The 261,334-nt window shown below is 37.8% G+C and overlaps 9 protein-coding genes and 1 long non-coding RNA gene across 22 annotated transcripts in view; 5 read left to right on the top strand and 5 right to left on the bottom strand.

Annotated features, from left to right (window-relative positions):
- Positions 1-16,574: 16,574 nt before the first annotated feature.
- Positions 16,575-17,926, top strand: LOC149936500 (uncharacterized). Its single transcript, XR_016472342.1, has 3 exons — positions 16,575-16,682; positions 17,444-17,557; positions 17,771-17,926. It is a non-coding gene; the product is annotated as an uncharacterized LOC149936500 (long non-coding RNA).
- A 2,409-nt stretch (positions 17,927-20,335) lies between these two features.
- On the bottom strand, positions 20,336-22,009 carry LOC149936499 (uncharacterized). The gene has a single exon (XM_090153685.1). The coding sequence runs from the start codon at positions 22,007-22,009 to the stop codon at positions 20,336-20,338; it is 1,674 nt and encodes a 557-aa protein (XP_090009811.1).
- A 2,063-nt stretch (positions 22,010-24,072) lies between these two features.
- On the top strand, positions 24,073-29,409 carry smo (smoothened, frizzled class receptor). The gene is made up of 11 exons (XM_090181675.1): positions 24,073-24,556; positions 24,615-24,845; positions 24,909-25,118; positions 25,177-25,569; positions 25,639-25,762; positions 25,922-26,014; positions 26,078-26,186; positions 26,261-26,434; positions 27,256-27,392; positions 27,456-27,596; positions 27,911-29,409. Exons 1-11 carry the CDS (start codon positions 24,167-24,169, stop codon positions 29,128-29,130), a joined length of 3,222 nt encoding a protein of 1,073 aa, XP_090037801.1. The 5' UTR covers positions 24,073-24,166; the 3' UTR covers positions 29,131-29,409.
- Positions 29,410-38,262: 8,853 nt separating this feature from the next.
- LOC149936497 (dual specificity tyrosine-phosphorylation-regulated kinase 4-like) lies at positions 38,263-100,897 on the bottom strand. The gene is made up of 13 exons (XM_090180762.1): positions 100,365-100,897; positions 54,859-55,405; positions 53,946-54,119; positions 52,723-52,886; positions 51,470-51,606; positions 49,440-49,580; positions 49,230-49,368; positions 49,015-49,137; positions 46,034-46,226; positions 43,959-44,088; positions 41,200-41,333; positions 40,975-41,118; positions 38,263-39,250 (listed from the first exon to the last, which is right to left on the bottom strand). The coding sequence occupies exons 1-13, from the start codon at positions 100,425-100,427 to the stop codon at positions 39,144-39,146; spliced, it is 2,196 nt and encodes a 731-aa protein (XP_090036888.1). The 5' UTR covers positions 100,428-100,897; the 3' UTR covers positions 38,263-39,143.
- A 2,222-nt stretch (positions 100,898-103,119) lies between these two features.
- On the top strand, positions 103,120-142,657 carry LOC149936496 (uncharacterized). The gene is made up of 18 exons (XM_090181044.1): positions 103,120-103,462; positions 122,784-122,854; positions 124,022-124,122; positions 136,124-136,257; positions 136,355-136,453; positions 136,536-136,658; positions 136,723-136,814; positions 136,902-138,345; positions 138,422-138,625; positions 138,691-138,887; positions 138,950-139,011; positions 139,088-139,365; positions 139,429-139,774; positions 139,847-140,127; positions 140,211-140,541; positions 140,620-140,867; positions 140,948-141,093; positions 141,178-142,657. Exons 1-18 carry the CDS (start codon positions 103,285-103,287, stop codon positions 141,661-141,663), a joined length of 4,821 nt encoding a protein of 1,606 aa, XP_090037170.1. The 5' UTR covers positions 103,120-103,284; the 3' UTR covers positions 141,664-142,657.
- Positions 142,658-142,813: 156 nt separating this feature from the next.
- Positions 142,814-146,849, bottom strand: fzr (fizzy and cell division cycle 20 related). Of its 3 annotated transcripts, XM_090152915.1 has the most exons (11): positions 146,719-146,849; positions 146,398-146,509; positions 146,195-146,317; positions 146,005-146,133; positions 145,304-145,360; positions 145,137-145,238; positions 144,850-145,071; positions 144,564-144,788; positions 144,199-144,495; positions 144,024-144,128; positions 142,814-143,225 (listed from the first exon to the last, which is right to left on the bottom strand). In XM_090152915.1, exons 2-11 carry the CDS (start codon positions 146,467-146,469, stop codon positions 143,091-143,093), a joined length of 1,467 nt encoding a protein of 488 aa, XP_090009041.1. In that variant the 5' UTR covers positions 146,470-146,509; positions 146,719-146,849; the 3' UTR covers positions 142,814-143,090. The 3 variants fall into 3 exon arrangements, with proteins under 3 accessions (XP_090009041.1, XP_090009040.1, XP_090009042.1); XM_090152914.1 differs by lacking the exon at positions 146,719-146,849 and having other exon boundaries at positions 146,398-146,656; XM_090152916.1 differs by lacking the exons at positions 142,814-143,225; positions 146,719-146,849 and adding an exon at positions 143,796-143,853 and having other exon boundaries at positions 146,398-146,658.
- A 48,784-nt stretch (positions 146,850-195,633) lies between these two features.
- Positions 195,634-197,025, top strand: mtSSB (mitochondrial single stranded DNA-binding protein). Its single transcript, XM_090181499.1, has 6 exons — positions 195,634-195,785; positions 195,846-195,915; positions 195,994-196,113; positions 196,177-196,264; positions 196,335-196,423; positions 196,894-197,025. Exons 1-6 carry the CDS (start codon positions 195,735-195,737, stop codon positions 196,953-196,955), a joined length of 480 nt encoding a protein of 159 aa, XP_090037625.1. The 5' UTR covers positions 195,634-195,734; the 3' UTR covers positions 196,956-197,025.
- A 440-nt stretch (positions 197,026-197,465) lies between these two features.
- Positions 197,466-202,245, bottom strand: aop (ETS variant transcription factor anterior open). Of its 5 annotated transcripts, none has more exons than XM_090181495.1 (7): positions 202,053-202,245; positions 200,459-200,665; positions 200,286-200,393; positions 200,045-200,215; positions 199,625-199,978; positions 199,303-199,552; positions 197,466-198,937 (listed from the first exon to the last, which is right to left on the bottom strand). In XM_090181495.1, exons 2-7 carry the CDS (start codon positions 200,604-200,606, stop codon positions 198,703-198,705), a joined length of 1,266 nt encoding a protein of 421 aa, XP_090037621.1. In that variant the 5' UTR covers positions 200,607-200,665; positions 202,053-202,245; the 3' UTR covers positions 197,466-198,702. The 5 variants fall into 5 exon arrangements, with proteins under 5 accessions (XP_090037621.1, XP_090037624.1, XP_090037622.1 ...); XM_090181498.1 differs by lacking the exon at positions 202,053-202,245 and adding an exon at positions 200,808-201,549 and having other exon boundaries at positions 199,625-199,972; XM_090181496.1 differs by lacking the exon at positions 202,053-202,245 and adding an exon at positions 201,138-201,547.
- Positions 202,246-204,934: 2,689 nt separating this feature from the next.
- On the bottom strand, positions 204,935-234,722 carry LOC149936492 (choline transporter-like protein 1). 7 transcript variants are annotated; one of them, XR_016472249.1, is made up of 19 exons: positions 234,363-234,722; positions 217,073-217,171; positions 216,906-217,013; positions 214,618-214,760; positions 214,457-214,543; positions 213,812-213,899; positions 213,570-213,742; positions 212,505-212,625; positions 212,379-212,426; positions 212,189-212,260; positions 210,783-210,911; positions 209,118-209,224; positions 208,915-209,055; positions 208,201-208,432; positions 207,228-207,275; positions 207,068-207,160; positions 205,503-205,595; positions 205,299-205,433; positions 204,936-205,234 (listed from the first exon to the last, which is right to left on the bottom strand). XR_016472249.1 is itself a non-coding variant. In XM_090153959.1 (18 exons), the coding sequence occupies exons 2-18, from the start codon at positions 217,112-217,114 to the stop codon at positions 205,359-205,361; spliced, it is 1,800 nt and encodes a 599-aa protein (XP_090010085.1). In that variant the 5' UTR covers positions 217,115-217,171; positions 234,363-234,722; the 3' UTR covers positions 204,937-205,358. The 7 variants fall into 7 exon arrangements, 6 of the variants coding, with proteins under 6 accessions (XP_090010090.1, XP_090010085.1, XP_090010087.1 ...); XM_090153959.1 differs by having other exon boundaries at positions 204,937-205,433; XM_090153961.1 differs by lacking the exon at positions 234,363-234,722 and adding an exon at positions 231,758-231,830 and having other exon boundaries at positions 204,937-205,433.
- A 25,658-nt stretch (positions 234,723-260,380) lies between these two features.
- Positions 260,381-261,334, top strand: part of LOC149936491 (sodium-dependent dopamine transporter-like) — a 4,673-nt gene continuing 3,719 nt past the window's right edge. Inside the window, exons 1-2 of the mRNA XM_090181472.1 lie at positions 260,381-260,555; positions 260,620-260,838. Of these exons, the coding sequence (XP_090037598.1) occupies positions 260,493-260,555; positions 260,620-260,838 (282 nt within the window). The 5' untranslated portion in view covers positions 260,381-260,492. The remainder of the gene's footprint in view (positions 260,556-260,619; positions 260,839-261,334) is intronic.

Raw genomic sequence — 261,334 nt, 5'->3', positions numbered from 1 at the left:
TATTATTTTTAATGTAGAATAGATGAATTACGATAAAGCCGGGAATTTCAGGAATTTGGGCAACTTTTAGTTAGACGATTACTATTAATCAAATATTTTATAACCACTATCGAAATCTCCCAAAAAAATTCTATAAACATAAGTTAAAATTTGCTGTTGATATACCAAATATTTTAAGAACGTACCTTTTCTTGGAGTCGCCTAAAACTTAAATATCCGTAACTAAATATCGGATGTCCTGCCAATTAAAATCGACTTTCCTTAAAACGCCTACTGAAATAATAAGAATCTTCAACAGAAAATTTTGGTAAGTGTATAAAAGCAAGATGTGACGGACATTTAATTTCACACACTCCCTTCGATGTGGTTAGAATATCGGTTAGTTCATTTGCGTGTTAATTACAAATTAAATCGATCTTATTTGAACTGGAAGCGTCTTGTGTAAATTTCAAGTTTTTTTTATTCGGGGTTGTAACGTGTGGAAATATTCAGTCCGCTCGTCCACCTGTTTAATCAGGGCGAAATATGTGTAATTGGAACCAACTTTCTAAGACTTACGGTTCTCGAGTTAGTTTTTGGATGACCTTGAAGACATGGTTCAAGGTCATCGGCATTTTCGCAGTGGGTTTCCCCTTACATCTTGTATACGACTTGAAAATTTCAAAAACGTACCTAAAACAGATTTTGAGATATTCACCCTGGTTCATTTTTTAGTGGACACCCTGTATGAATAATACGGCTTCGGCTACACCACACGTGATTTTAATACGTTTCTTGGGAAATGAATCAAAATAACGGAAGTATTTCTTTTGAATCGTTATCCACTTCCTATAAAACGACTATGGCTTTTGAGTTTCAATAATTAAAAAATTAATTGTTTCTTTATTGATGTCCAAGCTACCATCGTTAAAATGGGCGTTAAGTTTTTTATTTTGCAAGATACTGAAGATGTGGTAATTCTTCGAAAGAGGCAAAAAATAACCGTAAGTTAAAAGTTTCGAGATATGTAAGAAACATATATGGGTATAGGGTACTAAAAATCACGCATTTAAATTAAATTTGTATAATACTCAATATGTTTTAAAGTAGCTTAACAATTTTGCGGACATTTTTAGTTTGATTCACAAAATATAAGCGTGTTTTAAAAATTATTACTTTTAATATCCACATTTCAATAAAACATTTGCGCCACCGAATTTGATTTTGAGTTAAATTGTGTGTGCTTCGATGGCTCGCGTGGCAGGAAAGCCGCCCCTCCGTATCACAAGCAATAATGGTGTCGAGAGATAAGTGAGTGTGTATACCGATAAGGCGGCCCCTGCGGGCGGGGGAAACGGGGGTGAAACGGGCCCCTGTAGGGGCCCCATTTGCGGCAATATTCGGCGGGGTCAAAAGGTTAGGTCAAAAGGTTAGCTGATTTACGAGGTTAGATGATTTACGATGTTACCCTCATTGTAGGTCAATAGGTTATCTGCCCCTATTCCGCAGGCGGTGTGGACTGACACGATGTTATGCAAACAGCTATAAACTGATCCGTCATAGTTAATGTCTGGCCCCTGTCTTTCGAGTTGGTAGTTCAAAGGGTTTCCGCCGACAAACACTTTCGGGCCCCCAAGGGTACCGTAAAATAGCGGGTGGTAATCGGTAAAAGTGTTTTGGAAAAAAAGAGCAGAGTGTCCCACTTTCAAACACTTTCGGGCCCCTAAGGGTACCGTAAAATAGCGGGCGGTCATCGGTAAAAGTGTTTTGGAAAAAAAAGAGCAGAGTGTATACAAATTATACGGTTTTATTTATACATTCAAAGTTACAGTACATTAAGCGGATGAAAAAAAATACGCTTAAAGATAAAACAATTTATTTTTAATATATTTATGGTTTGTAGACACCATAGCGAACAAATTGTAAAAGTTAAATACACAAAACATATTTTGGTTGGCAACTGTTTCTTTAAAATCTTCAATAATTTTAAATGCTGTTACGTAATTGGACGCGTAGCGTACAAGGGTATCATACCTTTCATGTTCATCCGATAGAAATAAATTGTTTGGTGCACATGGTTCTTTATACAATATTTCGTAAATTTTACGATAATTATCGGTTATAACGTAACCCATTAATTCAAAGAGTTTTTGGTTCACTTTAAGGAGTTGAATGTGCGAATTAATGAAATATTTGAGTCTGTCCAATTCTCGAGTTTCAGGCGCTTTGATTACGACCGACGCTTCGGATATCGTACTTTGCAAGGTTAATTCTTTTTGGTCAGACATGGCGGCGGTCACTAGCGCGTCTGATAACGGGAACGGTGATCGAAAGGGCAGCCTTTGGGGATCATTTATTTGTTCCCAGTGCCCGTATAAATCGTCCCAGGCGCGCAAAGACATCTCAAAGACCTGGTGTGTGATTTTATTGCATAGAGCTACAGATATATCGAGCTCAGACGTAAAACCCGTAGTAACGAAAAGCTCGGATGAAAGTGAATACCGAGGGTTAATGTTACGCTGAGTCGGATCAAATTTAGACATTTTAGTAGGCCCAGGAACGTTATCTACACAGCTTCGTTTAGACATGATGCTCGAGAAACGGTTTGTAGTGTACTGCCGATGGATGACGGGGGTGAATGCCTTATATACAGGGTCTTTTTTTTTGCTCGGAAAAGTGTTTTTTTTCAAAAACTATTTATAGTACCGATTTCAAATTTGGAAGGTCAATTCTCTATACCGGGGGACATCAGTTTGAGAAATTTGAGCGTTTTCGGTAATGTTTTTCACCAATTTTGAAAAATTATTTTTCGACCACTAGGTGCGAGATAAAAAATTTCTATTATAAAGTTGTAGGCCGTCATCGAAAACCCTTAAAAATTGTTCACTCGATGAAAAACAATTTATTTATCAGTGAAAATTCGAGCTTGAAAAATTTACAAGTTGGTGAAGCCAAATTACGATTGTTTGAAACGATAATTGAAACCGAATTACCTAATCCAGTTGAAACTTTGGTTAAAAAAACGACCGGATTTAAAAAACACGAGGCTATAGGTCAATCCTAAACATGCATTGGGTATTTAAAGGAAAACTTTGGGAGATTATTATCAGTGTTTGATAATATTTCGAACAATGCCTCGTTATTCAGTAGCTGAGCGTACCGAGATAGTTGCCATTTACCATGGAGAAGCAGCGCAAAACCTTAGAAGAGTGACTGAAATCTTCGCAGAAAGACATCCAAATGGAGCACCATTTTTAAATACAGTAAGACGAGCAATTCACGATTTCAATCAATTTGGTAACTTGCAACCTAGGTTTCGCGGATTGGGTCAACCGGATTTAGACTTCGAGAACAATGTACTCGCGTACTTTGTGGCATATCCTCGTCACAGTTGCGCTAACGCCGCTGCTGATTTGGGTTGTTCTGCAAATCGTGTGTGGAAAATTCTTCGTAAGAATCGCTATCACCCATACAGAGCTACGCTCCACCAAGGACTAATTGACGGAGACCATCAAAGACGTTATGAATTTAGCAACTGGTTACTAAAAGCTGTCCAAGAAGATAGACAATTTTTGCGCCATGTTTTGTTCTCCGACGAAGCGTCATTTTCTAGAGATGGGCCCTTTAATCATCAAAACAGCCATCTTTGGTCTGACATCAACCCACATTGGGGTTTTGAATATCATCACCAGGTTCAATTTGAACGGGTCAATGTTTGGGTTGGACTTGTTGGAAACCGTTTGATTGGTCCCTTTTTCCTGCCGACGAACCTCAACGGCCAAAGGTATTTACATTTTCTACAGAACGAACTGAGTGACGCAATCGACGACCTTCCATTGGCTGAAAGACGTCAGTTGTGGTTTCAGCAAGATGGCGCCCCTCCGCATTTTTCCCGGCAAGTAACTGAGCACCTCAACAACGAGTTTCCTGAAAGGTGGATAGGGAGAAATGGTCCAGTGCATTGGCCAGCAAGGTCACCTGACCTAACACCGCTGGATTATTTTCTCTGGGGATTCGTTAAAGCAAAGGTATACGCCACGCCCATTGAAACTAGGGAGGAACTCATTAGACGAATAATCAGTGCTTGCCGAGACGTCACACCAGAAATGGTAGAGAAAGCGTTTGAGAACTTAATTGTCCGCGCACAAACCTGTGTTGCAGCCAATGGTGATATTATTGAAAATGTTTTGTAAAAATTTATGTGAATAAAATATCTGCATTTAAAAACCAAACGTGTACATTTTTTCAAGTGTGAAAACTCTACTACGTTTGTATTAGACTTGTTCCCTTTTCAATTATCGTTTCAAACAATCGTAATTTGGCTTCACCAACTTGTATATTTTTCAAGCTCGAATTTTCACTGATAAATAAATTGTTTTTCGTCGAGTGAACAATTTTTAAGGGTTTTCGATGACGGCCTACAACTTTATAATAGAAATTTTTTATCTCGCACCTAGTGGTCGAAAAATAATTTTTCAAAATTGGTGAAAAACATTACCGAAAACGCTCAAATTTCTCAAACTGATGTCCCCCGGTATAGAGAATTGACCTTCCAAATTTGAAATCGGTACTATAAATAGTTTTTGAAAAAAAACACTTTTCCGAGCAAAAAAAAAGACCCTGTATAGACCCCCATTTACGTTAATTTTCGGTGGGTCAATAGGGTCATATGATTTATCGATAGTTGGAGGATCTCCCCTTTAGCGTCCCTATTCGGTAGGGGTGGTGGAATCATCTGACATGATGTTATGCAAAAAGCCAGTAGCTATAAACCCGAGTAATGGGCCTATTTACCCATAGGTCAATAGGTCCATCATTATTTCTCAACCACGTGTCAAAAACCTATCCGTCTTAGGGAATGTCCCCCTACGGCATCTGTCAAACACTTTTCTCCACGTGCGAGTGGTGTTATGTAATAAATCCAAATAGTTCAATGGGTCGAGCCTTTTGTGTTTTCGCCGACAAACACTTTCCCCGTGTAACATTATTTTCAAACACTTTCACGATGCGCAAAGCTATCCGTCTTACGGAATATCGGCCCTAAGGGGTAAAGGGTAGCTAGAGAATGACCCTTACCCCCAGCGCGTAAAATAGACACAGCGGGTGTCCCCTCTCGCTAGCTAAAAGTGTCGTTTTGGTAAAAAAAAGAGCCGAGTGTATTATAAAAACGGTTTATTTTTCTACGACATTCTATGGCGAATAAATTGAAAAAGTGGCCCCCAACTTTTTACATCAGGTGTGGATTCTTAGCGCTAAAATGGTTATAACAAACGGGTGTTCCCACCAAAAATGTTTTTTTTGCGCGTAGAATTTTATGGAGGCCCATAAACTAGTAGCGGGAATAGAACCTCTTAACTATTTCAGTTTAAACTACGAGGGATTCTCATAGATTTTTGTTTTTACATCCCAAATGACCCCTACGTAGGGGGGTGCCCCCTCAAAGTGTGTATGGGGGGGGGGGGCTTTTGGGTATAAAAACCCAGGGATTTGGTCCCTAAGACATCACAACTCTGTTCTTTTTTTTTGTATCCAACCAAGTCCACTAGAAATCCATCTCCGCTGTTCTCGGATGAGGACGTAGCCCTGTAAGTTTTTATCAATTTTTATATTTTTAGCTTGGTGATCTATTCCAAAATTAAATGGTAACCCTGTATGCGTAACAATTTCAATATGCAAGATACTCGAGAATGGTAAAATAGTCTATATTTAAAGTTAAAATGCGAAAACTACATTTGTAGTGTTCAATTTAAAAGAAAATTACTTCAGCTTTTAAATAAGATTTTTTTTGTATCTACCCTATATCATTTACATATTATTTTTTTATTCTAATTTAACAATCACTTTAAAAACTTAGCACGTCTGAATAGCTGTGTAGAGTACTATTAACAGATATAAATATTTCTGGGTTCAGTTAATGTGATTATTCGAGCGAAAAATTTGCATATGTTAAAGTTATTGGATTGAAGGAAACTTCAGTGTTTTCAGAGTGATAATTAAGGGAAGTTGCCTTACAATATAGTTGAAAATTATCTTTTTAAGTCTGTGTCCACCCATTGATTATGTTAGGAAGTGAAAAAATTTCATTTAGCAAGCTTTTCTTAAATTTCGGTATCCACCCTGTATCATTTAAAAGCTCAACCATTGTTTTTATCAAGTTAATTTTAAACATATCTTAAAACAAGCTTCCCTAAGTCTGACTAGCTTTGTAGGGTAATAATAAAATAGCTAAATATTTTTTGGGTTTAATAATTGTGCTTCTTAGTGAAAATTTTGCATATATTACAGTATTAGGTTGGCTAATTATTTTTTTCACCTGCTACCATTCTCAACGGGTGAACATAGAATAACAAAGATAATTTTCCACTATATTTAAAGCCAACTTTCCTTACATTTCACTATGAAAACACTGAAGCTTCTTTCAATGCAATAACGTTATTACATGCAATTTGTTCCACCCCAGAATTACATTTATTTAATCGAAAAAAATATGTAACCCCCTTAGAATTAATCAACACAGGTATTCAGAAGAGATGGTGTTCAATTTAAAAAAATTACGTATTTTTTTGGATCCACCCCTATATCAGTTATATAAAACCTGAAATTATTTATTTTTTTTGAATTCTAATTTAAACATCACTTTAAAAACCTTATGCAAGTCAGAATAGTTGTGTAGAGTACTAATAACGTAGATAAATATTTATTGGTTCAGTTATTTGTAGGGAAGCTTGTTTGAAGATAAGTTTAAAATTAATTTGGAAAAAAAAACCTTGAGCTTTTTAAATATATGATACAGGGTGGATACCAAAATTTCAAAATAAAATTTTATAAAAAGCTTGCTAAATGAAATTTTTTCACTTCCTAACAAATTCAATAGGTGAACACAGACTTAAAAAGATAATTTTCAACTATAGTTAATGGTAACTTCCCTTAAATTTCACCTTGAAAACACTAAAGTTTCATGCAATCCAATAACTTTGACTTTTGAAGATTTTTCACTCAGAATCATCACATTAAATGTGATCCACTCTGTATCGTAAATTTAAAAGCTCAAGCAATTTTTTTTTCCAAATTCATTTTTAACTTATCTTAAAACAAGCTTCCCTAAGTCTGACTAGCTCTGTAGGTTAATAATAAAATAGCTAAATATTTTTTGGATTCAATAATTTTGATTCTGAGTGAAATATTTGCATATATTACAGTATTAGTTGAAAAAATTTCATTTATGTCCATTTTAAATTCTTTTGTTGTATCGCATTATAATATTTTTTGGCTCGTAAAAGAAAAATAATTTTTGTAATATATCATCTTATAAAAATTTTTGTAAAAAAATAAATATTTTTATTATCTTATAAATCAGACTCGTTATTTCTCCTTGCTCGCGTCATTTTTGTTTTTAGATTACGTAATTAATAGTTCATTGGGTCCATAATAACGTAGAAAATGTTTTGGGTTCAATTGACATGATGAAAAATTTTCATAGGGTAAAGTTACTGGACTGATGGAAGCTTCAGTGCGAAGTCTTAATTACATGTTCTAAGTTTTTTTTTTAAACAAGTTTATTTCTAGAAATGAAAAGGACATGTTTTATCGAGGCAAACTTTTTCCGTGTGAATGGAGAAATGATAATTAAAGAGTTAGCTATTTACGATACGGAAACGGAGAAGCATAACGTCTGGACCTTTAAACCACCATATCCATATTCCAGTCTTACGGAAGAAGATAAATGGCAGTGTAGATGGTTGTATTGGAACATTTGCGATCTCCGTTGGGACGACGGACGGGAAGACTACAACAGCTTAGGAGCCATCGCAAATAATATAAAAGAACAAGGGTTCACGTTTTTTTTTGTAAAGGTTTAGTAAAGGCCAAAGTTTTATTTATTTTATTTCATAGGAGTTAACGTCAAGAACGTCGAGGATTTAGACTGTCCTAAATTATCTACCATTCTTTGTATAAGTGCGCCTAAGCATTGTCATTTTCACCGTGACCCTAATAATTGCGCCGTTGTGAAATCTCACAAAATCGCTGTGTGGTACCGAAAAATCGTGTGTAAGAAAATATAAGTCGTTTTAATATTATTTTTGTTTCATCACATTGTTTTTACGTTATGTCTGTTTTCTAAAATTACGTTTCTTAAATAGCGTAACGTATTAAAGTTGAATAAAGAGTTTTTCATTTTATTTTCATTTTAGTGTTTTTATAATATCTTTCTGACTATATGTGTATTGTTTAACTTCTTTCATTTTTAAAAATGTAATTGCTTGACTTAAATAAAGCGTGAAAATTATTAGTTTCGAAATGATATTTACAAATCTTATCCACTCTAAAGTCCATCTTTCGGGTATTAGTAAGTATTTCATACAAACTAACTTAATAGGGGCCCGAAAGTGTTTGAAAGTGGGACACTCTGCTCTTTTTTTCCAAAACACTTTTACCGATTACCACCCGCTATTTTACGGTACCCTTGGGGGCCCGAAAGTGTTTGTCGGCGGAAACCCTTTGAACTACCAACTCGAAAGACAGGGGCCAGACATTAACTATGACGGATCAGTTTATAGCTGTTTGCATAACATCGTGTCAGTCCACACCGCCTGCGGAATAGGGGCAGATAACCTATTGACCTACAATGAGGGTAACATCGTAAATCATCTAACCTCGTAAATCAGCTAACCTTTTGACCTAACCTTTTGACCCCGCCGAATATTGCCGCAAATGGGGCCCCTACAGGGGCCCGTTTCACCCCCGTTTCCCCCGCCCGCTGGGGCCCCCTTATCGGTATACACACTCACTTATCTCTGTGTCGCCTTGGGAAGCTGGAATTTAGGAGCAACAAACACACAAGAAGAACGCAGCCTTTCCCCTTCCGACGGTGGCAGAAGATAAAGTGTCTAGCCAATGAGAAATGTACACATGAATATGCGCTTTTAAAAACGTATTGCTTTCTCCTATTGCGCGGTGTTTGTTGCCCCTAGCTGCAATGACCTAAAAATGTTTTTGAATGGTGTTTCTGCTACGGCGACTACAAGGATGCGACCCGAGGTGTTTCTCACCCATTTCGATTAAATTTTTGGATTTAATAGACCTTAACCTAACTTGAAATTTAAATTGGCTATGGCACCTGAAAAATTTTCTGAGAACACAAAATTAATATTATCTACGCGATTTAACACAGGGAAATCTCAGACAAAGATTGGCTTTGGGTATTTTTCTATTAGTAGCACTATTTTTGAATTAATTTCCTAACTTTTGAATCATCGCGAGGAAATTAGGGTAAATATTTAAGTAAGTGTTTTTCGATTTCAGGTGATAATTCTTATCGCGTTGTTGGTCATAATTATAATATCCGTTATTGCGTACTACGAACATCTCTCGCCAGCCTCAAGCTTTTTCAGAGTGCAATCGCCCACGGAGAAACCGATTCCGTTGAACCTGACCATTTCCGAAATTGACACAACGAAGCTCCACATTCTGATGAACGCCGAAAGCGGACAAGAAATGGTAGAGGGAGGCAAATATATTTTTCTTATGCCTCACGGGATCAAACAGCCAGGTCTTAACATTACCAAGATCGAAGGTCAAGCTAACACCTACTCAATTGTAAATCAAGAAGGTCAATCACTCTCAGCCGATTTTGTATTTTTCGAAAAAGCCGCTGTCTTTGCTCCTATCGAAGACACAAAGGCTCAAACCTGGATAATTGAACAGAACGAGAATAGATTATGGACGATAAGGTCGGCGAGGTTTCCAGACAGTTGCCTCGTTGATGTGTTCGCGGCTCGTAAGAAAGGGCGCCATGATTTAAGCGTTCTCAATGATTTGAGAAATTGTTCCCTTAATCACGATGAAAAACTTTGGGTTATTATCCCGGTTTGTTAACTACAAAGAACTATGTCACAACTGTGTTATTTTTCGGTCTTATTGTCTGTATAATGCGCAACATGTGGAAAAAATGGGGAAATCGGGCTGCATCCCCCCTTTTCGTGCAAATCCCATTTCCGAGGTCGCGATCTTTCAGTCAACAACATTTGGGATCCCTCAACAAAAACAATGCACTGCAAGCAGTGTCAATCGTCTATCAATTTCAAATTTTAATCCAATATAAAGTATTTTAAGTGTCCAAGTGCAAAATTACACACACGAAGAATGTGGGATTGTAGCGTTGTTGGTTTGGCCGGGAAAATTTTAGGCATGAGGGAAAATTTGACTGAGATAAGAAAATTGGGCAAGATTGAAAATTTTGGGTGAGATAAAATTTAGGCAATAAGGAAAATTTGGACAAGAGGGAAAATTAGGAAATAAGGAAAATTTGGGCAAGAGGGAAAATTACGAAATAAGGAAAATTTGGAAAAGAGAGAATTTAGGAAATAAGGAAAATTTGGACAAGAGGGAAAATTAGGAAATAAGGAAAATTTGGGCAAGAGGGAAAATTACGAAATAAGGAAAATTTGGGCAAGAGGAAAATTAGGAAATAAGGAAAATTTGGACAAGAGGGAAAATTAGGAAATATGGAAAATTTGGAAAATATGGAATTTAGGAAATAAGGAAAATTTGGACAAGAGGGAAAATTTAGTCAATAGGAAACATTCAAGCAATAACGAAAATTTGGGGAAAAGAGAAGCGAAGACGTTTCTTCGTCCCGATTTATTTTGAGGGAGGGAGTTGAATATATTTGCCAGTGGTGGCTTTCGTGTAGTAGCCGCCTATCTACCGCTGGGTTCAAAGGTTAGTTTGCTCAAAGTGCAATAAAAAATCATTGACTAAAATCAAATTAAATGATAAGATATTTCGATTTTCACGTTAACAGACCAATTACTATTCAATCAGAAATGTGTTAAATTCAGAAAATGCTAATGTTTTACCTTTAATAAATGCCAAAATAAATTATTCGCATTAAAATAAAAACCGTCAATAAAAAGGATTTTTAAATTCAGACGCGTGAATCTCGATAATATCGCGAATTGTTGGTCGCACATGTAATTATTTATTTTGATAATAAAATCGAATCACAATGGCTTAGCAATAATAATTGGTTTTTTTCTTAGACAATAAGATTATCCCTTCCGAAACAGCGCGCGCGTATTTATACAATGAAACCTAAAATTTTATACCGGGCAGGGTTTGAACCGAGAATACGTTTTTCGTAAATAACTCTGAATTGCGGAGATATCTTTGGGGGTCGTGTTGAGAAATTAATACCACTAGGGACCATTCTTCGGAGGAGAGGTATATTTTGGCTGGCCAACTGGTTTCGCTCACCGTCGTGACGGTTTGGTGTTTTACGTTTTTGTAGTGTTTATACGTAGGTTGTGAGTGTTGAATTTGTTGTATTTGTGTTCTGATGGTTGTGCATGTTGAGTCTGTTGTGTTTATATGGGCGTTTTCTCTCCAACTTCTTCTTAATGACTTTGGGACGGACCGAGTGCTGAGTGTAATGCTACCTCTCAACGTCCAATGGCAGGGTTTCCACCAGTTGTACACGGTATTCGTGTTAGTATCAATTTGTGATCGCATCGAGCGGGATTTGAACCCGAGACCTCCTGCTTGACAGGCGGACGTTCTACCACAGAACCACCGACACTTGTTACGCCTTATTGAAAATTAGACATTCAGCTTTATCGGAAGCGTATTTAATAGAGTACGAAATTTTGGTTTAATTGAAATAGAATGGAAATTGAAATTATTGCATCGAAGAAATTCTAATTTAGCGTTTCTCTATTGATTAAAAACAAATGCGCCACCCAGGTTTCGAACCCAGACCATTCGGCTTGGCAGTCGAGCGCTCTACCACAGAACCACCGATAGCTCCTTAGGTTCACTGAAATTAAGACACGCATCGTAAGCATAATAGGTAATAAAGTCTTTTTTTTATTAATGAATTTATGAAGGCCTAATCTGGTTTTTTTAAAGGTTAAATCTTGTTTTAGCGCAGTCAGCCGAGATAAGAGGGTTAAAGGGTAGACCCTGTGGGTGGTCCACTTTGTTAGTTTTTTATACCGGGCAGGGTTTGAACCGAGAATACGTTTTTCGTAAATAACTCTGAATTGCGGAGATATCTTTGGGGGTCGTGTTGAGAAATTAATACCACTAGGGACCATTCTTCGGAGGAGAGGTATATTTTGGCTGGCCAACTTGTTTCGCTCATCGTCGTGACGGTTTGGTGTTTTACGTTTTTGTAGTGTTTATACGTAGGTTGTGAGTGTTGAATTTGTTGTATTTGTGTTCTGATGGTTGTGCATGTTGAGTCTGTTGTGTTTATATGGGCGTTTTCTCTCCAACTTCTTCTTAATGACTTTGGGACGGACCGAGTGTAATGCTACCTCTCAACGTCCAATGGCAGGGTTTCCACCAGTTGTACACGGTATTCGTCTTAGTATCAATTTGCGATCGCATCGGGCGGGATTTGAACACGAGACCTCCTGCTTGACAGGCGGACGTTCTACCACAGAACCACCGACACTTGTTACGCCTTATTGAAAATTAGACCTTCAGCTTTATCGGAAGCGTATTTAATAGAGTACGAAATTTTGGTTTAATTGAAATAGAATTGAAATTGAAATTATTGCATCGAAGAAATTCTAATTTAGCGTTTCTCTATTGATTAAAAACAAATGCGCCACCCAGGTCTCGAACTCAGACCATTCGGCTTGGCAGTCGAGCGCTCTACCACAGAACCACCGATAGCTCCTCAAGAAAACTTTCCCGCCTTTTTAAAACTAGTCATTTCAAAAACATCTATTCTCCACTTTGGCCCATGGGGAGATCGAACCCACGACTCCAAGAAAAGGTACGTTCTTAAAATATTTGGTATATCAACAGCAAATTTTAACTTATGTTTAAAGAATTTTTTTGGGAGATTTCGATAGTGGTTTTAAAATATTTGATTAAAGTAATCCTCTAACCTAACTAAAAGTTGCCCAAATTCCTGAAATTCCCGGCTTTATCGTAATTCATCTATTCTACATTAAAAATAATAATATACAGGGTGTAAATAAAAAAAGCAGTGCATATAAGTCAAAATTTATTTTTAGTACGAAGCCAAAATCTATTTTTAGTACGAATTCGAAATTTATTTTTAGTACGAATTCTAAATTTATTTTTAGTAAGCATTCGAACTTTAATTTTAGTACAATTCGAAATTTTTAGGTAGCTCGTGCAGATGGATTGGAAACCAAATAATTCAATATCTTGGAACTTGAGGTGTGCAAATGGGTAATCACCCGATTTCAAATCAAATTATCAAATCAAATCATTTTATTTCATTTCAAATTTCTTACATAGTTTTGCAGTAAGAGGGCCAAGTCAGCATGTGACTTATAGCCCTCGCTTTTTTAAGTAAATGTGATAAGTAACTATCAAACGAGAAAAAAAATTAACAATTAAATGTAAAGTTAAAAAAGAAAAGTTCTCACGGCACCATTTTCGATTTCGTTTAAAATTTAACCACTTATATTATAGACCTTTTGAGCAGGAAAACCAAAATTTTAGCTCTGAAATCGAAGAATTTTTGAAGATACGATTTTTTTAAATAACCTTGCAAGTAGTCGAGTGTTTTGACAAGTACAATTTTGTCATTTTTGAGCATTGGTATCTAAAGATCGGTTAATATCACGTAGGTGTAATTTTGTATAACGATTTTACTGGTGGTAAAGATACAATTTTTGCAGCACTCTTGCTGTACAGGGGTTAGTTTTACGCATAACTACACCTTCCCAGAAAATTTAATCAAATTCGGTGACTTGATTGGTATGGGCCTGGTTGATTTGACGTGGAGTGCTCAGTTTTAGCCGAAAGGTGACATTATGAAAAAAGTAAAACGCGAAATAGGATAATGTTTAGAAATTAATAGTTCAAGTAATTTAGGACGTACACGTCTATCGTGTATATCATTCGATAGGCAATTTAACCTAGATTTAATGATATCGATTTGAAATAATTCTGCCTTGTCATTGTTGCGCAATTCGGCCCAAAAGGTGACATTATGAAAAAAGTAAAACGCGAAATAGGATAATGTTTAGAAATTAATAGTTCAAGTAATTTAGGACGTACACGTCTATCGTGTGTATCATTCGATAGGCAATTTAACCTAGATTTAATGATATCGATTTGAAATAATTCTGCCTTGTCATTGTTGCGCAATTCGGCCCAAAAGGTTACATTATAAAAAAAGTAAAACGCGAAATAGGATAATGTTTAGAAATTAATAGTTCAAGTAATTTAGGACGTACACGTCTATCGTGTGTATCATTCGATAGGCAATTTAACCTAGATTTAATGATATCAATTTGAAATAATTCTGCCTTGTCATTGTTGCGCAATTCGGCCCAAAAGGTTACATTATAAAAAAAGTAAAACGCGAAATAGGATAATGTTTAGAAATTAATAGTTCAAGTAATTTAGGACGTACACGTCTATCGTGTGTATCATTCGATAGGCAATTTAACCTAGATTTAATGATATCACTTTGAAATAATTCTGCCTAAGCTTGTCATTCTTGCGCAATTTGGCCCGAAAGGTGACGTTACAGGAAAAGAATGAAAAAAGTAAAACGCGAAATACGATAATGTTTAGAAATTAATAGTTCAAGTAATTTAGGACACACCCGTCTATACGTTGTATCATTCGATAGGCAATTTAACCTAGATTTAATGGTAATAATATGAAATAATTCTGCCTTGTCAGTGTTGCGCAATTCGGCCCGAAAAGTGACATTAAAGGAAACGAATGAAAAAAGTAAAACGCGAAATAGGATAATGTTTAGAAATTAATAGTTCAAGTAATTTAGGACGTACACGTCTATAGTGTGTATCATTCGATAGGCAATTTAACCTAGATTTAATGATATCAATTTGAAATAATTATGCCTTGTCATTGTTGCGCAATTCGGCCCGAAAAGTGACATTAAAGGAAACGAATGAAAAAAGTAAAACGCGAAATAGGATAATGTTTAGAAATTAATAGTTCAAATAATTTAGGACGTACACGTCTATAGTGTGTATCATTCGATAGGCAATTTAACATAGATTTAATGATATCAATTTGAAATAATTCTGCCTTGTCATTGTTGCGCAATTCGGCCCGAAAGGTGACATTATGAAAAAAGTAAAACGCGAAATAGGATAATGTTTAGAAACTAATAAATAGTTCAAGTAATTTAGGACGTACACGTCTATAGTGTGTATCATTCGATAGGCAATTCAACCTAGATTTAATGATATCAATTTGAAATAATTCTGCCTTGTCAGTGTTGCGCAATTCGGCCCGAAAAGTGACATTAAAGGAAACGAATGAAAAAAGTAAAACGCGAAATAGGATAATGTTTAGAAATTAATAGTTCAAGTAATTTAGGACGTACACGTCTATAGTGTGTATCATTCGATAGGCAATTCAACCTAGATTTAATGATATCAATTTGAAATAATTCTGCCTTGTCATAATTGCGCAATTCGGCCCGAAAGGTAACATTACAAAAACCGAATGAAAAAAGTTGAACGCGAAATACGGTTATGTTTAGAAATTAATAGTTCCATTACACGTCTCTACTTTGTATCATTCTTTGAAATAATTCTCCCTTTGTCATTTTCTTAGTAGAAATGGGATATAACAGTTAAACTTATGTTTCTTTAGTTTAGTCCAACATTCTTTTTCTATCTTCGCGTTCTCTACCGTAGCCAAAAATGAACTTTTCCAATTTTCGTTCTGGCAGAACGACGTCGGTGTTTCCAAAAAAAATTCCAAAAGTAAACAAAAAAGTTTAAAGGAAACCGCGAATGGCGCTCCAAGGTCGCTCCACGTGTTATTGTAGAACAGAGATTGGAGAATGATAATAAGCGATTTAAAAAAAAATTACATAAGATATTTATTTTATTAAAAGCTGAACGTCCTTTAATTTTTTATTTAAAATGGCATATAATTATCACCACAATTAGTAACTTTTATCATTTTAAAAAAAGACGCTTTTTGGACAGTAGAAGTCTTGGCCTTGACCTTCGTTAGGTGGATTCCTTTCCCCTGCAGTTCTACCAGAGAGAATTTAGATCTAAATTCTCTCTGGTTCTACGACAATAGACGGTAAAATAAATTCCAACGGCTTCCCAGCCTCTGAAGGGTTTTTGAATTTGGGGGTAGGAAAAAAGGGGAAACGTTTCGTGACAGCATGGCTGCCAGCCTCCCCACTTCGCGACTTTAATTGTCACTGAAGTCATTTCAATCGTTTTTCTCGTCTATTACGATTGATCTCAATTAATAATTTGTATTTTAATTTAAGTTATAGGTAAATTTACAGTTAAACAACCATTTGGTCTAGCTTTTATTCCCGAAATATAATGGTCAATTTACTTAGATGGCGCCACGTGCTCTACGAAGAATCATGATTTAGATATTTGTTACTCGGTGACAGTTAAAAATTGGTCTCTGCGCATGCTCCAATACCAACCAATCCGGTGTTCCCTCCCTGGCTAGTGTCCAGTTTTTAAGTGGCAATGACGGTTTAAAATTCCACCCCCATTTATTTTACCGTCTATACGTGTACGGGTGTACTCTTCTTACCCTAAAACTATTTAAATGCAAAACGGGTAAAAATACTCCGCACCGTAAACTTTTCCAGACTACACTTTTTACTCCCTCACAAAACAGAATTGTTCGTCTACTTAAAAGCCGAGTTTGGACTTGCAGGCAGGGCTGGCGCTAGGATTTTCGGGCCCCAGGTAATTTTTACTCCAAAATTGTTTTTTTTTGGAAGTAATCAGATATAGTTTTAGTTGGGCACCCGTTCCGGCGGCCCCTTTCGGAGGCCCGGGCCCGGGGTACTTTAGCCCCGCTTACCCCCCCCTAACGCCGGCCCTGCTTGTAGGTGCTCTAATAATGTAGGCGACCAGGGAGTTGTAGATGGTGTACAATATTTTATAGCGTTTTATATTTGACTGCTCTCGAGCGCTCGAGATCGCCCCGATCAATTTTTCATGATATCCATATCATGATATCAAAAGTCTGATAAGACTTCATACAAAAAGTCCATATCTTAGGCTGGGGCGTCTAACGTGTTATTTTCAGTGCTTTCCCTCTTTATTTGCGTAGGCAAATATCAGTTTATATCACTCGCAATTTTCGGTAAAATGGCACCAAAAACCACGTGACCATGCTAGACACTTCACCAAATATATAAAGAAGTAGAGGCTGGACACTATAAAAAATAGTTCCCCCGAATTTTACGTATATGTATAGTATAAATGTGTTTCTACTAAACTTTACTATTTAAATAAACAATTAATTTATATTATAAGTGATAATTCCAAATACAAAGATCGAAATATTGCATTTAGTATGAAGTCTTATCAGACTTTTGATGATATATTCACGTGTTCCATTTAATACTTTCGTGCCTTGAATTAACGTTAACTTTGCGCAATCATTGTAAGTCTAAAATACCACAAATCATCACAGTTTAACTAAATTTTAATTATTTCAGTGTGGTTTAAAATATGCCTACATGAGATTCCAAAATCTTGGTTTCAGTGTCTTTTAAACTATCATCGGTATTAGTCAAGTCAAATTGAGTGGTTTCCGGTAGTTCACTTTTTCCGTAAGTTTTCTGAAATAACCTCTGATAAATAGGGAAACTAAATAACAATTACTAAAATCAATAAATTGGCATACTCTAGAAGATGTAAATATTCTTTGTTCTGGAATAGATATTTTTGGGAGCTCTTTCAAATTCTTGTTTTAATAAAGAAATTATCCATATTTCAGTTAGTTTTTTATTTCAGAATGTATAGGGTAATTTTTACTTGTGTAGGTACCGCATTTGCTTTCAAATGGTGCCTTCCATTTTGAAAGTAAATTTCATCCGGCAGAAAATGTTTACTACACACAGTCATATGAAGTAATTGAAGATGGAGTCCAATTTTCGCGATTTACCGCTAAAACAAATTTTCCTAGTAATTCAGCATTTCTCAGAGGAAATCTTAGTGTAAAAAAAATCTCTTATTCTGAGATTATTATAAAATATACATACTTATGAAATGATAATTTTATTTATTTCCCAGATCTCTCTTTACAGTGTGAAAAAGCGCAGTTTTTAACCATTTTTGCGGATATGCTTTTAGACGCAAAAATTTAAACACGAAAAGACCACCGCTAAGCACGACGTGATGCGCAGTGGATCGCCTTTTTTTCCCTCTTCGAAATTCGCGTCGTAGTCATGGCGACAATGTTTAATGCGTTTGTCAGATGGCGCGTACATCGCGATTCCACCCTAATGACAGCCTTCTAGCTCGCCTGTTTCCCTTGGGATTGGCGGAAAGGGCAGTGCTTCTAGTCTAATTTCTATGATTTATGATTTATTAATAGACCCGTATAAAATACAACTCTTTTGAAACAGAGCGGCTCACCACCATATGTGGGCGCACGGTCAAAAAAACAAAAAAAAAAACCAAAGTTTTAGTCGGAAATAAAATTACAGAAATTTAAAATTTAGAATTAAAAACTAAAGACGAAAAACAATTATAGTAATGGTGATAGTTCATATTAACAATTCAGCCTACGTCATTCAGCTTAGTATTTCTTGAAATAGACTAGTATATGTTTCACCATGTTCAAATGCCCGCACCCTCCCGTAAAACCTAACATGCGCCATTCTAGGATGTCCTCAGCCACTTCCGTCTTCGGGCGGTGAAGGAGAATTATGTGACAGAGCTTCATTTTCCCAGCCGCAAAGCTTACAATTGTAAAAGTGCTACAAGTTATTGCGACGCCACGTGTCCTTAGCACGTTTCCATACACCAAGGATGTTCTTAACTTGTTCTAGATCGCCATCGTCGGTGTTGAAGACCAGCAATTCCTCCGTAGATTTCGTATTGTTAAGTGTCCGCCATTCATCGATGTCTTCCTTTATATCCAAGGCCGGACAATCTAGTAGAATGTGTCTGATATCCTCCAAATCATGTCGGTACAATTTGCACGAAGGTGAGATATTGTTCAGGAGTTCGGATTGGCGCAGGCTGGTTAGGAGAGCGCCTGAACGTGCGTCAAACAACAAGCCACTAAACCAGGAACCGTCATAGAATGGTTCCGGTGCAGGTTTACTCTTCGTTTTATACACCAAAAGGCTACGTTTTTCAGCAACTTCATTTAGCCATAGTCTTTCCGCAGCATCCCGAACCTCCTTCGTTACAGTGACGCTCCATTGATGTTCTGATGTCGATGCCCCCCTCTGGGTACCCTTTCCATAGATCCTATCTAACTGGTCTACTCTCTTAAGGAGCTTCGTTCTAATTCCAGCCTGTCGGAGGTTTCTGAACACTATACCAGGAAGCAAGTTGGCCGGCAGCAGTAGAAGGCGTCCTAAATACTTTAATTTGCTTAGCGCTTCACGATCCCTCATTGTGCTCCAACCCATTTCTCCCTGAACAGCCGCATTAGCCGAAAAGGGTCCTGCCGACAGGGCACTACGACCCGTTTCTCTTTGGGCATAATCCAAGGCCTTTAGCGTCGCATCCGAAAGAGTAAGAACCTCATTTGCATACGTCACCGCAGGGACAGCAACGGTTTTCCACAAAGTACGGCTCACGGTATACTTATTGTACGAGTTTTGTGCCAGGTTTTTTACCGCCCATCTTAACCGCGTGGCCTTTAGGGTCAACTCCCTTTCGTGTTCCTGGATATAGTTGTCTCCTTTCGTAGAGAAGAGGACGCCAAGGTACGTATACTCCGTGGTAACAACAATTGGTACATTATGTAGAAAGAACTTATCACTGGTAGCTTCTTTTCCAAAAATCAAAACCTTCGATTTAGCACTTCCGAAGTGCAAACCCTGGCGATCCGCAAAAGAAGAAGAAATGTTGAGGAGATTCTGGAGATCAGACGGACTAGTAGCCAAGAGAAGGACATCATCAGCAAATAACAGGGCAGAAACACGTAATCCATCTTCACCATTTACGAAAGCTCCAAAGCCAGAGCTTTCCAGCTGATCAGCCAATGCATTGATGTAGATTGAGAACAGAACTGGGGAGAGAGGACATCCTTGGCGAAGCCCGACGGAATTTAGCATTGGGGAAGTGGTGACACCCTGTGCACTATATATGCTGGTAGCGCCATGGTACATGTTTTTCAACTTTTCAATCGTTTTATCTCCAACGCCGAGACCGCCTAAGGTTTGCCATAATTGAGGAAGCCGAACGCTATCATACGCCTTTTCTAAATCCAAGAATCCACAAAATAGTGGTCTGTTCCTCAATCGCTACACTTCAATGAGTTGGGTCAGCACAAAGAGGTTGTCCGCTATTCTACGACCATGACGAAATCCATACTGTGACTCATTTAAAAAGCCATTAAGCTCCACGTAAGTGGTGATCCGTTCTTTCTAGAGAATAGCGTAAATTTTGTACATAACAGACGTCACTGCTATTGGCCTGTAAGATTCCAACTCGTCTGCTGGTTTGTCTTTTCCCTTGTGGATAAGACTAACTCGGCAAATCTTCCAATCGGCAGGGATGTCACCAGACTCTTTAATGTCATTATAAATATAGCAGAGGCAATTTAGTGCCCGAGGACCAAGCGACAAGATGCTCTCAGCATAAATTCCATCAATACCCACAGCTTTCCCACGTTTTAACTTTTTAATTGCACCTTCAAACTCCTTTTGGTGAAACGGATCGTTAAGTTGCTCGGGGGATACGCTTCTTGGTTCTTTCGACTCTGGATTTCTCACGGACGAAGCACCAACAGAGCGGTTCAACAGGTCATATTCTAAGTCAGATATATATTCTTCTATACGTGCAATCATTGCTTGTTTCTCGTACAGTAGGACTCCATTTTTTCCACGAAAGACAGTTTTCTTAGACGCTACAGAAGAAGCACTTTTTCGAAGCTTAGACAAATATTTCCAAAACTTTTTTCCCATTGATTTTCCCGACTTAACAATATCGTTCTCGACTCGCTTATTGACTATCTTTATTTTTCGAGCTACCATCTCCTTAACAGCTTTTTTCGTCTGAAGTAGGGTGGTCCATTTAGCACGGATAACATCTTCAGTTTGCCCCTGGGACTTAGCTTTCCTGTGGTCACGGCTAGCCTGCTGTCTTGAATGAATAGCCTTAGCAATCTCTTTATCCCACCATTTCTTTGGAAGGACACCACGTTTCAAAGTCTTCGAGGGAGACTTTTTCGCTAGGTTCATTCGAACAGCTTTCAACAATGCTTCAATAAAGGTATCATAGCTAGGAGCACTTGTTAGACCAGAGGCCCAGTCTTCCATCATATCACGAAAATTCGCTATGGCCTCTTCGTTATCAAAGTCCCAAAACTCCTTTTGCGTGACACAACTAGGAGTCGGAACTCGGCAAACCCGGGAACCAGGATTTGTTTCAATTTCACATATGACCAAGTTATGATCGCTTCCCAAACTCGACTGCCCTGTTTCGTCAATTTCCATAAGTAAGACTTTTTGAACAATATCTTCACTAAGGAGAATGTAATCAATGGTAGACTTGCTGGTCCGATTGTTCCATGTCGTTCGTCCAACACAACACTCCAACATGTTACCAAATGTGAAACCATGTACTTCCGCAAAAACTCGCAGCAGCTCACCATTATCACACTCATAGCCATCAAACTCCGCCAAATGACCATTCATGTCACCACCAATACAAAAGCCTAGAAACCCATTTGATGTGAATTCTAAGATATCTTCACTTAAGCATGTATAGATTTTCTCATTCCATACTCTAGCTCCTTTTCCAGTAGCACAGTAAACCAAGGCAATAGCCATGTCCGGTTGGGACTCATGGGAAAACCACATATGCTCAGAGCAGGTCTTCAGTACCTTAAGCGAACCGTCGTTACGAGCAAGAACTCCAAGTCCACCACCTTTTTTCACACTACCCACTCGATTTACTCCAAACCACGATAAACCAGGAAGCGTAGGTGGCAAATTGCCGTCCCTCAAATGCGTTTCTGACAGGCAGAGAAAGTCCAATTTATTATCAAGAATTGTTGTGGTAACTTCCATCCACTTTTGTTGTGAGGATGCTTGCATGTTCAGGTAACCAAACTTTATAGAACTCTTTACACTATATACAGACACGAAAGCGGTACGTTTTTCCCCACGTCGATTTCCTCTGCGTACCTTGTGAAACCGTCTTCGAGACCCATGGAAGATGGTCACATCAGAGGACGGGGTGACTTGCCGGCCTACCGAACCTGGTTCCCTGAAGTCAGGCCCGGTGGCACATTTTTTGATGCACCACCACTTCGGTTGGACTCCACGGAGAGACCATTCGAGTGCGACAACGTTTCTGTCTTTTGAGTGTCCGGAGGCAAACTCTGGAGAGCGTTCTTTGACTCAACCCCACCACTTTCCAACGTTGCCGGGGTGCTTTGCGACTTCACTCTGTTAGTGAGACGTTTTTTCTTCCATAGTTGAAATTTGTAGAACATCCTTTCCTCAGTAGAGCGGTCTGGAGCAAGCCTGACCTGTCTATATTCCAGCACTGATTGGTTCGTAGTCTATCTGACGCATTTAGAATAATTTTCCTACTTTCAGCACTATCTAGCTCAATCAAGACAGGGTTATTTATCTTCCCCATACGTCTGCCAAACCGGGAACAACTTTTCACCGCTAAAGGTATATCATTACCAAGTTCAAGATGTTTCCTTAGCCAATTTTCAGCTCCTTCAGGCGTATCCAAATCATCAAAGGACACTCTGAAGGCCACCATATTAGAGGCTAAAGTATCCACAGTATACGACACTTTGGTAACGAGATTAGCGCTTGAATCTGCAAATTTCTGCGATTGTTCCATCATTTGATCATTAAGAGTGGCCACATGCTGAGACAAGACTTGAAAAGACTCCCGAATTCGATCAGTGTCCGCCTGTTGATCTTGAACTTGCATATTATCGATTGATATCTGTAGCCTTTTGACTTGAATCTTCAGTTCCTTATTCATTTCTTCTTGATCATCTTGTCTTTTCTCAAGTGTATCGTACCGTGCCTGGAATATTCTATCCCGTCGTTCCAGTTCGTTTACCAGAGTCGTCTCCAAACTCGCCACTCTGTGTTCCAGTATGGCAAACTTCGACGACAACATAGATTCAATGCCATTTAGCAGCACGTCAAGTGAAAAACCGACCACGCCTTGTTCTTTCACGACCATACCACCTTCAGCATTATCAATAGCGGCCACCTCCCCAAGCACTGGCTTCCTTGGGGTCACTACCGGGGTACGGTCTTGTCGAATGGGGCGCGTTAAGGCGTTGCTGGTACCATCATCATCCTTTGGAGACTCTATTTCATCCGTTGAAAAGCACTTCATACATTTAAAAGAGTCCTGAACATCGCCTGGAATTGTCCTCTCATTGTCTACCACCACACATTGTATCGAGGCACACTCAACATGGTACCAGCACAGACACTTTTCACAGCGAATCCACAGATCCTTGAAACCAGTGCCTTTATTCAAAGTACATTCATATTTGAAACAGGTCTGGCACTTTTGACTGTCATCCTTACGCAGAGGACGACACTTTCGTAGACCATAGACTTGAGACATAGCTACAAAAAACAACCCTACCGCCCGCTAGACGATGCCTCTTACCCCGTACTTTGTACAGGGCGCGCCGACTAGCAAACGGCTACTCCGCTAAGCCGAATACTCGGTAAAATATATACCTAATATATATTTATTTGCTAAGCCTAACTTTTAGAAATGGTTATATAAAAACGAATTTGAAAAAAGACCATATTTCTATGGTCTATGGTATCAGACTCTCTGAAGGTATTGCCAGAGTTGCTGAACTAGCTGTGCGCTTCCACAGCTTCCCATTGGAAACCGCTATGAAATTTATGGAGTTTACTTAAATAAAACTTTATTTCTAGGTCATTTATTATATATTATTCATATTTATAATTTATTTATTTATTTGTTAGTTTCTTTACGAAGTTTTGTATTATTTTCTGTAATTAATGGCATTTTCAAGCCCTTTCCGTTACTTTCCGTAGTTTTCATCGAAGTTTTCTGGTGTTTTCCTACTACCTTTTTAGCAGACTACCATTCAAATACTTCTTGGGTGGTCTTTATTTTGATTTGAAACTCATTGCGTAAACTAAGTTTTTGAACAATCATTTGATAGATATGATGATAAAAGTAATATAGTTAATTTGTAATACGGTGGCCTAGTTCTCTCTTAAATTATGTTACATTTTATAACTTTGCTATTATTTACTATGATTTACCTTTACTCACAAATCAACTGCGATACAAATACCATAGCAAATAATTTAACATTTCGTGTAAATCATAATAGCACAGTGCCCAAGTTTGGTAGTAGCGTAATATTCGAAAGATCTCATGTAATATCTTCAATGCCAAATGGTGAGATAGACTCATCAGTTCCATTTTCAATGATGAAACCGAATATCCGAGGAACGGGTCATTACATTGCTGATGAAAAATTACACAGCCACTGCTTAAAGCCAGCAATTTGTCAATCTTTGTCAAGAAGCACCTGCTTAGGTGCTAAACTACCTTATAAGCTTACCTCATTCTCATTAGTCAATGGAACATCATTGGATGACATCGAGGTATGGCAGTTTTAAAAGATTATAAATTAATGGATTTAAAAATGAATATATCCTTCAGGCAAAACTCCAATCTTGGACTAGCCTTAAGAGGGTTCCTAAATGTTGGGCTGTTTTACAAGCTTTGCTTTGTGCTATTCACCTTCCACCTTGTGATGATAATAATTTAGTTTTACCCCCAATTGAACTATGCAAGAAGACGCGAAGTCCTTGTAGAATAATTGAGTTAAATGGTGGCTGGCCCGATTATCTTCGATGTGACAATGACGCTTTATTCAGCTCGAATTGCAAAGTATGAATAATTGTATACAATGAACGAAAGTTAATTTAAAAATAATCTCAAATGTTTTAATAGCACGATTTAAAGGAATTGAAATTTAACAACACTGCCAGTTGCCAATCGCCTCTGGTTGAAACTGACCAAAGTTCAAACTGGTTTCCATCTGTAGATGGGTGTGGTGTGCAATGCTATAATCCTCTTGTTTCTTTGGTGCAACACAAGCAAATTCATTCCTTTATAGCCATAACTGGTTCACTGTGTCTCAGTTTCAACCTGCTTTCCGTTGTAAGTGTTATTTAACATTTTTTATTTGTACAATTCCATTAATTATTTTGCTTTTCAGTTAACCTTTATTGTTGATTGGAGAAATTCGCGGCGCTATCCTGCTGTGATAATATTTTATATAAATGGCTGTTATTTAATGGCTTGTATTGGTTGGTTGGCCCAATTCACTCCAGATTCTCGCAATGATTTAGTTTGTCATCGTGATGGCACAGCTCGTAAAAACCAACCTAGTTCGGGAGAGACGCTATCTTGTGTAACGGTCTTCATTCTCATCTATTATTTTATGATTGCGGCTTCCATATGGTTTGGACTGTTGGCATACGCTTGGGATTTCAGTTTTAAGTCCGTTGGTGTTCCAAGAAAAGCCATTGAAAACAAATCAGCTTATTTTCACTTGGCAGCTTGGTGTGTTCCTTTTGTAATGACTATCGCTATCATGGCAATGCAAGAGGTAATAAATCCCAGAGATTTTTTTTGTTTGTTTGCCGTGATTACTCACAGAAATTAAATTTTAATATAGGTTGACAGTGATTCTGTGTACGGAATTTGTTTTGTTGGATATAACAATATACTGATACGTCTAATTTTTGTCATTATACCCTTGATTGTGTCGTGGGTTGGAGGTTCTTTCTTTCTAGTTCGAGGTATTTTGATTGTTGGTCATGTAGTATTAAATATATGTTTTTTAACTAACAAATTGTAAATTAAGTGCTGCTAAAGGATGGTTGAATTGAAAGTTTTAACAAGTTTTCCATTTATATCGTAACTCGAGTTTTATGTTAATATCAGAATCCTTTTCACAGGATTCGTAACGCTTGTCAAAGTCAAGTGTGGTGGTAATGACGTTATGAGTCACCGGGTCAGATCGAGAATAAAAAACATGATAGTTCGTTTAGGTAAAATTTAAGAACCCTTAAAAATTTCAAACTAGATTCTAAATGGGTTTGTCGTTGTTTCAGGGCTTTTTATTTTATTCATTTCTTCTGCGGTTTTGAGTACTGTTGTGTGTCATATTTGGGATCATATACAGAAGGACAATTTGGTTGCTTCCTTGCAGGAATATGTTTAGTAAGATTCCTCTTCTCCATAAGCTTATTTAACCCTTCTTCATTTTCAAAAAGCCCTCCTTTTTTCAATTCTAGCTGCTTAGCGTTACGTTTCAGGGATCCTGACAGTCTTCCCTGTAAATTTCGGATGCAACCAAATCTTCTTTTAGTCCACCTTCAACTATTAGCCATGTTTGGATCTGGGATTGCCATGTCATCTTGGATATGGACTGCAGCGACATTTTCTGTTTGGAGAAGGTTCCTTTTAAGGTATTTGGGTTTGATAGTTTGTAGAACAGTAAGAGATTTGAATGATAATTAGGCATGTGCGAGCCTTGATTTTTGGGTTTCGAGTCGAGCTTCGAGTATTAAAAATTTTACTTTTCGAGTATCGAGCCGAGCTTTAAAATCTTACCGAGCTTTCGAGCACTCGAAGAATTAGGCTTAGCTTAAAAAGAGGTTTTAGAGTACTTGAATAATTACTAAGACCTAGCTTTATAAAGGGGGTTTCAGAGTACTCCGTGATAGATTTAGCTTAAAAAGGCTCTGAATAATTGGGTTTATTTAAGTAAAACATTTTTCAAAAATCAACTTTATTTATTAATTACTGCCAGAGCTTTTACGTTTATTTGAAGCCATATTGAGAAGTCTAAATTAATAAATGGCCATACAAGGGATTACAACAATAAAATAGTGGACTGATGAACCGCCAAAAAACTAACAATAAACAGCTAATGTAACTTACGGTTTTAGTTTCATTTTCTACATTTAAAATTGGTGACCAATCAGAAACTACTAGGACTTGTACCTCACCCAATAAGATATCTTAAGGCGGGACTATAGAATTTTTTTTGTAGCTTTTCCCGCCACTTTTACAAGCTCGCGAGTAGTGCCTTGGTAAGAATAATAGTTTCGAGTACTCGAAATTTAAGCCTAGGCCTCGATTTGAGGCTCGAACCATTTTCGAGCTTTTCAAAAAATGATTTTCGAGCTTCGAGCCGAGTACTCGGCTCGAAGCTCGATCGAGTACTCGAACAAAATCCAGTACTCGCACATGCCTAATGATAATAGTTAATAATCTTTTGTGTTAGGGTTTGTAACCATACGAGTAATGAACCAGTAAAGTTAAAAAGACATAAAATGATAGCCCATGCATTTGCTCAAAGACAAAATTTTAGTCACGGTCAGCTTTCACTGAGTTATGACAGCACTCACGAAGATCCTGTTGGTAAGTAGTATATTGTCAATTCAAATTTGTTTTTTAAATTTTGATTGAGTTTTGTACTGACAGGAATGAACTTGGAGGTTAACAGTTTGGCTTCTAGAGCTCCGTCTTCAACATGGGCCGCGGCCTTGCCAAAATTCCTTATTCGCAGAGGTGCCATCTCTGGAAGTGGACCATTAGGACTCAAACGATACTCTTCAACCTCTGGTAAATTTTTATATTCCTCTTAAGTCAATTCTATCGATTTTTGCGACCTTTTTCGAAAGGGGCCGCTATCTTCTCGGGCTCTTAGTCTCTAACCCTTCAAAAGTTACCCACATCTTGGGTCAGCAAAATCAAGGGAACACGTGCCGCCAAAGATCTATAGTTATATTGTATTTGAGCGAATGTGACGCATTGACGCGTCAACTATTGCTCTTAAAATTATCAGTAACCTAAAGAGGTTCTTGGTATAACATACCATCCGTGACTTGTACAAGGGAATATTTAAATATTTGTAATGTAGTGAAATATTTCCGTAGATATAAGTCAGTGTCCCATTCCGTTGGCTCGTTTGACTGGGCGTCGTCATTCGATGGACTCGCAGAATAGCATGCAAATGAGCGAGAAAGAATGGATAGCCACGGCGGCGGCTCACGCTCAAGAGTTGGCCAGACAAAGGAGACGCAAAACCAGGAAAGAAAGGGAGCGATTCCACCGCGGCAACAAAAGAATCTCGCCTTGGCTGCTCATTCGCGGTCGCCGAGGAAGCGACACTTCCCAACAAAGCAGCGCCACGACGACCGCGAACAATTCGAATCAGATCGTCAGGAAAGTGAATAAAGTCACCAAATCAACCAGTACGGGGGATCTGGTTCTGAACGAACCCGTGTTCTTCCGTCCGCCGACGGCTCTAGTTTTCCCAATAGCTCGTCCGTTGGTTCAGAGACAACCGCTAATTATCCCTCCTTTTACACACGGAATGGCGGAAAACAGTCTGCGCGTCGGTAGCGACGGGAAACCGTTGATATCGCCCAATATCTTCGCCCCGCCCAAAACGACAGTTCCTAAAGTGAACGGCTTTGCCATTCCCGGACCGATGGTGCCCGCTCATCCCAATTACGTGGCTGCGTCGCCGCTTTCTCCGTGGTCTCCTTACGCGGCCTTACCATTTACATATCCAACGTACGTTGGTCTGGCCGCGTTGATGCCCGACCACGAGCCCATCATCCCTCTAAACCCGATGCCGGACAGTTGTAGCGAGGCTGAATTTTTCCCTATAGTCATGTCCGACAGTGACTACACGGACACCGGTTTTAAATCACCCAACGAGGACCAGTTGCTCAACGCGAAGCTAGTTCAAGATCGAATCGACGCCATCGTCGGACCGGGTCTTAGCAAAAGCGTTAGTCCCACGAGCAACTCGTCGAACCTCAAAGACGAAGCGCCCAACGCGGAAAAGAGATTAACGAACTCTCTAGAGAGCGTACATTTACCCGATGCCAATCTCAAAGCCGCCGATACGAATAAAGTGTCGTACAGGAAAAAGTTGTTTAGTTCGATAAGTAACCTCCGACAAACGAATCTGAACATTAAAAGGCAGTTTTCGGTTCCTTCGTTAGTCGCTGGAAGTAAAGATATGAGGAAATCTCAAACGGGTCTAGTTTTAGTTCCCAAACGTAAAGAAGCGAATCAAAGCGAAGACGCTCTAGAAACTAATAATTTGTTGGTAACGAAAAGCGATTCTCACGTGCTCAAATAATGTTTTTTTATTTTGTAAATTGTAGATTACCTGATACTGGAAATTTATCCAGATTTTTAGATAAATTTTAAGATTTAACTTATTAATAGCGTTTAATACTCAGGCTGTAATTTACGAATTGGTAAAATACTGAAGCCTCCATTTTAGTTTTCTAGGCATATCCATGGATTCGTTGAATCCAAAATGTAAATCGTGTCCCATTTTTTTAATTATTTTTCTATATGAAGATGTAAAATATAGTGTCCTTTTGTTTTAAATAAAATGAAAATTATATTTCTATCGCTTTTGCGAAATCCAATATGAAATATCTAGGTTTTTTTAATTCTGTACTTCAACACCAGTCTGGGCTGTGGAAGCTAGGAGCAACAAACCCAGCACCCCACGCAAGGAAAACGCAACCCGTCAAAAGTCGTGCATTTTCTTGCGTACGGTTTTCATTGGTTAGACGCTTTAGCGCCTGCTGCTGTCGGAAGGGAAAAATTCCGAAATTGTCTTCCCCTTTCCGTCATCATCCTTTACAATGCAGTCCATAGGTGGTTCCTTTTAACTTAACATTGCGTATATACTTATAGCATGTCACTTTTGCTTATAGTCCAAGAGCCCATGACAAAATAAGCATGTGATAGGCCCCCATTTTGACCCGTAAGACAAACAGTTCTTTGTTACAAATCACTAACCTAATTAAAAAATACCTTGACCCCTCGTGTACCTTATCACATACTTATTTTGTCATACCACTCTCCTCTATTCGGCTTTCCGTTGCTACGCAACCCGATTTGAAATTTTTAATGTTTAGGCTTAGTTTTTCTTTTCGGTGTTATAGTCGCGAGCCAGATTTCCGGCACGGTACTGACGAGTCCCAAATAGGACGAAACCGGTCTACCGTTGGAATTTCTGGCTATTTAATTTAATTTAATTTAGTTTTTCACTCGAAAATCTATTTTGTCCGAGTTTCGCGCCTTTTTGTTTGCTCGAATATGGCACGCAGGTCAAAATTAATAAAAATTGAAAATTTCCTCATTTTTCCAAAAAAAGTTAAAAATATAGCCTTTTTTTTTAAAAAAAGGTAAAATGTTGATATATTTTCTAATTTTGCACAAAAAAAAGTGTGTTAAAAATATTTATGTTTGTGAAAAAAATATCTGTGTGAAAAAAAATATTTGTGTGTGAAAAAATATATTTGTGTGTGTAAAAATATATTTGTGTGTCAAAGAGTATTTCTGTGCGTGAAAAAGTATTTCTGTGTGTGAGAAAAGTAATTCTGTGTGATAAAAGTATTTCTGTATGTGAAAAAAATTTGTGTTTTAAAAATATTTGCAAAAATATTTTGCGGAAAAAATAAACATAGGTGGCACCCTCTGCATAACAGTAAAATAAATCATGGACGACCTATGCTCTAAAGGGACTTAGTAGTAAGCCTTATCAAAAAATGGGATTCGACAACACAAAAATATTTTTTAACAATAGGGAAAAACCGAACTTCAAAATAGCTACCGCAGCGCTATTCCAGGGGAAGCTAACTTCGTCGCTATGGGGCGCAGCTTTAAAATTTTGGTGCTACGTTATTCCGTATTACTTCCTTGTTACAAGTATCAAAATATCAAAAATAAATAGACATAAACAGAAAGTCTCGCATTGGAGGCAAAGTTCGCGCCATGTAATCTGAGAAACTACTTTAACCCCTTTCGGCGGTGCTGACCCCCTTCGCGGACCGTTACAAATTTAGGGCATTGCACGAGGTACATGCGAAAACTGGTTTTAAAAACGTCGCTCTCCGCGAAATAGCTAGCAGCTAAGTTCGTAGTCTCCGGGCGCACGTGTGTACCAAAATCAAAACTTAATGTTTTAGTTTTGTGTTATAATGATGGAAAATTCTCGGAGAGTTATGGATGTTATTATTAAGAATTATGCTGAAGACGTAAACGTATTTATTTCATCCCATTTACTTAAAGGAATTATAAATCCGAATATTTCAGTGTTCGTTTCTTTCTCTTCCACAGATTTTGGATATTCAGTTACTAAGCCTAGGTCTACCTTATCTACGTCTTCTAACGCTTTGCTTTTTTTTAAAATATCTTCATTGTTTTCAATTTCAACGAGTTCAGTTTGAACTCCAGTCGTATGCAACTCTTTTATGTATAAATTACATGGACTTGCCTGGTTTTTAGAATTTTCTGGCATTAATGATGGGGTTTTTTCCGAGCCATTTAGAACTGAAAATTAAGCGGACGATCGAAAGAGCTTATAGGAAATCCCGCCAGGGTGTTTAGCATCGCGAAACACTACTTTTACAAATTTCCGACCAAAATTTTCCAATGCTTTACAGGCGATCTGATTGGGTGGCACTCAAAGGGTGGGAAGCATTGGGGGTTTGCACCTTAGATTTCATGGAAACCAAAGGGAAAGGTACAGAATACCGCAAATGCGAGACTTTCTGTTTATGTCTATTTATTTTTGAAAATATCAAATGTGTCTGGTAATTTTTTAAGTTCTGCCTCATTTTGGGGTCTTCCAAACGCTGTGGAGGCGTGTGTTGAGTTTGAAGATCTGAAGATTTTTCACACAAAAACTATTTTTTAACTTTATACATCCCTGATTGATTTTTCTGCTATTATCGGTTGTCGAATCCCATTTTTTGATATGGCTTATTACTAAGTCCCTTTAGAGCATAGGTCGTCCATGATTTATTTTACTGTTATGCAGAGGGTGCCATTTATGTTTATTATTTCCGCAAAATATTTTTATAACACAAATACTTTTATTTTACACACAGAAATACTTTTATCACACACAGAAATACTTTTCTCACACAGAAATACTTTTCTCACGCACAGAATTACGTTTTCACGCACAGAAATACACTTTCACGCACAGAAATACTTTTCTCGGGCACAGAAATACGTTTTCACGCACAAAAGTACTCCTTCACACACACCAAAATATTTTTTTCGATATTTTTTAATTTTGACCTAAATGGCGTGCCATACTCGAAGACCTATCGGTAAGAGCTATATTAGTAGTTTTTAAATTTCTTCAAATTTGTTTAAGGTTTAGCTTTATTATCCCTTTTTTTAATGGACTAATTTACTTATTCGCTAATTTTATCATCCTTTCCGTAAAACGCTCAGCGTAAAGGTCCTTCCAGTGAAATTTGTACAGAACACTGCGTTAGCATGTTTAAAGGCTAGCTGCGTTCCCTTTGTGTTTGTTGCTGGCTCCTAGGTGGAAGCTAGTCCGTGCCCCCGCCAGCTGTAGGCACAAGTAGGCACGTGCCTATGTTAAAAAAATTTAGGCCTATTTTAGGGGCCTCTAAAAGTTTAAAAAAATTGCCTCTGGGGCCTCCAAATGTGATTTTCAAATTTTATTTATTTTTAAAAATTGGTCATCTAGCCCCCTAAAAAAAGAACTCCCATTCAATTCCAATTTCCAAGCGTCCTAAATGGCCCTAACAAAACGTTCCCTTTTGAACCACCTATACTCGAAATCAATATTACTTGAGTACACAAACAAAGGCAGCGAACTCTGTGGTTTCTGCTTTTGGTAGTGTACTCTGTTAACATTGATATAGCAAGGAGGATTAAGGGAAGGGGAGTTGTATTGAGGCTCCTCTTATGGCTGCATCCGTAGTCAGAGATCGTGAGACGCCCAGTGGGTGGGAGCGGGAGGAAAACGTATGTAAAATACTGGCTCGCGTTCCTGTTTTGAGCGCCCTCTTGTTTAAAACAATTGTTGAAGGTTATTTCGGTTTTTATTTTGAGAATTTTGCTGCTTCGGTGTTTCGTCGTGAATACGCTAAAAATGTATGTCGACTAGATTTACTTAGTAAATAAAATTCCCTTAATCCTCCTTGAATATAGAGTATATGACAAAAGACTGGCCCGGGACGGGGAAGTCCGTCGTGCAAGGAAAGCAGCAAAAAAAACCACCTGTTCGCCTCAGTGATAAATTAGCTCCAACCAACACAATAAACATAAGCTTAGTTTCTAGGAATTCTACAAAAGGGGGCATAAAGTGAAAAACTGGATTTCTTTAATACGACTTAAACCGTTGCAACGCTTAAACGAAGGGAAATCCCAGCGGAGCTGAAGTCGAAGCGTAAAGCATCGTACCAGTCACTATTTTGAATAGAGAGCGTCCTGGGGATTAGGGTTTTTTCTTTTTTACTCCTTGTCCCTTTTGCGAAATCACGTGATATCAGTGACCACTGATGATTGATCCCAGATAACGCGCGTTTCTTCATTTCGTTTTCTGCTCCTGAACAAACAGGTAGTTCTCAATTTCGATTCTCTCCCAGTCAAATTTTTTCTAAGTCTCTTCCGAGACTAACTTTGCCAATACAGCCTTTTTAAAGGCTATTTAGCTGTTTTAAGCTAATTTTTAAACAGCCTTTTTCAAGGCTAATTAGCTATTCTAGCTAAATTATTCAAAAAGCCCTTTTCAAGGCTAATTAGCTATTCTAGCTAAATTATTCAAAAAGCCCTTTTCAAGGCTAATTAGCTATTCTAGCTAAATTATTCAAAAAGCCTTTTTCAAGGCTAATTAGCTATTCTAGAAAAAATATTCAAACCGCTTTTTTCAGGGCTTTGATATAGCTGGTATTATTAAAAAGTCTGTTTGAAGACTACATAGCTTTAACTAAGCTTTATTTTCTTAAACCTTTTTAAGGTTATTTCACTATTAGTATATAATAGTAGCATTTTCAAATATGAGTACCAGAAAATTTTTATCTGGGTCCCAAAAATGAGAAAAATGGAAAAGGGAAGATAGTTTCGTTAGTAATCAGAAAGGTGCAATGGCACGTTTTTTGAAATCGTCGGCGCAAAGCCATAACTATAGTTCTGAGAAAAACCTAGTCAAAGAATTGGGAAAGGGTTTAGAATCCTTGGAGACTGATAACAGTCACTGTTTTAGTAATACTGCTGAAGTTCTTCTAAACGTCAGTACTGATATGGAAATGGAACTGACTCATGAAGGAGAAATTGCAGAAGTAATTGCAAACCCCAACTCTAACCATGCACAAAATACATCAAACAACGTGTCCAATTCAAAATAAATGGGCTTACACGCGTTGAATAACTTGGATATTAGTCTAGATAAAGATTGCCTTCCAGTTCAGCCTAAACTAAATCCTTTTCCTAAAAGATTAATTGGCGGTAAAAATCGAGGTTTCAATTCTTCTTGGTATGACAAATATCAAATGATTGAATATTCAGTTGCAAAGGATGCAGTGTATTGTTTTTGTTGCCGTCATTTTTTAGGCAGTAGAAACACTGCATTTCCAAAGGGATTTTCGGATTGGAAAAACATGGGGACACAATTCGAAGAACACTTCACTTCCAACAAATCTTCTCACCAACTAGCCTACAAAATGTACTTAGACTACATGGAATCCAAATCCCGTGGATCAATAGTTTGCCAGGTTAACGACCACCATAGACTAGACGTTATTAGAAACAGAGAGGTCCTATCTACACACGTGGAAGTGATTATTTTATGTGCCCAACAAGATTTAGCACTTCAGGGGAACACTTATACATCCGCCGACAATATTGGGAATAGGGGAAACTTTATTGCAATATTAGATATTTAAAAAAAATGTCATGATTTAAAAGAAAGTTTAGTGAGAAAAATTATTGTTCAAGAGGTCAACTACTATAGGGTAGTTTGGGCGCTTGCCCAACGTGTTTAGCTCAGGAGGTCCGAATTAAAACGTAATAATTAGATTACTTTGAAATTTAAAATTGTCAAAATTATTTTAAGCACTAAACAAGAGGCTGTTTTACACATCAATATTAATTTAATAAGTTAATACACAACAATAAAACAGTTCAGCTTGAAATAGCGCGAAACTAGACAATGGCCACTGTAGTCTTCCCCCTTAACAATGGGGGAGACAAGCCTAAATAAGTAGTTGATGAATTTGGGTAAAGAGGTAATCGTAGGGTGGAATTCTTCGATTAAAAGTAAAGTTGGTAATATTTATTTGTAAATAATATACTTAATAATAAAAAATTTATTAATTTAATAATAATAAAACTTTTATTAATTTAATAATAATAACATTTTTATTAATTTAATAATGATAAAATTTTTATTAATTTAATAATGATAACATTTTTATTAATTTAATAATAATAAAATTTTTATTAATTTAATAATAATAAAAATTTTATTGATTTAATAATAATAAAATTTTTAAATAATTATATACAATTTGGCTAGTTAAAGAACAACAAAAATGACAAAGGAGTTTTTTATGGGGGCCTCTTAATCACGCAGTGCCTACTCGCGAAAAAATCCTGGCGGGGCTACTGAAGCTAGTTCAAGAGCATTGTCACGCGGCCAGGTCCAGGCTTAGTTTGTACTTTGGAGGTCGCCGGTCGAAAAAGACCTTTGAAGTCAATTAGACCATTAAAACCGCTTCTTGAAGGTAGGGCGCCGCAAGAGGATAATCCCTTTCGCGTCATGTTAATTCTAAGTCCATCTATTTCGCGGACCACTTCTCGCGTACTTCGAGAACTCTTTGATCCTTCCTCCTATACTTCGCTTACCCATACTTCTGTACTTGGCGTAAGACTTCGCATGCATATGGGACGCCAAGACTTCAAACGGGTGTCGCGATCGAAAATATTTTATTTTTCATGTATGTATATCTATTGATGCATAATTAGCATTTCTCGCTTCGGAGATATCTAATGATACATTTTATAGGCCGCTTTTACAGAAATGCCCGTACTCGAGCTCCGGAGGTGCTCCAGAAATTTGTAATTGACAAATGGATGGAAAATACAATTTCAATGTAGACCTTGCGGATTTTTTAGTGACGTTAATAAATAATTGCTTTACATGGTATCGAAAAATTTGGACGCATTTACTACAATAATAAAATTACTCTGGAAAAAAAATTTGTGAAAAGTAAATGATAAAATTTTTGTACTTTTCATTTTTTCGAAAACCTCTTGGTGCTCCTTGCAGGCTTGGTGCACTTTTTAAGGTTTGGTGTCCTAGGCCCAGGCATTTTCGGCCTATTGGATAATCCGGCCCTGATCACGCAGTGTAGGCGTACTTCACGGCAGGGCTCATAGCGATCCTATAATTCTGAAATGGTCCTATGAAATCCTATAATTTATTTTTTTATCTATATTTTTAGCATATTCGGTTAAAACCCAGCTGATAAAATTTTGAAAGACCAACAAGAAATATATTTAATTGGTCCTTTTTATCAAGATTTGAAATTTCGTTTTCTAATCTGTCTTACGTTATGTCTCCATTTAAATACACGCCATAAAACTGGACGCTTTTCTATATTTTAACCCTCTAAAATTCCTTTAAATTGGTGATTTAGTCCTATAATTATCCTACAATTTTGAAAATTTGATCCTATAATTCCTATATATTTTTTAGCACTATTCACGGGCCAAGGGGTGCAATAACTGGTGACTTTAATGGGTGTCGGGGTTCGGCACTTGAAACCCAACATTTATGTAGTATCTGGGAATAAGAGAAAAGGTTCCTTGAGAGTTACCAGTCTACAGTATTAGAAATTAAATTTGGGACGGCGAAATAAGAATGCCGCGGTTTCGAAAACTGGGGCTGGACCGATATGTTTTATATTATAATATTATTTTAAATTACATAAAACTAGAACTCTATAATGTCCCAAAATATTATTAACGAGATGGCCCAGGCCATAATTAATATTAGCCTCATCCCCATCTCTTTTCCCAGGGAAACCATTTTTAAATGTTTAAGTTAAATGTGGGCCCATAATTCTTAAACTCTTTTTATAATTGATAGAACTTCAAAAGCGTTAAGACTAAACAAAATGTTTATTCAAATTAGATATTTATTCTGGTTTCAAATTTCCGTCTATCACACCAGTATAGTATATCAATTAACAATGCCATATCTCAAAGCAAAACCAAATACCGCGAAAAAAACCCTAAGCCTCGGTTGCACTGTAAATTCCCACGTATAACACCGTACAATTTTTCTATCAGTTTACAATGCCATATCAAAAAGGGGAACAATGTACCACCAAAAAAAAACACTAAGCTTCGGCTTAAATGTAAATAGCCGTGTATAAAACCAAAAACTGGTTTTTCTATCAGTATCACAATTTACAATGCCATACATCAAAGCGCAACCACGTACCGCGAAAAAAAAACCCACTAAGCCTCGGCTGCACTGTAAATTTCCCTGTATAATACCAGAAAATTGTTTTTCTATTAGTACGTCAATTTACAATGCCATATCTCAAAGGAGAATCAATTTCCGAGTAAATCGATTCGGAGCCTAATACGTCTCATTTTCATTTGACCGACCAAAATCCCCCGTTTGGTTCTTATAAATGGTTAGATAGAGCATTGCCCCCTGGATTAAGAGAACCCCTAGACATCGTTTTTCTACAGGGGGCGGCAAACATTTTTTACACGCTCGTGAAACATTCACGACGTCAGTAGATGGCGCGATTTCCAACCTTTATATCCAGACGATCAAGGCGGGAATTTTAAATATTATCGCATAAGCCAATGTCCTTAAACAATAGTAGCCGATCTTTCGCTGTCAGCCTGACTTGATGAAGTCAAAATAGAAAGATCTAGGGCCATCTTTCGGCCAACAGAGGCATAAAACTAAAATTGATTTTGCCAGTTTCAAAAATTCAACACCTGCCCATTTCTAGGCCTTCTCTTAATCCAGGGGGCAATGGATAGAGGGAACTAATATCGAAAGAACGACACCCCAATCTCTAGCAAGTTCCGTTGCGGAGAATCGAAAATCAGAATGAGGGACGAAAACCCCCCTTTTTTGAAAAAAAAAAAAACCGGTGCGGCACTGAAATGGTTAGATAGAGGGAACTAATACCGAAAGAACGACACCCTAACTAGCGAGTGCCGTTAAAGATAGTTTAATGTTTAGCGGGATAACATTCGGAGCTAGCGTTTCTCCTTTGTATTCACTTATATCACCGCCAACGACAGCATCGAAAATAATAGCATCTTTCCCCTCTATAACTAGACGGGATGATGCTAAAAAGTGTGAATATGAAGGAAGTGAACTTCCCCAAATAATTTCCATAGAAACGTAAAAGTTTAAAGTTTTATTTTTTAAAAGAATTTCTGATTCCGGGTGGGTGGGAAATTTCTATATACACTTACATAATGTTACGGAATCGGTTCCAAATAGCTTTTAAACCGATATAATTTAAATGCGAGTGAGAAAAACCGAATTAATATTGAAAAGGTTAAAGCTCTCCGTTGTACCGGTATTCGAAACGAAACGGGATTCAAAACTAGATTGGAAATAACGTTACTATTACAGTTTTCTTTACAGTGTACATTTTTTTGTTTATAAGTTTTATTTCTCCAAATTTCGGCGGTCGGTCGTGATCATCACACTGCTTTTTCTCGTTAATCATCACAGTCTTTTAAATTAAATCCAAAAGAACGCGAAACTAATGACACACTGGTAAAACGCACGTGGAATGTTACTGTTTTAAAACAACCGAGTGAAATGTTACCGCAATGATACCTAATTAATTCGTAGTCTGACCTACAGTTGAAACAAATATCTCGAGAAACGTCGTAAAAATTCTACAGTCCTCATTTCGGATTTATTGGAATTTATAATTAACGTGTTTACGCTAGCTCATACTTATTATGCTTGACATAATTTAGTAACTTTACAATCAGACCTCCAATCATTCCCCTGCCCGTTTGGGGATGATTTCCAAGACACTTTTTACTGGTCTTTCGAAAGCGACTCCGTCGAAACATTTTTATAAAGGGAGCCATTTACTTTTGATTATTATAATTCTATAGAGTCGCCTCATTGGTTCGACCCGTTTTTATTTGTTAATTAAAAATCTGTCCGTGTCGAAACCGCGCGTGTCTGTGATTCATTCCCATTTATAACAACTGTCCGCTTTCATTCGATAGGCCTATTAAAATGTCTCCATTTGAATTTCTGAATAATTGCTCCGAATTGGCTACGCATTAGTCGCTTAAGCTGCATCAGAGAATTCTGGGTAAAAAAGTCCCCGAATCTTCGAAAGGTTCTCCGGCCGCGGTGGCCCGGCTGCCCATCACAATCGTGTTCTCGCTGTCGGTACGTCGGCATACTGCGGAAATTAAAAAGACAAATATTATAAGCGCTATAACTATGATACCATGGAGGAAGAGAGAGGAGGCTTTATGAATAACCTTGTTACCCCGGGAGCTTGATGCCAACTCCCACAGGGTAGGAGAGTGGGGGCTGACAAAAAAGGGGATCAGCACCCGTCAACTCTCACGGCCTGGCTGCGCGTTCTCTAGTTGGCTCCCTCTATTTTTGTTGAAATTGTTGGCCGTTGTGAAATTACACCGACTACGCCTAAACACTAAAAGAGGGCGCCAAATAGGGAACGCGTGAGACGACACGAAAACCGACGGGTGCTGATCCCCTTTTTTGTCAGCCCCCACTCTCATACCCTGTGGGAGTTGGCATCAAGCTCCCGGGGTAAAAAGGTTATTCATAAAGCCTCTCTCTCTTCCTCCATGATGACACTACAACATCCTTTCTTAGCCGTGATCTCAAAAGGCCGTATCTTCTAAGTTAAAAATTTCGTCTACTAACACGAACTACAATTTGTTTTTAACGTAACTAACGCTAACTAGAATAGCTTCTGTTGAACCTCGTGGGAAAAAAATTAAATTATGTGATCCACCGTAAATGGGAGTTTAAAGTCCCACATCTATGTTGGGTCAACTAGTGTTACATTTACCAGATTTATCAGACGCAAGGGGTAAAAACGATTTTTTACCATTGGACCAAATCCCATTCGTCCAAATGTACCATTTCACCGAATTCCAATCGCGTTTTGCTCGGTTTTCATTCAATATAATTTTAGGGATACATTTTTATATAAATATATAAAAGATACAATACATACAACTACTATGCATTCGGTCAAATTGGAATTCGGTCGTATGGGAAAACTCATACAAGCGAATTCCCATACGACTGAATTCCCATTCGGCCGAATCATACGATTTTGACAGATTTTATATTATCCTAACCTAACCTTACGTAAGCTCAACCAGAACTATAGCCTATACTATAAGCCACGTTCACACTAGAGCCTAAAACCCAGTTTAGGTCGGTTTGAATGACAGTTTTGACCGCCGACGATAATTCTTGGTTCACACGTGCGAAATCGCTTCACCCCGGTTCGCTTATAGCCAAGGCTTAACGCCATTTCAAATTATGACTAGAATTTTCAAAATACTAAAATGTATCCCAAAACAATTAGTTAATCATGTTTAATATACATATAGTAATATTATTTGACATTGTTTAGAATTTTATCCATTATTTTTGAAAATACGAGCAATTTTACTTCCCCGCCTTGTCGTTTTGAAAGCGATTCTAAGCGAACTGACTTGGACGAGTTGCTTCCCGAACAAACACGAAGCGATTTCTCAGTGTCGGTTTGACTTATAAAACGTGCAATGTATTCTATCACGATGGGCCGTCTATAACGCAACCTATAGGACAGTACCTATAGCCAAACGCACCTAGCATGGTCCAATCGGATAATAATCCAACCTAACCTAACCCAACCTAGCAAATCAGATATGACTTAATTCGGTTGAATGGGACCCCGCCAACTTTCGTGCTATTTTTATAAATATATTGGCTATATATTGATTCGGTCAAAGGGAATTCGGTTGTATGGGATCGAACCGGTAAAAACCATTCGTAGCTCTTTGTATAGCGAACGATTTTGTCGATTTAGAAGAAACTCCTCTTTAAGGAGTCGACATTGTCCTTGTCCGTAGTGGTAAATTTGTCGAAAGAACTTACTGGAGTCCTCGAGCGAGAGTTTGCTGATGGCGGAAGAGGCGGCGGATGGCTTCCGGCTGCTGGCCAGCGCCGTCCCCTCCTTTCTCTTGCTGGCCATCGCCTTGTTCCCTTTGTACACTTTATACATTGATTTCTGATATTGATCTAAAATGACGCAAAAGTCGTTAATTTCCAACGGCACCTTCTCCTTCGTTCGCGCGTATTTACGGAAGCGGCCATTGTTACCTAAGTCAGTCGCGTCTCTCGAGGCTTGTACCGCTTTCGGAATCTTCTGCGTCGATCCGTCGGCTTTGTTGTAACCAGCCAACCAGCGATGCTTGTGCGCCTCTTCGGCTGTCATACGAAGGTTCGGGTTCCAGCTAATTCGAACAATCATTTTTCGGAAGAACACCGTTAAACGAAGAACATTTATTTTTCGCCTAATATAACGCCATAAGTTGATAATTGCGTTTCGCAAAAGTGTCAGTTCATTATCTTCCGCATTTACTGAGAGCAATTTCTAGAATGGACAAGCATTTTTTGTGGACTTCAGGGGCGCTTTAAAATTCTAAGAATTCTTCCATTGATAGTGAGGATTCTCCAGGGGCGTAGGAACATTCTAGAAGTTGGAGGGGCAAAGTGAAACCAAAAGGGGTCTGGATAAAGGTTTGGAATTTTTAATGGTGTGTAGCTTCTCCGAATGCATTTGTACATTTTTCTACTATATACATTGGTGGGAAAAGACTGAAATTTAAACACAGTTGAGGTTCTGTAAGCTTTATATGCTTTTAAAATGAGAATTTGAGCCTTGCGAAGATTTCAACAATAACATTAGTTGCCCCTCCCAGTAAAATTCTAGGGAGGGGCATTGCCCCACTTGTCCCCCTGGTTCCTACGCCATTGGAATTCTCACTTCTAAAAATTTTGACGATCCTTCTCACAGGAAATGACGTAATCTCTTCTCGCGAGTTCTATTGAGAAATGTGAGATTGCCTCCGAGCATTCTCACTTGGTCAAAAAGGGGGGATATTGTAAATAAAAATGGCAGCTAATATTCTAATCAGTTTTCTTGATGCTGAAGAAAATAAACATTATGATATTTTTGTGGACGAAAATGAATTTCAGAGAAAACCGAATGTTACATTAATTTTCGATCAAATATTTCTTTTTAAATTATAAATCAAATGTTTCCTTTCTTCATATATTGTCGTGAAATCGTGTAAAAATAATATTTACTGTCAAAGGCTTAGTTAACAACGTTCGTGCCATTCTCGTAAGCCGACATCTTTAGAAGAATCTTTTTACTTTTGACACTTTTTAGCGAGTTCTAACGGGGAGAAAAATTCTCACGAAGAACTCTTCTCCAGAGAAGAATTCCATCTTAGAATTTTAACGCGCCCCAGACATTAGGCCAAATACGCGCTCCTCACCTCGTACAGAGAGACCTAGGAGGATTCAAGTGTACCTGGAGAAGAATTCGGGGGGCCACGGGAGAGGCTGCTCAAAGCCTCAAACCCTTGGACATAAAACTACAACGGAGCCATCTAGTGGGGGAAATGTGAACTATGACCACGTGTTTGGTTTAGGAACTGGATAAAAAATTATATTTTTATGGCACCTAGAATCGCTACGACAGTTGTCAAAGCAACAATATTTCCCCATAATTAAATTTAAAACTTAATATTCATTGCAACTTTCTTTGAAATTATATAGTTTTCGGGCAAATTTCTTCGACGTGGCCTAAGCTAAAAACCGTTCAAGTTCGAAATACTGTCTAGCAGACGAATGTTTTGGTAGCTCCTAGGTTACTTTGAAGCTTTGTAGGTGGCACTAAAAACGTTATGTCCAAGTATTTGACACACCAGGCGACAGCTGTAGCCGAGCCGCGAGGCATTGGTCGGGGGAATACAAATTTCTTCTCCAGGTACACTTGAATCCTCCTAGGAGAGACGCGTTGGACTGCCGAGTTATCATTTTTAAAATGCCACACCTCGTTTGAAATTTACTAGGAAATCGGAATATAATTGGCAGGATCTGCTATCAAGAGGTATGGAAGAGGAGGAGTTACTGGATTTTCTTACAGATTTTTTCAAACGCGGGTGTGGCCCTTTAACTCGCGTATTTTTATCGCTTAAAGCGCTCATCTTTTTGGGTATGATGTCAATTCTAAGTCACTAGAACGGATTAGCAAAACTTACGCTACAACTAAAATAGGCAGTTGGAGATGTCGGCAAGGCTGCGAAAAAAATACCCGCTTTTTCAACTACTATGTATTAGTTGTTAACCTTATCTTGAGTTTATAGTGAAACTCTGTTGTTTGAGATATTTAACATGTCTGGTAGACTGATCAGGTTTTTCAGGTCTTAATTATGAGATATCTGAAGATTATCAGATCATGTTGAACTGTTACGTTCCCCTCACCTAGAAATCTGATTTAAAATTTTATCTGATTCATTGTCCCCAGTAACTGATCTGAAATCATCCGCTATTATTTATCTGATCAGGTGCAGTTATCTGAACAGCTATTTCACTTTTAGTTTAGTATATATATTTATGATCTTCCGCGAATTAAAATAAACGGTGTTTAAAATTTCAAAAGGAATATATTCGGGGATATGTAAAATCGATAACTATGAGACATCTGAAATCTGCTCACATTTGTCTGTCAGTTTACAATGAATTCAGATTAGTTTCAGGTTAAACTATCTGTTTTGCATTTTGAGCCATGTCAACTGATCTGATACTATCTTGCGCTCAATGCTGATAATGTGATATCTGATCTATCGCAATTATTTCCTCGGTTATCTGAGAATTGGTTGGAAGTCCAGATTTCGTTCTTCGTGCCAGAAAGAGTTTTGACTCTGCTACCAGTATCAATTTTGGTCACTAGAGGCTCTCATCCTTTTGGCTATGAGTGAAATTCTACGTGACTCAAGGCGTAGCTATCACTAACTGACACACGAGTGCAACCCACTTATAGACTTATGGTAACGTGTCACACTTACTCCAAACATCTGACTAGAAAGTCGACGAAATCCTCATCGTTACAGCCTATAGCGATCATGATGGTTTTGCATCCAAGTTTCCGTTTTTTGCCTTTGCTATTTGTTAGCGTTCGTGGATTGCCTTTCGAATCTAAGAAATGGTCAAAAAGATGCATTCAAAATTTATACGCTGTCTACCCTCCTAACCCCCCCTCCCCCTCCGGAAAAAAATGTACGTAATCTCCGTGGTTACCTTAAAACAATTTCGGAAAAATCGATATTTCCCGGGATCGTATCATGTTTTTATCTTCTCTCGAGTTTAATAGAAAAGGAACGAGCTATTTTATGGCAATTTTTTACCCTTTTTAAAGTCTACTTTCCCGATTTAATTTCGAAATGGCCAAAATGGAAAATAAGGATATCAGCCATAAATATATAAATATGGAACTTCAAGATACTTAATGTAACGTTATTGCCACCAGATTTATTAGAATTTATGGGTAACTGTCGCTAATATCGTGAACGTGTAGACCGACAAGGGTGACGCCATTAAAGGTCAATTTTTAAATACCAGAGGTCTTACCAGATGGCGCCAGCAGTCCGAAACAAAATTAAAAATTATTTAAAAAATATTAATTTTTTTCTTGTTCCTTTTTTTTAGCGGAATTTTTGTTGTTGAGTTGAACTTTTGCTTATAGTTTTCACATAAATCGTGTTTAAACTGTTTTTTTCCCTAAAACAGCGAAATTTATTAAATATTTTCTTTTTTCTTTTTAACGCTACATTTTTTTTAGGATTGAACTTTTATTTATGGTTTTTTACATAATACATCGCCGAAAAAGAATATTAGAAGTAATTTTTGTAATAAATCGGTATGCATTTACTGCCTTAAAGCCAAAAGTTTTAAATTGGCACCATCTAGTATAAATAAAAGCATTAAAATCTAACTTCTGATGGTTTCGCTCTGAATGTTTGTTTCCATGTAAGTACGGAATCCAGCTATTAATTTTTGTAATTAATATTTTTACCGACGACAAAAATTCTAAATTATCAGAAGTTAATAAATTTAAATGACTTATATTTCAGTAAAAAAGTTATTGCAGTGTTGAAAAAATTTGCAAAACTTTCAAGGAAATAAATGATAATCATAGAATTTGTCATAGATCTAGAGTAAAATTACTTTCAAAAATTTTCAAGATAAAATTGAATTCCCTGAATTTTTACAAATTCTTAAAATTCCCTGACCTTTCCCTGACTTCCTAGGCCCATTTTTAAATTCCTGCAATCCCCCTCACGTTCTAACAATAAGCCTAAAATAATCGAATCATCAGATAATCTCATTGGTTCCCTATAACTGATGCCTCCCTCCCCCCGCCCCCTCGTGACGACCAATTTAACATAATCATTCTCCCAAATTATAAATAAATACATTCTTGATCAGGGTTGGACATAAGGATATTTTTTTAGTAGTCAGCTTGACTAGTGAGCCTCCTATCTTAATTTATTTTAGTAGTCACTGACTAGTGGGGGTTAAATTGGTGTATAAAAACAAGGAGGACAGCCAACATTTTGCTTTACCCGTCCGAATTAAAACATGAATTTCTTATTTATTAGAGTTACATGACTTTGGCCGATCACAATTAATAAAATGGAATTGATCAATTCATGATACGCCATATTCGCCATTATTTATGAATATACCTATTTCGGTAAATTTTGCACTAGTCAAATTGACTAATGAGCCCCAGATTTCGATTTTAGAGGTCAGAGCATTTATTTTAGTAGTCAAATGCCTTGACTAGTCCCTTATGTCCAACCATGTTCTTGATATCCGTAAAATACTAAACAAATTTCTCGTTTGAAGAATGCGGGCGAGTGATATGGCATTATTCTCATTTAATCAAAATGTCATCTTCCAACATTTTTATCCGCTTGGATACTCCCGATAAATGTTTCACGAAAGGGTGAGTTCTGGACGGCTGACATTATTTAACCAGAAGACAGGCAATTTTAGTCCCACCCCGGTAATTTTACACCCCTTTATTACCCCCAACTGGCAGGTGATACTTGGCGCCTAGCAAGAAATCAATGGTTACCGAAAAAAAGTCTTCGCCTGGAAGCCACTTCGAGAACGGCGGCAGAGGGCGCCCCGAGGATCTCCATAATGCAGGCTAACTGGTCGGCTTCGTTTTCGCCCGGAAATAAAGGAAATCCCGTGTAGAGTTCTGCCAGGATGCATCCCAAACTCCACATGTCGATGGCCGTGTTGTACGGAAGACCCAAAATCACCTGTGGACGAAGAAAAATGCTTAACGGGTACCGTCAGCTCCTAAGTACTCTCGGGAAACTTTATAGCGTAAAGTTATCTCTACGTATACATTCGGAATGTCAAAGAATCCATCACCACCCTCTTTCGAATGCGCCTGGAGAAACGGGTGGGGCTTAATATTACCACTAGTATTTATGTCGTCCCCACAGGCTTGGAATAATTAAACACAGAGACAGGGGTGTAGGAACGTTCTAGAAGTTGGAGGGGGCAAAGAGAAACCAAAAGGGGTCTGGAGAATGGTTTTTAATTTTTAATCGAGTGTAGCTTCTCCGAATGCATGTGTACTTTTTACTACTGTGTAAATCGGCGGGAAAAGACTGAAATTTAAACACAGTTGAGGTTCTATAAGCTTTTTATGCTTTTAAAATGAGAATTTGAGAATTGTGAAGATTTCAACTGACCAAAAAGTTGGAGGGGGCAATAACATTAGTTGCCCCCTCCCAGCCAATTTCTAGGGAGACGCATTGCACCCATTGCCCCCCCCCGGTTCCTACGCCCCTGCACAGAGATATACCAGTCCAGCTTAAAACTCCATTATGTAGTAGAAAAGATTGTTATAAACCCTAGGAGGAAATCTGCGAATAAATGGAAGTCCCGATTGCGCATGATCTTCACATTTTGAGCCAAGGCTTAGTGACACCACTTTATTTTCACCTAAATAGTTTGGTCAAATCTTAATTCATATATTCTCAGACTACAAATTTCAGTAATGAAGTTCTTACCATAGACTCGGTTGCTTATATTGCTTGGCTCTGGTGGTGTAATACCTAGCAACTCAAATGTATGATCGCTAAACATTATTAGTTTCATTGTTATGATGGTGAATCGCCATGCCTACGTTTATCTATCTCTCTCTCTCTCTCTCTCCCCTTGATCCACTTATCGCGCATGCGCTTTAGTCATTTCCGTTTGGGCTCCAATTTCACTAATAGAGGTTTCATAGCAATCGTTTCCGCGGTTTTGCTTCTGTGGAATATCCCTGTCTTTAGTTAATCCAAGCTACAGGGTTCCCTTATTGTCCGCTGTTTTTTGACATTTTCGGCGCTGCTTAGTGGTTTGCATCGGAGGTTATCCCTAAAAATGTTGGGCCCTCCCGGAAATAAAGATTTGAAGGTTATATTCCCTTTAAACTACGTCGGAGGTAAGACGTGCGGGTATTTTCAAAATCATTGGCTGTAAACCACGTCCGTTTCTATGGTAATCATCAGGGTAAGCATAGTCTTCTATAGACAGTCCAAGTGTACACATATATAATTTCCTGGTAGCGTAAATGTATCAGTAATCTATTTTGCTAAGTGTAAAATTTTTAGTGAGTCATTTTATAGAATGAACGAACGTTTTTGGTGGACATCACGTCATAGAAAATATCGAAACTCGGTCGACCTATCGTCCCGTGGTACTTTAGACCTATTAACTTCCGGTAATGTTACAGGACCCCCAGAGGTCCTATAATTCCTATAAAATCCTATATTTTCAAAAATGGCCTATAACATCCTATATTTTTAGCAAAATATCCAATAATCCTATAATTTTAATATTTTACCAATCACAATGTCAGTTAAATTGCTAGATTTAGCTATAGGATAAATTCCTATGCAAACTCATTCTAGTCTATGCTTTTGTTATTGTTAACATGGTTAACTACTAGTATATTTTGATGATAAAATAGTTTCTATTTTTTAAGTGAAAATCAAAGATTTATTTAACTAATTATAGATTTTGTTTTTAAACGCATAAAGTTAGTAAATTAAATAGCATATATAGTCCTATAAAATCCTATAATTTTGAAAAAATAGTTCTATAAAGTCCTATAAAATACTATAATTTTGAAAAAAAATAGTTCTATAAAGTCCTATAAAATACTATAATTTTGAAAAAATAGTTCTATAAAGTTCTATAAAATACTATAATTTTTAAGAAATAGTTCTATAAAGTCCTATTTTTCCTATAAAAAAATGAAGATTTGAGTGGGAGCTCTGATGTTATGACTTACGTCTCGCCTATTCAAATATATTTATATTAACACTTGAAAGCCTTGACAAAGCTACATTTGCTATTCCTTTAAATAAAATATTCATCTTCTATATTTAAAATTAGTCATTAGGCCTAATACGTGATCTTTGCCTCGTCGTTGTGGTGAGCGCGTGCAGAAAGCAGCGATACGAGCACGTGATCATTGGTTTATAAATTTTTATCGCTTAGAGGCGCTTATTTTTTTGGAAACGACGTCATTTCTACGTCACTTAACGCGTAGCTATCAGTAATTATTTCGATTACCTAACACAGCTATGGAACGTAATTACAGGACTCCCACCGGGTTCCTAAACTACCTAAAGTCCCTATTTTTCTTCAAGGTCCCTAATCTACCCTAAAATCTAGATTGGGTCCCTAAAGTACCCTATTTTCATTTAATCCAATATAATCTTAAAATATGTTTAAGCATCTGCTCAAGGACAGTTTAAAAAATAATCTAAGCTGAGGATTGACGATAAAATAGTTCGAACATAGTACACAAGGTGGCGCCACAATCATGGAAACATTATTAAATCCTATGACGGAGTTTTGGAATTTAGTTCACATAAAGAACCATTTGTTTTACATTTGGTTACTATTTTGAAAAATTTGGTCCCTAATTTACCCTATTTTTATCGCGAAAGTCCCTTTTTCCATAATTTAATTCCAGATTTTGTTGGGAGCCCTGAAATAATAGCCTTACGCGATTACTAGTCCGAAATTAATATTCCTTACCTCGGGTGATCTGTAAAATCTGGATTGAATGTAAGTGTAGACCCTCTGGTGAGCGAAACAGGAACTTCCGAAGTCAATCACTTTGATGGAACTACTTCCTCTGTGTTTCAATAGAATGTTTTCCTAACGAGAAAGAGGGTTAGTTTCTCCCTGAGCACGGGTGTGCGACGGTTGAAACACTTCTACAGGCGCTAGTAGGCCAAAAATAGACTTACGGGTTTTAAGTCGCAGTGAATAATGTTTTCCCTCGATAAAAGTCGAAGGCATTGTACCAAAGCGTAAGAAACTCGTCTGATAAGGCCTAAGCTGAATCCCTGGTAATTGTTCTTCTTAATGAGTTCGTACAAGTTCATTCTGTAACGATTTCCGAAGACCGTGTTTAGACATCCTAGATCATAAAGAAATGCAAGAAAAGTCGTATTTACCCCATAAGCTCGAACGTGATGCAGAGGTGATTCCTAAAATAAAAGTACTCGAGCATGTGAATCACGTTATGCTGGTTCTCTTTGTCTTTTTTCGTAATATGCTCCAGAATTTTCACTTCCACCAGAGCTTGCTGATGAAATCTTCATTCGAAAAATGGGAAACACCAAATAAGTCATTGTAATTAGTTGCCACACGGCACGCTAAATTTTCTTCCGTCTAATTTATACTAAGCCTAAAATAAATGAAAAAATACAACGCGTGAAACGGAATAGATTAATATCATAAGTTACATAGTGCGCGTAAGTACGACACTGATCGATTTATTATAATGATAGGCTGTCACGCTGCAATTGCGTAAACGGAATTTATTTATTTATTATTATGAATAACAACTGCAAAGCCAAAGGCTGGTTTATATGCAGAGAAACAGAATAAACAAGATATAAGAATACATAAATAACATTATTTAAAAATCTACATTGTAAATTAAAGAGCGGAACTTCTGATAATTTTTCTCGGTGACAATATCGTTGGTGAGCGAATTCCAATCATTAATTACACTGTTTGAAGAGAAATTAAAAGGAAAAAGTATGCGAACAGGATATTCTTCACTCCCTACCATTGAATTGGGAATAATACTGCTAGAAATACAATTACGATTTCGGTTGCCATGGTTACGCGGGACCTGTTCTGATAAGACTGTACGAAATTCATCTTTATAATTAGGCGGTAGCGTCATATATATTTTGTAAAGTTATATGGCTAAAAATAAATAATTTTTAGCTAACTCACCGTAACTTGAGTTAAAAAGGATCGTGTTGACAAAATAAAATTATTTTTAAACAACTTCAAAGGTTTGTTTGTTACGATAAATCATACATTTCAATTTCGCATCAGATTCGCGAAAAAATTCAATTGCAATATAGTTGCCACCACTAGAGACAGATGCCACCACGGTAGAACGATAAAGTTGATAAAGTCTCCTTATGGAATGAAATTGGTCCCGCGCCAGCCAGATTTAGTTGTACCTCTACTTATTCCCAACTCAATGCTCCCTACTCTCATAATCCTAAAAATTTCTGCCAGGTTAATTTATTGGCAATAAATAAGAGCGAAAACGTGTTTAGGTCTCAAATTCGAAAATAGAGACCTAGAAAATCGAAGCTTGTATTTGAAGGGCTTGCCACCACCCTCCTACGCATTGTATACCGGCCACCTGAATTAATAGCTTTAAAAGTCAATTCATGACTTAGGCTTAAGGTGGTGCCTTAGGTGATTATCCTAGCTGATTATTATTAATATATATTATTATTAAAAAAGTAAATTTTATGTTTCGATTTATCATTATATTTCCAAAGAAAATTTAAATTTTTACTTTTCGAACGCGTTTCAGTTTTTTATAGGCCTTGACTTCTCTTCACTGACAGTTTCAAAAACTAGCAACAGCTCGCTGAGAGTTGAGAGTCCTTAGCCACGTTATTATTTATATGGTCGTTGGTGAATTGAGGTCCTAAGAATATGCTAAGGTAGACAGTCTAGCCCTCTCATGCAAAACTTTATACTTTCTAACGAAAGCTAGTCCGTTTTCGATTTTCGTTACACCCTTTCACACAGACTAGCGCCATCTACGTTTACGTTTTGTGGTTAAAAAGTGGGCTACGAGCTCAATTCAATTCAATTTAATTTAATTCATTTAACATAGGTGTATGCTAGCCTGCTAGGAAAGTACCACAATCTAATGATATCTTCCCATACTCTTTATACCGGTATGCACTGTCACTATCGTTTAAAAAAATGCGATTGAAAAATAGTCGTACTTATAATTGTTACTTTGCTTATGAGAATATTTAGGCTCGGAGAAAATGGGCGCGGAATCGTATCCTTCCGGTCTAGCCTAAAGCGTGACTCTTTCGAAACATAATTTAGGCTCTACCTAATCAAGGGGTTAACGCACCTTGGAGGCCTACTTATTAATTTGTTGAACAGCTTGTTATTATAACCGTTAAGAGGCTGGAAAGGCGGTACTTACCTTTTCTTATTGCGTATGATCTTAAGCGCCACTTGCTGGTTCGTTTTGTGATCGAGAGCCCGGATCACTTGACCGAATGAGCCTTTGCCGATCACCTCTAGGATTTCGTAGCGGTAGGCAATATGGTCGTGTAATACCTGTACGCAAATACAGAGAGCTTTAGTAAAGCCATTAAAGTCACCGAGCTTTGTCCTTAGCTGAGCTAGCGTTTTCCCCTCTCTTACCAACCATTTTCTATGGAAATTCTATAGAACATGACCCTAACTCAGCGTGAGATTTATACTACCTAATAAAACAGCACCTATATAAATTCTATAGAATCCCTAGCTGAACGTGCGTTTTCCCCTCCCGTACCAAACATTTTCTATTGAAATTCTATAGAACAGGGCCCTAACTCAGCGTGAGATTTATACTATCTGATAAAACATTTTCTATATAAATTCTATAGAATCCCTAGCTGAGCGTGCGTTTTCCCCTCCCGTACCAAACATTTTCTATTGAAATTCTATAGAACATGGCCCTAACTCAGCGTGAGATTTATACTACCTAATAAAACAGTACCTATATAAATTCTATAGAATCCCTAGCTGAAAACAGATTTCTATGACCATTGGAAAATAGCTTAGAGATTTCCACAGTTTTTAGTGTATAGAAATATTCATAGGAGGAACAAACACGGACTTTAGCTTTCTATAAATTTTAGTAAGATTCTATAGAAAGTCTATGGAAAATGTGAGTAAGGGCCGCTTCGTCCTCGATAGTGGCAGGGAGCACTAAACCCCTGGAGAAGTCCTGTTGGGTAGAAGCTACCGGCCGGGATAGTTCTATAATTTCCCCTAAATTATTTTCCCCCTCCTTGTTTTCAGGGACGTAGGTGGAAACTGCGCATGTGCCGCAGAATATTAAAGACGAGCGAGGTTTAAAAATGGTTTTTCATAGAAAATGCTGTTTTAAGGAATGTGATTCTAGATACGTTTCATGAGTTGTATTAAATTTGTGCCTTTTCCTAATCCGAAAAGATATCAAGAAACGTGTCAAAAATGGATTAACCCTTTACCCTTTTAACGGAACTACAATGATGACGTTACAAGCATGCGCATTTAGGATTTCCGTCCCTATACCAGGAAAACGGGGGAAGAGAATTTGGGGATGCAAGAGGTAACTTCCTATCACCGGTTTCACAGCAATTCTATCCAACAGGACCTCTCCAGGGGTTTAGTGCTCCCTGATAGTGGGTGGTGTGCGGAATTCACCTTAATGTAGGAGCCGTTCTCGTCGTCGTAGCCGCAGTTCTGATTGCCACCGATTTCTCCTTCAATTTTGGTAGCTTCGAGGCCGAGGTACCAAATTTGTTTGTACTGGTTGATTTCGTTCCGCTCGTAGGCATTCAAACGACTTCCGTAGAACTTGATCACCTCTGCGTGACGGGATAGAATCGGAGATTATATTTGAAAAATGTATCAGTCATTTTAACCAACTCCAGACTTCCCCCAATAAGTGATGGGCACCTTCCAGCTCTTGTTTTAGCGAGAGTGAAACGCAAAAGCGTTTATTTGGTATCTCAAATGAGTGCGGAAAAAAGAGCGATGATTTCGAATCTTAAATGAGTGCGGAAATAGAAGAGTTCTGATTTCGCAACTCATATAACCGTGAAAAGTGAGCGCTAAACGAAAGCAGTGCTGATTTCTCCTCACAAATGAGCGCTAAACGATAGCAGTGCCGATTTCACCTCTCAAATGAGCGCTAAACGAGAGCAGTGCCGATTTCTCCTCTCAAATGAGCGCTAAACGAGAGCAGTGCCGATTTCTCCTCTCAAATGAGCGCTAAACATTAGTAGTGCCGATTTCACCTCTCAAATGAGCGCTAAACGAGAGCAGTGCCGATTTCTCCTCTCAAATGAGCGCTAAACATTAGTAGTGCCGATTTCACCTCTCAAATGAGCGCTAAACGTTAGCAGTGCCGATTTTGCCCCTCAAATGGGCTCTAAACGAGAGCAGTGCCGATTTCGCCTCTCAAATGAGCGCTAAACGAGAGCAGTGCCGATTTCGCCTCTCAAATGAGCTCTAAACGAGAGCAGTGCCGATTTCGCCTCTCAAATGAGCGCTAAACGATAGCAGTGCCGATTTCTCCTCTCAAATGAGCGCTAAACGAGAGCAGTGCCGATTTCCCCTCTCAAATGAGCTCTAAACGAGAGCAGTGCCGATTTCGCCTCTAAAATGAGCTCTAAACGAGAGCAGTGGCGATTTCGCCTCTTAAATGAGTTCTAAAGGTGTATAGTGCTGATTTGAATGAATAAGAGCGTGAGCAAATATCAAGCTAGCGAGCGCGAGCTGAGTGGCTCTTTCGGCAAAATGCCCATCACAGGGTGAATATACTATATGATTAATATTTTTTCGTCGTGCCTAACTTCGATTTTCTCTTTTCAATCAAACTCAAAGTGAGTATTAACAAGGCGGAGGGGTTGCGGTTCACTTACCCGTAGGTGACAGGGGCAGTCTGCGGCCATAAGGATCATGCTTGGTGATTGACCTCTCGAGCGTCGGAGAGGCGTGGCTACTTCCGAAGTGGCTAACCGCGTATTCCCCGTCCGAACTGGACGATCTGCTTCCTTGACTCTCTCGGATATTGGTCAAGAGGTGTACGTGACTCCCTAATTTAATTTTGACCATACTTTATAAGTCATTTACAAAATTACGCGGGCTACGGTCGAGATAAGAGTTGTTGGAAGTTTCGGAACTTTTACAATAGAAAATTTCATTCGGTAGTGACTACTTTATTCCGCCAAAAAACGTTACTAGTCAAATTATTCCCCACGTTGTCAAGCTGTTTCAAATTGCCTGATCATTTTTGAGTTTTAGATAATTTTAACTTCATATTTTATTTTTTATACTGAAATATAAGTTGATGTTTTAACAATCAAAACATTCAACATTTACAAACTTTACCTCGGAGGGGTTTTACAATCACTGTGTCTGTCTGGGCTGCGAAAGCGTACGCATTTTCGGGGCAAAGTGTAATCACTGCGATCGCAGTTTCTTGTAGAATAAAGCTTTTTCCAAAAAACCCTCTTTCTGTCATTAGATGTAGTAGAATTATTTTTCTATTTGCGTTAATATCGGGCGGGATTCGAAACCGAGCCCTCCTGCACGACAGGTGAACGCTCTACCACAGAACCAAGGATACATGTTACACTTCACTGAAAATTAGAAACTCTTCCGAGGAGAGGTATATTTTGCCAACTTGTTTGTAAACTTTACCTTCATAAAAATTTTAAGATAAATTCTTTAAATTCCTTGAACTTTCCCCAACTTTTTAAACCTATTTTCAAATTCCCTAACATTTTCCCGTTAACTCTGACCTGTAGCAACTATGTAAAAGTTAGAACTTACCTAAAGCGCTAGCCGGCTCAAGACTGGAACCGCTTCCCGAATTGGCAACCGTGATGGCCGTACTGTGGTTTTGACCGTACTGACCGCTGACTTGCGTGTGGTTATTCTGAGCCGCGGCGCCGCAACTCTGCAGCGAGGGCGTTTGTCTACTAATTTGTTGGGCTGTTTTATTTTGTAAAGCGGGCAGCGACGCGGCGTAGTTGCCGTGGTGGCTCCCGGAAGAAAACTCGTGGTCGTTATTGTTGGCCGCGTTGCTGGAACTGGCGCTCTGTTGTCCGAGCCGTCCGAAGGGGATCTTCTGAACGGCTATGCTGGGCAAACACGTCGACTTGTCCACCGTGGTCGAGCCCAGGTGGTGCAGGCTGGGCCCGCCGTTGCCTCCTCCACTGGCGGCCCCGATGGAAGCCGACCCTCCGAGGCCGCTGCTCCTGGAGAACTTCTGCGTGAAGGAGGCCAGAGCCGCCACCGGCCTCGAGGTGCTGACGTGCAGATGACTCGTGAAGGCACATCCGAGTTTACTCAAAGGATCCCGGACCGATAAAGGACTCTGAAAGAGAACGAGATTGGCAATTGTAAAGGGAGACTAAATTGACATATTTTATAGTATAGAGTGTTGTCGTCTGATACGATTTTGAAAACTTGTAACGTCACAGCTGTAGTGGTAATAGTGGACGCCATGACAGTTACCGTTTTTTAATCAATAGGCAAATTACAATGGTGACGTCGCAGGGTTTCAGACGACAACACTCTATATCAACAAATTACATTTATGCAAAACCATTTGCTAGCAAGGGTTAAAAGACGATTTTTAGATGAAAATACTCTCCATTAAGCCTTCTTTTATTATTAGGCTTCCATTATGACTAAGGGGGGCTCATTTGTCGCTGCGAGGGAAGAGAGAGAAAACTCCGCGTAATCGGTGTACAAAGTACAAGCTCGTACCTTAAACTGTACTAATGAGATTACGCGTAATCTATAGAGTCTGTACCTTTATCAGCGTTGAGTACGCGTAATCGGTGTACAGACCATCTGACAGTGGTTAGCCCTCGCAGCGCAGGTGCGTAATACGTCATAAGATGTCCACTGGTCGCCTTCCCATCTTCTCTCACCATAGGTCAACGCCTAGAGCTGGGCTCGAGCTCACCTCACTGAATTCGTATATGAGCTTACGGTTGGTCTTGGTCTCACCAATTATTGGCCGGTCTCGGGCTCGAGCTCGCAATCTAAATCCCCCCCCCCCCCCGATGTGAGGTATCGAGCTCAGTAGATTTGAAACCTATAAACCGTCTTGGGCTCGGACTCACTGTATAGTTATAAATATACGGGCAGTCTCGTGATCGCGCTCACTTTATTTACAAATTGGGCTCACAATAATTACAATTCGACATGTGATCTCGGGCTCAGGCTCACTATGGTTACTTACAAATAAAATGATAGCCTCGTGCTCGGTCTCACTATGTTTTAAAACTACTATTTATCAAAAAGCCCAATTAGTCTTTTCAGTCGGAGGCGGTCAGGCAGCTCTGAGCCCGGGAATCCAGATGGTGCTAGGCCGTGCTATAGCTTCTAACGCTTCTTTTTTGCCAAAATAAATTAGGGCTAAACAATATCGCGAAATGGAAGGAGATCGAGCTCATCCTCAGATACGAAAACAGTATTAAAAATCGGTCTCGGGCTCAATCGTAATCGTAAGTTGAGCTCGGGCTCAAGTATATTATGTCGAGCTCAAGGTTGAGCTCTTAGTACGTTAATTTTTAATATGGGCTCTGGCTCGAGCTCCAAGTAATTTGTATTTTAACAAAGGCTCAAGCTCGGGCTTACTAGTTACAATATGCGATCCGCAATACCTCAGCTTGGGCTCGGCTTTACCGTGAAAACGTATCGGTATCGTCTCAGGCTGCACAATATTTATTTAAAATACCTGAGCATGGTCTCAAATTGAGCTCGGGCTCACCAGCGTTTATCAACTTTATAGTGCTGTAATATATAAATATATATATTTTTACCGCGAAATGCTATAAAGTATAACGACGTTTGTAGTGTTAATTAGATCTATGTATCATTCATCTGAATATGAAGCCTTAATGACTTCATTAACAGAGGCGGGAAAGGGGCCAAAGACATTTAATTTAGGACAGGACAGTTAATACGCTTCTCCGTTAGACAATTCGCTGTCATTAGTCCTTAAGCGCCTAACCCTAGCTCCGTGGCCCTCTCGGCGCTGACGGGACAGCTTCGTTTCGATTGTAGTCCAAGTAGCGACGGAATTTGGCTGGTCCGTTTCCCAGTCAACTCTCTCGCGTCATTAAATGGGTGTCTGCAACTTGCCGCTGCTTTTAGCCCGAGTTTAATTGCGTTTCAGACAGTGTCTTGATTTCCGCTTCCCACGCGAGCTCCTATATAAAGTCAGTAATTACTTCGTCAAAGTAACGGCTGTATATTTATGCAAAGTAGTCTCTCTAATTTGGGTAGCCCTGTCAGGAGGGTATCTTGGCCGGAAAATTCAAATCGCTTCGTCTTGGTGTAGCTTCAATTCTCCAAGTTCAAAGTATTTGGGGAAATATTGACTGAACGCGACAAGTAGTGGACGGATTATACGCCAAAAGAAATAAGGTAAATCTAATAAAATTTGGTTTTGGCAATAATGAATTCAGGTACCTACCGGTATGGGGAGATTCACTACCTTAGTTCCGAAATCAGTCATCTCAAAAAAATATATTTTTATAAAAACCTTTGAAATTAATAATAATAAAGTATTACGCGACGATTTTTAAAAAACGGTATAAAATTTAAAACTTCGACACTATAGTTTTAATATTTTTAGTAGAAATGAATGAAATCACTAATTTTGGTCACATAAATATTTAAAAAGATGGTGGATTTGTCATTTAATTATAATGTATTAAAATCCAATAACCAAGATAAAATGTTAAAGTCAAACATTCTTATTTATTAATTTGATACAATAGATATAGTGATGTCATGGTTCTAGTTTTTATTATATTATTAGGAGGTTATAATCAAAAGGTTTTATTTATTATTTTTAATTAAACGTTCGTTGGAGAGGTGATGATACAGTTTTCAATTTTTTCTGCGGAATTTGGTTTAAAGTTATGTTTTTCGGTATATAGAATTTTTTCTGCGAATTTTCGTTTAAAGTTATGTTTTTCGGTATATAGAATTTTTTCTGCGGATTTTCGTTTAAAGTTATGTTTTTCGGTATATAGAATTTTTTCTGCGGATTTTCGTTTAAAGTTATTTTTTCGGTATATAGATTTTTTTCTGCGGATTTTCGTTTAAAGTTATGTTTTTCGGTATGTAGAATTGTTTCTGCGAATTTTCGTTTAAAGTTGTTTTTCGGTATGTAGAATTGTTTCTGCGAATTTTCGTTTAAAGTTATGTTTTTCGGTATGTAGAATTGTTTCTGCGAATTTTCGTTTAAAGTTATGTTTTTCGGTATGTAAAATGTTTTCTGCGAATTTTCGTTTAAAGTTATGTTTTTCGGTATGTAAAATGTTTTCTGCGAATTTTCGTTTAAAGTTATGTTTTTCGGTATGTAAAATGTTTTCTGCGAATTTTCGTTTAAAGTTATGTTTTTCGGTATGTAGAATTGTTTCTGCGAATTTTCGTTTAAAGTTATGTTTTTCGGTATGTAAAATGTTTTCTGCGAATTTTCGTTTAAAGTTATGTTTTTCGGTATGTAAAATGTTTTCTGCGAATTTTCGTTTAAAGTTATGTTTTTCGGTATGTAAAATGTTTTCTGCGAATTTTCGTTTAAAGTTATGTTTTTCGGTATGTAAAATGTTTTCTGCGAATTTTCGTTTAAAGTTATGTTTTTCGGTATGTAAAATGTTTTCTGCGAATTTTCGTTTAAAGTTATGTTTTTCGGTATGTAGAATTGTTTCTGCGAATTTTCGTTTAAAGTTATGTTTTTCGGTGTGTAGAATTGTTTCTGCGAATTTTCGTTCAATGTTATGTTTTTCGGTATATAGAAATTTTGGTTATGAAAATCGATAATTGTATGATGAGCTAAACTATTATGGGGATCTAAGTTTTTTACTGCGCGTTTGTGTTGTTTTATTCTGGTGTTTACTGCAGGTCTTATGGTCTCTCCAACGTACGTTCAGGGGCGGCCCAGCACCAAGCGCGGTGACTTGATGATTTGTTATTACACCCATAGCTCAAGATGTCTTTTAGCGCCACAAGTTAAAGTCAAACATTCTTATTTATTAATTTGATACAATAGATATAGTGATGTCATGGTTCTAGTTTTTATTATATTATTAGGAGGTTATAATCAAAAGGTTTTATTTATTATTTTTAATTAAACGTTCGTTGGAGAGGTGATGATACAGTTTTCAATTTTTTCTGCGGAATTTGGTTTAAAGTTATGTTTTTCGGTATATAGAATTTTTTCTGCGAATTTTCGTTTAAAGTTATGTTTTTCGGTATATAGAATTTTTTCTGCGGATTTTCGTTTAAAGTTATGTTTTTCGGTATATAGAATTTTTTCTGCGGATTTTCGTTTAAAGTTATTTTTTCGGTATATAGATTTTTTTCTGCGGATTTTCGTTTAAAGTTATGTTTTTCGGTATGTAGAATTGTTTCTGCGAATTTTCGTTTAAAGTTGTTTTTCGGTATGTAGAATTGTTTCTGCGAATTTTCGTTTAAAGTTATGTTTTTCGGTATGTAGAATTGTTTCTGCGAATTTTCGTTTAAAGTTATGTTTTTCGGTATGTAAAATGTTTTCTGCGAATTTTCGTTTAAAGTTATGTTTTTCGGTATGTAAAATGTTTTCTGCGAATTTTCGTTTAAAGTTATGTTTTTCGGTATGTAAAATGTTTTCTGCGAATTTTCGTTTAAAGTTATGTTTTTCGGTATGTAGAATTGTTTCTGCGAATTTTCGTTTAAAGTTATGTTTTTCGGTATGTAAAATGTTTTCTGCGAATTTTCGTTTAAAGTTATGTTTTTCGGTATGTAAAATGTTTTCTGCGAATTTTCGTTTAAAGTTATGTTTTTCGGTATGTAAAATGTTTTCTGCGAATTTTCGTTTAAAGTTATGTTTTTCGGTATGTAAAATGTTTTCTGCGAATTTTCGTTTAAAGTTATGTTTTTCGGTATGTAAAATGTTTTCTGCGAATTTTCGTTTAAAGTTATGTTTTTCGGTATGTAGAATTGTTTCTGCGAATTTTCGTTTAAAGTTATGTTTTTCGGTGTGTAGAATTGTTTCTGCGAATTTTCGTTCAATGTTATGTTTTTCGGTATATAGAAATTTTGGTTATGAAAATCGATAATTGTATGATGAGCTAAACTATTATGGGGATCTAAGTTTTTTACTGCGCGTTTGTGTTGTTTTATTCTGGTGTTTACTGCAGGTCTTATGGTCTCTCCAACGTACGTTCAGGGGCGGCCCAGCACCAAGCGCGGTGACTTGATGATTTGTTATTACACCCATAGCTCAAGATGTCTTTTAGCGCCACAAGGGATATGATATATCACGCCATCTGGGTTCAACAAATCTCACGAGTATTCCATAATTTATTAATCTTATTACTCTTTTTAAATAGTAGAAATGAAGATTGAAATTCCTTTTCGAAAAACTCCAACAAAGCAAATTTTTGAGTAGATCAAATTACCTTGTATTTTAACTAAGGTATAGCGTTAGAGGTCGACCCCACCCACGCATGCTTCGAAGTTAAAATTCGTTTGCTTATGACAACCAAACGTGTGTAGCTACATCCGCGCAACACTAGCAGAAAGTGTATCGAAGTTTCCACCGAAGGGGTAGCCATTAAAAAAAAATTGTATCACAGTTTTCTGATTTCCAAATATTTTCGATATTTCTTAAATATTTTCGATATATCTTAAATATTTTTGATATTTCTTAAATATTTCCAGATATCCAGAAATATCAAAAATATTTCCCTTTATTTCTCTAGATTTCCAATATTTCTTTCGATTTCTCGAGATTTCTAATATTTCTTTCGATTTCTTGAGATTTCCAATATTTCTTCGATTTCTCTAGATTTCCAATATTTCTTTCGATTTCTCGAGATTTCCAATATTTCTTTCGGTTTCTCGAGATTTCCAATATTTCTTTCGATTTCTCGAGATTTCCAAAATTTCTTTCGATTTCTCGAGATTTCCAATATTTCTTTCGATTTCTCGAGATTTCCAATATTTCTTTCGATTTCTCGAGATTTCCAATATTTCTTTCGATTTCTCTAGATTTCCAATATTTCTCTAGATTTCCAATATTTCTTTCCAAGGACGTATATAAGGGGGGGGGGGGTTTAGGGGGTTCAAACCCCCCCCTTAGGACTCGATTCCTTTCTTGCGAAATTAAGTTTTGCAAAACAATATCAATTTTGTTCTTTGTTTTATTATCATTTTCTCGCAAATGTATTAAAAAACGTCGTTTGATACACGTGCGGAAATGTCAGTGTGACTCGTCTAGCCAGTACTTTAAATATGCGTTATTGCTAACGAAAAATTTCGCGCTCGCTGCGCTCGCGATTTCATCTGGTTGTATTATAACCCCCCCCCCTTAGACTTTCTATATCTACGTGCTTGTTTCTTTCGATTTCTCGAGATTTCCAATATTTCTTTCGATTTCTCGAGATTTCTAATATTTCTTTCGATTTCTCGAGATTTGTAATATTTCTTTCGATTTCTCGAGATTTCTAATATTTCTCCTGTATTTCTAGATTTTCAGAAATATCGAAAATATTTCTAATATTTCTCGTTTGTTTCTAGATTTCCGGAAATAATTATTTCGATTTCTCACTATTTGTACACGAGATTTCTTAAGTGACTACCCCCTCGGTTTCCACTAATTAATGAAAACTTGGTTTCTCTTCCCGTTCTAATCCTTGTTAGATCTTCAACTTAGGAGAAATTAATCTGATCGGAACTTTGGAGAGGAAAAAGCCCATTCTCTTTTTCGTCTCGAAGAACAAAAAGCGCCCGCGGAAACTCCTCGGCGCGCTTTTAATCACTTTGAGTAACTAGAGGCGGAGAGCGTTGTCATGGCAACCCCAAAAACAGAGCAGAGAAAGAAAGAGGTGTACTCCATTTCGCCCTACACCGCTCTCTCCTTCAGAACGTGTCCGCAAAAATGAAAAATGCATCGATCACGTTTTGCATACACGTTAAAAATAGTAAAACACGAATTTTTCGCCTCAGTACGCGGTTTTTTTCTATGAAAGGTTTGATGAATTAAAAATGCAAATTTTCAAGCACGTCTTTAGAAATAATGTATGCAAAATCGTAATTCATCATTTGCGTCCATGTATTTATCATTAAAAATAATTTAATTATTTGCTGACGGCGGCGTTAAGATGCTGAAGAATTATCAACTCTTTTCCGTTTTAATATATAATATATAAAACGTAATATATAATATATAAAACGTAATATATAATATATAAAACGTAACATATAATATATAAAACGTAATATATAATATATAACCTATAATATATAATATATAAAACGTAATATATAATATATAAAACGTAATATATAATATATAAAACGTAATATATAATATATGAAACGTAATATATAATATATAACATATATTATATAACATATAATATGTAATTTATAACATATAATATGTGATATATAAAATATAATATGTAATATATAACATATAATACGTGATATATAAAATATAATATGTAATGTACTTAACGGTAATATACAATATGAAATATTTCACATATTATACAGGGTGTTTCAAAAGGTTATGCAAAAATGTTAAGGAGTTGTAGGGGGTGAGTTGAGAAGTATGCCTGTTTTTTTCCCCATTATCCTACGATGAGTTAAAAGAGCGCCACAGAGCTTCAAAGTGTGGCCTACTAGCCCCTGAAAGTAGGCTGTAACAAGCAGCAGGGAAACGCGAACATTAAGGTTTAGGTTCGTGTGATAGGTAAAAAAGGACTTTGTAAACACATCGAGGTAACCAGCGTAAAAAAAGTAAACTTAAATAGTATTTAAAGTCCCTGCTGCTTGGTTTTGGGCCACACTTTGAAGCTCTCTGGCGCTCTTTTAACTCATCGTAGGTAAATGGGGAAAAAACAGGCATACTTCTCAACTCACCCCCTGCAACTCCTTCAAATATTTGCATAACCTATTGAAACGGTGTTGGTCCATTTGATCGAAAAATATGTGATTGACAGTCGATCATTATACGTTGCAATTGATCGAAATTCCTTTTGATCGAATCCCATTTGTCATTTGTTTCATAAGATCGAACCTTCAAATGATCGAATACTATTTGATCGAATTCAAAAGTATTTATTTATTTTATTTTACCGAATGTCAATGTGAAGTGCAGAAGGAATAATGATGGAATAATTCATTGCTTAAGTGCAGAAGGAATAATGATGGAATAATTCATTGCTTTAACTGTATTAAGCCACAAAGATGAAGAGATTTTTACTTTATACACTATATGATAGAATTTTTTATGACATCGACGATAACGGCCCGTTGTTTTTGATATATATAAATAGGGTCAGGTTAGGTTAGGTTAGGTTAGGTTGATGTACGCGCGCCGTAGGCGCGTATGCACCGTTCCCTTTTCGATTTACTCCCAAAAACTAGTAGTTTTACCCTACAGTAGCTTTCGATCAAATTTCGTTCAATCAAATGCTATTCGATCAAATGGAAATTCGATCAAATGGGACCCGTTCGATCATTTGGGAATCGATCAAATAGACTCAAACTATTGAAACACCCTGTATATTAAGACTGAAGGTGTTGTGTTTTTATCCTTCTACTTATAATATTATATATTATATAATATATATTTTACAAATGGAACGTGTACCTTCTCAAGCTCGAGGCAGTTTTCAATGGGAGGATCTTTCCCTCCAAACCGCGGAAACATACGACTTGTAATACTCCGCCTAACGATGACTAATTGAAGAAATTAACTCCCTAAAGGTCAGTGGCGTAAATAGCGCCCCCGAACGTTTATGATTAAAATCGGTGCTATTTAAAAGGGCCCCGAGTTGTTTTTCGCGGGGGGGGGGGGGGCAGAGTTCCTAGTTACGCCACTGCTAAAGGTATTTACTAATTTATAAACTTCCGTCAGTAAGTAATTGTTCAGAAAATCACTCTAATATTTAGACTTTTTAAAAATCAGCGGGAGCCTTCTAAGATAAATAACATAAGCAGTTGAGGGAGATGAATAATTCTGTCATACAAGATGTTTTATTCTGGAAGGTAATAACTCTTTTCAAGGATTAGGCGATATGACCATAGATGGCACCGCTCCACTCATTTGAGATATCTTTGTGATTTTGAGCGAAATTGAGCGGTATATTATCGTTTTTAAAAGAGCGAATCGCGAATCAGACGAGCGCTGATTTCACCTCTCAATTGAGCGTTAAAAGAGAGGAACGCTGATTTCGCCTCTCAAATGAGTACTAAAACAGGGAAGCACTGATTTCGCCTCTCAAACGAGTGCTAAAACCGGGAAGCACTGATTTCGCCTCTCAAACGAGTGCTAAAACCGGGAAGCACTGATTTCGCCTCTCAAACGAGTGCTAAAACAGGGAAGCACTGATTTCGCCTCTCAAACGAGTGCTAAAACCGGGAAGCACTGATTTCGCCTCTCAAACGAGTGCTAAAACAGGGAAGCACTGATTTCGCCTCTCAAACGAGTGCTAAAACAGGGAAGCACTGATTTCGCCTCTCAAACGAGTGCTAAAACCGGGAAGCACTGATTTCGCCTCTCAAACGAGTGCTAAAACAGGGAAGCACTGATTTCGCCTCTCAAACGAGTGCTAAAACAGGGAAGCACTGATTTCGCCTCTCAAACGAGTGCTAAAACAGGGAAGCACTGATTTCGCCTCTCAAACGAGTGCTAAAACAGGGAAGCACTGATTTCGCCTCTCAAACGAGTGCTAAAACAGAGGAGTCCCGATTTCACCTCTCAAACGAGTGCTAAAACCGGGAAGCACTGATTTCGCCTCTCAAACGAGTGCTAAAACCGGGAAGCACTGATTTCGCCTCTCAAACGAGTGCTAAAACAGGGAAGCACTGATTTCGCCTCTCAAACGAGTGCTAAAACAGAGGAGTCCCGATTTCACCTCTCAAACGAGTGCTAAAACCGGGAAGCACTGATTTCGCCTCTCAAACGAGTGCTAAAACCGGGAAGCACTGATTTCGCCTCTCAAACGAGTGCTAAAACCGGGAAGCACTGATTTCGCCTCTCAAACGAGTGCTAAAACAGGGGAGTCCCGATTTCACCTCTCAAACGAGTGCTAAAACCGGGAAGCACTGATTTCGCCTCTCAAACGAGTGCTAAAACCGGGAAGCACTGATTTCGCCTCTCAAACGAGTGCTAAAACCGGGAAGCACTGATTTCGCCTCTCAAACGAGTGCTAAAACAGAGGAGTCCCGATTTCACCTCTCAAACGAGTGCTAAAACAGGGAAGCACTGATTTCGCCTCTCAAACGAGTGCTAAAACAGGGAAGCACTGATTTCGCCTCTCAAACGAGTGCTAAAACAGGGAAGCACTGATTTCGCCTCTCAAACGAGTGCTAAAACAGGGAAGCACTGATTTCGCCTCTCAAACGAGTGCTAAAACAGAGGAGTCCCGATTTCACCTCTCAAACGAGTGCTAAAACCGGGAAGCACTGATTTCGCCTCTCAAACGAGTGCTAAAACCGGGAAGCACTGATTTCGCCTCTCAAACGAGTGCTAAAACAGGGAAGCACTGATTTCGCCTCTCAAACGAGTGCTAAAACAGAGGAGTCCCGATTTCACCTCTCAAACGAGTGCTAAAACCGGGAAGCACTGATTTCGCCTCTCAAACGAGTGCTAAAACCGGGAAGCACTGATTTCGCCTCTCAAACGAGTGCTAAAACCGGGAAGCACTGATTTCGCCTCTCAAACGAGTGCTAAAACAGGGGAGTCCCGATTTCACCTCTCAAACGAGTGCTAAAACCGGGAAGCACTGATTTCGCCTCTCAAACGAGTGCTAAAACCGGGAAGCACTGATTTCGCCTCTCAAACGAGTGCTAAAACCGGGAAGCACTGATTTCGCCTCTCAAACGAGTGCTAAAACAGAGGAGTCCCGATTTCACCTCTCAAACGAGTGCTAAAACAGGGAAGCACTGATTTCGCCTCTCAAACGAGTGCTAAAACCGGGAAGCACTGATTTCGCCTCTCAAACGAGTGTTAAAACAGGGAAGCACTGATTTCGCCTCTCAAACGAGTGCTAAAACAGGGAAGCACTGATTTCGCCTCTCAAACGAGTGCTAAAACAGGGAAGCACTGATTTCGCCTCTCAAACGAGTGCTAAAACAGGGAAGCACTGATTTCGCCTCTCAAACGAGTGCTAAAACAGAGGAGTCCCGATTTCACCTCTCAAACGAGTGCTAAAACCGGGAAGCACTGATTTCGCCTCTCAAACGAGTGCTAAAACCGGGAAGCACTGATTTCGCCTCTCAAACGAGTGCTAAAACCGGGAAGCACTGATTTCGCCTCTCAAACGAGTGCTAAAACAGAGGAGTCCCGATTTCACCTCTCAAACGAGTGCTAAAACAGGGAAGCACTGATTTCGCCTCTCAAACGAGTGCTAAAACAGGGAAGCACTGATTTCGCCTCTCAAACGAGTGCTAAAACAGGGAAGCACTGATTTCGCCTCTCAAACGAGTGCTAAAACAGGGAAGCACTGATTTCGCCTCTCAAACGAGTGCTAAAACAGGGAAGCACTGATTTCGCCTCTCAAACGAGTGCTAAAACAGGGAAGCACTGATTTCGCCTCTCAAACGAGTGCTAAAACAGGGAAGCACTGATTTCGCCTCTCAAACGAGTGCTAAAACAGGGAAGCACTGATTTCGCCTCTCAAACGAGTGCTAAAACAGGGAAGCACTGATTTCGCCTCTCAAACGAGTGCTAAAACAGGGAAGCACTGATTTCGCCTCTCAAACGAGTGCTAAAACAGGGAAGCACTGATTTCGCCTCTCAAACGAGTGCTAAAACCGGGAAGCACTGATTTCGCCTCTCAAACGAGTGCTAAAACAGGGAAGCACTGATTTCGCCTCTCAAACGAGTGCTAAAACAGGGAAGCACTGATTTCGCCTCTCAAACGAGTGCTAAAACAGGGAAGCACTGATTTCGCCTCTCAAACGAGTGCTAAAACAGGGAAGCACTGATTTCGCCTCTCAAACGAGTGCTAAAACAGGGAAGCACTGATTTCGCCTCTCAAACGAGTGCTAAAACAGAGGAGTCCCGATTTCACCTCTCAAACGAGTGCTAAAACCGGGAAGCACTGATTTCGCCTCTCAAACGAGTGCTAAAACCGGGAAGCACTGATTTCGCCTCTCAAACGAGTGCTAAAACAGAGGAGTCCCGATTTCACCTCTCAAACGAGTGCTAAAACAGGGAAGCACTGATTTCGCCTCTCAAACGAGTGCTAAAACAGGGAAGCACTGATTTCGCCTCTCAAACGAGTGCTAAAACAGGGAAGCACTGATTTCGCCTCTCAAACGAGTGCTAAAACAGGGAAGCACTGATTTCGCCTCTCAAACGAGTGCTAAAACAGAGGAGTCCCGATTTCACCTCTCAAACGAGTGCTAAAACCGGGAAGCACTGATTTCGCCTCTCAAACGAGTGCTAAAACCGGGAAGCACTGATTTCGCCTCTCAAACGAGTGCTAAAACAGGGAAGCACTGATTTCGCCTCTCAAACGAGTGCTAAAACCGGGAAGCACTGATTTCGCCTCTCAAACGAGTGCTAAAACAGGGAAGCACTGATTTCGCCTCTCAAACGAGTGCTAAAACAGGGAAGCACTGATTTCACCTCTCAAACGTGTGCTAAAACAGGGAAGGACTGATTTCGCCTCTCAAACGAGTGCTAAAACCGGGAAGCACTGATTTCGCCTCTCAAACGAGTGCTAAAACAGAGGAGTCCCGATTTCACCTCTCAAACGAGTGCTAAAACAGGGAAGCACTGATTTCGCCTCTCAAACGAGTGCTAAAACAGGGAAGCACTGATTTCACCTCTCAAACGAGCGCTAAAACCGACAAGTGCCGATTTAACCTCTCAAATGACCAAAAAAAGAGATGTTCACCAAATGATCACGAATTAAGAGAAGCACCGATGTATGAACTATATTGTAAGTATTAAATTTAAATTTGAAAACAAATTTCATCTTGTACATTAACTTAATAAACCCAAGAGGAATTTTATCAAAATTTAATTTTTTGAGTTACCTGGTTTTTTTAAATAAAGTAGGGAAACACGAACCCGTTTATTTAAATAATTTAGCGAAACTCGAATACTTTAATTTATTTTAATATTTAGATAAACCGAACTTTTCGAGTTACCTGGTTTTGGAAATAAGGTAGAGAAACACGAACACAATAATTTAAATTAATTTTGAGACAAACCGAATTTTTCGGGTACTTGGTTTTGGAAATAAGATAGCAAAACGCCTGCAAATTGGCCAGATATCTCGCTTAAAACTAATTATGTGTACGCACAAATCCTTTAGAAATTGTGTGTAAAAAAGGATATTAAGCCGGTGAATGGGGTGAGCTGAGTGACTCTTCAGCAAAATGCCCATCACTAAATATAACACGAGGGAAAAGAAGCGAAAAAATATTTTCTTGTTAAGTTACTCCTTGTCATATATCAAAGACATTTCCTAAGACAAAATTCTTATTTTTTTGTTCTTAAGAATGTTTTCGTCATAACTTGTGATTTATCGCCCTTTGAAGAAGATGCTTCAACAATTGGGAAAGTTATTTCAAAGGACATTTTTAAAAAATTGCTTTTTTTAATACTAATAACTAAATTTCCATATAACAACTTTTTTCAAACGTTGATATCGAATGACGTCAAAAGTACGTAACTTTTCTCGCTGAGCGCTCATCTAGCGTTTGTTGTAAGTTGTGTTTTTGTAAATTACCTCTTACAAGTCACAACTGCTTATGCTAGAGATTGTTCACCCTTTTGGCAATGAAGGGGCGATAGTTTGGTCCGATTTTAAATATCTTGTTATTTTATATTAATTTATCGGCAAACGTTTTTAACAAACTATTGCATACAGTGAAATAATGTCATTGATTGTCGTAATATCCCATTTATAATTTTGCTATATTTTGAAAAATACTTTAAATCAAGTAGGACACAGAATTCAGTTATATTTTCACGTTCAATGAAGACATTTAAATAAGAGCTTTTCTATCTTAACTAAAAAAAACTATAAAAGGAAGATTTTTCGATGTCTATTCCCGATCGAAACGAGTCTAGATGGCGTAACGGCGCTAGCTTCTCCGAGGTAGTATGGTAGGGCCTATTATCTAGCGTCTGCTACAGACAAATTAAAAAATCATAAGAACGTTTTTCTTGATAAACTTATCAAAATATAAGCAAACGATGCAAAAATTATATTAAAATGCAAGTATCATTATTTATAAAGTCAAATTTACGAATAGCGACGAGGAAAAACTAATAGCGTCTGCTTTAGCCACTATCTATCTGGGTTTCAATGGCGAACCAAAGGGGGCGTTGCGATAGTTTTCGGTCGCGAATTGTTTCTACTTACGGTACGAAGATCATGTAAATAACGTTTTAAGGGTTGCTAAGTAAATTTCGTAATGGACCCATTCTTGTTCGCAGCTCGTAATCCTTGGAACGCTCTGGCGGGACTAATTCGCGTAACCGTACCGAACAACTTGATTTGGCATGCTTTCATACGTCTTCTCTAAAATTAGAGACGAACGAGTGACGTAAACGAAACTGTTTCAGATTTATATATACAAATACATGTAGGCATAGATTTTTATCGGGCTATCAAGGACCTGTTAAAATCTAGTTTGGAAACGGGCAACGGCATAGTCAATAACGACCTAAATGTAATTCACTTGAAAATGAAACGAACTCGATAGGGTCCTAACAAAGCTTTCCCCCGAGAGCTTTACTTATTAATAGTTCAGCAATGAACCAAGGGATGGCGCCACGTTTAGAGTTTGCCGAGCGCTAGTCGCCATAACAAGGTGGGATTGGGTAACTGTACACGCGAATTCTAGATTCAAGATTCGTATAAAATACAACTCTTTTGAAACAGAGCGGCTCACCACCATACGTGGGTTCACGGTCCAAAAGCCCAAAACAAACACCAAATGCTTAGTTGGAACTAAAAACTTCAAAAATTTAAATTTTAGAATTAAAAAATTAAGACAAAAACAGTTCTGTATTTCAAACATGGCTGCTCCTTATGATACTTTCGCGCATGCGCAGAGTGAGTTAGAGAAGCCTGAATATTCTATTTTAGGGACTGGTAAATTTTACCTTTCTCCTTATTTGTCCAAAAATCTGGCAGCGCTGTAAATGTTTCACGTTGGATTAAAGATGTAAACAAACAAAATATCGGAGCCGAGGGTTAAGTAGCAGTCTTTGTTTGGGGAAATCCATTTTAAAGCTTCAATCAACTAAGTTTTCGTTTGATTTTCCCTATATTCACGACCGAAAACTATCGCTACGTCCCCTTTCGTTCGCTATTGAAACCCAGATAGATAGCGGCTAACAGGGCCGGCTCAAGAAATATTTTTCACCCGGGCAAGGGGGATTTTTGGCGCCCCTCTTATTTTGAGACTAAATAAATTATAAATTTACCGTTTTCCTAACAATAAATAACCCGTTAATCCCTTTCTAAATACTTTGTGTAAACGTATTTAATACCTTCTTTATGGTACAGGGTCATTTTACATGGAGCTTAAAACACTAGGTAAGGTGGCAAGACTAGTATACCTTAAGTACATTAATTATAATGTCCATACTGAATAGTATCACGGTTAATATGTGAAATAAAAGAATTAAGTTTACGAAGAACCCGTGAGTTAAAAATAAAAATAATCCCTGGATATTTTTATTTTTAACTCACGGGTTGTTCTTAGTAAACTTAATTCTTTTATTCATTACATTAATTGCTTTAACAACTTAATTAACAAACTTTTTACGGATTGTTTTAAGGCCTACACTTATGAACTTTTTAAAAGCTGTCGCTTGCTTTTCTGCTTTAACGGCTTCTCTAAATTTACTTTTTTTATAAAAAGAACCAGAATGCTTCTATTTCTCGGACATCTTAATTCAATTCAACGTGACTCTAATTAATATCTATCTAACAAAAACTATTTAACTGGAAGCAATAAATGGCTTTCTGCGCGTGCGCGTAAAATAGAAGAGACGGACACACGACAGATTAAATCGTACCGATAGACTGCTTAAGAACTAGCCATCGAAAACGATTTAAATGCATTTTAGAATATTAAATGCAGGTTCATAATAGTCTAAGAAACAAATAGAATTCTTGAAAATGGCCTGCTAGTTTATTTATCATGAAGCTGGATAAATGACAACGAAATAGCAAGCAAGTACATAGAAGTACTGTATTACTTTGGGCTTCCTTCTATTCTTGTGGCCCTAAATTGGTTAGAGTGTGCAATAACTGGTGGGTTTACCGGGGAGTCGGGGTCCGGCTCTTGTAACCCATAAGGGCGGTGGCGCACTGGGAGATGTTAGCTCTGATCAAATGGTCCTATCTCCACCTCCGACTTCGGCCAGGTTTGGCTGGAAACTGAGCTTCGACTCAGGCTAACGGAGAGGGTCCGTGTAAACTAGCTGCCTCGGCGGATTGGGTAGCCTGCTGTGGGGTGGTGGGCCTCCGTGTGAGGGCACGTTGGTCCTGTTTCCCGGCCTTATGGAGTCACACCGTGATCTCCGTGGCCAGCTGTGCCGGGTTATGTGGACCGCTGTGTCCCGTCGTTCCCCTTTAGGAGCTCTCTACAAAGGGTATGACTCTTTACCTACGTAGGTAGGGTGTCGGAAGGAGTTGCTATAGCATCCACTCTTACTCGCACGGCTGTCTGCACCTTTTGCTGGGTTGAGTGGCTTGCGTCAAAGGTCCGACCATAAGTAGTAGGGTACTACTACCCTAGGGGCTATCGACTTCCCGTAATCGGTGTACACCCTAACTGTAATGATTACGTATTCTTCTGTAATCTTTTGTACTTATTTTTAATCCCGTTATCATTTGTAATCACCGTAATCATTATGAAATAACGCGTACTCATTTGTAATCACGTGTAATCATCTGTAAAGTGCGTAATCATCTGTAATCACGCTTATTCATTGGAATTATCCTGTACTCAATTACTCATCTGTAACAATTTTAAAGTTTTGGGTTGCTTGTGTACTCATCGTAATCATTATCTTCTCATCATAATCATTCTGTACTCATCGTAATCATCTGAACTCATTAATAATTACGTAATCGGTGTACAGGCAAATTCTTACTGGCTAGCCCCACGCTACTACCCATGCTGGATTTGTCACCTGTCCGGGCTTGGGGACGCTGGCGTAGGGCACTATGATGATAGGCCTCCGGTGGTATGCCCCCTGTTGCTAGGTACACCGGGCTAAAAATTCTGACACACTTCTATTCTTGTAGTATCGCCCAACCACTTTTTCTTCTTCATATTATATACCCTGGTTTATAATGAAAATACCAGGAAAATGCTTTATCCGTCAGAACTATGCACCGTAATTTTATGGTTTATTTACTATTTTAAAATAAATAGTCGCAGAAAAAAAGATCATCGACGATGTTGGACATTTTAGTTGGGAAAACGGTTTGTATTTCCAATTAGCTCAAGATTTTTCAAATTATGTTATGCTTTCTTTAAAAATTTTATAAACAACTCCAATTCTTGGTAAACTAAAAAGGCGCACAACTCAATTTTGGCGCCCCTCTCAAAACGGCGCCCCGGGCAGTTGCCCGGGTTGCCCGGCCCTTAAGCCGCCCCTGGCGGCTAAAGCAGACGCTATTAGTTTTTCCTTATCGTTATTCGTAAATTTGACTTTATACATAATGTTGCTTGCATTTTAATATAATTTTTGCATCGTTCGCTTATATTTTGATAAGTTTATTTCAGAAAAAACGTTCTTATGACTTTTTAATTTGTCTGTAGCAGACGCTAGATCATAGGCGCCGATTTAAAAATTATATTTACTTTTTGAACTACTTCGAAATTCCGGGGTTTTAGCATCTCATTAATCTTAAATATAAACCAGTCAATTATTACACCAGGAGAATTGTTACAATATAAATGAAAAATGCACTGCGCAACTTTCGATAGTTTTAAAATTGATATTGAGAAAAAGCGGTTTATTTTGGGCAGGAATCGAACCTGTAGAAGAAATAAAATATCCGGAAATTGGGGTGTTTTTTTCTAATGGTTGAACCAAATTCAAATTCAAATAATCCGATAAAATGTAGAGTTTTTGGTAAGAAACTCCATACAAAAAGCGTCTAAATTCTAAAAAGATTACCTCTTAAGACAAAGCAAGTTTTTATTCAAATCTATTTCATGTTCCAATTGAATGATTATCTATTTTTTGCTCAAACAAAGTGTTAGTTTTCATTTTGAAATCGTTTTAGATTTCGCTAAGCTTTGGCTTCAAATTGAAAGAGATTGCATTCCCATATATTTTCATTTTTATTCCTTAAATATAACCATAGGAATTTCTTAGTTTTAAATAAAAATCTCAGTTTTATTTTATAGAAGTTTCGAATACATTTAGCGAGAGTATTTGGTTCGGTGTCAAGCCCTCGCGGATATATAGACCTGGCAAAATAGGCAGTGAAAATAGCAACGTGTAACAGCTCATCGTAAATAGAACATAAACAAACGCATTTCGAGGTTACTCGTCAAAGTTATTTAATTAGAGTCTCTATTTGGCATTCCAAATTATAGCTCACCGTAAACAAACCTTTATTATTGATCAGTATGTCGAAAACCCCGTTTAAAAATACAAAATTTAAGATATGATATTTCAAAATACACGTCTGAGGTACTACCATGAATATACCTTCTTGTGGATGTTTGAAGACACAGCCTGTCGTGTGATAGCCTTATTTTATATCTGGAATTAGCCTTGCATTTGTTAACTAAATTTAACCTGTCTCAAAAAAGTATTTACTTGGCTCAAAAAAAAACAGGGAATTTACCAAGGTTGGTAAAAGGGAATTTACCAGTCTTACAGGAAGTCAGGAGTTTTCTGGTAGCGTTTTCTGAAACAACGCTTAAATGCTACAGATAAAATGTACCATCAATTAACCATTCGTGTCTAACACTTTGTTTATGTTTATTTTATTCGTCGCGAGGTCTACCTTAACTCACGATGGGCTATAAATGTTTAATATAAAAAATACTTAGTATTAATAGAATATTTCGTTAACCTATTTCTAATATTGGAATTATATTTATTTCAGTAGTTTTTAGGAGTCGTTTTATTTTTTAAGCAACACTACTCTCTAAGACAAACTGCTAAAATTTTGAGGCCCTCAAAATCTACAGCCTTCCTGTAGCCGAGAAGATTAAAAATCAACCTTTTAAATGTTATATGTGCAACTACTAAAAACACACTCGGGTGAGAAGTCATTTGGATGTACGAAGTGCAAATACTGCTCCAATCATAAGAAAAATTTAGTAAAAACGTCATCCTCAATAAGGGGAACAGGCCCACAAATTCCCAAGTCATGACAAGAACCTCACTGTGAAAAAAACTTTCCAAATTTGTGGTATTTGTACCAACGATCGACCCAAGGTCCGAGGCCGAGGGTATAAAAATGTTCGGCTCAACACCGTGGTCAAGGCTCTTTTAAATGGCCGGGCTTCGGCCTAGGCAGAGGCTAAGGCCAAGGCTTGGTTTGATTCTGGGCCCTAAAAGGATTGAACAAGGGTCTAAAAACTCCATCGGTTCAATGCCGACGCTAAGGCAGTGTTGGGCATTTTCGTCAAAGAGCCGCTCACGCTCACGTCTTTTTGAGCGGTAAAATTTTCGCTCCTCTCTTTCCGCTCTTTTTTGAGCGGTAAAACTTTCGCTCTTCTCTTTCCGCTCTTTTTTGAGCGGTAAAATTGGCGCTCCTCTCATTTTTGTTTTGCGCTCTTTTAAAAAGATATTTTACCGCTCATTTTCGCTCATAATAACAAATCCGCTCACAATGAGATGAGCGGTGCCCAACACTGCGCTAAGGGTTTAAAAATGTTTGGCTCGGCAACGAGGTCGAGGATCTTCTAAATGGCAAAGTCGATGTCAGCTCCATCAAATAAGAGCCTGATTATGAATTGCTTTATCTAGTACCGATTTCATCAGACTATAGGACCTTTTCATGGCATATTTTTATACTTTGTAGCGTTAGCAAATGCCTTTAAATAAGCCTGATGTCGCATAGACATTTTCCGTTTTCAGTAATGTTAATAAACTGAACGAGATTAGAAAACATCTAACCTTTTAAAAAAGATCATTAGATCAGTGCCTATTTTTAACCGTATACCCTGAAAGGGTATATTCTAAATCGAAAAATTATCTGCTAAAGCCTGCACCACAAACTTCTGTTAAGCTTAGTATCAGAATTTCGAAATTAGCTGATCCACTGTTATTATGGAAATATCTATGCCTTTTCAATGGCTAAACCGACTTTAAAAATCCTTGAACATGATTGGTGGAATTACTATCACGAAGCAAGGAAGGGAAGGAGTTATTAGATTTGCGTACGGATTTTTTAATGTATTGAATAATACTTAACGATAATAAGTATTCCCCTCCTCAAGATTCGCTCCGAATCCGTCGCTGACGTAATTGATCTCACACCGATCGACACAGAAATGGAAAATTCGACCGCTAAATTGCCGAGTTGAAAAGGAATACGCCAAAATCTTGCTCCGAGAGCCATCTTGATTCTTGATACATTGATCTCTCGAAATCGGCAGATCAGTTTTGAGCGTTCGAGGGCAATAAATGGAACACGCACTTATTGATCGGAGCACGCAAATGGAACGTGAAAAGTTGATCCACCCGATTTCGAGTCAAATGGAAAACGTTACTAGTCATCATGATTGAGTTTTCGAGATCGGCCCGATCAACTTTTCACGTTCCATTTGTCTGGCCGGATCTGCTCCGTTCAATAAGTACTTGTTCCATTTATTGCTCTGGAGCGCTCTGGGATCACTCGGTCCACCCGGACAATTTATTTCTAGCGTTCCATTTCAACTCGGAGTGAGATAATTTAAGTCAGCGACAGATTCGGAGCCAAGGAATCAAATGGAAAATGGTATAGTTAGAGCACGAGAAGATAGGAAGCAATCGTCTCAACCTAGTCATTCTCACTTGAAAAAAAGTAAATAGGCTTGATCTTTATTAGAGGCCCTGTCCTCGTCTCGAACCCTTCTACTTTTGCCAAGTTTCAGGCCCTTAGGCTTAAGCCTATCCAGCCCATTGGATAATCCTCCAATTTATTGTTATTCGCTTCAAACGTACGCGTTCACAGTTTAGCATTGAAGAGGACCAATAATACGCTTCGCCTCCCCTGACGTCAGCAAAAAAAGCCATTTTGGCTTGAGGTCATAATTACTAATTAACCTTTCAACAGATTTTTATGGAATTTTTAGCGCTTTTATTTCGAAATCTATTTTTATATTGAATCAAAACGTAAATAAGTTTCGTATTTCTTTCAACCAACACTTTCGCGGCAAGAACGCCGCATACCACTAACGGTTTAGTAAACATTCTTACCGAAAGATGGCGCCAGCATCTCTACGGAGAATCTGTAGCGAAAACAGAGAAATTTACATTTCGCAACTCGGTGGCTTTTATCGGGTGAGCTAGGCCCTCTTCTCTGGCCCCGAGAGTGGTTGTACAGTCATTTTGAGCCATTGCGGAAGCGGAGCCCCTTATCGATTTGTCGTAGCGTATGTTTGAGTTATACAGGGCTATAAGTTGTAGACAGTCGTCTCGCCAAAACTCGATACAGCAGCAGGTAGGCTGAGGTTGGCCAGCTCATACCGCGAGTTTCCGTCTCACGTACCTTCTTTCCGACTTTTGTCGAGTAATTTGGGGATGGGCGAGGGCTTCGCGTAGTGCCCCGTCTTTAAAGGGGCCGAATCGCAAAATGCTTACTGGGAAACAAACATTTAGCGCGAAGCCCTTAGATATTCGACCGAAATTTTTTTATTTATACTTTTAACACCAGGAACTTATATATATGTACACTTGGAAGGCCTCAGGCTCCATGGTCATCGTGATGAGAATGCGCCTGGAGAAACGGGTGAGGCTTAAACTACGTCGAATTTCAGACGTTGTCCAACGACCATCTGCTTCAAATTGAAACTATTTTCAGGAAATTCATTGTCTGGCTGCGAATAAGGTATTCGAGCGAAGACTAATTACTATCGAATCATCGTAGATTTTAACGTAACACGGTGATATCGAAAATCCTGCTTGTAAATCACGCCTTAGTCAGCCTTAGAAATTCCAAGTGCATGTTCTTCTGTGTTTATTTAAACTCATTGCACATTTCTTATTTACTCATTGTTTTTTTTTGTTATTTATCTCATTCGCAAATTCATCGTACCCCTGAAATAGCATTTCCCCGCTGCTTGGTTTTGCGCTTGTTTGCAGCCCACTTCCAGGGGCTAGTAGGCCACAGTTAGAAGCTCTCTGGCGCTCTTTTACCTCAGGAAAATGGGGAAAAAACTGGCATGAGATGGGCAAAAACTAAATTTCCGAGCTCGCGCTCTTCTCTTTCCCAGTGAGTACTTCGAGCCCACGCTCGGGCTCTTCTCTTTTAGTAAAGAGGGCGATCACGCGCTCGCGCTCTTCTCTTTTAATACAAGAGGGGGAGCCTGCGCTCGCGCTCTTTTAAGAGGAAGAGCTAGAGCTCGTGGTCTGCTCGTAATGAGAAGCGCCCTCTCTCAGAGACAGATAGATTCTGGGAAATTCACATTCAGAAAAAGCACCACGTGATGAGCTTCGTGAAGAACGGCGGGAATCAATTTTTTTAAATTTCACTCTCCTCTCTAAGGGCGGCGCTGAAGCTCGCGCTCGAGCTCTTCTCTTTTATCTCAGAAGCTGAAGCTCGTGGTGTTCTCTTTTTTTTCAGAGGCTGATTTCGCGCTCGCGCTCTTCTCTTTTATTATTAGCGGCTGAGCTCGTGCTCGCGCTCTTCTCTTTTTTCCCGAAGAGTGGAGCTCACGCTCGCGCTCGTCTCTTTTTTCCCGAAGAGTGGAGCTCGCGCTCGCGCTCTTCTCTTTTTTTCCCGAAGAGTGGAGCTCGCGCTCGGGCTCGTCTCTTTTTTCCCGAAGAGTGGAGCTCGCGCTCGCGCTCGTCTCTTTTTTCCCGAAGAGTGGAGCTCGCGCTCGCGCTCTTCTCTTTTTTCCCGAAGAGTGGAGCTCGCGCTCGCGCTCTTTCCTTTTTTCCCGAAGAGTGGAGCTCGCGCTCGCGCTCTTCTCTTTTTTCCCGAAGAGTGGAGCTCGCGCTCGCGCTCTTTCCTTTTTTCCCGAAGAGTGGAGCTCGCGCTCGCGCTCTTCTCTTTTTTCCCGAAGAGTGGAGCTCGCGCTCGCGCTCTTTCCTTTTTTCCCGAAGAGTCGAGCTCGCGTCCAAAAATAGCTCTCGGACTCTTTAGAGCCCAGAGCCCGCCGATCTCTGTTCTCAACTCACCCCTACAACTCCTTCAAATTTTTGCATAACCTTTTGAAATACCATATATATAATTTACTATTAACACTATTTTAAGGGATCCACTTCTGTCTTTTCGTAAGACTCTGTAAAAACTGTGAAACATTCGTCATAAAAGAAAAAAAATGATATATTATATTAAATATACTTTTAACGATTACTATACTAACTGAACTGTAATTTTCGGTAACACGACATTTATAAAGAGTCAATCAGCAACAAGGGCAGTGATTGTAGATTGAGCAACACGATTCCAAGTGCCTTGGATGGACAGGGCCGTGCTTAGAGGTCTCGCAGCCCCGGGCGAAATGCATGGGCGAAACTGATTGTAGCGGCCCTCCGAGGCCCTGGGTGACCGCCCCGCTCGCCACCCCCTAAGCACGGCCCTGTGGATGGAACCGACACTTGTCCTAAACATCGACCAACTACTAGTTTGTCGATGTTTTAAGAGTTTCGACGTCTCAGACTGTTGATGCCATCTGGTAAAACTATGGGCATTTAAAAATCGGAAACGTAAATTCTTTGCAGACTGAAAATTTGTTTTCCTCGGGTCATTCTGTGTTTATGAAGAGCAGTATATTCGAAAGATTACAGGTGAAAGGTTTTTTTATAGATTTACAAAAAGGCTTAGAAAATATTTTCTTTCCTTAAAGGAGAACTATCACCAAAACCAAAATTTACGAGGTTTTTTTACAGAAAGATAGAAAATGTATTAATAATTATGTCCCTGAAATTTTATAGTTCTTGGAGAAGTATTTAAAAAGTTACGCTACTTTTTCTGCAACCTACATCAAACGGCTCCAAACATTTCAGAAATCGCGGTTGAACCTACGTGCAGCGCCAAAAGAATGAAGCGGCTAATATTTGAGAAAGGGCGGCGTGTAAGGCATATTAAAAACACGATTAACTACAATCTACCAATTTAACTCGATTAAAAAGCCAAGGAGAATGTCGTAGCAGACGACAGTTCCGACAAAAATAATAATATTTCGTTCACGAGATGGCGCTGCAGGTAGGTTCAACCAAGCGGTTCTGAGATTCTCGAGTCGGGGGGATAAAACACGAAATTTGGTTGCTTATAATAAATCAAATACTGGAAATATTAACATGAAATTTTTCGGACGTCCTCTATCCATTTAAATGGTTTATAAAAATGTTTAGAAAATTTTTATTTTCTTAAAAATGTATTAAGATGTTTACATTTGTTTTCTTTTCATAAAATTTATAAAAAATATTTAAATATTTTTCTTTAATGAAAAATTTATAAAAATGTTTATAAATTTTTTCTTTACTACTTAAAAATTTATAAAAATGTTTAGAAAATTTTTCTTTACTACTTAAAAATTTATAAAAAAATTTAGAAAATTTTTCTTTTCTTAAATATTTATAAAATATATTAGAAATTTTTTCCTTTCTTAAAAATTTAAAAAATTATTAGAAAAATTTTATTTTCTTAAAAATTTATAAAAATGTTTAGAAAAAGTGTTCTTAATTTTTTTAATTTTAATGGTTTTTTATCGCACGATGACTGAATTGGTTAAGTAATTAGTTAAGTATTGGGTTGCAACTGTAGTGTAGGCGTGGCGGAAATCAGTAGCATCGCCAGGATTTGGGTTGCGGGCGGGCTCACAATTGAAATAAAATTGTAAAAAAATTCACTAGCCGTAATATTATCGAAGTACGGTATTTTTGAAGAGTTCAGTAGTAACCTACAGGAGTTGTAAATTTCTGATAGTATTATTAAAATCTTATTAGTATCGGGCCATAAAATAGCAAGAACTTCGGATATCGCTGATATCGGCGATTTTTCGCTTGAAGTGAAATGTTCTCCATCGAGAGGGAGAGATTCGGAGAAAAAGTTCTTTTTTATTCGGAGATTCTTGGAAAGAAAAATCTATCTTTTTTGCGTGAGAGTATTCTATGTATTAGTTAAAGTGGAAAAATCAGTTGCTTTCAAATCGGAGTCCCCCAGCGCAGAGTGAGGGATATAGAGAACGAAAGTAATGGAGCATTATCATAAGTAACGTCACAAGTTCTAAGTATGACTCTTCCTCTACCATTTAAAAGATTTCGTCAAAGACCATATAAATAACTGCTTTGATAGACTGATAATACGCGAGCTGTTTCTAAGAATTTGAAAGTTTCAGGTAATAGTAACCTAGAAATCGCCGCCGTCAGCCTTTTCTACGAATCTAGCCAAGGCCTACTGAACATACGCTTTCAATAGTAAAAATCAATGAGGTAGAATAAATAGAGATCCAAATCCGGCTTAAAGGGACCTAACGTTTCGCGGGACAGTATTTGTTGAATTGGAGAGTTAGGCCTAGTAAATTAACTTAATCAAATCGTGTTGGCGCCATCTATCGTGTTATTGGAAAACTAAACCTTAATATATTTCGCAAAAGTGTCTGCTTATAGAAACAGATGGCGCCAACACGACTGGATAAAGGTGAAACTTAAGCCTAATTCCCCTACTCAAATAAAACGTGTCTCGCGAATCCCAGATTTGTTTGTATCTACCTCATTGGTAAAAATAACAAATTTTGGCAAAGTAATGATAAATTATCAAATCGGAATATAAAATTGATTATTTTAAACACTCTCTTCGTTATTTCCAATTTAAGACTAAAACTCGTTATCACATGTATTTATCGTCCTGAATTAGACCTACCAATAATTTTGCCAACAAAGAGACTCGAGTTAGTTCCGTATTCATACTTATGTTTGCTATATTGCTTATGGTATTACCTGGAGCGTGGGCTCTCAGTCGGTCGCTCTCCTCGTATCAATTTCGCGATTAGAATGCGGATGAATTTGATAAAACACTTCGAGCTCTCGAGTTCATTACCTCCCACGCCCTTGTTTTGAAAATTCTCTCCGATCGATTGGCGCGAAAAACCGACGAAAATGTCCAGAAATCGCCTATTGCACCATTTATTTATTTTTCTCCGTTTTCCACCTGGGAAACCTCGTAGAATTGGACTATGGTACCAAAAACACCGATAATAAATCATATTTATGGCCTAGAATTAAGTTATATTTTCGGGTTCAATGAAGACCTTCCTTAGTCTATGGTTTTACCAAACCTGGACTTTTCCTTTAAATAAATTTATCAAACTATAAGCAAACGATGCAAAAATTGTATTAAAATGCAAATATCATTATTCATAAAGTCAAATTGACGAATAACGATGAGGAAAAACTATAATAGCGTCTGCTTTAGCCGCTACCTATCTAGGTTTCAATGCCGAACCAAAGGGGGCGTAGTGATAGTTTTCGGTTGTGAATTAAAATTTGAAAGAACAACCAAACTATGAAATCAAATGAACAAAAACATAGAAATTAAGCATGTTACGTCACAAAACCGAGCTTTATTAGTACAATCTTAGCACGCGCGATTTGCACGCGCGCTATAAAATCGAAATTCCTCGTGACTCCATTACGCGTTCCTAACGTAAAAGAAACATTAAACAAGTAGGCTAAGTTAACTTATAGAAATAACTATTCATAATGAGTTTTTGGAATGTTTTTTTTTGTTAAAAGGGGCGCCACGCCTAGTGCGGCCGAATTTGCCTTGGCCTTTGTCTGCGGCACGAGCTGTCACGCGCCGATTTATTTATATTTATAGAACGCGTTGTCTCGCGCGCGTGTGGCGTATGAAATCAAAATGCTAATTCCCCTAGTCTCGTGTAGCGCCCCCTTTTTTCAATTACAGGAAACAGACGTTCATTGCACTTGTGTTATTAGACAGTTTCAGAAGCTGACGAAAAGACGTAAACGTCTACGCTTCTCTCCGACTTACGGTTTTTACAAAAATGTTTTATAAGAATGTCTGTCGGGATTTCTAAGATGTCGGCACGCCTTTTTCATTGGCTGACATTCCATGTCGGTGCCAGTGGTGTAACTAAGGACCCAAAGACCCCGCGACCGCGGGGGGGCCCATGACATTTTCACCAAATAGGGGGCCCTTTCGTTTTAAGTATTGGTTTTTTAATTTATTTAAATTTTTAAATAATTAAAAAATTATGCTTTAACTATTGGTAAAATTGTAGAAATCTGGCAATATTTTCAAAGAACTTCTAAAAATGGGGGAAATAAAGGGCCCTTTTGATATCCCGCGGGGGAGCCCAAATTTGGTCGTTACGCCACTGGTCGGTGCATCGAAGCCGGTAGCTTCCACAGCTCTAGCTTCCAAAAAGGGGGTGATTACTTCGTAAATCGCGTATACATTAATGCTAAAACGTAAAACACTCCATTTTAATAAAACAGGAAAATCTATATTAGCGTCTACCCTTTTTTTAATCCTCGCACATTGCTGGTACAGGTTTTTGTTCCGAAAGAAATTCAGTGGCACCAGAAGTTTATAAAATATCCCTTACTAGAGAAGTATCCATCTAGGCCTTTAAAATTAAACACGCAGATTCCATTAGGCACGAATTTTTAACGGCTAAAAATGTACCGAGTCTATTGATTCGCTTTAAGGGAGAACGGTCCAACTTTAACCAGTTAGATAGCCCTATAGCCCATTAAAAACTAAAATTTATGGCGAAAACCGCATCAGAAAATATTGAGTGGTTAATTTTTAATAAAATAAAGAAATTTCGGGAAATCGAAAAGCGCGCGTACACTTAAAATATAGGAAGGTACACATACAAAATTGAAGGAAGGAGTGTTTGGAACAACCTCCCACAAACCTCCCAGCCGACACTAAAAACCATAAAACGATTAAATAGATAAGTACAGTAACTATAATGCACTTTAAATAATTGCGAAAACACAAGGAGAACGCAGCCCGTCAAAAGTCGTGCATTTTCTTGCGTACATTTTCCATTGGTTTGACGCTTTAGCGCCGGTTTACCCCCATTTCACCCAAAATAGTTCTCCCAATTCCAATTTCTCCCAATCCCATTTCCCCCAATCCTATTCGTCCCAATCCCATTTGTCCCAAAATAGTTATCCCAAATCCCATTTGTCCCAAAATAGTTATCCCAAATCTCATTTGTCCCAAAATAGCTATCCCAAATCCCATTTGTCCCAAAATAGTTATCCCAAATCCCATTTGTCCCAAAATAGTTATCCCAAATCCCATTTGTCCCAAAATAGTTATCCCAAATCCCATTTGTCCCAAAATAGTTATCCCAAATCCCATTTGTCCCAAAATAGTTATCCCAAATCCCATTTGTCCCAAAATAGTTATCCCAAATCCCATTTGTCCCAAAATAGTTATCCCAAATCCCATTTGTCCCAAAATAGTTATCCCAAATCCCATTTGTCCCAAAATAGTTATCCCAAATCCCATTTGTCCCAAAATTACACTTGGTATAAACATGAATCTAAGTTTTATTTTAATATGCAAGTACATCAAATTTTGCCCATATGAATATGGTAAACCTAACCTAACCTAATCTAACCTAACGCCAAGTCAATTCACATATGGGCCCCTTCCTATTTTATTAGACAATGTCGTCAAAAAATATAATGCCGTCAAAATGTTACGCTGTATTTTTTTCGACATATCGACTCGTACCGATGAGATCTAAAAACGCGCAATTACCATATATTTGGAAAATAATGATTGGGAAAAGGGGAATCCATATTTTTGGGAATATTGATCGTTGGGAGAAATGGGAATCAATTTTTTTGGGAAACTTGATCGTTGGGAAAAATGGGAATACATATTTTTGGGTTAAATGAACTCCGGTTCGGAGAAATGGAATTGGGACAAATGGGACACCATGTTTTTGGGAGAACTGATAACTTTGGGAGAAGGTAAAATTATGTTAAATGGGAACATACCTTAGCGCCTGCTGCCGTCGGAAGGGGAAAATTGTTTTCCCCTTTTCCGTAAAACACTCAGCGAAAAGGCTCGTCCAATGAAATTTCTACGCAACACTGCCTTAGCGTGTTTAAAGGCTAGCTACGTTCTCCTTGTGTTTGTTGCTCCTGGGTATTGAGATGCACAAAGAATACGTGGGCGTGATCCCTCGAAGAAAAACCACGCCCCTTCGCGTTTTACTCACGTAATTTTCCCCCATTTTCTGACGGTGAAAGGGTATACGCTTTTGTACTATCGCGGGCTCTCTCTCTCCGTGTATAGATGGAGAATATCTTCCGTGAATCACTAAAATGGTGGTTGTAGATGCGGCCTATGGTGGTGCCTTGGGTATTAGCCTAGCTGGTTATTATTATTATTATTATTCTCTATTAACCTGAATACATTATTATGAAAACGTAATGAAATATGTTGTTATTTTATATCGATTGGCAATTAGCTCTCGCGATAGTTTCGAAACTGCAAATATTCGAAGTTGAATTTTATTCTTATTTTTTGGTCTGTACTCATATCCGCTCAGCCCAATTAACCGAGGCTTCCGACGTTTTCAAATTTTACGTACAGGATTTTGAATCTCAGAGTAACTTGATACAGAAATTGACCGAGGCTTCCGAAGTTTTAAAATTTTGCGTACAGGATTTTGAAACTCAGAGTAACTTGATACAGAAGTTGACCGAGGCTTCCGACGCTTTCAAATTTTGCGTACATTATTTTGAATCTCAAAGTAACTTGATACAGAAATCATAAACTGATTTTAAGATTTTCCAGTTGATTTCGAGATTTATAAAGTCATTTTTCTCTATAGTGTACGGGATTTTTACAAATGTCGGACACTAGCTAACACTGTACATGTCTTAGGCAAACAGCCCGCTTTTTAAACCATAGCCTGTAGAGTTATTCTCAAGCGAAATATTCATTTCCAAAGTCATCAATAGACGCGAAATCTTAGTTTGTAGACTGTAATCAATTTGTTTTCCATAAGGAAAAACACTCTTTATTCGCGAAATCGAAATTAAATTATGTAGCGCTCTGAGAACACCGTTAAAGGAACACTCGGTGAAAATTCACGGAAATTGAGTGATTGCTTTCCCCAAATGTAGTTTAATTAATTTTTATATTTAATTATAATTATTATACCTTGAAAATGAAGGAACTCTGCCTTGCACCACTTTTAAGAAAAATAAGGGAGCTCCAGAGGTCATGTCATTCAGAATTGCTTTTATAAAATCCTATAATTCAATATTTATTCTATATTTCCTTTATATATTTATCCTATATTTATCCTATATTTCCTTTACATATTTATCCTATATTTCCTTTATATAGTTATCCTATATTTACTTTATATATTTAGCCTATATTTCCTTTACATATTTATCCTATATTTCCTTTACATATTTATCCTATATTTCCTTTATATAGTTATCCTATATTTCCTTTATATATTTAGCCTATATTTCCTTTACATATTTATCCTATATTTCCTTTACATATTTATCCTATATTTCCTATATTTCCTTTATATATTTATCCTATAATTCCTTTATAAATTTATCCAATATTTCCTTTATATATTTATTCTATATTTCCTTCATGTATTTATCCTATATTTCCCTTATATATTTATAATATATTTCCTTTATATATTTATCCTATATTTCCTTTATATATTTTCCATATATTTCCTTTAGATATTTATCCTATATTTCCTTTATATATTTATCCCATATTTCCTTTATATATTTATCCCATATTTCCTTTATATATTTTTCCTATATTTCCTTTATATATTTATCCTATATTTCCTTTATATATTTTCCATATATTTCCTTTATATATTTATCATATTTGTTATTGCTAAAATACAGCTAATATACAAATATGTCGAGGGGCTAACCACTCTTAGAAAGTCTGTACTGTACACCGGATTACGCTTAGATTAGCACTGCCAAAGGCAGGGACTTCAAAGATTACGCGTAATCACATTAGTTCAGTCAAAGGTACGGCTCAGTACACCGATTACGCGGAGTGATCAGCCCTTCGAAATATGTAAACACCGCGAAAGCAAATATTAAAAGATAAAAACCCTCATATTAACATATTTTAGCCGTATAAAACTCCTAAAAATCTTAAATATTCTGTATTTTTATCCTTATAATTTCTTTGTATTTTTCTGGTCTAAAGGCTGAGAACTCTGTAGTATAATTTATTTTGTTCTGAAAAGTTAAGCTTTGTTTAAAGTGTAAGGGACGAAATTTAAGAGTTAGTAATACCTACAAATTACGTATTTAACATTAATATTGAAAATTTATATAGCGAGACTGCAAGGGAAACTAGAACGATTCTGTGGCCAATGAGCTACGTCGAAAGAAGAGGCAAATGCCCCGGCCCGTATGCTAAAATAGAATTTCGTCGCGTGGAGGAAACTTAGAAATTTTCCAAAGGAATGTCTCCCGTTTACTCCCACTTTTAATACTACCAAAGCTGCCCGTCGCGCGCGATAAAATAGGTTCCAACCTATTTTCGGTCAACGTCGCATGCGACTTAATAAAACCCCTTCATACGACGCGATCTTTGAAAATTTGTCGCGTGCAACCGGTCGCATACGACAAAATCGCATCGTGTGAACCAGGCTTAAGGATGAACGCGGCAGCATCCTTGTAAGAAGCTTAGCGCGCGCTCGGCGGAAAAATTTCGGAAAAATGGCGGCAACACGTAGCGTAGCGGTCGCAATCTTGCCGCCATTTTCCCGAAATTTTCCTGCCGAGTTCGCGCTAAGCTTCTTACAAGGATGCTGGCGCGTTCATCCCTCCTACTTCGCCTCCCTTCCTATCCTCCTTGGAATCTCATTCGCCAACTATTTTTGTTTTTGCTTCAGGCCAAGGTCTATTGAAAATTAAAACGCTTTCGTCGTGAAATCTGAAGATTACTTCAGGGTAATAATGACAAATTATTAAATCAACACCTTAAATTAACTATTATACACATTCGTAGTGTATAATAGTTAATTTAAACTTTCGAATGGAAGGTTTCCTACTTTCCTTACACAGTTTAATTTTGGAAATAATAGAAAGGTTTACAGTTAATTAATCTTAAATATATTGCGTAACCTTTCAGGTTTCAGTTCTACAGCAAACGGGTCATACAAGAACGGTTTCTAAAAAATATTAACACCTTTTTTACATTTCAGGTGAGCCAGGGTACATGACAATAAAAAGGGTGTTTAAACGATACTAGATCGTGCCCTTTTGTCTTTATGTACTCTGGTGCCGTGGTGTACCAAAAACTATACTATCTTCGATAAGACTGCGTTGGAAAAATAGACACAAGTCACACAAATACGACTAATTTTCATCGACAAATTTGTTGAAATGAAAGTAAGAATAAAAAATGAACTCATTTCCTAGGGCCCGGATAACAGCTGACGCGGCCCGGTCGAAAACACGTCTTCACCGGTATGTACAGTGGCGTAGCTGAGAACTCAGACCCCCCCCCCGCAAAAATCTCGATGGGGGCCCCCCTTTTCAATTTTTTTTATGGTGGGTAAGGCCCCCTGCGGACCATTAGCTACGCCACTGGGTATGCATCGCCATCAATGTAACCTGGTAGTTATTCTGCCAACAAAGAGAAATAGACACGTATTTCATTTAAATCTCGTATATTTTAAACTTTTATAAAGCTCATAGAAATGAGATATTTTAGCTCAGTAATCTCCTATAATTTTGAGATTTTTATCCTGTTTGGGAACCTTTGATCGCTAGCCCTGGAAATGCGCTGCTGGAATAAAATGGAGACAACCTGTACAGTACGGTACAGGTGCCATTATGGCCATATATCCTCCCTCTCCTTATCTACGAAAGTGACAGCCCTTTAATTAAATTCTGAAAGAGTTCGTATCGGCTTTCCGCATTTACCTATAAACGCCGAGACAAAATACGTTTTGCTCATTCCAAGTTTCCAACTGACCCTGAGAAATTATCGGCAGCTGGCGCCATCTTCCATTTACTTATTAAACCTACAGGAAAATATGGCCGAAAAAGCTCCGCGCGTTTCACCATTAATTGTCAGACATTTATCTGTCCCGAATTTAAAGGCATTGGCGTTGATTAAATGCTGACTAGTGTTTTAGTAGGAATCGCCTTTTTACTCTAATAATAATAATAATAATAGTAATAAAAAGGCGTATTTGGGATTGACCTCAAGGCCGCGGGAGTGGCCCAGGCCACGAACCCTCTTTTGTTTCATTTCGGTTACAATCTTTCTTATTAATTTTGGTAATAAGCGTTGGTCAAAAGATTTTCATAGTTTTTATTTGGCGCGTGTCACTAGGGCGGAATTGAAAAATTCGTGAAAGGAATCGGAGAGTTCTTTTCAAAATTCCCGCCATAAATTCCATAAAAATGACACGCCCAGTTTTCGGTTCGCTTCTGACGTCGACATCAATCAAATTTTTATTTACTATTGCCCCTTTGTTTTACACGGATTTCTAGTTTTATTTTCAACTTAAAATTTCTCCAAGAAGTGCATGGTGGCGCCAGGTTTTTTGTTAAGGTAGGCTAAGGCAATAAATGGGCCCCCTAATTAATATTATCATAAGTCTATAATATTATTCATAAGTTTGCCCCTTTGGGGAATATTTTACTGAGAGCTAGTAACGGAGTGACGTCATCACAAGAAGAAAATATCCCCATAGCAAAGGCTACGTGTGATGCGTTAGCAAGCGGACACAAAACGGCGACGAAGCCCGTAATGCATTCTGTCTTGCGAATAGCTCTCAGTAAAACGTTTACGTGTGAAGAATAGGAAGAGTCACACTTATATAATAATATTATACACTTATGGTATTATATATTACCTTCAACAACCAAGCTAGTTTACAACATTATGTTCCGATTTAAGAATATATCATTATTTCACTGAAGTAAGCGCTATTTTACCTTTGAAGGCGTTTTAATTTTCAATAGGCCTTGGCCGCGAACACTCATTTTAGAGATTTCTTGCCTTCGATACCTGGAATCAGTGGCGTAGCTGATGGACCACAGGGCCCGCGGTGCGGGGGGGGCCTCGAGCTTCAAGGGGGGCCTCGAGCTTCAGGGGGTCCCCGCTAACCATAAAAAAAATTAAAAAGGGGGGCCTCATAGAGATTTTTGCGGGGGGCCTCTGAGTTCTCAGCTACGCCACTGACCTGGAAGTTAAACAAACGCCAAGTGAAATACGTAAACCGGCCAAAAATGTTTTTACGTGTAAACGAAGTTTATAGCCCATTAAACTTTTGGTTAATTAATAGTGAAAGAAGGTTAAACAGATGGAAGTTTCATCTTCTTAACTATTAGTTTGTAAATGTTAAAAGTTTTTGTACAAGAAATAAAGTTAGCTACTTTGCCCCTTAATTTGTACTAGTTTCTAGCACTCTTTATTTGTAAGAATTAAGAGCAGAAACTTGTAATTATAATAGACGGTTTCAGCAACTCGTAAAACACGTCCACGACCTTTCCCGCAGTTGGAACCAATATTAAGGAAAGTCTGAGACATGTTTCTTTACGCCAGATTTATGAGTTGCAGAAACTGTCTAGTAATAATTATTAAAATGGGCATGGAGACCACTAGAAAAATAAATAGGTCATTGGTTGGTGGTCTTAAAGGGAATATAACCTCAGGTATTTGGTGTGGAACACCAACGTTTGCAGCTCTGGTCGCTCTTGCCTTTGGCTTTAAAAAGGTTTGGCGCCACTGTACAGGGAAATTTGAAAAATTTAAGGGGTCTTCCATAAAGATTGTTTTGCAGGTTGGGTCGGTGGTCTTGAGGACCACTTAATAATTCTTAACGCTAGGGGTATTGACAGAAAGGTTTAGTCAGCCTGTATACTTATAATGTACGTCATGCGCGTGAATTCCACATTAATGCGATTACTTCAGTAGCTCGGATAATAATAATAATAATCAGCTAGGCTATTACCCAAGGCACCACCTTAGGCCTAAGTCAACGAGCGACTTTTGAAGCCACCTAATATAAATACTAAAAAAATCATTGTTACATTGGCTACTCTTTGTAGAAAATGTTGAAGGACAACGACTGATATGCGTTTTTAAATGGGAACTAAAGTGTTTCATTAGCTTAGTTTCTTCCGCGATAAAGCAGGGTACACGATGACGAACATTTACATAGAAAAAGCGTATAGATTGTATAACAAAGGCGAGTTTTGTTTTTGTTGTTGCTTCGTTCAATCACGCAACCAAAAAATTAAACTAGCTTGCAACGTAAAGAATTTTAAAGTTAGCACCATAAAGTGGTCACTGTTAAAAACATTTTTGAGCCCCTTTAGAAGAATTTTGGGTCCCCCTCCGATTTTCAAGGTAAGTCGATCCAGCCTACCCCCTGGCGCCTCCACTGCCTCCAAGTGTTTCGCGTCTCGAACACTTCTACAGGAGCTCTGGTAGGAAAGTGTGTAGTAGACGAAACCGAGGGGCAGTTCACTTCCATGATTATAAGGACACCCTACGCGTGATTAAATCATGATTAAATCTGATTTAAACAAAATCTGTAGCTTTGACTGCACAAAGATTAAAAATGATTAAATCTTGATAAATTTTTTAATCGTGATTATTAGGACACCCTTAAAAAGAGTGACCTGCCCCTCGGGCCAAACCCTGTAAATTAACTTACCCCAGAACACGGGTGTTGCGTGGTTGGAACACTTCTACAGGCGCTCTGGTAGGAAAGTGCGTAGTAGGCCAAACCCTGTAAATTAACTTATCCCGGAACACGGGTGTTGCGCGGTTGGAACACTTCTACAGGCGCTCTGGTAGGAAAGTGCGTAGTAGGCCAAACCCTGTAAATTAACTTATCCCGGAACACGGGTGTTGCGCGGTTGGAACACTTCTACAGGCGCTCTGGTAGGAAAGTGCGTAGTAGGCCAAGCCCTGTAAATTAACTTCTCCCAAAACACGGGCGTTGCGCGTTGGAACACTTCTACAGGCGCTCTGGTAGGAAAGTGCGTAGTAGGCCAAACCCTGTAAATTAACTTATCCCGGAACACGGGCGTTGCGCGTTGGAACACTTCTACAGGCGCTCTGGTAGGAAAGTCCGTAGTAGGCTAAACCCTGTAAATTAACTTCTCCCGGAACACGGGTGTTGCGCGGTTCGAGCACGTCTACAGGCGCTAGTAGGCCAATTTTTATTCGAATTACTTTTAAATTATAATTATGAATTATCCATCCGAAAGTTCAAGAGCGTATTTAAGGAAAGGGGGTTGGAAATAATTGAATTCCCCCGCGGGCAGCCAATTCCGGCTTATTCTTTCGGAACTGTCCGTGGCCGGGTCGTCCGAAGAACGCCTTTACACTGTTGGAAAGGATGGAGAGAGAGATTGAAATCGACGGTGATTAACGAGCTGCCGTTTTGGCCTGGCGCTTTCCGCTCGAAATTCTCGAATGAATGAACGCCACCAGCGCCCCCTGCCTCGCAGCGACCAAGTCAGAGGAAGAAGAAAAAGAGACGCGAAAAAATATCGGCTACTCTCGAGACAAATCTTGACCGATTGTTTGTCGCGAAGGCGGAGAGAAGGTGGAGTTTGCGTTTCACGACTGATAGTGATACGCGTCAGGTGACTCGGCCGGTCTCGAGGGGGAGGTAAGCCAATGGAAAAGTCAACGGTTGTCTACGTCCTTTTTTCGATTAATTTCAATTCAGAACGACGCCAAGTCTTCTCTCCCTTAACTAATTTTTATTAGACCCTAGAGATAAAGTCCGCAGTCCGAGCTTTGTTTATATTCGCTAAGCCTCGGTCAGTAACGGCGTTACGCATTTAGTCTGGTAGTAATTACACTTTCGGAATAATTTCAGGGTCCCGTCCGTCCCTGGTTTATTCATTCCGGCCCCGGGTCGACGAGGGCTGATTAGAATATAAATGAAATTGGGTCAATGGGAAAACAACGATTTTTTTTAATCGTCGTTGGAAGATTGATGCGTCCGGGGAAATAACCAAAACGCCACGCCCGACGCGGCTGCTCCATCGCGGACTGGCCAACAGTGATGGGCACCGCTCCTCTCATTTTGAGCGCTTTTGTTATTATTAGCGAAATTGAGCGGATTTTTTTTTAGAAGAGCGCGAAAAGAAAATGAGAGGAGCGCTTATTTTACCGCTCAAAATAGAACAGAAAGAGAGGAGTGCTTATTTTACTGCTAAAAAAGAGCGGAAAGATTAGAGCGTTTATTTTACTGCTCAAAAAAGAGCTAAAAGAGAGGAGCGCTTATGTTACGGCTCAGGAAAGAGTGGAAAAAGAGGAGCGCTTATTTTACCGCTCAAAAAAAGAGCGGAAAGAGAGGAGCGCTTATTTTACCGCTCAAAGAAGAGCGGAAAGAGAGGAGCGCTTATTTTACCACTCAAGAAAGAGCGGAAAGAGAGGAGCACTTATTTTACCGCTCAAAATTGCATGAGCATGAGCAGATATTAGGCTAGCGAGTGCGAGTGGTGAGTGAGCTGAGCGGCTCTTTGACGAAAATGCCCAATGCCTCCTCGTCCGTAATCAAACTAAAGTAATCGAAATGGAGAGGCGCGCTTTTTACCTGTAGAGGAAAGGAAAATTACAGAGGCCATATAAACCTCGTATTACATAAACAAAACACCATACTTCAGCTACTGAATACAAGCAAAGATAATACCTCGAATTCTGGGAGCTTTCTGATTGACGGTTTTGTAACGAAGCGTTTACCCACTTTCGACCATAGTCCTATCATGGCCAACTTTGAAGAAACGCTGTTGCGCGAACGGAGCGTCATCAAAGTTGGCCGTAGTCTTATCTATAGTTGCTTACCATGGCAACGATGGAGATAATTTGGTCTGAGCTCCGGCAGGATGTGGGCAAACGCTATTGACTACGCGCGAGGCTGTTATTTCGAATCTAGGGTATGAGGTTTATATTATCTTTGAAAAAAATTACAGTTTTTCTTTCTTTTAGTTGAGGAGTATCAAACCAGATGGCGAAGCAGATCTCTCACCCACGTTATCTGGAAGTTACACTCACAAGGAGACTACCCGAGGTGGTTGTCACCGATTTTGTTGAAACTCAGGGGTTAGGTAGACCTTATAGTAGTATGAAAATTACCAAAGGGAAAAGTTGCAATGGGCTTTAGTTTTCCCATGGCAACCGAAAATGGTTTTGATCTCTCAAATAACCCCATTTAAAAAAGAATGGGATTTTCTCGGTTTCACAGGGTACTTACTTACTTAAAAAATTAGAAAAAATTAAATTTTGAAAACTTACCCAAAAAGATAAATTTAATCTATTTTGGGTAAAATTGATTAATTTTGGTTAAATTTTAACAAAATTTGGGTAACCGAGAAAATCCCATGCTTTTTCGGTTGCCATAGGAAAACTATAGCCCATTGCAACTGTTCCCTTTGGCAATTTTCATACTACCATAAGGTCTACCTAACCCCTGAGTTTTAACAAAATCGGTGATAATCACCTCGGGTAGTCTCCTTGTCAGCGTCGTAGTGTGAACTACGTAATAATATCGATAATTTTTTAAGGTCTTAACGAGGTTTATAACTCTTTAAAGGGCCACACCGGTGTTTGAAAAATCTAGGTTGACCCTCCCCTTCCGCACTTCGTGATAGCAGATTCAGCCAATCATATTCATTCATAATCAAAATTTACGTTAAATACATGGCAAAAACGGGAAAGACCAAGCCCCGGAAACGCGCTGTTCTTTTTTCCGAAAGTTGCTAGGGCAACCAATAAAGTTATAATAAATAACCAAATCCCTTGATAACGTTGCCAAATTCAATTTGGACCATTTTATCCCCCCCCCCCCGGAAAGGTGTAACGTTATGAAAGGAAGTTGAACCCGAGGGGAAAACGTTTCTAACCGACCCTTAAAGAAGTTTGCCTATACCATTAAGGGTCAGACTGTAGGTCTTTAAGGATCTAATTGTTTTTCATTCTCTGTTCCCGGCGTAATCTCATCGCGTCGGAAGCCTCTTTTTTTGGTCATAAACGTGACCTACCCCTGTACATTCCCCCGCAAACTTCCCGCCACTTTTGTCCCACTTTCCACGCACTCCGAAGACGTCTTCTGTGTAAAGACTCGATAGGTCGAGGAGAAATCGAGAGAAAGGGAGGCTTTGCAGAAGCGACGGACATTTTGAAAGATTGGAACCCTTTCCGACGCGTTCTCTCCTCCTCTTTCGACAAGGACCTTCGTTTTTAGTTCCACATGTATGTATAGAAGTGGCACTTGCTAGGACCGAAATGTAGTAGTAGTTGTAGGAGGAGGAGTTGTATTTTTATTATTTATTTATTTTATTTTATTGTTCTTGGAAGATAACTTTTTTAGAATTCAGTGATACATAAAAATATTGCACAACAGAACCTCCCCCTACCTAAGCAGTGCTTGTATTTAGGGGGGTGTTTTAAAATTCTTTAGTCAGTTGCGCGATTTATAAATTCAATTACTTATGTTACAAAAAATTGTTGAAGAGATTAACAAATCATAGGAATCAAGGAACAAAAAGTGTCAAGTTATTTTTTACCAGTGTTTTTAGTTGAATTTTAAATCACTGAAACGATTTTTCAGTAGAATGTCTTCTGAGTTTTACACATTCGTTAAAAAACCCAACTTGGTCTTTCCGTTTTTTCCATATATTTAATGTAAATTTTGATTATGATTGAAGATGATTGGCTGAATCTGTTATCACGAAGTGCGGAAGGGGAGGGATTACCTAGAATTTTCAAACACCGTTGTGGCCCTTTAAAGAGTTATAAACCTCGTTAAGACCTTAAAAAACTATCGATATTATTACGTAGTTCACACTGCGACGCTGAGTGTAACTTCCAGGTAACGTGGGTGCGAGATCTGCTTCGCCATCTGGTTTAATATTCCTCAACTAAAAGAAAGAAAAACTGTAATTTTTATCAAAGATAATATAAACCTCGTACTCTAGATTCGAAATAACAGCCTCGCGCGTAGTCAATAGCGTTTACCCACTTCCTGCCGGAGCTCAGACCAAATTATCTCCATCGTTTCCATGGTAACCAACTATAGATAAGACTACGGCCAACTTTGATGACGCTTTGTTCGCGCAACAGCGCGTCAACCAAGTTGGTATAGATATGACTATGGCATCTAGAAGCAACAAACACAGCACCCCACACAAAGAGAACGCAACCCGTCAAAAGTCGTGCAATTTCTTGGGTACAATTTTCATTGGTTAGACGCTTTAGCGCCTGCTGCCGTCGGAAGGGGAAAATTCGGAAATTGTCTTCCCCCGTCCGTAAAACGTTCAGCGTAAAGGTTCGTCCAATGCAATTTGTACACAACAATGCGTTAGCGTGTTTAAAGGCTAGCGGCGTTCTCCTTGCGTTTGTTGCTCCTAGATGGTAGCAACAAATGGGGTCGATTTTTTTGAGGTCGGAAGTGGGTAAACGCTTCGTTACAAAACCGTCAATCAGAAAGCTCCCGGAATTCGAATCTAGGGTACGGAGTTCTATATTAAAAGTCGCTCGATGACTTGGGCCTAAGGTGGTATTAGCCTAGCTGATTTTTATATAATCTTTGCTTGTATTCAGTAGCTGAAATATAGTTTTTTGTTTATGTAAGAAAATCATAAGTATGACACTAAACGAAGCTGAGAGTGGTATGTTTAACGTACAATCATAAGTAACTATATCCTTAAGTACGACACTAAATTAAGCTGTGAGCCATGTGATTAACGTACAATGATAACTAACAATATCCTTATGATACTAACAAGGGGACATCCCGAGATGTTTCTCCCCGATTTTTTTAGACCTTCATGTACCGTGAAAGCTCATTAAGGGGAAAATTTCAATGACCATTCGATTTGCCATGGCTACCAAAAATGTTTTTCACAACTCAAGTTTAAGCTTTCTCTACGTATAATAGCATGGGAAAATCACGAATTTAAAAAATTTTAAAATTTTAATTTTGGCAAAACAATTGGGTAAAATCGATAAAATTGGGTTAAATCAATCAAATACAATCCGTGATTTTGCAACGCTATTTTACGTAGAGAAAGTTTAAACTTGAGATGTGAAACAAGTTTTTGGTTGCCATGGCGAAACGAATGTCCATTGAAACTTTTGGGAGCTTTCAAGGTACATGAAGGTCTACATAAGCCCCGAGTTTGAAACAAATCGGGGAGAAACACCTAGTAAGTAAAACTGCGTAACGTACAATCCTAAGTGACATAATATCAAAAAAAATCAAATTGGAAGATAATCAGCTAGGCCTAAGTCATCAAGCGAATTTTATAGCCATTAATTCGGGTTACGATGCGTAGGAAGGTGGTGGCAAGCCCTTCAAGCCACGCGAACCAACAGCTCCCTACACTAACTATTAACGTTAACCTCAACCAAATAGTATGGTTCTAAATAACGCTGTAAGCGATTTTTCACGATACTTGGTTACCCTTGGAGATATAAAATTTTGAGTATAGTGTTTTGTACATGCCTGACATGTAGAAGTAGCTTAACACATACGGCGTGGAACTTATACCACAGCTGGGCCCTCTTGTTCAAATATTTCATCCACTACATTCGGACGCTCTCCAGGGTGAGCCAAGAGGTCATAAGCCCATTAAATCTTTACTTTCGGCTTTTTTTGTTTCATTACTTGTCGGGGTATGTTCACTTGGCCTTCTACGGCTGAGGTTCCCTCCGAGGCGATTAAATTCGTAATTCCGTCAGTCCCCGACGGAGCTTTCTTCCCCTAGAAATGTCGCCTTTCGAGAAACCATAAATATGAACTCACGCGTCGGGTATTGACAGAAAGGTTTAGTCAGCCTGTATACTTATAATGTACGTCATGCGCGTGAATTCCACATTAATGCGATTACTTCAGTAGCTCGGATAATAATAATAATAATAATAATCAGCTAGGCTAATACCCAAGGTACCACCTTAGGCCTAAGTCATCAAGCGACTTTTGAAGCCTTTAATTCAGGTGCCCGGGTTAATAGCTCGCACAGCGTAGATGTATTTAATTATTTACGTCGTTTTTTTTACTCCCACTCTTAACAAAGAGTAACAATTGGAAATATCCTAATTACAAATTTCAAATACAATAACAATGAATATTAAATTACATCTGAAATTTAATCTATTTTTATTGTTTTACATATACAAAACTAGTCATGACGTCGATTTTACGGAACCAATGAGATACATCCTTGGTTAGTACAACTTAATGTGACCCTGGGTGAAAAACTCTGAACCACTCCTTACGCGTTAAGTTTTGCAAGTTCTCTTCCTGCTGGCTAGGAGCAACAAACACAAGGAGAACGCAGCTAGCCTTTAAACACGCTAACGAAGGGTTGTGTACTAATTTCATTGGACGAGCGTCACGAGCCTTTACGCTGAACGTTTTACGGGCGGGGGGAAGACAATTTCCGAATTTTCCCCTTTCGACGGCAGCAGGCGCTAAAGTGTCTAGCCAATGAAAAACGTACACAAGACAATCCACGACTTTTGACGGGTTGCGTTCTCTTTATGTGGGGTGCTGTGTTTGTTGCTCCTAGATGCTGGTAAGAGGAGTTATCCATAAGAACTTGCTGAGGTGAACGGTAATAGTAAGTGTAGCGAGCTGTTGGCTCTCGTGGCATGAAGGACTTTCCACCTCCCTACTACGCAATTTAGCCCGGCCACCGGTAATTGGTTTCACAAGTCACTAGTTGACTTAGACCTCTGTGGTACCTTGGGCTCTTAGCTTAGCTGATAATTATTAAGTATTAATTTGCTGTAGTGTAATTGATAATTTATTTTCCGGTATGAATTAAACTATGTGTGACGTAAAACATTTCAGTGACCTAATCCCCGCCCCACTGTGATCCCATTGTAATATTAGAGCTATAGCCGTTAGAAATGTTAAATAAATATACGATTAAATTAGTGGTTCTAAGTGGTTTCTAATTAGCGTTTGGAGACCGAAAACGTGATATTTATTCCTAAAACGCGGGGATCGGCCGACTCTTCCGCGAAACAATTGATATAATTCTCGAAAGTCAAGGCCGTTCCAAACACGAGACTATTACTTAATCAATATTTAGTAAAGGGTTGTACGATCGAAACTACATCACAATAGCCGCGGATAGCGTGTACTTGTGTATGCGAATTTTCTTTGTCAATTTTAATCGATTAAAAATGTCCTCTACCATGACCTACAACTTTGAAAATGTTTCGTCACGCGTACTGATTACTGGTGTCCAATGTAGCCAATAACGTAGTTTCTAGTAAATCTCGTTAACTTTATGACTAATTCATAATCAACAACCGTGTCACCATTATTTGATATATATTTCACGTTTATACTGCGGGGTTTTCAAGAAAACTATAAGTTATTCATAGTCGTCTTTCCTTGAAATCCGAAATACCACAAAATCGATACAGTCACTCGAGTTTCTTACGCCAGTTTCAGCGAGAAAAATATTCGACTGTGATGGGTTGTCCAACATCTCGGCGACGGACGGATGGACGGTCTCCTCGATGAGGAAGAGAGATAGATATAGCGAACGTCCTTCCTGCTTACTTATAACGGTTTTTACAGCACGTTTAACCTCTTCCACGCTCTCAAAGTCGATATAGGCCTGTTTACAATGTTCGTTTTAGCCCTTTCCCGATATATATTTTTATTTTAGGTGGCCCATTCCGTCAGGAGCAAAATCTATAATATAAAATTGGAGGCGCAACCGGGATAAATGGTTCGGAAGATGGTGATGTTTGTTTCGTGCTCTATCACCGCTATGTTTTATAGATGGGAGGACCATTTTAAAATGGAGGGTCAAGGAGGGGGGATTAAGGAAGCTTGGCCCCAACGATGAGAGAAGATTTCTACTTTATTTTCTTCCCGCCAGGTGGAGCGAAAAAGGATGCTTTTGAAAGAGAGAGATAGAATGCGGATGACGTCGACGGGGAGATCTTGCTCGCTCGAGTGTTATTGAAAGATGTAGGATGGCCACCAGAGCGCGCTACTAATCTTCCTCACCGTCCTTTTCAATTCGCTGCTGTATTTTCATTACTGGCACCTCCCCCCTTCATATAGAGAAAGCCTTTCAATTATCAAATAACCTATAGATGTAAATAGAGCTATTGTTAAATCCCTTTCTCACTACATCCCGAATTTGTTTTTGTGGAAAATCTGTCGAAAGTATATAAATAAGCTAAATTTATCTCTACAATTTGACCCAATTTCATATTTTATCTCGAATCAAATCAGCTTATCAATTCCCGATCAAAATTAACGTTAAATGTGTCGAAATTAGATCATCGTGAAAAATGGCACTTACTATTAAAAAAATATCATTTGATATTTGATGAAATAAATTTAAAGAAAGGGAAAGGTATGAAATTATTTAGTAATGGTTTCCCATAAATTCGAGTGTCCAAATAACATTGATATCGCCAACGGGGCTGAATAGATCATACACTTTACATCTGGAAAATACGCTTTTTATATAAATAAATATCCCATATGAAAATTCGCTGGCGTTGGAAAATGCCTCAGGGTAGGAGAAGCTACGCGTTTCAATGATCTCAATGGTTACTTCTCTAGAAAGAGATATATTATACGCTTCTGGTAAGAGAGTTTTTTATTATTTTGAACTCTTTCCTACGCGGAATACGGTTCTTTCGCTCATTTTGTTGGGTATTCGCCTTGTGGCGGGTGTAATTCGAAACAGCGTGAACAGCCATTAATATTCAAATGAGGGTTATCGCTTCGGCGCAAGATGGCCGTTTCTCTCTCTCTCGCTTTCCAATTGTTTATAGTTCGTTGTTTCTTTATTTCCCCTGGAGGTTTCAGGTAAGGCGACTGCGTGTTTAGAGTCACGAATTACCGCCAGGCAGCGGGACAGAATAATTCAGAGTTTAATTACGAGTCATATCGAATTATCAGTAAAACCGACACCTTTAATGTAAATGAGAGTTAATTTAGTGCTAGACCAAAGATCTTAAAAAGTGGTAGATTTGGTTTAATGAAACATTGACGCGTTAAGGTCTACACCGTCGGACGATGGTCAAGTTGAAATTGAATTTAGTTGGGGGGGTATGCCGGGGGTATGATTTACGGGGTCAAGTTGGGGCGAGAAATTGTTCGGTGATATTTACCTTGAGAAGGGAATCCCTTTGGATATGTGGTAGTTGTCTATCGGAACAGACCTCCTCGGCCATGATGGGGGTCAGTTTATTGACGGGCTGGTCGTTGGCGGCCTCTTGACCCTTCCGGAATCTCCAACTTCTGGAAGCCAGCTGCTTGCCTATGACGGGTGGCCTGAACTGCTCGACAGCGCCGCTTCCGCCCGCGCTACTCAGTCCAACGCGCGACTTCTTCTTCCGACGACATAACACCAACGATTCCCAACAGAATAGTTTGAGTATTTTGGGTTCTATTTCTCCCAAACCGAGAACCCCCCCGAAACAAATCGAAAATGAGAACTGTTTAGTTTAAAAACTATTCGTAATTACGTCCTTTCGAAACTATGGGAAGTGGTAATGATAACAAAATCCGTCGTATTTGTCGTAATCCTGACTACAAAATATCCTGGTTTCTGTTCATTCTTTGCTGGCACATAAGCGAGGAGTCGATTGTTAGCGAGCAGCGTGTCCTCACCAATAAGCGAGGCGACCAGACGCCGAATATGCCTTTTTCTCCGCTTCCCCGCCAAGCATCGCTGAAATGAGGGAACGCCGAATTTCGATCTATAATCGCCTTGAGGACGCTTAGCTCTCTATCGAACGCGTTTCTCGTTTTTTCTTGCCATTGTTACCTCGCGTTCGACTCTTCTCGCCATCTTTTAGCGGTAATAATTTCTATAAATTCGTACTAATCGATAAATTTACATTAACTATCAAGTGGAATATTTGACTTAGCTGTGAAATACCATTTTACCCTCTTGACTAGCTTGTTGAAACCCTAAAGAAAAGAGCCCTTCCATAAATTCATAATAAACTCCGCTTTTGCACAGTAGATGGCAGTAGTGGGCACTTTCTTTCCATATTGAATCATGGACCAAGAATCTAAGAGGACACACAGTCTATTTATCTCGTTTTCCGACACGGTAGGCGTTGCATAATTCGAAAGGTTTGTTGCCTCGTTAGCAGTTTCAAATCAAAGAAAATTTAATCCACGATAAGTAGTCATAAATTGATGACAGCGACACCAAGTTTGTCTTAAATTAACTACAATTTGTTGTAATTTTCAAATTGTTTTATTTTAACGAGGGCGTTTTCCACTTAAATTAGTGAATCCCTTTAGATTTTTGGTCCATGCGCGATCGATACTTTAAGAAAAGTTTTTCAATTATTGTACATAGATGGCAGTAGTAGCATGGTAGTAGTCGACGTGCTGCGTTTTATTTTTAACTTTCAGGTTGAGTTCTTTCAAATGGATCAAATGATGATTGATGGAGTTATAATAACAATTTTTAAAACGATTATACAGTATAAAACCTTTATATTTAAAACTTATTGTACAATTATGTAATACATTTTTTATAACGAAAAAAGTGGCATTATCACAAGGCCTATAACAATCTGAAAGTCTATAATATAGACTATGCAAAACATTTGGTTGAGATAATTATTATGAAACCATTAAACACGGGTCATTCCGTTAAAATTCCAACCTAATTATCAGAACGTTTAATTGAAATGAAACGCGAAACAAACTGATATAAAAGAAAGCCGAAATTCTTCAACATTTACGTAAGCTCGTACTGATAAGTATTCGTTGAAATCATTTGAAAGTACTAAGAAAATTATTACTGAGTCGCGAATAAGAGTAAAAATAAAATGTGGTTTTAGGCAAACAAGTTTGACATCATTTTTGGGAGCTGGAAAAAGTATTTAAAAAAAGGAATTCCGAGTCTACGTACAAAAAAGGGCTCGGGCATATTTCGATAAAAGATTGGCAATAATAAAACCTCGCTCGCAGAAATCTTGTAGAAAGCGAATGATTGCCTTTGGGCCTTTTTTAAAGGGGGGGGGGCATCGACAATCTAGAAATTAAAACTTGTCGGATCACATTCTCTTCGATACCATAATGCGGTTTCCCTTCCCCCGTGTCCCTTCCCCATTCCTCTTTTAATACTCATAATATCGCAAAAGTCATAAGCCACCTTCATCCGACAGTTTCATTTAAACTTACGAAGCGAGGTACACGCTACGCCTTGGATATTAGTAGCTAGCGTCGGGTAAGCGAAGGCGGACACTTTTTACCGCCTTGGGTATGGCTAGGACCTCTTTTACCTTGTAGTTTTCCGCGCCAAAAACCTGTCCATAGAAGACGACCTTCTTCCTGAACAGGTAGGTCCTTCGGGCCGACCAATCGCGGCAGGCGGGGGGGTGCAAACACTTTTCAAACCGATTTAACCGCCCTCCCCCCGATTTCCAACAAACTTTCTACGTTCAATTAGTAAGAACTCTAAGCCGTCTTAACCGTTCTGGGTATCTCGAATTCGCGCAAAGGCTTACTAACCGCTTAGAAAAGTCTGAGCTCAGTCAATGAAAGAAACCGGAGAAAAGGTTTCTTTTCGCTGTTTACCGCTCGGCTGCGTTTCACTTCGACGTGATTTTTCTCGAAATGTTCCTCTAAGAAGGGGGAGGGCGCAACAGGGGGGCTTAGAGTTCGGGGAGGGGGGCACTCGAAAAAAGTAGAAAGGGGGGAAATGTGCGCCACTTTTGGCGTTTTCCGACTACAGGTTTTCGGAGCGAAGTGAACCAGCAGACGTTAAAACTTTCTTCCACGTTAGAACGACTTTTGACGTCCTCTAATACTATATATTATACGTTTCGTTTTAAAGTTAATTTAAATTTAAATAGGATTAAATTAAGTTAGCTAAAATGTGCTCCTGACGTTCGAATTATCGTTTAATATTGATTGGATGTTTGATATAAACAACAGAATGAATTCGCGGCGGTCGGTTTTTCGGCGTGCTTAGATAAGGGAAACCAGTGTGTGTTTGCGCGAATGCGCGCCGGTCGGTCGGGTTAGATCGACCATTTATATCTTAAATTATTCTTTTAAAAAATGTACAAAATGTATTTGAACAAACGGAACGCCATTCTACCTTTGCTCCTGGTCATTTGCTCCTGGCTGGTCAAGCAGTCCGATGGTCACGTCGCTCTGACTTTCCCTCCGGCAAGGAAATACGATTTGGATTTTCTGGACAATGGCAGGACTAAAGCTCCTTGCGGCATGCCCAAAGGTGAGATCATTTGGACCCCTGGTTGTCCTCCGTCCCGTTCTCCCACCACCCGCGGAGTAACCGGACTGGACAACACCCTTTCTTCCCCATTCATACGCTTCCGCTACTATTTTCAACTTTTGCTTTGTTCGTCCGACACAATTATATTGTTGATTGTCTTAACACGGTTTGATGTCGTCCGTTTGACAAGAGTCTTTTAAAACAATTCTCCCGAAGGATTTAGATCAGACGCCAACATGGGGTCTTTTCGCTTCTTTCCTAGATATTGTGTTGATTATTTTGGGTAACTAGAATACCTAAAACTCCCTTATTTTCTTCATGGTTCTCAAAACCGCCCTAAAATCGAGATTGTTTTCGAAAGTATTCCATTTTCCATAAAAGTCTGTTTTTGGAATAATGAACAACTAAAGTCGATTTGTTGAATCTGAATTTTGAAAATAAGTCAGCATTTCAAATAAAGATTTCATTTTGTTTAACATTGTCTACTATTTGATTCCTGTCTCTATTTAAAAAAAATGTTTCTATAAATATAGTTCTTATTTTCAAAAAAATTGGTTTCTTTAAATTTTATTTTTAAAAAATTGGTTTCTTTAAATTTAATTTTATTTTTAAAAAATTGGTTTCTTTAAATTTAATTTTATTTTTAAAAAATTGGTTTCTTTAAATTTAATTTTATTTTTAAAAAATTGGTTTCTTTAAATTTAATTTTATTTTTAAAAAATTGGTTTCTTTAAATTTAATTTTATTTTAAAAAAATTGGTTTCTTTAAATTAAGTTTTATTTTCAAAAAATTCGTTTCTTTAAATTTAGTTTTATTTTCAAAAAATTGGTTTCTTTAAATTTAGTTTTATTTAAAAAAAATTGGTTTCTTTAAATTTAATTTTATTTAAAAAAATTGGTTTCTTTAAATTTAGTTTTATTTTCAAAAAATTCGTTTAATTAAATTATTTTGCTATTTTTTAAAAAAAATTGCTAATTTTTAAAAAATGTTGTTAATATTTTAAAAAATATTTTAAAAATTCGGATAATATTTTAAAAAATATTTTAAAAATTCGGATAATATTTTAAAAAGTATTTTAAAAATTCGGATAATATTTTAAAAATTCGGATAATATTTTAAAAATGTTGATAATATTTTAAAAATTTTTGTTAATATTTTAAAAATTCGGATAATATTTTAAAAATGTGGTTAATATTTTAAAAATTTGGTTAATATTTTAAAAATTTGGTTAATATTTAAAAAATTTGGTTAATATTTTAAAATTTTGGTTAATATTTTAAAAATTTGATTTAATTTTTAAAAATAATATTGATTCTTTAAATTTGGTCCGATTTTGAAAACTTTTTTTTCCTATTTTAAAAAAATGTTTTCAATGAAAAATCGACTTTTCCCTTAGTTATTTTTGATGGGTGTCCTTTGGTGGTATAACAATGAGTATATTTATTGAGAATAAATGCCGTTAGCTATAAACGAATCTCCAAACAGGCGTACGCGCCCAGTTCATTTGTTATTTTTACGCGTAAAAATATTTTTCTTTCTAATTGATGTGTTGGTTTTCCCCCGAAACTGGTATCACTCGTGTTTTTCTTATTCTAGAGAAGATTTCGGCTTTCGAAATTTTTATCCCCGATGATTTTTTTTCACCATCAATGTTTGATACCGATACTGGTTTAGCTTGTTAAAAAACCTGGCCAGTTTGAAACGCGAAAATGTTACTGAACTCAACCTCATATATAAGTGTTTGAAAATGAGTCAAATGAGAATTTATGAAAGATGTTCAAATCTTTTAAGGGTCCACCGCGTTTTAGCCTACGGGGTATGTACGTAACTTAGATTTAAAATATAACAAATTCAAATTCGTATAAACAACCCGCGACCTTTAATAAATTATGGGAAAACGGGAATTCTGAACCCTTATTGACAACGATAATCGTATTTAACCAGCTGTTACGATTAAAATTGCCAAACTCAATAGAAATTCCACGACGATTGACCGCTATACGGCAAACCAGTTTGAGTACATTCATTTTTAAAAAGATAATTTTTTGGTAACGGTTTTTCGTTCTTCGATGTATGGAAACGCGGGTCAACCCACACGAAAATAGTTTCCCCGTTAATTTTACGTGGGTTTCCCCTCCGCGTGTTATTCCTAAAAGATATAATTATTGAGTGGATTCCGGAACTCAACATGACTATGACGTACGTGTGGACGTGTAGGTGGCTACGCGAAAGGTCTCGCCATTACTTCACAGTCATTTAAGAATGAAAAAGTTGACCTTATTATAATATTGAACCGAGATTGAAGCACGTATTTAGGCTAATATGGCAAACGGTACTCTTTGAAACCTAAATGAACCATGGCTGGTTGATCAAAACCAAATATCCAAATAGAGAAAATGCGCGCGAGAGTTTGCGGAAACGATAGATTTTAGAATCTTTACACTTTAGAAATTTAAAAATGCGACTAATTGTCGTCCCCTTCCTAAAACATAACCAACTTCAGTTACTTTCTGTAAACGTCTGCAAAAATTTTAAATTTGTGTAACAAGTACCTCGTAAATTAACGGACTGTTCACCAAGGTTCGCAAGAAAAAAATGCGTGTCAATTTAAATTGAAAATTGAAGAGTTTTCGATCCATTTCAAAGACGATTTTGTAGTTCGTGAAATTTAGATTGGCTATCCCGTTACTCAATAATAAAATGTAACAGAGACAATAATTGGACCGAAAACGAATGATTTTCCTTCTCGGGTTTTTTTAGTTCTTTGCTAAACAAAAAATACAATAAAATGGTCTGCTTAGACATAGATATGACTTATATAAACGGAAGTAGTTTTAGGAACACGACCAACTTGACAAACAGATTCGCAAATAAATAGTCCTATAGAGCAAATGTTTACCTATTAGGCGAAGCAAGTCAAAGTCATTTAGAGCCAATGTGTTTACCTAATACACAAATCCAATCGAAGTTCTATAGCCCAAATTTGTTTACCTGATACCCAAAACAAATCAAAGCCCTATAGCCCAAATTTGATTATCTATTACACGAATCCAGTCAAAGTCCTATAGATTAAATTTGTCTACCTATTACACGAATCAAGTCAAAGTCCTGTAAAGCAAATGTGTTCGACTTGAGCATCAGAATAGAGTAACCTTCTCGCGGCGGAAACCAAGGAGATAAAATTGCCCCCCCCCCGAGATCAAAATGACAAGAACGATTAGTTACGCTTCTTTTGTCTTCTAGCCCTGAATTTCAAGCGATTCATTGGAATATTATTGCTCGTCGTTTTACGAGAGTGTTTTTTCCCCTTTAATCATTTCCCATAAGTTCTCTCGTCTGCATCATGGGTTTCATGTAGGAAATTTTCCAAGGGTATAGACTGTGTTTTGTAGTCGTGGGAACTACGCATCTAGTCTAGTCGAGAACCACTAGTAAATTCGAATTCTTTTCACATTTTGTCCTGATACTATGAAAAAGATTACAATTTTAGCAGTACATCAATTAATTCATCGCTGTAATGCTTATGGTGCAATTCTGTAACTTACTTTTCCCACTTTTAAAAGATTTCGTTTATATATATAAAGTTCTTTGTATTAAATATTGATTTGGAGAATTCAATAATAAGATTCCGGGTCGTCTGTCTAAGATGAAAGTTAAGTATATTTTCTCGCAACGGCAAGCTTAAAATTGGATACATCTAGTTAGTTCAAAGTGTAGTTTAAAGGTGGTCGTTGTTAGACGATCGTGGGAAGTAAATTTGCGTGTCTGACTCCGGTATCAGACACTCTTTGTCACCGACTTGAAAAATGAATACAATGAAAGAACACGTTCTAAAAACGTTCTTTCATAGCTCTTAATTACGCGTACTTCGTTTATTTAAATAACTTAATAATTACGAACGAAATGATTTTAAACGTAGGTCAATATAGAATTTAACACACCGTGTTATTCCGGCTCGTCAATTTCGCTTCAAATGAAATCTTTTATATTCCGATTGCATCAGCGTGAAATTGAAATTCCCAGAAAAATCGAGGCTAACCATCGTGTGTCGGTCTGTTAAGTGAACGCGCGCTCTAAAAACGTACCCGCATTGAATACTACATATTTTACCGGTACGAAAACGTCTCACGGTACCGGTCTATTAACAATGATAATTCTACAAATATTTTTCTTCACTTTTTTTTTCAAATTTCACTTATAAAAAACCTAGAATTAAAACCAAGAAAAAAGTTAACGATTTTTACTAGTTCTACATCTTATTTCGATATCTGTTTTTAAAACTCGTAAACATTTAGGTTTAATTTCGATATCTTATAAGTAATGAGATCTGATCTGATCCGGTAACTTGTAAATATCCGTTAGCGATAACTGATAGTTATTCTTATCTGCGCATTAAAAATTGCCGAAAATGTAGAGGTCAAATTCGATTACAACCATATTCTAGATCTCATCCGATTTTGCCTCAGATACTCGGATAGCCGATCTGATCAATTGAAAAAAACAACACTTATCACGGATAGATATCGATTCGACTTTCAAACTAAAAAGGAAATCCCAATTTGATATCTGAACTGACTTAAAAAAATCTGTTATCGTCGTATCACAAATCAGTTTGATCCGATTTCGGTTTAAAGCACTGATTTTTACTATATATAATTAAGCTTCATTAAAGGAACTATAACCCTTATTAATTCTACATGTCGCCCGTCCAAAAGGGTTCCATGGTTCTATAGTCTAGTAGTTATGCAGTTGGCCGTTTCATCCTATGGCTTTTGACATTTTCGGCGCCGCTTAGTGGTTTGTTAATGAAATGTATCTTAGGCTGCACGGGATAATTTGTCTGGTCGGGCCTGAATATCGCAACACTTTTTGCCAAGGAGCTCCTAGCCTTTTGCGACAGAAATACTACAAGTTATATTCCCTTTCAGCATTCCCGAAAAAGTGTATAAAATTAATAAGCACTTAGCGACCTTTCAACCTTCCGAAGATCATTTCAACGCGATTGTAAGTCATATCCCACGTACCTTTATAAATATGTCATCAAATATATCATCACGAAAGCGTGACGTATTCCGACCAGTGGTAATAGAATCTTAAAAAGCAAAATTATTTGAATCTTGACGTAATTTTATCCCGTGAGTCATGGTCTCTCTTAAACAAGAGGATGAGAAACAAGGCGAGCTCGTTTCGGAGGGGGTTGGAAGCGAAGACAAGACAAGTGGATGCTTGAATCCTCAAAGCGGTGGGTACCTTTTCATTGTTCGGCGCATCCGGCCTCGAAATTAAAATGGCAGCTTTCTTTCGGTTCGCCGCTTTACTGAAGAATTGAATTATAATTTATATCGAAAATAAATTAGCGTTTTAAGCCTTGGCCTGCATCGATAACTTTGTAGGTTACCGATTCGTTAATCGGGGAAAAATTCGTTTGTTTAAAATGGATCTCTTTATGGATATTTCAAAGTTTTCGGAAAGAGGAAGTGAGTTTATTTCGGGGAACGACGATGTTTTTATTTATCAAAATAACACGTTTCTTTAGTTACACGATTTGTCTTGACAATATTTAGTCACGCGTGTTTAGTTTTCCCCTTTTTTACACTTGCTTTGGTTTCGCTGGCAAACGATACGCCGCTGAACTGTGTCCCGTTTATTCGCGCCAATTTAATTTTTTACGCTTTTCATTCGTTAGGTTCTTTTTTCTGGTACAAAAATAAATATTTATATTCGTGATACCGGACTTTCATGATTTCGCTAATTTTCCATTCCTAAATATCACCATTATATGATAAATAAATATTGTTTTTTTTACAGAGTAATACATCTCTATGGTATATTTAACATCCCGTCAGCCAACGCGAAGGGTCTAGACCTAATTATTGATTTAAAAAAATTAAGGCCCCCCGCAAGGTAACCATCGAAAGAAACCTCGAAATAATTTATATATAAACCCACCTTTCGTATGTAGCAGGTTACTAAAATATAGCAGCCAAAAAAACTTTCCCATACCGTCTGTCCACGTTAATTGCTACTACACAAAAAAGTGGGCCCCCACACGGAAAAGAGCGCTTTTTTTCGCTTTCTAAACGAACCGAATTTCCGATTAGACATTTCCCGCCATAAGTAATCTAACATCTATAAGTATGACACATAGCGCAACCAATTTTTATTAAATGCAAACGTGTTTAAAGGGAATATAACCTTAGATATTTGGTGTGGAACACCAACGTTTGCAGCTCTGGCCACTCTTGCCTTTAGCTTTAAAAATGTTTGGCGCCACTGTACCGGGAAATTTGGAAGATTGAAGGGGTCTTCCATAAAGATTGCTTTGCGGGTTATATTCCCTTTAAAGGCCGACTACATAAATCTTCGGTTTACTCTGTCTTTCACTGGAAGTCGGCTGACTGCAATACACATGTGCCATGCAGTCAGCCTAGTTCCAGTGAAAGCGATTTGCAACTTGCCAGTTAACGATGTTCGATAAATATTCGTCGGAAAGCAATTTGACGGAGTAGCCAAGGCTTATTTAATATTTTCATATTTCTAAAATGAAAATAACGCTTACTTTAGCAAAAATATGCATTTATTAGGGGAAAACTATTCGTTAGTTCCGAACCGCTCAAACTGTCCTTGCGCAGTCTATAAGCCAGGAACAATATTCTTGAAATGTTGGCTACCAAGAACCGTTTAGCAGGTACCATCAAGCTCTCTTAAATTCGTCTGCAATAGTTTTTTAGACTAGTCAATACGTGCTTTTAGGAAGTAATTTCCAACTATTCGTACAACAAGCAGTGGCGTCACCAGATATTCCAAACTGGTGGCGCTTAAGCCATAAGTACTATTCAGCCCTGTACCGTGCCTTAGGCTAAAGCGCCATTGAGTGATATAGGGAGAGGGGCTCTCCCAAAAAGTTTGTAAAGTTAAAATATTGAGGCCGGCTAGGAAAAATGAAATTGTTCATTCCCATTTTTAAGATCGAAGAAACTTTTAGCCAAGTGAATTACAAAAATTCTGAATTTTAGGAGGCGCTTTTCGGAAATTTTAGGTGGCGCTTCAGAAATTTTACAGGTGGCTCAAGCGCCGCCTAAAACACCCTAGCGACGCCACTGACAACAAGTTCTGAACTGCCCGGGACGTTTTATTGACGTCATAGCTTAGTCTAAATCAGTTCTTTGAACGATTCCAGAGTTACGAATAATTTTGACCTATTGCATCGGAACGTGAAATTGACTATTAAAAAATTCTCAACACTTTCTGTAGGTAGTTATTTTCGAATTTGAGTTTACCAAAATAGTTTTCCAACGAAGTGATAAGTAGGGAATGAATAGTTTGACGTCTGTTTTCTCAATCACTTTTTGAACTGTATGATAGACTATCACAGGGTTGCCACACGTCAGGGAAAAGTAAGGGAATTTAAAAATTGACCTAAAATACAGGGAATTTTAAGAATTTGTAAAAAGTCAGGGAATTCAATTTTCCTTTGACACTTTTTGAAGGTAATTTTACTCTAGATTTATGAAAAATTGTAGGATTATCATTTATTTCTTTGAAAGTTTGGCTAATTTTTTCAACATTGCAATAACCTTTTTACTGAAGTCCATTTAAATTTATTAACTTCTGATAAAAGTAAAATATAAAATAAAAATTTTGGACTTAACAAGTCAGGGAAAATCTCTTAAAATGGTCAGGGAATTTGAATCTCAAAATTTTGTGGCAACCCTGTATCATTAAATTCAATTATTGAAGGTCCTACTTAATACTATTATATTACTTATGTTGTTACGGGGGGGGGGGACAAGGTAACGAGTATAAGGGGAGAAGAAGACAGTCCATCCAGGTGTGTGTTTTTGAGGAGAGGGAAAAACCGCAAACGTGGGCCCCATAAGTGAAACGCCGAAACTCCTGAATCTAGACTTTCGATTTAGGGAATCGACAACGAGGCTGAAGCAGTTTCGGAGTTTCACCGAACCAAAGCAATTTCATTCCGTGATGAAGTTGATAGAATGAAGATAATAATTTCCACTTTAGAAACGACGCGTATCTTCCCTGGCAGAAAAGAAAGGTAGGCCCTTACCTACGTCGAGGCCTCGTTGCCTTGACCCTATTAGACCCTCGGTTCCGCCTGGAATTTTTCCAAATGACGAGTGGATGAAGATGCTAGCACTTTTCTTCTCATTTTCTCTTTCCGATAATTTTCCCCTTTTTCATCATTCGTTAACAAACTGAACTCGAAGAAGAGGTACCAGTTTTTGCGGCGAATTTCGTAATTCCGATAATAACTACTTGTTTTGCAAAGTATTCTTTCTGTGGGTTTTTAGCAAGATGACGAGTAAATAAAACGCCTTTCGGAGTCCCTTCTTTCTTCTCAAATTGGAAAAATTATTTATCATCTTTTTAAATGATTATGCAAATATTGTCAGACAGCCAAATCTGATTTCGCCCTTTTTCGGTAGAGGTGATCGCGATGCTACGGGTTTATATTTATTATAATGTTCAAGGATTACCTACTAACGACACTTTAAAACCTCGAATTTTATTTTTTTTAATTAGTTTCAGTAGGCTAAAATTTCCATATTTTAAAGTCTAAGCGCACAGGCCCATAATTTCACGCTAAAGTTTTTACGACCCTGGCTTTCGTGATACATTGAAAATACTTTTTTATTTTATTAAAATTATTTTATAAAATAATAGCGAAATTTAATTTTAATTTTATATAGCAACTAACTTTAATTTAAATTTTAAATAATGACTAACTCTAATTTGAAATAGTAACTTACTTGAATTTCAATTTTAAATAATGACGAAATTTAATTTTAAATAATGATGAAATTTAATTTTAAATAATGATGAAATTTAATTTTAAATAATGATGAGATTTAATTTTAAATAATGATGAAATTTAATTTTAAATAATAATGAAATTTAATTTTAAATAATGATGAAATTTAATTTTAAATAATGATGAGCTTTCATTTTAAATAATGATGAGATTTAATTTTAAATAATGACGAAATTTAATTTTAAATAATGATGAAATTTAATTTTAAATAATGATGAAATTTAATTTTAAATAATGATGAGATTTAATTTTAAATAATGATTAGATTTAATTTTAAATAATGATGAAATTTAATTTTAAATAATGATGAAATTTAATTTTAAATAATGATGAGATTTAATTTTAAATAATGATGAGATTTAATTTTAAATAATGATGAAATTTAATTTTAAATAATGATGAAATTTAATTTTAAATAATGATGAAATTTAATTTTAAATAATGATGAAATTTAATTTTAAATAATGATGAAATTTAATTTTAAATAATGAAGAAATTTAATTTTAAATAATGATGAAATTTAATTTTAAATAATGATGAAATTTAATTTTAAATAATGATGAGATTTAATTTTAAATAATTATGAGATTTAATTTTAAATAATTATGAAATTTACTTTTAAATAATTATGAAATTTAATTTCAAATAATTATGAAATTTAAGTTTAATTAATGGTGAAAATTAATTTTAAATAATGATGAAATTTACTTTTAAATAATGATGAAATTTACTTTTAAATAATGATGAAATTTACTTTTAAATAATGATGAAATTTACTTTTAAATAATGATGAAATTTACTTTTAAATAATGATGAAATTTACTTTTAAATAATGATGAAATTTACTTTTAAATATTTATGAAATTTAATTTCAAATAATTATGAAATTTAATTTTAATTAATGGTGAAAATTAATTTTAAATAATGATGAAATTTACTTTTAAATAATGATGAAATTTAATTTCAAATAATTATGAAATTTAATTTTAATTAATGGTGAAAATTAATTTTAAATAATGATGAAATTTAATTTTAAAATAATGGTGAAATATAATTTTAATTTTAAATAACGACTAACTTTAATTTTAAATAACAACTAAAATTTTAAATAACGACTAACTTTACTTTTATTTTTAAATGACGACGAACTCTTATTTTATTTTTTAATATTGTTTTAAAAATATTTAAAATCACACGTTATTAATACCATTTTAAATTTGGTAAAGCCGTAGTAGCGTTCTAAATGCACATTTCCCGACACAAATTACAAAGTTTTATTTTAGTGTCTTAGCTCAGCTTTGAGCAATAAGCGACGAATTTGAAACGTGAAAAACGTAAATTACACCGAGGAAGTTTCGATAGACACGGACACTTTTAAGAGGAAGTCGGAAATTCCGAATTTTCGGGAGCTATTTTTGGATTACATTACGGCAGATATTTATAAATTCGTTGGCTGGAATGTATATCTTGGGTTCGAAAGTCAGCGCACCCCCTCCGCGTTTATTCAAATTATAATTGTCATAAGGAGAAAAAATTGAAAGTGCGCGTGGAGAAAATGGCGTCGACTTCCTCGTCTCGATCGCTAGCGGATATTACTTCCCAAAGAATATAGTTTTGGAAATTATTCTTAAAGAGGGAAATCTTCCAAAATCCGCTATTGAAATCAAATTTCCAGATACGCGAGATAAATAATCAAAAAGAAAAAATAATCTGATTTTTTCCACCAATTGTTATTTATTTCTCAAAATAATGTCTTATCTTTGGATTTTATAATTTTAGATATTTGCAATTTTAAGCAATTCGCCTCAAAATTCGTCAGATTTTTTTGGGAATTAAAAAAGAATCGGTTTTACAGTATTTATTATTTATTTATCCGCGTCATTAAACATAGTATATTTCTCACATTCTTGTAATTTCGACTTCGGGCCGAGTTGTTGTAGAGAGGGGTGTCAAACATTCTCTTGAATGGTAACACGCTTGGCTGATCAAATTAACGGTCTCTACGGTACCGCACAGAGTTCTAATTCTTACGTTTATTTTTTATTTTATTAATGTATTTATACTACCAAAAACGTATTTAAGTTGCTGAATACGTACGAGTCTACTACCTAAACTCCAAGCTATGATAGCTATCAGTCATAAGAAACAGCCGTAATTAGTTAAAGCAAGTGGTGGCTCTGTCATTGCCACCTGTATTATGAAATGAACCCTGTTATTAGAGATGGCCATGAATATCTATCCGATTCTTTGAAAAACGCGACTTTGCTGGAAAGTGTGGTGCCATCTATTTATGGCAAAAGAAGCTAAAATGAAAAATAGCCAATGAATAACGTCGTCAGTGAGGCATTGTAGAGTATTATAGTTAGACAACTTATACACTATTTTGTGGACTTTAACCTAAACTATATATCCCGTGTAAAAATATTGCTTATAATTGCTGTAATTTATGTTATTGACCAATTTACGAACGATCCAATCAACGCGAGGGGTACCTATAAGTACCGCCTTTTATAATTCGACGCTAGCGACATCTATTGAAAAAAGAGCGAAAAGTCACTATTAATTTAATTCTTTCAATATTAATTAAAGCAGAATTTAACGATTTAATTATTTTAATAATAAAGAGTAGGGTTGTTAATTTTCCGGAAAAATAAAATGCGGGAAAATTTTCCGCAAATCGGAAAAATAAAAAATTTAAACATAAATTACTTTTCAAGGGTTTTTAATGTTTTAAACTTTTTATCGATTTAAAATGACTAATATCAGTAAAAATACTACAAACCATTAATAGTGTTACATTTCAACCAGTTTAAACTAGTCTATAGGTTTAGTTTTACTTTTAGATTAGAAAAAATGAGGTGAAAATGCCGCTTTATTTAAATTTGCAAACAATATATTAGACAAATCATGGAATGAAAACGTTTTTAATATTTTTCGGAAAAATACGGAAAATTTTCCGGAAAAAAGGCCTCTGTAATTTTCCGGAAAATTTTCCGCGGAAAATTTTCCGACTTACAACACTAATAAAGAGCAAATTAGTTGGTAGATTTTCAATTATTATATCAAGAAAACAGATGGAGTTACTGATCAATTTGAATTGTTTAATTTTAGCCTCGCTTTTTGATAAATCAAAATGTCCGACTTCCTTTGGCAAATTTAAATTTAATTCGTAGAAGCTTAATATATTTAGGGCCCAAATGGTTTAACGCCCTGAGCAGTGAGTTAAAATTAGAGTCAAGAGCTGAAAAGCTATCAAATTCTTTCTATTCGATTAATGTTTATAAAAATATGTAATATAAAGTAGAATTTAAATTTATATGTATATGTAATATAATAATAAGTACGCGACCAATTGTATACATGTTTTAATAAATCGCCCTTAATTACAAGCTCAGCTTAGGTAGAGGGAACATAGTGTGTGCAGTTTATTCGAATGAGCAAAATATATCTGCTGACGCCGCCCCTAAGTATCAATAATTGATTTGGGTACATTTGTTCGAATTTCATTCGTCCGAACGGTGGTACAAATGTCCGAATGCCGGAAAACAGGATCGTATGTCCGAAAACGTATTTCATTTGCCCGAAAAATTTATCACAACTTTTGTTGGTGATTTAGTCGTTCAATTTATGTTAACTTTACTGGCGAATTTCGTTTGTTCGAATAATCGTTTGTCCGTTTTTTCGAACATTAGGAATTGGTTGCTTTTTTTTTAAATATTGTTAATATAAGAAAATAGTAACATTAACGTGAACCTAACCCAACCTAAAATATCCACAACGATATTTACAATGTAGTTTTTATTTTTAATTCTTGCACAAAAAAAATCCGGACCAAAAAAACAGCAATAAGAAATACTAATTTAGCGACAGAATTCGAACAAGTGATGCTACCGATTTGGACGAATGAAACAAACAAGTTGTTCAATTCGAACAATTGAAACATTTGTTCCACCGTTCGGACGATTGAAATTCGAACAAATGTACCTACCCCCAATAATTACATTTATGGTAGTACTTCTAGCTTCTGTACTCGCGCATGCTTAGTAACCTAAATATGTTCTCGTAAAGACAGATAATTTCAGCGAATACCCCGCTCGTTTGAAACTTTAAGCGACTAAATTAACCTCTCATACGCACTCGTATTAGTCAAGTATAAAGTTTTTTTTTCATGAGTCGCTAAACTGTTGGAAAAATTCCAAAGACCGGTTTGTTAAGTTTAGCAGCGTAACTGATTTTTTCTCTTTTCGTGGAACCAGCCCTTTTACATAACATAGTTCCGAAAATCATAATAAAAATCGACAACAGCGAGACCAAGGGTTAAACTCTCTACAGTTTTTCGGTACTTAAGATTCTGGGTACCACCCCGCTGGAAACAGCGCGCGCGTTTTGCCAGCCCTCCGAATAGACATACTCCAATCCACTATTGTATAACTAGGTTCGTATATAAGCGCCATTTTGAGTTTTGAACGTACTGTCGAGTCTGCACATCGCTGTTCATGGCGGCTCCCACGTGTAAAGCGAAAAGAAAAAGCTCTATATTTTTCAACCAACGCGAAAATGGTAAAAGCTTTTGATAACGATGTCTGCATTCCTTTTGTGTTTTCGTCTTCTTCAAACCTCTGAAATGAGTGTCTGTCTACGTTTTGTCTATCCTATTGTTATAATAAGATAGATTCCTATCATTTGCCCTATCCCGCGGTTACTATTGTACTCCTTTGACATTTTCTGGGAAAATTATATTTCCAACTCTATAAAGATGTCGTTGGTTAAATTATTTAAACAAAACCGTAATTTTTAAAGTTAATCAAATTAAAATACTACACTGAAAATAGACAAGTGAAGCCCGCGCGTGAACGTGGAACATGTTGGAGGTGCAGGCTGTACACGGCAAAGGTACGTCTACAGTCGGATATAAGTTCCGCCGTTCACCTTTTTGGGTGCTGGATTAACCTCTCTAATAATTTTTGGAGAAAAAATATAATCAAGATTACTATTCAAATTCGTACCAAACATAGATATTTTTAAGGTGCTTATTCACGCACAAATGTTATATTTACATTTTTTTCAAAGAGTATGTTACAGAATTACACTAAAACCTACACACCAAAAAAAGGTATACATCAATATATATGGCAAAAATTTCGACCTTTTTACAAACTACAAACACGTCAAACTATTCGAATTCTATACGAATACGAAATTTCGTCCAATTACAACGCTTAAAGAATCGCGATAACAAATTCTCAAAGTCAAACAATGTTTATTTTAAAATATCGAAAAAGTTTTGTATTTTGGAATTGGAACACCATCTGTTTAGTATAACGAAGCGAAGAGTTTTTATATAAAATTTCCTTTCACAATTAAACAGAAAAGGGACAAAAAAATGGGAAACTCCGAAAAATTGGAGCGATATAATCCCCCCGGTCTGTTTTAATTTCAGGGGATGTAGAGTGTAAAATTCGACCAATATATTGCGAGACCATCTTCTTGAAATTTGCACGCTCAAGCCTTCTCTAAATTCAGTCACAGCTTCGATTTTTCAAAGAAATCGAAACGGCGAATCGGTTTAAAAGGGGCCGACGCTATCAATTATCGGAGAATTCTTTTGAAAAAAAAAAAGAATCGATAGAGCGAAGAAGCCCTAGATACTCCCGCCTGCATTGGAAAAAAGATTTATAATTTCACTCCATTTCGTTAAATTAAACCTATTTGATCCTAAAATTAAAGGTGCTCTACATTTAAAATTGAAAGGATCAAATTTGTATTCCGAACAAAATTGTTTTTCCCGAAGAGAGAGCGGGGATAAACAGTTATAAATTACAAGGGCCCGAGTTTGAACTCTTCCTCATCAAACACGTATAGTTATATCCACTAATAACGGGTTGGATGGGGCCCAGGATTATTGTTTTACCGGGAACCCTTCTCTTAAGTGTCTCCCCGAAAAAGTCTAGTTATTTTCTGTAATAACGGCTTTCTCTTTTTTTACCGGGGCCCGGACCCGTTCTATATGAATCTTAAACCGATGACCACTAGTCTTTTATCGTCTTGTAATAATCTCATTTTTTACCTCCAAAAAAATTCCCTTATAAATATTAATATTTTTAAGGTATTTTAATTGAGGTTCTTCTATTTTAACCATTAGTTTTGGTCTACCTACATGCATTTCAAGAAAAAAATGGCCCCTCAGTCTACCGACAGCGCCGCTATCGGCGATTAGGTAATCTTAGGATACGCATTAAAAACTACTTTAAACGGTCTTAACGAGATAATTAAAAATGGTCTACTGGTTCGATTAACGAGCGTATGACATTTTGAGCACTCCTTTTCAAATGATGTACTATTGACTAAAAGTACAAAACTGCTCAATTTACAAGTTGATGCGATTTTACCTTTATTCTCGTTCATCAACATTTTGATGAGAACAAAAATTAGGTTAAGTAAAGCTATTCGTTATGGCTGTATCATCGGTACAATCTATAAACCTATCTCGCGAAAAATGACTGGCTCGTAGGCCTCGAGAAAAGACCCGAAGTCTGGTCAATATTTCATGCGGACCAAATGTCAACTATGAAAAATATCTGCCGCGATAAGCGGTTCATCTTTAGCCGTATCTGCCAAGAATCTCTCCCGGACTATTCTTAATAACATCCAAAAACCAAAATGTATTTATTTACATTTAGGGAGAATGGTCTAGTCCCCCCCCCCCACGCTTGTCTTTCAGCCAATGAGCTGATTCGATTGTCTTTTAAGGGGCGGAGCATACATATATAGTGTGAGGGGAATAGGCGAAACTATAAAGCATATTTGGTCTTTACCAAATTGTTAAAATGGGAAAACCAAATCACGTGACTACCATATCACCGCCAACTTCGATTCGGTAACTCGTGTTCGTAGTTGGCCGTGCAACGGTAAAGAAAAAATGATTGCTTCCAGATACTGCAAGCGGCTAACTAACTTCCACCTTTCTATTGCAAGTTGTTTTAAATAATAATAGTAATAATTAGATAATTTAGAGGAATCGATCAAATTTTCAACCGCCATTAGCAAAGTAAAACAATAGTTCGTAATTCTTAGGATAGATGGCGTTGCCGTTCTCCACGAAGTCACGTGACTACCATCTTTTCAGCTCCCCTGGACTTGATAGTTTCGCGTCATTCTCTCGAAGTAGAAACAAATCTTGATAGGTCCTTCAGCGGCCTTTATGACCCCCAAATAATATTGGTTTACTCATTTTCTACTAAATTGCGGTTGCAAAGGAATGAACAGTTCAGTATTTGGCAATGACGTAGCGATAAAAATTATCACGCTCGTGTTTAAGATTTTATTTTTCAAATTCCAACCCTTTTCAAAGTTTTATTCATTCTCGGAGATTTAAAGTTGATTTCGTTCTCTCTCTAGGCGGCATTTTATTCGAAGTAATTCTTGGGTGTGTTCTACTTTCAAAACCTACAATTCAATACGTTTCGGGCGTCATGTAAAATAGCCTTGAACGCCAACAGTTCCGTACACTCACGCGTTGCATTTTAGTTTTCTCTTTCGCTTTCGGCGGAGATTCTTAAAAAGGTTCTTTGTTGATAGTATTGTGTTAGTTGTTTGCGGATTTATTCAACGACAAAGACATACTAATTGCAAATGGTTAAATTTAAATCGACTGTAATCCGTACATATTGTGAGCTTTTGATATAAACACAGGTCAATTTAAAAATTGGAAATTGACCTTTACATACAATCTAGTTCAATTTAAAAATTTCAAATTAAACTTTAGACATAAAACTAGGTCAATTTAAAAATTTCTAAATAAATTTTAGACATAAACCTAGTTCAATTTTAAAAATTTCGAATTAAACTTTAGACATAACCTAGGTCAATTTAAAAATTTCAAATTAACCTTCAGATAAAAAAAACTAGTTCGAGTTAAAAATTTCAAATTAAACTTTAAATATAAACCTAGTTCAATTTAAAAATTTCAAATGAACTTAAAACAGAAAATTTAAATTATGTAAAACTATGAAAAATATTATTTTTTTTGTTTCTTTTTTTTGAGTTGAACTTTTGTTTATAGTTTTCACGTAAATCGTCGCTAAAAATAGGGTTTCAACTTTTTTGGTAATAAATGTTTATTACCTACCCGTCAAAAGGTTTAAATTAGCGCCATCTAGTATAAACAAACGCGTAAAAATATAAACTCTAATGGCTTCTCTCTTAATATTTGTTTTCTTGTACGCAATTTATGAATCGGTCTACGGAAATAAATTCAACGTAATTGAATTAAAAGAGCTTAAATTATAGTTTGGGTAAAGTAAACCTCAAAGGTAAACAAAGAATATACAACATTTTTATTATTATCTAAACACGTCTCTTTATTTTGTTCGTAATTACCGTTACAATTTTTCTCTCTTGGTACGATTTAATGAAGAAAATTAACATTAATATCAAAACAACCAAGTTTTTCGTAAACTTTGCTGAGAGTGGAGGCTCCGATTTTTCGCCAGCGGTAAATAACACGCTGCCTGCGCGTGAGAGCAGTTCCAAATTCTTCGAAAAACTATTAGCATTTTTTTTCGCAACCCTTTTAAACTCGTTTCAGAGACGTAATTAAAATGGTAGGTTCACGCTCTCTACAGCCGCCATCGGAGGGTAATAGACCATTTTCAACGTTAGCAAAATGTATTTGGAAATGGGGGGGGGAGTGCCTTATTACTAATTAGACTTTACGTCTATAACTGGTAATTTAGAATATTTTTAAGACACCTCCTAAAACCACCGCCACTCGCAGTGCTCATGAAATATTGAAATTTTATTCTATGAGAAGGAATGTGTTTTTTTTATCGCTGTTAGCGTATATAAATTGAAATCATATTCTATTAAATATTCAAGCCGGACATTTGGGTGGGAACACTTCGGAGAACGGACCATTCGTCGGACATTATCATAATACGTTTTGGAAGAAACAAATAGTATAAATATGTTATTGTAGTGACTTTCTGCAGTTATTACACGGGGAAAATAAGTTTTCAAAATATAATAAAATATACCTCTGATACTTAGTATAAAATCCCTTTATTAAATTAATTAATAAATAATTAATAAAAGGTTTTTATACTGTGCATCAGTGAAGCCCCTGTTTTTGACTTAATAGTGTTTCTTTATATTGTAAATATATTTATGAACAAGTTTAAGCCAGTTTTAGACAAAGTGTTTTCTGTTGGTTATAACGCTAAAAGATATACCAACTAGTTGACGAACCTTACCCAAAATTACAATGACATTAAATTAAATTTAAATGTAATTCCAGCAGTAAGACATATACCACCAGTTGATGAACCTCATCTAAAATAATATTACATTAAAAGTAAATTTAAATTGTAATTCCAAGAGAAAAGAGAATAACTAAAAATTTACAACAAGTAAGCGTGATAATATTTACATTGTACATCGTTAAGAGATGTATTTTACCCTACATATGCAAATAGCAAAATAAACATAACATAAATATATAAAATTCGCAGTTCGGTATATTTCAACATAACGTTTATTTTATACAAATAGAAACTGTTCGTGATGATTTTATCCACCGAAATTTCCTAGGCCCAATATACAAAATCCTAAGTTTATAATTAACTATCTACATCTTGCTTCCCGCGGATTGTAATAAATTATTAGTCGACAGGATAATCCCACGCTCTTAAACGCGTCGGGGAACGTAAAAGAAGTGTAGACGTAGCATTATTACGCGTAGACTGTTTACCCTACGCGTTGCCTTTACCCGTTATCTAGCTCGGACTTATAACCTGTCTAATAAACAAGAATTTTTATGCAAGGTGGTAGTTGGTACGAGGATCGTAAACTTTATTTAAAGTCTAATTCATTGAACGAGGGCTTGTTTCGTCAAAATAAACGTGTTTATTTGAAGGTTTATTGTTCTAACAAGTAAGAGCCAAATAAACATTACAATTACGATTTGTCCGATATTTTAGTGGTATTTAATAATTTTGTTTTCCCTATTTTTCCGGAAATTTTTTCCTATTTAAATTTTCCAAGAAATCCATAATTCCTTTTATTTAATTCGATATTTGATATACTGAAATCTACTAAAATTCGTTCTCAAACGGAAACTCCAATTTACAATTGGTATCGCGCCATCTAGTTTCGGTCGTTAGAACGTTTTATTTTTATTTTTCGAAGTATTAGTTCGAAAAGTTCCATTTCACTCTTAATTTCGCTCGAGCAACTTGAATAAAAGTTGAATTTAACAATTTAGTTAATCATAAACAGTAAAATTGCTAGTAGAATTTTAATTATCGCTTAACGAAGAAATAATTTAAAACACGTTCCCGGCTGATGGCGCTACTGTTTTAATTTGAATTATGATTTTCAGCCGGTAAACGGGTCCACTCGTACGTTCTCTGTAAACCTAAATATGTTCTTGATATTAATTGATATGAACTAAATTTACAGCTTTTTTAATAGTATTTCTTTGATTCCAGGTGACTTGCGAACGTCTCTCCCTCAAGGTGCCCAACTCAACATCACGTGGCATTTGGCTTATCCTCATAGGGTACGTATAAAAGGGAGGATAAGTTATAACACGAAAACGCGTAGATTCAACGCGTAGACCATTTCCATTTCATAAAGACATATTTTAGTTGTTTATTATTTATTAATTACTGTACTTTGATGTACACCTCAGAACGGGTGTCTGAGACATTCTTGGTAGGGTGCCAGCTCTCCCGAGCCGTTTTCGAGAAAGCGTATTGATATCAACATAAGTCTATAAATATTTTCCATAAGTGTGTCAGATAATCGAAATAATTACTGGTGGTTATTAGTGGAGTGATGTAGAATTAACATTACACCCAAAAGCTAATCGCTTCTAGTGAGACAAATACGAAACTAAACACTGGTGTCGAGGCAAAGAGCACGTTTCAGGCTAAATAAATATAACTAACTGGCGCACTTATGTTAATCAAAATTATATACTCATGGGCTTAATTACGCAAATAAGGTATTTAAGGACGAATACGGATAGCCCCATCGTTTTATTTTCGGAAATTGTACCCCCAAAACCAAATAGAAGTGAAACCCAATAAATATTGTGGGGTCATGCCCTTTTAGATTCGTCATTTGTGAACGACCCCCGCACCGTATCAAACGTGTCGTGATTGGCTGTTGATCAAATCGCCTCGAATAGAGTAGTTTCAGTTCGTAGCTTTGGCTATGGCCGCCATTTTGTGCGGGATTTTTTATCTATGGGAAAAAGCATGGGTGACGTCGTGTCACGTGATACTGAAATCACTGTATACTCCAATGTCGTGGGTCAGAACGTAGACAGTACAGATCCCAAAGGGATATCTTCAATTTACTATAAAATTACGAAGATATCATTTGCGGTTATATCTTGATTATTAGTTATTAAAAATGATTTATTACCATTTTTCAAAATTTAAAAACTTGATATAATAAATGCGTTAGCTATTCCTAATTTATGGAAATATTTGATTGGTTCAAACTACTGTTTTGAAACATATATAAATAGTCTGTTGACCGTGAAATAGCTAGGAGTCAACCGAAATCGAAAACAGCTGGAATGTTTTTCCGTTTTCGTACATTTGATGAGTAAGAAGCGGCAGTCTGCTAATTAAGCTCGGTTCGGTGCCTTAATTGGGAAGCGGGAGGTTCCCTTTAAACGCGATTTATTCATTTCGCTCGCTCTGCTTCTCCGCAGGGAGGATTCAAGCTGGAACTTTTGGACGCCGAAGAGAACCACATGCTGGATTTGACACCCACCACCACTAACGCCAAGTACATCGGCATGGAGGATTCCACGTAAGTCTTCCTTCTTCTAGACCACGATTTATCGCTGGTTCGAATATTTCCCTCTCCGTAGCACCTGCCGACATCGCGCTGCGCCGAATATTTTAATTTACAAATACACCCTCTCCTTGCCCTTGAAAAAGTTCCTCTTTCGGAATGCGCCTATTCCGGTGCTACGCTGAAATCGAAGAAAAACGTTTTACGGAATCTCAATTATTTGGTTTTTGAAAATTCAAATGTCTTTTTAAAAACTGGATAAGTCAAGTATTATTTTTAAAGATTCATTCTATCAACTATAAATTCCTTGGTGTATCATTAAAAATTCCCCTTACAATCCTATATAATATAATTTAATAATATATGAAAGATTTTACAACTGTTGCAAAATAATTGTAATAAATATTACTTACAAATTTATTAACAATACTTTGTAGTTTTATCGAATTAAAATTAAGAGGAAACTTATCTAGATCAAGAGAATAAAAGTGCCTTGTAATTTATTATTTCATCAGTAAATTTGTAATACCCGTTGGCGTTGTTAATATTTTGCCGGTACAATGAGACCATCAAATTTTCGAAATTTTAGAATAATGATCAGAATATCGTACTGAGCTTCCGTAAAGGAAACGAAAAATTACACTTTTGAGAAACGATACCGTCATTAAGCCAAAAAGTACGAATACTGTCGGGGTAATAATATATGACCAGAACGTATTTAGGCTTCTGAGAACGTACGAATCTAAGAGAATCGCTTTTACAGGTTTTTTCGCTTCTAGTTAAGTCAGAAAGCGCCTTAATACACGAAATTATTTCTGTATACACTCGGAATGAATACAGGCGTGGTTTACACCAGATACTTTCATTCCTACCGTGCCATGGTACGCTAATCGACGCCTATTCTGCATTACGCCTTGGCTCGAATATAATTTGACTTACCATCTAAATACTTGAATATACGCGTAGCTTGTTTAGTATCATGAAGAATACTAAAAAATCTTTAAAAACTTCAATTTCTAGATTTAATTAATTTAACTAATCCCTAAATAGTTGGTAAATTTCCAAGAAAAGAAAACAGTGTAAGAATAAGTCTCCAACATGTAACGCCACTGAACATTCAATTTGAATTTTTATATTCAATCAGTCCTAGATAAAACTTTTTGCTTCTGCGAAACGAATTGATTCATACTTTCTTAGTAACCTAAATACGTTCTTGAGACGTCTACTAATTTCGGCACAACCCCAACGTTAGCTGTCGGAATGGAAATATCACGAATTAGCCTGCCCCCACCGCATATTACAAAATTTTAAGCTAGAAACCCGTATTTTGAAATCTATAAATACTGGAAAACGGTTAACCTAAATAATATCTCTCTCTCTCTTCGGTTCGTTACTGAGAGAAAGAAATCGGTTTTGTGGAAGAAAAAGGGGGTTCTCCGCGGCAAATACATCATCAAAGAAAAGGAAAACCAACCTGTATCACGCCTTCGGAGTTTTTAAGGACAAAATACAACGAAAGGATTCAAATCTGGTTCATTTTTTAACGGACTGATTTCGACCAAACAGCTGATTTTTCCCCGTTTATTTTTTATAGCGGTTGAAGGGAAAATACACTCGCCAACAAATAAGGTGTCCTTTATAATCATCCACCTCGTTTTCACACCCCCCCGTCCCTCGGACTCCAAGGACTCGGCCCGAAAATATTGCGCGAGGTCAACTTACTCACGGAAATAAATATATTTTATTGAATTTTAACTGATTAGTTTTTAATTTGCTTTTTCTTAAATCGCTTTGGAAAAGCCGGGAGTAGTGGCGTATTCCTGTAATCCCAAGCGTCTGGGTGGCAGAATTTGTGGATGGCCGTGTGAGGACGACCACCAATCCCCAACGGGTGGTCGGAATACTTTCGGCACGGGTGTCCCCACCCCTGTCCCCACGTATTCCACCCGTTGGCGTGGCTGTTACACATATCACGCCCTGATTAATCAGGTGGACGAGCGGACTGAATTTGTCCCACACGTTACAATCCTGAATAATATTTAAAAAAAAGTCGATAGTTTAATAGGTGGCTTACCGAAGACCGACCGCGTTAACGAAACCATAAGCTAGTCTTTAATTGTAGCGCCATCTGTTAAAATGTTTGCTAAACTTAAAGGGAATCAAATCAAATTCAAATCAAAATTTTGTTATTTTATTTTTTAAGCGTAATGGATAGATGTTAGAGGGCCAAGTCTTAGTGCGACTTATGACCTCTAGTATTTCTGTCGCCCCTCAAAGGGATCCAATATTGACCGCTCTCTTCCTTGGCTTTTGACCTTTTCGGCGCTGCTTAGTGGTTTCTTGCGAAGGTAATTCCGAAAATTATTGGGGTTTTCCATAAAGAATGCGCCACCTACTGTACGGTGTCGAAACTAATTTGGATTTTAAGTCACATATTTTTATCGCTAGAAGCACTTATCTCTTTCAGAATGACGTCACTCTACGCGTATCTATCAGTAACTATTTCGACTAACTGAAAATTTATTAAACGTAACTATAGACGATTTGATCAGCTTACTCTCTTTAGGAGGAGTAAAAAGTGTAGCTCCAATACTCTGACCTTGACGAATAAGGTGGTTTCTTTTCACCTGTTCTCGGACTAAAAGTGTACTCTTTTTACCCTAAAACGTTTTATTCGCCTGTTCCGGGGATGAGAATTACTCCGTGCCATAAACTATTCGCTTGTTCCGGAGTATTAGGAATTAGAATTAGTAAATCGGATTTTGTCGTCTGCTATCCAGAATTTATCCGCTAAAAAGGCCACAGGCAGCCATTTTGGAAAAACGTAGCTTACCACGACTCGAACTATTCGCCACCGCAGAATCGGAGTAAAATGACGTCATAGCCTTACTCTTATTACCCTACTCCGAAATCCCGGAACAAGCGAAAAGAAACCACCTATATAGTTGACGGTGTAGAGTAATTCTATCTACTATAGAGCAAGCGATTAGTTTGATTTAATGTATAAGGTGTGATTATGGAATAAAATCCCCCCTATTTTTCAGTACGATGTACAAAAATTATCGATTAAGCTATATTTCAAAACTGACCTGACCTGACCTGACCTAACCTAACCTAACCTAACCTATCGAACCCAACCTAACCAACCCTAACCTAACGCACCCAACCCAACCCAACCTAACCTAACCTAACGCACCCAACCCAACCCAACCTAAGCTAACCTAACCTAACCTAACCTAACCTTACCCAACCGACAGCGGGGGGATTTTGTCTAGGGGTATTTTGTCCAGGGGGATTTTGTCTCATTACCATAAGGTGTACACCTTTTGTATCAGGGGCGTAGGAACGTTCTAGAAGTTGGAGGGGGCAAAGAGAAACAAAAAGGGGTCTGGAGAATGGTTTTGAATTTTTAATGGAGTGTACCTTCTTCGAATGCATGTGTACTTTTTACTATAATGTAAATGGGCGGGAAAAGACTGAAATTTAAACACAGTTGAGGTTCGATAAGCTTTATATGCTTTTAAAATGATAATTTGAGCCTTTTGAAGATTTCAACTGACCAAAAAGTTGGAGGGGGCAATAACATTAGTTGCCCCTCCCAGCAAAATTCTAGGGAGGGGCATTGCCCCCCTTGCCCCTCCCGGTTCTTACGCTCCTGTTTTGTATCCACTTATTGAATTTTTTCTCACAAACCAACGAACAAATCGACAACCCGTTTTAGAGTTACCCTTCCTGGTTTTTTAATTTTACGCGGTGGTTGGCGTTCAAAGTTGAATACGCCTGAAGCGAAAATTATCTTATAAAAGTCAGTTTTGAAGCGATAGACCGTGGCTTTATTATAGTTGATCGTCGCTTGTTGGTCTGAAAGTGATATTCCCGAGGCTTCTTTCGCGTAACGGGCGATTGGCCAACCACTTTCAGTGGCGTAGCTAGCATGGGTGCCACCCGGTGCGGATATATCATGGTGTGCTACTTACTAGTCAAAACGTGTAAAAACGTTTTTTCAAATTTATCTGGTTTGTGTAAGTTTTTATTTTTTTCACGGTCGGGTGTCACCTCCCAAATGGGTGGTACCCAGTGCATGCCCCCCCTAGCTACGCTACTGACCACTTTCAGATGGCCTGTACACCGATTACGTGGAGTCACTAGGCCCTCGGTAACGGGTGACACCCTGGCAGGCTTTAGTATATTACAGTCTGTTGTGAAATTAAATCGATATTAAATATACGTTATTATAACAGCGTAATAATTAAACAAAGATATGTAATGTCAGAAGTGTATGAGATCTTTTTTAGCAGATAAGTATATCTATCTATCTATGTTACTCACGTGAAAAATGTACCTGATTTTTTAAGTAATACTAACTTTATAAAACTACTACAGACTAAAATATGGTATATAAATAAGTAAACCTCCCTAGGTAGTATAATTTTACATCGTCACGCGGAGTAATAAACACCGTTTACACATTGGACTAGTTAAATTATGTTTCGGTGCCACTTCAGATCTATCTTATTTATTTAAGCAAGAAAATATACAACTCTAAATATTTAATACTATATTTCTTAAAATAGTGGTCTTTCTAATTCCAAAAGTGTGACAATCCCTGTACTTTCGTATGCTAAAGGTTTAATGAATGCTCGACTCGAGATCGACCACATAAAAGACTATTTATTGTCGCCTTTCTGGATCTTTTTTCAGTCTATGGTATTATATCGTAGGTAGATGGCGATAGCATCTCCGCAGAACGACGAAAAATCAAAAAATATACTAAGTTTGACCAGTGTTACTTAGTTCCTCCGTTCCTCATTACGAGGCGTTATTTGTTGGTTTTAACTTCCTTCCCTCCCCAAGGCATACTTTCCCTTCTCCCCTCCCAACTTGTATTTCGCTCGTAACATTCATTCAGAAATAGGTCCCATTGACACACTTTTGGTAATTATGTCACTTTTGCTAATACCTAATTCGTCAATGAATTCATTGTTAACCAAATTTCAGAAAATATCGGTGTACATGGATCAATCCTTTCTAGGATAGGGTACTCGACGACGCGATTTTCTGTTTGGACGAATAATATTGAAATCAATTTTATGCTTATTTCATCTTAATGTTATACCCGCATCTTCAATAATAAAATAACTTCTGTAAAAAGACTAAATTCGGACAGTGAGATTAGAAATTTATTCCTTATGCCTATTTATCCTCAATTTTAATTCTGTGGGGTATCTGCCCCCGTTTGTTTTTCCCTGTGGGGGCTCCGGGAGTTTAGTTCAGGCACGGCCAACTTTGACACTCGCGCAATAGCGGCCAACCCATTCGCCGAAATTCCACGAACAAGGATTTTCCCGCTGTAAACCATGCTATAAACTATCGGCATTCAGCGCCACGCTCGTTTTTACATTGGCTTCAATGCAAAAACTATTCTAAAAATAATTTTCCGCTAGGGGCGCTGATCGCCGAGATATATTTTGGTTGTGATAGATACTTCTACGAATGTGTTGGTCGCTATAGAGATATTTCACGTCGTCTGCTTTCCCTAGCTTTGGCAGTGTAATGGTCGCAATTTTGAGCGGGATTCTCAATACGAAAAAGCATTGGTGACGTAGACCCCTATACAAGTGGTAGAGCTCTATTGCGCGAGTGTCAAAGTTGGCCGTGCCTAAACTAACAAGGAGACTACCCGAGGTGTTACACACCGATTTGGTTCAAACTCGGGGGATTGGTAGACCTTCATGTAACTTGAAAAATCCTAAAGGGATTTTATTCAATGGGCAACGGTTTTGCCATGGCAACGAAAAATGTTTTTGACAACATAAAATGGAAATTTTCCCATTGAAAATAACATGGGATTTTGACCGATTTAAAAAAAAAATAAATCAAAAAAATTTAAATACCAAAATTTTAAAAAAATTATAAAAATTGACGAAAAAAATAAAATTTATCACATTTTTGAATTTTTTTTTTCACAGGGAAATCGGTCAAAATCCCATGTTATTTTCAATGGGAAAATTTCCATATTATGTTGTCAAAAACATTTTTCGTTGCCATGGCAAACCCGTTGCCCATTGAATAAATTCCCTTTATGATTTTTCAAGTTACACGAAGGTCTACCAATCCCCCGAGTTTGAACCAAATCGGTGTGTAACACCTCGGGTAGTCTCCTTGTAAGTAATATACGTCTGTTAATTTTGAGCCGTAATGCTGTGTACGCATCCGCGAATTGGAATCTGCGAAGATACGCGTTTCATTTTCACGGCCTTGACGGATACTTCTCTCTTAAGACTGATATTATATACTTTTGGTAATGTACATTTTTCAACGATCCACTGTTGGAGCGCTTGATTTGGGTAATTTTCGTGACAGGACCTTCTATAGAATAAGAGGCGTAACATTCCTTATATGTATAAATTTCGATGTTTGGCTCGGCAGCTGACTGATGGTGGCTCAATGTTTGAAAAAACCTGTTGTAAACGGCCATCGAAAGCTTCGGCTCTTTCGTAACACGGCGCTCAAGGGCACGACAACTCCCCCTTTGAAACGCCAATGCCTGAATGGCAGACCCAATTCTAGTCGAGCGTACATTATACTCCGGACAAATCTATATCATTAAATTCGGAATGTTTTCGAGCCCTTTAATGGCTGCCCGCTCATCGAGGCATTACGCGTATTCCGAGAAATCGTCCTACCAAGGACATCGTCTTCTCATTTGTATAATTAAATAAATAAGAAAACGTATTTAAATGTCGAGGTATTAAGTCGACAATGTACCTTTATACTTTCCTTCGGGTTTAAAACTAAATTCCAAAAGAAACTTCGATCAAAGTCAGGTGTGTCACGACTTATATTAGTCGAACTTGGTACAACTTCTTTGGTTCATTAAAGCACTAGATTTATAAAAAAAAATACTTAAACATTAGTTTTATCATAAGTCTATAATATTATTCAATAAGTTTGTATCTTTGGTGATTATTTTACTGAGAGCTATTCATGGAGTGACGTCATCATAAGACGAAAATCGCTCCCTAGCGAGTAGCTGTCAAATACTACGTGAGACGTGGCTATAGCGTCTCTCTTGTGAATAGCTCTCACAAGGAGAGTACACGAGGTGTTTATGGCCGATTTTGTTCAAAGTCGGCCGTAATGTAAAACTATATGAGATAAACATTTTCGGTTGCCATGGCAAATCGAATGGGTAGTGCAACGTCTCCTTTTGGGAAATTTCATATCTCATATAGGTCTACATTACGGCCGACTTTGAACAAAATCGGCCATAAACACCTCGGGTACTCTCCTTGTCAGTAAAACATTTGCATATGAAGACTAGGAAGTGTCATACTTATAGAAAATCTTATAGACTTATGGTTTTATTCATTAAACGCTGTCCTACGAAGCTGCGATGCACCCACTACCGGTCGATTTATCACCATGGCCTATGCTATAGACAAGGCCTGAGCAGTAGATTCGACGGACATGCGCACCTGGCTGGAATTTGCGACGAATTCGAAAGACCAAAAAATGTATTTTTTCGAATATGCACGGGCCTCGATTAATTACGTAGGTAGTAATTAAAGAATGCATTTATGGCTGCGTTGAGACGATTTTCATCGTGTGTCCCAGGACACCTCATCTCCGTCTGCCAGGATATGCTCCTCTTAAAAGGTCAATCAAATAAACCGGTATCCCATCGGTTCCCTAAAATCAGGTCTTGTAGACCATGGTGCCTAAGTATAATCAGGAAACGATAGAGGTATACACTTGGAATGTCTAACGTTCCATTGGGATGAAAGCGCGTCGAGAAAGAGGCGGGGCTTAACTACGTCAAGTGTAAGACGTAACACGACATTTCAAATTCATTGGCTCGAGGTTTGACGCGAAAAGAGTGCGTCGTCATGGTAACAAATAGGCGATATTTCCGCGCAAGAAAGGCTGATAAAACAATGGATTTAAAAACCTCAATTTGTTATCGTACTTAATATTTTGAAGTAATTATAATGTTCTTCGCGAAATAAGTGTAGTGATACCTAATTTCAGGTATTTGTATGGTTGTAAGCTAATAATATAATAACCATGACTAGGCTTAATGACGATTTTTCGTCGAATTAGGGTAGCGAGGCGCGAGAGTTTTTCACGTGAGTTTTCCCGCTTTAAGACACGCCCGTTTCTACGAGCTTCATCACGGCCGTAAAAATCTTCCTTAGACATTCCAAGTGTTTACCTATATAGTTTCCTGGTATAATTAAATACATTTGTTCGTTCGTGTTGGAAAGCGATTTTCAGGCATCAACAAAGAGGGTAAATACCGGGTCTTTTCTTGCGCGTGAAACAGAATGATGACGTTAAAGAGAGAACGCTTCGAGTGCTAAATAAACCCGGTGTAGATCCTCATTATCCCGTTAAAACCGGGTTCGAAAAAAATCCATGGCTAAAACCACTTTTTTTATTTAAAAAAATATTGAGAAATGAATTAGAAATATTAAAAATTTGAAATACTATTTATTTCAAATAAAAAATGCAGAATGATATTATAATATCCTTATATTCTGCATTTTTTATTCCAAAACGAAACTAAAACTTAACTTTCACTTTTTGTCGTTTGCTACGTCGTCTTACGAAGTAATGAGGTGTATATATAAGCATTTGGGGGATCTTAAAATTAATTTTGCTCGTGAAAATACGCCGCCATGTTAGAGTATAAAAGCTGGTAAATAAGTCTGCTATACCTCACAATGTAAAGGTACTGTCACGCGCAAAAACGTCATTTTGAAATCGGTCAATTTTAGCATTTTCGAAGTAATGAGGGCTAGATATAAGTAATTTGAGCATTTTTATTAGTGGTTTTAACCTGTTTAATCCAACCATACTGGATTTTTTCATTTTTAAAAAAGCCGTTTTTTTCCCAACCCGGCGTTAAAATGTTTTACTTACCACTTCTCCATGATTCATTTAGCGTCAACATTATCCGCGTAGATAAATTTTAAATAAATACATGTATTCTGTTAAATTAATTTACATTTTCGTATCCAGCGCCACGTCACTCGCGCAAAATGGCGGCCATGGCCAAAGCTACAACTCTGTAATCACGCTCCAATACCTCACCTCGATTCTCACCTGGCCACAGATATACAATTAAAAATCATTCAATGAACCGTTTACGCTGAACCAAAGACGAATCTTTTATAGCCGTTAAGAAATAAATGCGTAATTGTGAAGTTTGTCGGCGTCTCACGTATAATGACTTGGCCGGAATCTCTCTTCCGTTCCGCGAGACTGGTCACGAACCAAGAGAAGCGCCAGTTGAAAACAAAACTTCACGCTCATCTTCGTTCCCCCTTCCGAAGACCATTCAAGGATTATTTCAAAACAGGCCCCCCTCCTTAAGTTTTTGTTCTTGGGCATCAACGGATAAATGTCAAGGGGAAAAAGGGCTTCTTCCTTCCCATCAAAGTCGTGCAGAGAAGATCCTTTCACTGGGGTGACGCCATTCGAGGACGATTTTTTTTAAATACCCGAATTCTTACCAGATGGCGCCAACATTCTGAAACGTGGAACTTTAAATTATTTCAAAAGCTGAAGTTCTCCTTTTTGAACTTCATAGTTTTTACATAAAACATCGCTTAACAGGCGTTTGAAAAATATAGTAACTCATACTTTACCGAAGCTTGTGATAACAGATACGACCAATCAAATTCTGGTGCTTTTCCTGCACTATTTATAATAAATTATTATTAATAATTATTATAAAATAATAAAATTCAAACACCCATGTGACCCTTTACAATAATCGTAGATTTTTTTAATAATGAATAGATATTTTTAACATTGAAACGTGGCGTTCTTGTTTAAATGTGGCTCTTATGTCACAGTCTCTTATTTTTACAAGTCTACGTGCGCGCGCTACAGTCACTAGAGGAATATAGCTTTTTCTAGCGCGCGTGCAAATCGCTCCTGCGAAGAATATACTAATAAAGATGGGTCTTATGACGTAAGAGTAAAATTTTAACAGGTGGTTCAAGACCACTTTTTATTTTATAAAATCAACTTACTATTTCTTCGCAAATGTAAATGGGCGCCATCTAGTATAAATAAAAACTGAAAATTTAACCTCTAATGGCTTCGCCCTAAATGTTGGTTTTCCTATAATAGCAATTTGTAAATCGTAGTATTAAAGCAGGACTGGTGGTAAGGTTAGTGCGGCTCAACGTGGCGACGAATGAGTGGGAACCCGACTCTGACGAAACTCAACCAATAAAATTTGAATTAAGAAGTAAATTTTCTTTTTCAACGATTTTTGGAAATTCTAAATTCTAAAATTCGACAAAACCCAATCAAAATTCCAAAACTCAACCATAATTCTAAATTTGGTCTAACTTAATCTTAATTATAAACTTGGTCTAACTTAATCTTAATTATAAACTTGGTCTAACTTAATCTTAATTATAAACTTGGTCTAACTTAATCTTAATTATAAACTTGGTCTAACTTTATATTAATTATAAATTTGGTCTAACTTAATCTTAATTATAAACTTGGTCTAACTTAATCTTAATTATAAACTTGGTCTAACTTAATCTTAATTATAAACTTGGTCTAACTTTATATTAATTATAAACTTGGTCTAACTTTATATTAATTATAAACTTGGTCTAACTTAATCTTAATTATAAACTTGGTCTAACTTAATCTTAATTATAAACTTGGTCTAATTTAATCTTAATTATAAACTTGGTCTAACTTTATATTAATTATAAACTTGGTCTAACTTAATCTTAATTATAAACTTGGTCTAACTTAATCTTAATTATAAACTTGGTCTAACTCAATCTTAATTATAAACTTGGTCTAACTTAATCTTAATTATAAACTTGGTCAAACTCAATCTTAATTATAAACTTGGTCTAACTTAATCTTAATTATAAACTTGGTCAAACTAAAGATAATGTAGAACTCCGTACCCTAGATTCGGATTCCGAGAGTTTTGCGATTGCCAGTTTTAGAAGAGATTACCTGCTTCCGGCACGTGGTCTCCGAAAAATCGTCCTCCATCGGTTGCTGTAAGGCGCTATTTATAGTGGCTTACCTTGGTAATTAGGAAGCGATTTTTGTCTGAGTTCCGGCAGGAAGTGGGTAAACGCTAGTGACTACGCGCGAGGCAGTTATTTCGAATATTGAGTACGAGGTTTATATTATCTTTGGTCAAACTCGAGTCAATCATAATGCCAACCCCAAAAATTGGACCAAACCAATCATAATTTTAAAATTGGACAAACCCAATCAAAAGTTAAAATCTGTCAAATTGTCTAAGTTAAAATCCTAGAAACACGGCCAAAAGTCAAGACCGCCAAATTAACCCTCCCAAAAGTGAAAAGCAGCTAAACCCGTCTAAAAAGGTCATCAAGACTGTAAAACTCCTATTCCGATCTATTGAGTCCACTTGGCCCAAGATGGCCCTCTCGTCCGCCTTGCCCCAGCGCCGGCTCGCTTTTAAACGATGAACACCGGTTACTTTTAACAATGCTATACGAAACACATATTTCCATTAAAAGACTCTACAGTTTAATTTTTTAAACGTTTCGCTAATTATCCAAGCCTCCGTAATCGGCTCCCTTTTTTCCGAGTCGTTTCAAGGCGATGAAACCCGTAATTAAACTGATTAAACTAATTAAGCATCCATCGACTTATTTTTAAACCAGTTATATAGGTCTATAGCGAATGATATTATTTTTTGACGTAACGCCAACCGATGAAGGCTAGGCGCCCACAGGCTCTCCGTTTCGTATCCGTCCTGCCTTCCACGAGGCATTGTCTCCGTTACGAAGCAAAGGCTCGTGAAAGGTAGGACGGAGACGTTACGAAGAGCAGTGAGCGCCTGGCCTAACGCGGGGGTCAACGATTTTCGCTTCTCTTCGGGGAGGCTCTCTTGTCGGGGTGACACTCTTGTTTCGTAGGAACCGTATTACTCACTCGAAATTGAATCAAGCTGGAAAGTTAATTCCCATTGTTCTCCTCCTTTAAAAAGGGCTCAGAGTTACGCGGTGACTTTTCCCCGTGAATTGACCTGCAAAGAATGCACGCTACGTTTGGTCCGACAAGCGCAGGAATGGGGTCAGACCTATCTTTTCTGGAGCTGCGCCGACGTAGATGTTGTCTCTCGTAAGTTATCGATTGTTGTCTGAATCTAATTAGTAAAATACCACCTTCGTGTTTTCGTGGTAATTTAAATCGTCATGTCGTGTTTATGCTCTCGCAGCTATGCAGCTGACGAGTATCTGCTCCGGACACGGGTCACTGAAAGACGAAAGATGCGACTGCCAAAGACTCTACTCGGGAAACATTTGCCAATACAAAGGTAACGCTCTCTTCAGCCCCGAATACCCTTTGACCCGACCCGCGTCTTCGTCTCTAACGCTTTTAATCATAATTTCTCGTAGACGAGTGTTGGCAAGATTCGGATTGCGGACCTCACGGACAATGCGTTAATGTGGACGCCACTACCTATCCGAAAATGCAATGTTACTGCGAACCGGGTTGGTTCGGAGAAAAATGCTCCAAAGGTATAATTTTGAGTGATACGAGCCGCCGTTGGACGCGCTGATAACCATCTCGGTTTTCTTTCAGAATCACCCATAAAATCGGTGGATGTCGATTTGACGACGTACATGAAACGATCCGTTTCCAGCGAAGTTACGTTATATTGGAAAATTTTAAAAGTTCGTTATCTTTCCTTGTCTTAAATTGAGCACCTACGAAAACACGCGCCGACTGAACTATAGTTTTGTTTTCCATTTACATTGCAGGAAAGCCAAGAGTTAGAAACTGTGATGAAGGTGAAGGGGTCCAGTTACGCGGCCATCGGTTGGAGACCGGAAGGAATGACCTCGGAATGCAAAGCTTTCCCGGTTGTTGACACTAAAAAGGCAGTTCCTTCTTACTCTAATTCTCTATCTGCCGGAAATGGAGCCACGAGGAGGGTTAGGAGACAAGCTACTGATCCGAATGCTGTAACATCTGAGCCCACAGTCACGAGTGAACCCAAACCTGAGCCAGAGCCTACTAGTGAGTCGCCGTCAGCTGAGCCGGAACCTTCCAGTGAGCCACCGTCCTCTGAACCTGAACCTTCCAGTGAGCCACCGTCCTCTGAACCTGAACCTTCCAGTGAGCCACCGTCATCTGAACCTGAACCTTCCAGTGAGCCACCGTCATCTGAACCTGAACCTTCCAGTGAACCCCCGTCGTCTGAGCCAGAACCTGTTAGTGAACCACCATCATCTGAGCCAGAACCGCCCAGTAAAATACTGAAAACTGAACCTGAACCTGAACCTGAACCTGCCAGTGAAACCCCGTCATCTGAGCCAGAGCCTTCCAGTGAACCTCCATCATCTGAGCCAGAACCTTCTAGTGAACCCCCGTCATCTGAACCAGAACCATCCAGTGAACCCCCGTCATCTGAGCCAGAGCCTTCCAGTGAACCTCCATCATCTGAGCCAGAACCTTCCAGTAAAACTCCAAAATCTGAGCCAGAGCCTTCCAGTGAACCGCCTGCATCTGAACCAGAGCCTTCAAGTAAACCACCTTCATCTGAGCCAGAACCTTCCAGTGAACCGCCGTCATCGGAGCCAGAACCTTCCAGTGAGGCGCCTTCATCCGAGCCTGAACCTTCAAGTGAACCGCCGTCATCCGAGCCAGAACCTTCCAGTGAGGCGCCTTCATCCGAGCCTGAACCTTCTAGTGAACCACCTTCATCCGAGCCAGAACCTTCGAACAAAACACCTAAATCTGAACCAGAGCCTTCCAGTGAACCCCCTTCATCTGAACCAGAACCTTCTAGTGAACCGCCATCATCAGAGCCAGAGCCTTCCAGTAAAACACCAATATCTGAGCCAGAACCCACCAGTGAACCACCATCATCTGAGCCAGAACCTTCCAGCGAACCTGAACCTAAATCAGAAAACATATCTCGAGATCCATCCGTAGCTCGAAAATTAGGAGACTCAAAGACTGTTTACCCGGCCAGATCACCTTACACTCCAAGGCCGAGAAACGAATTTCACGCCATGGACTGCACAGACATTGTGATCGGTAGTGCTCGCGGAGGAGTTGGAAGGGTCCTCGACTATTATACGAGAGATCGATCAACGCCCAAAACGGATTCTTTCTACGGCGGTGGAGACGACTTAACCGCGGCGATCGCCAAGGAAGTGGACGGCGAGACTACCATCATCTTCAGAAAGAAATTAATTGGTAAATAACATTGCCACATTATGAAGGACAATTATAATGGACAAAGTTTTATATCGAGTCTTTATTTTAAATTCAGCGACGGAACTAACGGACCACAGCATCGTGGACGGTCCCATGCATCTGATTTGGGCCCGAGGACAGGAACCAGGAAAATATTTCCATCGTCCCACAACGGGTCTCGAAGCCGGTAAAGCTAAAATACCCGATTTTTATCGGCCTGACGAACTAAAATACCACGGGCACGGAAGTCAAAGAGGAAAGTTGACCCTCAACTTTTACGGTAAGCCGTACATTTACGATAATGAATCTCTAAGTATCAAAACTTAAAATTAACGCAAAATGCAGAAGATCCGATGAAAGTGCGCAATGAAATTTCTCCTTGCACGGGAGCATTTTACTACCCTCCTTCTTGTTCCGGGGCCGATTGCGTTTATTCGGCAACTTGGAGATTTATTGAGAAAACCGATGAAATATCCTTCATAGTCCAATCGAAACACGCTGACCGATGGACTGGAATAGCCTTTTCCAAAGACGAAAGAATGGTACTTTTATCTATTTATGGGGGCTGTTGAATTTCTTGTCTATAACTATATACATTTCTTAGGCTGGTAGTGATGCTGTTATTGGTTGGGTTGATCCCACCGGAAGAATCGCTGTTTACGATACGTATGGAATAGTTTTCTACAAATTATACAATTTATAATTTTTACAACATTTTAAAAGCAAACCTTCTATTTCTTAGTTTCATAAGCGGATACACCGCTCCTACACTCGATGCTAGTCAAGATGTGTACAATATTTCGGGCGAGAGACAGAACGGAGTCACGACGCTAAGATTCGTCCGACGACGTCTGAATGCGGATTTTGATCAAGATCTTCACTTTACCGACACCGATTGCTTGCATTTCTTCTTCCCCGTCACCGGAGGCTCCTACAACGCCGTCAGTAAACGAATCGGCATTCATATCGAAACCCCGAAGATTTCTTCCCAAAAGATTTGCGTTCGTTCTTGTAAACCTGGTAAGTAGGTCAAAACATACCCCTAAATTGCGGAACGAATAATTAGACAATTTTGTTGTTTAGGCGAAAAAGGTGCTCCAGAACCAGAACCGCACCCGAAAGGAGAACCGGAGCCTCATCCCAAAGGATCACCGGAACCTCACCCCAAAGCTGAAGCCGAACCCGAGCCGGATTACAAAACCTATTGCAAGGGCGAATTCAAACACCCGGCCGGATGTTTCGCGACTGCTTGCGTCTACAGTGCCAATTGGGAATACGTTGACAAGTATGACGCTATTAAATTCACTATTAGCTCCAGTAACTTCAACAAGTGGACGGGTATCGGGTTTTCGAAAAATAAAGCCATGGTTGAGACGGACGCCATACTGGGATGGGTGGACGAGAATGGACGTCCTTTCATCATGGACACGTAAGTCGATTCTGAATTGCCGATTACATAGAAACATTCTTTTCTGTAACTAATATGGGAATCGGAATGAAGGTGGTTGGAAAGTTACTCGGCGCCGTCACTTGATTCGGCCCAAAACATCGTCAATCGAACGGGAAAGAAAGAAGACGGTATTACCACCTTGTCCTTCGTCCGGAAACGCAACACCGGTGATTTCAACGGAGATCTCCATTTCACCGACGCCGAATGTCTCTACATGGTCTATCCCATCAAAGGCGGCGTTTTCAACGCGGTAAATAAGAAAATAAGGAGACACGAAGCGACACCCATGGTTTCCGAAGAAAAAATTTGCGTTCGAAGTTGCCAGCCCAAAGGTATTATTTGGCGCTTCCAATTTAAATTTCTAGAAGTCATTGCTTGATAAATGAAATTTTTTTATATTTCGCTATTGAACTAGCACCTTCTTCCGAACCAGAACCTGAACCAGCTCCTGGCCCATCGCCAACACTACCTGTTGCCGAACAACCGGCAGGTGACACGACACCACCCGTAAGGCGCTATCCATCAACTCCAACGAGAACGAGACCACCAACAACTACGACCACCTTACCTCCTCCGTTGCTACCTGAAGCGGAATTCCAAGTGCGGCTCAAACTAGCTAAAGTTAAAGAGTCTGTTGAAAGTACTAGAGATTACCAGAAGATTCGTAAGAAATTGGCCGAAGACGTTAACGCCGCTCTTAGTCAACTTGATGGCTACAAAGGAATACGCGGAATCGAGCTTACTAGGTTAGTTCTTGATTTATTTGGTTAAGCGCTATACAAGATCCTTTTTTATTATTTTGAACCACTTTATTGCGTTTCCAGACCAGCTAAAGATCCAAGTACGGTCTTCGCCAATATAAACATCGTCATGATCGATCCTGACATTCCCGTCAAAGACGGAAGAGAATTGGACTTGGTTAACCAGCAAATGGAAAAAATGATCAAGGACACTTTGAACGACACCGTCGGAAGTGGCAAGATTGGAAATATCCCCGTTGATCCTGGTTACTTGGTCGTATCCTCAATTTCCGGTAACGAAGGCGTATCCAACGAAATACCAATCGAAGATGGTAAGCGAATAATATTTACCTTTGTGAATTACTTATTAGAAAGTTCTAAAGATACCAATATTTTTCGGTGTTTCCTTTAGAAATAAAAACAGCGGGATTGACCGACGAACAAATCAAGATATACATAATAATCGGAGGAGTTTGCGCTTTGGGTCTTTTAGTTCTGATTCAAGCCAGTTGCATGATTCATAGGGATCGAGTCATGCGGAAAAATGTGGTTAACAAGGTAAGAAAATTTGTAGACCATCGTGACGAGTGGCGCGAATCAGAGGATATGCCGCCAAAAACTTAAATGATCTTTCAAATTTAGGAGAAACTTATCGCAAACTCTCACTGGAAAGACTACTCTGCTACCGCGAGTAGCAATTACAGTTACGAGAATTTTGCAATGAGGGACGAAGATGGTAAGCCAAGTAAGCATTCGGTGAGCTCGGTACCCAACGGAAATGGTTCAGCCAAAGCTCTTTCAAACGGCGCATCAGAGGGATCCCATACAAACGGAAAAAGCAACGGCCACAAATCACACCATCACGGGCGGCCAATGCCGCCGTTGAATGGTTATCCGCCCAGTGCCACGTTCGAACGAGGGTCCAAAAGAAGCGATGGAATGTCCAATTTCTCCGGATATTCGAATGCGTACGCTACTCATGATAGGTCAGCTCGGGCGGCGAACCGAAAACCGGAGTTGGAGTTGACTCCCGATTTTTACTTTATGCCTCACCAGAGGAGATACTCGGGAGAAGTAGTTAGGGTCTATGTGGACTACAATAATCCAGAGTTTACCAATAACAAATAAAGACGATTTAAGTGGAACAATTTCAACGCGATATTGAGGCCGTGCACTCGGACTATTTGGGGTCCAAACATCATGAAAATCTACCCCTTAATACCAGAGTCTAAAGGTATTACAGTGTATTATTCAAATTTATTATAAACGCGAACCAAAATCAAACATTAATAATGGTTTAAAAATGGCTCCCATTGAAACTACCAAAAAAAGCGCGGAAAATTTATTTGGGAGTAGAAAGCGTGTGTGTGAATGGGACGTTTTATGCCATAATTTTATGGATTCCGTTATGCTCAATTTTAAATAGATGTTTTCAGTTTTAAATTGCATGGTTTAAAATTTTTAACAGCTAAAAAAGTTTAAAAATAATTGAAATCAAGTTTAGTTTATTTCACAATATAAATCTCTAGTTTGTAATGAAATGATAAATGTTCTTAGCCCCTGAATAACTTTTCAAATAGCTATAACATTGTTAGTAATTATTTTATATTTAAATAACTTTTGGTTATTAAAATACACAATAATTACTATTAGCTACCATAGTTGATGTCATTAAAACGTTGTGAAAAGGAGTTACTCGTAGAATTACACTGCAATTTTCAAACTTTGCAAGTGGTATGTCAATATAGGACAATATACTGAAATTTAGGAAACTGAACTACATTCAATAACATGATAATAATGTAAATATATATATATAGTAATTTTTAGCTCAGTTTCCTTCGTCCTAAAGTTAGCCTTCGTTAAGTGCCATTGATTATTTTTTTCCCTTTTTTTATTGTAAAATGATTTAAGAAATTTGGGTTATTTCCCTTGTTTAATTATTAATACTAGCTGCTCTTTTTGGTGTTTTACTACCACAAACGGGTATTAAAACAAAGTCATTTCCGTAGCCCAGTGTGTACATAGCAATAAGTAATTCCTCTTATAACGTATTCTAGCATTGACATATAAGTTCTAATTTCTTACCCAGTGTATAAATTCCTTTTAAAAAGATATTTTTCGGGGATACTAAAGCTATTGCAAGAAATTGCAAAAGTATTTGTTTGAACATACTTTTGTTAATAAATTTTATTATCGTACTTATTTGAATTACTTTCATAAACTTAATTTAGGCTTCCCCTCCCAGTTAGGAATTCTTTATTAACAAATATAAGCATAAATTTTAGAAAAGCTTTATTTCTGTGATTTTTTTTATTTTACCGAATTTTGGTAACAAAAGAAGTCTTTCGTTTATATCAGAGAAAAGTTTAAGATTAAATTCTAGATTACACGTTCTGTAATATACAATATCCTGTATAAAAAACACGATACATATGATTCCCCTTCTAATGGACATTTTTAAGTCTAATTAGAAAAAGAAACCCAAAAATCTTCCATCTAAGTGAAAAAAAAAATTGTTGTAGTCTCCTATAGTCAATATAGGAAAAGTTTGTTTAACGGATACTGGTGAAAAGATTCAGGGCAGATTTTGCTTCTTTCTGGGATCGAGCTTTGCTAAACACATTCCAGAAACGAAGAGTTTCGTCACCGGCACCAGTCACAATGGATTCACCATCTGGTGACATCGCCTAATTTGAAAGAGTAACACTACTTAATTTATTCTATCCAAATTTATGACCAAGCAAGTAAGTTATTTATTTTGTAATATGATCAAAACTAACAGAGACTTTAAAATTTCCTATATAACCTGTCTTAAGCCACGGTCACACTATCGCATCTAGGAGCAACAAACACAAGGAGCACGCAGCTAGCCTTTAAAAACACTAACACAGTGTTGTGTACAAATTTCATTGGACGAGCCTTTACGATGTTATGAAAAGGTCGAAGACAATTTAGGAATTTTCCCCTTCAGACGGCAGCAGGCGCTAAAGCGTCTAACCAATGAAAAAGGTACACAAGAAAATGCACGACTTTTGACGGGTTGTGTTCTTCTTGTGTGGCATGCTGTGTTTGTTGCTCCTATATCGCATTAACCAGTTTTTCTGGGGAGTTGCTCTAAATTTGCAATTAAAAAGAACTTATACTAAGTTTTAACGCCCTATTTGACCATGTCTTTAACAGCATTGAACTTTCTTATTTCAATATTTTAAGCATATAAAAGTCTAATTAATCATTAATTTGTTCCGAAAATCAATCATTTTTTTCATTTTTGTCCAATAACTCCTAATTATTTTTGAGGACTAATAGCTGTGAGCCCTGTAATATATATTTTGATTTTAAAAGTAGCATTATTATACTGACTGCAATTTTAATACTAAACATATAATATTTTATAGCTTTTGCTGTAGTTTATTGTAATATGTTTTCCAAAAAACTACACCTTGCTCAGCCTTTTACACTAGTTGAGTATTTAACTTTGTACTTACCAAATACAGTACCCTATAGGAATGGCCCGTTAATTTGGCTACTTGCGTTAAAGATGGGTATTTCCAAACCAAAATTTGGTTTTGAGAATATCCATGTGTGCTCACCTATAATTTTACAAAATAAATATGAACACTGTAAAGACAATAAAATAAAATGAAAAATTGTCAAACTTACCAGCTCAGATGCGTGTTTCGACCAGGCTAGATTACAGACTTGAGAGCCCGTGTCCACACACTGCATGGGCTGACCAGTCAGAGTATTCCAAAATCTGATGCATCTATCGGCGGTTCCTCCTCCACTGGCCAACAAACCGTGATGATGAGGCGACCATGCAATTGCTTTAACAGCAGCTACGTGTTCCATGTACGTTTGAGCTGGTGATAAACTACTGAGATTCCACACAAAAAGTTTGTTGTCATTCCCTCCGGAGGCTAAATGCTGATTATCCGGGGACCATTTCAAACCGCACACCTAGGACAGCAAATTTTTAATTTTAAAGAAGAGTAATTTTAATCTATAAACTTTAAAATGTTTATTACTTCTTGCCGGTGCCCTTGCAATTTTCTCTCAGGTACGACGCAAGGCGTTCTAACATCTCTTTGTAAAATTAACCTATCTCTGCTTCCCGATGATAAAATGTCACCATTCCAAGCTAGAGCACCAACTCTGGCTGAATGCCCCTCGAGAACGGATATACTTTTATTAACGGTTACATCCCATACTTGAACATATCCTTTATGGGTACCAACTGCTACTAAGTGACCCTGTATTTAAATTTTTAATTAAATCAAATGTTAAAATATATATTTAAATTTAACACTATACCCTTTCAGCCCATGAAACTGAGGTGACTGAGTCACTATCTGATGAAAGATCACATAGACGAGTAACTTGTGAAGTACATGCGCTCCACAGATAAACGCAAGTGCCTAAGCCAACGCTAAGCACGTTCGTGGATGACCAGTCAACTAAATTCAGGTAAAAATCATCTTGGAGCTCTGGCGCATCCAAAACTTTGAAAGGTATTTTTGATATTTTTCGAGCTGCCTAAAATGAAATAAAAAAATGTTATTTCTATAACTGCTATAATTAAAAGAAAGGGATTGAATTACTTTTCTGGGTGATCTTAAGAGTTTTTGACTCTTGCTGCTGACCGGGGACAAGGAATATGGTGATGAAGGCTCATTGAGGCTCGTGTTATGTCGAACTTGATACTGCATGAAAATTAATAAGTTACATATTAAAATCTAAAACGCTAATTTTTATTAGTAAAATTTACGTGAAATAGATTTCTTCCTTCAGATGGAGAATATATCTTTTTCTCTTCACTTTGTTCCTGAAAAAAATTTAAATTAATTACCTAAAATTAATGATTTTGCACAAGGAAAATGAGTTAAAATTTTTCACATAAGTGTATCAGTATTCCGCTTGTGAATTTTTTTTGCTGAGAGCCATTTCCAAATTGATCATTCATTTTTGGTGAACTTAATAGATCAAATACATGCCCTTCTCTTCATTGTAATAGCAGAGATCCTGGCAGTTATAGAGATGCGAAACTCCCTATACCCTAAGCAAATCAGTTTTTTTCAAATTTTTGCCGATCGCAGCGACGCCTGTACGTGGGGAGTAATCGCAGAGATCCTAGGATTGTTACCGTTGTTTACAATTTTTGCGTCTCTCGGCTTGAAACGGGCGCTTCCTTCCGGCCGAAGGGCGGCGCTGATGCTTGCATTTTTTTTGTCAGGTTTTCGGCGGAGTTTCACATCTCTATAACTGCCAGGATCTCTGGTAATAGTGAGCACATGCAGGGAGTCATGCAGTGCCGTATAACCAGTGCGTTATAATTGGTTTTTAAGTTCTCACTAGAGGCGCTTATAATTTTTGGTATGACCAATTCTACATCACTTCACACAAAGCTATTACTAATTATTTTGAAAACTGACACACTTAAGGAACATAACTATAGACTTATGTTAATACTTTAGCATCTTCTATGCTAGCTCCTAAGAGCTCATTTCTCAATAGACAGGAGTAAGCAACACCATCTTTCCCACTATCTGAGCTAGCATCTTTGGCTTTCTTTGTTTGCAGGGGTGATTTAGAGTTGTCCTGAAATTTAAAATAATACAAATGTAACAAAGGCAATTAATTATTGAAAAATATTAATTACCTGTATCATAGAAAAGTTAACCTGCCAATTAGCACCAGCTCGACTAGGAATAAAACGATCACCATATTTTTCTTTATTGGGGGAACTAACAGGTGTTGTGGGGTATATAAACGAATCTTGCTGCTGTAGAGAGAAATGAAACGTATGGTTAAAAATACAGCAAGTCTCTGAATATTTAATAAAATATAAAATAAATAGTATACCATTGAGCTCGGGGGACTTAATTGTCCATTTTGTTGCCTAAGTAAACGTTTTTCATAGTCTTGATTGATCATTATTAAATAGTTAATTTAAGCTGTGAGGACTTCAACAACCCTAAAATAAATCAATTGCTCATTTATTTTCTAATTTAAAGTTCCCAACGCGTGGCCGAAGGGGGGAATACGTTAGATTAAAAACTGCTTGCTTCCTTGTTATCCTAGGGGCGGGAGGGAGGTAGAAAACAAGGCTTATCAGCATCACACAGCTACAGAATAACCTCAATTTTATTTTTATCCTAAAACATTTTACATTAAAAAACTCACCATTTATTTATAGATAATTTGTTAAAGTATAACGTACTTCTGTCAATTTAAAGCAAATGAAATACAGATAAATAATGCTTCGAAAATGTTTTCTTTTTAAATAATTTAAAAACAACACTGTTCCAGCTTTGTGGTTGGCTAATCCATTGAGTTGGGAATAATAATCTAGAGGTCCAATCAAAACGTCGGATTTCAGTATTTCGCGAAACAAGTTTCTGCTCCCAAATGAGGAGCAAACTTTATCATTCTACCCGTGGCGCCGTCTATCTCTTAATGGTTCTTTCAAATAAGACGCGTTTTCCGGCAAAGAGATTTTCTTTTTAAAAATAATGGATGGCGCCACGGGTCATATGATAGCGTTTTCTCGTCATTTTAGAGGAGACGACCCATTAGTAATTTTCAAAAACTTGTTTCGCGGGAAGCAGATTTGATTGGATCTCTAGATTAATATTCCCAACTCAATGGGCTAACCTAGATGTGACGTCAAACATATTGTTTCATTAAAGAAAATAGCAAAGATAATTTAAACTCGTACCCTAGATTCGAATACTGAGAGCTTTCCCATTGACGGTTTTTTTATGAAGCGTTTACCCTTTTCCGGCACGTGACCTCAGAAAAATCGGGCTCCATCGGTTCGATCATGCGCTGCCACGCTATAAAGCGCGGCAGCGCGTGATCGAAGTTGGCCGTGGTTGCGGTAAGGCGCAAACCATGGAGCGAATTTTTTCTGAGTTCCGGCGGGAAGTGGGTAAACGCTATCGGCAACGCGCGAGAGAGTGATTTCGAATCTAGGGTACGAGTTTAAATTATCTTTGAAAATAGTGAAGGGAATATAAATTTAATTTTGGCATGGAGATCTCAGGGATATGTTTGAAATCTTTTCCAATAATAACGTAAGCCTCATCTATTGAAATATTACTTATCGAAAATTTATAACGCCAAAGCAATGCTTTAAAAATAGTAATAGTTTAACCGGCTTGTGAAAGCGACACAGGTTCTACTCCTCATTTATATATTTTTTTCATTTCATTGTGTTTGGAATTAGCTCCAGTTCAGTTCAGCTCCCACTCCTGGAGGTACCTTTTGAATAAGGGGGGCTCACTACTATTATTAAACTTTTATGTAAACAGGCAGGTTAATTAGTAATGAGGAGAAAAAACTTAGGATTATTAAAGAAATAAAAAGATAATACAAAGTTTGCAGCATATAAGGAATAGAGAAAACAAAATGGCACAGCCACAATAGTAGCCTCCTAGCACTCTTAATTTTACCCCTTTGATTAAAACCGCGGCTCAGCACTGGAATAGGTAGATAGAGATAACTAATACCAATCGAATGACGCCCAAAATAAATTTATATCGTGTGCCGTTGAAGAGAATTCGTCGATTCCCGAGGACCTTTCTTCCAATCGGGGTGGCGAAATATCCCCCTTTGATTAAAAACCACGGCTGAGCACTGGCATAGGTAGATATAGAGAACTAATACTAATCGAATGACGCCTGAATTAAATTTATATCGAGTGCCGTTTAAGATAATTCATCGATTCCCGGGGACCTATACGGAGCTATAGCTTCCACTGTATTATGCACCTTCACCTTCATCACTAACGCATACAACAGGAGCGAAAATAACAGCCTCTTTCCTATAGACTAGAGGAAGAGGCTAAAAAGAGGAGCAATGGTGGCCCTCATGGCAATGAACAATTATATTAAACGAGGATCGAAATAGGACCATAAGTTAGTCTAATAGATGACTATTGATTTGTTGCCGGAGGTGTTTACCAACTAGTTTACTAAAAGTCCTACGACTTACACAGAACAATATGCTCTTGATATATGTTTTGCGCGCGTGAAGTTCATTATTACTGATTTATCCGGACAGAAACGCATAGCCTTGTCGTTTGCGAAGGTACCAGCAGAGTCGAGAAGCAGCTTAACGAGTTACGGTATGCAATTACTGTTAGCTTTACCGGGAGTCGGGGTCCAGCTCTTGTAACCCATAAGGGTGGTGGCGCACTGGGAGATGTTAGCTCTGATCCAATGGTCCTATCTCCACCTCCGACTTGGGTCAGGTATGAGCTGGAAACTGAGTTTCGGCTCAGGCTAACGGAGAGGGTCCAGGCAAACTTGTCACCTCGGAGGATTGGGTAGCCTGCTGTTGGGCGGTGGTGGTCCTGTTTCCCGGCCTTTTGGGGCACACCGGGATCTCCGGTGCCAGCTGTGCCGGGTTATGTGGACCACTGTGTGCCCATCGTTCCCCTTTAGGAGCTCTTTCTAAAGGGGGTAACTCTTTACCTACGTAGGAAGGGTGTCGGCTGGAGTTGCTATAGCATCCACTCTTAATCTCACTGCTATGTGCGAAGTGTGGATTGGTCGTCCCATTGCTGCACCTTCTGCTGGGTTGAGTGGCTTGCGTCGAAGGTGCGACCATCATCAGTAGTAGGGTATACCATGCTGGCTTGGTCACCTGTCCGGGCTTGTGGACGCTGGCGTAAGCAAAGAAATAGAAATTAGACTAGAAGCACGATTAGATTGTGGTGAGATGTACGAGTTAGAAGGCTGCCATGAGAGTGGAATCGCCAGTATTCTTTGTGGGAGCACGCCATCTATTTAAAAAAAATAAAGTTTCAATTTTATTTAATAGATGGCGCACTCCTGCGTGGATTAGTAGCGATTCCACTCTCATGGAAGCCTTCTAGCTAGCCCGTTTTCCTTGAAAATACCGGATAGCGCAGTGGTTCTAGTCTACCTTTTTTTTTCTATGGGCGTAAGCCACTATAATGATAGACCTCCCGTGGTGTGGTCTTTGTTACTATTTACACCAGGCTATAAATTCTGGCAAACTGTCTATGGTGTATGTAGGATTAAGCCTTCACACCATGCATGACAGATTCAAAAATAAACAAAAAGGAACATTAATAAAAACTAATAGCGAACAATGCAATGAAAGAATAAAATACGCGACAAAACAAAAAACAAAACATAAAAAAACAGAAATAATAGTCAGAATAAAGTTATCAATTCCGAACAGCGTTGCGAAGTATAACACAAGTGGCGGAATTCACTTCGTTAAATCCGACGTGGACCGCTCTCAACCATGGAGAAACTCCATGTCTCAACCATAGATATAAGAAATGTATATAAAGGTCTAGATAAATTTCGGGGCGTCTAAGCCTAACATAAAATACGGAATTGACACCTAGCAGACACCGAGGAAGGCACGTGACCAAGAGCGCGAGCTCTCTTAGCATTTTAGTACAAAGTGCTTGACCTTTCCGCAGGCCGTGGTCTTTAGACACCATCTGTTGGTGACTTTTAGTATAATTTTTAAGCAGGAGACAATGGCTCTCGCGACGATAGCACGAGCTTTCGAACCGATAGATAGCGCCTTATAAGGATAGCCTGCAGAAATTACGCGTTTCTGCTAGCTGTCACCTCCGTATTCACTCCCTTTGAAATATTTTATCTAGACCTTTATATACGTTTCCTATATCTATGGTCTCAACACACCGTTCAGAGAGTACTAAGAAGACCGTCGAGGATGTGCTCCACGGTATCTACCACCCCGTACTTAGAGCAAGAATCCGAGTTACACAAATTAAAGCGGAAGACGGTCGCTTTCATGGGAAGGCGTCCGCAGCCGAGACTAGCCAAAAGAGTGTCGCCCCGCCTGGGAAGCTGAAGCTGCATAATCAGGCGAGAGCCAAGATTAGGTTTAGCCTCCCTGAGCGCGTATGAGGAGGCTCGTGCCTGCCAGGAATCTCCCCAAGCAGTGGTAACCACTTTACTGCACGCAGATTTCAATTTGGAGAGCGTAGCCGGGAGTAAAAAGTCAACCTTGGAGGGGCGCGGAAGACTGGTGACGTCCGCCGTTTCATTGCTCACCACGCCGACATGAGCCGGACACCACATAAGAGTCACTGAGTATTTATGTTATTAGGTTAGTTGGATTAATATCAGGTTGACGATACTTGATGCCTCAGGCTTGGTGCTGTCCTCTAGGTTGCGTTTTAGTATGGGGTTGGGGAGGCGCCGCGCGCCAATACTTAGAATACATTCGACGTTGTATAAGTCAACATCACACAGAAGACATATAATATGACATAGTATGGTTAAAAAAAGCCTAAAATGCGTTGAAATACGGGTAAAATTCCCAACCCTTAAAAGTTAGTACTGTTTTGCATTTCAGACTTTTTCGTTTTCGTCATCAGTCCTTCGTTATCCAAAAAGTATTAAAATCTAGGAATTTAAAGAATTGTCCTCGTCATCAGTCTTACCTCATTCAACACGTACACAAATCTCGAAATATGTCGAATTTTCCCAAGGTTGGTAAAAATACTGTGTGGTATTTTCCTATTTTCCGTTGTAAAAATTGCTGGCAAGTAACAATTATAAATTGATCATATCTTTTTAAATAATAAATTGCGGTTAAAACTTTTTGCATTACTGTAATCCCTGACAAATAACAAACCAAAAAAAAAAGTACCTATTGAGTACTCATAGTGGATTCTTTTTTTAAGTCCCAAAATATAAGTCTTCAAATATGAGATTAAAGTGAAGCGTTAAAGGACTCTAATTTTTTCTAATATTGTAATTCATAATCAAACCTCAAATAAGCCTCTTTCAAGTTCCCCAAAATTAGTCTCCCCAAAGTGAAGTCTTATTTTAATATAATATTGTAACTCATAATCAACTCTCAATTAAGTATCTTTCAAGTCCCAAAAAATAAGTCTTCAAATATGAGATTAAAGTGAAGCCTTAAAGGACTCTTATTTTTATCTTATATTGTAACCCATAGCAAAGATAATTTAAACTCGTACCCTAGATTCGAATACTGAGAGCTTTCCCATTGACGGTTTTGTTATGAAGCGTTTACCCTTTTCCGGCACGTGACCTCAGAAAAATCGGGCTCCATCGGTTCGATCATGCGCTGCCACGCTATAAAGCGCGGCAGCGCGTGATCGAAGTTGGCCGTGGTTGCGGTAAGGCGCAAACCATGGAGCGAATTTTTTCTGAGTTCCGGCGGGAAGTGGGTAAACGCTATCGGCAACGCGCGAGAGAGTGATTTCGAATCTAGGGTACGAGTTTAAATTATCTTTGCCCATGGTAAACTCTCAATTAACTTAAGTGAGGCTGAAATAGATTTTATTTAGGACCCACAATTCTGGTCTCAGTTTTTAACGCTTACATAATACTTAACAAGATGTCACGGACATTTAAGTACACACAATCGCCCCGATGTATTAACTATATTTCAAATATTAAATTTATAATAGATGTGATAGGGCATGCGGATGAAGGTGTGCAAGGGTTGAATTACTTAATTTAACCCAGTTTTATCGCAATTTTACACTGTTTCTTTGAGTTGCTATGACACTCTACCCAAAAAACTATTTTGACATTTAAAGGCTTCTCTAGTTCAAATATTATTGATATCAGCCAGTTGACAACTTTTAGATTGTTTACAGGAGCTGAGAACAAGGAAACCATATACTTACTTCTAGAAGCTGCTATAACACTCACCAATGTCGTAGCTAAGAACTTCGAGGCCCCCTCAAAGCAATGTTCGGGATTTTATCCGTTATTTAGCATATAATTTGATAAGAAATTACAGAGCCCCTGAATAGAGGTCGGCGTTTGAATAAGAAATTATACGATTGTTTATATTTATCCATAACCGAGAATTATTCAGAAATATTCGAAAAAAATGATTAATTTTGCATGTTATATCGTTGTGTAATCGTATAATTTATTCGTATAAATCAAATAATACTAATTTTATTGATTAATTGAAATTTTTGCGGTTAATTTATTTGTTCCGCCGACCTCTACCCCTGAAGCTCTGGGGCCCTCCCGTTTACGGGGGGCCTTATTTACGCTTCTGACCCTAGTTAGTTAGTAGATAACCGGCACCAATTACTAACTCACCATCGCTAATAATTGAAAAATTACCTTACTTTTATAAACAATATTTGAATAAAGTGTATGAATATATTTTTCGGGTGATCGTAGAAATTAATTTATGAGTATAGTATTCGTTGTATACTATCGTACAGCTTATCAGCTTCTTTGTCATTTTGCTTCTCTCCAAAAATCAATGGAGTAACAATTTTTTCCCCGGAATCACATATTCGCACGGTTTAATCAGAGCCGTTGTTAGCCTTTCTAAAGTTATTTTAAATGCTTGATAAGACTTACCGAGGTTTCACGCAGTTTAAAGGGACCCTTTTGGAAATCAGCTTTGAGCTGAAGCAGATATCCATTCTTAGAAGAAGCCTAAATTATTATTATTAATTATCTTAAAGCAGCAATTATAATAAAAAAATATTCTAATAGATATCAATGTTCAAAAAAGTAAGCGGTTTACTATGTAGCATTTTTTTCAAATTAATACCAAATGCTATTTGCTTTGTTATTCCAGACAACGATTGTTAAACTCATCTGAAAGAATTATTATTGACATGCGCAATTTGATAACATTTAGTCTACTTTCGGTTGGTATTACCCAGTTGAGCTATCACTTTTTGAAATTTCTTAATGAAATATAATTTTTCCTTGATCTAACCCAAACCTTATACTTGTGGTACGAACAATCAAATATTCGTTCAAAGAATATAAAAAATATCTCGCAGTAGTTTTAAAATAGCATGTTCTATTCTCATTTATATGGTACTTCAGTTATTGTTCCGTTTCTTTTATATAAGTCCCCTTTCTCGTTGTTTTGACTGTTTGGTCTCACTATCGAGAGTCAACGCGGGACCAACTGGTGGATCTGGTAACTCTAGGCCATTTCGTCTCTATGTTGGCGATGGGTCACTTGTTGGACGATTGACATTTTTTGTCATGGGTCGTAATTTTGGCCATAGTGCCGCTATGCTGACATTCGCGCAATGTGGCAGTCTTTCGACGCTCGCCCATTTGGTAGGTCACTATAAGCTCGCCCATTTTGTTGCTTATTCGAAGCTCGCCCATTTTGTCGCTCATTTGAAGCTCGCCGATTTGATCACTCATTCGAAGCTCAACCATTTGGTCGCTCTTACGACGCTCACCCATCTGGTTGCTCATTCTAAGCTCGACCATTTGGTCGCTCATTCAAAGGTCGCCAATTTGGAAGTTCACTATAAGCTCACCCATTTGGTAGGTAACTATAAGCTCGCCCATTTTGTCGCTCATTTAAAGCTCGCCGATTTGATCACTCATTCGAAGCTCAACCATTTGGTCGCTCTTACGACGCTCACCCATTTGGTTGCTCATTCTAAGCTCGACCATTTGGTCGCTCATTCAAAGGTCGCCAATTTGGAAGTTCACTATAAGCTCACCCATTTGGTAGGTAACTATAAGCTCGCCCATTTTGTTGCTTATTCGAAATTCGCCCATTTTGTCGCTCATTTGAAGCTCGCCGATTTGATCACTCATTCGAAGCTCAACCATTTGGTCGCTCTTACGACGCTCACCCATTTGGTTGCTCATTCTAAGATCGACCATTTGGTCGCTCATTCAAAGGTCGCCAATTTGGAAGTTCACTATAAGCTCACCATTTGGTAGGTAACTATAAGCTCGCCCATTTGGTTGCTCATTCTAAGCTCGACCATTTGGTCGCTCTTACGACGCTCACCCATTTGGTTGCTCATTCTAAGCTCGACCATTTGATCGCTCTTACGACGCTCACCCATTTGGTTGTTCATTCTAAGCTCGACCATTTGGTCGCTCATTCAAAGGTCGCCAATTTGGAAGTTCACTATAAGCTCACCCATTTGGTAGGTAACTATAAGCTCGCCCATTTTGTCGCTCATTTAAAGCTCGCCGATTTGATCACTCATTCGAAGCTCAACCATTTGGTCGCTCTTACGACGCTCACCCATTTGGTTGCTCATTCTAAGCTCGACCATTTGGTCGCTCATTCAAAGGTCGCCAATTTGGAAGTTCACTATAAGCTCACCCATTTGGTAGGTAACTATAAGCTCGCCCATTTTGTTGCTTATTCGAAATTCGCCCATTTTGTCGCTCATTTGAAGCTCGCCGATTTGATCACTAATTCGAAGCTCAACCATTTGGTCGCTCTTACGACGCTCACCCATTTGGTTGCTCATTCTAAGCTCGACCATTTGGTCGCTCATTCAAAGGTCGCCAATTTGGAAGTTCACTATAAGCTCACCATTTGGTAGGTAACTATAAGCTCGCCCATTTGGTTGCTCATTCTAAGCTCGACCATTTGGTCGCTCTTACGACGCTCACCCATTTGGTTGCTCATTGTAAGCTCGACCATTTGGTCGCTCTTACGACGCTCACCCATTTGGTTGCTCATTCTAAGCTCGACCATTTGATCGCTCTTACGACGCTCACCCATTTGGTTGTTCATTCTAAGCTCGACCATTTGGTCGCTCATTCAAAGGTCGCCAATTTGGAAGTTCACTATAAGCTCACCCATTTGGTAGGTAACTATAAGCTCGCCCATTTTGTTGCTTATTCGAAGCTCGCCCATTTTGTCGCTCATTTGAAGCTCGCCGATTTGATCACTCATTCGAAGCTCAACCATTTGGTCGCTCTTACGACGCTCACCCATTTGGTTGCTCATTCTAAGCTCGACCATTTGGTCGCTCATTCAAAGGTCGCCAATTTGGAAGTTCACTATAAGCTCACCCATTTGGTAGGTAACTATAAGCTCGCCCATTTTGTCGCTCATTTGAAGCTCGCCGATTTGATCACTCATTCGAAGATCAACCATTTGGTCGTTCTTACGACGCTCACCCATTTGGTTGCTCATTCTAAGCTCGACCATTTGGTCGCTCATTCAAAGGTCGCCAATTTGGAAGTTCACTATAAGCTCACCCATTTGGTAGGTAACTATAAGCTCGCCCATTTGGTTGCTCATTCTAAGCTCGACCATTTGGTCGCTCTTACGACGCTCACCCATTTGGTTGCTCATTGTAAGCTCGACCATTTGGTCGCTCTTACGACGCTCACCCATTTGGTTGCTCATTCTAAGCTCGACCATTTGATCGCTCTTACGACGCTCACCCATTTGGTTGTTCATTCTAAGCTCGACCATTTGGTCGCTCATTCAAAGGTCGCCAATTTGGAAGTTCACTATAAGCTCACCCATTTGGTAGGTAACTATAAGCTCGCCCATTTTGTCGCTCATTTAAAGCTCGCCGATTTGATCACTCATTCGAAGCTCAACCATTTGGTCGCTCTTACGACGCTCACCCATTTGGTTGCTCATTCTAAGCTCGACCATTTGGTCGCTCATTCAAAGGTCGCCAATTTGGAAGTTCACTATAAGCTCACCATTTGGTAGGTAACTATAAGCTCACCCATTTGGTAGGTAACTATAAGCTCGCCCATTTTGTGGCTTATTCGAAATTCGCCCATTTTGTCGCTCATTTGAAGCTCGCCGATTTGATCACTCATTCGAAGCTCAACCATTTGGTCGCTCTTACGACGCTCACCCATTTGGTTGCTCATTCTAAGCTCGACCATTTGGTCGCTCATTCAAAGGTCGCCAATTTGGAAGTTCACTATAAGCTCACCATTTGGTAGGTAACTATAAGCTCGCCCATTTGGTTGCTCATTCTAAGCTCGACCATTTGGTCGCTCTTACGACGCTCACCCATTTGGTTGCTCATTGTAAGCTCGACCATTTGGTCGCTCTTACGACGCTCACCCATTTGGTTGCTCATTCTAAGCTCGACCATTTGATCGCTCTTACGACGCTCACCCATTTGGTTGTTCATTCTAAGCTCGACCATTTGGTCGCTCATTCAAAGGTCGCCAATTTGGAAGTTCACTATAAGCTCACCCATTTGGTAGGTAACTATAAGCTCGCCCATTTTGTTGCTTATTCGAAGCTCGCCCATTTTGTCGCTCATTTGAAGCTCGCCGATTTGATCACTCATTCGAAGCTCAACCATTTGGTCGCTCTTACGACGCTCACCCATTTGGTTGCTCATTCTAAGCTCGACCATTTGGTCGCTCATTCAAAGGTCGCCAATTTGGAAGTTCACTATAAGCTCACCCATTTGGTAGGTAACTATAAGCTCGCCCATTTTGTCGCTCATTTGAAGCTCGCCGATTTGATCACTCATTCGAAGCTCAACCATTTGGTCGTTCTTACGACGCTCACCCATTTGGTTGCTCATTCTAAGCTCGACCATTTGGTCGCTCATTCAAAGGTCGCCAATTTGGAAGTTCACTATAAGCTCACCCATTTGGTAGGTAACTATAAGCTCGCCCATTTGGTTGCTCATTCTAAGCTCGACCATTTGGTCGCTCTTACGACGCTCACCCATTTGGTTGCTCATTGTAAGCTCGACCATTTGGTCGCTCTTACGACGCTCACCCATTTGGTTGCTCATTCTAAGCTCGACCATTTGGTCGCTCTTACGACGCTCACCCATTTGGTTGCTCATTCTAAGCTCGACCATTTGGTCGCTCATTCAAAGGTCGCCAATTTGGAAGTTCACTATAAGCTCACCCATTTGGTAGGTAACTATAAGCTCGCCCATTTTGTTGCTTATTCGAAGCTCGCCCATTTTGTCGCTCATTTGAAGCTCGCCGATTTGATCACTCATTCGAAGCTCAACCATTGGGTCGCTCTTACGACGCTCACCCATTTGGTTGCTCATTCTAAGCTCGACCATTTGGTCGCTCATTCAAAGGTCGCCAATTTGGAAGTTCACTATAAGCTCACCCATTTGGTAGGTAACTATAAGCTCGCCCATTTTGTTGCTTATTCGAAGCTCGCCCATTTTGTCGCTCATTTGAAGCTCGCCCATTTTGTCGCTCATTTGAAGCTCGACCATTTGGTCGCTCATTCAAAGGTCGCCAATTTGGAAGTTCACTATAAGCTCACCATTTGGTAGGTAACTATAAGCTCGCCCATTTGGTTGCTCATTCTAAGCTCGACCATTTGGTCGCTCTTACGACGCTCACCCATTTGGTTGCTCATTGTAAGCTCGACCATTTGGTCGCTCTTACGACGCTCACCCATTTGGTTGCTCATTCTAAGCTCGACCATTTGGTTGCTCTTACGACGCTCACCCATTTGGTTGCTCATTCTAAGCTCGACCATTTGGTCGCTCATTCAAAGGTCGCCAATTTGGAAGTTCCCTATAAGCTCACCCATTTGGTAGGTAACTATAAGCTCGCCCATTTTGTTGCTTATTCGAAGCTCGCCCATTTTGTCGCTCATTTGAAGCTCGCCGATTTGATCACTCATTCGAAGCTCAACCATTTGGTCGCTCTTACGACGCTCATCCATTTGGTTGCTCATTCTAAGCTCGACCATTTGGTCGCTCATTCAAAGGTCGCCAATTTGGAAGTTCACTATAAGCTCACCCATTTGGTAGGTAACTATAAGCTCGCCCATTTTGTTGCTTATTCGAAGCTCGCCCATTTTGTCGCTCATTTGAAGCTCGCCGATTTGATCACTCATTCGAAGCTCAACCATTTGGTCGCTCTTACGACGCTCACCCATTTGGTTGCTCATGCTAAGCTCGACCATTTGGTCGCTCATTCAAAGGTCGCCAATTTGGAAGTTCACTATAAGCTCACCATTTGGTAGGTAACTATAAGCTCGCCCATTTGGTTGCTCATTCTAAGCTCGCCCATTTGGTTGCTCATTCTAAGCTCGACCATTTGGTCGCTCTTACGACGCTCACCCATTTGGTTGCTCATTGTAAGCTCGACCATTTGGTCGCTCTTACGACGCTCACCCATTTGGTTGCTCATTCTAAGCTCGACCATTTGGTCGCTCTTACGACGCTCACCCATTTGGTTGCTCATTCTAAGCTCGACCATTTGGTCGCTCATTCAAAGGTCGCCAATTTGGAAGTTCACTATAAGCTCACCCATTTGGTAGGTAACTATAAGCTCGCCCATTTTGTTGCTTATTCGAAGCTCGCCCATTTTGTCGCTCATTTGAAGCTCGCCGATTTGATCACTCATTCGAAGCTCAACCATTTGGTCGCTCTTACGACGCTCACCCATTTGGTTGCTCATTCTGAGCTCGACCATTTGGTCGCTCATTCAAAGGTCGCCAATTTGGAAGTTCACTATAAGCTCACCCATTTGGTAGGTAACTATAAGCTCGCCCATTTTGTTGCTTATTCGAAGCTCGCCCATTTTGTCGCTCATTTGAAGCTCACCGATTTGATCACTCATTCGAAGCTCAACCATTTGGTCGCTCTTACGACGCTCACCCATTTGTTTGCTCATTCTAAGCTCGACCATTTGGTCGCTCATTCAAAGGTCGCCAATTTGGAAGTTCACTATAAGCTCACCCATTTGGTAGGTAACTATAAGCTCGCCCATTTTGTTGCTTATTCGAAGCTCGCCCATTTTGTCGCTCATTTGAAGCTGGCCGATTTGATCACTCATTCGAAGCTCAACCATTTGGTCGCTCTTACGACGCTCACCCATTTGGTTGCTCATTCTAAGCTCGACCATTTGGTCGCTCATTCAAAGGTTGCCAATTTGGAAGCTCACTATAAGCTCACCCATTTGGTAGGTAACTATAAGCTCGCCCATTTTGTTGCTTATTCGAAGCTCGCCCATTTTGTCGCTCATTTGAAGCTCGCCGATTTGATCACTCATTTGAAGCTCAACCATTTGGTCGCTCTTACGACGCTCACCCATTTGGTTGCTCATTCTAAGCTCGACCATTTGGTCGCTCATTCAAAGGTCGCCAATTTGGAAGTTCACTATAAGCTCACCCATTTGGTAGGTAACTATAAGCTCGCCCATTTTGTTGCTTATTCGAAGCTCGCCCATTTGGTCGCTCATTTGAAGCTCGCCGATTTGATCACTCATTCGAAGCTCAACCATTTGGTCGCTCTTACGACGCTCACCCATTTGGTTGCTCATTCTAAGCTCGACCATTTGGTCGCTCATTCAAAGGTCGCCAATTTGGAAGTTCACTATAAGGTCGCCAATTTGGAAGTTCACTATAAGCTCACCCATTTGGTAGGTAACTATAAGCTCGCCCATTTTGTTGCTTATTCGAAGCTCGCCCATTTTGTCGCTCATTTGAAGCTGGCCGATTTGATCACTCATTCGAAGCTCAACCATTTGGTCGCTCTTACGACGCTCACCCATTTGGTTGCTCATTCTAAGCTCGACCATTTGATCGCTCTTACGACGCTCACCCATTTGGTTGTTCATTCTAAGCTCGACCATTTGGTCGCTCATTCAAAGGTCGCCAATTTGGAAGTTCACTATAAGCTCACCCATTTGGTAGGTAACTATAAGCTCGCCCATTTTGTTGCTTATTCGAAGCTCGCCCATTTTGTCGCTCATTTGAAGCTCGCCGATTTGATCACTCATTCGAAGCTCAACCATTTGGTCGCTCTTACGACGCTCACCCATTTGGTTGCTCATTCTAAGCTCGACCATTTGGTCGCTCATTCAAAGGTCGCCAATTTGGAAGTTCACTATAAGCTCACCCATTTGGTAGGTAACTATAAGCTCGCCCATTTTGTCGCTCATTTGAAGCTCGCCGATTTGATCACTCATTCGAAGCTCAACCATTTGGTCGTTCTTACGACGCTCACCCATTTGGTTGCTCATTCAAAGGTCGCCAATTTGGAAGTTCGCTATAAGCTCACCCATTTGGTAGGTAACTATAAGCTCGCCCATTTGGTTGCTCATTCTAAGCTCGACCATTTGGTCGCTCTTACGACGCTCACCCATTTGGTTGCTCATTGTAAGCTCGACCATTTGGTCGCTCTTACGACGCTCACCCATTTGGTTGCTCATTCTAAGCTCGACCATTTGATCGCTCTTACGACGCTCACCCATTTGGTTGTTCATTCTAAGCTCGACCATTTGGTCGCTCATTCAAAGGTCGCCAATTTGGAAGTTCACTATAAGCTCACCCATTTGGTAGGTAACTATAAGCTCGCCCATTTTGTCGCTCATTTAAAGCTCGCCGATTTGATCACTCATTCGAAGCTCAACCATTTGGTCGCTCTTACGACGCTCACCCATTTGGTTGCTCATTCTAAGCTCGACCATTTGGTCGCTCATTCAAAGGTCGCCAATTTGGAAGTTCACTATAAGCTCACCATTTGGTAGGTAACTATAAGCTCACCCATTTGGTAGGTAACTATAAGCTCGCCCATTTTGTGGCTTATTCGAAATTCGCCCATTTTGTCGCTCATTTGAAGCTCGCCGATTTGATCACTCATTCGAAGCTCAACCATTTGGTCGCTCTTACGACGCTCACCCATTTGGTTGCTCATTGTAAGCTCGACCATTTGGTCGCTCTTACGACGCTCACCCATTTGGTTGCTCATTCTAAGCTCGACCATTTGATCGCTCTTACGACGCTCACCCATTTGGTTGTTCATTCTAAGCTCGACCATTTGGTCGCTCATTCAAAGGTCGCCAATTTGGAAGTTCACTATAAGCTCACCCATTTGGTAGGTAACTATAAGCTCGCCCATTTTGTTGCTTATTCGAAGCTCGCCCATTTTGTCGCTCATTTGAAGCTCGCCGATTTGATCACTCATTCGAAGCTCAACCATTTGGTCGCTCTTACGACGCTCACCCATTTGGTTGCTCATTCTAAGCTCGACCATTTGGTCGCTCATTCAAAGGTCGCCAATTTGGAAGTTCACTATAAGCTCACCCATTTGGTAGGTAACTATAAGCTCGCCCATTTTGTCGCTCATTTGAAGCTCGCCGATTTGATCACTCATTCGAAGCTCAACCATTTGGTCGTTCTTACGACGCTCACCCATTTGGTTGCTCATTCTAAGCTCGACCATTTGGTCGCTCATTCAAAGGTCGCCAATTTGGAAGTTCACTATAAGCTCACCCATTTGGTAGGTAACTATAAGCTCGCCCATTTGGTTGCTCATTCTAAGCTCGACCATTTGGTCGCTCTTACGACGCTCACCCATTTGGTTGCTCATTGTAAGCTCGACCATTTGGTCGCTCTTACGACGCTCACCCATTTGGTTGCTCATTCTAAGCTCGACCATTTGGTCGCTCTTACGACGCTCACCCATTTGGTTGCTCATTCTAAGCTCGACCATTTGGTCGCTCATTCAAAGGTCGCCAATTTGGAAGTTCACTATAAGCTCACCCATTTGGTAGGTAACTATAAGCTCGCCCATTTTGTTGCTTATTCGAAGCTCGCCCATTTTGTCGCTCATTTGAAGCTCGCCGATTTGATCACTCATTCGAAGCTCAACCATTGGGTCGCTCTTACGACGCTCACCCATTTGGTTGCTCATTCTAAGCTCGACCATTTGGTCGCTCATTCAAAGGTCGCCAATTTGGAAGTTCACTATAAGCTCACCCATTTGGTAGGTAACTATAAGCTCGCCCATTTTGTTGCTTATTCGAAGCTCGCCCATTTTGTCGCTCATTTGAAGCTCGCCCATTTTGTCGCTCATTTGAAGCTCGACCATTTGGTCGCTCATTCAAAGGTCGCCAATTTGGAAGTTCACTATAAGCTCACCATTTGGTAGGTAACTATAAGCTCGCCCATTTGGTTGCTCATTCTAAGCTCGACCATTTGGTCGCTCTTACGACGCTCACCCATTTGGTTGCTCATTGTAAGCTCGACCATTTGGTCGCTCTTACGACGCTCACCCATTTGGTTGCTCATTCTAAGCTCGACCATTTGGTCGCTCTTACGACGCTCACCCATTTGGTTGCTCATTCTAAGCTCGACCATTTGGTCGCTCATTCAAAGGTCGCCAATTTGGAAGTTCCCTATAAGCTCACCCATTTGGTAGGTAACTATAAGCTCGCCCATTTTGTTGCTTATTCGAAGCTCGCCCATTTTGTCGCTCATTTGAAGCTCGCCGATTTGATCACTCATTCGAAGCTCAACCATTTGGTCGCTCTTACGACGCTCATCCATTTGGTTGCTCATTCTAAGCTCGACCATTTGGTCGCTCATTCAAAGGTCGCCAATTTGGAAGTTCACTATAAGCTCACCCATTTGGTAGGTAACTATAAGCTCGCCCATTTTGTTGCTTATTCGAAGCTCGCCCATTTTGTCGCTCATTTGAAGCTCGCCGATTTGATCACTCATTCGAAGCTCAACCATTTGGTCGCTCTTACGACGCTCACCCATTTGGTTGCTCATGCTAAGCTCGACCATTTGGTCGCTCATTCAAAGGTCGCCAATTTGGAAGTTCACTATAAGCTCACCATTTGGTAGGTAACTATAAGCTCGCCCATTTGGTTGCTCATTCTAAGCTCGCCCATTTGGTTGCTCATTCTAAGCTCGACCATTTGGTCGCTCTTACGACGCTCACCCATTTGGTTGCTCATTGTAAGCTCGACCATTTGGTCGCTCTTACGACGCTCACCCATTTGGTTGCTCATTCTAAGCTCGACCATTTGGTCGCTCTTACGACGCTCACCCATTTGGTTGCTCATTCTAAGCTCGACCATTTGGTCGCTCATTCAAAGGTCGCCAATTTGGAAGTTCACTATAAGCTCACCCATTTGGTAGGTAACTATAAGCTCGCCCATTTTGTTGCTTATTCGAAGCTCGCCCATTTTGTCGCTCATTTGAAGCTGGCCGATTTGATCACTCATTCGAAGCTCAACCATTTGGTCGCTCTTACGACGCTCACCCATTTGGTTGCTCATTCTAAGCTCGACCATTTGGTCGCTCATTCAAAGGTTGCCAATTTGGAAGCTCACTATAAGCTCACCCATTTGGTAGGTAACTATAAGCTCGCCCATTTTGTTGCTTATTCGAAGCTCGCCCATTTTGTCGCTCATTTGAAGCTCGCCGATTTGATCACTCATTTGAAGCTCAACCATTTGGTCGCTCTTACGACGCTCACCCATTTGGTTGCTCATTCTAAGCTCGACCATTTGGTCGCTCATTCAAAGGTCGCCAATTTGGAAGTTCACTATAAGCTCACCCATTTGGTAGGTAACTATAAGCTCGCCCATTTTGTTGCTTATTCGAAGCTCGCCCATTTGGTCGCTCATTTGAAGCTCGCCGATTTGATCACTCATTCGAAGCTCAACCATTTGGTCGCTCTTACGACGCTCACCCATTTGGTTGCTCATTCTAAGCTCGACCATTTGGTCGCTCATTCAAAGGTCGCCAATTTGGAAGTTCACTATAAGGTCGCCAATTTGGAAGTTCACTATAAGCTCACCCATTTGGTAGGTAACTATAAGCTCGCCCATTTTGTTGCTTATTCGAAGCTCGCCCATTTTGTCGCTCATTTGAAGCTGGCCGATTTGATCACTCATTCGAAGCTCAACCATTTGGTCGCTCTTACGACGCTCACCCATTTGGTTGCTCATTCTAAGCTCGACCATTTGGTCGCTCATTCAAAGGTTGCCAATTTGGAAGCTCACTATAAGCTCACCCATTTGGTAGGTAACTATAAGCTCGCCCATTTTGTTGCTTATTCGAAGCTCGCCCATTTTGTCGCTCATTTGAAGCTCGCCGATTTGATCACTCATTTGAAGCTCAACCATTTGGTCGCTCTTACGACGCTCACCCATTTGGTTGCTCATTCTAAGCTCGACCATTTGGTCGCTCATTCAAAGGTCGCCAATTTGGAAGTTCACTATAAGCTCACCCATTTGGTAGGTAACTATAAGCTCGCCCATTTTGTTGCTTATTCGAAGCTCGCCCATTTGGTCGCTCATTTGAAGCTCGCCGATTTGATCACTCATTCGAAGCTCAACCATTTGGTCGCTCTTACGACGCTCACCCATTTGGTTGCTCATTCTAAGCTCGACCATTTGGTCGCTCATTCAAAGGTCGCCAATTTGGAAGTTCACTATAAGCTCACCCATTTGGTAGGTAACTATAAGCTCGCCCATTTTGTTGCTTATTCGAAGCTCGCCCATTTGGTCGCTCATTTGAAGCTCGCCGATTTGATCACTCATTCGAAGCTCAACCATTTGGTCGCTCTTACGACGCTCACCCATTTGGTTGCTCATTCTAAGCTCGACCATTTGGTCGCTCATTCAAAGGTCGCCAATTTGGAAGTTCACTATAAGCTCACCCATTTGGTAGGTAACTATAAGCTCGCCCATTTTGTTGCTTATTCGAAGCTCGCCCATTTGGTCGCTCATTTGAAGCTCGCTGATTTGATCACTCATTCGAAGCTCAACCATTTGGTCGCTCTTACGACGCTCACCCATTTGGTTGCTCATTCTAAGCTCGACCATTTGGTCGCTCATTCAAAGGTCGCCAATTTGGAAGTTCACTATAAGCTCACCCATTTGGTAGGTAACTATAAGCTCGCCCATTTTGTTGCTTATTCGAAGCTCGCCCATTTTGTCGCTCATTTGAAGCTCACCGATTTGATCACTCATTCGAAGCTCAACCATTTGGTCGCTCTTACGACGCTCACCCATTTGTTTGCTCATTCTAAGCTCGACCATTTGGTCGCTCATTCAAAGGTCGCCAATTTGGAAGTTCACTATAAGCTCACCCATTTGGTAGGTAACTATAAGCTCGCCCATTTTGTTGCTTATTCGAAGCTCGCCCATTTTGTCGCTCATTTGAAGCTGGCCGATTTGATCACTCATTCGAAGCTCAACCATTTGGTCGCTCTTACGACGCTCACCCATTTGGTTGCTCATTCTAAGCTCGACCATTTGGTCGCTCATTCAAAGGTTGCCAATTTGGAAGCTCACTATAAGCTCACCCATTTGGTAGGTAACTATAAGCTCGCCCATTTTGTTGCTTATTCGAAGCTCGCCCATTTTGTCGCTCATTTGAAGCTCGCCGATTTGATCACTCATTTGAAGCTCAACCATTTGGTCACTCTTACGACGCTCACCCATTTGGTTGCTCATTCTAAGCTCGACCATTTGGTCGCTCATTCAAAGGTCGCCAATTTGGAAGTTCACTATAAGCTCACCCATTTGGTAGGTAACTATAAGCTCGCCCATTTTGTCGCTCATTTGAAGCTCGCCGATTTGATCACTCATTCGAAGCTCAACCATTTGGTCGCTCTTACGACGCTCACCCATTTGGTTGCTCATTCTAAGCTCGACCATTTGGTCGCTCATACAAAGGTCGCCAATTTGGAAGTTCACTATAAGCTCACCCATTTGGTAGGTAACTATAAGCTCGCCCATTTTGTTGCTTATTCGAAGCTCGCCCATTTTGTCGCTCATTTGAAGCTCGCCGATTTGATCACTCATTCGAAGCTCAACCATTGGGTCGCTCTTACGACGCTCACCCATTTGGTTGCTCATTCTAAGCTCGACCATTTGGTCGCTCATTCAAAGGTCGCCAATTTGGAAGTTCACTATAAGCTCACCCATTTGGTAGGTAACTATAAGCTCGCCCATTTTGTTGCTTATTCGAAGCTCGCCCATTTTGTCGCTCATTTGAAGCTCGCCCATTTTGTCGCTCATTTGAAGCTCGACCATTTGGTCGCTCATTCAAAGGTCGCCAATTTGGAAGTTCACTATAAGCTCACCATTTGGTAGGTAACTATAAGCTCGCCCATTTGGTTGCTCATTCTAAGCTCGACCATTTGGTCGCTCTTACGACGCTCACCCATTTGGTTGCTCATTGTAAGCTCGACCATTTGGTCGCTCTTACGACGCTCACCCATTTGGTTGCTCATTCTAAGCTCGACCATTTGGTCGCTCTTACGACGCTCACCCATTTGGTTGCTCATTCTAAGCTCGACCATTTGGTCGCTCATTCAAAGGTCGCCAATTTGGAAGTTCCCTATAAGCTCACCCATTTGGTAGGTAACTATAAGCTCGCCCATTTTGTTGCTTATTCGAAGCTCGCCCATTTTGTCGCTCATTTGAAGCTCGCCGATTTGATCACTCATTCGAAGCTCAACCATTTGGTCGCTCTTACGACGCTCATCCATTTGGTTGCTCATTCTAAGCTCGACCATTTGGTCGCTCATTCAAAGGTCGCCAATTTGGAAGTTCACTATAAGCTCACCCATTTGGTAGGTAACTATAAGCTCGCCCATTTTGTTGCTTATTCGAAGCTCGCCCATTTTGTCGCTCATTTGAAGCTCGCCGATTTGATCACTCATTCGAAGCTCAACCATTTGGTCGCTCTTACGACGCTCACCCATTTGGTTGCTCATGCTAAGCTCGACCATTTGGTCGCTCATTCAAAGGTCGCCAATTTGGAAGTTCACTATAAGCTCACCATTTGGTAGGTAACTATAAGCTCGCCCATTTGGTTGCTCATTCTAAGCTCGCCCATTTGGTTGCTCATTCTAAGCTCGACCATTTGGTCGCTCTTACGACGCTCACCCATTTGGTTGCTCATTGTAAGCTCGACCATTTGGTCGCTCTTACGACGCTCACCCATTTGGTTGCTCATTCTAAGCTCGACCATTTGGTCGCTCTTACGACGCTCACCCATTTGGTTGCTCATTCTAAGCTCGACCATTTGGTCGCTCATTCAAAGGTCGCCAATTTGGAAGTTCACTATAAGCTCACCCATTTGGTAGGTAACTATAAGCTCGCCCATTTTGTTGCTTATTCGAAGCTCGCCCATTTTGTCGCTCATTTGAAGCTGGCCGATTTGATCACTCATTCGAAGCTCAACCATTTGGTCGCTCTTACGACGCTCACCCATTTGGTTGCTCATTCTAAGCTCGACCATTTGGTCGCTCATTCAAAGGTTGCCAATTTGGAAGCTCACTATAAGCTCACCCATTTGGTAGGTAACTATAAGCTCGCCCATTTTGTTGCTTATTCGAAGCTCGCCCATTTTGTCGCTCATTTGAAGCTCGCCGATTTGATCACTCATTTGAAGCTCAACCATTTGGTCGCTCTTACGACGCTCACCCATTTGGTTGCTCATTCTAAGCTCGACCATTTGGTCGCTCATTCAAAGGTCGCCAATTTGGAAGTTCACTATAAGCTCACCCATTTGGTAGGTAACTATAAGCTCGCCCATTTTGTTGCTTATTCGAAGCTCGCCCATTTGGTCGCTCATTTGAAGCTCGCCGATTTGATCACTCATTCGAAGCTCAACCATTTGGTCGCTCTTACGACGCTCACCCATTTGGTTGCTCATTCTAAGCTCGACCATTTGGTCGCTCATTCAAAGGTCGCCAATTTGGAAGTTCACTATAAGGTCGCCAATTTGGAAGTTCACTATAAGCTCACCCATTTGGTAGGTAACTATAAGCTCGCCCATTTTGTTGCTTATTCGAAGCTCGCCCATTTTGTCGCTCATTTGAAGCTGGCCGATTTGATCACTCATTCGAAGCTCAACCATTTGGTCGCTCTTACGACGCTCACCCATTTGGTTGCTCATTCTAAGCTCGACCATTTGGTCGCTCATTCAAAGGTTGCCAATTTGGAAGCTCACTATAAGCTCACCCATTTGGTAGGTAACTATAAGCTCGCCCATTTTGTTGCTTATTCGAAGCTCGCCCATTTTGTCGCTCATTTGAAGCTCGCCGATTTGATCACTCATTTGAAGCTCAACCATTTGGTCGCTCTTACGACGCTCACCCATTTGGTTGCTCATTCTAAGCTCGACCATTTGGTCGCTCATTCAAAGGTCGCCAATTTGGAAGTTCACTATAAGCTCACCCATTTGGTAGGTAACTATAAGCTCGCCCATTTTGTTGCTTATTCGAAGCTCGCCCATTTGGTCGCTCATTTGAAGCTCGCCGATTTGATCACTCATTCGAAGCTCAACCATTTGGTCGCTCTTACGACGCTCACCCATTTGGTTGCTCATTCTAAGCTCGACCATTTGGTCGCTCATTCAAAGGTCGCCAATTTGGAAGTTCACTATAAGCTCACCCATTTGGTAGGTAACTATAAGCTCGCCCATTTTGTTGCTTATTCGAAGCTCGCCCATTTGGTCGCTCATTTGAAGCTCGCCGATTTGATCACTCATTCGAAGCTCAACCATTTGGTCGCTCTTACGACGCTCACCCATTTGGTTGCTCATTCTAAGCTCGACCATTTGGTCGCTCATTCAAAGGTCGCCAATTTGGAAGTTCACTATAAGCTCACCCATTTGGTAGGTAACTATAAGCTCGCCCATTTTGTTGCTTATTCGAAGCTCGCCCATTTGGTCGCTCATTTGAAGCTCGCTGATTTGATCACTCATTCGAAGCTCAACCATTTGGTCGCTCTTACGACGCTCACCCATTTGGTTGCTCATTCTAAGCTCGACCATTTGGTCGCTCATTCAAAGGTCGCCAATTTGGAAGTTCACTATAAGCTCACCCATTTGGTAGGTAACTATAAGCTCGCCCATTTTGTTGCTTATTCGAAGCTCGCCCATTTTGTCGCTCATTTGAAGCTCACCGATTTGATCACTCATTCGAAGCTCAACCATTTGGTCGCTCTTACGACGCTCACCCATTTGTTTGCTCATTCTAAGCTCGACCATTTGGTCGCTCATTCAAAGGTCGCCAATTTGGAAGTTCACTATAAGCTCACCCATTTGGTAGGTAACTATAAGCTCGCCCATTTTGTTGCTTATTCGAAGCTCGCCCATTTTGTCGCTCATTTGAAGCTGGCCGATTTGATCACTCATTCGAAGCTCAACCATTTGGTCGCTCTTACGACGCTCACCCATTTGGTTGCTCATTCTAAGCTCGACCATTTGGTCGCTCATTCAAAGGTTGCCAATTTGGAAGCTCACTATAAGCTCACCCATTTGGTAGGTAACTATAAGCTCGCCCATTTTGTTGCTTATTCGAAGCTCGCCCATTTTGTCGCTCATTTGAAGCTCGCCGATTTGATCACTCATTTGAAGCTCAACCATTTGGTCACTCTTACGACGCTCACCCATTTGGTTGCTCATTCTAAGCTCGACCATTTGGTCGCTCATTCAAAGGTCGCCAATTTGGAAGTTCACTATAAGCTCACCCATTTGGTAGGTAACTATAAGCTCGCCCATTTTGTCGCTCATTTGAAGCTCGCCGATTTGATCACTCATTCGAAGCTCAACCATTTGGTCGCTCTTACGACGCTCACCCATTTGGTTGCTCATTCTAAGTTCGACCATTTGGTCGCTCATACAAAGGTCGCCAATTTGGAAGTTCACTATAAGCTCACCCATTTGGTAGGTAACTATAAGCTCGCCCATTTTGTTGCTTATTCGAAGCTCGCCCATTTGGTCGCTCATTTGAAGCTCGCCGATTTGATCACTCATTCGAAGCTCAACCATTTGGTCGCTCTTACGACGCTCACCCATTTGGTTGCTCATTCTAAGCTCGACCATTTGGTCGCTCATTCAAAGGTCGCCAATTTGGAAGTTCACTATAAGCTCACCCATTTGGTAGGTAACTATAAGCTCGCCCATTTTGTTGCTTATTCGAAGCTCGCCCATTTGGTCGCTCATTTGAAGCTCGCCGATTTGATCACTCATTCGAAGCTCAACCATTTGGTCGCTCTTACGACGCTCACCCATTTGGTTGCTCATTCTAAGCTCGACCATTTGGTCGCTCATTCAAAGGTCGCCAATTTGGAAGTTCACTATAAGCTCACCCATTTGGTAGGTAACTATAAGCTCGCCCATTTTGTTGCTTATTCGAAGCTCGCCCATTTTGTCGCTCATTTGAAGCTCGCCGATTTGATCACTCATTCGAAGCTCAACCATTTGGTCGCTCTTACGACGCTCACCCATTTGGTTGCTCATTCTAAGCTCGACCATTTGGTCGCTCATTCAAAGGTCGCCAATTTGGAAGTTCACTATAAGCTCACCCATTTGGTAGGTAACTATAAGCTCGCCCATTTTGTTGCTTATTCGAAGCTCGCCCATTTTGTCGCTCATTTGAAGCTCACCGATTTGATCACTCATTCGAAGCTCAACCATTTGGTCGCTCTTACGACGCTCACCCATTTGGTTGCTCATTCTAAGCTCGACCATTTGGTCGCTCATTCAAAGGTTGCCAATTTGGAAGTTCACTATAAGCTCACCCATTTGGTAGGTAACTATAAGCTCGCCCATTTTGTTGCTTATTCGAAGCTCGCCCATTTGGTCGCTCATTTGAAGCTCGCCGATTTGATCACTCATTCGAAGCTCAACCATTTGGTCGCTCTTACGACGCTCACCCATTTGGTTGCTCATTCTAAGCTCGACCATTTGGTCGCTCATTCAAAGGTCGCCAATTTGGAAGTTCACTATAAGCTCACCCATTTGGTAGGTAACTATAAGCTCGCCCATTTTGTTGCTTATTCGAAGCTCGCCCATTTTGTCGCTCATTTGAAGCTCGCCGATTTGATCACTCATTCGAAGCTCAACCATTTGGTCGCTCTTACGACGCTCACCCATTTGGTAGCTCATTCTAAGCTCGACCATTTGGTCGCTCATTCAAAGGTCGCCCATTTTGTCGCTCTTTCGACTATTGAGTTAGGCAACTTTTAGTCGTCTGATCATCTGTTTGTCGATTATTTGTTGGTCTTTCGTCGGTCTCTTATAACTCGAATAATAAGCAACTTTTTCTATATCCGTAAAGCAGTTATCTGCCTTCCGTTAGAAAACAATTGATCTCACGAAAAAAACTTTGATGACAATATTTGGGCTACCGATTTTTCGGTTAGGGATTGGAAACGAAACTCTTCACCACGCAGACGATCAGATCTGGGAAACTAAGTGGCCGGTCGGGTTTGGCGATGACCGACGATATGGGCCGAAATTATCGTCGTCTCTTCATTTTGATAAAACTTCACAGCGTAAATACCTAATCGATACCGGGGCCGACGTATCTGTAATTCCACCCACTAGACAAGATAAATGCCGCATTAATCATCACGTACAACATTACGCAGCAAACGGTACACCAATCAGGACGTATGGGATAAAACTAATGGAACTTGACCTTGGTTTACGTCGATCTTTCAAATGGAAATTCACCATCGCAGATGTGGGGAAATCGATTATAGGAGCCGACTTCTTGACGACTTTCCATCTCTTACCTGATTTAAAACTAAAGAAACTGGTGGACAATACAACGTGACTTTCAGCTCACTGCGAAGTTCTTGATTATCCGGCTACAGGAATTACTACGATTTCCGGTTCATCAGACTTTCACAAAATCCTCGCTTTATATCCCGAGATTACCCGTCCGTCAGAAGTCCTACACCAGCCAAAGCGTAACGCTTTTCACCACATCGAAACCACGGGACGACCAGTAGCGGAACGGGTTCGCAATTTGGATCCCAGAAAACATTCGCTGGCGAAAAAAGAATTCCGTTTCTTGGTGGAACAACAGGGGCGGATTAACCCTTTCGGCGCCTTTAGGCACAGAAAAATTTGGCGCCCCTTGGTATTGGTCAGCTAAGGAGGGGCGTATCGGTTTTTAATAAATACATAAATATATTTTAGTTTCCCCAAACCCTTTCGGCGTTATTTTGAGTAGGGGCAAGCCAAGTACATAGACCGTGAGGCTTCATCAGAGTTTTGGCGGCGTTGACGCCCCTAGAAAAATGGCACCCTAGGCACGTGCCTACTTTGCCTAATGGTTAATATGCCCCATAGAACAAGGTATCTGCCGACCATCGAAGAGCAGCTTTGCAAGTCCACTTCTCATGAAGCTTAAGAAGAATGGCGAATGGCGACCGTGTGGGGATTTCCGAACTCTGAACCGTCAAACCCGCCCTGACCGGTATCCTTTGACTGTACTAAACAACTTCACCGCAAATTTCGCTGGCTGTAAAATATTCTCAAAATTTGATCTCGTCAAAGCTTTCCATCAAATACCCGTTCACCCCGACGACGTCCACAAAACAGTCGTCATAGCACCATTTGGACTGTTCGAGTTTTTCGCATGCCGTTTGGATTGTGCAACGCCACTCAGTCGTTTCAAAGATTCATGGACGAAGTCTGCGGAGGTTTGGATTTTGCGTTTGTTTACGTAGACGACATCGCCGTGGCGTCCCCCAACGTTGAAGCGCGCAAGGAGCATTTGCGGTTACTTTTTGACCGGTTCAAGGAATACGGGATCATCCTAAACCCTTCCAAGTCACAACTCGGCGTAGAAGAACTCGAATTTCTTGGGTTTTTGGTCAACGCAAATGGTATATCTCCATTACCCAGCAAGGTTAAAGCTAGCGTTGACTGTCCTAAACCCGAGACAGTCTCCGAGCTACGCATAAATTAACTACATATTTTAAAATTCAATAGTAATAAGCGAGTTTCAATAATATCTAACAGATGCAAAAAAGCAGACTAGGATGACTGACCTGGGTAACCTATGAAGTCAGCTTATGCTTCCCTTTGTTGTGACAATTACCACCCTAATAGTTACGTTTAAAGCCGATTATTAGCGGTGCTTCATTGAAAGTCTTGAAAAATAAATGATACGCGCAGTTGCAATTCAATAATAATGCTTTTATTTAATATTCATACATTTGGTTTACAATAGCATTTGGGTTACATTTTTGTTATAGGAATGAAATTGATATTAAAGTTTTAATAGAAAATACCAAGTCAAACTCAAAATAAATACTAATATTTAATTCAAAGGGATTAAATGATGATTAATAGTCGTCTCAATAAACGCCGCTCTCCTTTCGCTTCCCCCATGACGTATAGTCACTAATCTTAAATATTTTCGGTCGGGCGGTAACAGGGTTGCCAATTCAACCGGTAACCAATCAACTTAGCCAACTTCAATCCGACTTGTAAAATAGATTTTGCGTTTCACTTTCACCATGCTTCAAGAGACAAGGACTAAATAAAACCTTACTTTTCATTCTACGCTCTCAGTGCTATTACTCCTTGGCGACTCGCTGATCTGTTTTTATTGAGACGCCTATTAAGCACTTATATTTACCAACGTTTTACAACATTTTGATATCGTAAATGTTTTTAGTTTATCGCGTGAAATTAGCTTAAGTGATAAAATATATTTAGCAAATTTCTTAAAGTTGATAACTTAAGATTATTTTAACCATATTTAAGGAAATTATTTATGTATTAGATAAATTTTTAGAGGTATTTAAATTACTTTACATTTTTGGGAAAAATGAAGTGGTATTTAAATAAATTTACCTTCTTCAGAATTTTTTGCAGTATGTAAATTAGTTTTGATTTTTGGGATTTTTTTCCCGAATTTCAATAAATTTACTTTTATAAAAAAATTAATTTAGATTACCGTTTAAGGAAATTTTTCAATAGTATTTAAATTAAATTTTAGTTTAGTTCTTCTAGGCATTTTCTGAGTAGTGTCCTTAGTAGAGTCCCGTAGCTAAAGGATCATAAAACTCTGCAAAAGCTTTAAAAAATTAATTTATTAGAATAAAATTTAAAAACAATTATTTTCATTAGTCAGAAACATTAGTTGAAAATCATTCCTGTTAAAATGTTTACAAATATGCAAGAACGAGTATGTTAAATGGTGAAAACCCAGGCTATAGTGGTTCAATGGTTACAAAAGGAAAAGTTATATATGGTTAAATGCGTTAAAAAGATGGCAAAAATAAAATTTTTATTGCCGAAAAACGAATTAATTTTTTTAATTTAAATGGTTAAAACTCAGGCTGGAGTGGTTAAATGATTATGAAAGGAAAGGTTATATATGGTCGAAAGCGTTAAAAAGATGTCAAAAACTAAAATTTATATTGGTTAATAAATAATTTAAAAATAAAGTTGGTTAAATGGTTAAAACACAGGCTGTAGTGGTTCAATGGTTACAAAAGGAAAGTTTATATATGGCCAAAAGCGTTAAAAAGATGGCTATCCTAAAATTTTTATTGGTTAAAAATAAAAACTAATTGAAAAGGAAATTTGGTTAAATGGTTAAAACAGAGGCCAAAGTGATTAAATGTTTACAAAAGGAAAGTTTAAATATGGTCAAAAGCGTTAAAAAGATGGCTAAACTGAAATTTTTTTTGGTTAAAAACTAATTTAAAGGGAAAGTTGGTTAAATGGTTAAAACTAGTGTTGTTAATTTTCCGGAAAAATAAAAATTTGAAACATAAATTACCTTTTAAGGGTTTTTAATGTTTTTAACTTTTTATCGATTTAAAATGTCTAATATCAGTAAACATACTACAAAACATTAATAGCGTTACATTGTTAATCAGTTTAAACTAGTCTAGAGGTTTAGTTTTACTTTCATATTCGAAAAAATGAGGCGAAAATGCCGCTTTATTTCAATTTGCAAACAATATATTAGACTAATCATGGAATGAAAACTTTTGTTATTTTTTTCGGAAAAATACGGAAAATTTTCCGGAAAAAAGGCCTCGGTCATTTTCCGGAAAATTTTCCGACTTACAACACTAGTTAAAACACAGGCTGTAGGGTTCAATGGTTACAAAAGGAAAGGTTATACATGGTTAAAAGTGCGAATAAGATGACAAAAACTAAAATTTATATGGTTAAAAAGTATTCTTGCTATAAAGTAAAAAGCGGCGCAGAAAAAACAAACGAAAACTAAATGTAAACGGGAAAACGAAACAAAACGGACATACGTAAACCGAGTTGACTAGATGACGACTTGGCGACATTCTTCCAATAGGAAGAGGTAAATGTGGCGAAATCCTCGTCTTGCTGGAGATGCCCAAATCCACATCTACGCGCAGAAACAGAAAATATTACCATCTTGTCAAAAATCGAATATTTGGTTTTCAATTTAAAAGCGCCAAGCTTAACCAAATATCAGTTTATTTTCATTTTAAATGTTGACGAAGGCCCTAATTTTATTAAAACCTTTAACTAAACAATTGGTGGATCGTAAAATTCATTTTGCGTGTGAAAATACGCCGCCATGTTTGGGTATAAAAGCAGTTAAATTTGCCTGCTATACCTCACAATGTAAAGGTACTGTCACGCGCAAAAACGCAATTTTTAAATCAGTCAAATACGTTTAAATCCTACAAATTGCTAGAATGTATTTCCGTATTTAAGAATATGGGACAATCGTTAGCCTCTGATATTTGAAGATATATTATATACTTGTTTAAATAATAAAATATAATATATTAATTGTATATTATCGTAAAAAATTATTTTAAAATATACTTAGCTTCAAATTCTTAACTGATCCGCTATAAAAAAATCAGGGCCATTTTATTTTCGTATGCATCATACCCGGAAGACGCAAAAAGAAATGTCGTCAAAAATATTATTTAAACAAGTTAGTCAAGCCACAATCATAGAAATCGGACAACAAACTAGAACGATTTTTTAAATTTTGTCGCGGGTTCCGATTATAACTTTTAAAAAACCCTGCCTTTGGCCCATGCTTTTCGTTTGGCTGGCAACGAAAGTTACGCCATCGGTGCCAAACTGGTGAACTAACACTCTATTTCGCCTAAAATTAAATGGCCGACTTTAGCTCGACGCTAACGCGGTTTTTTTAAATCTTTAAAGTAACTTATGTTTAATTAAAGTTGAAGAATGGCTCAAAACTGCGTAATCAAATTGTGTAAGAGTACATACTCAAAAGAAAACATATCTTTTCACAAGTTACTGTTAGAAATAGTTGTTTTACGAGCAATGGTTATGGGGGAAACCGGTGCACAGTAATGGTTTATCGCGAATATCTACGTTAGTATTGTATGTACGGCTATAAACCCCAGTATGAACATTAGGGTCTTAGAGCGCATGGAAGCACATGCTAGGAGCGTATTTATTTTCTGAAAGAGCCGAGACTCGCTTTAAAGTATCGAAAGGGGGTGCTGTGGTCCTTTGGGATGATGAAAGCAGAACTTTCAAAATTCATTACAAAACCACAGCTCTATAGGTTTTCACCTAAAAAATTGGGTTTTTCATAGTCTATACGCTCACACAACTGGGTAAAACTTAAGTCCTTCCTCTTAAACGAATTAAACTTACTATCCAAAGTGACTCCTAGTTGAGTCAAAACGAATTCGGCCGCGTATTGCTTTGCCTCCTCCATGTAATGGCACACTTTTGGCGGGGTGAAGCCTGAAGGTGTTGTAATTGGGAGCCAAACCGGGCAATTGAACTTTGTAATTAAACATCTGTAGGTTTTCACCGTTCATGGCGTGAGCTGCCGTCTGAAGTTGAAAAATCGGTTCCCCCAGTTGTTTTTCTGGCTTAAATCTAGGAGAATCTAGAAGAAAACAAGGCTTAGTTTCGAGTCTTTTTAGGCCTATTTCATAACAGGGTTGCCACAATATTTTAAGTGACAAATTCCTGAAAATATTTAGAGATTTTTTTCACGACCTTTTTAAGCCAAAATTAGAAAATCTTTTAACATCACAAGTTTATGAATTTACTTTAGCTTATATTTAAGTATAAAGGTGACAACTAAAAACACTTACATCGTTTAAAAATTATTACAACGTTTAACGAACCATGGACCAAGAATCTAAAGGGACTCGCCGTTTAGGCTTTAAAAATCACGCGTGAATACTGGGAATAGGAAAATCACGGCTAATTTTAGTTCAATGTGGAGAAACTTGGCGTCGCTGAAGTCGATATAGAGAAGCTGGAGCGGTCACGTGACTCACGTTCAACTTTGACAAAATGGCGCCGTTGTTGTCGGTTAAATGATTGGGCTTAGTAAGTTTTAGACCGTTTATTTTTGAAATTGGTTCTTTAAAAGTTAAAGTAATGGTATTTAACCATTGTGTTAAATAAAAATAACCAGTAAGCGGCGTATGGCTGAGGGTTTTTAATCAAATTAACTGGAATATATTTCATTTCTAAACCTAAAGAATTTAATGAACTAAACCTAACCTAACTTTTTCGCACGTATACCGGCCGTCTCCTAAGATTCTCGCAATGATCGTTGAACAGAACTCTTGAGGCGCTTTAAAGAGACTGATGTACCTCAAGTAAGCCTTCCGATTTAGGCCACGCAGTGACGCGTGTGTCAAAATATCGGGAACAGTGAGTCCCAATAAATTATTGGTCCATGAACGAACTCAATAATAGTAGAATTTATCACAGAACTATAGCTAAAATTACCATCATACTTTTTTACAAATTCTTAAAATTTCCCAACTTTATAGACCTATTTTAAAATCTTATTTTTCCCTGACCTATGGCAACCCTGTATAATGCAAATTTATTGGCGATAGATAAAAGCTTTTAAAGATGCTAGTGGGGAATCGGCAAGAGTGATAGAAAATTTACCTGAACGGGGAATGGTGCAGGTTTTAGAGTAAAAGGATTGGTTGGGATTAATTCCATGTTAGGTTGAAGATCCACAAAATGCTAGTTTTGTTTTAAACATTTGCGAGGAAGAAGTGAGAAAATATTAGTTCTCTAATAAAGGAATAATGAATTATATAGAATAAAATATAGTATAAAGTATAGAATTCCAAGTTCAGAATTAAATAATTTCAAATGAAATACCTCGTAGGACTTCTTGAAAACCGTCGTTCTATAATTTTGATAATTTCCTCGGGCACCCCTGAGTCCGGCCGCTCCTCTGCCACGACCTCTAACGTTGGGGGCTCTGGGTAACATTATACCTCTGCTAGAAAGTAAATTAACCTTTATTAAAAGAACACATTAAATTATGCCTTGCAGGGAAGTAATCGAGTTTACATGTCTGGTTTTATTGACCTTAGGACACTGATATTCTGCTCTTTAATGAAATGACGAGCGTTGACGCAAAAAGATTTAGTAAGCCTAAATTATGGTTTTCACTATGACAAAACTTACGCGACGACGAGCGTCGACGCAAGCAATAATAGGCCTAAAGCTTTGTACGTTTTGACGCGCTATACGTTTTGACGCGCTTCAAAGCCAGGTTCACACTTACCCCTAGAATCGATTCGTTTTATAACTAGTTTTCAAAACCAACGTGAGAAATCGCTTCGTGTTGGTCCAAGTCGGTTCGCTTAGGATCGCTTTCAAAACGACCAGGCGGGCAAATAAAATTGCTCGTATTTCAAAAATAATGGGAATGAAATTCCAAATAATGTCAAATAATATTGCTGTATGTATAGTAAACATGATTAACTATTTGTTTTGGGATACATTTTTAAGTATTTTCAAAATTCTGATCATAATTAATGGCGTTAAGCCTTGGCTGTAAGCGAACCGGGGTGAAGCGATTTCGCAATTGTGAACCAGGAACTATCGTCGGCGGTCAAAACTAGGAGGATTCAAGTGTACCTGGAGAAGAATTCGGGGGACCACGGGAGAGGCTGCTCAAAGCCTCAAACCCTTGGACATAAAACTACAACGGAGCCATCTAGTTTATAACGATAGTTCGCTTTTTGGTTTATAATTTTAACGGAATAGGGCCAATTTTAATTAAACGATAGTTTATCGAAATTTTGTTAAAAGAATATTCCCTAAGGCCGCGCGATAAATTTACGAGAATAATTTCCCGTCGCCGTTATATCGAAAATTTATTTGATTCGGGATTGCCAGAACTGTAATGTTGTGGGCGAGTGATTAGAAAATAAAATGGCAACCAGAATTATGCAAAATTGTAAATGTTTATTTTTATACAGAACAGTCTATGGAACGTTCTAGATTTAGCTTTCATCAATGACACAACAATATATATCACTTCTACGTAATTGTACAGAACTGGTACTCAAGTGTCTAAGACTAGATTTGTCTTAGTTCATCGTGATTGAAAAATAAACCAAACACAAAACAAAATCTTCTACCAAGGAATTTCTCCAATATAAATTACGATTGATATTATAGATTTATGACTTCGAATACAGTAATTACGGTCACTGGAGGGCCCCTTCCAAGGATGGGCCCCTAGGCCACGGCCTAGGTTGGCCTAGTCGGAAATACGGCACTGCCCGTCGAGATTTGACTAAAGTTCGAAAAATTGAAGAGATTATATTTCTATATGAACTACTTTTTGTGTTTTAACGAAATTTTGTTAAGAATTTAACAAAAATTTAAAACAAAAAAAACCGTACCAAGAATAAACATACAAAGTTCAATAAACAATATATACAGATATTGTATTAATCCGTTTAGTAAAAAAACCCGCCATATCATAATTGTTCCTTTACTTTAATATGTTCCCTAAGGAAGTCAATGGCTCGGCGGTGAACTATGCGCATTGTTACAATGCGACCCGAGTTCAATTCCTGATCACGATCAAATTTTACATTAAAATACTAAAATATTTCATTAATTATAAGATTAATATAGTTTATAAATATTTCATTAAATATAAGATTAATATAATTTATAAATATTTAAAATGATGTAGAATAAATTATAGTACCTAACGTTATAACTTTGTAAAGGACATTCGCCAAAGCTGTTTTTTAGAAAAACACCGTAATTTAACAAGCGTTGGTGGCTGAGTGGTTAGAGTACATCTCTTGCACCCGGATTCGATTCCCGGCCAGCGCCAAAAAAACGCAAATTGATACCTTGGAGGAGAGAAGTATTCTGGAGTGGAAAAGTCGGGCGCCACCTTCGGCTTTGTAAAATTCCCATCATGCTCTCATCAAGCCAGAATGATGGCAGATAAAGCTGACGTCCGACCAAAAACCGGTTTAACCGGGGTAGTCTGAGTAATTCTAACAGCAATAGACGGGAAAGGACGTTCTTATTACCGCTATGGGATTTTCCACTCCAGAATACTTCCCTTCTCCAAGTTGATACTAAGACGAATACCGTGTACAACTGGTGGAAACCCTGCCATTGGACGTTGAGAGGTTGCATAACACTCAGCACTCGGTCCGAAAATGCGAACGGGCTCGCAGGCCTGACAGACCCACCCACCGACAGACAGACAGACACGGTGATTGTATAACCCCTCCTGGGGGACGAGGTAAAAACGTTTGCGCGGCCTGTGTTCAGTGAAGTGAGTAGCGCGTTGTGAAGTCAATATTTGGCCAATGTGCATTTTGACCTCTCCGAGGGGACTTTGTACCCTAGGAGGGGTTATACAACCACCGTGTCAGTCTGTCAGGCCTGCGAACGCGTTCGCAATTTCGAGGCAAAGGTTAATCATTGCGTACGCAGTTTGTCGAAATTTCTGCGTTCGCAGTTTCTCGAAGGGATGGCAAAACCACCGTGTGACGGTGAGGGTTAATGGATTGCTTTGCGGTTGAGTTGGGCCAGTTTTAACTCAGTTTGATTGGATATTTCATTATTGTAATGTTTATGTGTATGTTGTGAATGTTGAATTCGTGTTGTGATGGTTATGGGTGTTGAGTTTGTTGAGTTCGTGTTGTGAATGTTGTGGGTGTGGAGTTGTTTGTGTTATGAAGGTTGTGGATGTTGGGTCTGTTGTGTTTGTATGGGCGTTTTCTCTCCAACTTTTTCTTAATGTCATTGGGACGGACCGAGTGCTGAGTGTTATGCAACCTCACAACGTCCAATGGCAGGGTTTCCACCAGTTGTACACGGTATTCGTCATAGTATCAATTTGCGATTTTTTGGCGCCGGCCGGGAATCGAACCCGGGTCTGCCTCGTGCAAGAGATGTACTCTAACCACTCAGCCACCAACGCTTGTTAATTTACGGTGTTTTTTGTAAAAAACAGCTTTGGCGAATGTCCTTTACAAAGTTATAACGTTAGGTACTATAATTTATTCGACATAATTTTAAATATTTATAAATTAAATTAATCTTATATTTAATTAAATATTTATAAATTAAATTAATCTTATATTTAATTAAATATTTATAAATTAAATTAATCTTATATTTAATTAAATATTTATAAATTATATTAATCTTATATTTAATTAAATATTTATAAATTATATTAATCTTCTATTTAATTAAATATTTATAGATTATATTAATCTTATATTTAATTAAATATTTATAGATTATATTAATCTTATATTCAATTAAATATTTTAGTATTTTAATGTAAAATTTGATCGTGATCAGGAATTGAACTCGGGTCGCATTGAAACAACGCGGATAGTTCACCGCCGAGCCATTGACTTCCTTAGGGAACATATTAAAGTAAAGGAACACTTATGATAAGGCGGGTTTTTTTACTTAATGGATTAATACAATATCTGTATATATTGTTTATTGAACTTTGTTTGTTTATTCTTTGGTACGGTTCTTTGTTTTGTTTTAAATTTTTGTTAAATTCTTAACAAAATTTCGTTAAAACACAAAAAGTAGTTCATTGTTACCTTTTAATATCGCTTAGAAAAAGGATAATTATTCAAAACTCCCGCGGAAACTATATCAAAGTAATAATATAGCGCCACCGTGTGGAGAACTATCAATCAAACCGGGTAAAAAATATAATGTCTTCAATTTTTCGAACTTTAGTGAAATCTCGACGGGTCAAACAAAAACACAAAATAAAAGTATATAAGGCCGTTGCCGTCAATATAGAAGATTTAGTCTTTCTTAGTTCTTGGCTGTCAGACGAACTACTTCAGGACGGGGTCCTGGTGTCCAGAGTTGCCAGATGTACGATCTGGATCGTATTTGTACGATATTTAGACGGTCGGTACGATATACGATCCGAAGACGGGATCGTACGTCTATCCCGAGATAAAATACGATCCATAGTACGATCCGAGATTCAGGGCCGTATTTCCGCCTAGGCATATTTATTCGACGCTTGTTAAGAGCTTTTATTTAGTAATATATCCGCAGAGCTCCGACTTCTACGCTGAATTAGGGAAATTCAGGCACAGCCTAGTTCCAGGGATCAGAGTAAGTGCAGCTCGTGAAAGGTAGCCCTGTAGTCATCGCTAATTTAAACGGAAGTCTGTCTTCACTTCTCGATTTAGATGCAAAGAATGCCAGAATACCGGCCGATTAGAAACGTAGGTTTGGCCAAAGATAATCTAGACTACCCTTGGCCGGTGGCGGCCTCTCCCGCTAATTTAACTAAAAAGGTCTACCTCCGTTTCGAATAAAGGATATTGTTAAAAGACGGCGTTACTGACTAATCCCCCAGTTTCAAATCGGCGCGTGGAATATCATTGCAAAAATCGTTCTACAAAACTAAAAAAGCCATTGGTCTATAACGAAACTACTAAAACTATTGGTCTATAATAAAACTATTAAAACCATTGGTCTATAATAAAACTAATAAATCATTGGTTTATTATAAAACAATTAAATCCATTGGTCTATAATAAAAGTAATAAAACCATTGGTCTATAATAAAAGTAATAAACCTATTGGTCTATAATAAAACTAATAAAACCATTGGCCTATAATTTACATACGTTTCCTTACCCCATACATCGTAAAATTTTATTTATTTTTAAATCTTTTTATATAAATTTAAAAGAAAAATTCCTGGTCACAAAACATTTGTGCCTATTTTCGGGGACTTTTCATTAATAGAGGGGGTTGAGGAGCCGTACGATACCAATTTTGAAAATACGATCCATATCGTAGCTCTGTACGATAACCGGACTTTCGGAATCTGGCAACGCTGCTGGTGTCGGTCAAAAGTTATGAGGTAACTTTGCGGTTTTAATTAGTTTGTTTGGTCTTCGGTCAAGAAAAGAGATAAATTGTGTTTCGAGTTTGGAACGTGAGTGAATGGACTTCAGTGTAAGAACAGTGCGTGTTTAAGACTGAAACTGTTAAAGTAATTGTGAACTAACTCCAGTCAGCTGTAAGATAAAATTGATTGTTATTATTTTTTGAATTGGAATAACCTAATTATACTCTTGAAATTATCAATTCAACCTGTGAGGGTAATTAAGTAGATTGGAAGTAATTAGTAGCGAACAGCTCTCAGCTGTTAATTAAGACAGAGTTTATAATTAGGTAGTTTGAATTTAGTTAAAATTACTCAGTATAATTTATGATATTTACTTAAGTGTTAGTGTGTTTTGGTTTATTTTTCAATCACGATGAACTAAGACAAATCTAGTCTTAGACACTTGAGTACCAGTTCTGTACAATTACGTAGAAGGGATATATATTGTTGGGTTATTGATGAACGTTATCTAGAACGTTCCATAGACTGTTCTGAATAAAAATAAACATTTATAATTTAGCATAATTCTGGTTGCCATTTTATTTTCTAATCACTCGCCCACAACATTACAGTTCTGGCAATCCCGAATCAAATAAATTTTCGATATAACGGCGACGGGAAATTATTCTCGTAAATTTATCGCGCGGCCTTAGGGAATATTCTTTTAACAAAATTTCGATAAACTATCGTTTAATTAAAATCGGCCCGATTCCGTTAAAATTATAAACCAAAAAGCGAACGGTCGTTATAATACCCTTTGTAGATATTTCTTTCATTAAAATTTGCTTCGTATTATATTTAACTGATAAACTTGTTCTGTAAAAAGGGTTTAATTCAATTGTGCATTGTTATAGTACGTCTAACTCACTGTTGTAACTACTTAACTTATGATATTCTGAATAAATTAAATTTGGTCGTTTCGTCTCAATTATTTTAAATGAAATAAAATTTTTATACCGGGCGGGATTGAACCGGGATTAAGTTTTTAGTAAATAACTTTGAAATGCGGAAATATCTTTAAGGGTCGTCTCGAGAAATTTATACCACTAGGGACAATTCTTCCGAGGAGAGGTATGTTTTGGCTGGCCAACTTGTCTTCTCACGAGGACAAGCTGGAATTTTGATGGTTTAAGCCCGTCATTCAGGCTGTATTTCTTATACTTCATTTGAAACAGGTAGTTTGGTTTTTATACATTCAGACTGTATTTCTTATACTTCATATGAAACAGTTTGGTTTTTATATTTTAATTTTTTATTTGTTTTTATATTTTTCTTAATTTGTTTTTCGTTGTTTTTGGATTCTTGTTTTTTTTTTTGGATTTCTCTTTATTTTTCATTCGTATTTCTATAGCATTCTGATTTGGAATTGGTATTTTTATGGAATTCAATTGATATTTCTGCTAGGAAAAATTTTGAATTTTCATCTTTTTTGCGATTCGTTTCAATTTCAACAATCTTAGCTGAACCGCCAAATAAACACACTCGGCCAACCTCTTGGCCGATAGGTGCATCACCAACTGGTTCAGAAATTGACATAGGCAAAGAAAGAGGGCTACAGATAGGGAAAGGTACGCTTCCAAAAGCTAAGACCAAGACCCTGCTTTCCGGGATCGACAAAATCTCAAAAGGCGGATTGCTTATGCTGCCAAAAAAACAAATTACCGTTGCTTCATCAACTTCTGTTGCAGAGTTGCAAAATGGGGAAATAGATTTATCAACTTCTGTTGCAGATTTGCCAACTGGGTAGATAAATACAGAGTCAATAGGTACAAGTCCACCAGTGTCTTCGAGTTGTTCACAAATTGCAGAACCGTCTAACCTTGCAGTGGAAGATAGACCAATGCCAGACGGAGAAGTCGGTGCAAAACCACTAGGTGCAGAACCGTTTGACCTTGAAGTGCAAAGTACACCAATTCCTAGCCATTGTTCTATGGGACCCACCAACGTAACTATATCTTGCCACGCATTTTCCAAAGCAAAATGTACGATTTATTGGCAAACTAAAGTAACACAGCGTTTTTGGAAAACCTGACCTATCGTTATATTATAAACTTCTATTTTAGACCTTGGTAGTATCCGTAGCGCATGAGTATCCGTAATGTATTTCAGGCCGCATAAAAAAGTTGGAGCATTGTTGCCAGCCGTACGATAATTATTGGTACATGTTGATAACGTAAGAAAATGGTTAAAAACTACATTTTTAATATTTCATTTCTGTTTTAAACCCGTCATTTTGAATAATTCTGCCGAGGCGTACGATAATGTAAGCATTTTTTTTACTTTAACAGAAAATGGTTAAAAATGACATTTTTAATATTTAATTTCGGTTTTAAACCCGTCAAAATTTTAAATTAGGAACAGCTAGATATCTTTTGAAGGGTTAACTACATACGTTTTCAGTTTATCACGCAGACTGCCAACTTATAATCTTCCAACAAGCCAAAGGTAGAATAAATAATGTAGTCGAATTATTTTGCGTTATTAATTTTACTGGTTTGGTTTTGTTTCCTAAAATCGATCATTTTTAAGCCTGGTACAATAATTTTATTTTCACGATCTGGCAAACGCTGAAAGCTTTAGCGGTAGAAGTCGGGAAAGTGATATGATAAATACCGTGTTCCCCTCCTTAAAGGGACTTTCAAGAAAGACCTAGTCGATTTGAAATACGTCATTCGGTCGTAACTTTGGCTTCACAACGAACGGCGACCGAATGACGTATTTTAAATTGACTAGAGGGTCTCTTGAAAGCCCCTTTAATGTGGCTTTCTGGAATAGCTTTGACTTCTACAAGGCGCTATTTGAATATGGCAAAACGAAGAAACCACTCAAAGCCAGCGGTAGCTAAGCTTTTAATGGTTTGAGGACCGTATTTTTTTCTGACCAGCGACGACGATTTTATCTTTTTAAATCTGAAGCGGGTAATTTCTGTGAGGTGAGCGAGCCGCTTCCGTTGTTTTGTATGCGCTTCACTATGTCGTCGATTTTCCAGGGCCTGAACCTTTCCAACGAATTCGGCTGATATTCGTGGCGCCTATTTCTCAGAATTTTGTAACTCCGGAAACCGTTCGCTCGTTCCCTTTCTGCACCGATTTTACAACACACAGCTATTTCGATTTTCTGGTGCTCTAATCACGATATAATCTTTAATCATGATTAAATCGGATTTAATCAATATAATCATGATTAAAACGAATTTAATCAATATAATCATGATTAAAACGAATTTAATCGATATAATCATGAATAAATCGGATTTAATCATCTGAGGTGTGCGTCGTTGATCAAGGAAGTGACCTGCCCTGGAATAATTATTAGTATAATTAAAATCACCTTTTTATGTCCTCGTGACACATTACACTAAAATGAAAAGTGTTGAAGTGGGCTTTTCCTTTGGGTTTTTCAGTATTTCCCAATATTTTAAGACAAGAAGGTACCATAAAGCGTTCGCATGCGCATATGTCCCCGGAACTGGACTTCCTGTAATCCGTCAATTGTTCGCACCGAAGAAAGTTATTGGTATCGCACCCCCTTAGGTGATAACAAAACCGAAGGCGAACATCTTCGAGGTCCGCCTCAGTTTTTTTTGGTCCGTCTTTTCGCCGAGCGTTCGGACTGTAAAAATGTTCACCTAGGAGGGTTATTGGACCCTCCTAGGTTACCCTAGCTTCAACGTGCGAACAGGGTATAATATAGCAGTAAGAGTGTATTTAATTAGTAAAAAAAACTGAGAAGGATTAACGGGAAATATTTCTTTGTTTAGCTTTACTTCCGACGCCAAACTTTACCCACTAAATTTTCGATAGTTTAATTCTAACAGATTTTTACGAAGAGTTTCTGAAAAAAACATAATAATTTGGCGTATGAAACCCAATAGGATTTTTTAAACGATTTTTGTAACTGGCGTTTTTTAAGAAAGGCTCTTTGGTAACTTCAGTTCGTTTACATAGGCAACGAAATAATATTATCGCCCTGGGCGAACTTGTTTTTCATCATGCCCGATAACGCGTCTTCGCGTAGTTCCGCAAGTTCGGAAGATTCTAAAGCCCCATTTTCATGCTCGCTGGTAGCGGATAAAAATCGTCAAAATTCGCTTCCGCCACTCGCAAGCGTGAAAATAAAGCTAAAATATCTGTTTGAAACAGATCGACGCGGAAAGTGAAAAAGTGTATAGCTGAAGCGGATTTAGTCGATTTTTACCCGCTACCAGTGAGCATGAAAATGGGGCTTAAGGCTATTTTTAACAATAGGTACTTTGTATTATTTGTCAAGGGTGGTTTTGGTTGATTTGTTAAGGCGTATTATTTGTCAAGGATTACAGTAATGCAAAACGTTTTAACCGCAATTTATTATTTATAAAGGTATGATAAATATAAAATTGTTACTTGTCAGCAATTTTCACCTCGTAAAATACGATGTTGTCGTCTCTTCGTTTACGGGTTTTCTCGTTCCTCGGTTTACGTAAGATGCCCGACACACGCACTTCACAGAACGGGACGTCTTTGGGGCTGCTTATTTACACGTTTTCTTTATTCACACTTTCTTTATTTCTCTTTATTTACTCGTTTACGGTTTGGCGGGTTTCTTCCTATATTGTTTTACAAGCTGACGGGGGCGTAGGTACTTCGGGTTTCGGTCTGAAATGTCCGGCTAGGCTAGGGAATCGGTCTCGGTCATCTGGTTTTCTTCCCTTGGTACGGCTAGATATTGGGTGATCAACAGGTGATTCGAGGGTGTTGAGGGCATTACGTTTCCCGGATTCATTACTGCTAGGCTTATTCTCTTCCGGTCGGAATGTCCTGGATGTAGGTCATCTAGGCAGTCAATGAGGGTTTTTTCGGTCATGAGGGCTGCATTGAGGGTTAATTAATATCTAAGCGCGACTTCATCGCGCATTATTCTATATTTATCTCGACATGGTCTTTCTCTCCCCCGGGAAACAGAACTCTCCGGGTAACGAAGGCGGACTTCCTTCCTGGAACAAGTTGAGTTCTCTCCAGAATCAGAATTCTGTCTTTTTGGGGCTCTGTCTCTTGGTTTTGTTCCAGGGATTCCAGGGCGGAGTTGAAAATAAAAAGCAATTGGTGACTCCCAATTTATTTGGGTCGTTGGTGCACCCAAGACTCGTGTCCTGTCATGGGACGTATGCCGTTGTCTGACTTACAAAAGGTTCCTTGGGGTTGGTTCCGCGTGATTGCGGGGGTCTCAGTGTTTGTGGGGGAGAAGATGCCCGGAAATCAAGAGGTTATATTTATTTTGTTGTCAAGCGAAAATGTCCAGGCACACTTTTGACCTATGACCTGGCCTTGGAAAACGTGCGCTTTGTGTTGGATTCGGGTTACCTGATAGTGGGCTAGAGGCCCGCTAACATGACAAAGGTTCCATGGGATCGCTGTGAGTTGAGGGAATATTACTGGTTTGAGAAAATTGGGTGGGGTTGGTTCGGAGAGTAGCGTACCCCGGTAATAAAATGAGGAAAAAGACACCAATTATCTCCATATGTCAAGGGCTCTTAATTTTAACATTGCTGAAGGCCGGGATTTAGTTTATAATTTATATTAAGTACCATGTTTAATTAATTCTCTCAATTTTATATTTTATAGTGGGGGTTCATTGAGTTCTATCAGATTTATAAACTATATTTAATTTGTATGTATGGTTCAAAAGTTATTTAAGTTTAAATTAGTGTATCAATAAATTTAATTTATATTTAACACTGTGATTAGTTTCAATAAATAGAGCTCGGAATTCTAAGAAATTTGACGTAGGGGGCTTAAAGAATACTTAACAATAACTGTCAATATAGAGGGTCAAGAGTGCGGGGGAAAATGTAATGACAAAAGTAAATAAAACATGGAAAAAATAAAAAAGTATGCGGGGGAAAGTGCACCTGAAGGGTTACACTATTTATAAAACTTTCAACGAACTCCCCAAAAAGTTCAAACGTACCGCTCGGAACATCACTGCGCTGCAGTTATTCGCGTAAAATCAAAAGAAAGGCAACCAATATGAATCTAGGGGAAAACGGAGTTGACACGTGACAGGAAGGTAACCTGACCAGATAATCTCGACGCGACCGTGTGTTTGGGTGAGATGCCTTTTTGTACTATTAAAGGTAGGAGCTACCTCTCCCTATCTAAATTATCTCTGGTCAAACGTTTGATTAATTATTATTATTCATAGCTATTAGCGATTCGAGTGAAGAATCTATTTATTACTCGGATTTGGTATCTGATAGCGCAGTATCGGATTCAATGCAATCTGATGAAACCGGTTCAGAAAATTCCTTAGATATTTTCGCTAAAATAGCTGATGAAAATATTGGCGAAATTCACGGTATATTACCCTATCAATTTGAACCCTTGGCCCTTACTGAAGATGAAGAAGATAAGGAAATAATTCAGGAGGAAAACGAAGCCAATAATGAACGATTGCAATATAATGATTGGTGGGTAACAATCTTTAATTAATATAAATTGCAAATAATTTATATTTTTATTGTACCTCATAATAGGTATTGTTGCGGCAATTACACTATTATGCCACTTATGAATGTCAGTGTTGTCAAGAACAGGAAAGTGTAAATGCATTAATTGAAGATATTTGCATAACAGAACACCCAGACTTCCAAAACACCTGTACTAACGTAACATTCCGATGTTGAATTTGGCAAATCAAGAGTTTCATAACACTCGACCTGGGGTTATGCTTAGACAACCCGCAGAGGGATTAATTCACAAGTGAGATTTATCATTGTGGCTATAATATAGTTAGTAATCGGTTATTTTATTAGGACTTATAGGTATTTGGCATATTGAATTTTTATTAGATGGTGTTATTGGATTATTCCAAATCGTCGATTTCCCATACCAAGTTGTGTGGTAAATGCAATTAGGAATGCATTTCCATCAGATGATTTTTGTGGATTCCGGCCTTACATAGCAAGGCAGAGACATAGAAGAAATGCTCAAAGAAATTGATTTTAAATTATGAATTAAACTTTAATTTCTTAATAAAATGAAAATTTTGATTTTTCATTGAACTATTTGTCATTTTTTTTTAGTATACAATATTATTAATCAGAGAACCGACGATGTTTTGTATAAGATTCCATATCACGAAAAACAATAACGAAACTGCCGCAGTTCTTGGAAGTTATAAACTGACACAAATAGTTAAACTTGAAAAGTTGAAATCAGATTATTACAGCCTAGGCCTACCTTCGAAGTCTGACGATATTATTATTTTACAATTTAAGCGAATAAGAGTTATGAATTCTCTAAGATCAAAAGAAAAATCAAAAAGAAATTCGTCATTTAAAACTTATGGTTAAAAACAATAAGGAATGAAATGACGTAAAATGTGACGTAGAGTGACGGGGGGAACGGGTGGGGTTCATTTCTCCAACTTCTCATTCGTCCAACTGCTCATTTCTCCAACTGCTCATTTATCCAACTACATATGGCACCGAAATTGTGGAGTTGGAGTTATATATCTTACGAGAAAAGTAGACTCGAGGCAAATTCCATTAGCCTATTAGGCACGAATTTACCACCAAAACATGTATGTGTACACTACATCACGGCTCAAAAAAATCCGCGTGAATTTATTCGCCATACGATGAAAAATGTTAATTAAGCTTACACTCCGTAGGGATGTGTGCTTATTTATAACTCATACTTGCTCGACATAATAGTTTAAACAAGTTGGCAAGCTTGCCAAAATATACCTCTCCTCGGAAGAATTGTCCCTAGTGGTATTAATTTCTCGAGATAACCATTCTATCCCTCCCAGTATAAAATTTTAATTACAATTAAAATAATTGAGACGAAACAACCGATTTTAATTTATTCAGAATATTATAAATTAAGTAGTTACAACAGTGAGTTAGACGTACTAAAACAATGCACAATTGCATTTAACCCTTTTTACAGTACAAGTTTATCAGTTGAATATAATACGAAGCAAATTTGAATGAAAGAAATATCTACAGAGGGTATTTGTATTTTTCTCACTTACGAAATACTTGCCGCATCTTTAACGCTCATATTATTACAATACTCGCCTTTGATGAAGATACCGTAGAATAGCTATATTCGACATCTGGTAGTGTACGACTCGTAGATTTCTAGTTGACGTTGTGACACATACCGCATGCAAAAGACCAATGCCGTCCAATTTCCAATATCATATAATGACTCGAACACCCAGGAAATCAATGACTGCGTTAGGAATCGTAGATATCCAAATGTCCACACCAAAAGTATTAACAAGAAGCAAAAACCTTACCATCAACAAAGCACAGAGAGCCACTTGACTAAACGGCAGCTCTTATATCAATAATCGTTAAATAAACGCATTTGCTTTATTACAACTATATTTAAGACGATAATAAAACCCGTAAATAAATAACAAAAAACTATCAAAGTTGACCACCCACAGGTTCATCGCTTTAACCCTCTTATCTCTGCTGACTGCGCTAAAACAAGATTTGACTTTTAAGATTTCATACGTAAAAAATGTAGACTTTAAAAACCATTAATATACTCTTCCGCTAAGTGGAGTTTATAATTTTCAAAGAGCGTAATAGATCGGTGGTTCTGTGGTAGAACATTCGCCTGTCATGTAGAAGGGCTCGGGTTCGAATCCTGGGCTGCGCATTCTTTTTAATCAACAGAGAAGACGTTACATTCGATGCAATAATTTAAATGGAACACGAAATTTCTATTTTAAAAACTGAAATTTAATGCTCTGTTAATTTGTAATAAACGCTTCCGCTTAAGCTGAGCTTATAATTTTCTTTGAACCGTAACATGTATCGGTGGTTCGGTTGTTGACTGCAGTAACGTAATTACTGCAGTCAACAACTTGTCTGCTTTATTTAATTATGGTTTTAAGGTAAAAGAATAAATAAATATATATTTGATACAATGCGATTCTAATATTACCCATTCTCTTTGAAATGTTTTATGGTTGTACAAAGGATTTTAACTCAGTAAAACACTTAGGACGCAAGGTCTAGCATATTACTTCAGAGCACATCACTTGTCGATAAATAAGTCCAGTTTATGACGTTTATGGGAATATAATTACATATCTTGCCCGTTATTTGATTTCACTACTTTTATGGCCTGTAGTAATATAGGACGTGACGTTTTTGTTTAAAGGACCTTGCAATTTTTAACCGAATGGTTATTGGGTGGATTTTACGCCTTTTGGTTTATAACAATAGAAGTGAAGTTATTATAATACCTTCAAACGTAACAAAGCGGAAATAATATTTATAAACAAAATTGGAAAGTGAACTTTCACCTATTTGGAATATTGAGAACTGCCTAGCTCTTTCGCCAACATTGTGTACGTTTAGATATTGTTTACTTTAATTTTTTGAAAATGTGACGTCATTATGCTCTTTAATTCATTTTTTAATGTTAATAAATAAGCTTGTACGATTGTTATTAAACTTTACACGTTTTGTACTGTGTTTATTACTCATTGGCATCGATAACCGCCCTCTGGCGGCACACTGCCCACCCTGACACTGGCGAGACACTTCGAACTCACTGCACCTCTTTCACTTAGAAACAACCTATAAATCAGTAGCATTCGAAAGTTTAATCTATTTCCTTAGGACAAGATCAGTAATTATATTCCCATAAACGTCATAAACTGGACTTATTTATCGACAAGCCCTATGGCGGACAACCCCCACCCTGACACTTGCAAGACTATTGTTGTCGAACTCAGCGCCCATTTTTACCTACAATCCACCTACATAGTTTCCAAGTATATCCGCCATAGCGGGCATTTTAAACTTTAAGACTATTTTTTCGAACACTTTTTCACTTAGAATCAACCCTCAAACCTTTTGCATTATTTTTTTTAAATCGCTGGTCGCTCCGGTATAGTACTTCTTATGTGTTTATTACTCCATGGTTTCGTTACTGACTCGCTGAACTGTACATTTGTCGCCATAGCTCAAGAACTATACCAGATATGAACTTATCCTTTGGAAGGACACAATGGGAGCTTAATTTGAAACTGTATACCAAATTTCATTTAAATCGGTTCAGTAGTTTTTGCTGTAGAGCGGTCTGCGAGGAGAAGATGGAAGAAGAAGAAGAAGAAGAAAAATTAAGCCTTACTTTGCCCCATTACTACGAAACGTCGCCTCAACCCTGTTCGATGGAATTCGTATATGTTTGTTAAGTTCCTGTAACCTTTCAAACGATACATCACTTGTTTTGATACGACCTATAGTTTTTGAAATATGAGGGGGTAAAATCGGTTTCATTCTGACTCGAGATAATATAGCTAGTGCTCGGGTAGGTGCTCTACTCTATACCCGGACCTTGCATAGGGACTACCGTCCCTTTTGATATTATACACTTCAGCTTCCACCCATCAAGTTATATTGCCATTTAAATTTATAGTAACTTACGGGATAATTTCCTAAATCATTTGACATAAATCTATTGTTAACTAGTTCACATCGGCCACATCATATTTCAAAACTACCGGCCCAAAATGGTGCTTTATGTCGTACCCCCAAAATGTAATTCCTCTTGGAAAACCCTACATTGATTAGGAGTTTTACCTCTGCCGTAGAATTGTCAGCAGTTGGGATTATGAGTAGAGTCAGAGAACCATAACTTCAATTCCACAATTTCGGTGCCATATGTAGTTGGAGAAATGAGCAGTTGGAGAAATGAACCGTTGGAGAAATGGGCAGTTGGAGAAATGAGCAGTTGGACGCCCTCCGCCCAAAGGCTGTTATAGAGCTCTAGGAGTGCCGTACGGAAAGCCGGAGTCTAGTTTTATATGATGAGGATGGAGAAGTGGTCCATTTCCTGGGAGGTGTTGTGAAGGCTGGAGAGAACCTCGTATAACACCCACTTCCGAGAAAGGGACTTTGTATCTGCATCAGAAGTGGTTCAGGCTGGATTTTTTGTCCGGGCCGAACGTTGGCTGGGGATGGGTATACGCTCTAACAGACTGCGCGAGGCACTCTGCGACTTGTGCTTGATCCGTTTCCACCTTGTCACCGTTTTTCAACGTAATTATTTCCCGTGGACGCGTGCCGGTCTTGAACCACCGAACTTGGGACCAGACCTGGGTCAAAGGAATGTGAGCGAAAACTATTCGCTAGTTTTGGAGTAATTTTTAGGAAATAGCGAGCAGCAGTTTATAACTCCACCTGCCAAAAGGCACTCTTCACATCGAGCTACCATGTATTTTGGAAAATATTTCTTGAGCAGTTGGCGATGAGAATGGCTGGCGTCTGATGGCAGGATTGAGTTTACGAGGATCCAGACATATGCGTATAACACCGTCTTTCGCTCCACTACCATAGGGTGTGCCCATTAATTCTGACGGACCATAGACAGGGGTAATGGTAGTTTAGGGTAAAAGGTGTACTCTCCCAAAGCGAGCGAATAATTTTGAACTAAGAAGTTCTCCAACTGTTACGTTTCGTCACTCTAGTTAGTTTTTTGAAAAGTGTGGGGGGGGTCGAAATAAAGGATACAAATTTTGGTGTATATAGCGGGGGACCTTCACACCATAGAAATCTTATACTCCTTTTATAAGATTTCTATGCTTCAGCTTGGCTTCACACAGCGCGCAATTGACCATATTCCTATTTACGCCAAGCGGTGAAAAGGGGGAAACACATCGGGGGACAATGGAGTGTTTGTGCGGGCCTAATAGGTTCAGAGGGCTCTGACCGATTATTGAGTAGTCTCTGATCGTAGATTGTTAAAATGGCGGCGTAGTTACACCAAAGATAATTTAAACTCGTACCCTAGATTCGAATACTGGGAGCTTTCCCATTGACGTTTTTGTTACGTGACCTCAGAAAAATCGGGCTCCATCGGTTGCGGTAAGGCGCAAACCATGGAGCGAATTTTTCTGAGTTCCGGCGGGAAGTGGTGGAGAGAGTGATTTCGAATCTAGGGTACGAGTTTAAATTATCTTTGGTTACACTCGACGTTTGTTTTGACAGTTTTTATCTCTCCGAGGTGCGAGTGCCGACCCCCTTTTCGCCAATTTAGGAAGCCATCAGATGGGCAGATTACGTGGCGCCATCGATGCGCGGTGAAATGAAATACATTATGCCTTTTTGAAAATCAACTGTCATTTGATGAAACAAAAGAAGGATAGATGGCGTTGCAAATTCCGCCCATCTCCGCTTTCATACATGCGCGAGGGGGGGTTGAATTTTCCCGGTCAAAAACCGGGGTTCCTTAACGCGGTAATCTTCCCTCTATTTCTTTTCTATCTCTATATCGAGGAGCAACAAACACAACACCCCACACAAGGAGAACGCAACCCGTCAAAAGTCGTGTATTTTCTTAAGTACATTTTTCATTGGCTAGACGCTTTAGCTCCTGCTGCCGTCGGAAGGGGAAAATTCGGAAATTGTCTTCACCCCCACCCGTAAAACGTTCAGCGTAAAGGCTCGTGACGCTCGTCCAATGAAATTCGTACACAACCCTTCGTTAGCGTGTTTAAAGGCTAGCTGCGTTCTCCTTGTGTTTGTTGCTCCTAGATGATATATACTGTCTATGATTTGAAAAAAAACAAAAAAAAACAAACCCAACGTAGTACGGACGGGGCCTATAGATAGCGCCACGGGTTCCGCACAATTTGGCACACTAACTATTTTCAAAAGATTGGTTTTTACACAGATTATTCTAAAGCTAAAAACTTTAAAATGTTAAGTTTTGTTAAACGATTACTGCCATTTTCACAACGTTATATGAAGGTAAACAATGCTAACGCTCTCTTTTGGAATGATTGTTAATACCAATTTTCAACTCTTTAGATATCAAATATAGTCATGCCAATTCTGCACAGACAAATGTCTGAAAAGAGATTAAATTCCATTGAAAAGTGTAATAACATCTTAATGGCCAATTGCTTATAAAAACTTGGTATAAATTTTATACTATAAAATGACATTTTATTTCTAGGTGTGAATCGCGTAACATTACTGGGTAGAGTTGGTATTGATCCTCAATTAAGAGGCACGGAAAACAGTCCAGTTGTGATATTCACACTGGCGACAAATATGAACTATAAGCAAGATGATGGTTAGATTGACGTTCTATAATGCAGTTAATACTTAAATCCTTATAAACTCCGCTCATTTTTAGGTGACATTAAAGAAAAGACAGACTGGCATAGGATTAGCGTATTTAAACCATTTCTTAGAAATATTGTTTACCAATTCTTAAAGAAAGGGTAATTTAATTTGTATAGTTGTGAATTTAAACCTTTAAATGTCAATTAACCTAATTAATACTCTTAAAAGGAATCGAGTTTATATTGAAGGTAGAATTATGTACGGTGAAATTACAGATATCAAAGGAATAAGTCACATTACAACCACAATTGTAGCAGGTACATTATTTTGTTAAGAAGTTAATGTTAGAAGTTCATAATATCTCTTACAAAAGAGGTATCCATCTTTTCTACAGAAATAAAACCATACAGCTAAAAACAACAACAATTGAACCCAGGCCCATCTTTACCTTTCAGGCGCCCCTGGGCTAATAATATCAGGCGCCCTTTTTCATATAGCCGGGTCTTTATTGAATACTTTACAATTAAATTATAAAAAATCTAAAGGCGAAACGGCACCCCTCAGGAGTGCGGCGTCCATGGGCCTAGTAATCCCTTGTATTATTGTCCCTTATAATGTAAAATGTAATCCACTTTTAAGTTTTATGAAAAAGAAACAGAAGTCCATATTGGTACATTTTCCAAGAAAATAACACTAGTAATATAGGAAGATGGATATTTCTAAGAAATAATGAGCATACTAATTCTAATATGTATAGTAAAAAATAAATGAAAATTTTACCTTTCAGAGGATGTAGTCTTTATCGGAACTAATTTAAAACCATCTGATCCTTTAGGCGACACAAATTAGTTTTTAAGTTTTTTTTTAATGCAAACGTAAATAAAAGTTCAAAATTGAATCAACAGGTGTTTTTACTTATTCTTTTAACAACAAAATACAGGCTGGTTACAAAATGCCTAAATGACAATTTATTTTGTGAAAAATATTTTTTCATGACAGGGGTAGGTTCTTGTAAAAGGGATGCTGCAGTACATTAAAAGTATCAAATCTGCCTTTGTATTCATGTTCTGCACAAAACAGTACGCTCCCAATTTTTTTATTTATTGAGTTGAGCGGAATAAAAAATCAAAGGCAATATAGTCCGCTAGTGTAGTGTAGTGCCCCTTTTTATATAAACACCTTAAAAGAACCTCAATGGGGCGAGGTTTTCACAACCTATTGACCTTTTATAATTAACAATAAACTTGAACAAGTTTTTTCTTAACCCTAGCAGAATTGCACTTTGAATTTTTTCTTAATACAATGATGAAATTTTATCAAGTGCAAAAAGTATAAAATATGTTGATTTAAGATAAGGTCTAAGCAACAGTAACAACTTTTTATTTCAAACCAAGGAAGATTTCCTCCTCCTTCAAACTATAATTTTTTTGAAAGACTAAAATAATGGTTTTTGATGCTAAACATTTGTGGATATCCAAAATAAGATTGTTTGAATAGCTGCACCAATTTTCAATTCAAATGGCTGGAGTTTGGCTTTACTAAAAATTAATTATTTTTCTTGCAATAGCTAACTAATTAATATTTTACAATACTTGTCCGCAAAGACAAAAGTAAAATTGCACATGCAAAATATATAACTAATTATAGGGCAAAAAATATTAGATTCAATATAGCTAGTAATAACGAATAAAATGCCATCACCTTACGATTAGCATGATTGAAACAAAATTATATAAATACACGTGAAATATTTTTAGGGTTGCGAGTAACGCGTATACTAAATCAGTCCCTAAAATCGAACTGTCAAAAATAAGTAGATATTTTTATGAACTAAAACGAGCTCGTATATTTTATCATTATAAGATGATACGAAAATGAGCAATATAACGTAGGAAAATATAACTCCATATCATTTTGGAATGTAAAAAAAATGGTTATGTAAGATGAATTTCAAGCACTCCCTATTCATTAAAAAAAAGATAAACCATAAAACATAATATATCAGGTAAAAGAACTATTACAACCTACACCTAAAAATTAATATAAATCATAAAATATTTGTTTTAACAATTGCACAACAATGTAGACCTCTCTCATTCGGTAAATAATTTTTCACAGATAAGCGTAATTTTTCATCACAGATAACAACAATAACTAAACATTAGGGGGACATATGTGAAAATTTACATTATTTCAGTAAACCGAAAAATTGAAGAACTAAAAAATACGCGAAGGCTAAAATTTTAAACGATAATTGTTAATTTTTTTTTAAAGTAGAACATTTGACGAAGATATATTTCTAGCACCCATCAACATTTTTTAAAAAATTAAGTCTCTCAGGAGGTCTCTTTTTTAACTTTGACAATGATGGAATGACTTTTAAAAATACCAGTTTTTTTATACCAGTAGCGCACCTGTATAACTTTTTCCCCTCTTGAAATTACTTAAATCTCCTTTCAAATGAATGAACAATGTAAATTGTGGAAAACAAATATCACAACGTTGTTCGATCGACTACCTAGCATTTTTCACCGTTGTCTTTTCTCTCCAATTCTGTTTTCTTTTTATTAAGAAGTGAGCCTATAACAAGGAAACTTTACTCTCCTTCGCAAGTCCAACATTCGTCTTTAATACTCATATCTAACACCACACCATCAGTCTCATTGCTAATTCCATCATCCATTTTTTTACTATTATTATTGTTGTTGTTGTTGATGCTGTGGCCACTAAAATTTTTGCCGTTGCTAATATTGTTGTTATTAGCATTGTTTAATTTTCCTAATAAACTCCGTTGTTTACAGTTACGAAGTTCACTTGGATGTCTCAGAAACCTTATAAAAAAAATTTATAAATATTACAAAAATGATTTTTCCTTAAAATTATAATTTAAAAGGAGAAGACAACGATATTAAAAGGGCATAATATCTTGTGCACTTGTAAATATCTAGTCTTTTCCTTTTAAATTAACATTTTTCTATTGTTTCAATAATTAGCTTAAAGAGGTAAACTAAAATTGTAGAGAATCCATAAATCTTAATTAAATTTAATTGATATTTCTCATTTGGTTTTTTAGATTAACTATAATATTCGCCATAGAAAAATATTATTTGATTTAACACAACGATTTTTTGAAAAAGAAATCAATTAATCAAATGGATTTAAATTATCCAACTTTGTACAAAATTCAATATTTTACCTGTAACAATGTCTTTCTCCAGGTTCTTTCTGAAGAATTTTTACCCTATAGTAGTACCTCAAAGCGCGGGACATTTTGTCAAAGTTCATGTTCAAGTGGTTCTTTTGCATCCCCCACAAATAGGCCAATTGGTGAGGATCTACAATTTTGAAAATTCCCTTTGCTTTATCCTTCCACGCGATGCAGCTCTTGTATTTTTGGCCAACATCATTCAACAATTGCTGAAGGAAGTCCCATAACAGTCTGACACCTGAAAATTAGAAGAAAAAATATAATTTCACCTGAAAATGTGAAATGATCTAAGGAAAGCATTCCAACTAACTCTTTTCTTGAGGAACATCACTTCCAGGACTATTATTAGAGTTTATGACATTCTTGGTTTGTCCATGATTGATTGGTAAAAGGCTGTGCTCTTTTTGGACACTCGTATCGTCCTCTTCGTCAGAATGCATTACAGGATGATCGGAGGAAGCTCGAGATCTATCTTTTGAGTCAAGAGCTTGACCTTCAGTGCTTGGAGCTGGACTCAGTATCACTGTGCTATCAACGTCGCCTCCTGACTGTGGCGAGGCGGAGGCATTGCTCAAATTACAACCATTGTCTTGTAAGACGTAACCAATGCTATGAAAATCACTGCTGACAGACCGTGGCCAGTAACGATTGAAGGCTGCTGCATCTTGAATAGATTAAAAAAAATTATAATATATTTTCGTGATAAAGATGAAGATTTATTTCGTTATACTTTTTTCATTGGCCGCCGCTGCTGCTTGGCCTAATAAGATGTTTGAGACATTAGGAGCAATGTTAGGCACTGATTTGTGGAGTAAAATATGGAGGGTATTGTATAGAACATCTCCAACTCGTGGCACTCTGTCTTTGAAGTCTGATTTTGTTAATAGGCACAGGGCTTTACCTATTAAAAGTATATGCCTTTGTTTTAATTGGAAAATTCGAAAATGAAAGCAAACCAAAGAGATACCAACCATTCATATGAAAATTCTCTAATTCTATTGGAGGTAGTGAAAACTGTTGAACGCACCAGTCAAGCCAAGTACAAACTTGGGGGTGGCACCATTTACGAGGATCTGAGGCTGTATAATTAAAATTTTATTAGTAAATTCTGAATTACACCCATCTTTCAAGAGTCAACACTTACGTAGGGTTTGTGGTATGAGGTTTTGTTGATTATCAACATTGGCTAAATCTGCCATATCACAGCCTGTGTTTGTCGTGAGTGGGTACATAGCTGGAAAGCCCCGCCAAGGATTTAAGACCGTGGAACCTGGATGATCCAACTCCATCATTTGTCAGTCAGCACATCAAACCATTGGAAATAAAATGACAGATAACGTTGTGGCAATCTCTGCTAAAACCAAAATCACCGTATAAACTAAAGAGTGAAATCAATTACCGCTGAAGAACAGAAATCAAAATTTAATACCACTAAAGGATAAATGGTACTAAAATGATGAAGAATATTGTAGGGGTTTTAGAGAGAAGCGTACCTTTGCATTTTTACAGTAGTGGTAAAAGAGGAGATTAATTGGGAAAACTGTTCCCTCAAGGAAAATTCATTTTAAACTTCTTTATATCTTCGACAGGAAGTTGCTTTCCCCCCTTCACCATTCTATTCCGTTAAATATCTTTCGTATTTCGTAACCTTGCCGCGAGCTATTAAAAGGAAAACTGGCAAAGTCCTGGCAAATAAGAAGGGGGAAAGAAGAACAGAGCCATCGTCTTTCGAGAGATGGGGGCCCACGATGCGCAGCGACACCAGCTAACCACTAAAAAACCAGTCAAAGTTGTTGTCCGACTTATTTTAATTTCCCTCGTACCTGCGGAAACCTACCGATAGCGAACGGTGTTGTATTATGTCACCGTAAGAGCGGTAAAAGCCTCGAGGTAGTGACTGCTCCAAAACTACTAAACGTTAAAAACCGGAAATAGACATTGTATCCATATCCGCTGTAGAAGGAAAAACAACGAAAAAACTACATCCGTTTCTAGTTTCGCGAGTATGTGGGACAAAAACGTAAAGTCTTTAGTACGTTTAAATCAGATTAATAGAATCGAAGTGCCCTTATATTATTATAAAGTGTACCGCGCTTTGACTGAATGTTCTAAACTTTATAATTAAAAGAGAAAGTTTATGTTAGAATGGGCGTTTCTTCGCTCGCTGATTGTCGCGTAGATAGCGACGACTTGTTTTCGGCGCGGCGGGGGCTCAAAACGGGGTGCAGAAGGCGTTACCGCTTTCTTATAAAAAGTTTCCGATCGCGAGGGGAAATAATTTTCCGGCGAAAGGAAAGTCAACTTTTCCTCGAAAGAAGGTCCCCTTCGTAACCTGGTGATATCGTCTACCATAAGAGGATGTAACGCAAAAAATATATTTTATCAAGGTCAAGAGCGGTGCTTGTTTCTTTTTGGTGGGGAGACGCAAAACGGCAAGACAGAAAAATTGGCGTTGTCGCCGTCTATCGCGTAAAAAGAAAAATATTTCGCCTTATAACAAATCTAATCGAGATACTGCTAAATCAAATGGAAATAAAAACAACCGAATGAATTAAAGTTAGTACGCGGGAATTTTGCGGCTGACACCCATTTCTTTAAACAATTACAGGAAGTTACGTAATGACCATAAAACTTACTCGATCACCTCGATTACCTCATAGCCTACATAGTTCGTCCGGTTTCTTCGGGTACCGGTTAACTAACTTGTTTGGCGAAAATACCAATAAAAACAAACTTACGGACAGACTAGTATACGGTCCCAAATTCTTGTCGTTTCTGAACAATATACCTTCGGAAATTCTACATCTCGTCGATTAAGCTTCTCGCAAAAAACCTTTAATTTCCCTTTCGTAGAAAACTACTACCGAGCGCGGATCTATGGCATCAAACCACTCTCGCGTCCGAAAAGTGACGCGGCCAATCAGAACATTTAACATTTTACTTCCTCTTACAGCTTTTTTTTGTTTCTCTTTTTTTGTATAGATGTATGTCACTTTGGACCTTTTACGCCGTCATAGTTTCCTGCTTCAGACCTTATTACCACACTTTTCGTTTCGTTCAAATTACGCGTTGAAATTAAAGAAATTATTGTAATTCTTATCTCAAAACCGAACGTTCTCTACCTATAGACTGTATATTTCTACACGAAATCGATGTACATTTACCAAATCATGGCCAAATTGAACAAACATTCGGATTACAGTTCACCAGAAGTAAAAAAAAAAAACAATTTTACCAGCATTTGGATAAATTAAAAGTTGATTTGACACTGGTATAGGACCCGAACTTCTGCGGCATCTAGCTTAAATATGTTTACCAAGAGCAGAAGTATATAAGATTTTCTTAAGCTATACAGTATAATAAAAATATTTTTTTTGTAATATTTAAATTCATGGTAAATAACATTACAAAAACAAATCAGACTCACTTTTGCTTAAATATGTTTACCAAGAGCAGAAGTATATAAGATTTTCTTAAGCTATACAGTATAATAAAAATATTTTTTTTTGTAATATTTAAATTCATGGTAAATAACATTACAAAAACAAATCAGACTCACTTTTTCCTTAATTTACCATTATTCACCACATGTTAAAATCCTTTAAAAAAAACTGTACCGATTATTGCTGATGGTATTCGCTTGAAAAATGTAACTACACGGGTTGGCACTGCTTTTAGAAATGTCATTCGATAAAATGTTTCATTTAGAATTTATTAATTTATATTTATGGAGATTGGCTATGTTGAGATAATTTGAAGCTTTTCCCCAATCCACCTCACGGTCTGCCAGTATTCTCATCCCCGTAAACATCAATCAAATCGACCCGCTATCTCATTGGTTCCATAAATCTGACGTCTTCGGACTCGATTTAAACCCACGCCGGTAAACAAGATTGGATATATTTATATTATATATAGAGATAATGTTTATATTCCGACAGTCGGCACGCATCATGGACCCGTGGAATGTACAAAAGGGGGGAGGAAATGTAATAGGAGGCGGTCCTATTTTAACACGTCACTCACGCGAATGGTTTAAGGAGTCAATGATGCGCCGCCCGGAATTGATTGACTTTTAAGGGGAGGAGCCAGGTTCTGGTCCTAGAGCTGGAACGGGAGCGAAGGTAAAAATTGACTGAATATAAACATTATCTCTACAGGGTGCTTCGAAAGGTTATGCAAAAAAATGAAGGAGTTGTAGGGCGTGAGTTGAGAAGTATGCCTGTTTTTGTCCCATTTTCCTACGATGAGTGAAAAGAGCGCCAGAGAGCTTCAAAGTGTGGTCTACTAGCCCCAGGAAGTAGGCTGCAACAAGCGCAAAACTAAGCACCAGGGACTTTAAATACTGTTTAAGTTTACTTTTTTACGCTGGTTACCTCGATTTGTTTACAAAGTCCTTTTTTACCTATCACACGAACCCAAACCTTAATGTTCGCGTTTCCCCGCTGCTTGGTTTTGCGCTTGTTGCAGTCTACTACCAGGGGCTAGTAGACCACACTTTGAAGCTCTCTGGCGCTCTTTTCACTCATCGTAGGAAAATGGGAAAAAACAGGCATACTTCTCAACTCACCCCCTACAACTCCTTAAATTTTTTGCATAACCTTTTGAAACACCCTGTATATATTATGTTACATATGCTATATATAAATAGATCCATTTTGATATAAATACATAATTACTCCTGAGACGATACGCGGGAATCATTTTTTAGGAAAAATGTCAGCTCAAGATAATCATTATCATTCAGTACAATGAAGTTCTTGAAATGATTTTAGATAAAAGGGGGTGCTGTTCGCGCTATAGCGGCCAACCCATTCGCCGAAATTCCGTGAGCAAGGATTTTCCCGCTATAACGAGCGTGGCGCTGAACTCATACAGTTTTTTATATTGGGCTTCAATGCAAAACAGGTGTTATTAACGCGTCTTCTACACTTAATTTAAAATATCACAGCGACAATTAAATGGTAATAATACATGTTACTTTATTAATATTTACAAGTTTTGTCCAAGGTAGATGCGTAAAAATGACCATAATACAATTTTAATATGAATAAGTTTGAATTCCCCGCCTTTGGTCTGTATAAAAAAAAAACTATTCTAAACAAATATTCAGGTAGGGGCGCACAACTCATACAGATATCTTTTGCTCGTAGGTTAACATAGAAACTTCAACGAATGGGTTGGCCCTCGGGTTGGCCGCTATAGATTGAACAGTGCGTGATCAAAGTTGGCCGTGCTTATACAAACCCAAAGGCAGATTCAGTCCCCTAATGTTGTGCAACGCCCCCTTTTATCTAAAATCATTTCAAGAACCTAATAGTTGATTTTATAAAATAAAAAGTGGTCTTGCCTAGCTTGTTAAAATGCGTGTGTTTCTCTAAAGACTAAGCTTTAGTAGTATATTCTTCGCACGAGCGCTAGAAAAAGCTATATTCCTCTGGCGACTCTAGCGCGCGCTCGTAGACTTGTAAAAGTAAGAGACCTTGACGTAAGAGCCACATTTAAACAAGAACGCCACGTTACTTTATAAACAGAACTATTAAATGCATTCGTGGTAAGTCTAAATTAAAAAAATTCAAAATTTAAAATACAAAATTTGTTCATTTTATTTGTTAAGATTCATAAAATACGTATATCAGTAATGGTATTTAACGTTTCTGTACACTATTTACAATCGAAATTTAACAGGTATAAAAAATTAATTTTTTTTTAATATTACAATCACTAACCCACCATCAGAAGTATACTACTTCTGGCAACTTTTCGAATTTCGTACAGAAAATAAAAATTTAGAATAATAACTTGATTAAATAATTCAATACAATATTTTAATTATATTAATTTACTGGCCTAAATCTGTGAGAGGCATTTTGATCTAAAATAAACCATTTCAGGCGTTCAAAAATAGGCCTTTGCGTATCTTCCGAAACAAATATTTTTGTTCTAAAAGAAGCCATTTCAGGCATTCAAATATAAGCTTTTACACACCCTGTCACTAAGACTTCTCCTTTCGAAAAAAGTTAAGCCCGTCTCGGCGATGCAGCTCACGCGTTTTCAATTTTCTTTCCTCTTCTCCTGGTTTTTGGTCCCATCACTTTTTTGCTTTTCGAAATGAAATTCTAATCGTTTCCACGTAATAAGAAAGAATTACTTTTAATTTGAAGTAAGAGAAAAAACGCGAGACGTACCATAAGTCCCTTGCTCATGTAATAAGGATTTTGTACGCCGTCATTTCGTTGGCAGTCCTCGCAAAAGCATAGAAATAACGTATCGATAGCCATCTTAAAAATATAATTAAACATATTCAAATTTACCGCGATTCAAGCGCCGCACCAAAAAAGGAGTTTTTCCTACGAGCACCGGTACCTTGCTAGTATAACACGTCTACAGGGGCTAGTAGGTCAAAAATAGATATTTGATGTATTTTTCGAGGGGTCCAATATTTGTACAAATCCAGTACACTCTAGTGAAAAAATTATATTAGAAATCTTAATCTTGAAATCTGGCCGAAAATCAGTTCCAAAATCTCGAAATCAGACTAAAAAAACAGAAAATAATGAACGCGAAGATTGCGCTCTGAAATCTCAAAACCAGTTTCTGATTTCTGAAATCACTTTGAGATTCAAAATCCCGTACGAAAAATTGGAAATATCGGACCCCTCGGTATTTCTACTAATCTTTCGGAGTTAATTTTTGTTACTATTTAGAATCATGGATTGAAAAAAGTCTTATTAACAAGATCCAACATTTTTGGCTCTCTTTCTTTGCCAATGCAGTTTTCGAAAACCAGAACGTTTTTCAGTTTTAAAGAACCTTCAAACATGACAATGCTCTAATACTCTTCCGGCTGACGACGACATAAAATCTCCATATAGCGTAAGGTTGCAAAACTACAAAATTGTTTGGTTTTGAGAACAGTACTGAATTATATGTTTAACCGGGCCTTTTCAAAATTATTGGCTCGTGTTTAGAGCCTAGCGCCGCCGATCCAATGCCGCCGTCGCCGATATTTTCTCTGGCGCCAAACCGCCGCCGCCAAGTCATTTACTTTTCGGCGCGCCGCCGATAAATTTGGGTTCCATCACCGAATTTTTTTTAGATTTTCTACGTAACTTTATTTTATTCCTTCAAAAACCTTTAGGAATTTTTTTTAATTTTCAAAAGGGGGGATAAACGTTTGCCTGTTCCCGAATCCCGCCGCCAAAAAAAATCCCTGTTTGATTATCGCGAATGCTACGGCCGACCCAAATCAAATCGGCGCTATGCTCTACTCGTGTTAATGAGCTTTAAATATTATAAAATCGAGCAAAACCCATCCACGATGGACAAATAAAATATCGCATCAAGATATTATTTAGGTTACAAAGAACGTACGAGTCGACCCGTTGAAAATCTCAATAAAATGGAAATAGTAGCGCCATCTGGCGGAGACCTATCTTCAAATATTATTTCTTGGTAAGAGGATAATTGAGAATTTAACACCTATTTTAAATTAAATTAAATTCAACTAAAGTTGCGCGAACTAAATTAATAGTTAAATTGAACTTTTCGGTAACTAATTACAGACATTTTCGCTGGTACTATATGGCACGATACGATTGGGGAAATAGAGAATTTAGAAGGTAGACTGGTCCGTTCTCTGCAGTAACTTAACGTTTGGAACATTATCTACATTATCTCTCAAGGTGGCGCTACGTTAGTAGATCTGTTTTTGACGCGTGCAGTCTTATTATTTTTCAACGCATACACAAACCTCATAAACGGCCATAAAACAGTGCGAAATGAGCAAAGCGAAGACGCAAGCTATCGTGATTGGAACCCAGATGTAATTTAACCCTTCTTTATCCTGCAAGGACAAAAATTAGTTGATTTTCAGTCGTTACGCGTAGGAAATGAATATTGAGACACATTACTTTGACGAACTGATACCCTACAAATCCAGTTGCGACCGCCACGCCAACCTATGAAAAACAATGTTCTATAGATCTTATAATTGGTATAGATTCGAAAATTGCTTACAGGGAAACAAACATTCAGAAGGAAGCCCTTAGAGGTTCAATTTTAATTGTTTTTATTTTAACTAGATGGCGTTAACTTAAACTTTTTGGAAGAAATCGAAAACAACAAGTTCTAACATTATTTTAAGCCATGATTTTGTCAGACCACTTTTGGATTTAAATCCTTCTGGGGGCCTATTCTGTAAATATTCGAAATCCAATTTTCGATCGAAAACTACATTTCGAACTTCGAGATCTCGACGAATGGTATTCGGTAAAGATTTCGAATAAGCATAAATCAATGCAAATTGTCGAAGTCGATCTCGACATGGTATAGGGTATCGAGATCGAATTCCCATTCGATTTTTTACAGAATCGCCCCCCCCCCCCCCCCCCTGAGCTGAAGCGTTCAGCTTTCATAAATTCGATTTAAAACTCGACCGGTAGGCGGCGATACTTCTGACCGAAATTTAAATTAGGCACAAAGCCTACAAATAAAAGATCAAGTCCGGAAAAAATTTAAAATATCTTCGTTTCAAACTGTTGGCGCCATCTGGCTTAAATGGCTTTACCCCTGTAAAAATACCACCTTGTTATATTAAGTATAGCCATCTAAAGAGGGAATTTAATAAAGTAGCGTCGCCAAACAGAGAAAAGGCTAAATTGTTGAACTATAAAGACCTTTTCACACGAGCCAACTTTTCAAATAAAAATGCTGAGTCAGCCAAAATGGATCATTGATCCATTTTTTTCTCGCGTACGTTTTTGGTGGATCAACTCATCGAACTTTTATTCACACGAGCCAACTAGTTGACTAAACTCAAGTTGACTCATCTAGTTGTCAAAAAGTTGACTCGTGTGAAAAGGCCTTTACTCGTGTAAAACTGACCTTTCCAAGCAAGAGTACGAAATCTCCGACGGAACTGATGGCGGCCACGCGAAGTACGTTGTTGGTCAAAATGTGGAGGGCTTCCTGGGCTCCCTTGCAGAACGAGTAGCCGTAAATGGCGATCTCGATGAAGGCGTTTCGGTTCAAATAGACTAGGAACTTTTCGAAGCACCAAAGGCAACACTGGCAACATTTGAGCAACATGGAACACGACTCGTGATAGCGATTCAGCCTGCGAACCATTTCAAAATTAATTACTATGAAGTCATTTCGATAAATCACTTTTCACTTTGATAACAATTCGCGGCCGAAACGAGTCTAGGTGGTGCTGCGGTACTAAGCTCTTCCGACGTCGCGCATATGATTTAGTGTCTAGTATTGTCAAATTAGAAGAAAAAAGCTAATATTAACCTTTTATAGGTTCTATCATAAGCCTATCATAAGGTCCCCATAAGCTATTAGACTATTTCATCCATCATAACTCTTTAAAACGCGTCATACCATAAAAAATCCTTACTAGTTTCTAAACGCTAATATGCTATCTCATTTTAGAAGGAAACCAAAAGAGGGCGTAGCGTTAGCTTTCGGTGGCAAATTAAAATAAGAAAGAAATATCCTTAAAAAAGGCTTATTAAAGGGAACATGACTTCCAAAGCGTTCTTTACATAGTGATTCACTTTTGACATATAAATGTAAACTTATGTATTTACGTACTGTCTTTCGAGCCACTTGAAAAGAGCGCGTACGAACTTGACCAGAGCTATGAGAAGCGAACCCAGCGCCACTGAACCCAAGTGGTAGCGAATTAAATAATACGTCGACCTCGTGATTGGATACTCCAAGTCTTCCTTGTTTCTGATTAGATATGATAAGTTTTAGCAAAGTTCGTGGTAACTGGTTAATCGTAGTTGGGGTACCTCGTGAAGAACCAAGACGCGACGGCCCCGGCAATGATGATATGTTGGCACGCGATGACGAACTGTGTGATCCACAATAAGGCGAAAAGGTGATACCACTGAATACCCTGAAAGTAGCGATAACACGTTTTCACGGACATTTCAATTCAAACAATCCTCCCTGTGTGTACCGATAAAATCATTAATCGGATATTGCCCACCGTCTGGCCCACTGACTGCCTAAATTAACATCGTGAATTGACGCCTAGGTTTTTTTTTATTTGTACTAATTGATATTCATCTTACATTGCATTTTAAATGCAACACTACCACACTACCGCGCCGTTGATTATAGATAGGTTGAATAATATATTTTTTGAGATAGATGTCGCTTGTGTCTTAATATTCAATTAGATTTTTCAGAGCCACATAGCGGACAACGCGAAAATTTCATTAGCTGCTGGATTTTCGTATGCTAAGTAGTAGGTATCCATACCTCTACTTGGAATGCTTATCCTAGCGTATCGCGTATGGTAAGATCACTCTGACGGCTTTGGCCCCGCCTATTGGCCCCTTTGCGCGCGCTCTCCTCTCACGTAGTTGTTTGTTAAGTTAACATAGTGACGTCAAAAAAAACCGTCAGCCACATCGAGACGAAAATCTAATGCGATAAGCATTCCAAGTAGAGATATGGATTCCTATAAGTATTTGATTCGCCATTTTAAAATACAAAGAATCTGCTCAGTAGACGTAAATACAGCAAATAGGTGAGCTTCTCGCGTTGGCTGCTAGGTTGCTCTATATTAACCGTACGCGATTTTAATACCCACAATTCCCTTTCCCATATTTATTTATTTATTTAACATACCAACTGTTTAAGAATAAGGCTCGTATATAAACACAATAATAATATAACATAGTACAAAAATATATATATATTGTTCAATAATACAATAAGAAAAAAAGATATAAATTTATTAAAAAAAAACAATTAAGTTAATAATTACCAAAAAAATATATACTACTAAGTTAAAATTGTGACATCGAGTTGTACTGGTGCAGTTAACCGTGAAAAAGTAAGGGGCAAAGGTTGTTGACCCGGTGCCTGGTTTCAACACGAGGGGTAAGTCACTCTCGGATGACCTGTACACCGAGTTCGCGTACTTAGTACTGTTAAAGGTACGGATTTTAAAGAGTTCACGAACTCTAATTGAAGTGGGGTGGCTGAGTGGATAGCGCTTTCGCCTCGCAGCAAGAGGAGCCGGGTTCGATCCCAACTTGTGGCACTGGGTGAAAACTCGGAACTACTCCTTCTGCGTTGAGTTTGCAAGTTCTCTCCCCACTGGTTAAAGGGGTTTTCCCCCGAGATCTTCGGGTTCCTCTTTCCATAAAAACTTGTCTAGGTTAACGGTAATAGTGAGGGTAGGGAGCTGTTGGCTCGCGTGGCATGAAGGGCTTGCCACCACCCTCCTACGCATTGTAACCCAGCCACCTGTTTAAAGGCATTATAAGTCGCTCGATGACTTGGGCCTAAGGTGGTGCCTTGGGTATTAGCCTAGCTGATAACCTTTTTTTTTATTAGCACAGTCAGAGGTCCGACAGTGTTCACCGAGTTCGCGGAGTGACCAACCCCTCGTTTCAACATTATCAATATGGAGGGCTTTTAATAAGAAGCGCCATATTTACCTGATAAAATTGAGAGAGCTTAAAATTGACCACCGACGTGGAGTTGTCCACTTCGAAGTCGTGAGCGGTCAATATGTAAGAGTAGCCGATGACCCAACCGGCGAATATGGCGGACAAAACTATGAATGTCTATAAATATAAACTATAGTATGAGACTCCGATTTTTTATTTACTTTTGGTAGTATACTCAGTTGCAGGTTAAGGGGGAAGAATACAGTAAAAGCCTCTTTTTCGTTCAAGCTGAACGTTTCTGTTTTAACAATTACATGATTGAATTATATTTTTCTTATTAGGCTGAACCTTCCTTTAGTGCTTAAAATAATTTTGATAATTCTAAAATTAATAGTTAACGAGATATAAGGTCCTAACTAAAGGGTAGTTTGTCCGCTTGCCAAATTGTTTAGTTCCGGGGGTCCGTACGTAATAACTTAATTACTTTTAAATTTTAAATTGTCAAAATTATTTTAGTCACTAAACAAGAGGCTGTTCTACACTTAAATATTAATTTTATAAGTTAAAATACAATATTAAAAGAGTTCAGCTTGAAATAGCGCGAAAGTAGACAATGGCCACTGTAGTCTTCCCCCTTAAGAAAGGAAAAATACCTAGTGCAATTTCGAATTTATGGTTTATAATTTTGGAAAATACTGCCTATTTCGTTATAATTCAAAGTGATAATTAATCAATTAACATAGATATGATTTAAAAACAGTTGCAATAATTTAATTTTAATACGACAAGTGACGCATATCTAAAAAAATTCAGGGTAAGTATAGAACAAGTAATGCCGAGATTACCACGTTGACGTATCTAAACGTGCGATTTGATGATTGTTTAGGAGCATAATACTAAAAATACGTTATAATAAAGCTTAAAAATAATAATTTACATTAAATATTTACTGGAAATTCGTGCTATCTTTCCGCCAAATATACTAGATATTTTGCCTTTCTTAACCTGCAACTGACAAGGAGAGTACCCGAGGTGTTTATTGCCGATTTTGTTCAAAGTCGGACGTAATGCAGACTTATATGACATACGAAATTTCCCAAAAGGAGACGTTGCACTACCCTTTCGATTTGCCATGGCAACCGAAAATGTTTTTGACCACTTAAAACCAAAAATATCCATTTAAAAAGTATGGGATTTTCTCGGTTTCACCTACGAAAAAAATTTTTTTTTTAAATTAAAATTTGAAATTTTTTAAAAATTTAAATGGAGATTTTTTGTAAGTGGTCAAAAACATTTTCGGTTGCCATGGCAAATCGAAAGGGTAGTGCATCGACTCCTTTTGGGAAATTTCGTATCTCATATAGGTCTACATTACGCCCGACTTTGAACAAAATCGGCAATACACACCTAAGGTACTCCACTTATGAGTATAGTAGGGTTGAAAATGACCGTACCCATATGGGTTGAAATATCAACATGGGCATCGCTCCGACGGCTTTACCCGCTTCTCGGAATAGAACTGCAACCTGAAAGTAGATTTTCATTCTGTAAGTTCGCGATATATGACTTTATCGGCCGACTTATCTAAAATATTTTGTCCCTTCAACTAATTGTGTAGTTATACAATAAAGTTTTTGTACGTACCAATTGTATTCTGGTTCGCATAACCACAACAATTAGAAAATAAATTAGCTTTAAGGGAAACAGAAGAAAAATTAATCGAGACACAAAATTACGAATAATTTAAGTATTATTCAAATGCAAACGCACTGTAACAATAGACCCTGCTATGGCTCCAGCGAAAAAGCCTTTCATCTGAGAATCTTTATTCTCGATTTTAACAGTACCATCGTCTTTGACCACACCATTTTTCAGCATTAGCCAAGTGTACCTATTGCACAAAGCCAATTAACATTAGAGACGTTTGTAAGTTAGGCAGGGTCCCGGTAAAAGTATTATTCTAATTAAAACATAAGTAACTCGTGCAACCCCCGTCAAAATATTTGTGGCCCCCATTTTTAGAAAGCGCCCCTACTCCTAGCGCCAAAAATGGATAACGAGTGATTCTAGAATTACAATAAGTAGCGAAAGGTGAAGATAAGAACCATATGTCACGGACATTTAAGTACACACAATCCCCCGATGTATGAAATATATTTTAATTATTAAATTTAAATTTGAACAAATCAATCATCTTGTATATTAATTTAATAAACCCAAGAGGAATTTGATCGAAAACAAATTTTTAGAGTTAGCTGGTTTTGGTAATAAGGTAGAGAAACGCGAACACGTTACTTTAAATTAAATTTAGACAAACCAAAATTTTCGAGTTACCTGGTTTTGGAAATAAGGTAGCGAAACGCGAACACGTTAATTTAAAATAATTTTTAGACAAAACGAATATTCCGAGTTAGAAGGAAATAAGGTAGCGAAAAGTGAACGAGTTAGATGGCGCCTGTATCAAATGGTACGAAATTCAAATATTACAATAGTCATAAACTAAAATTTCTTATTGCAACCGAAAACGTAGTTCGGAAATGATCAGTACGATCTCCAAAAAAATTCATGGCAGACTACCGAGGGCATGATATTTGATTGTGTGTAAATTTGTAAAAACGCGATCTAGCACGCGCTTTAGTTCCTTACGAGTAGCGGTTGGTACTTGGTAGCGCAACTGCGTTGAAAAAGCTCAAATTTCTAAACTTTATTATAAATTAAATAATTATTACGGGTAATATTATTCTTTTGCAGTTAAATACTTATGGTTCTTTAAGATGGTCCCAGTAATCCCACTCGGTCATTCGCCCCGAAATTAAGAGAACAATAATCACTGACCACATGAAAGACGTTCCAGCGAGGCAGGCGAAGAAAATCCCCAACAAAACAGTCCAGATGATGACCCCGGCCAAGAAGCGCAACAAAATGAGGAGAACGCACGCCAAACCGAACGCCGACAAACACGTGTAGACTATCTCTCGCCAGCACAACGTGATATCGGATCCCATTTCCTGGTACCAACATTACAATTACCACTTTAAATTATTATTTGAAAGCAAATCGATTTCTTTTCTTCTTACGTCGAAAAAGCTTTTGGTGACGTTGAAATAACGAAGTAGCAAAGTTACGTGAGGTTCTTTGGGTATACATCGCCACAACGCCGTTGGTCTTCAGGAAAAAATTGACAAATTTTAGATTGTGGTTACCAAAACCATTATAAGTCCTATTGCGCTAATAAGCTGATTTCATTCCAGCTTCTCCAAAAGTATATGGAGATACAACCAACTGTAAATCTCTGTCATATAGAGCACGACAGTTTTGAATATACCAGAGCCATCCCTAGATTCGTTTCTGGACCACCCACCATTTAGCAGAAGGCAGTTTTGCTAATTAGTTGGCCACACCGGCGTTTCAATTTCACTAGCTTATCCGGAAAAGGGGCAGGGAAATTTCCAGAATATGATTGGCCGGATCTGCTATGTCGAATCACGTGGTACAAAGAGGAGGAGCTACACAATTTTCACCCAGATTTTTCAAACACAAGTGTGGTCCTTTAATTTTTCGGAAATTAATCGAGCGATAGCGCCATGCTTTCGGTTATCACGCGCTGGACGCCATGACAGGCCAGAGATACGTGGCCTCGGCGTATGGAAACCAGGCTGAAGATTGAGTCTTGGGGTTAAGTGGAGTTTACGCGCCAGCGAAAGCCAGCCTAATTGACTTACTGAAAGTCGGGTTGAGGACATTCCTGGACGCACTGGCGGTTACTGTAATTTTCTGAAGCCTTACTGGTGAACGCCAACAAGATGTAACTAAATCAAATACAATTCCTAGTATTGTCAAGATGTCTTAAGCACCAGGATCGTAACAGCTAGTGAACACTTACGGATAATCCGTTTTGTTGCGTCCAGATAGGTCGGCTCCTGGAAGTTTGACATTGTCCATCCCGCAGATGTTTCCGTAGTCATCGTAGCCCCGCAGAAGACGAAACGGGTTTCCCTTCAAAGCGGCGATGGTCAGGACGTATCCCTAATTACGAACACCGACAATTACTTCCACTAACTCAATAATGACAATAATAATAATCAGCTGGCTAATACCCAAGGCACCACCATAGGTCAAAGTCTGCGAGCTATTTTCAAGGCGTCTATTCTAGGTAAAACCGCTTCACGTAACAAACATAAGTATGTCCCTTACCTACGTTATTATAAAGGCCCGTAACACGAAATTTCTTAAATTTATTTCTGGAATTTTAGTTCGACAATTCTTACCACTAGGTTCTCTTGGCAGCGGCAAGATTTCAAGAAAAATATGGCGTTAAAATTCTTTTAACTTTTAAATCCGAAATGGACCGTTCTAAAAAATCACTGAAGCGAGTTTCCTTTCGACCGACTCTAATTTCAAAATGCACGATCGCGGGGAAAACGCGCTAAATCGATTTCAATAAAATTTTAAACATAATTAAAAGAACGTCCCACAGTGGGGCAAACTGAGCCTAAACCTGGCCAAAAGTCAAAAAAATAAATCGCGCGTATGAATTTTATTTTAATTTATAATATTTGTTTATAAACCACCGCACAATTTACCGGTGTTTGATTTTTGACTGCAAAATTTTATTCTCCACTAGGCTCCTTAGAAATAGTAGATTTTTTTTAGAAATTTTAGGTAGTAGATGTTTTTAGAAATTTTAAGTAGGAGTTTTTGCATAGTTTTTGGTATACATTCAGGCTTGATTTACAAGGTAAAGATATTTTTTTTGCAGTCTTTAGTTTTGGAAATATCAATACCAAGGAGATATCGATATTTTAGAGAAATGAAACTATTATACAAAGCCACGTAGTTCAAATAGTGTGAATTCTGGAAAACGACGTTAGAAGTCTTTAACTAATATACTCCTTTTAGAATTAATGTGACTTTTAGTTATGAATTTAGGTAGATTAAGTTACAATTTTTGATTTAAGTTCATGAATGTTGATGAATGAATTGATCAAATGAATTTGGGCCAAAGTTATTCAGACATTAAATATGACGAGGAACAACTTTCTAATTGGAACGAAGTTTCTAAATCGAACGATTCTCGAGATGATTTTTCAATGACCTTGAAGACATAGTTCAAGGTCATCGATGTTATCATTTTTAATTGTCCCCCAACACGTGTGAAGTGTCACAAAAATTTGAAATTAGTACAGGAAACGGTTTTTGAGATAATAATTTTGACCAGGTTTGGGCTCAGTTTGCCCCACTGAGCGTCCCAACAAAGCTCCTATTTTCAAATTGAGAGGTTTGACGTATACGATGCGTGTTTGTGGGAATGAGTGATTTTAGGATTTTAGATATTGAGATAATATTTGTTTGTCTTAATAGCGAGTTGAATTGCAATTTACGCGTGCGTCAGTTATTATCAACAGGCCATCTAAAATTGAAAGTGAGCTACGTTGATACGAACCCCTCTGCAATAGAGACTTGGCACTCCGTAGCTTTGGCCATGGCCGCCATTTTGGTATTATTTTTCTCCCCACGATAAAACTATTTAAAAAAAACTGTGACGTTGCGCTGCCAAGTCCCTATTTGAAAAATGTGTAATTGAACGCACTGAGAATTACGTTTTAATCGTGATTAAATCGATTTAATCACGATCTAATTTTGGGAATATATTTATTTTTTAATCGCGATTTATTCAACTTAATCGCGACTTAATCAGCTTAATCGCGATTTAATTATCATAAACACTAACTCGATTTCATCATGATTTAATCGATCAAGGGTGCAAACTTCATCATCGAAGTGAACTTACCCCTCGACAATACCAAGACATTATTGGGGTCTAACAGGGACAGCGACCATACCAAGATATTATTGTGGTTTAACAAGGACAGCGACCATACCCAGATATTATTGGGGTCTAACAGGGACAGCGACCATACCAAGACATTTTTGGGGCATAACAGGGACAGCGACCACACCAAGACGTTATTGGGGTCTAACAGGGACATCGACAATACCAAGACGTTATTGGAATCTAACAGGGACAGCGACCATACCAAGACATTTTTGGGGTCTAACAGAGACAGCGACCATACCAAGACATTTTTGGGGTCTAACAGTGACGAATAGTTTGATCCTTACTTAAAATTAAAGAATAAGATGACAATAACGGGAAATTTGATTACCTACCAGATATCCGAGAAAAGCCCCAAAGAGTAGCAAGAAAAGGACATCTCTGCAGCTGCGGTCTTTAACTGGCCCATCGAAGTACAAGTCTTCGGGGCCTCTTTCGTCGCTCTACATTTCAAAGGACAGGTTCATTTGTCAAGAACTTGTCCTCTATAGGGATCACTCACCTTGGCTGAATGAACTCTGTTTCCTCCGCCGCAACATCCCATATCACAGTTGGCGCTGTCCAATTACAATCCCATTTACGTCGACATCCTTCGGCCTTTCTGCGGAGAAAGAAATCACGGATGAATTTGCAATTTAATACGTTGGCTTTTTAGCTTTTATGTCAAATTGGATGAATTAACACCTGGACAGAAAAACTAAGCTTATTGTTAACGTCCACCGATAAAACCAACGTTATAAACGCCCATGACGAAACACAAAAACAGGGCCGTACTTAGAGGTCTCTGAAATTATTGGGACTGGGTGCTATATAACTCTTCGCCTATGGAAACATTTAGGCGCAAATTTCCCGCCAAACCACCCAAATTTAAAGCGTGTTCGCCTAATGATATGAAATTACACTGCATAAGACTATGCACTTATTTATAAACCATAACTTCAAGGTGTAATGGTTTTGGAAAATCACTATATGCATGAATGTATTCATTTTAACCATGAATATCGAACGGCATTAGGTAGTCTGGCCTCAGTCGGCAGGATGGGAGGAGCTTAGTTATTATGACGTTGGAAACGCGCCACCGCTTAAAAATTGTATCGAAGGGCAACGATTTGAAACTTGACTAGTTTTCAGTGCCAAGGTTTAGCGATAAATTTGGTTTAAAAAATTTGAATGCACATCGATTTGATTGAACTAATATAGGTAAGAATATTAATAATAAATTCCTTTAGTTATGATTACCAAGTAATATTGTTAAAGTACAGGAATTGTTCTAAGAATCACGAGTCATTTCCTTCGCCGGTTAAATCGCGCAATCCCGGAAACGATTTGTGGCTCAAGTGATTACGTAAGACGCAAAAGGCACCGTCCATTTTAGCCCCAGATGGTAGAAAGGGTAATGATATAATTCGATATTCATGGTTGAAATGAATACATTCATGCCATATCCTTTTTTTCGTACTCCAAATTATATTTTCTTCCGGAACGTGTTTTGAAAAATCAGTGGGAACTTGCGTAGGTGCGTGTTTCAAGCGAATAAAATTAGCAGTATAGGGACATGGACATTTCTTTCGTGAAAGATAAAAGAGCATACTTTTATCGAATTTGAGAAATTTGGGCGATTTTCCCGTTTTTTTATGCAGGTTCAGCGTTTTTTCCACAATTATTGGGCTGTTTGCTTTTTTTTTTAAGTATTATGCGGCTTGGTTTTAGATTGGTTTCTTTTTAAATCTGTGTATAGTTTGGCTCTATATTTGTAATTTTGTGCGGTTTGGCTTTGTTTCTTGCATTTTGAGCAGTTTAAACTTTTTTGGAAATTTTGTGCAGTTTGGCTTTGTTTCTTGCATTTTAAGCAGTTTAAACTTTTTTGGAAATTTTGTGCGGTTTGGCTTTGTTTCTTGCATTTTGAGCAGTTTAAACTTTTTTGGAAATTTTGTGCGGTTTGGCTTTGTTTCTTGCATTTTGAGCAGTTTAAACTTTTTTGGAAATTTTGTGCAGTTTGGCTTTGTTTCTTGCATTTTAAGCAGTTTAAACTTTTTTGGAAATTTTGTGCAGTTTGGCTTTGTTTCTTGCATTTTAGGCAGTTTAAACTTTTTTGGAAATTTTGTGCAGTTTGGCTTTGTTTCTTGCATTTTAAGCAGTTTAAACTTTTTTGGAAATTTTGTGCAGTTTGGCTTTGTTTCTTGCATTTTAAGCAGTTTAATCGTTTTTGGAAATTTTGTGCAGTTTTGCTTTGTTTCTCGCATTTTAAGCAGTTTCAACCTTTATTTGGGCAATTTTGTGCAATTTGGCTTTTTTGCAATTTTGTACGGTTTTGGTAATTCTGAAATATTTTACAGTTTGAGCGTTTTTTCTTTATAGTAGAAGTTAGGGGATAGTGTAGTCACGGAGAGCTTGGCATACAAGAATGGTTTCTAGCTAAAAATTTAGAAGTTAATCGCCAAAAACATACGCTCACAAAAATAGATAATATAATTAAGTGAAGTTCGTGTTAGGAAGGTATTTCGTTCGATTCCGGTAATTTTAGCTTGTACACTAGCTCAAAATCAAAGATAGTACTTAACGTCCTTATAGAGGAGGTGAAATAATGAACACGCGAAGAACATCTTTTCAAAGGAAGAAAGCTCAATAATGATATAATAGGGGGTGATAGGCACAGTAACACTGCTGTGCATGACACGGAGACATTCAATTATAGCAAAGAACCCCCCTGTTAGACAGGATAGAAAGCTTAGATATCAATTTGGACTACAAAAAATTTATTATAGATATAGGTTTTTGTAACTCGCCCCGTTTCAGGACGTTCACCTTTTCCAAAATGTCCTTAAAGGGAGTATAAAGATACATAGTAATAGCGGATCACATTTATGTCACCAGGTTTAAAGGGAACTTGGGGTAACTGGCGCAAGTTACGTTAAACAAGTCGTAGCGGGTGTTAGCCGACCATTTTTTGATTTAGAACAAATTCCTCTTTAACACGTCCTTAAATTTCAAGATCTCTGAAATGTATTCCGATTCTCCTCTTTTCACTTCATTTCAGTAGAGTTTTAAGAAAGCACTATGTTCCAAAATCCCGATTTTGGGGAAAAAACATATTTTGGTTTCTGCAGAATACACGGATTTTTCAAATGCAAACATTTTTCTACCATGACCCTTAAAGCCTAAGTTAGCTTCCTGTTGCGTTTAGACAATATTCATTTTTTCAATGGATAGAATGTTAATTAAATTTTATGTCTCTTACAAAAAATTATAATTTTGAGCTTCCTGTTGCGTTTTGGACAATATTCATTTTTGCAATGGTTAGAATGTTAATTAAATTTTATGTCTCTTACAAAAAATTATAATTTTGAGCTTCCTGTTGCGTTTTGGACAATATTCATTTTTGCAATGGATAGAATGTGAATTAAATTTTATGTCTCTTACAAAAAATTATAATTTTGAGCTTCCTATTGCGTTTTGGACAATATTCATTTTGGCAATGGATAGAATGTGAATTAAATTTTATGTCTCTTACAAAAAATAATAATTTTGAGCAAATTTAAGTTTTGAATTTTTTTATTAAAAGGAATATAACCTGTCAAGCAATCTTTACGGAAGACCCCTTCAATTTTTCAAATTACCCCGTACAGTGGCGCCAAAAATTTCTAGAGCTGTAAACGTTGGTGTTCCACACCAAATACCCGAGGTTATATTCCCTTTAATTTCATTTTGCCCTACGCTAAAGAAATGGTTTTATCATTTCAAACGTCAAAGGTTGCCGAATAAACAATTATAACAAAGGTTTTTCGCCATCATTGCAATATATGACATCTTGTCTAAACATACCTAAAAAATCTCCGAAATTTGCTCTCGTCATTTTGAGTTAAAGTCAGTCAAATATGGCTGATTTGGTGCGTTTTGAGGTGGTTTTCGTTTCGTATCTTTATTTATATATCTCAGGCATTGGTATTTAAAAATAGCACTGATAAGAATAGCTTGATCTACACATTGCAAAAACGAAAATTGTCCAAAACGCAATAGGAAACTAACTTGTCCTTTAGGGGTCGAGGTCGGGATGCCAATATTGTAGAGCTCGGGGTTTGGCCGTTTTATTTGTTTTTATCCATAACCGAAAATTATCCGAATTAAAACTTATTTTTTGAATATTAAATAGTTTTATCACCGCGAATAATATCCATAAATAAACAGTTAACCGAAATTTTTATGATTAATGGAAATTTTGGCGGCTAATTTATCTGTTCCACCGAACTCTACAATATTGTATTCCTTTTCGGAAAGATAGAAATACTAGAGGCTGCACGTTCAGCTACTCTATAGTGACTGTTCCATCGACAAGAAGGCATATGCTTTGTTAGAAATAAACCGAAATTGCTACTAGCGAAACCCTGACGACCTTTTCACATGTCAGCTCTTAATTTCTCTTAAATCATTCGTTTTTGGGACAGCCCTTTAAAATAGTGTTGTAAGTAGGAAAATTTTCCGGAAATTGACCGATAATTTTTTTACGGAAAATTTTCCGTATTTTTCAGAAAAAAATAAAAAAAAATCATTCCATGATTAGTCTAATATATTGTTGGCAAATTTAAATAAAGAGGCATTTTCGCCTCATTTTTTCGAATCTAAAAGTAAAACCAAACCTCTAGACTAGTTTAAACTGTTTAACAATGTAACACTATTAATGTTTTGTAGTATGTTTATTGATATTAACACTTGGGATGTTTAAGGTTCCATTGGGACGGTGATACGAAAGCGCGTCGAGAAAAAGGTGGGGCTCAACTACGTCAAGTGTAAGACGTAACACGACATTTCAAATTCATTGGCTCGAGGTTTGACGCGAAAAGAAAGCGTCGTCATGGTAACAAATAGGCGATCTTCCCGCGCAAAAAAGGCTTATAAAACAATAGATTTAAAAAAATCAATTTGTTATCGTACTTAATATTTTGAAGTAATTAAACTAATTATTATGTTCTTCGCGAAAGAAGTGTAGTGATACCTAATTTCAGGTATTTGTATGGTTATAAAAGAGATAATCAGGTAAGCTAATAATATAATGACCATGACGAATTATGGTAGCGAGGCGCGAGAGTTTATCTCGTGAGTTTTCCCGCTTTAAGACACGCCCGTTTCTACGAGCTTCATCACGGCCGTAAAAATCTTCCTTAGACATTCCAAGTGTATACCTATATAGTTTCCTGATATATTAGACATATTATATCGATAAAAAGTTAAACATTAAAAAGTAATTTATGCTTAAATTTTTTATTTTTTCTGGAAATTTTTCCGCATTTTGTTTTTCCGGAAAATTAACAACACTACTTTAAAATGTTATCTTTAACCAGAAGTTAACAATATAGCTCTTACCAGAAAAGTACCCATATAGGAAATTAGAATGAAACATGTACCTTCGCAGACTAGACGCAGATTCCAATAAGCGAAAATTAATTTTCTTTAGCTAATATAATTTCAATAGAGTTTAAGATAATTTTAATTCTTTAACTGAAAGAGTTGAATCAGGACCCTGGCTGACGTGGCCAATTAACACACTAGTCCCAAGGACCAGTGACCATTACCCTACTATGAAAATTTCAAATAAACTATCCTAGGAAACGCAACTATTAAACTTAATGTTTTTAAAAGCACAAACCTACCTTTAATTTAAAAATACTCCAAAAAAGGTCAACTGAAGAATATTTTGTGGAATTCGGTTTTTAGGGAAAATAGGTGTAATCTATTTTTTAATTCGTTGGGGAAGAGTTCAAAAAATAATTTTTATTTACTATTGAATTTTTAAATTTTGTTATGACACTTTGATGTTTGGTAAAAATATATCCCAAATAACTAGTTTAATTCAATGAATAAAATATTTGGTGATCTATAATATGCCACGAACTAGCGAAAACGCAATAAAAACTCACCAAAGAACGGCACAAAAATGATGGGAATCGAACAGATTCGCTTAACAGTCAAATTATATATAATAGCGCCTTGATATATAAATATATAAAGAAAAATGAAAAAAATGTCAAAAATGATACAATATTTAACTAGCTGTACCGTAAAAGGTGGCAAAATGCGCTAGAAACAATAGGTTAATACTGTTTTTATTCCAAGCTAGATAACAAAGAGAACTGGCTTTTACAAGTCAAGCTAGATTTCGAAAAACATTGACTCCTTCGTAACAATTTAAAACATTATTGTCTCGACTCACGAAGGACAATAAGGAAGTGTCATAGTTTCGATTCTTTTCCCTTTAAAAAGCGCGTGCTCCACGGACGATCCTGATTGGCTGGTGGAATAAAGCCGCGCAGGCGCGACGGAGGGGTACGAAAGCGCCTCCGCTCTCGCAGTGCCTAACCCCGGTAACTCGACTTGGGATACTTTTCTCTTTATTTTTGGCGTTTTTAGAGAGATAATTTAAAATTTCCAACTATCATTTGCAGTAAAAATATTAAACATAGAGCAAACGTGATTTCAAATTTATCGATTTTTAAAAATTATTGCGCAATAATATTTTATAAAACTTAAATGATTTAATTTTTTGAGATACCTGATTTTGGAATTAAGGTAGCGCGTTTTATCTAGCGTCATTCTTTCTTTTCTGTTTTGGTAATCCCGAAAACCCACGCGACAGTTTAAAACTACTTAAACATAGTTTTAAATTAAAGTTAAAATGAGGAAGTTGAAAATTAAGCCGTAAATTATTTGGCATTCGCGCATAAGCGAGGAATTAGAAAGGCTTTTGATAAGAATTAATGTTTTGAAAACAAATTATTCCGAGATAAATTACACGGACTAAAATTTAATATTTTTAAGCCGTTAATTCACTCGGACTAAGAATTATTTAAACCAAGAATGTGTTTAATTATACTTAGGGAATAAATTAATTCTTGTTAAACGTAAATATTTTTTTTTTGGAAATAGGCGGTTAAATAAAACATCTTCAAGGAAATCGCCCAGAAGTAATATTTCCGAGAGCTAGGACCTGCAAGTTACTGTTCATATAGTGCTTGTTGAAATAATGGAAACTTTTAAGTGTTTCTTTTTAACTAGGTAGCTTTTTTGACATACTAAGGCTTAGCAAAAAACCAACGTTCTGTTTACAGGTGAAAAGTTGCAAATATTTCAACAAGCACTCTAATAATAATGATAATAACAAAAATAATCAACTAGGCTAATAGACACTTCATTAGGCACAAGTCACTTAGCGCTTTTGATTACCTTTAATTCAGGTGGCCGGGTTACAATGCGTTGGAGGGTGGTGACTATATAAACAGTAACTTCGGAAATATCACTTCTTGGCGTTTTTCTTGAAGATGTTTTATTTAAGCGCCTATTAAGGAGTACAAGATGGAAAAGTCTAGAGGTCGGGCATGGTTAACTTTTATTCAATAAAGCTCTCAAAATTATTCGTAAAACGACGGTGTTTTCGATAAAAAGCTCAAATTTTACGAATAATACATGTTTTTAATCATTTTCCGAAATATTAACCGGTAAATTTCTTTGTTTACATTTTTATCCCGAAAAAATCAATTTAAAGATGTATAATGATTAACCGTTACCGACCTCTAGAAAAGTCGAATTCCGTCATGTAAAAAATGTTCAATATTAATGTTTTTAAAACTATTGGAAAATTATTTAAATTTAATGTTAAAATAACTTTAAAACTGTATTTATAGTATACACTAAAATTAAACTGCTCTTTCGAAAAACCCAAAAAATTGAGTTACCGAGTTTTGGAACTAAGGTATCTAATTTTCGTTGTATTATATTGGATAAACATTTCTTTAAAAACTAAGTAGTCTGGCTTATCAAACCAGGTTTAGTAAACCAATGCATTTTAAGTAGATATTTCATTATCAAACATTACCCTAGCTAGTAAGTTTTTAAAGGTAGGCTTATACCATGTTCGCACGGAGAAGCTAGGTTAACCTAGGAGGGTCAAATAACCCCCCTAGGTAAAACCCGGCGAGCGTTCGGACGCAGGGTTTTTCTCTTCGTTTTTTCCTGTATCTAAAAAGCCGGAAACCGTTCGCACGTGGATTTTAACAAGAAATTTGGCTAAATACGAACGTTAATCTGGAAAATATTCTTTCGAGAGGCGTTCGCACGTGCATTTTTATTGAAACTGGACTTTCCGTAATCCGTTTATTGTTCGCACCGTTTAAAATTCTCGGAATCTCACCCCCCTAGGTGATCAGAAAACCGGTTTTTTCGTCCGTCTTTTCGCCGAGCGTTCGGACTGGCAAAATGCTCACCTAGGGGGGTTATTTGACCCTCCTAGGTTAACCTAGCTTCTCCGTGCGAACATGGTATTAGAGCTTAGCGCCGCCGATCCAACGCCGCCGTCGCCGATATTTTATTTAGCGCCGAAGTGCCGCTGCTGAGTCATTTACTATCGGCGCGCCGCAACCACGGCCGCCGAAAATTTTGATCCCGCCGCCGAAATTGTTGTGAGTTTTTCTAAGTAAATGTTTTTTCTTTTTCAAAACCTTTTAGAATTTTTCCCCCAAATTTTCAAAAGGGGTCAGAAATTTTTGGCCCTTCACGCCGCCGCCGCCGCCGGGTGATTTTCGCCACACGCCGCCACCGTACCAAATCAAATCGGCACTATGCTCTACGTAGGCTACGATGTTTTGGTCTCTATAGTCTTGTAAAACCTTGTTCGTCTAAATTTTTGACTTAACGATACGAGTATCAAGTTACCAACCATAAATGTTAATTTTATTACGCTATTCAGTGTTTGATATTTTTAAACTTGTTTTGGTGTGAAATTTTCCAGAAAATGTCTCCCTGTTTCATAAAAATTTCCAGCCCTGCCCCAGTCTACAATTAAAGCGTTAACTGCTGGTATAAAAAATTAACTGAGGTTTACTAAACGGATACTAAACCCTGTTTTACAAGCCTCGCCTGAAAAGGGTACAAAGATGTTACACTTTTATATAAAAATTACTTTTCAAGGTCTTCGAAATCTATTTTGGTCAATTCCCCCCCCCCTTCATAATTACAAGTTTAAGCTTATTTTTTTCCCACGTTTGACAGCAAATCTAAAGAGTACAATGACGTTTTTCTTGTTTCCGGGTCGGTGACTTCAAGGATATATCTTTTCATTGTTAAAATAAAGACATTTATTTAAAGTATTCTTGAACTTGAGAGTTGATTACCTAAGCCGCGTTATGGCTTTTTAACCGACATAAGCCTTCCTTAAATGGGGCTTGATTATGGGAAAGTACTTCACACTTACTTAATTCAACAACAAACGGATATTAGCCAGAGTCACCCCAGTGTTGGAAGCGCTCGAGTGTGTCGTATGTACCGACATGTACTACATAAATCCTATATTTTGTATATGCGTACAAACGGTACAAAATTCCAATTAATATAATGCTTTTACTAATTGGCTGAGCGAGCGAGGACTACTAGTAGACTCGAAATCGTTTGGTGTTTATGAGTTATTATGTCCTGATAATTAACGCAGAAAGGTTGCAATTTTACCTATACATGTACCTCATTTGAGATCATTGAGTTGGGAATATAATACTTCTAGAGCCATAATTTTTATCCGCTGTGGCTGGAGTCTGCAGGAACACTTATTGGAAATCGTGTATCGACGCTCACATTTATCATTAGTCGGTGGTGACATCTATCTTTCAAATTATTTTTTTTTTAAATATCGTCTCCTTATACTCTGTTCACGTTAGTGGTAGATACTAGATAGCCACAGACTATGGATAACTGTTTTGGTCCGTACATGATTTCAAGAAAGTGTCCCCCGCCATCAAATAAAAATTTTAGCTCTAGAGGTACTATATTCTAAACTCAATGTTTGAGATATCTTTATTTACCGTATATTTTTCAGTGCAAATCAGTAACATACTCTTTGAAAAACGTAAATTAAACATTTATGTGTAGATAGGTACGTCTAAAGTATTTTAACATAAATAAAATATTTTTTAAATTAAATAAATAGCTTCTTCGTCATTCGGCTTAGATAAAAGTGTAGTATGTTTTCGCATCAGCTGTGAAACATATGTCACAGCCAAATCGGATCAATCTATATCATATCAAGAATGTATTATTATGAACTACCAAAGCAAAAGGGCTTACAAGTCGAAATCTTGACTTAGCCCATATAACCACTTGTAACGATGAATTCTTTTTGACACACAAATAATATTTGATTTGATACTGACGAGGAGACTACCCGAGGTGATAATCACCGATTTTGTTGAAACTAGGTGGGTATGTAGACCTTATGGTAACATGAAATTTCACCAAGTCAAAAGTTGCAATGGGCATTAGTTTTTGACAACACAGTCTGTATATTGTCCCATTGAAAATAACAATTTATCAATTTTTACATATTTCGATCAAATTGACCAAAATATCATAAAATTCATTTCATTTGTCAATTTTGATCTATTTTTCTTGGTTTTGAAATTTGAAATTTTTTTAAAATTTTTCACAGGGGGTACCCTTAGATGTGCTCAGATTCCCATGTTATTTTCAATGAGAAAATATACATACTGTGTTGTCAAAAACATTTTCGGTTGCCATGGCAAAACTAATGCCCATTGCAATTTTTGCCTTGGTGAAATTTCATGTTACCATAAGGTCTACATACCCACCTAGTTTCAACCAAATTGGAGATTATCACCTCGGGTAGTCTCCTCGTGAGTGAGAATGACAGTGTAGAGATGATAAGCGTTGATCCCAATCCCCTCCGAGGAGCGTAATCGGTGTACAAGCCCGTACCTTAGACTGTACTAATGAGATTACGAGTAATCTTTAGAGTCTGTACCTTTATCAGTGTTGAGTACGCGTAATCGGTGTACAGGCCATCTGACAGTGGTTAGCTCGCCTATCGTCTCAACATAGACATTATCCCTAATTATAAATTACATACTCCCTCGGTAAAATAGTTGTGCCGTACATTCAACCATAAGTAACATAATACATAATATAACTAAGTATGACCCTTGAAGCCTTGATCGTGCATTTTTTCTTACTACACCAAAGATAAATCAGTAACTCTGTAACCCGGGAGTTTAACACTCTTTGTGATTTAAATTTTTCTATTGGTCAAATTCAGCCAATCATATAATACTCCAAAATATTTCTTGCGCTTAACCATAGTGTAAGCCTTCCAGCACGCGGCGAAAACGAAATTAATGCGGCTAAATACGAATTAAGCCTAAAAATGGCGGCATTCAAAATCACCCACCAAATTCTCGAAATATCACGTTACCGGAAGTTGGGTTAGATTACTTCATGGTGCCGCTACTGTGAATTTCGTCACTGTGAAAAAAAATGTATTAAAACAATTTCAAAATGTCATACTTAGGGGTATTATGTTACTTATGATTAAACTAAATCCCATTTCAGATTACATCGCGATAATGATCTCGGAGCGCTCTGAGAGTGGCAAAAAGAAAATTCCATAACTATCAGAATAAGTCTATAATAATGTTAAATAAGTATATCACGTTAACTAAATACGTAACTAAGAGCTTTTCACGGAGTGATGTCTATATAGTAAGTCGCAGTCAAAGGTTACTTGAGATACGTGAAAAGAATAGGACGGCCATACTTATGGGGTATTATTATAGACTTACGGTACCAGTACTTTAAAAAACATCGCAGTTTGGGTTACTATGTATTGACGCGTAAGGAATATGATAAACGGCCACAAACCAAAACCCTGATACCTCCGGTAAAGGACTTCGTTCAATGCTATAATAAACGCGACCGCGAATGAGGCCTATCAATTCATCAATCGAGGTCAAATTTGGAGAGAAATACGCCAGCGGGTTGGCTGACACTTCATTGAAGGACAAACGCGAACGTTCAAGTTTCCTTCAATATCACTGGTTTTTCTATTCCAAGACCGTGTTTTTGGGCGAACGACCAAAATCAAATACATCCTAAATTTAGAACGCGCAATGGAAAAACCAGAGCCCCCAGAACCTTAAGTAGAAATTTTTAAATTTTCAATATCTAATTTCAATGAAAATCATCGATTTTGCGCCCCTAAAATTTTGGAGCCCTGGGCCCCTGCCCCTCTCACCCTACCCAAGGGACGGTTCTGGGAAAAACCACCGGGAAAATAAATTCTCGAAATCAGAAATCATTATTACCTGCTGCGGAAATATCCAATAAATCAATTCTAACGAGAAGACATATTACGAACGCGTCGCAGTCGATAAAGGGGTTTCGCAACGATTCCAATCGCGAAAGATGCTCTGGAGAATTGAAGCTGGAGCTACTGGCAATGCGTCCTCCGGATCGATTTCAGGGACGAAAATTCCCGATTCTTCATAATTTCGATCGACGGTTTTCAACAAAAGAGCGACTACATTGGCCGCTACCACCAAATAAACGAAAGATTATCCCGCAGATCCGCTTCGTCGGCGATTCGGGGGGAGTTGATGACGACAACGAATGTGGCCTAGAAAGGAAATCGCCCTTAGCACCAGAGATTTTCGCGTTCCCGACGTTTCGCCGAAGAATGCCCGCTCGCTTTCCCCTCACGATCAACAACTCCACCTGTTGTTGCGTCGTGATCACTCGCGGTACAACCACCCACTACCGTCCAGCCCTCCCAAAAAATTGTCTTTTATTATTCCGTACAGAGTCGTATCAAAAATGCGCAACTATTTTGTATTAAAAACCCCGAAACGAGAAAACGAGTTTCCCGAAAACTAGTATTTCGATGAGCCCCAGAATCTATTGTGTGTACTTATCATATCAAATTAATTGAAATTAAACCCGTTTGATGCACCGCTTAGTCTCTTAGAAACAAAGGTTACACGGAGCTAAAGCACGTATAATCTTCGCTTAAAAAATTAGCTCACAGTGGCGTAGGAACGGGGGGGGGGGTAAATGGGTACAATTGGAAAGGGTGCCTAAATGGTTTGAAAGGGGCGTTATTATTGGGAAATGTTAACTATAATTCTATACGTAATTTAAATAAGACTTAATTGTAGGTTTCGAGACTGGAAGTGTTTAGTTAATTTAAAAAACATTTAACTATAGCAATGTGCATATTTAATAAGTTACCGTTTAGTTTAGTTTAGTCTCGACACGTATCCTGCTTTACCCAAATTTCGAAGAAATTTTGAATGAGTCTAAGTTTTAATGGTGTTACTTTAGTACTGCCCTACACCGAAATGAAGATAAAATAAATAACACGAACAAGAAACTTCCGTATTCTTTGGCCAATGTAATGGAACTTAAGAAAATGTTATCCTAAATTTTAATGTACGTGCGGGCTAGTTTAGGTTTCGCCAGGCCCCCGGTCTTGCGGCAGCGTATCAAAGCGTAATCTAGCGTAGCCTTTGCTCTAATATTGTTCAAACAATAAAGAAGTTTCTTCATTTATTCAAAGAATCAAATAATATACACCTCTATAACATAATATCGTACTATAGTATTTGGCAGTGACGGACTCAGAAATTAAATAAAGGGTACTTGAAAAAACCATTTTATCAAATAAAATATTTTCAGTTTAATTTAAAAGCTTATAGTAATTAGTCCCCGGATGAAAAGTAAAATCTATTATAAGTTATTTCGCTTATTGTTATTACGTTTCAGGGGGCGCCAAATTCAATGTTCAAACTGTACTGCCCTTATCTAAAACTTTCCTACGTGCCTGTATTCCTACGCAGTGGCTCATTACAAACAGCTTTTTAACGAGTCCGGAAAATGAAATGGTTGTCAGGACCAGCAACTCCCTAATTCCCCTTGACTAAATTGTTTTACGGGTTGAAGCCATTCATTAATTTTATTCTCAGATTTTTGAACCAGTAAATCCGCGCAAGTTTTAAGCCTAATTTGGAATTAAACTTCTGATCAAAGGCATCGTAGAATCCTAATTGGTACCAGCACGAACACGGTTTTTTCAATTATCTCAATGAACAAATTGGTCTCCAGAACCAGTAATTAAGCATAATTCTGATATATGAACCAAGTTAATTTTTAAATCGTAATTGCTAACTATAACTTTATAATTTCTGGACTAAGAATCAGTGGCGGATACATATTGGGGGGCACCCCCCCCTTGACGCTTAAGCTTTGCATTTGACTTGATGATTTGTTATTACACCCATAGCTCAAGATGTCTTTTAGCGCCCCCCCCCCCTTGAGTTTTTTGTGTATCCGCCACTGCTAAGAATAACTAGCTTATTTAATGAACGTCTGAAGAGGGTACCAATTAGTAGGATATTAATTAGAAGAAATATAGCGTATCACTCACCGGATTGGACGAAGGCAATATTTCGATTCGGTACAATGAGAAATCTAATCTATTTAAAAAAGGAATGACCGGACATTCGCGACTAGATAGAAAATGGGAACCTCGCACGTAATCTATAGCGGCAGTTGCCAAATTCGACAAAAACCGAATGTCGAGGTTAGAGGAAAAGCGTTCGTTGCGAAACACCTAAATTATACAGAACGTCCAACGTTTTCAGAATGGATCATTCGATTCGACTAATAACAATCGCGACGTTAAAAACACCTGCGTTAAAAGTCAACAACTTTACAGTTTCGTTCCCAAAAGTTCATAAACCCGCACCCCGAGTCCCGTGTTTTAAATATTAATGGCGAAATATGACTCGATTGCTTGGCACCCGAAACGACATTGCCCCCAAACGCGTCTACGAGTGGTCTTGAATCCTTCACCAAATTACGCAAACATGGCGATTTTTCCGTCGACGTATCCGCTTATACGCTGGCGCTGGAATAAAGTGACTAAGTCATTCTTTCGAAGTACTTCGTTATATTTACAGCTCTATTCCCGAAAGTTGAAACTGCGCATTATGCAATTTACCCGTGGCCTTTCGAAAGATTGAAAATGTAAATAAGGATCACGTGATTTTGGTTAATAAACAGTTCTGCATATGCTATAGCGTTTTCTGATTAAAACTGATGGCGTATAATCAGTGCCGTAGCCGGGATTTTGGTGGGGGGTACGCAGTTGATAAAAATAAAAATTATACACACATTCATTTCGTGGGGAGCAGTGAGTTAATGCGTCAAAATCTTTAAATTAGTAAACTGGTCCCTATAGTGACACCCCCTCTTTTGAATAAATCCATGTTTTCATAATTATGAATTGTACGCGAAGTGTCAACTGTGAGAGCTCGTTTTCTGAGCGAGAAAACGCGTATAATACTGCGGAAAATTCACTTACCCATTACGTTATTTGCGGATTTCAAGTGGTGTATTTTTAATTTTGGCTTCAATAATGTTGAAAATTATTAAGATTAGGCGGATAACCTTATCTAATCTTTCAATAACCAAACAAACGTGGCCGCGAGATATTTGAGGTTAGTGTATTTCCCCGAAAAAACTTTGCGTCTTTTGCGTCTTTAGGGCAGCGAATCAACCAGTTTTAACAGGAAGGAGTAGCGTACTCGGAGAAGAATTCAATCGAACGTCCGGTACTCTACCAGTACCGAAAGGGTTGCCAGCTATAAGCTAGGTCACGCAATGTCCAGCGCCGCCCAGGATCGCGTACGTCCGTCGCCCGTTGGACAGTCGAAGGTACCCCAAGGCCACTGTCACGGCAGGCCGTTGAGCTTGCTGACAAAAAATAGTCGATTTTGCTCTACGCGCCTACCAGAATCTGAAATCGTTTTTGAGCAAGAGAGAGGAAAGGCGTCGAATGGAATGTTTATACCCCCTTTCGTATCGATTTTAGGGAAAGTAATAACCTACTGACGTAGTTTGTTGATTATACTGAGCTTGTTAAAGATTGAACAACGCGATATTTTCTTTGAAGTATCAATCCCCGCCTACTCACGTCGAAAAATGGCCAATACACGAACTTGACGGTTATTTCCCCCCAAAGTGATCACACATTTGACCTAGTGACCCTCACCACTTAGTGTGCCACGCGATTCGTTAGTTCATTAAAAATCTTAGAGAGCCAAATGGAAAGTCTATTTCGCGTTTTAAATTTCTCGAAAGTTGAGTTCAGAACCAAGTGTATAAGGGGCCCAAATCAGTTAGCCAGTACCGGTTCTACTGAAGGTGGGGCCCTAGGCAGATTTTGGTGGGGGCCTACTATATGTAAGGAAAGCATAAAAACGCAAAACTCGAAGCTGGGCTAATGTCACGAGAATAATGATTTTTCAAATAATAAAGCAACAATTAAGCCTAATATGTTTTTATCTTAAACCGAATCCGTGAAAAATCCATTGATTTCATCAGTGGTAAGGTCCTGCTGTTGGTGGTGGCCAATAGGCAGGGTTGACAAAAAACCTGCTTTTTAAAAAATTTAAAATTCCAGTATGGTTATAACCGGTGGTTTAAACCGGTTAAATATATTAATAAAAAAATTCTCAAATTGCTTATATCTAGCCCTCATTACTTCGAAAATGCTCAAATTGCCCGATTTCAAAATCACTTTTTTGCGCGTGACAGTACCTTTACATTGTGAGGTATAGCAGACTTATTTACCCGCTTTTATACCCTAATACGGCTGCGTAATTTTACGCGCAAAATTAATTTTAAGATCCCCTAATTGCTTATATCTAGCTCTCATTACTTACTACAAAAAGTGAAGGTTAAGTTTTAGTTTTTTCAATATTTCTAATTCATTTCTCAATATTTAAAAAAAAAGGGGTTTTAACCATGGATTTTTTCGTTGGATTAAACCAGGGTGGTTTAAACCAGTCTGGCTTGTTTTTGCCGACCCTGCCCATAGGTCAGTGCCTAGTAGGCCTAGTTCTTAATCCGGCACTGCTGCTAACGACTTTTAATGTAATCAATTCAGCTCCGTACACTAACTATTACCGTTAACCTCAACAAGTGTTTTTGCAAAGGGTGAACCGAAGCACTCGTGGAAAGCCCCTTTAATCAGTGCGGAGACAGCTGCAGGCCCACTCAACGCTGAAGAATTTGTTCCGAGTTTTCAGCCAGTGCCATAATCCGGCTCCTCTTGCTACGAGGTGAAAGTGCTAGCCACTCCACCAACCCACTATAAATTGTCTTGAATGTCGCCCCTAATGCTAAAAAGTCGAAAAACAGATTTTGTCCACCCTAATAAATTAGATGACTATATAAAGTGTCCAAAACGACATGGGTGACTTCACCAATGTTATTTGAATATAGGCAAATTGAAATATTTTACTCCTCACTCTCTAGACCATTGCCAACGTAGTGGTTACATTCGATATCGTTTCGCTAGGAGTAGATTTTCTCCCCCTGATGAAGTCACTCTGTGAATTGCTCTCACATTCAAAAGTGTCGAAGTATCAATAGGCTTACGAAATTGGAGTTAAAAGGATGCTTTGCCTTTCCCAAAATGTTTACTGTTTGGGGCAGCCTCGAGAGTAACTAATGAATTTGCGCCTTCAACTTTATGTTATAGGTTCAAATTGACGCGTCAAAGATATAAAATGTTTAATGAAGTGAAAATTAACGAGAAAAAACTTTCGCTAATTTGATTATCTTAGCTACGACATTTTAAGTTTGAAATAAATATTGCTTCAAATTAAATACATTATCGCGCATTTAACTGTAAATGATATCTTTAAATGCATTTAAAAATTGAATTTTAATAAAGTTATCATAGCCGATGGATACTTTCACCTCCGGGCCCCCGGGTTAGGGTCACCTCACCGCTACAGTTTCACATACGTTCCTGTGTCAGTAAAATGTTACCCAATCTTATATACTTAAAGCGTTAATCTATAATAATGATTGTGTGTGTGGCTTGTCAAACTACAAAATGTCATTTAAAAATAAAGAAAATAGTAACAATAAATAAAAAATGAAGCTCCCTGAATTACCTGAATCATTTCCAAAGCTCGACGTACAATCCTTTATCCAAGTTCCTCTCCGGTTTATCGAAAGGAAAAAGCAAAGTCTGTCACGTCTGAAGCTGGCAAACGGTACTTGCCTCGGATTAATCGGTCGTTGCCACGGAAACAGAGAAACGCGGGGGGGTTGGAGGGTGGCTCAAGTATCCACCACTGACCCACATATTTCAAACATAGACACTAGGCAGCTGCCACGACAGCACATAATCGGCTCGACGAAAGCCGCGAAATCTACGGGAAGAAATGACCTCGCGGGCGAAAATCGATTCAAGTTCACAGTCGAGGTTAACAGGCGCGTTCTAACTGCCACTTCCGCGTTCGTCAAACGCGCAGAGACAAGTTCGCCATCAAGAAAATATTATTTTTGACAAATAAATACTGCGCGTGAAAATACTTCCTTGGTGATGAACGAATTTAATTCCATAGCTTTGGCATTTACTAATTTTGTTTACCGGATTTGGAATTTGATGGTGATTTCTGAAATCCGAAACTGAATTCGATTAGTTTGCGGTTTTCAAGGTGATTTAAATATTTATAAAACAAAACCATTTATTTTAACGAAGTACTTCAAAAATGACGCGCTTCTTATTCTACATTTTTTAATTTGACAATTACCATGGATTTTAGTATTTATTAACACCTTTTTTTTGTAAAGTGTACGGAATTTTTAGGAATGTCGGAAGACTGTCACCTTATTCTGATACTGATTTTATCCGTTGTGGTTTTATTACAGAAAATAAACAAAAATCAAAATTTTCTATCGAGGTCTATGTTAAGAAACTGTTAAAACTATGTGGAATGTTAAAAATAAGAATTAAAAGTTTCAAAACTAAATGTTAAAAAGATAAAAATTAAAGGTTATCTTAAAAAATAATTTGTATTTTTAAACTTGTTTTTCGGTCGTTAATGATGTATTCGTACACGTTTTCCAGTTTTACAAGCCAGATGAGACCGGGGAGCCTGCATTGTTCGCGGACGCTCCTTTTCTGGAAGGCCCAAGGCACGTGTTAAGTGTCATCTCTTGGGGGGAGCGGAAAGCGAACGAGCGGGGTTTAAACGGTATCTTCTGGCATTCAATGAAAAAGAACCACTGTAAATCGGAGAAAACTAAAGCATTCGCTTTTCGGACCAGTGTTGCCATATCGTGGGAAATTTCTCATATTGTGGGAATTTTTGGGGTCAATTTTGGCCCCGTGGGAATAAGGTAATTTTCTTCAAAAACTTTGATTTTGTGGGAATTTTCATGTCTGCGGGTATTTATCCTATGTTTTTTTAATTTGACTATCAATAAATAATATAAAGGAGGTGCCTCCTAATACTACAATCAATCAATGCATAGGCCTAACAACCAAAATGTTTAAACATTTTAATTTCAATAAAATTTAATTTTAAAAAATTAATTTTTCAAAAGTTTTGAAAATTATGGCATGTTTTCCGTCGAGTTTTCGTTGGGGGCGGGGCTAAATAGGGGTGTGGGAATTTGTGGGAAATTTACTACCCAGAAATGGTAATTTCAACTTTCAAACATTGGCAACACTGTTTCGGACGCCAAAGCGTTCACTTTGTAAAAAATAAAAGTCCTCGAAAATAAAGCTATATTTCTCGGTTTTAAATAGACTCTGTTTCACTAGTTATTTCACCAATTCGATCAAACGCTAGTTTAGTGGATTGTTTCAGTCCGATTCGCTAAAATCAAACGCTCTCCTAAAATTAAAATTGTTACGGGAAGAAATAAACCGAAATTCTTCATGGGAGCGCATGGTAATAAATTGTTCGGAATTGTCATACAGCTTCGAAAATTGATACACACGTGTCTTGAACTATACTCTTATACGGAATACATATCTTTCTAAAAATCCTAGTTATTCAGATTTTATATGCGATTTAAGCACTTGGTATTGAGATGCCGTAAGTATTTGTTTTTTAGCCATTTTAAATGAGTTACACTTATGCACTGTATTTTTTTAATTATATTTAGTATATAGTAATATTTAAAACTGGATATAGAGCAGCTTCCAATTCGGTCCTCAATTTTTGAAATAAGTTATTTTGTTTTGGTTTACTGGCCTTTATTAAAAGGCTTCGTTTCAGGAACTCACATACGGCTTGTCGACTTCTTATAGTAATGATTAAAACTAGATATAGAGCCTCTTCCATTATTTTGTCAATTTTTTTCGGGCTATGTTAGTTACAATTTGAATTTAACTAAATGTTTTCCGATCGCCGCCGCTGTCCTTATTTTTACAAAAGTATTGCTGAAATACTGTGTATATTAGAGAATCGGATTTAAAATGGCTTGTAAAACAAATACTTACGCTATCTAAATACCAAATTGATAATCGCACAACTAAGATTTTTAGAAAGATATTTATCCAGAATCAAGGTACGTGTGTATCAATTTTCAAACTCGTATGCCAATAGGTCTTTATATAAAGTAACACTGGCCTTATTGTTTTGATGTTGCTGGTGTGTCACGGGTGAAGTATCGATGACGTTTTTCAACGAAAAGCCCTGGATATCAGAGTAAATTCGATAAGTCACCCGGTTATTATATTTCGCTATAATATTACGTTACTTACGCTAGTACTTATATAAATGTCCCTTCCCGGGCTAGGTAATTTCTCCATATTATTGTTAATTACTGTTTGGAAAACTCTAAGCAATATTATGATGAATTCTAAACCCGAGCTAGTTAGCCCTCTGTTTTGACTATTTCTATTTCCGATACATTTATAAGCGAATCACGGAACCACAAATCGAGCAAAACTGCGCAAAATTCTAGCTGGGAATTGATAAAACCAAAAGATATTCGCTAATAGAAGGGAGTGACAAACGAGGCTGGGCGGCCTACGTTCATTTTGGAGTGGGTTTGAGCGTTTGGAGTAAAATGAGCAGTGGCGTCACCAGGATTTCAAAATTGGTGGCGCTTAAGCCATAAGCACTGGTCAGGGGCGTCCTAGCGAGTGATATGTGGCAGGGGAGGGGAGCCCCCAAAAAGGTTTGTAAAGTTGAAACATTGAGGCCGACTAGGAAAAATTAAATTTTTGATGACCATCTTTAAGTTCGAAGAAACTTTTCGACAAGTGAATTGGAAAAATTGTTAATTTTAGGAGGCGCTTTTCGGAAATTTTAGGTGGCGCTTCAGAAATTTTACAGGTGGCTCAAGCACCGCCTAAAACACCCTAGCGACGCCACTGAAAATGAGAGCTGGATTCAAACGAGTGAGCGGAGCATTTCCTTTATTTATCTGTAAATGAGAGAAATGATCGCTAATTCACACTATTCCATTGATCGTACGAGCAGGAGAGTGAACAAAATTCTTCGGCTTGAAAGTGGGACAGCTTACGTTTATCCAAAAAAAGCGTTATTTAAGCCGGGGACTAGAAACTTTGGAATAATTTCTCTAATAAATATTTTTGTTTATTTTGCTACTTCGGCACTTCATTTCTTAAAGAGCTCGATAATTTTTGAGATACCTCTTTTAAGGGCTGTTGTGATGATCGAGCAACACCATTTTAAGTAACGAGTCACGGAACAAGAAACGGAACGAAACAAAACTTCCGCGTCCGAACGAATGCCGTGTCCCGAAAAAATAATGACGAGATGAAGCGCGCCTCGACCAATGAGAACGCCGAATCATACCGAGTAAATGTAGAAAACATGTCCGCTCGAAATCCGTTGTCTCGTTTCATTAATTCAAAAGAATTCCAAAGCTACTAAAAATTACCGCTATTTGGGTGAGATTACCATATGCCGACTATTATAAGAAAATAATGCCTTTAAATTGCGTATTGGTAGAAGTTCATTGAACTTACGATAAAATGCAAAACCATAATTTTGAAACAAAAATGCAAAAAGTGTTAAACTGGCCACGTATTCCAGCTGCCATCGTAGTGAACATTCTGCGCCACAGAACACGTGACGGAAAAGAGCCGCTCAACATTCTAGAATCGAGAATCTTTCACCGTATACGTCTAAGGTAGGGTATACGCTACTACGCTTCCATTTGAAAATTTCAGAAACTTGATTTTCACAATTTTGACAAAACAATTTAAGGATAAAATCATAAGTTAGTTAGGTGGGAAAAGGCCTATTTTTGACAAGGAAACTATACTTTTTATACAACATTTTCCATAAATGTTGGAAATGTTTACTATTTAACAAAATTCATTGTTATACAAAACAGGGTTTTCAAACTTTAATTATTTGTTCTAAGGTCAACTTTCCGAAATAATATTAAAGCGACCACTTTATTCATTTAAACTCATTCTGAAGTTTTACTAATTTAAATCAGTTATGTTTTTTTGTGGCCAACCCTTCACCGTCAAAACTGTCATCCGTTTTGAAGGTGATAAAGAACGTGGATATGACTTTGATAACTGCCTTTAGTATAGTACTTATAATGCCAAACGAAACTACAGATTTTTAATCTACACTTTTTGTCTTTGGAATATGTGATCCAAGGTTTTAAGCGGGTGCCTACTGTACACAAATATAGATCATCGAATAGTGCGACCTTTTTTTTCTTGGAAAAAATTCCTCCTCCGTATCTCATCGCCAGCAACCCTTCCCTTTTCAAATTTTTAAATCGCTCCTACAAGACTACGTCTTAAAGTGTTGGTTGCACGAAATTTTAGCTATGGCTAATTAATGATTCATTAGAAAGAGCAAACATTTTAAAGCAAGTACAGAAAATTTCATCAAAATCGGTTAAGTGGTCTTTGAATTATTATAAAAAGAAGCCGAAATGGTGGAAATCGAGTTTTTCGGTGAATTTCTAGACTTTCTCGGCACCCGTGACGTCAGAAAATGCGAAGCGTATCATTGGCTAATTGTCTGTAATACATTTCTTTACATCTGGGATTAAAAGCGGGTTGATTTAACACCCAGGAAAAAGTCCTACGCGCTAGTAATTGAAATAGGCATACACAAGCCTACGTAGTAGAAAAACGATATGAAACCGAAGGCTCCTCGTAAATGTTTTGCTAAACGTCGGGTCGCACGCGCCGCTTAGCGCGTGCTTAAAAAAAATATTTTTTATTTCGATAATAAGCCTAATATTATGATTAAAAACCTCTGGATTGAAAACTTCTACAAGTAAACAGAATCCCTCCACTTCAGTTCCTTCTATTTTAGGAATAAAACTACAGCTTCGATTTGCCCCAAATTGCTCGTGCTACGGAGGAGAGAAATTCGCCGAAAATTTCAGGATTTTGGGGAGCGAAAAAGGTCAGTTTCGGACTCAAAGTTAATACACTTAGGCTTGGAAATTTGTTTCGACAATGACATTTGTGGAAAGAGAACGCCCTGGGCTTCAAAACAAGCCCGCATTCATTCGTTTTTATTACTATCGATTTTTCGTGCAACCAACACTTTAACGTTTTAATAACCATCGCACCTTTTTATTACTGTATTTACTCTCATTCTTTAAAACTCATCACCCCTTTTCAAATTTCAATAGCTCATACAAGAATATCTCTTAACGTGTTAATAACCATCGCACCTATTCAAGTAAACCGATAGGTTAACTGTTTATTCCTAGACTCAATTAAAGAACGCAAACTGTTACGGATCACATAGCTTTGACCTATACTGGATTCTTAAGCCCGAATTTTCCACGATTTTTTGGATTTCGAAGATTTATACACTCTTTTTTTATAATAAAATTAAAATAACACGACTGATACTTCATGGATACAAAATTCAATTTATATGAATTTATACACTCATTTAATCCCGCGGATCTAGAGAAAAAACTACTCGTCGGAGATAAATTCTGAAACCACGATCGGATTCCTGACACTTCAATCCTCCGCCTTTTCTATATTTCAAGTCAATTAAAGTTAGTTTTAATTAGGAAATCATTAAATTTAAAAAAATTTCGGCTCTTAAAGCTACACTTATTTAATTAGCGGAATCTAGAGAAAAATACTTATCCTAGGCAACATCTGACACCACCACTGGATTCCTGACTTCGCAGACAGGTGCCTTTTATATGTTTCATATAATATATATATACGAGCTCCCCTATTCCATCGGTATTTGCATTCAGACGCCATCCATCATCCACTAGGATATCTGCACTTGATCCATCATCGGAATTTTGCATTCTCGCAGCTCGCGTCTTCGATATGCTTTAACCTTTGGCTCATTTGGTTGATTTCGATTCTAAAAAGGCTCCGGAGGACATCCACGTTTAAATGAAAAGGTCTCCCCATTTCATCAAATCTGTCAACGTTTTGGAAATATAACCTACTTCAGCTCCGTTGTTACTCGTGTTTTACATAAAATTACAAATAACACTAGCGCTACGAACGTATTTTTGGATTCTCTACAAATATCAAATGAAATCTTCACGCCAGGACAAGGGCGCCGCCATTGTCGCTAGGTGTTGCAGTGATTGTAGGACGACTGTTCAAATTCTAGTAGGAGCGAAGGTCTATCGATTCTACAAGTCAATTCGACTAAAAAATGTTCCGTGACATTTTGTTCTACTGTACGTTGTTTTGGAATAATTTTCTGTATAAATAGTACACTGTTTGTATTTTGCGTGTAAGTAGATCATCCACACATGAATTGTTACCTGACTCCGAAACAGCGGCCTGAGAACCTATAGAATTTGGCTCCTACCACCATTTTCAAAACACCAGGTATATTTTTAAATTATATATCTAACAGACTTTTGAGATATTAATGCATTTTAGTTTAATTAAAAACTTCGATTAAAAATTTTATCATGTTTAATCATTTTTAATCTTTGTACAGTCAAAGCTATAGATTTACTTTTAATCTAATCATTATTTAATCATACGCTGGTGTCCTAATAATCATTGGAGTGAGCTGCCCCTCTTATAGGTCGCCGTTGGTACCTTATTTCCAAAACCAGGTATTTCAAAATATTCGGCTTAATATTTTATAGAAATTATATGACAATTAAAATTAAATTTGTTACATTAATAGTTATATCGTCAGGGGCGTAGGAACCAGGGGGGCAGGGGGGGGGCAATGCCCCTCCCTAGAATTTTGCTGGGAGGGGCAACTTATGTTATTGCCCCCTCCAACCTTTTGGTCAGTTGAAATCTTCAAAAGGCTCAAATTCTCATTTTAAAAGCATATAAATCGTATAGAAACTCAACTGTGTTTAAGTTGCAGTCTTTTCCCTTCAATTTACATAGTAGTAAAAAGTACACATGCATTCGAAGAAGGTACACTCCATTAAAAATTCAAAACCATTCTCCAGACGAATTTTCGTTTCTCTTTGCCCCCTCCAACTTCTAGAACGTTCCTACGCCCCTGTATATCGTAGACTTTTTTTGTCACCGACGTCCTTTCTTATGCATGGCCCTTGACCAACTGAGCTGTCTTCGTTAACTGTTTCCCTAACGTTAAATATACGATTGCCTACCAAAAGAGCTTAACCTTTTCTATGCGTAGATTCTCTAAAATATTTTCTAAGTCCATTTAACGACAAAAATCCCACGTATTTCGTTATTTGTTTCGTATTACAATTAGCGTTCGCCATCATTTAACGATAGTAATCGGGTTTTTCCGTTTCAAAATACGCGGTAGATTAAACCGAGACTTAAGACTGGGCGTTAAATTTTCACCTACTTTAAAGATACATTGTGAACGAACCAATGGATGAAAAGTTATGAAACTAGCTTTTAAATAAACCTTGAAACTTATATCAACTTTTCAAGTCATATTTATAATTTATTAATGACAAAGTTCGCGAAAAGTATTAATATCGTTTAGAATTACAACCTACTTTCTAAAATCTCATTTTACAACGCCAACTTTACCTAGACGAGCAGCTGTCCGATTAATACATGACGCGTTAAAAATATTATTTTTGAATGTTATAAAGCGATAAACGATTTTTCAAAACGATTTTATATTACATTTAAGTTCATATAAACGGGAAAAATTGTCAGAGGAATATTTCTAAGATCATTTGGTAGGTTAATTAACGTTAAATTATCGCCAACTTTACATTAATTTCAATGGGGCGGGGAAAAAACTTTTAATCAAGTTACGCGCGAGCTCGCCATGAGAGGCGCTGTGTGTCATTTTAGTTTGAAATCGACCAAGCCTATAGAGAGACGTCTCTTCCTATTACCGTAATGTTAAAATTTCGTACACGGTTTTTGGACCATACGGGAATTGAAGATAAGTTCAGAATCCCTATACGAGATGTCGCTAGTGGTCACTTTTCATAGTATTGAACGGCTGGAAACTGTTTCCTATCATTTTAGAATGCTGAATTATTTTGTTAATAAAATAAAAATGTATTCAAGAAATTTATGGAGAACAGCCTAAAAGACCAAGGCCTAGAGAGCAGATGTAGAGAAGGTAAAATAAAAATTCAATTTGGAGGGGAATAAATTATGCAATATAAATATCGAATGTATAAATATTAAGAAAAAAATTTCAGATCAATTGTTTTTCTTGGAATTTTTAAAAGTTTTCTGTTTAATCTTTTCTGTGATATAATGTAGAATCGTGGTCTATATCTTGGTTTTGAGGGCACTTTGTATTCAAAGCCCTATAAAGAAATGTATCAGAATCATGAAACCAGAGCGAACCAGAGTCCTTATCAGTTAGGCGCTTGATGCATCGTTGCAATTCCCTTTAACGTTTGTCACGTAAGAGAGCAAATCAAAACTTGTGTCAAAAACCTGATTTATTTATGTCATAAATTTCAAGAAAGAATCGGTTGGTACAATTACATTATCAAAATAAGGCTTTCGCTGTTTTTTGACCTTTTAAAGAAATTGAGCACGTTCCATATGGTCAATAATTGATCTCTCCTATTTGATTTGACAAGGATTTGACTAAGACAAAAACACTCATGGTTTAAAAAGCGCTTGTAGATTAGAAATCCTGATATTTAAGTATATTTTGTATTTATTAATTTACAGTAAATATTGAGAAGCAATTTTAAGTGCTTCTGGAAGTGTTGTTTTTACGTTCATTAACGTAAACAATTGTGGTATAAAATGTTCTCTAGATAGTGATGCCTATCGGGGCCCTTGGCCGCCCATACATTTGGCTGATGTGGAACAAATATGGCTGCCATTTGTGAAGTCACGAATCAACGAAACATCACAAACAAATGAAGGGAAACGCGCTAAATTATTAGTCCCCGTATTCCCGTAACAATATAACAATGATTTTACCGATAACAAAAAAAACTATTTTAAAACTACTTTGAAACCAAATCAAGCTAACCAAGCTACAAAATAAACTTTTCGAGGATAGATGGAGTTTAAAATTGCATGTCCTTCAGAGCGTTTGTGAATAGAAATCAACCAAATGAGTGAAAAGTTAACAAAAGTAGCGGCCACTATATAAATAATTCACAAACATCCGAGAATGGTTGGCTTTTGAATGCGGATGTCTTCGTTGATGGATGGCGTCTGAGTGCAGAATCTGATATCAAAGGAATAGGGAACTAGGATCTGACCAAATATTCCTGGTGGCGGATGGCGACGGTTCCACAGAAGCCGAGGACACTTGCGATTCAATGGGGACTTCTATTTCAACCATCGTGACTAGCGAAAGCTTTTTCTCTTAAAAAGTGTAATACCGAAGAAACCCTGCTTAGAAGGTGTAATACCAAAGATTCATGCTTAAAAAGTGTAATAACGAAGATCCATGCTTAAAAAGTGTAATAACGAAGATTCATGCTTAAAAAGTGTAATACCGAAGAAACACTGCTTTAAAAGTGTAATACCGAAGAAACCCTGCTTAAAAGGTGAAATACCAAAGATTCATGCTTAAAAGGTGTAATAACGAAGATTCATGCTTAAAAAGTGTAATACCGAAGAAACACTGTTTTAAAAGTGTAATACCGAAGAAACACTGCTTTAAAAGTGTAATACTGAAGAAAACCTGCTTAGAAGGTGTAATACCGAAGAAATCATGCTTAAAAAGTGGAATACCGAAGAAACCCTGCTTAGAAGGTGTAATACCGAAGAAATCATGCTTAAAAAGTGGAATACCGAAGAAACCCTGCTTAGAAGGTGTAATACCAAAGATTCATGCTTAAAAAGTGTAATAACGAAGATTCATGCTTAAAAAGTGTAATACCGAAGAAACACTGCTTTAAAAGTGTAATACTGAAGAAACCCTGCTTAAAAAGTGTAATACCGAAGAAACCCTGCTTAAAAGGTGAAATACCAAAGATTCATGCTTAAAAGGTGTAATAACGAAGATTCATGCTTAAAAAGTGTAATACCGAAGAAACACTGCTTTAAAAGTGTAATACCGAAGAAACACTGCTTTAAAAGTGTAATACTGAAGAAAACCTGCTTAGAAGGTGTAATACCGAAGAAATCATGCTTAAAAAGTGGAATACCGAAGAAACCCTGCTTAGAAGGTGTAATACCGAAGAAATCATGCTTAAAAAGTGGAATACCGAAAAAACCCTGCTTAGAAGGTGTAATACCAAAGATTCATGCTTAAAAAGTGTAATAACGAAGATTCATGCTTAAAAAGTGTAATACCGAAGAAACACTGCTTTAAAAGTGTAATACCGAAGAAACACTGCTTAAAAAGTGGAATACCGAAGAAACCCTGCTTAGAAGGTGTAATACCGAAGAAATCATGCTTAAAAAGTGGAATACCGAAAAAACCCTGCTTAGAAGGTGTAATACCAAAGATTCATGCTTAAAAAGTGTAATAACGAAGATTCATGCTTAAAAAGTGTAATACCGAAGAAACACTGCTTTAAAAGTGTAATACTGAAGAAACACTGCTTAAAAAGTGTAATACCGAAGAAACCCTGCTTAGAAGGTGTAATACCAAAGGATCATGCTTAAAAAGTGGAATACCGAAGAAACCCTGCTTAGAAGGTGTAATACCAAAGATTCATGCTTAAAAAGTGTAATAACGAAGATTCATGCTTAAAAAGTGTAATACCGAAGAAACACTGCTTTAAAAGTGTAATACTGAAGAAACACTGCTTAAAAAGTGTAATACTGAAGAAAACCTGCTTAGAAGGTGTAATACCGAAGAAATCATGCTTAAAAAGTGGAATACCGAAGAAACCCTGCTTAAAAGGTGAAATACCAAAGATTCATGCTTAAAAAGTGTAATAACGAAGATACATGCTTAAAAAGTGTAATACCGAAGAAACACTGCTTTAAAAGTGTAATACTGAAGAAACACTGCTTAAAAAGTGTAATACCGAAGAAACCCTGCTTAAAAGGTGAAATACCAAAGATTCATGCTTAAAAGGTGTAATAACGAAGATTCATGCTTAAAAAGTGTAATACCGAAGAAACACTGCTTTAAAAGTGTAATACCGAAGAAACACTGCTTTAAAAGTGTAATACTGAAGAAACCCTGCTTAGAAGGTGTAATACCGAAGAAATCATGCTTAAAAAGTGGAATACCGAAGAAACCCTGCTTAAAAGGTGAAATACCAAAGATTCATGCTTAAAAAGTGTAATAACGAAGATCCATGCTTAAAAAGTGTAATACCGAAGAAACACTGCTTTAAAAGTGTAATACTGAAGAAAACCTGCTTAAAAAGTGTAATACTGAAGAAAACCTGCTTAGAAGGTGTAATACCGAAGAAATCATGCTTAAAAAGTGGAATACCGAAGAAACCCTGCTTAGAAGGTGTAATACCGAAGAAATCATGCTTAAAAAGTGGAATACCGAAGAAACCCTGCTTAGAAGGTGTAATACCAAAGATTCATGCTTAAAAAGTGTAATAACGAAGATTCATGCTTAAAAAGTGTTATACCGAAGAAACACTGCTTTAAAAGTGTAATACTGAAGAAACACTGCTTAAAAAGTGTAATACCGAAGAAACCCTGCTTAGAAGGTGTAATACCAAAGGATCATGCTTAAAAAGTGGAATACCGAAGAAACCCTGCTTAGAAGGTGTAATACCAAAGATTCATGCTTAAAAAGTGTAATAACGAAGATTCATGCTTAAAAAGTGTAATACCGAAGAAACACTGCTTTAAAAGTGTAATACTGAAGAAACACTGCTTAAAAAGTGTAATACCGAAGAAACCCTGCTTAGAAGGTGTAATACCAAAGGATCATGCTTAAAAAGTGTAATACCGAAGAAACCCTGCTTAGAAGGTGTAATACCAAAGGATCATGCTTAAAAAGTGGAATACCGAAGAAACCCTGCTTAAAAGGTGAAATACCAAAGATTCATGCTTAAAAAGAGTAATAACGAAGATTCATGCTTAAAAAGCGTAATACCGAAGAAACACTGCTTTAAAAGTGTAATACCGAAGAAACACTGCTTTAAAAGTGTAATACTGAAGAAAACCTGCTTAGAAGGTGTAATACCGAAGAAATCATGCTTAAAAAGTGGAATACCGAAGAAACCCTGCTTAAAAGGTGAAATACCAAAGATTCATGCTTAAAAAGTGTAATAACGAAGATCCATGCTTAAAAAGTGTAATACCGAAGAAACACTGCTTTAAAAGTGTAATACCGAAGAAACACTGCTTTAAAAGTGTAATACTGAAGAAAACCTGCTTAGAAGGTGTAATACCGAAGAAATCATGCTTAAAAAGTGGAATACCGAAGAAACCCTGCTTAAAAGGTGAAATACCAAAGATTCATGCTTAAAAAGTGTAATAACGAAGATCCATGCTTAAAAAGTGTAATACCGAAGAAACACTGCTTTAAAAGTGTAATACTGAAGAAAACCTGCTTAGAAGGTGTAATACCGAAGAAATCATGCTTAAAAAGTGGAATACCGAAGAAACCCTGCTTAGAAGGTGTAATACCGAAGAAATCATGCTTAAAAAGTGGAATACCGAAGAAACCCTGCTTAGAAGGTGTAATACCAAAGATTCATGCTTAAAAAGTGTAATAACGAAGATTCATGCTTAAAAAGTGTAATACCGAAGAAACACTGCTTTAAAAGTGTAATACTGAAGAAACCCTGCTTAAAAAGTGTAATACCGAAGAAACCCTGCTTAAAAGGTGAAATACCAAAGATTCATGCTTAAAAGGTGTAATAACGAAGATTCATGCTTAAAAAGTGTAATACCGAAGAAACACTGCTTTAAAAGTGTAATACCGAAGAAACACTGCTTTAAAAGTGTAATACTGAAGAAAACCTGCTTAGAAGGTGTAATACCGAAGAAATCATGCTTAAAAAGTGGAATACCGAAGAAACCCTGCTTAGAAGGTGTAATACCGAAGAAATCATGCTTAAAAAGTGGAATACCGAAAAAACCCTGCTTAGAAGGTGTAATACCAAAGATTCATGCTTAAAAAGTGTAATAACGAAGATTCATGCTTAAAAAGTGTAATACCGAAGAAACACTGCTTTAAAAGTGTAATACTGAAGAAACACTGCTTAAAAAGTGTAATACCGAAGAAACCCTGCTTAGAAGGTGTAATACCAAAGGATCATGCTTAAAAAGTGGAATACCGAAGAAACCCTGCTTAGAAGGTGTAATACCAAAGATTCATGCTTAAAAAGTGTAATAACGAAGATTCATGCTTAAAAAGTGTAATACCGAAGAAACACTGCTTTAAAAGTGTAATACTGAAGAAACACTGCTTAAAAAGTGTAATACTGAAGAAAACCTGCTTAGAAGGTGTAATACCGAAGAAATCATGCTTAAAAAGTGGAATACCGAAGAAACCCTGCTTAAAAGGTGAAATACCAAAGATTCATGCTTAAAAAGTGTAATAACGAAGATCCATGCTTAAAAAGTGTAATACCGAAGAAACACTGCTTTAAAAGTGTAATACTGAAGAAACACTGCTTAAAAAGTGTAATACAAAAGAAACCCTGCTTAAAAGGTGAAATACCAAAGATTCATGCTTAAAAGGTGTAATAACGAAGATTCATGCTTAAAAAGTGTAATACCGAAGAAACACTGCTTTAAAAGTGTAATACCGAAGAAACACTGCTTTAAAAGTGTAATACTGAAGAAAACCTGCTTAGAAGGTGTAATACCGAAGAAATCATGCTTAAAAAGTGGAATACCGAAGAAACCCTGCTTAGAAGGTGTAATACCGAAGAAATCATGCTTAAAAAGTGGAATACCGAAGAAACCCTGCTTAGAAGGTGTAATACCAAAGATTCATGCTTAAAAAGTGTAATAACGAAGATTCATGCTTAAAAAGTGTAATACCGAAGAAACACTGCTTTAAAAGTGTAATACTGAAGAAACACTGCTTAAAAAGTGTAATACCGAAGAAACCCTGCTTTGAAGGTGTAATACCAAAGGATCATGCTTAAAAAGTGGAATACCGAAGAAACCCTGCTTAGAAGGTGTAATACCAAAGATTCATGCTTAAAAAGTGTAATAACGAAGATTCATGCTTAAAAAGTGTAATACCGAAGAAACACTGCTTTAAAAGTGTAATACTGAAGAAACACTGCTTAAAAAGTGTAATACCGAAGAAACCCTGCTTAGAAGGTGTAATACCAAAGGATCATGCTTAAAAAGTGTAATACCGAAGAAACCCTGCTTAGAAGGTGTAATACCAAAGGATCATGCTTAAAAAGTGGAATACCGAAGAAACCCTGCTTAAAAGGTGAAATACCAAAGATTCATGCTTAAAAAGAGTAATAACGAAGATTCATGCTTAAAAAGCGTAATACCGAAGAAACACTGCTTTAAAAGTGTAATACCGAAGAAACACTGCTTTAAAAGTGTAATACTGAAGAAAACCTGCTTAGAAGGTGTAATACCGAAGAAATCATGCTTAAAAAGTGGAATACCGAAGGAACCCTGCTTAAAAGGTGAAATACCAAAGATTCATGCTTAAAAAGTGTAATAACGAAGATCCATGCTTAAAAAGTGTAATACCGAAGAAACACTGCTTTAAAAGTGTAATACCGAAGAAACACTGCTTTAAAAGTGTAATACTGAAGAAAACCTGCTTAGAAGGTGTAATACCGAAGAAATCATGCTTAAAAAGTGGAATACCGAAGAAACCCTGCTTAAAAGGTGAAATACCAAAGATTCATGCTTAAAAAGTGTAATAACGAAGATCCATGCTTAAAAAGTGTAATACCGAAGAAACACTGCTTTAAAAGTGTAATACTGAAGAAAACCTGCTTAGAAGGTGTAATACCGAAGAAATCATGCTTAAAAAGTGGAATACCGAAGAAACCCTGCTTAGAAGGTGTAATACCGAAGAAATCATGCTTAAAAAGTGGAATACCGAAGAAACCCTGCTTAGAAGGTGTAATACCAAAGATTCATGCTTAAAAAGTGTAATAACGAAGATTCATGCTTAAAAAGTGTAATACCGAAGAAACACTGCTTTAAAAGTGTAATACTGAAGAAACCCTGCTTAAAAAGTGTAATACCGAAGAAACCCTGCTTAAAAGGTGAAATACCAAAGATTCATGCTTAAAAGGTGTAATAACGAAGATTCATGCTTAAAAAGTGTAATACCGAAGAAACACTGCTTTAAAAGTGTAATACCGAAGAAACACTGCTTTAAAAGTGTAATACTGAAGAAAACCTGCTTAGAAGGTGTAATACCGAAGAAATCATGCTTAAAAAGTGGAATACCGAAGAAACCCTGCTTAGAAGGTGTAATACCGAAGAAATCATGCTTAAAAAGTGGAATACCGAAAAAACCCTGCTTAGAAGGTGTAATACCAAAGATTCATGCTTAAAAAGTGTAATAACGAAGATTCATGCTTAAAAAGTGTAATACCGAAGAAACACTGCTTTAAAAGTGTAATACTGAAGAAACACTGCTTAAAAAGTGTAATACCGAAGAAACCCTGCTTAGAAGGTGTAATACCAAAGGATCATGCTTAAAAAGTGGAATACCGAAGAAACCCTGCTTAGAAGGTGTAATACCAAAGATTCATGCTTAAAAAGTGTAATAACGAAGATTCATGCTTAAAAAGTGTAATACCGAAGAAACACTGCTTTAAAAGTGTAATACTGAAGAAACACTGCTTAAAAAGTGTAATACTGAAGAAAACCTGCTTAGAAGGTGTAATACCGAAGAAATCATGCTTAAAAAGTGGAATACCGAAGAAACCCTGCTTAAAAGGTGAAATACCAAAGATTCATGCTTAAAAAGTGTAATAACGAAGATCCATGCTTAAAAAGTGTAATACCGAAGAAACACTGCTTTAAAAGTGTAATACTGAAGAAACACTGCTTAAAAAGTGTAATACCGAAGAAACCCTGCTTAAAAGGTGAAATACCAAAGATTCATGCTTAAAAGGTGTAATAACGAAGATTCATGCTTAAAAAGTGTAATACCGAAGAAACACTGCTTTAAAAGTGTAATACCGAAGAAACACTGCTTTAAAAGTGTAATACTGAAGAAAACCTGCTTAGAAGGTGTAATACCGAAGAAATCATGCTTAAAAAGTGGAATACCGAAGAAACCCTGCTTAGAAGGTGTAATACCGAAGAAATCATGCTTAAAAAGTGGAATACCGAAGAAACCCTGCTTAGAAGGTGTAATACCAAAGATTCATGCTTAAAAAGTGTAATAACGAAGATTCATGCTTAAAAAGTGTAATACCGAAGAAACACTGCTTTAAAAGTGTAATACTGAAGAAACACTGCTTAAAAAGTGTAATACCGAAGAAACCCTGCTTAGAAGGTGTAATACCAAAGGATCATGCTTAAAAAGTGGAATACCGAAGAAACCCTGCTTAGAAGGTGTAATACCAAAGATTCATGCTTAAAAAGTGTAATAACGAAGATTCATGCTTAAAAAGTGTAATACCGAAGAAACACTGCTTTAAAAGTGTAATACTGAAGAAACACTGCTTAAAAAGTGTAATACCGAAGAAACCCTGCTTAGAAGGTGTAATACCAAAGGATCATGCTTAAAAAGTGTAATACCGAAGAAACCCTGCTTAGAAGGTGTAATACCAAAGGATCATGCTTAAAAAGTGGAATACCGAAGAAACCCTGCTTAAAAGGTGAAATACCAAAGATTCATGCTTAAAAAGAGTAATAACGAAGATTCATGCTTAAAAAGCGTAATACCGAAGAAACACTGCTTTAAAAGTGTAATACCGAAGAAACACTGCTTTAAAAGTGTAATACTGAAGAAAACCTGCTTAGAAGGTGTAATACCGAAGAAATCATGCTTAAAAAGTGGAATACCGAAGAAACCCTGCTTAAAAGGTGAAATACCAAAGATTCATGCTTAAAAAGTGTAATAACGAAGATCCATGCTTAAAAAGTGTAATACCGAAGAAACACTGCTTTAAAAGTGTAATACCGAAGAAACACTGCTTTAAAAGTGTAATACTGAAGAAAACCTGCTTAGAAGGTGTAATACCGAAGAAATCATGCTTAAAAAGTGGAATACCGAAGAAACCCTGCTTAAAAGGTGAAATACCAAAGATTCATGCTTAAAAAGTGTAATAACGAAGATCCATGCTTAAAAAGTGTAATACCGAAGAAACACTGCTTTAAAAGTGTAATACCGAAGAAACACTGCTTTAAAAGTGTAATACTGAAGAAAACCTGCTTAGAAGGTGTAATACCGAAGAAATCATGTTTAAAAAGTGGAATACCGAAGAAACCCTGCTTAAAAGGTGAAATACCAAAGATTCATGCTTAAAAAGTGTAATAACGAAGATCCATGCTTAAAAAGTGTAATACCGAAGAAACACTGCTTTAAAAGTGTAATACCGAAGAAACACTGCTTTAAAAGTGTAATACTGAAGAAAACCTGCTTAGAAGGTGTAATACCGAAGAAATCATGCTTAAAAAGTGGAATACCGAAGAAACCCTGCTTAAAAGGTGAAATACCAAAGATTCATGCTTAAAAAGTGTAATAACGAAGATCCATGCTTAAAAAGTGTAATACCGAAGAAACACTGCTTTAAAAGTGTAATACCGAAGAAACACTGCTTTAAAAGTGTAATACTGAAGAAAACCTGCTTAGAAGGTGTAATACCGAAGAAATCATGCTTAAAAAGTGGAATACCGAAGAAACCCTGCTTAAAAGGTGAAATACCAAAGATTCATGCTTAAAAAGTGTATTAACGAAGATTCACGCTTAAAAAGTGTAATACCGAAGATTCATGCTTAAAAAGTGTAATACCGAAGATTCATGCTTAAAAAGTGTAATAACGAAGATTCCCTGCTTTAAAAGTATAATACCAAAGAATCCCTGCTTAGAAGATGTAATACCGAGGAATCCCTCCTTAAAAAGTGTAATACTGAAGAATCTCAACTTAAAACTTAAATTTCAGTTTAATCAGTGCAATTCTAGCCTGCTAGGTTATCTCGCTAGTGTAATCAATAAAGATTTTATCATATTATGACTAGTCGCACTAGGTCCCAGATTTTTAGGGCACCCCATTATACCAACTGGAGGGGGGTGCAAAACATAACATTTCGTGTGAGGTCTCGACGAGGTACAAAAAGGCCCTAAAATAATATTTCCCCTATAGGGACCATGCGCCTCTGACATTGTGAGTGTATACTTTTACACTTTTGCAAATTATTCGCGTCCCAATTTTACTCAAAATACACTACACTGTAAACTATTGGTAGAGTTTCGGTGTATTTGGAATTTTTGGTGCTACACTTTTTACCCCTACGTCACGTAGGCTCGTGATAGCGTAAGTACAAAAGCGTAAAGAGGTTTCCTTTCGCCTGTTGGGATATTTGGGAGTACGGTAAGAAGAGTAATACTATGACGGCATTTTAATTATAAATTTTGGATAAGCAGACGATTTTATCAGTTGACTTTCTTTACTCTTGCTTTGACGATAGAGCGAGCGCGATAGAGCCAAGAAAAGCCCAAGATCTTGGAGCATGTTGAGCTGCTCTTTTACGTCACGTGTTCTGTGGCACAGAATGTCAACTACGATGGCAGCTAGGAGGAACAAACACAACACCCCACAAAGGAGAACGCAACCCGTCAAAAGTAGTGGATTTTCTTGTGTACGTTTTTCATTGGCTAGACGCTTTAGCGCCTGCGGCCGTCGGAAGGGGAAAATTCGGAAATTTTCTCCCCCCCCCCTCCCGTAAAACGTTCAGTGTAAAGGCTCATGACGCTCGTCCAATGAAATTCGTACACAACCCTTCGTTAGCGTGTTTAAAGGCTAGCTGCGTTCTCCTTGTGTTTGTTGCTCCTAGATGGCAGCTAGGAGCAACAAACACAGCACCCCACACAAGGAGAACGTAACCCGTTAAAAGTCGTGCATTTTATCGCGTACATTTCTCATTGGTTAGATGCTTTAGCGCCTGCTGCCGTCGGAAGGAGAAAATTCGGAAATTGTATTCCCCCCCTCGCCCGTAAAACGATCAGCTTAAGGGCTCGTCCAATGAAATTTGTACACAACACTGCGTTAGCGTGTTTCAAGGCTAGCTAAGTTCTCTTTGCGTTTGTTGCTCCTAGATGGCCGCTAGAATACGTGGCCAGATTAACACTTTTCGCATTTTTGTTTCTTATAAAATGTCGAAATTATGGTTTTTGCATTTTATCGTAAGTTCAATGAACTTCTACCAATACGCAATTTAAAGGCATTATTTTCTTATAATAGTCGGCATATGGTAATCTCACCCAAATAGCGGTAATTTTTAGTAGCTTTGGAATTCTTTTGAATTAATGAAACGAGACAACGGATTTCGAGCGGACATGTTTTCTACATTTACTCGGTATGATTCGGCGTTCTCATTGGTCGAGGCGCGCTTCATCTCGTCATTATTTTTTCGGGACACGGCATTCGTTCGGACGCGGAAGTTTTGTTTCGTTCCGTTTCTTGTTCCGCGGAAAGATCTCTTCCGAGGGAAGTCCCGCCTTTTACCTGTACCTTGATCTCTAGCGTTGGGCAGTTTTTGGAAAATCATTTTCAACTCACAAATTCGAAAATTGACGCTCACGCCCTTTACAGAGTGGTCATTGGTAATATCGTTATCTCGACTTGGCTGAATACTTTCATTGATTATTGCTGGCTCATCTCATCTTTTGCTACTTTTTTTGCGAGAAATGCTGTCATTAGCTCATTTCTGTCTGTATTACAGATAACGCTTAGCTCAGTCGTATACTTGCCGAGGGGGTAGTCACTCGTAAATATTTTGTACACCCGATTTCTGATTTTCGTAAAACAATCGGTGATTACTCATAAATTTTCGATGATATCCAGTGATTACTCAACAATTTCCGGTGATTATTTTAAGTGAATTCCCGTGATTACCTATGATTTGAACACCTGATTACTTAAGTGACTCGTTACTTAAAATGGTGTTGCTCGATCATCACAACAGCCCTTAAAAGAGGTATCTCAAAAATTATCGAGCTCTTTAAGAAATGAAGTGCCGAAGTAGCAAAATAAACAAAAATATTTATTAGAGAAATTATTCCAAAGTTTCTAGTCCCCGGCTTAAATAACGCTTTTTTTGGATAAACGTAAGCTGTCCCACTTTCAAGCCGAAGAATTTTGTTCACTCTCCTGCTCGTACGATCAATGGAATAGTGTGAATTAGCGATCATTTCTCTCATTTACAGATAAATAAAGGAAATGCTCCGCTCACTCGTTTGAATCCAGCTCTCATTTTACTCCAAACGCTCAAACCCACTCCAAAATGAACGTAGGCCGCCCAGCCTCGTTTGTCACTCCCTTCTATTAGCGAATATCTTTTGGTTTTATCAATTCCCAGCTAGAATTTTGTGCAGTTTTGCTCGATTTGTGGTTCCGTGATTCGCTTATAAATGTATCGGAAATAGAAATAGTCAAAACAGAGGGCTAACTAGCTCGGGTTTAGAATTCATCATAATATTGCTTGCAGTTTTCCAAGCAGTAACAATAATATGGGGAAATTGTTAATTACCTTCAGGGGCGTGCCAACGTTTTTACGAGAGAGGGGGCAAAACCATATTATAAGCACATACTTTGTTAAATAGGCTGCGTCCGAAAAAATGCCGAGATCTAGAAACCAAAAGACAGGTTGACTAAACGCGCGACAACCTAGTGTTTTGTAAGAGTCCGTCCGTGGCAAATAAGTTTACTGTGTGAAATATCACTGCACGGAAACCCTGCACTGGGAAAAAGTAGCGAGGGCAGCACGGTCGCTGTGAAATTGAAGCGGGGGCACGCCACCCCCGTTGCCCCCGTGATTGGCACACCCCTGATTACCTTGCCCGAGGAATGACATTTATAAGTGTTAGTGTAAGTTAATCGCGAATCAAATTTCCCGCGCTTGCTTGTTTATCATATGACATCTTGTTTTAAATTTGTGTTCCGAGATATTTGTGGGCAAACACGGCACTCTATGGAAACTTAAAATATGTTCTTAATTTTCGCGAGATTATACGTAAAAACTCGATAAATTAATTAATTGTTTCTTTACAAGTTATGTAATAAATATCGAAATAGTGTCACCCGCGTATCAAATTTTACCGCGCTTGCTTGTTTACCATATGAGTAGCCACTAACGACCTTGTCACCCGGAGCTGTTACTCATGGTGTTACCCACTAAACCATCCTTACCAGACGATGAATGATTATTATTCGTTACTTATATTTTTTTATTTATAAATAATAACTTTCGGACTCTTCCATTTATAGAATATAAATTATGCCACTGAATAATATACCACAATTGTTGCTCAACTTAAAAATATAAAATCAACTCGGTAAATCATTGATAAATGACTTTTTTAAAAAATAACTTTTTTTCTGGAAAATAACTTATCTATCAAATGAATTTATAAATCTACGTGCGCAGTTTGCATTCTTAAGCACATTTAGTCTTTTCATTTGTATCGTCCAAGCTAGTTTTTGTCACCATCGAATGCCCTGTTCCTAAGAAGTACGATGACACAATACAGCTTAAATAGTCTCTGCATACTACACACGTATCAAGATGAACTAGATAAAATTGATATGAATGAGGTAGTTAAAGATATAATTAATAAAGAGAGGTGAGTTAAAATCTTTGGCTAACCATAAGTACGATGATAAAATAAAATACAATTTGTGTTAATAATCTTTAATTTGAAAAGTTTTATATGCCATGGCATTAGAATTTAAAATAAAATCCTCGGCTTGAAAAGGGACCACGGTCCGAAAGCTCGCCCATGTAAATAAATAAATTTTAGCCACGAAGTATCTAGTCTTTTTATTACGGAATTTTATTTTATTTTAAATTTGTGTTAATATTCTGTGTAATTATTTTTGGCTAGTTTGATTCTGTTAACCGGACTTCATATATCGTTTGATTCTAACTTAGTTAATAAACCAGCTGTTTAATTCGACTAAAATCGATAACTAAGTTAAAGTAAATCTGGAACTATCCATTAAATATCCCGACAAAAAAAATCTAGCGCTACCGGCTCTCGCCCAGACATCCATTTTCGATTCTTTGCACACAAAAAAAACCTTCCGCCGCCGCTGTTGACTATTACATCGGGAAAATATTGTTTTTGAATAAATATTACTACTGACTTTACTGAGTGTAATTTGTACATTTGAAATGGTTTTAAAAGGAACAAAACGTACGACGGTCAGAATACACACAATCCTTCTAATGTGTTAAGTTTGTTTGAGCTATTTACAGCAACCTGCAACGCCGGTATCACAACCAATATATATCCACGGACACATATAATTGTATTTACACTTATTTGTTACTTTTAGTCATACTTTGAAAGCATCGAAGATTCCTTCGATCAGTGTCTTTCTTATTTTTTACTTAGATCACACTTATTTGTTACTTGGGGTCATACGTTGCAAGCATCGCGTACTGCTCCGATAATTGTCACACTTATTTGTTACTTCAGGTCATACGTTGTAAGCATCGCGTATTTCTCCCATAAGTGTCACACTTCTTTGTTACTTCAGGTCATACGTTGCAAGCATCACGTACTGCTCCGATAGGTGTCACACTTATTTGTTACTTTTGGTCATATTAGAATGGCCTCCGGTAAGTGTCACACTTCTTTATTACTTCAGGTCATACGTTGCAAGCATCACGTACTGCTCCGATAAGTGTCACACTTATTTGTTACTTTTGGTCATATTAGAACGGCCTCCGGTAAGTGTCACACTTATTTGTTACTTCCGGTCATACTTTGTAAGCATCGCATATTACTCCGATAAGTGTCACACTTATTTGTTACTTTGGGACATATTAGAACGGCCTTGAAAAATGCCAGAGATAAATTCGCGTATAGTCTCTATAATCACGCGTATTTCCAATGTTGGAAGTTGAGGGGGTCCGTATACGCTGCCCAAAAAACCTTACTTAGAATTAAAATTAAGCAACGTAATTGCAATTCTATGTTCTATGGAAACCACAGCTATTCAAAAATATAACTTTCATGAAAATCGGACTTAAATTAAGGAACATTATGTCGACTTTCAGGCGGAAATATAAAACCACGAACATTGGGGAAAACTATACTTAAATTTAATATTTACTGATATAACCGAAGTTGTAGTTCCAATGAATCCTAACCTATCCAATAATATTTTTTTTAACCTTACTGGACTTAATTTTTAACAAAATATCAACCACACAAAGCCAAACTACCGAAAACGGTAAATCGGGCAAATGCCCAACTTCTTTTGCTTCGATTTCAAAAATTTAAGAAAGGCTATCAATGGCGAGATATGTACACTCGAACGAGATATCATTGACTCTTCTAGCCCTAACCGTTGAAGAGATATGCGCGACACGGCGCCATCGACGGCATTGGCCACGGCTACACTGTACGTGAAACTAATACACACAGGATTGTGTCACATTTGTGTGTAAAAACCCGCGAGTCGTGATGCGGTGTATGCGTCCGCGATTCATTAGTTCCAATTGAAAAGTTCTTCGAGCCTGCGAAGGAACATGTTTCCTTTGAATGTCCTGGACGAATATTTCTCGCCAAAGAGATATTTTATACACTTTGGATCATGGTTATTGAAGATATATTTCAGCTAGGCTAGGCTAATACCCAAGGCACCACCTTAGGCCTAAGTCATCATGCGACTTTTGACGCCATTAATGGTGGAAAGTTAGGGCTGTGCGATTAATGGTTTTCGGTTATCGAGTCGGTTATCAAGTATAAATTTTTTTTCATCGAGTATTTGTGTCGAGTAACATTGAAGTCGAGTCGAGTAATCGAGTTACTTGATTGAGGGCAAACTTTATCTTATTCGAGTAATATTTTTAACGAGCCGGGTTATCGAGTACTTGATTAGGAGCTGATTTTATTCAAGTAATTATGAAATTAAATTTAAAAGGAGTATAAAGTACCTTTCAATGCTGAAAATATTCCTTTAATTTAAATGAACCACAGTTTGTAGGTACCGTTTAATGCACATAACTTTTTAAAATTAAGACCGACTTTGTTGTAAATTATATTTTAAGTTATTACCATAAGTGGTATTACTCTAAGTACCCAAGACACGCTGTTCTCTGGGACGTGTTCTCCCTCTTTTCGTGACGTCAGCACGTGAGGTGGTTCAGGGGGCGAAAAATCCTCGAGTAATACCACTTATGTTATTACTGATTATTTTAAAATTTTGATTTTTAGTGATATTCTAACCAAAGCGCGGGACCGACCCGCGTACGCTCTTTGTGATATTTGAATTTCGTAGCAATTGATACAGGCGCCATCTAATTCCAAAAAAATCACTCGCGGGTCACTACCTCATTTTCAAAACTAGCTAACTCCAAAATTCGCTTTGATTGGAAATTAATTTAAAGTAACATGCTCGCATTTCGCTACCTTATTTCCAAAACCAGGTAACTCGAAGGTTTGTCTAAAAATTAATTTAAATTAACGTGTTCGTGTTTCTTTTTCTATAATATTCCTCTTAGGTTTGTGAATTTAATGTACAAGCCGATTGGAAATTGGTTAAAATTTAAATTAAATATTTAAAATACAGGGAATACATCGGGGGGATTGTGTACTTAAATGTCCGTGACATCTTGTTTTAAGTTCTTTTCATGCCCAAGATTCAGCTTTATCGAGGCTAGCGGCAAAAATAATGGTTAGATCGTACTGCGTTAATAATACTATTCCAACGTTTATTAACGCAGGGGCGTAGGTGTCGGGGGGCGGGTGGGGCAAACAATTTGCTGGGGGGCAACTAATGCAATTGTTTTGTTGTGACGTGAAAGTCTATTGAAGTGTTATAACTATAACTTTTTTTTCAGACCTATGGTCAAAGACTATATATACGCTTCGGCGAGTTTCGAGGGGCCCCGCTCACTATAAAAAAATGAAAAGGGGGCTCCCTTGAGATTTTTGCGAGGGGGGGAGGCCTCTGAGTTCTCAGCTACGCCACTGACCACAACTCTATCACTAATGTTTTGCACAAATTACGGAATAGAATTTTTGAAAGTCAAAGTTTGGTACATCCCGGTCTTTCAGCAGTATACCGCAAAAATTGAATTGTGCTATTTTGGCGCCAAATCGTTTCTGGGAATTGAAGATTGTTCAAAAAATGATAGAGACTTATCATAAACAGAAAACGATTAACAGTACCGTGCGCGAGGGGTAAGCCACTCTTCGAACTCCGTGTACACTGCCGTACCTTTGACAGTGCTAAATGGAACTCGCGAACTCTTGAAAATATGTACCTTTAACAGTGCTACAAATGCACGAACTCGGTGTAAAGATTATCTGAGACTGTCTTACCCCTCGACCGTACGTTCCTATACTAAATGCCTGATACCGAGAATGTATTAATTTTAATACATTTTAACGACACATTATTTACTTATTTTTGTTATATTATTAAAAGTATATTTTATAGTGTAAATTAATTCTGTTTAACGCTATAAGGAAAATTTACCACTAAAAAATGTTTATTTAACCCGACAACAAACGAACCGATATTAATTAAAAATAAAAATAAGTCAACGTGGAAAAAAACGACTTTGGGGGTGAAACCTACTTAATTCTTGCGGCGCATGCGTAGTGGGACACTCTACGGCGCGGGTTTTTTTCTATATAGATAAGTTTTCAAGCAGAAATCATTTTGGACCAAATCTCGCTTTGAGAGAGTTTTTAGTAGCTCATTATTTGCGGAAGCTGTTTGATAAAGGGAACCCTTTTGTTGCCTTAGTTAGTCGCTCTTCCGTGTCAGGGTAATTTCTAGGATATTTTTGGAACTAAATTAAGTTAGTTAATTTTCCACGGTTGATCATGGATCGAGTATTTCCCGTCACATTGCTACCCGGAGACAAATACAAAAGAATCAAAAGAAAGGTTCGTAAAAGTAATTATTGTATTTAACTTTTGATATCGCTCAATTATAACTCCGTCGAAACAGGAACCTCAAGTCAGATTTATTTCGATGGTGAAACACGAAGACATTTACGACGTTCCGGCAGCTCTGCGGAGTTCCCAACTGACCATCAACGGCAGCCCGAAATTGGTCAAACTGACCGAAGTTAAGGAAACCCGTTCTTCTAACAGCGAATTGAATGTCTCTCCTTATTGGATATCCAACGATCCCACCCTCAACTCGGTCCAGAATTTAGTTATTCCGGTACGTTCAATTTTAATCGCTTTCCGTACAGGCCCGTAGCCAGAAAAATTTCGTTAAGGGGGCAGTAGCTTTTTGTGAGGGGGCACATTTTTTTCGTTACCTAATTTCGAAAATTAACATAAGTGGCGCCGTGAAATGTTTTTGGTGTTCAACAAAAAAAACCTTGTTTTCTGAAACAGACCATTCTACAACTTTCATTTTATTAAGAAATAATTACCTATAAATAACGATCTAAACCTTAGACAAAGACAAGTGGTCCAAAAGGAAAATTTCAACGAATAGAAGTTTAAAAAACTAATAAAGATGAAAGGGCAGATAATATTCTTTGAGGTGGAATGGATTAAATTGAGGGGGCAGGTGGGGGCAAATAAAAATTTCATTTAAGGGGGTGGCACGGTGGCTACGGGCCTGCTTCGGTATTAACAATCTCTTACACAAAAAGTATATTAACAATAAATCCCCGAGAAAGTAACAATGTACATGTACGCCATAAAAA

Source organism: Leiobunum rupestre, chromosome 7 (assembly GCF_980474605.1).
Source record: "Leiobunum rupestre chromosome 7, qqLeiRupe1.1.hap1, whole genome shotgun sequence".
Lineage (NCBI taxonomy): Eukaryota > Metazoa > Arthropoda > Arachnida > Opiliones > Sclerosomatidae > Leiobunum > Leiobunum rupestre.
Note: the sequence above shows the minus strand (reverse complement) of the source record. Positions and strands in the feature narration are given on the sequence as shown.

What these genes read in the sequence shown, in the direction of transcription:
- fzr (XM_090152915.1), bottom strand. Translation starts at nt 146,469, where the DNA reads ATGATCAATCAAGACTATGAAAAACGTTTACTTAGGCAACAAAATGGA. An exon ending in TAAGTCCCCCGAGCTCAATG is followed by an intron (nt 146,318 to 146,397) that starts GTATACTATTTA and finishes TTCTCTCTACAG; the next exon opens with CAGCAAGATTCGTTTATATA. An exon ending in AAGGAAGAAATCTATTTCAC is followed by an intron (nt 145,239 to 145,303) that starts GTAAATTTTACT and finishes ATTTTCATGCAG; the next exon opens with TATCAAGTTCGACATAACAC.
- LOC149936497 (XM_090180762.1), bottom strand. Translation starts at nt 100,427, where the DNA reads ATGGCCGAGGAGGTCTGTTCCGATAGACAACTACCACATATCCAAAGG. An exon ending in TGAGCCGGCTAGCGCTTTAG is followed by an intron (nt 54,120 to 54,858) that starts GTAAGTTCTAAC and finishes AAATTAAATTAG; the next exon opens with GGAGTCACGTACACCTCTTG. An exon ending in ATCATACGCAATAAGAAAAG is followed by an intron (nt 49,581 to 51,469) that starts GTAAGTACCGCC and finishes TTTCGAATGAAG; the next exon opens with ATTTCATCAGCAAGCTCTGG.
- mtSSB (XM_090181499.1), top strand. Translation starts at nt 195,735, where the DNA reads ATGTTAAGTTTTGTTAAACGATTACTGCCATTTTCACAACGTTATATG. An exon ending in TTTCACAACGTTATATGAAG is followed by an intron (nt 195,786 to 195,845) that starts GTAAACAATGCT and finishes TCAACTCTTTAG; the next exon opens with ATATCAAATATAGTCATGCC. An exon ending in TACAACCACAATTGTAGCAG is followed by an intron (nt 196,424 to 196,893) that starts GTACATTATTTT and finishes TTTACCTTTCAG; the next exon opens with AGGATGTAGTCTTTATCGGA.
- LOC149936499 (XM_090153685.1), bottom strand. Translation starts at nt 22,009, where the DNA reads ATGCAAGCATCCTCACAACAAAAGTGGATGGAAGTTACCACAACAATT.
- LOC149936496 (XM_090181044.1), top strand. Translation starts at nt 103,285, where the DNA reads ATGTACAAAATGTATTTGAACAAACGGAACGCCATTCTACCTTTGCTC. An exon ending in CGGAGAAAAATGCTCCAAAG is followed by an intron (nt 136,659 to 136,722) that starts GTATAATTTTGA and finishes GTTTTCTTTCAG; the next exon opens with AATCACCCATAAAATCGGTG. An exon ending in CGCGGAATCGAGCTTACTAG is followed by an intron (nt 140,542 to 140,619) that starts GTTAGTTCTTGA and finishes TTGCGTTTCCAG; the next exon opens with ACCAGCTAAAGATCCAAGTA.
- LOC149936492 (XM_090153959.1), bottom strand. Translation starts at nt 217,114, where the DNA reads ATGGGATGTTGCGGCGGAGGAAACAGAGTTCATTCAGCCAAG. An exon ending in AGCTCTCTCAATTTTATCAG is followed by an intron (nt 209,225 to 210,782) that starts GTAAATATGGCG and finishes CGCTACTTTCAG; the next exon opens with GGTATTCAGTGGTATCACCT. An exon ending in TTCAAGTGGCTCGAAAGACA is followed by an intron (nt 208,433 to 208,914) that starts GTACGTAAATAC and finishes AATGGTTCGCAG; the next exon opens with GCTGAATCGCTATCACGAGT.
- smo (XM_090181675.1), top strand. Translation starts at nt 24,167, where the DNA reads ATGTTACATTTTATAACTTTGCTATTATTTACTATGATTTACCTTTAC. An exon ending in CATCATTGGATGACATCGAG is followed by an intron (nt 24,557 to 24,614) that starts GTATGGCAGTTT and finishes TATATCCTTCAG; the next exon opens with GCAAAACTCCAATCTTGGAC. An exon ending in AAACATGATAGTTCGTTTAG is followed by an intron (nt 26,015 to 26,077) that starts GTAAAATTTAAG and finishes TCGTTGTTTCAG; the next exon opens with GGCTTTTTATTTTATTCATT.
- aop (XM_090181495.1), bottom strand. Translation starts at nt 200,606, where the DNA reads ATGATGGAGTTGGATCATCCAGGTTCCACGGTCTTAAATCCTTGGCGG. An exon ending in AGCGGCGGCCAATGAAAAAA is followed by an intron (nt 199,979 to 200,044) that starts GTATAACGAAAT and finishes AATCTATTCAAG; the next exon opens with ATGCAGCAGCCTTCAATCGT. An exon ending in TGATGTTCCTCAAGAAAAGA is followed by an intron (nt 199,553 to 199,624) that starts GTTAGTTGGAAT and finishes TCTAATTTTCAG; the next exon opens with GTGTCAGACTGTTATGGGAC.